This window comes from Vidua chalybeata, chromosome 9 (assembly GCF_026979565.1).
Source record: "Vidua chalybeata isolate OUT-0048 chromosome 9, bVidCha1 merged haplotype, whole genome shotgun sequence".
NCBI lineage: Eukaryota > Metazoa > Chordata > Aves > Passeriformes > Viduidae > Vidua > Vidua chalybeata.
Window position 1 is genome coordinate 27,156,096 of NC_071538.1, and position 211,005 is coordinate 27,367,100.

General features: G+C 40.2%; 5 protein-coding genes and 1 long non-coding RNA gene across 15 annotated transcripts; 4 read left to right on the forward strand and 2 right to left on the reverse strand.

Annotated features, from left to right (window-relative positions):
- Positions 1–8,669: 8,669 nt before the first annotated feature.
- Positions 8,670–103,637, reverse strand: CRB1 (crumbs cell polarity complex component 1). Its single transcript, XM_053951116.1, has 13 exons — positions 103,502–103,637; positions 102,234–102,476; positions 75,624–76,199; positions 69,847–70,042; positions 66,317–66,456; positions 64,787–64,969; positions 42,605–43,552; positions 38,636–39,186; positions 38,076–38,241; positions 35,861–36,767; positions 34,505–34,633; positions 31,440–31,566; positions 8,670–9,403 (listed from the first exon to the last, which is right to left on the reverse strand). Exons 1-13 carry the CDS (start codon positions 103,635–103,637, stop codon positions 9,188–9,190), a joined length of 4,518 nt encoding a protein of 1,505 aa, XP_053807091.1. The 3' UTR covers positions 8,670–9,187.
- LOC128792526 (uncharacterized) lies at positions 77,287–82,268 on the forward strand. Its single transcript, XR_008432439.1, has 3 exons — positions 77,287–77,413; positions 79,684–79,928; positions 81,999–82,268. It is a non-coding gene; the product is annotated as an uncharacterized LOC128792526 (long non-coding RNA).
- Positions 103,638–117,717: 14,080 nt separating the features above from the next.
- Positions 117,718–135,211, forward strand: ZBTB41 (zinc finger and BTB domain containing 41). Its single transcript, XM_053950392.1, has 11 exons — positions 117,718–117,786; positions 118,467–119,670; positions 120,826–121,033; positions 121,773–121,842; positions 124,206–124,353; positions 125,036–125,165; positions 125,753–125,848; positions 126,378–126,484; positions 127,921–128,026; positions 129,047–129,135; positions 129,886–135,211. Exons 2-11 carry the CDS (start codon positions 118,548–118,550, stop codon positions 130,524–130,526), a joined length of 2,718 nt encoding a protein of 905 aa, XP_053806367.1. The 5' UTR covers positions 117,718–117,786; positions 118,467–118,547; the 3' UTR covers positions 130,527–135,211.
- Positions 135,212–135,521: 310 nt separating this feature from the next.
- On the forward strand, positions 135,522–164,542 carry ASPM (assembly factor for spindle microtubules). Of its 2 annotated transcripts, XM_053949962.1 has the most exons (30): positions 135,522–135,847; positions 137,046–137,189; positions 137,544–138,897; positions 140,755–140,856; positions 141,587–141,733; positions 142,340–142,585; positions 142,740–142,807; positions 143,352–143,493; positions 143,571–143,701; positions 143,947–144,122; positions 144,223–144,368; positions 144,447–144,532; positions 145,904–146,119; positions 146,978–147,188; positions 147,272–147,417; positions 147,520–147,648; positions 148,547–148,741; positions 149,993–154,618; positions 155,551–155,700; positions 155,997–156,163; positions 156,973–157,132; positions 157,629–157,850; positions 158,365–158,514; positions 160,000–160,191; positions 160,640–160,832; positions 161,327–161,481; positions 162,022–162,198; positions 162,442–162,614; positions 162,693–162,801; positions 164,175–164,542. In XM_053949962.1, the coding sequence occupies exons 1-29, from the start codon at positions 135,545–135,547 to the stop codon at positions 162,796–162,798; spliced, it is 10,413 nt and encodes a 3,470-aa protein (XP_053805937.1). In that variant the 5' UTR covers positions 135,522–135,544; the 3' UTR covers positions 162,799–162,801; positions 164,175–164,542. The 2 variants fall into 2 exon arrangements, with proteins under 2 accessions (XP_053805937.1, XP_053805936.1); XM_053949961.1 differs by having other exon boundaries at positions 162,693–164,542.
- LOC128791975 (coagulation factor XIII B chain-like) lies at positions 163,949–180,596 on the forward strand. 9 transcript variants are annotated; one of them, XR_008432258.1, is made up of 13 exons: positions 164,196–164,272; positions 165,336–165,536; positions 166,033–166,218; positions 166,669–166,845; positions 166,941–167,117; positions 168,279–168,449; positions 168,779–168,874; positions 169,419–169,601; positions 171,065–171,268; positions 171,639–171,821; positions 172,495–172,684; positions 172,797–172,976; positions 180,509–180,591. XR_008432258.1 is itself a non-coding variant. In XM_053949968.1 (12 exons), exons 2-11 carry the CDS (start codon positions 165,449–165,451, stop codon positions 172,728–172,730), a joined length of 1,701 nt encoding a protein of 566 aa, XP_053805943.1. In that variant the 5' UTR covers positions 163,949–164,029; positions 165,426–165,448; the 3' UTR covers positions 172,731–172,735; positions 172,977–173,309. The 9 variants fall into 9 exon arrangements, 6 of the variants coding, with proteins under 6 accessions (XP_053805943.1, XP_053805941.1, XP_053805939.1 ...); XR_008432259.1 differs by lacking the exon at positions 180,509–180,591 and adding an exon at positions 173,183–173,309 and having other exon boundaries at positions 172,768–172,976; XR_008432257.1 differs by lacking the exon at positions 180,509–180,591 and adding an exon at positions 173,183–173,309.
- Positions 174,587–202,294, reverse strand: CFH (complement factor H). Its single transcript, XM_053949963.1, has 24 exons — positions 202,163–202,294; positions 198,307–198,492; positions 196,384–196,489; positions 195,602–195,678; positions 193,698–193,892; positions 191,337–191,507; positions 189,687–189,866; positions 188,047–188,247; positions 186,604–186,780; positions 186,071–186,247; positions 185,065–185,241; positions 184,735–184,908; positions 183,389–183,571; positions 182,549–182,731; positions 181,847–182,029; positions 180,468–180,647; positions 179,863–180,069; positions 179,023–179,199; positions 178,210–178,386; positions 177,136–177,312; positions 176,479–176,661; positions 175,583–175,783; positions 175,114–175,308; positions 174,587–174,971 (listed from the first exon to the last, which is right to left on the reverse strand). Exons 1-24 carry the CDS (start codon positions 202,221–202,223, stop codon positions 174,946–174,948), a joined length of 3,954 nt encoding a protein of 1,317 aa, XP_053805938.1. The 5' UTR covers positions 202,224–202,294; the 3' UTR covers positions 174,587–174,945.
- Between the last annotated feature and the right edge of the window lie 8,711 nt (positions 202,295–211,005).

The following is a 211,005-nucleotide window of genomic DNA, read 5'->3' on the forward strand; positions in this document are numbered from 1 at the left end:
GTAGAAATTAAAATGTCATTTTAAAATATTTGTATTTAACTTATCTGGTTCAGTCCTTTTCTACATTTCCCCTTGGCATATTTGTACTGGGGGTCATGGTAGCAGTCTGACACCACAGATACTTTGAACGATATACTGAACATTGTTGGCATTTCAGCCTAATTAGTTGCATCCTATTTTGTGATTTGTCTTTGGTCCTTTGCGTTGCTGGCCCAGGATTTATTTTGTAATTTTTTTTTATGCTCATCATTGTCTCATTTTAAATGTCAACAGACCAGTATTTGTGTAATTGATTTTTTTCCCCTTCTTTTCTCCCCAGTGCCAGAAAATTTGACAAGCAATTTCTACATCTCATGCAGGCTACACAAGAAAAATACATCCCAGGACTGAGTGACAAATACAAACTAATCCAGTCTGTGCAAGTCCTGAGTGCAGCCACATATTTTTCTGGCCAGTGGTCACTGTTACCCATAGTTCCGAACCAGAATGATCTTCTCTGGGACTGGTTTAGTCATTTGTGCTAGCATTGGGCCACCCCCAAAAGGCAGATCTGCATCTTCTCTGTTGGGCTCATTTCTCATGCAAAAATCCGCTGGAGCTTCCTTCTGCCTGGGGTCAGGTTTATCCTGGTTGTCTGTGATCCTGCTATGGATCCCACAGGAAGAAAATGCTTGACATTGGGCTTGTTCAACTGGGCATTGAGGTTTTATACATTCCAGAAGGAAATTCTCCAACTGCTGGTTTGCTTTAAATGACCCTCACTTGTGCCCACAGGAATATTTAAATCTCTGGAAGAGCTGCAGTCACTGACATGTGAGGATGCACTGCCAGAAACGGAATGACATGAGCGGTGCACCTATTGCTCTTCTGGTTTGCTTTTTTTCCTGCTTTGTCACTGGGCTCTAGGTCAAGGTTGCTCCTTTTGTGAGTGTTTCTAGGTCATTGTAGCCAAGGTGTGAAGCACTGTTCCCACGGTGGTGCTGCAGGCAGCCAGGAAGGAGAGGCTGATGCTTTTTCCTCCAAAACAAGCTGAGCTCCTGGCTGGTCCTAAAGCGGCTGTGGTAGAGGCAGGGTGCCCTGTCTCACTGGATGCCCACAGCTTGTTATATGGGCATCCTCTCCCTGCTTGCTGAGGAGGGATCAGAAGCAGTTAAGGCTGCATTTATTTGTTTAAACTGTTCTGTCCTTCGAGCAAAAATATGTGGAAACACTCCTCACATCTCCCCTGAAGACTTACACTTCCCTAATCTGCCTAGCAATTGTGCAGTTACCTGAGGGTAACACCAGAACTCCTGTTATCTGTGTGCCAGCTGCGTGGGAGATGCTCAGTTATTTATTTTGTGGGGCAGAAAGCAGCTCTGTAACCCGAGGCTCTCCCATGCCCTGACTGCCTGGGCACTGCAAACACGCAGGGGCTGCTGGCACAGGTGACAAGGGCCACAGCCAGCGTGGTCACGTTGCCTTAGGGTGGCTCTGCACAGCCCTTCCCTCCCACTCCTCCCCTGCTGCTGCTCCTGCCGAATCTCTGCTGCCAAGAAGGGTTAGTGCAGGTGCCAAGTGAAGCTGAGTGGGTTTAAATTGGAAACACACATTTGTGTCAGCACTGGTTATTACAGTGCGTGCCAGTGGAAATTGCGCTTTTGCTGGAGCTACAGGTGGAACCTGAAAGGTCACACACAATATTGAGCTGAGGAGAATGGCATGCTTCAAACGGTGCCATGAGGAGCATGGAACCAGATGAAGGCCTGTGTGGCTTTTCTCTGATCAAAATGGATGATTTAAAGCCATGATTTGGACATGCCCGTCTCCGTGGTGCTTGACAATGTTAGATGGATTGCTGGGGAAGGAATTGCTTTGTCAAATGTCTCTGGGGAGAGAAAAATCATGGCCTGATAAAATCAGAAATTAAAAGCAGTGTTTGTGAAACAAAATCAAAAAACAGCAAAGTCACTCAAACTGGTTGCAATATAAAATCTCCTAATATATTTTTATTCCAATAAATATAATTTGAAAGAATGTAAACTCAGAAAAATCATGACTGAATTGAGACCTCTGCCTGGCCTTCAGTACTTCACCTGTGCCTTGATTCATAATTTATGCTCTGGCTTTTCACTGTGCAAGAGGTCTTCACACCTCATGGCTCGCATTATAGATGGAGGAGTTTAGGTTAAAAACATGTTTTACTGTGAGGCTTGGGATACCGCCCGCTCTCCACATCAAATTCATGTGTGCAATTTAAACAAGACCTCACTCTGCTCCCAATAAATGCACACCAGATGTATCTTTTATAAATGTTGGGTTTTGCAGCATCTTGACACATGCCAGTAGTTTGAAGGCTGTGCATGCTTCAGTGGGGCATGAAAGCCCCATCCATTCATTCAACTGTGACATCTTGCAATAGGCAAAATTCTAGTGGTGTCAGCTATTCGCTGCTCAACTTTATTGAGTTACAATGCCTAATCTGATGCTCTTTTTTTGAATTGTTTTCAGAAGTGTCAGTTTTCTTTAGCTGAGAGGTGATTGAATAGCACAGGAAAAGGAACTTGGCCAAAATCCTCTGATCCGTGATTCCTGATGTTATGTGACATTACACATGTAAGGTTTGTCCTGCAGTGAGACTTGGGGCTTATGTTAAATAAAACATAGTACAGACATTTGGGGCTGCGAAAAAGACTTTGCTGTCTCTTATCTGGAGACAAGATTTCTTCTGCGGGACTGTATTTACTATGGACATTTTAAAAAGTGTGTCAACTATTTATTTAATACTGTAAATTAGATGAAGTTTATTATTAATTAGCATCTGTGGGAACAATAATCACTAGCCAGAGGTAGACAATGACAAAAAATTGTGGCTTAGCTAATCACTGGCCAAAAAACTGGATGGGCCAGATGCTTCCTCATGTCCTGCAGGACCAGAAGTTGTGTTTTGGAAGTGTTGGAAGGAAGAGGATTCCTCACCTGAGAATGGCCAGCTGCAGCTGGAAAGTAGCCTGATGTATAGCTCTAAGTTTGTGAAACGTACTCTGAAAGTTTCAGATCACTCAGTTGTACTCAACAGAAGGATAATTCCATTTTGTTGAAATGAGTAAGAATGTTTGTGCTTCCTCAAGGCATAGTGAAACTAATCTGTGGTGGTGATGATGGTGTTCCTCTTCCAGAGAACACAGAAAAGCAGTGCTTTCTATTTAAACACCACAAGGTCAGATCATTATCATCTTTGGAGAGCAAGGTCTTAGCAACATTCAGTTACTAAAATATTGGCAAATGTGCGTTTCATGGTTTTGAAGCTGTTCCTCATGTTGAGGCTTAAGAGATGCTATTGATCTAGGCAGTGAAATACTCTTACCCAGAAACCTCCTTGGCACACTTGGATTCTCCTGCTTTAACTTGTGCTTTTGAAGAATACACAAACTTTTATTTAGATGTCTGAAAAACAAAAGGACTGGACATTTATTTTTAAGAAAACACCTAATGATGCTTAACACAGCCCCTGGCACAGGACATGGAAATAGTGGCTGACACACACTTATCAAAGGAGGAGATAAGAGTAATACCTCAATGGATTTGGATTCACCAAAGTGCCCTGTGGTTATTTGGCAGTGCTCAAAGTGCCCTGCCCTGAGTGCCCAATGGCTGCTCTGGCTGCAGCACAGCATGCTGCTGCTTGAGTTTGGTTGGTTACATGCCCACGTACTGAGGAAAAAAACCAAAATCCTCACAAAAGTTCACATTCACTTTCTCTCCTGGGTGTATCATTTTTGCAAAAGGAGCTGTTGTTGCCAAGAGATTTTTTAGCAACCTATTTGCCTTCATGACAGGCCTTTAGAGGGTTGGGGTAAGCACAGATGCCTCTTCCAAGAGGGTCAGAGGATGGGGGTGTGGGAATGGCAGGCCTCAGCTGGGAAAGAGAGTGTGTAGAGTATGGAAGGGACCAGAAGTGAGAGGCAGAGATGGCCCATGGCCTCAAAGGCATCTTTTCACTGTTGGGAGTGGTTTCTTTAGGTGCTGCCTCCTCAGTTTCTGCTGTTTGGGAAGGCAGCTGCTCCCAGGCCATTGGGGCAGGGCTGGGCACTGCTCAGAGGGAAGGAATTGTGTCTTCCCTGGAGGTGTCCTGTTCTGCAGCCAGGCTGCAGAGGAGCTGAACTGCTCCCAGGACACCCTGTCAGGGTGCTGTTGCTTTAAAGGCAATAGGACTCTTGGCTTCTGAGATCATTGATGTTTATTGGAAAGTAGCAGAAAGGCTTTTGAAGAGAGCAGAAAATGGGTCTTATATTAAGTGAAGAAAATCCTTACAGCTCTGCCACTTTTCTGCCTGTGCTCATGCACAGTGTTGGGAAGACAGCAGTAATTTGAAAACCAGCATGTATAAACTAGCATCTGTGGGGCTGTATTGATTTGTGCCACCTTGGGACCTGGCACAAACACGTCCTTCTGATGGTCCAGGGCAGCGGGTTGGAGTGGCTGCAGCGGAGGATGGTACAGATTGCAGTGCTGAGGCTGGCAGCTCCCACTGTTCATCTCATTCCCAAGTATGGAAAATGTTTCTTCATTTGATTTCTAATGGCAAGCTTGACTTCTTAAACTGTAAATATCGTTCTGATCTGGGGATCATTTCCTTTGTAATTGCATGATGAAAGAATCCCATAAAGCAAAAATAACACAGGCTTTAAATAATCCTTATTTATTGGTCATTTTGATCCTGTACAGAGCAAAACAGGAATATGAATCCAGTATCTAAACTATGAACATATTATGTACATCCAGAGAAGGAACAGTAAATTTTACATAAAGCAGAGAAGGCACATAATGCAAGGTAATGATCACTGTTTCACAGGTTGGATGACACCTTTTTCCAAGGAAAAGCGAATGGACCATGAAAAGGGGGATAAGTTGCTTCATCCTTCCCCTGCCTCTGAGTATCTTTGGAGGGATTTGGTGCAGGGCAGACCGTGTGTTCTAATCTAGCACCCTCTCTTTCTTTGTAGAAGGCTATTAGACATGAAGAGAAGGTTGAATATGTAAGGTTTGGGAGTATATTGAGCATTTTTTTTTCTTTAATGGATAGGTGGTCATGAATAATATATTATACTTCAAGCTTTTGAATCAAATAGTGAGAGATTAAACAAATAGAACTTTGAAATATTTTAAGTCATTTATGTGGAGGTCCCACCATAGTAGTAGAGGCTACCAGTGCTTCTTTTGGGAACCAGAAGCCAATTTCAGTATTTTTTCCCTACAGCAGCCCACATGCTCTCCATAACTCCTAGATGTTAGTGCTCCTCCCTGAATGTCTGTGCTTCTATACATTCTATTAAACCCCTAGGCTGAGAAGTAGAAAATACCTTGGCATCTGCTATCTCTGTCTTAATCTGGGGGTTAAATTTCATCAGGGATGTTATTAGACACTCTTTAAAATGTATTCTCTTTTGTTTTAGCTGCTGTTCCCTGGTTGAGACATGGCCCAGAAGGGTCAGTTTTCCTAACCATGCATATTATAGTCGCTGTAGCATGTTCATGAAGCGACAGCTTTGGGACTTTTTGTGCTTCTCTAGGCTGCCATTGAGCATTTCCAGCTGCAGCATCTACCTTCCTGCTGCCTTTGGATGTTGCTTCGTTAATTCAGATTTTCAGGAAATTACATTTGTTGCCTTCTGGGCCTTTTTTTTGTTTGTTGCTTATAAGATCATAGAGTTTTGAATATTTCACATTTTAATCCCTATTTGAAGTAGAACATGCTCTCTGTGCGTTACCCTACTCAGACTTGTTTCAATAGGTGATTCTCATTCCTGACTCACTGTCACCCTCCCTCTCTTTCCTTTGGCCTCACTGCTGTGAAGGTCCAGCTTCACCCTTGCTGTGATCCAGCTTTTGCCTCCACCTCCCTCAAGTGCCATTTACTTTCATTTTCTTTTCTTCTCTCATTTTTCTGTGAATTTCCACCATCTTACTTTTATCACTTCCTCTCCACTGAGGCTGGCAGCAATCACAACTTACTCTAATCTTAGTTTAAAGGTTTTTCCCCTGCCTTCTGTCTCCTTGACTTACTTTCTACAAACTACATTTGTATTTCACTGTGAGATTTTTCTCTTTGTTGTGCTTTTATGGGTGTCTTTTTAATTCTCTAGGAGCATATTCCTCCTGAACTCTCTTTGGTCTGTATGAAAAGTCTTCAGGCTTTCATCTTCTCTGCCTCTTCCTTCCTCTGTACACGCTCCTGGGTATCTTGCTCAGCCCTAAAGATTCTCTCTGTGGCAACACTTTCTGGAATATTTTATTACATCTCTACAGATTGTTTTTCAACTGTCTCCCAAAATTCATCCAGAAAGTCAAACCGCAGAGAAGAGCAGATTTACTCTTCAGCTACTTCCTTATTCTTGTTCTGTCTTTCCTTATGCTTTCCTTCAAGTCAGTTCTCCTTGCAAACTGTCTCCATCTTCAGCTGCTTTCTCCCTTTTGTCCTTTTTCTTTGGATAAGGTGGTAATTAAGCCTGGAAGGGACCTGCTGATGTCATCTAGTTCAACCTCCTGCTCAAATAAGGGAGGAGTTCAAAGTTAGATCTTTATTATAACCATTCTACTGCTATTTCTGATATGACCTATTTTCTCTTTTTCTTTCTCCATCTCTGCTATTCCCTGAGATCTCTATCAATTATCTCAGATGAGCTCATTGACCAGAAAAACAAGAGCATAAAGCCTGTGTGTGGAAGCATCTTCTTTGCATCCACTTTGTTAGTCCAGTGCTGCTTCTGCTGCTTGGGCCTAATTCATTCTTCCAGATTTGCCCCGGTGTTCAGAGCTTGCTTTTCCCAGCCTTCTCTTCCTCACTCACTTACTGCTTGCCCCTTGTCATCACAGCCCCCCATGTCTTTGCCCACTTGGCCACTTTCTTGGCATGGTTTGTCTTTGGGTCTCTCGCAGCTTTTTTGTGAGTGAGGCAAAACCCACGGGTAAGAATCCACACAAATAACTTCTGCTTCACTTGTGGTCTCTCGTCTTCACGTGCTGTTGTTCTTTGCTGTCTCAGTTGCTTCCTTTTTTCCCCCCAGTGTTTATGTTTCTTTCTAGCAATGATCACACCTAACAAACTTTACAGTGTGCTTCATTATGCCTCAGCAGTGTCTCATGGGGCAAAAGCTGGGCTAAAGCAAGATTCAATTAAAGGCTACAGCATCTGCAATTACATAAAGCCATGATTTGAAAAGATCTAGAGAAAAGAATTTCTGCTCTCTCTTATCGTAATTTTAGTAACTTCTAAGTTGTCTTTTGAACTCTCTGAATTTAGACTGCAGCTGTACAACAGCAATTGCATTCAAAATAATAAGCTTCAGTAGTAAAGCTGTAAATTTGGCTGGATTAAAATCTGTCATGCATTTTTGCTGTGACTACATTCTGCTCTTCTAACTCAGCTTGAATCCAGCTATCCACTCACATTTTCTGTAGTGCCTTGTTTTGAAAGATATTGATGAGGACTGCAAAAAGTCCTCAATGTGCTTTCTATCACAGTTACTGCTAATCATCTCATACAAAAATAAATGTGAGTGGCATTGATCTTCAGCAATCCCTTAAGGGGTCATCCAAACTGAATTATGAATTGATCATTAATTGAAAAGATAAGTTAAATTCTAGGATACTGAGTGTATATACTCTGTTATGCAACTCCTGGAATAATCATCTGGGGGTTGATGTGTTTGTCTGGGATGTTTCACCACTGTGGGCACATGTGAGCTGAAGTGCAGAAAGAAATGCCTTCATGGACTTTCCACTCTGTTGCCTGCTTATTATGGATTCAGATTATGTGGGAGAAATGCTTGTGATTTAATTACTTGAATACATCTGAAAATTGACTGTGTGAGTTAAAGTTAATTTTTGCCTCTACATTCCAAAAAACCCTTTGACCTGGGAGCATTTTTGGCACATAGAATCATAGATTTGTTAGGGTTGGAAAATACCTTTAACATCACTCAGTCCAGCTGTTAACTTACATTTTCAAATGTCTATTTCATGATAAGATTTCTTTGTATCAAATGTTTGCTTCATTGCATTATGTGTTGATGTGATTTTTATTGCATCTATGTAATTGTTTCATTACAAGATTTCTTCCAAGCTTCTCTGTTACATTTCATGCATTTGTTTCTTTTTCCACAAAGCAACCCTTTTGCTGCTGAGGTTTATGAGGTAGTTAAATAGGATTATTCCTGTTTTAAAAGAGGAAAATTGAGGCATAAAAATTTATTTGCCCATGATCTTATGAGAACTCTTAGCTCCAGGAGAAGGACCAGTTTGTCCTAGTTATTTTCAAGTCAATGTTCTACCTGTAGGCCACTTCTGCCTCTTGCCTGGTATTCTCCATGAGCTTTAGGAAACATTTCTGAGCATGCTTTTTGGCAGCCAATGTATGTTTGCAATGGGAGAAGCAATAATTTTCTAAAAGGGACCATTGGGTAATATGGTAATAGGGAAAAGGCAGTAGTGTGGATGCACACAATTTGTTTAGGCTATTTAGATTTCATGTCTCCTAACAGGTCAGGTTGTGCCCACTGTGTATTTTAAGCCAGTCTTTTATACTAAGAGAAATATGTGCTTTTGTGGAAACTGAAATTCATTTCACCTTCATTTTAATGAAGCTGGAGGGGCAGCAAGTAAAATGAAAGAACCAGAAGGAAGAAAAACAAGTTTGAAGCATTTATTTTGGAGAGTTTTCACACAGCTTCCTTTTAATCCCTGATTAACAGATGAAAGAATATACACTGAGACACAGCTCTAGTACTAAACCCTTTGATAAGAGAATTACAATGTCTTTATTGTACAGGCTTAGTTGATTTGTCTGCATCATCTTCTGCAGCAGTGATTGCTAGTCAGCCAAAGGAGAGAGCAGAGGAGGAGCTGTTATCCCTGCGGTGTTCAGGACAGGCAGTTACATTTATCCCAGGAGCCATTACTGTCTGTAATGCCTACTGCTGATTATCAAGGCTGGAGTTTCCAGTGGAAAAAAAAAAAAAAAAATTGTCCTTGGATGGGCTGGTCCAAAGCAATGATAAATGTCATTGGTTCACTACTGAACTTAAAAGGAAAGCAGTGAAAAAAAAATCATTGTAATGTTTATCAGAACGGAAATGAATATATCTAACATATGTACAGTGTCCCCTTTCAGCCATGTCTGAGGATGGAGGAGTGGCTTTGCTTTCTTCTAGATCAGTCTTTCCATGGGTGGTGGCTGCAGCATGTTCCACATCTCCACCCGGGAGCCCTCCTTCTCCTGGCGGCTGGGGCTGTAGGTGCCCTGTGTGGCGCGTTTGTTGGCGGTGACGGCGGAGAGCGCCATGGCCAAGGACAGCAGCAGCAGCAGGGCCAGCGTCACCGCGCCGATGGCCGTGAACACGCTCGAGACCAGGTCAGCTGCCAGCTGCAAGGAGGGAAATCATTGCAATGTGATTGCCACCGAGAGAAGGCTGAGACACACCTGGGCTACCCCAGAAGGAAAACAGAAACCATTGTATGAACAGGGCTGAGTTACTGCTGAAGCACCATTTATTGCAGGGAACTACATTAACCCCTCCATTTCGTCCTTTGGACTCCTCAGAATGTGACTGGATGTTTAGTGCTCAAGGCAGATGAATTTCCTGTAAGGACCCGTTTCTTCAGACAGCTTCCTTACCTTGAAAATAACCTGCAAGTTAATTTGTCTGTGGGCTGCTGTATAATTCAGCAATTTTTTAACAACTTCAAAAAAAATTCATTATTCCTCGAAATTTCCTATATTATTATATTTCCTACATTCCTGCATTTCCTTCATATTTCCTAAAATTTCACTATTCCTATTATTCCTATGAGCTAATTTGAACACATATTGAGTTACATTTCTTGCTGGAGGAGTGAAACTTATATGAATATATATATATATACTTACACATCTAGAAATTTTGCTTACATTAAATATTGTGAAATGTAGTATTTCTACAGACATTCCTCCAGTAAACTTTTCTACCAGCATGTTTGCATGAAATAAGCATATAGAGGCTGCACAATAGTGCATAATCAGTGTATTTTCACAAGTAAGTTTTAAAATATTCATGCAGCTCTTCTGCATACAGACTTCATAGATTCATCTACAGCAACATAAGCAGTACAGTAGAGGATGAGTGTAAGGATGCTCTGATTTTTTTGTTTTTTTACAGTTTTCATGTGGCAGTGGGAAATGTAATAATGTCAGAAGGCAGAGTGCACATAAACGAATCTGTCAGCCGGAAAGCTTCAGACCAGAGAAATTTTATAGTTGGTAGATGAACGTTTTGTACACATCTATGTATGCACTTTCATGTGTAAAAAATGCTTATGGTGAGGAGAGCAATGAAGTGATGTGGTTAGTGTGGAAAAGTGGTCACTGTGGACAGAATGACCCTAGCAGGAATTGAACTTCTGGGCAGATTCTGCCATCCATCATCTTTTGATTTGTATTACAAGTGACAGCTGAACTGCCCGAGATGAATGCGCGCTTGAGGCTGAACTTTCAAATCCCCCAATATTTAGAAACAGAAAACAGCAGGTCAGAGCCTGTTTCCCAGTTAGATGCTCCATGTTGCAGGATGTTTTAGTGACCTGCTTCCTCATCATTTCCAAGGAAGGGCAATCCCAGTCCAGAGCACGAGGATGATTTTGCACTCAGCGATGGATGCACTGGAAATGGATGCTCTGGGTGTGCATCCCCTGCACTCGTGCCTCTGCCAGAGAGCAGCAATGCCAGAGGGAAAACGTTAAAACAATCCTGCCTCTTTCTTCCTCTCTCCAATTCCACACTGATGTAAAAGGTCCTGCTATTACTATTACAGTAAAAGCAAGTTTGGCTCAGGGGTTCTCTCTAGGGGATAAATGATCGACTAGGATCTTTTCCTGTGTCCTTGATGGCTAAATATATGGTCCCTGTGATTTTAAATACATTTTTCCCAATAGAGATAATATCATGCAGGTATCAGACCAAATGACTACTACTCTAAAACAAAGTGGCATGAAGCATGTTGGTCTATTAAATTGGATTGGATTGGGAAGGTTATTTCATCTTTGCATGGTGTTACAGTCATATTTGAGATCCTAGTTTTGCTCTGTACTCTGTTGGACTATATGACCCTTGTTCCTCTTGTCTCAGAGAGGCAGCAAATTTTTAATGGTATTTTTGTTCTCAGAAGCTCTCTTTTATTTTCATTGCCTGCTCTGGGAAAATAAGGACTAAGATAGTCCAGGTTAACTCTGATCCTGGGGTTAAACAGGCCATTTGCAAGAGAAATTCACTACCATAGGCAAATGGATGGTATGGCCTCACCTCTGAGATGTGAAATTTCTGAAGTCAGTCTCCAGTTTTCCAGTCCATATTCTTTCCATTCCTGTTGCAAGCATGTCTCTCTGTATCTTTTCATTTATGATAACCTTCAAATGAATTTGATTTCTTAAAGAAGAATTTTTGCAGAGAATTGGGGTGAAGAAAAAGCTTGTAACTTGCTAAAATGGAGTCACACATCTAAATGTCATTCTCAAATTAAAATCATCATAACAGGGATTTTTTAAAATTTTGCAATAGTTACTTATTAGAGAAACCTTACCCATCCTGAGCCAATATGTAAAAGGAGTTACCCCACTGATTAATATCTGGAGAGCTGGGGGTTTACCATGATCAGATACATAAGCTAACTTTATTTCTATGGCCATATTGCTTCTAATTTCTAAATGTGAAGAAAAGGCCTTTACTTCATCTTTTAAGGTGAATTCTATTGATCAAAACCCCCTGATTGTTCCAGTGCTGTCCCCTGGTTTAACACCCCACAGCTCCCTGCCAAAGTTTCCAATATGAGGTACCCCCTTGGCAGTTGCACTGAACTGGTAACAAGAGTTGCCAGAAGGCTCTGCAGTCTGGTCCCATCAAAATCAACTGCTTCCCTAGTAATTAATGGCTGAATTGTTAAATTAATTTGGAAAATCAGCTGGCTGATCTGGAAAAAAATATCTGAAAAGCTCTGTCCCCTGTCATCTCAGAGTCTGTTCACTGCATGTTCGGTGATGATGATGATAGACTGAAATAACTGTAACTAGTGATTCCAAAAATAAAAGGATTGAGCAGCATTTTTAGTAACATTAGTGCTGCTGAAAGAGTGGAAAAGAGGTTTTCTGTCACTGACCATACTGTGTTCTTTGCATAATAGAAGGGAGTGGTCACTAAAAATGCAGTTTGAAATTAAATGTCCCATGTCAGTGCTTCAGGCTTTTCTGGCAAGCCCCTGCTGGTGCTTCCACCATGGATGGGTCTGAGCTGGGAACCTCTGGGATGTTTCACAGTGCCCTGGGGCTGCTCACACGTGTAACTGCTCATCTCAGTGCTCCATCCGTGTCTCAGATCCCCTGGCTGAGGGGCTAGGGCATCCTAAAGGACTGGACCACCACCCTCCAATATCACTTTTCAGCTTCACATCACCATTCCCTTGCCCACGTTAACTGGTGAAGACCTGGCTGCTGGGCTGAGTGCTGGGAGATGGCAACACACAGTTTTTTGGTGTGTTTGTCACAAGGCTGTTACAGAGTACCCAGCAAGGGGTGTTCTTTGGCCTAGAGCTTCAAAAGCAGAAGAGGAAAGCTCTGGAAAGGAATGGACAGAGCAAGACAAACATCATTTTGTCTTGGCACAAAAAAAACCACCACAGGACACCTGGAAGCTTGTGAAGAGAAACAAGTTCTTGAATTTTTTTGCTGAAAACCTTTGTTATTAGGGAAGCCTATGTGGCACCCCTGCCCCCATACATTGTGATTGTCTGTCAGAAATAATTCTTGCCAATAAGTAACACATGGTGATCACAGCTATTTCTGAATGTAACTTCAGCACTGCTTATGAATAAATAAATATATGCAAGGTAAATGAAGGAGGGTTAATTAACTGGCTGGGCAATACCTTAGAGAGTCTCATTACAATTTGAGGCTGGACTGAAGGGCCTCCTGAGGGCTCTTCCAACCTGAATTATCTTATGAGCCTGTTTAGAAGGTAGCTGGTGACAGAACAGTTTTAAGAACCCCTAATATAGAGGAGCTGCCAGTAAAAGCTGCATCCTTGGATGGTAATAGATAGCAAGATGATACCAACAAAATGAGGTTTGCTACCATTGGAAAGCCTATCTGTTTCTCACTACTTTTTTTTAGGATGTTCTATTTATATACCTTTGGATGTCAGCTGGAGCAAAATAAGTTTATTTTGGCAAAAAATTTAAAAAAGGAAAGAAAAAACATGGTTGAATTTAGTTTTCATGTAGTGGATGGCTTCATCTGCAAAGACAGGAGAAAATGCAGTTAAAAAAATCTTTATCTTTTTCTAAAGTCTTTTTCTAAAGTCTTGGATTTTCACTACTAGTTTCACATCAAAATTGATTACTTTTTCTAGTGTTAGTTTAATTATTAAATTTAATTTTTTTTTAAATTTAGATTGCATAAAATAAATCATTGAATAGAGTGACATTTCATTATAGCTCTGGATTTTGCTTTTCATTTGGTTATGGAAATAGATTTATTGTCCTGCTTTGGTTCCTTGATCCACTTTTTGAGTAAGAAGTGCCCAGTTCAGAAGTTGGAGTTTAGAGGCATTTATCAACCCAGTGTATGTTTGCTTACCTTTAAGCAAGCTGTCTCCCAATGGTTGGTTTATGAGAGGGAAATTAGGGATTTGCTGTAATGAACCTTTCCACCTGTACCAAAGGCAAGTGGAACAGCACAGGGGAGCCCAGCCAAGTGCACAGGGCCTCCTCCTCCTGTGTGTGTCACATCAGCATGGCTGAGCTGAGCTACCCCTGCCTTGTGGCCACACAGGGATGAGTGGTGTGGCCCTGGACACCAGGGCTGAGCCAGAGCAGGAGAGAGAAGGATGCTGCTGTGGTGCTGGCAGAGAAATGGCAGCAGGTGTGAAAGAGGCAGCGAGTGCCTCCGTGGGGTGCTGCTGCCCGGGAGGTGTTCTCTGGAGGTGTCTGTGGGCTGTGGGAGGTGTGACCTGCTCTGGAGGCAGGAGCTGCCTGCCTCTGTGCCTGGGCACGAGGGATGAACCCACCTTCATTTCAGCATTGCTCAGAACGTGCCCGGTTCTGGATGCGTCTCCAGACAGAGACATCAAGGCAGGCTTTAAAACACAGGGATTGACAAACCCCAGAGGCTTCCCTTCCCTGCCACGTGTGGGGCTTTTTGGGATTTCTGCAGCTGCTCGTGTGCACTGGAGCTTTTCCTGGGGAAGTCTCAGATCCTGAGTCCTGACACGACTCACAAGGTTATCAGCTCATTCCCGGTAAGAACATCTGATCCGTGCTGCCCAGATTTACTGCCTCCAAATCACAGCCATTTGCTCTGGTAACAACTGGCTTGAGTAGTCCTAATCCATGGCAGAAAGGTTTGGGGGCATATAGGGATAATAGTGAGCAGCCAGAGAAAAGCCATTTACTTGATTAAAAGGCCCACAGATATGCTGAGTTCATTTCATAGAGGATTTACAGCCATCTTATTGGAAGTTTTTTCTCTTACAGGCTGAATTCAAATAAGGATTTGTGTAGTTCAAGGAGAAATCCAGTCAGGCACACACAAATCTGTTATCATGAGATGCAGTGATAACCCTAGCCTGTGAGGCTACAGTTTATTTTCAACAGCAATAAAGTGGCCATAAATCTATAGATTGACTTTGTTCTAATAAAAGTACATTAAACAAAGGCACAGGAAGTCCCTTTTTCTGTGATTTTCTTTTTTCACCTTAGCAAACTGGCCTATTGCTCTCTCTCACATCACCTGCAAAATGTAGCTGCTCTGTTTGTACTAAACACCAGCCACCATGTTCCAAGAGCTGTTGGGCTGTTAAGTTCAAGTAGTAGTAATCATCATCATCATCATCATCATCATCATCATCATCATCATCTGTTTGGGACTCATTTAAGGAGCACAGATTCATGTCAAGCCAAACACTGCACAGGCCACTGGAACAGGCAAACTATTTTTAATATGTTATAAACATCACCTATTTTCTTTAACTATTTTATCCTTTAATGGTTTGTCCTGGTTTCCATGCTGTTTCCATGTGGGCACTGATCTTTGAGTGTATCTATACACAGTTCTTTTTCAGGTCCTTGAATAGTTTACTCCTTGCTGCTTTGGTACCTGAGGCAACAAAGGAAGCAGCACTTAGTGCACTTCAGCTGATTTTCCACTGTTTGTCATCAGTGAGACCACCAACTCCTTTTCCTCCTGCACACCTCAGAACTCTTCAGTTCATCTTGTGGGCTTCAAAAGTGGCAGCTGCATTGTATAGACATTCCTCTTCTCCCCTGAAGTGATTCCTGAAGGGTGCAGTATTTGCTGTACTGTAGACCTGATGCCTAACAAAGTTTCAGGATTATCTGGTAAGGAAAGTGTTTGAATTCTCTCAAATTGAGAAGCAGAAGGCAAGAGTTTAAAACAGACCTAGGAAGACTGCTGCAGGGCTTTTCTCTAGTTTTGCTTCCTTTATGAGTAAGAAAAAGGACAGTTTGTAGGACCAGATTCAGCTGTGGAGCCATGAACACCTGAAGAAGTTCTCAGTGGCCTGAAGGTGTGGCTGCTTCCCCTTGCAGTCGGCCAGCCCAGAGCTCCAGTTCAGGGGGGGTGTAGGTGCCACAAACTGGCTCTGGTGCCTTCTTTATGCAGGGCAAGACCCCAAGGTAGCATCACTGCTTTTTTTCTCTGCATCTTAGGAACTTCTCCTGCTGCTGCTCCCATGTTCACTGGGAGGAGGCTATGCTGTTGTCCCTCACCTCCCTCCGAAAAGATCTCTGAATTACATCAAGGGCTGTAGATCATCTTGAATTTCCAGCATTGCTGTTGCTGTTTCTGCCATCAGCCCCTGAGTTATTTTCCTGATAGCTGTAGGGAAATACAATCCCACTGCCTGGAGGGCCTGAATGAGACTCTGAGTCCTGCACCTGCCCCTGTGGACACTGCTGGAGAAAAAACTTAGGTGACTAATTCTGATGTGTGCAGAATATCTACAGTATTTAGGCAGTTCATCTTGAAGAAGAAAGATTTTAAGTAATCTTTTAGATTTCTCTTTTTGTTTTCTTGTGAGTGTTGTTGTCTGAATATTTTCTTGAAATGTCTCTGAAGAAATTATGTTCACTACAACCTCCTTATAGTATGTTTTTTCTATAATGTAGTTTGAATAGTTTGTCTTAGTTGACACCTGACAGTTTTAATTGATTCCTTCCTGAAAAATGTCAACTTTCAGTTTTCTGACAGTTCTTGAAATCAAGGAAAAAGCATAGAGAGAATTCATGTTAGTTGCTATAATGATAAATTGGTCATCTGGCTTGACCAGTTATAGATCAGAAAAATGCAATCTTTACTATGAAGGAAGAATTATGTCTGTGGCAGTCTGTGAGAAAATGAAGATGGAGATGATTGAAGTCTAGGATTTAGCTGGGCTTGCAGAGAAAGCACCTCATTAAGAAATTCTGACAGCCTCCCTCCTGGCACGTGAAGTTGCACTGTTGTGACACTGCAGAAGTTAATGAGGAGGTTTGTTCTAATTATAGCGGAGCAAGAAATTGGAGGTTGGAGATGGAGCTCTCTGAAGCGTTGCAACTAAATTGTAAAGCAGACTTCAGTGAAACAAGGGTGTTGTTCACATTAGCCCTGATCTCCCAGTCAGACCAGCTTACCCAGATCTCTTCCTCCCCACACTGCAGGACCATTCCCAGATTGCTTTAAACAGCGCTGTGTATAAAGCAGAGCAATTTGCCCCCTCCTCAGAGCTGGCACATGCAGCAATACATGGTGTAGGTGGCCTTCTATGGGCAGTATTAGCCTTTTGGCCAAGAAGCTTTTCCTGCTAGGAAGGCTCACTTTTAGGAATTAACCTTTAAAGAACACACTACTTACAGTAACTATAATTTCTTTAACTACTTGTAGTATTGATTTCTGGTTTGTATTAACTGTTTAATGCAAGCAGTCCAGACATGAAAACAGAGGAGTTTAGTACCTCTGGGATGATCTGTCTTAGGCAGAAGCAACAATAGTCCTGGTTTTGGCCAGGACTGTGCATGAGCTCAGCCATGCACCCAAAAGAGCCAGAAGCACACAAGCAGCCCCTTAAAATCTGCATCAGATGCTTTGCTGGATCAGTATCTCACAGACTGCTGAATGCCTTTTAGGCAGCAGAGTGTTGGTTGCACAGAGAGAAGTGATTTGGGTGGCAGTTTGGGAGGGCAGCTCTCATTAAGCTGTGGGCTTTCAGAAGGCTCCTTGATAGCGCTTCTGCAGCAACTGCCAGTGCTAATTTTGTAAGTGTTCCAGCTCTTTTTAAGATCATCTGAGTGGTGCAGCACAGATTAAATGTGCAGCTCCAAAGTGTTGTTATGAGATGCCTTTTAAAATTCTATCGACAGCCTCTGGTGTAGGAACTTCACCATCTGCTGCAATCTGAAAGGATAAGAGGGAAAAATCTATAGCTGGTGCAAATCCAGGCAAGCCATGCTGAGAAGGAGTTTGTCCCATAGCTGCTATATAGCAGACTAGACAAATGTTTTAGTAAAGGTGTCAGTCTCTGGGGTGCAACATCCTTTTCCAGTTTGGGAAATGCTTTGGGGCATCATACAGAATTATTTTTGTGCGTGGCTGCCAGCACAGTGTATCAGGTGGTGTTTCTTCACAGGGGATAACTGCTTTGCAGCTTTGAGACAGCAGATTCTGTGTGAGTACATCTTGGTGGTGGATAAAAGGCTCATCAGGCAAGCATCTTGCGGGAAGAAACGGGAGATATTGAAACTCAAGGCTATCACTGAAAACGCTGGCTTTCTGTTTTTCCCTGCATGTGGCCAGGTTGTGTTTACTGCATCCCTGTAGCTGCCACAGTAGAAGTGGCACATGGAGAGGAATTTGGAAGAACACACAGGCCTTTTGAGGAAGTCTGCTGTCATGGGAGAGTGAAGTGGGTGTGAAGGGGTCAGGAGGTTAAACCCCCAAACAGGAGAAGAATAAGAAAAGATGCTACAGGGCTGAAGATGAGGGCAGGACAGTTTCCAAGGAAAAGAGATGGAGAGAGGTTCAGTAGACAGAGTGAAATAGTTAAAATTATAAGAAAGAAGAATAGATTTCAAAACTGTTTTCTTCATTGATTGCCCAGGTGTTGGTCAGACCAGCATGTGCAGGATGATGTTGTGACACTCAAGATGGGGCTGATGGTAATGACAGCATTTGGAGAAGAGAAAGGGGCAGGGAAGGGTAACGTAGGCTATCAACAGCTAAGTCAAGGAAGCAACTAAACCATTCCTACTGCAAACCTCTGCTTTTCTGATTTTTTCCATGTATGTTTTATCTGTCCTTCTAGATTCCAATCTCTTCTGTACGGGGGGGGGGGGGGGGGGGGGGGAAGCAAGAGAGATTTTGCTGAGGTATTTGCAATGTGGAAGTACCGTCTGAGTGAATATCTGCTTGTTGTTTCTCCTCACTAAGGTGTTTCCTTGCACATTGTTTTCACCAGACATGATTTGCCTGTATTAGGAATTATCAGTCTCAATTAACTGTGATGGATTTGCACAACCTGACTTGTGCACAATGTGGAATTGCTCAAAACTCCACTTTTCAGCACATGACTATGGAGATTAAAGATCTCTTTCTTAATCAGTGATATTAGTGGTAGGTGTTCTTTTATTTCTGTAATCAGGTCTTTGAGAACAGCTCCAAGGACCCATCAAAGCCCAGCATCACAAAGGGTGCAGCCTCCTCCTGTGGGCTCTGGTCCCTGCCTGTGACCATGGGTAGCAGGCTCTGGTCCTCTTCCCCTAGGTCCTGGTTCTCTTGCTGAAATTGAGAGCCATGCCTCTCCCCACCTTCTGTGGGAAGGAGAAACTGCTCTGTCCAGTGATGCACAACAAACAGGTGGGTCAGCTGTGTATGGCATAGCACAGGCTGCTGCAATTCCTGCCCAATTTTGTAACTGCCAGACACTTTCCATCCCTGCTTCTCTGCTAATAAGTGAAGGCAACGATCTCAAAACTGTTCCATGGAATTCTTCTCCATTCTTGGTGCTGAGCTCCTGCAAACCAGCCATGTGTTGCTACCTAGCATTAATAGGATGCTGTCAAGTGGTGATGAAGTAAGGAGTGCTGTGACTGTTTCACACTGTCAGACAGCAAGGTATCGAGTCAGCAGCGAGCCTTTGCTGGGAGCAGCACTTCGATTGCAGCCATCTCCTGCTTCCAACTGTAAATATTAATAGTATAAGATAGACCTTTATTGGCTACATAATATTTGCCTTAGCATGCTACGTGACACTGTCATGTTACTTTGCTAATTATATTCCTTGATAAAAACTTTCAGTGTGTTTTTATCCCACTGGCTGTTTTTTTTTTTCTAGTAGAAAACTGATTTGAGATAACAAAAATCATTATGGTTTAGCTTCAGGAGAGACTTTGGAAGAGGTGCAAGTAGGTAAAGTGTAAATGAAAAAAAAATCTAAAAACTGCTATATTAATAATTATCCAGACTTGACTTAGGTCTTTCATTTGTTAGCAGAGTTAGTTTTTATCTTTTTTTTTTTAAGTGTGCTTTCGTCTTGTTGATAGAATTGTGTGAGTGTGTGTCTACCTCTGAATCTCACCACTGTCCTCAGGGATTCTTGGATCCCATACCTAGTATGGGATCTCTCATTTCATCAATGGATTAATATCATTGTATGAGTATTGCTGGCATTCAACAGGTTTGCATCTGAATGTGAACTGGATGAAGCCAACTCTGATAATTGCTTTTTGGGTATCTGCTGAAGATGCAAATGTTTTAGAAAGTCTCTTTCTGTGTTATAGCCAGCACAGCACATGAGAGAAAGGTCTCTGAAAATGCAGTAGAAATTTGTTTTAACTTTCTACTCCATGCTTTTACCTTACTGCCACCTAAAGATAACTAACAGAAAATACATTGTACTACAGATTAGAGAGTTTTACCCTGATATGCTGGGAAGGAATGGCAACCCTATCAATGTCTTTCTTTTAAGAAAGAAAGACTTTCAGATTTTCTTGAAGATCCTACTTCTTGGAAATAGGACAGAAATCTGCTGACTCAGCTCACTGAATTTACCTCTGGTCCTCCAAGGCCAGGTGTACTGACTCTGAGGCCAACTCACCCTGTTTCTGTTTAACTCGGATGATTAACTCAGATCTCCTCAATACAGGCTGGAAGTAGCATTTTCTACAGTGCATGGTGTCAGGTCACCTCTGTCTGCAGGTGTAAGGCATTTCTGGTACAACCCCTCTTTGATTCCACCTGTCTCAGGTGTGAGAGTGTCTGCTGTCGAGCGGGCAGCCTCAGTGGTTCCTCCTCCTCAGCACCATCCTTGGTGCCTTGTTTCTTATTCAGTAGTTTTCAGTTTGGAGAATGCCTGCCTTTAAAACAGCCTTTGGTCAGAGAGGGGAACTGAGGCATGAAATAGAAACACAGCCCGTGACCAGTTAGACAACCCATGGTGGAAATGGTGATTGAATTTAATCTCTCCCCTCTGCCCAAACTCTGCCTGTCAGTCACACCAGGGCAGCACAGCCCTGGCCAGCTCGAGCACTGCCCCTGACAGTGGCACTGGTGAGGTCTGGCTCAGGGTGTGCCCTCCAGGCTCTGCCTTGCTGGGTGTTTACACAGTTGCTGGAAGCCCTGAGCAAGAGAATTTGGGCCTGACAGGTGATCTTTCATGGAGCTGTTGCCATCAGACATTTTCACTGTATGACATATTTTTTTGCAGTGAAGTATGGCATTCTCTGTTGTTTAAACTGCAATATTGCATTTACACTGGTAATAAATCCCTCATATGTGCCTACTATGGGTTTACAGTCTGCACTTGGACTAAACTCACATTTCCACATCACCTGGCCTGTTGTTATTTATTGGCTGAGCACCAGGACAGATGCTCTTTCCCAGGATGGCCAGGCAGGACTCCTCTCAGGCAAATATTGAGAGTGCAGTCCTCTGCTCCTGAGGATCAAATCCCTGCCCCATGGGACTATTACAGATTCAAGCCTGTTTTGATTTTATATATTTTCAGATATTGGAAGGATCTGGCTCCATCAGCCTCACTAGTGGTACCTGCCTCAAGCCAGTGATGACCCATTTTGTTAAAGTACCTGCCTGTGGTCATGTTGCAGTGTTCAAGATTGTTCATCCTCTGTCAAAGTTACACTCTGGAGTCTCACAGACTTGACACTTTGCTTGCTGGCTATCTATATTTTTCATACCATTAATTCAACTAAATTTGTGATCAGTTCACAAATTTAATTCAACTAAAAATGTGATCAGTGATTTCCAAAATGCTTTTTTTTGTATAGCTCTGAGTAACTCTTCTGATTGATACTTGCATCCTTCCTTAAAATATTCCCAAACTCATATGCATTAGCAAAGTAATCAGAAAATCAGGCAAGTTATATATATTGTGACACAAGTTCCATGCATTAGTGTTTTCTCCTGGAAGAATACTTCTGCTTCCTCCTTCATCAGTACTTTTTGGAGAGGATGGAAAGAAATTATCAGAAACTAGAATCTTTGACTCAAAATTTTCTGGAAGTGAAAGAAGTTGTTTCAGGTCTCTGGGTCCAGGCCAGCTGCAGTCTGAGCAGCCTGAGTGCTCCTCCAAGGCAGAGTGGGTAGCTGATACTGAATGGAAATTTAGCTTTCCTGCCTACTCCATCTAGAGAACTTCACTGGTTTGGAGATTATTGCTTAGCAGCAGGTTCTACCAATAATGCTTTAGTAGATTTAAAGTGTTTAAAGCATCCCGGGGTAGACTGTGCTCGCTCTCTCTCTCTTTCTGAACAGTTCCTAGTGAAGGACAAGATAATAACACTTGGGCACCTGACAGAGGTGTCCCAAGCATTCACTTGAAATAACGAGGTCATTTATCCTGTGTTCAGATGCAGCCCAGGTGTTCACTGCTGTCCCCATCTGTTTGACTTTTACAAATCCATTTTACTTATGATTTTCCTTATTTGTGGAATTGCATTTCCCTCAGTATCATTTTGTGCCTCCAGGACCTCCTTCAGAACCACCCTTTTTCATGGTTTCCAGAAATGGCAACACTGGCAGCACTGAGAGGTTTTTGGGACTCATCATTCCCCAGACAGATCCACAGCTACCACTGGGGTTCCACTGACAGTATCACCTACTGAAAGGACAGGTGAAAATTTGGGTGGGATAATGACTTCCAAACCTGTAGAAAGTGACAGAAGGCTCTACCTTTACTACTGGCATTAGGTCTACCTTGAGGGATGTGTTACATTTTCATGTGTACAGAAACCAAGCATTTTCTTTCTGCCAGAACGAGGTTTGTGTTTGATTAAATGAAACAATAAAATAAGAAAGGACCAAGTGCCATTTTCCAAGAGACACAGCAGTGTCCTTCACTGGTGAGTGAAGTGGTTAGCAATAGTGATTAGCAGCATTCTGGTTAGTTCACAAAATGGTAGCATTTGGGCTAAAAAAAGGCAACAGTGAAATCCCTGTATGAAATCGGTGCCTATTCTGACATTTCACTGAGGATTTAGAGTGAGCCTAGATAAAACCAGACACATGCATTAGCATTGGTGAATAAAAAGTGAAATTAGCCTTGCAGAAGAGGTGGTGTTGCCAAGGCCCTCCCAGACCTTAGTCTCTAGTTTGTCATTGATTTTAATTGGGAGCAGGTTTGGGCTTTTCTTTGGAGTTTATTTTGGCTTGGGTTGGGGGATTTTTTGGGTGTTCAGTTTTTTGTGTGTGCATACTTTTGTTTTATGTTGTTGGGGTTTTTTTTGGTTGGTTGTGGTTTTTTTGTTGTGTTTTTTTGTTGGTGGTGTTCCAAGATTATCATCTCCCAGGTGTCAGCCAGGCTGTGCTCACTCCATGCATCCTGTTCCTGTATCACTGATACAAAGTCAACAGGGGAGAAAAGGTCTTGTTACAGGCTGATCAGGGAAGCAACTGCACCTTTAATTCACCCACAAATGATCACTGCTTGGAGAAGAGGGAACAGAGGGTCCTGTCCCTTTGGAGATAAGAAGAGGACAGCTTGTGATGTTACCAGTGCTTCCCCAGACAGAAAGAGAAGTATTTCCATTTATTTCTGTAATGGATAAATTAGGCCCCAAAGTATTAATGTGTTTGAGAATCCCCAGAATCCCTACCCTACCATTTCACAGGGACCACCAACAATCAAAGCTGTCTCCACTGGTGCAAAATCTGTTCACTCTAAATAACTACAAAGATTTGTAAAGCTTCTGATTTCCTTGTCCTTTGAATTACAGCAGTATCACATTTTTTACTTCAGTGCTCTTATTTTTTTTTTTGAAAACCGCGTAATTTGTTCTACCAAATATGATTTGAATAAATTTTAGGACTGTTGTGTTTGCTGCACATTTAGATTGGTAGAATATTCAGATATTTGTGTAACAAATTCTGCCTCTCGTTTAAACGGTTCTCTGTATCAAAATAGATAAATGTTCTTGATCATTTGAAACCAGAATATTTTTCAGATTCTCAGAACAGGAATGATTTTTATTCCTTTTCAGTGGAGTAATATTCCATAAGCCTAGTAAAGTGTGTAATTTTTTTCAGATGTTATTAGAAATGGAGTTTCATATCGAGAACTGAAAAATAGAAAAGAACATTAGGTCTCATGAAACTTAGAAGAAAAAAAAAAAGACATAAAATTTAGTATCTGAACAATGCAGGCACAGACTGTATGAATGTGTTATAAAGTGAGCAATGACTGAAATAAATACCCATGTGATGTGGATGTGGGTCCACAGGGAAAACATCAGAAGGTGAGAATAGGGAAGACAATGCCATTGCAACAGAAAGGATGGTGTACAGACAAAATGTGTTAGTCTGAATACTGAAGTGTTATGTGAACACCGTGCTGGAGCTGATTCCTGTACTGCAGAGTGTTATGCTGTCATATGTCATCTGGGCTCCCTTTTCTGCTTGTATTTACCACGCACATTAAATATTCAACTGCTTCTCACTGATGCGTGCAGTAATCCTGGCCTCGTGAAGAGCTTTCTTGTCTTTCCCAGCTAGGACACTTTAGATAACCTTATTGTCTTTGCATCCTAATGTTTTTGTACCTTATGTTGTGACACACATTAAATATGTTTCATCCAATATCCTTTTAGAAGTTTTAGTCAAATCCTGTGTTCTGAATGCAGACTAATACAAAATAGCAAAGGGTATTAAGGCGTTGTTCTGCTCTGAAAAGCAACTGCAAAAATGGCATTGTGACATTTCCAAAGACTTCCAGAGCAGAGCTGCTCATTTTGTAAATCTAAAGATGTTTCTTCTTACCCCACATTTGACCTGGCACTGGAATAAAGCTGAGCCCTCTCTGGCTCCTACCATCAATGGTAACGATTCTGCCATGGTGGGTGATCTGCAGCCGCACAAATGATGTGAAAACAAATAAATTCCAGCTTTTTCCCAGCTCAGTTATGCTGATTCTGCCAGGCTAATAAAAGTAAAAATTTATTTCAGCCATTGAAATAATCTTATTTCAATAGACTACCATCAGACTGTAAAAGTTTATCTGTGCTGTACAAACAGTTGCCCTGATGAGGGTTTTCTCAAACCTAGTAAGGTACTACAGAGAGTAAATCAGAAGTACCAGGAAATGCCCTTTATGCTTCCAGCAGCAGCCTTGCAGGATGTAAGTTACAAAGCCTAAAGTTTCCCTCCCACGGGTCTTGGGAGCCTCAGGAAAGCTGACAGGTGAGAGTTGGCTTCTGCTCATTGATAGCTCTGCTGACCCAGGGCTTGCTCCCTGCTTGGGCAGGAGTGCCAGCAGGAATGTCATGGCACTGTGGGTGCTGCAAGCAGAGAGCATCAGCTTTGAACAGGGATTCAGTCCTCTCTCCACTAGTCCTCAAGCACTGCTGGGTTCAGTATGATGTTAGAACATGCTGGTGAGTGGTTTTAAACCCCTCTGATTTCCTGAGGTTGTATCCTGAGAGGCACCTCACCTGCACTGGAAGTAGGACAGGGCCCTTCAGAGAATGGTGTCATTTTGAAGATGTTACACTGTCCATACCAGTCTTTTCCAAGAGGCTGCAGGAGCTCTGGAGAAGACAAAGTCACAGCAGGTACAAACGTGCTCCTCATTAAGACAGCAGCCTGCTGCTCCCCAGGAGCTCAGCCCTGGGCTGCACCGTGAGCTGACCCCACGTGGGGAGAGCCTCTGCTCCCTCCCTGCAGGCTGTGACAGCTGCCCTGAGCTTTTCAGTGACCTGGGCACCCACAGCTCTTCAGCTCATGCTGTGGACAAGCAGCAGTGAGTGGCCTGGCTGAAACTCAGGCTGGAGACACTTTTCAGGTTCAGTTGACTTACCCAGATTTATTTGTTCATTTACCACACTCCTGAGGCTGGCAGCTGAAAATCACTGTCTTAGTGTTGTCAACACTGGCAATTCAATCTTAGGGTAAGACTAAAAATTATTGCCTTAAAATATATTTTAGTAAGAATTTAATTTAATTTCTTAAAATTTTGTTTCCTCTATTGCTCTCAAGGTCTTCTCTTGGGAGGTCTAGCAAAGTATCTACTTATATGGAGGCTGAAATATGTGTATAGGAGCAGAAAAACCAGATAGCTAGGGCAGAATTTTTCAGTTTGAAGGTGCTTCAAATATAGCTACCCTAATTTTCCAATTTTCCTATTTTTTTCCAATATTTCTACCCAATCTCACAAATTAAAAATTTCTAAAGTATGAGAGTGTCCTAACCATCTGCAGTAGGAAAGAGCATAAATTCAGACAAGAACAAATCAGTACTGATGGCAAAGAAAACAAAGTTCTTTCAGAGTTTTGCAATCTCAAGACAGAAACTGATGGGAGTACTGGCTTAGAACTGGTGCAGAGTGGCAACTTAACCTGCATGGGCTGTAACTGCCATTAGATCACTCACTCTATAGGCCCTGAAACCAAAATACTGTTGATATTTCTGTGTACAAGGTAGAGGTGTACAAGAGCAAGGCATGCAGGTAAAGCCACAGTGAGACTGGGGGAAAACAGTCTGGTTGTTACATTCCTGATGTCCATGTCTTTTAGTCAAATGATAATTATCCATTAATAGCCTCATAAGTATGAATATGTAAATATCTATGGAATGCATTATTCATGAATCACCAGGCATTAATTATTGTAATTAAGTATCATTTGCTGCGTTCATATTACTAACCCTTCCAGTTAATGAATACGTTAGCTAATCACTGTAGAGCAGATTCAATCAAAATTCCCTGTGTCTGTGCTATGGAAGCCTGAGAGAGTTTTATTGAATTTAGATTCAATATTGAACATATCCAACATGCTTATCAGTGTATTTTTAATGACATTAAGTGTGAATCATAACCTCCAGTGCATGATGCTTGTCCTTGTGCCCAGGAGGATGGAATGGTACCAGCTGGAAGAGAATGTGGAAGCAGCAGTGCTGCAGCACATGGCAGCAGCTCTGTGAACCAAGGACAGCTTCAATTCTGGGACATGAAATCCACCTCCACTTTCAAGTCTCATGTATATTCACACGTACAATAGGAGAGGGGGTGTGTTTTGTGGGGGAGTGCTGTCCCAAAGGTGCTGCTGGTGACAATGTTCAAAGAACAATTCCAAAGCTCAGCTGGAGCTGTTTGCCAGGCCGTGCCTTTTGCCAGCACCAGCAGGGCACAGCCCTGGCAGGATGTGCTCCCAGTCTAATGGGGCTCAGGGCACTCCTGAAACACGAAGTAAAATGAACAACCCAACCCTGGATTTTGTCTTTACTCCCTGGAGATCCATTTCAACTAATAGTAATCTCAGTACCAGAGAAAGAAGATTTGCTGCAGCTTTTATTTCATTGCCTTTTTAGGGTTATAGTTCTCAGAACCAGGCCTTGTGGGTTTTGAAGTAGAAATTTTCAGTAATTTATTGCAAACCAGAGTTTAATTATTTTTAGGGAGAATCACTAACTCAAGCTATAAATATGTACATTCAAGTGCTGAAAGTTAATATAAACAAGTAAAATGCCCCCTTGGCTGAACTTTTGGCTGTCAGGGCAGAAAAAATATTTGCAAAGAAAGAATGAAATCTTATTTTATCACTGTTAGTTTGAAGCAGATTTTTTCCTATTTTTAGGTTCGCCAATGTACTGTAGTCACGTGCAGTGAGTAAATGATTATTGGATCTAGTTTCCTCAGTAATCTGGGAGTAAGAAAATCTAAATAAGCATATATAAAGGATATTTTCAAATTCACAAACACATGGGCTCTTTGTAGTTAAAATTGTCATAAGATATGGCTGCAGAGAGGGCTCAGTCAGAGCCTGGGTTTTTAAGGGCCAGAAATAAGAACAGTAAAGACAATCTGCCATTCCCTCAGTGAAATACCCCTCGTGTATTTTCCAAGCACAGTGAAGAATATGCTTTCATTCATCCCACAGCTGATGCAAATCCCTCTGCTCTCCCTTCCAGTGTCTCCATCACTGCTGTCTTCCCCTTCTTTTCAGAAATCTTAATTCTGCCTCAAGCCCAAACACTGTTACTTCTCATTACCCAGCTTTATGAATGACAGTCACTGGCATCTGAAAACCAGTCTGAGTCTCCGTATCACAGAGGGATCCATTACAGATATTACCAACATGGAGCACCACAAGCCATACCTCCAAAAGTAATGAGCTTGCTTTTTGGCTTTCTTTCATTTGCATGTCTTGTATCCCTCCTCTGATTCTGAGTATATTGAGATGATGTTTTCCCAACTTCTCAATGCCCAAATTAGTAGGAGTGTGTTTTGATATTTCTTTTTTTTATAAATACTAATTTTCCATGAAAGCATGAACTCAGCAGGGAGTTTGTGTTCTTAATTTAAAAAAAAATCAACTATCAAAAGATTTGAAGTACAATTGCAACACTGGAGGTGTATGAAGATCTTGCTATTATAACTTAATATTAAATATCAATAATGGCCTTTTCAGACCCTTGAATTCTAAAAAAATCTTAGCAACTGGATGTTTTTACAAAAAGGTTAGTACCCAGGTTAGTACCCAGCAATTTTTTTCATGTTTGCTTTTATACCTGTTTTCCTTTATTTGTCTGACACCTGCGTCTCTTTAAAAAATATAGAAAATTATTTCACTTAATCTGGCACTTGTTTATTTATTTTTTGACTTTTAAAACTAGAAATACCAAGTCTGCAGGACTGCAGCTGGGGCAGTTGGGGTGGCTGAAGAGCTTCAGCGGGAAGCACCTGCCTGACCCTGCCCTTCCAGAATTCCTGGAAAACTCCGGGATGAAGCAGCCTTGGTTGGTGTGTGGTGTTCCTGTGGAGTGTTCAGAAAACATGGCACACTGAAAGCAAATGAACAGAGCCATCAGCAGGAAATGAGGAGCAGACATAAAGAGACAAAGGCAGAAGGTTTATTTGGTGTATAAAGGTAGGAAATTTATGTACACGTGCACAATGCAGTTGAGGATACAGAAGTACAAAGAGGAAGAGAGCAGCATTTCTGAGGCCAGGGGATGTTTCATGATGACAAGGCATTAGAGGAAGGAAAGAATTCAATTACAGGTGAGTGTTTTCAGTAAAAGAAAGAGAGAACTGATGCCCTGCTAATTAAGCTTAGAATAATAACTGGCATATTGCTGTAAATTAATATAAAACCTGTGTTTAATATTGCATAAACACTCATATCAAGTGTCTAGTGTTGAATAGAAAGAGTATTGGAATCTCTGTGCAAATGGATTCTTATTGTTTTCACATTTTGAATGTAGGTCTAATGTCAGACATACTGTTATTACATTTATTGCTTTCTACCTTTCTTCAGCATTAAGACCATGATGAAATTTTTGCTTAATGTAGTGTGTCCTGTAGTGCATATTCTATAAAGTACACAATGGTTCAATTTAGTTATTTGGAAACTGAACTAAACCCAGTGAGAAAATAAAACCAAACCAAACTTCATTATTTTCATAATTATAGTTATTTAAGAAAAAAGAAATTATTTGAACAGCTTTGATTAGTAGCAGCACTCTTTTCATTTGAATTTTTAAAATTTCTTATTCTTTGTCTCTAGTTAGCATTCTAAAATAGGACAGTTTTTATTTCAAGTTATTTCTGATTAATTTTTCATTTCAATAATACTGAACTTAGAAATGTTTTTAGCTATGATTAAATGAAAGCTACAGTTTGGAATGAAATTCCCAACATAAGATGCTATTATTTTAAATTTCCCTACATGAAAGCAATTTCCCAAAACTGTATTTTCATTGGTATGAAAAAATCCAAAAATGCAGTCTGGTTTTGTTTTTTTTCTCTTTGCCTGTGTCCTATAATTCCCAGTATTACATGTGATTGCCAGTAAGATAACTAAACCTATATCTGATAGTATATATAGTTTTCTTTCTGACACTGCTACATTAATTTCATCTCCAGTGCATTCCCATCTAGTCCCATTGATTGCTTACAAAGAGAAAATAATTTTTGATAAGTATATATATATATATAACATACAAAATTATTTATAATTATTTTTATAAGAGTTTAACAAAAACCATTTCTCTAATCTTTTTCAGGCATGATAAAGCCAGCAAAGAAATTATCCTTGTGTACAATTCTCATAGGTAAATACACTGTGCTTCATTTTCATACTAAGGCAGATGCTAGGAACAGGAATATGTGACAGGGATGAATCATAATTTTTTCTTCCACAAATGTGCAAAAGTTTATTTGTTTTTTTTCCTCCTCTCTAAAATAAGAGTAGTTTTTTTAACAGCACAAATGTTGCTGCATTTGTGCACTGAGTCGTACCCAGAAAAATAACAGATCCGGGGGCATTTATGAAAGGTGGAAAATAAAAAATAGTCTTGATCCACTGTCTGATCCATATCCTGCTGTGGCAAAACAGAAACCTTAAAATCTCACTTAGACACATTTCAGAGTGTCCTGATGTCACTGGAGATTTAAAGGGGGGATTTGCTTTTCCTGGATGTACCAGGTCCAACCTGCAGCGAGTTAGGGAGAACAAGGTCAGGTTTGAAGTGGAGAAAACTGATATCAATGATTTCAAGGACTTCTCCAAAAAGATCAGTTGTTCCCTCTGGAGTCAGAAAACCTCCCAGTATGGTGTTAGTCTTCAAAATTCTGCTACCTGCCATATAGCTGAGTAACAAAACACCACCCTATACACGCTTATTCTTTCAAATCCTCTTGTAAGGACACTATTCAAATGACTAAAAGGGATAGAGAATCTATGCAAATATAATAATGAATGTCCAAATAAATTATTTCAGCATTCATAAATGGTGTTTCTGTCTTAAAGAATGGTTAAGAACAAAAAAAACTCCTCACTTTTTACAAATGTTTAGTATTTAACAATGTATTTCAGTTGTGTCTGCACTCTCAAAGGCAACTACAAAGACATTTTGCTATAATATTTTTGTTAAATCTCCTAGCGCTCATAATTTTCAGGTCCATTTTTTTCATTCTTTTAAGAATTCATGGACAACCAACCCAATTACTTTGCTTGCTTCTTAAGAAGGAAAAATCCTTTTTTTTTTTTTTTTTTTTTTGTGTAGTGACACTGATCTACTAATAAGTAAAACAGATTTACTTAAAGTTATATAAATCATTAAACAAACAACAAATCTGTGATTTCAAGTCTGAGATACTTACTGGGCCTTTCTTGAAAGGGGAAATGTTGGTAAAGATTAAGATGGTTGTATTTTATCTCAGTAGAGTACATTGGAGGTGTAGAGGCTACTGGAGCAGAGGATCAGGATTAGTGATATCAGTGCAGGATTGACACTAATTCAAATGGATGTGGGAGCCTCCTCAGCATGTTGTCAATTGCTAATCCAAACCATTACCTAATTATCCAAAAATATCCCTCGTGATTTCACAGCTGTGAGGCCTAAATGCCAAAGGAACAGCAATAAACCTGGTGCTGTAAAGATAGTGACCACCTGGAAGATTTAATTTAAGATTAGAATTATTGAAGGCAGTGAGTCTGCCACTCATTGCAGTAGGGTTTGAATGCCACCCTCAGTAGATGTGACAGTTGTCCTGCCTGTCCCACTGTCACCCACTGGCAGTGTCCATGTGGTGAAATGCTCAGGTGAAGGTGGGGTGAATTCTTTAACAAATCTGCTAGCATTTGTTCTAAAACTAAATCAATTAACTAAACCAGATCTGAAGCAATTCATAGAAAACCATTCAAAGAAATATAAAACAAGTTTTAAAACTCTGTTATTTGTATTGCTCTGCTAAGCTGGTTAGTCAAGGCATCTTCTGCTGCAGTAAAACACAGAAGTTTAAAGACTGCTCAATAGTCTTCCTGATCACCCCACTCGACTGCTGGCTCATCATCCATTCGCAGAATGAGATAGGAGAGGAGCTGAAAGAGATTCTGCCACAAGAGCAAAGAGACAAAAAAGGAGAGGTCGCTTACATCGATCTCACAGCGGTCGCCGGCAAAGTTCACATCGCACAGGCAGTGGAACTTGTTGAGGAGGTTCTGGCAGAGGCCCCCATTCAGACATGGGTCAGAGCTGCACTCATCAATGTCCTTCTCACACCTGCAGGAAAGACTGCAAAGTCAGCCTCAGGAACCAGGCATCCCATGCATCCAGCAGGCACATGTTTCATTCAGCAGCTCTGGGGGGGAAGAAGATGCTCTGGGGCATACTTCCACACGTGTTTATGGTTTTATTAACTAGCTGATGAGCCCCACTCAAACCCTGAACTTCCTGTATGATTTCCAAACACAGACAGTTAAGCAGGTAATTTCATCCCTGTAAAGCACCTCATGGTTCATGGTGCTTAGCAAGGTGCAATGCAAGTTCTTGTGTGATCTCAGAGCCAGCTCTGGTGCAAGTCCTGCTGACAGCTTGCTTGTCCTTCTCATTGTTCCAGGAAGCTGAGGGCACAGTTCCCTTCTCAGTAATCTGGATATAAGTCAAACAAATGTGTGTTTTTCCCAGCTGAGTGCTCCTGGAAATATTCACCTGCTTTTGGGGTTGTTTTTTTTTAACTTTTTCATTTCTTCCCTCAATTTGGAATGCCAATAGATCCCAGCACAATTTCCTATCCAGGCCCTGAGATGGGCCCCAAAAAATGTAAGAATGGTGCAGGACAGGTTTCATAAGCCTTAATATGTATCATTAAATGTTTTTGAGCTAATTCTGGAGATACAGGAAATTTGAGTTATAATTTCTAAAGGCAGCCAATGGAAGCATAATGAGGGATGTGTAAGACTGTTTGAAAACTACTAATTTGATGATTTTCTGCTCTGAAAATGTTCCCTTTTAATTCTCTGCTCCCTTTTATCAAATAATGCTAACAGTTAATCCTATCTTTTCCAAGTAAAAATGCAGGTTTATACTTGGAGAAGAATGTGAGAAATTCTCTCTGAATTATAAGGAATTGCTTTGTTCAATCATATTCATAACCAGGCAACAAAATTTTAATCTTACATCAGAGAAGAGCATTTTTATATTAAACAATTTTACTCTATTAATCTAAACTTCTTTCAATAGCTTCCTTAAATGGTAAATTATATTCATATACTTCAAAGAGCTACGTTTTTTGTCCAATGTATAAAAATTGTACAGCTATGAAATTACCTATGCAAATTTAAAAAAAAGCCAACAACTTCTCAAATCTTCCAGGGAAACGGGTACCTGAATCCAACTGAGTTTCAGGAACTCTTAAAAACCTGACTCCCTTTATGTAATTTTGAAAGTTCCATCAGGAATTAAATGACAAATTTGTTTTTGAGAGAGAGCTCTATCTTCTTTTATGGAGATTAATCTTTAGACATTTCCCTTTCCACCTGCTATTAAGTCCATTGGGATTTTTTTTATGTGATCCCAAGTTAATTGATTGGCATAGAATTTCTCTATACCGTACACCAGTGGCTTTCTGAGGGCTGCAATATTGTCTTAAAGGAAAATGCCTGCTTTATCAGTCTAATACATAAATATATACAAAGGGGTTTGGTTTTAATATTCTTATTAACAGATATATTTGAATTTGTTCTGAAAAAAAAAAAAAAAAAAAAAAAAAAAAGGGATTAAAAGTTCTCATTTGATCTAGTGAGACCCCCAAGCACGGGAGCACTGCTGGTTCATGGTTTGGCAGCCTGGAGGAGCAGAGGCCAAGTGCTCCATTTGAGAGGCTGCAGAAGAGAGCCTGGCTGCCACAGGCAGTTCCCCGCAGCTCGCCGGGCACAGGCTCCATATGAGAACCTTGGGAACCGTAAAGAGAGATTACTGCCAGCCTCTGGCATGGATGGAAGGAAGGCTCATTCCCAAAGCTGCAGTTAGCAGGTAGGCTGGCAGGGGAGAGAGAAGGAAAAAGTGCTTTCCTGCTGCCTCAAAGTCCCAAGAAATACAAGCAGTGCAGAAGTGGCTATGAATATGCTTTTACTTCTTAAAATGTTATTTTATTGTATCCTTTTCCCCTTGTTGAATATTGTGAGGTGGTACACAGGCGACCTGGCTGTTAACAGTGCAATTCAAGTGTGTCTGCCAACTACACTGTGCGTTGAGTAGGTGGAAATCTTCATTTCATGTCTTTTATAGCCTACTGTACTCTTTCCACAAAATCAGTGGGCTCATAAGTTTTTGAGAGAATGAAAACCTTTTCTTGGAAACTTCACTGTGTTATAGCTTGGTCCTCTTGAACTTTTGGATATTGTACTCTGACATGACGCTAGTTCCATCAGGAGTAAATACATTTTTTCTTGTCTCTCTATCCAAAATGCCCTTACCTGTTCAGGCTATGACTGTGACAATGCCTTCCTAGGTTTCTGCAGCACCTGATGCCTGCCCTGAGGCTCTCTGTCCTCCCTGCTCCAGAGCTCTTTGAAGGCCAGTATTAAGTGTGATTTGTGCTACAAGATACAAATGTCACTGTGAGGAAGGTCCCTCTGTTCCAGGCTAAACAATAACAGGCACAAAGTATTCCTTAATCTCTTCTGAAAGTAATCATTCTGTTCTCACACTTCAGCATTCAGTAAGAAAGTGTGGTATACCATGCCACCAGGTATGCCACCTCTTACCATCCCTGTGATAGAATAGATTGTATATTCCCAGCACAGACATGTGAAAATGAAACTTTGCATATTCATGTGCCAGAGCATGTAGCTGGTTTATGTATATGAGCAGGATATGTGTGCTTGTGTCCCCACCTATGGAAAGGCAACATTCTAACTTGTCATATGAAAATTTGGCACAGAACCAAAAAAAAGGCACAGCGAAGCAAGCCTGCAGTGCTGTTTAATCAATAATATCTTGGGCTGCATTGGACTAAACCTTGCCACGTTCATTTGTGATTTTTGTCTAAAACCACAATACTTCAGATCCTCAGAGTCACTCTAGCAAGGAACTGCTGCACTTCAACAGCTGCTTTGTCTGTATTTCTGCCAGAGGGCTGGCTGTTACCCCCTGGACTCTTTTGGAACAGCATTTGGAAGAGGTGCTCCCCAAGGATGGGCAGGACAAAGCCTCTCACCGTTCTCCCACGAAGCCCGGCAGGCACATGCAGCTCAGCTCGCCGCCAAGGTCGGTGCAGTTGCCGTAGTTGAAACACGTGAGGTTCCTCTCTTCATTCCCACACACTGTGTAAGGCAATCTTCGATACCTGGGTAAACAAGAAGGCAGCAGCAGTTATTTGCACTGTCCTTGTTTCTGGATGCCTCGTGCCCTCTCAGCTGAAGCAGGGGAGCAGGGTATTGCCCAAAGAAATAACAGCTGGAACTCAGATTTAAGACTCCCAGAACATGTTTTGCCTAACTTTTTTAATTTGATGAATTTAATTTTTCTTTTCCAAATATTTACTGGCAAATTAATGATTCATTTATCATTTAAAAAAATGGAAATCACTCTACTTACATTACTAATGTGGTTTTGTGTGATACCTGGACAGCTTAGTATAAGAGTTCAAAAGATAAAAAATATTGGGCCACCACAAGGCATCTTCAAATCTGAGGATGTTCTCACTACTCAGAAAAAGTCAACAAAACCTGTGAATTTTAGTAATTATATCCTAAAAGACTGTATTTGGGTAGCATGAAGATGATTGTCTGTCTGCATCCTTTGGGATGCAGCAGACTGGATTTGTTGGAGTCCTCTGAAGGAAGGAGAAGGATTTTGCCTTCTTGGAGAGGAATTGGACATGCTTAGAGGGCAGAATTTTATGGGTGTGCAGAGAATGGCAATTAAAGGGAAAAGCCTGCAGCCTTTCTAGAGGAGAATCTGGGAGGAATAGGAAACAGCATATGAGCAGTGTCAGCAGCAATGGCAAAAGTGGGTTGTGTGGTATTTGCAGGCACCAGGACTGAGAGTAAGCTGGGAGGAAAAGACCAACCCAGAAAAGATGCTGTGGGTGGGGATAAAAACAACTTATTTTCTATTGTTATTTTCTCTTACCAACTCTGAATTCCTGTATTTATAGATCTAGAGCCCTATTACTAGAATAAAATATTGTTTTAGAGATTTAAAAGCCTTAAGATTTTTTTTTTTCTGAAAAGAAGATGTAGCCCATGTATTTTCAAGGTCTGGAAGACTTGTAATCTTGTCATCAGAGAGCTCACAGGACCAATGTTGACAGCAGGACAGGGCAGCAGAGCTGTGCCTGCTTCAGTCCTTGTTTCATCAGTCTCTGCCTGAGCTGGCAGCTCTCCACTGTCTCAGTCCACATCTAATTGATCTGTACAACTTTCTGTACTCTTCATACATCGACTCTGCAGCCATGATTAATACAGAGACAGATGCAAAACATATGTGCTTAAAACAAAGCCATCAGTGATATAAAAGCCCTTCAGAAGAGACTTGACAAAATCATACAGATCAGACTTGTTTACAGTACCTGCAAAACCTCCCTGTGAAGTTAGCAGCACACAGGCAGGAGTATCCATCAATCCCATCAACACAAGTGGCCCCATTCACGCACTGGTGGCCATGGCAGTCATCTATGTCCTCCTCACAGTTCTCCCCGCTGTAACCAGGCTCACAGCTGCACTCATAGGAGGCAATCCCATCTGTGCAGTTCCCATGGATGCAGGGGTTTGAAGAGCACTCATCAATGTTGACTTCACAGTAGGTGCCAGTCCATCCATCGGGACATACACAGCGGTACGAAGTGTAAAAGTCTTCACATATCCCCCCATGCATACAGGGGTCAGAGCTGCAGAAATCTACCTCCAAACAGCCAGTAAGAGCAGGGTTTGCAGATATTTTGAGAAATTGCTCCTCTTGAGGTTTTTTAGTAGGGATGCCAGCATTTTCAAAGTATGAGAGATAAATGCCACTGATTTCTATGGTGCTCATGCACCCTCGCAGGCCATCCAGGCTGTCAAAAGCCTTGTCAGCCACATAGATGTCTGTCTCTTCTCTTAAAAAGTTGAGGCTTCCTGCAGCAGCTGTGCTGGTTGCCGTGTCTCTCTTGTTGTCTATATCCATGTGCCACCTGGAGGACTGGGACAGGGGCTCCACCATGGAGACCATCACTCGGTGCCATTTGCCATCGCTCACAGACACTGAACTCGTGAGGGTCAGCCTGTAGAAGCTGTTGCCACTTTGTAATTGAAACAGGAGTTTGGAGTTGTGGATACTGATGATGACAAACTCAGGCTCCCTCTCTGCATACAGCAGGATCACGTCAGTGTCCCTGGTTCGAAAGCCAAAGATGATATTGGTGAGGTCTCTGCTGATTTTCCCGTTGCTTCTGTAAAATATCGCGCTGCTCCGGCCGCTGAACACTGCGTTAGCAAGACCTGTGCAAAGACACCAATTAAGAAACCAGGCCAGTTTTATGCCAATACACGTGGAAAGATGTCTCTCCAGTGCACATGCCATATAAACTGCTTTTGGGTTTGCTGGAAGACAGTCAAATTCCACCAGTGTTTCAGTTATCCTGGTCTGCCCCTCATGGCTGTGGAAATTACAGGGCAGTGCCAGCATCAGCTATAATCACATCCAAAGTGTACTGCTTTGCATCATCTCAGGTTATCACTCTAACATACAATTCTACATTACTGTTATCTCTCTGTTTCAAAAAAGGACATACATTTGTCACTTTATGATTGTTTCCTAAGTACAGGCAGCCTAGTCATTCCCCATGGATGGGGTGAACATTTCTTCCTAATTCCTTTTTTCTTGGGTGAGTCTTAAGATGTTTTATGAAGTATTTGATTTGATCCCAATTTCATCTCACCAATGCAAAAGGATGAATTTAACGGAAGTCAGTTGATGGAAAGCCCCATCAAAATCCCTGTGAGTAGTTGTGCCTGTCACATTCAAAGCCAGCTTCTCCTGGTGGGCAGGCACTGCCACAGCCCTGTGCAGGTGGGACTGGGAGGGCAGCAGAACTCAGCTCGCGCTGCTGTGAGTGAAAATTGATGGGCAACGTTGTGGCAGCTTTATGGACATCTTCACAAAGGTATTTGACACCTTTCATTAGCATGGTTTCTACTAAAATGCACTTACTCACTGGGCTGTAAATGTAAATGTTCTGAGTTACCTGAGGATTTTAGACAGGGAGGAGGGACAGGAAGGAATGTCTTCTGTCTGTATTTCAGAAAAAAATGGCTTTGAAAGATCTGAGATAAGATGGGTTTCTGAACTATCTCTGGGCTTAGTAAATCTTGAGGAAAAAGTACCCAGAGTCCTAGTATAAATTTACTGACTTCATATCCTGATGCCAAGGCAGCAGAGGTGTAACTGCATTTCCTGGTGCATCAAATGTGGTGCCTTTCTCATAGAAAAAGTTTGCTCAGAGGAAATCATGCTAAAAGGAAAGTCAGAGTTTTTCAAGATTATTCCTATTTTTTTCAAATATCTCACAAAAGCGCTGAAGTTTTTTGTTTTGTTGTTTTTTTTTTTTTTTTTTTTAGCAGAAGACACAAGGCAGAGAACTCACTGTCCAGGAAAGCTTTTATTTTGCTATCCTGTGTTGAACAAGAAGATGTTTATCCTGTAGCTAAGAATACAACTAGTTAATAATTTGTTTCAAGGAAATGCTGCTGAAAATGTCTATTGCTGCCGATCTCCAAAGATGATTGGAACAACTGAAATGTACCTACATTCAAATCCTTGGTGCACCAGCTGGCATTGTGCTTCATGAGGACAGGGCCCAAGCTCACACCACTTCACTTCCTCACATGCCTTCCCCACTGTGTTAGGGGGGCACGTGCAAGTGAAGTCATCCCAGATTGAATAGCACACACCACCGTTGTGGCAAGGGTTGGACTACGGGGAAAGAGAAGAGAGAACCTCAGTATGAATCAAAGCTGTTGGACAACCAACTCTAGGCATGGGGGACTGTGGGGCAAAAAGAAGTTTTCTTTCTATTTCAGATGGAAAATTATAAAGACCACTATTGTGACAGTACAGCATGTTCAATAATTAGTGAAAAACAGTATTCCAATCGCAAAATAGTTTCATTGTCCCCTACGCAAATGCATTTTGCTTCTGATTTTCATCATATGTAGCGTAGCTTAACAAAACCTGCTCTTTCTAGCATTTTTGCATGTTTTTCTAATCTGTCATTATAATCAAATAATGTGTGGGAACATATTAAAAACATTGAAAAAAATTCCCCATTATAAGCATGTGAAAATGCTCTGAAAAATGTCATTCTTACCTTGCAGAGGTTGTCACCAGTGCAGCCTTGGGTGACATTGATCAGTGTTCGGTTGATAAGAGAATTTGGTGGATTGGTGATGGGGAAGAATTCCAGCGGCTGGTTATTCACTCTTACATCTTGGATACAGCCTTTGAAATACCTGCCATTTCTGTCAGTTTCTTTGTTATCTGGTAGGCCTCCAATGTAAAGAATATCCTTACTTTGGATGGTTAGTGCTGGAGTAGAAATAAAGCCTAGGTAGTGAGAGGACTGGAATAACTCCATCTTATTTGGTTCTATTTTTAAGGTTATTAAGTAAAAGTTTCCATCGTTCACTGAGTGTTTCCCTAATAACTTCATGGAATTTAGAGCTAGCATGGTGAGTTTCCCACCTTCCAAATAGACTCTTATGTAGAGGGAAGTGCTATTTCTCAGAGCCAGTAACAAGCCGGAAGGTTTGCGTGTTCGGACAAACATTGATATGATGAAGTTCTCATTCTGAGTGGAACCAACAGGAAAAGCAGCATAGCCTGAGGAGTCCTCGGATCCAAACCGACCTGGAATGTACTCTTGAGGTTAGAGATATGGGAAAAGGTAAAAAAACAAAAAAAAAAAAAAAAGAAGAGAAGGGAGAAAAATAAAATAGTTAGGGCTAAATGACAAAGGAGTCAATGCAATGATTAAATAACTAGTTCTGGTGATATTTATGTATGGTAGTAAGATGTGCTTGTATTTATGGATGAACAAAGACTTGGTCCAGCTGTAAACAGCTTCTGTTTCAAAATTCCTGTTGGCTTCCATGGCTGTAGCATTAAGCCCCAGTGCAAGACCAGATGTTACATAATTGGGCACATTTTTCCTCTCTGTCATGCACTGTGTAATGCTGTGTTTTCAAGTAGTTAAACAAGGACAGATTTCTACAGTTTCCAGCATTGATCCTCAGAAAGATAATTTTGGAAAGAACCTACCTGCTTTGATCCTCTGATGACCATGGAAGTTAATGCAGTTCTGTGATTTAGTGATATTTTTTGCACAGATTCCAATCACAGAAAGGTGCTGGGCAAAGCCCTCTTGTGTGAATAGATCACCTGTGTGGTGCTCCATGGGCTCCCCAGTTCCCTGATAGACTTTTTTTTGCTGGGGCTTAACATATGCTCACCTACATCAATCTGTATGCAACCATGAGAATCCTGCTCAGTCCCTGAGTGCCCACAGAGCCATGGGAGAAACACGATCCAGGATCGAGTAAGTTTTCTTTTCTTTGTGCTTATCAATTAAAACGATTAAACCAAAACCATCTGTCTGTCCTTTACCCCTTATTTTCAGTAATGATTTTCAGTCTTTTAAGAATACAAAATATGTGGCCAAAACTGTGTTTTATTCTGATGAATCATCTCTTTAAAGAACAACTAAGTGTTTCTATTTTTACACTGTAAGTTTTGTGATCTTGTCCTCAGTATTACAGACTTCCTGTCTAAACAGTTTCAGGAGCTATTTTTCATATATCAAATTCCTAGAAAAAATAAACCGAGCTTTTTTTTTAAATGCTCACACATCTGAAGATTCAATAGTCTGTTGTGCAGTAAAACTCCTGGAGCAGGATGTCATGGGCCAACTTTCTGCCTGCAAAACTACTTTTTTTTATGACTGCATTAAAAAAATGATGAAAATAAGGGATTGACCATGAAGCCCCAACAGACCCTTAATAACCACTGCACTGATATGGGGTATGGTTATATTATTTAGCAACAGGAATAAATCCCATACTTATTCCTAAACAGACAATTTCTTAATTTAATTTAAAATAGTTTATTTCTATGAATAAGAATGCCTATATATCTACATCTGCATGTTAAACAGACTTAATGCCTCAAAACACCAATTTTAACAAATAATTATTTCTACATACAAGAGTTTTAAGTTATATCTTTTCTTAAGGTGGTACTGGAGACTGAGACACTTTTTTCATGAGGGTAAAAAGAAAAATTCTGCTGAACTGAGGGTCCCACAACTGCAATATTAGAAAGAAGCCTTGATCTCCAGAAAGGTATTTCATGTTTACAATTACCTTGTCACATTTCTCTCTATTTATAAATATACACATATATCATAAGCCTGATCTGTTTGATGAGATGACTAGCATCACCTTGGTCAGTATTAACCTCTTGGGTCACAACATCTGGATGTTGATCAAAATGAGTCAACATCTGTTTGTTATTTTGTATATGTAGAGAAAATATTGCGTCTTGTCAATTAAATACTTGGCAGCAACTTTTCTTCAGAAAGACACCAGCATTTCTTATGTCATCCTTTACCACAAGCCTCTCCCACTCTGCCTCTTTAGAAACCTGCCACAGTCTTTTACATGTGACATATATCTAGAACCTATGTACCAAATGGCACGGTGCCACGATTAGCAGGGAATATTGTGGTCAGCAGGAATGAAAAAAACCATGCTTTCTAATCATTCTCAACAGTTCTAATGCCAGTATAAGCTGCTCCTGGCCCTGAATGGTTTTAATTTTGCTTCATATAAGAAGGCAAACTTATTTCCCAGATGTTGTCCTATATTCAAAAGTTGCCTTCCAAATCTTTGGATAAATTACAGCTACACTTCAAAGAAGTCTGTTACAATTACCTCTCAGACTTTGTCATTTTGCAATAAAACCAAAAGGAAAAACTATTGAAAGGTATTGATAAGTATTAGGTAGAGCATGCAAAATGAAGTTGTATTCAAACATTTGAAATGTATTTGAAGGCCCAGCTTTCTGCAGCAACACATTCAATAACCCCTGAGGCCAATTGTTCAGCTGATGTGAATCAATGTAGCTTCACTGGCAGCACTGCAGCCATGCCAGTTTACACCAGTTTAGGATCTGTCCATTCCAATCTGACCATGGCTCTGCTTTTGTGTTTAATTTTTTCCAGTCCACATGGCAAATATATCTACATAAATATGTGTGTATACGTCTGTATTTCTTGCTCCCTAAACATTGCTCTGCTGGCCGTGTGTGGATGAGGGAGGCAGAGGCAAGGGCACGGCGTGAAGACTTAGTCCTGTGAAATTTTCTTAAACAAAACTGCTTGTTTGAAATCCGTAAAACTTTGCCTGGGGAAGGATTACACAGCTCTAGGAGATCACCCAGCAGATGCAGCAGGGAGCTGGACAGGGACCTCCTGCTGTCCTTCCACTTTGCCCCATCCTGCACTGCAAAGATCATTTGTAGCAGGGAAAGTGCTACAGGCATCTGCAGCTTTTGTATTCCTGCTCCCCACTGCCACGGGAGCTGCTTGCTGAGATGAGCTCTTCTGCTCACCCAGACAGGGCCATGTTTCCCTCTGGTCCCCACGCAGCTCTCTGGGAACAGCAGCCTGCACTGGGTGTTGTCCAGCTCCACTTTGGGACCAGCTGAGGGATGAATGGACTCTGCTTCCAGCTGCTGAAGCCCTGCCTGCTCCTTGGGCTAATCAGATTAAGCTAAGAGTATAATCTCATTCATTTCTTTTAAATTGGAATCAGTCTTTTTTTTAACTTGCAGTACTTTTGCTTGCCTTTCATTGCCTTAAATGAATCTCTTTATAAAAGCCTAGAGAGCTTGAGGATAAAATTTTCAAAGAATGCTTTGAAAATAAGTCTTAAATTCCAGGTGTCTTGTTTGCTTTCTAAATTTTACTCAGCATCCAGAGAACTACAGTTTTTTCAGAGTTTATGGAGTGCCAAGAGCACTGAGAAGAGTTTAAAACAAGAGGAGTTGAATCCACTAGTTTAGCCTTTTTTTTTTTTTTGTCAGGCTGAAAAGCAGCCTTCTTGGGAAAGTAACTAGAAAATAACAAAGGTGTGCCACTACTCACTTCTTGCACTGGCTTACCACTTGACATTAAGCCCCAGAGATCCTAAGGGCCACACCGTAACACCGCCAGGTGAACAGGCTGGCTCCTGGCCGCGTTTGCAGCAGGCACATCAAACAGACAGCAGTGCTCCCTTACCTGCTGCACAGCCTGGCCCCGTGTAGGGCCGGTAGCAGTCGCAGTGGTAGCTCAGCCACAGGTTGATGCAGCGTCCCCTGTTCTGGCACGGGTGGGGGTCACACCAGTCCTTTTTAGCACATCCTGTCCTGACATTTAAAGATGACCCAGATGACACATTCTCTGGAGTAATAACATTCAAGTCTATCTCAATATCCTGAAGACAGCCTACAAATGAAGGTGCAGAATGTGTATTAAAGGTGTTCTGTAGAGAGTTGCTGTTCCCCACTGGTAAGCCGCCCAAAAATGTGCTCTGAAACGCAAACATCACCGGCTCGTTATCTATTTTAGCAGACGTTTTATTGAGACAGGATTCTACACAAGAGCTGTCAAGCAAATTAAGAATAACAGCTCTTGCCAAGGTTACCTCCACTGAATGCCATTCTCCATCACTGACATTATGTGGGATATGCAAAAGAGCCTGTGGCTGATTATTGACTTGCACGGATAAGTGTAAGTAGCCATTCAGTAATTCCAACTTTGCAAATGTGTTTTTCTCCCCTCGGTGAAACAGAAAAGCTGTGGGTTGCACAGTTTGAAACCTCAGGTTTATATTATAGAAAAAATCCTTTTTATGGGTCTGGGGATTCTTCAACAAAAGGAAACTGTTTCCTTGAAAAGAAAATGTCGTTATGGTTTCACAGTGTGTTCCAGTATACCCAGGTGGACATATGCAGCTGAATCCATGTTGGCCATTTTTTAGATGTGGGATACATATTCCATTGTTTTGGCATTGATGATCAGTACAGCCATGCAGAACTTCTGTACAGTTCCAGCCACCATAAAAAATCCCTTCTTTGTCTGCAGGCGGACAATGGCAAGTGTAATTTCCAGGAAAATTCTCACAGATCCCACCGTTTTGGCAAGGGTTCGTGTAACATTCGTTGACGTCTTCATCACAGTGAGTACCTGAAGAATAAACAAAGAATTAGGCATTCTGCTTTGAATAACTGGAGCCCAAAATAACACTTTTAATAATGTGTTTTATTAAATTATCTTTTATTAGAGGGGAATACCTTGATAAATAGATGATGAACAAGTAAAAAGATATACTTTAAAAAGGCCATTCAATTGTCATGGTTTCCTTGTGCAAAGTATTATGTAAACACCTAACTGATAACCGCATTTTGGAGAAAAGAACCAAACAAATGCACAGTTTTGATACGGATAATGTAATGAAATTAAGATAAACATCATCAGATGGGATCAAGAAATTGTTTCCCACATATCATATGGTAGAAATTTAGAATGCTTTGTAAGGAACTGAATTATCACATACAAAAACCCCAAGAGCTGTTGCTTAATTCCTATTTATAATATAGTATGGGGATCAGTTGGGGATGATCTGCTGGTCATTCCTCCTTTTACATGTTCATTCAAACAGTGTCAGAACTACAGACAACTATTCCTGGTCCCATTTGAAACATCTTGGAGCAACACTCTTCAAGTGACAGTCACAGGACTTACAAGTGATATTGACATGGTGGGTCAGGCTCACAAGTGGGTGAACATGCCTGCAAAACGTATGTACTGCAAAAAGTATGTACTACAGGGGAACTTTTTTACCTCTCCTCTTACAAAATATAAAGCAAGATAAGATGAAAGGAATATTCTCTCAAACATATCAGAGGTTTATTGGTGATAAGAGTGCTTCTGCAGGAGATTGTCAACAGTTTTGCGTTTCCTCTTCATCCATATAATGCTTGGCTTCTGATATATCTGGTGAAAGGAGAACTCCTCATCTCAACTCCATTGTAATTGGATAGATGTGGCCTAAATGGGTCTGCTGGATCACACTTCACAAACAAAACCAAATCTGTTCCTCTTGTAAAACTAATCTATTTACCCCACTGCACTGTTGTTCATCTATAAAGCAGTAATTACAGTGACCTCTCCCTTGAGCAATCAAGTGACTGATAAGCATGCAGTGGATCAGGGAAAATCTGTTTCTCATCTCCCTTGGAAGCAGTCAAAATATCCAAATACTTTTTTTGATAACTCATGCTAAGTGCAGCTCTTAACATTTCCACTTCCCTTCATAGTTATCTTAGAGAAAAATGAGAAACACTTTGCAGATAGTTTTCAAACTAGTATCACCAGCACAAATTAAATAGATAACTTTTCATCCATCCCCACAGCAAAACTGCTGCCTGTAAATCAGGTAATGAGATGTGCTGAGGCTCACAGAGTGGCAGGTACCACACCTAGCTTTATACAAATTAATACAAATTCACACCAGGCTTTATTTCTATAACAAAACACAGCCATTCCTATGGAAAATTACAGAGCAACATTCAGTCAATGAAATGCTTCAAATAGCAGTAGATAAGTGTAGTTGCTCAAGCTAATTCCTTGCCTGTCCACTTTATTCAGTCACAGTTGTAACTGGACCCATCTGGGAGACTGGTAACTACAGGAGAGCCAGAAGGGAACTGAGAACTGAGAGAGATTTGTTTAAAAGATTAGCCAGAGTGAAGTGGTCATAGCAGGTACACAAAAGACTCTCTCTGCAGCAATCCAAGTCACTCATCAGTCTTCAATTAAAGCATACACTGACTTTCCCCTTGAAGCTTCAGGCTATCAAGCACAGCTAGTGCCATCTCCCTGGCCTGGCAGTGGGGTTTTGCTGCAGCAGTCTCTCTGTTTTCCAGCCAGGCTCATCTTTATTCCAGTCAGAGGTGTCTGTGTATACCTTAATGTGCAGTGGCATCTGGCAGAAATGCGACTCATTGGGGCTGACTTTCTCCAAGTGAAGTGCAGTTTCCAAACCATTCCTGACTGGGGGCCAGAGCCATGTCTGCTTTGTCCAGTTTGTGGCAATTTCAGTGTTAGCAACTTGTCCTGCTTTTGCTATTCCTCTATATGAAAAGTGAAGTTACTGTGAGCTGTTTCCTGTTTTGGTCAATGTTTTAGTACATCTTCTGCCTGATACTGCTCCCTTCCCTGCTCTGACATCGAGAACAACGTGTCCTCGGGTCGTTTATACAACTCTGGTTTAATATGATGGCTGTAGAAATGAAGGTCTCTTTGGGGTTTTTGTGTCAAAGATAAAAATTAGTCCAGCCCACAAGCAGCTGGATCAGGTTGTGCTTAGCCTTGTCATAGAGCTTCAGAGAGGACAGACTGTGCTTAAGGATTTAGAGACTGGGAGCCCCTGTGAAACCTTTCATAAAAAAATCAGCACTGTGAATGGCTAGATCCTTAGCTGTTGCATTTTTAGTAATGTGTGGTGATTCTCTGCGTGTTACTTTATTATCCCACAGCACCTGCCAGACATTCCCTTTGCCTTGTAACTTGTGGTCTGAGTCACACTTTGCAATAGTGACTTGCCTGTGGAAAGGTTGACACAGATGCATTTACCTTTATAATAATCTTTAGTGTCTATGTTGCTCTCTACTTCATCAGATAAGACATAAAATTAACAAAATTATTGAATGAGAATGCTGAATTTTTTAAAAATCATATATATTTCTATCTTTAAATTTAGATAAGGCATTTAATAAAAGAAATCATCAATGTCCAACAAAAAATAAAATTAGATTTATGAGGAGCTACACTTATTATTATATTGTGTTGTCTATAGAAAATGAATAGTATCAGTTATTACACAGAGTGACTAAATACATAGATTTTCATAGTGATTCAAGTGTCTCAACACAATGGTTATTTTTTAAGTAATGATATTAAAAATACATTGCAAAATAATTATTTTATCAGGTTGTGCCTATAGATACACACCTGTATGCACTTAAATATATACGCCTACTATTTCATAATAAGATTAGCACAAACACAAATATAGGTCACACCAAAAGACAAATAATAAGTCACTTTTTTCATATCAAGAATAAATAAATCAGCTGCTCTTGCAAGTGGTGTTGATACTGCTTGTTGTCTGCCGATTGCTATGCAAGCAAAGACCACTGTCAGTCAAGATAAAAGCACTCTAGATAAAAGGATTAGTCAATATTTATAGAACTGCATAAGCAGTTCAAATAGCTCAGGTTGGAGACATGAGCATGTAAAAAAAGTATTCTCAAAAGATGTAAGACATAGCAAAACAAGTGCAAAGGCAACCATTTTTTTTCCAGTGGTTACATGCATTAGCTCAGCTAAGCAAATTCATGTTTTTAAGGGAAAAAGTAAAGTAGAATCATACAGCATTTTCTCTTCTAAATATATTACACTCTGGCATAAAATTTCAGATAATGAGAATATTTTTAAAGACTATTACTATTCCCACCTGTGAAGTTTTTTTTTTTTTTTCAAAAGAGAGATGAAACAGTTCCTTTGATTCAGTTTGATAGCATCACTCATCTGTCTCCTTTTTTCACTTACACATTATTACTATATGGTGGCTATTTTCTAACTGTTAACCTCTTAATTAAACTCTCTCTTTCAAATTTAGCAGCAAAGATTTCCTGTAGAAGCAGGATGACAAAAGCAATTATTCAAGCACAATTCTGCTGAATGTCACTGATTTTCCTTTGGATTAAACAATTATAAAAGTATTATCCAAATGACACTTGATACACACCTTTGGTTAGAAATCTGCTTACAGCCTCTTGCCTTTCCAGTCCCCTGACACTAAATAAATATCAAGAAACTACAAGCAAGCAATCTGGATAGGTTCTACACATTCATTACAGTCTAAGTGCACATTCAAATTCACAAAAAGAAAATATTTACCTGTAAACATTGTCATTAAAATGATGTAAACTTGTATCCTAGTTGCAACCATCTTTTTCCACAGGAAAATTTCCGAAGGAAAAAGATCCTTTAGCACTTTAGCGGTTGCCAGAGTAAATTTCTGTAAAATTCACAACAGTTCTTACTATAAAGGCTTCCTTTCCAGGATTAGCTTGCTCCACTTCTGTACCTGCTGATGTAGTCTGATGGTGTATTTTGCCCAAGCCAGATCAACAAGGCTTAAAGTAAGACCCATTAAACTGCTTACACAATAGATATGTATCCTATTTAAATTCTTTTTTCTCCAAGTTCGTGCTCACACTGAACGTTGTTTGTGTTTCACAGAAATGCATATTATTAGGATCAATTCAAAACCGATTGGTCACTTTTTTTTTTTTTTGTTTTGGTATTGGTTTTTAAGACTTTTTTTTTCCTTTCAAGAGGTTTGTTAATCCAGATCATCTCTGTCATGGTCACTGTCATTCAGAGAAACTGTACATCTCAATAAGCAGATAGAAAGGATCCAAAATTTGATCCTGTTTCTTTATTTATAAAGTATTTTTGTTCCATTTGCTCTCTCTGTGTCTCTAGATTTTTGAGTGTGCTAAAGACATGTAAAAATTATTCACTAAAACATTTTTTTTTCTTCAGCTCTTGAGCAGCACATTTTGATTTAGACCAAATTTAATGAGGGGAAAATCAAGTTCAGGAGATTTAACTACTTATTTATGTGATAATTTTGGCAGCAGACATTATTTTTGTCACTAATGTTTATCAATTTCTTCTTCTAACTAATTTATTCACTAATTAGGAAATTCCTGACCTTGTGTCACATTTGGGTTTAGGTTCACCAAAAGACTCATACACAGAACACAAATTTGGATTATTTTAATCTACAGTTCACAATTGCTTTTATGGAGATGCTCAGAAAGCTGCTGCTTCTTGCAGCTTCTGACACAGGCATCAATTGAGTTTTCCTATAATACATTTTATACTAAAGGGTAAAAATTTCATCCAGGTCTTGGAAAGGTGAGTAAGGCACCTTAAAAACAAAAAGAAAGTTCATTTTGATAAGTTAGTGTGAATGTACCTGATCAGCAGTGCTTATCAGACATCTCAAGCTGCAGTTTGATATTTAATGTGCACTTTATTTTGAATATTGCAAGAAGAAATTGGAGGTTCTCAACAGCTATCATTCCTTTTGCAGTGTGACTGCGACAATGGGACTGTTATGAGCAGACACAGAGGTGACAACAGGTAGGGAAAGACATCTGCTCTTACAGCTCAGTGACACCACGGGGCTGGTGGCACACTGAGACAGGGGAACTTTGGAGCAGGGTATCCAGGAAATGGCCTGAAGCCATGCCAGAACCACTGGTGGGAGTTTGAACAAACTTGCCAGGAGCAGAGACTCTAATTACAGTCAGATATTGTGTTTAATAACATTTTCATATACAAACAAAAGAGAAAATTCCATGTGAAACCACCATAAAGCAGGTAAAAAACTTATGTAATCCTGCCCAGAAAGTAATTGTCAGAGGTTCCCTGTCAAACTGGGATTTGGTTATGGTTTGGGATTGTCCTGGCTTTGCTCTGGTTGGTGTTTTCATGAAAGATGTGGATGTTGGCTCAGAAAGCTTGCCTAGTAAGTTGTCTGATAAAACAGGGTTAAGTGAAACTTTTGATTTTTTACAGATAAAATGACCTTTATAGGTGAATATCAGAAATTGGAGAAATGGACTGAGAAAGATTGTATTCAGTTCTGGAAGAGCTCACACAGTTTCTGTAGTCTCAGGCCAGAATAATTAGCAATCAGGTGGAACAACAGTTTCAGTCTACAATGCTTCAGTTTCACTGAGTCCACTTTTAGCTCTGCACTGCACTGCAAGGAAGATTTGGATCAATTACGAAGAATTCAAGGAAAGCAATAAGAATGACCACAGGTCAAGAAAAAATGGCTTATAAGAAAAGGTTCAAAAAGTAGGGCTGTTCAGTCAAAAGACAAGCAGAGGAAATGGGACATGGTAAGAGTTTTTCAGTATAGAAAAGAGAGCACTCTGTGCTATGAGACCACAGTAAACAGGTGAAAAAGTCACAGGTTGGCCTGCACAAGAAACATCCAGGTCACACTCTAAGAAAATATTTCTAATGATAATAAGATGACAAAGCCTTTGCATATGATGTCCACTGGGAGCCATAAACTCTGTTGTGGACCCTTAAATATTGGTTAGAGACAAAAATGCAGCAAGACACAAGCCAGCAGATGCTACCTTAGACCCACAGACAGCTCAAATGATACCTGCATGCCTGTCCCTTGCCCATCTATTTTCCCAAGGCTTTGGGCCTCCCTAGAATGAAGTAATTCCCAGCAGTTGAGCTGTTGGTGTGTCAAACTATACCTGCACGTACCAGTATCTCTACACATACAGGCATGCAAGCAGGAGTAAACCTTGGAGAAACTCAGAATTTAGCATCCCCCTTAGAATATACTTTATGGAAGACAAAGAGTTTGCAATAGCACTTTCTCCACCTGTATTTTAGAGTTTTGGAAATGTCTGTTATAAAATCCTACCCCAGGTGCAAACAAGTCTCCCTTCAAGGGACTCATTAATCCTGAGTCCAACAGAAAGATCTGGCAGAGCACATATTCTTCAGGGCCCCAGGTTTTAGCAGACAATCATGAAAATTCTAACTTTGCCACATCTGTGCAGATAATTGCAAAGAGATAATTACTTTTTGCTGCAAGGAGGAAGTGCACGTTCATGAGCGAGTAAGCACAAGGAAATAAATTGACCATCTCTGTGTCATTGTAATTAAACCCCATGCTTGTGGGTATAAATCAGTCACCATGCAGGTCAGGAAGGAAGTTTTACTCTTATGTACATCAGTGTAGAGAAAGGGAAGGGTATTTAAATGGATTTTTTTTTTCACCTATTTTTCTTCAGTAAAGAACTGGCTTACATTTGATACTGAACTTAATGTGACCAGTACTCTGATCTTGCATGGCAATTTCTGTTGCTCTCCTGGCAAGAAAAGCTTGTGTAAAATGAAGGACAGAACACAGAGTAGAGCTGGAGCACATGGAAAATAGGATTCTTTAAAATAGTAGGATAATAAGCATTTGTTAACATTGGGCTAATTTGCACATGATACCTTTCACACAGAACTCTGATTTCTTAAAGTTGTAAGACCTTACTAGTTATTCCTTTATTGCAGACAAATTCACTATTCTGCTATTTTTCCTCTTGCCATTTGAAATGTATGTTTAAAGTTAATACTGGCTAGGAAAAAAAATTAAAATAGAAATAGAGTTGAGTGGCTTGGCTTAATCATTAAATATGTCACTCTAGCTGAGGGATATGGAATTCATAATGTGCTACATTCAGAATGGCATGCTGTAATTCAATCTTTTTAAATGTTGCTGGCCCGAAGCTTCATAGACTAGTTTGAATTTTCAGTAAAAATGGATTTTTTTAAAGTAGTAAAACCCCCCAATCCCTTAATCTCTTCAATCAGTAAAGGTTTCTGAGAGCAAAAGTACTTGGAAATGTTTTTCCACTTGTTTCACATGTTTTGTCACACCTAAAATAGTTTTCATTTGAAAAGGAAAAAAAAAAAAAAAGAGAAGAAGAAAATCATGTACATGCCATAGGTGATTAGTTGTTTAGCGAGATCTGGTGTGTTTATTTTATTTTAGAAGTATTGGAACCAGCCATCCTGGCTGGGCTTGGCTGCAGCTCCCGGGTGGACGGGGCAGCCGGAGGGCCCCGAGCGCGGCCACGCGCGCAGCACGGCCGGGGGTCAGGGGACTCTGCCTGGAGAGGGCCAGCACCGTGTCCTGCAAGGGCAGCACGGCCACGCTGCTGCCTGCAGCCTACACCTCCAGCCCCCACTTCAATTTGCACAGCCAGCCATGTGGATCCAATTGTGGGATTAGGCTCTGAATCTGGAGTAAAGAAAAACGCGTTGAAGAAATATGTCCCTGCGTGGCACTCATGTTGACAGATGGAGGCAAGGAAGAAAATCAAATTGTGGCAGCCCAGTTTTCCCAGGCAGCATCCTTCTGGAGTGGGTTTTCTGGCTGCACAAATGTGTTGTAGCTATGGTCATGCTGATGGTACGAGGTAGGAAGAGGTGAAGAGAGGAAGGAGAGCACAACTACAGAGTGTGATAAGTTAGAGTAGAGAAAGGTGATGGAAAAAAAGAGTAGGTAAGATTTTGGAGACTAAAGAGGTGAAAAAGTAGTGAAAAATGACTGGGGAAAAGGAAATTAAAATATGGGAATCAATGGTACCCCCGAAGATACTCGTGTTGGCATTTGAGACAGAATTGTTGTTAGACACGTGGGCATTTGAGGGTAGTAAGAGAACAGAGTATATGTGTATGGCCATCTATCTATATAGGATGTGTGAGGGATGCTAAGATAGGCTGCAGATCACAGATTAGGTCTACACAGAGATCTGGGCTAAAACTGAGAGTGGGAAAAGGAGATCATGAGAGCAAAACCAGAGACATAAAATTTAGAAAAAAAACAGCTGTAGATACTTTTTTTTTGTAATCAAAAGATCATGAGAGCAAAACCAGAGACATAAAATTTAGAAAAAAAACAGCTGTAGATACTTTTTTTTTGTAATCAAACAGCCATGTGCACTGGAGCAGAGAAGTCAATTCACAAAACACAGAGAAAATTAGGACAGACTCAGAAAAATTTACATTGAAAGGGATCTTCAAAGGTCATCATCTGGTCCAGTGCTCCACTCAAAGGGTCAGGACATCCAAAGAAGAAATTATAATAGAAGATTTCATAGAATTTGTTATTTTACACCTGATTCTGGACCAGATATTTAGAAGCCAAAGAAAGATGTTTGGTGTTCTGCTTTCCAGTATGGGGTTTTTCTGGTGTGCTCTTTAAGTTGGAAAAAGGAGTATGTGTAATCCAGGATTTTTTCATGTATTACCTTTTAGAAAACAGTGGCAAGACTGTCAAATTCAAAGCATTAATGATCTGATTTGCATTTTCTGTAGATTTATGAGCTTGTACATTGAGATGATGCGTGTGCATTTGAACTGAAGTATATCCAGAGGGATCTTAAAACAACCAATACTTTTGAGTTGTTTAATTAGATCATACAAGGTCATGTTTCATTGACTTGAAAATCTGTTTGGAGCATATGATTCACTTTGGAATTAGGAAACAAATTAATTTTCTGTCCTACAAATACTTTAGGGCTTTAAAAGAGTGCTGGCTGTTGATGAACTCACCCATTGAGAAATGTACAGAGTGTCTTGTCTCCCCTAAAAGGGAATTTCTCCCTTGTCTCTTGCTGGCTGTTTCCTATTTGTTTTAACAGAGTTAGGCAGGCACAGCCACTGTGCTGTCTAGTGTGAAATGACTTCTGCCCTGGAAATGGCACTCTGGAAAATTTCAGGCATTTGCAGGATTTTCTCATTTTGTTATAACTAATGCGAATCTCCAGAACATGCAAAAGTGACTGTGTTTGCATAACTTCATTGTCAGTCCTTATTGAAACAAACTGAAACAGCCAGAAGGCCAGAAAATCATAATTTTAATAGGGCCTATAGAGTTTAATAGATAATGGAGATGTGAGAATAGAAAAATGTAAAATATGCATGGGTGAGTGCACATAACATGTTTATGCTGTGTGTATTTTGAGCTGTACACAGCACAACTGTATAAAGAGCACGGCTATGCTGTGTATAATCACTTTTCTCTATTCCTAGAGTATATATATTTGCATTATATATTACCACTTTAAATACAGAAAAAAAATCCAAGCTTTTTGTGTTGAATTATCCACTTTTTATTATTTTTATGTGTGTTTTCTTTCCTGGGTAAGCTGTGACCTGCTCTAGAGCAGATGTAGATGCAGAAGACCTGAGACTTTGGGCTGTGATCTTTCAGTCCTGCTCCATGTCAGTGGGAAGGGCGGAGGATCATACCTCTTTTCACTTCAGCAGCAGTGTCCATTCCCCTCGTTCCCTGCAGTGTTAGTGTGAAAACTCATGTAAATGGTGGCTTTGTTCATCCAAGGTTTCATATGCTTAACTCCTCTCGAGGCTGGGAAGACTGAGACCCAAGCTAGCTTCATTTTTGCCTGGTCACATTTCAATCCCGATGGCAGCGGGACAGCACGGACCTCAGCTAGGACTGTGTGTGCTTGCCATGGAATCCTGGCTGCCTGCTGGGGGATTTCCTGGAGCATATTAGAGGTATGAGATTTAGCTACATTAAATTTACTTTTTTTATGTCTTTATATTTTACAGTTCACTTCTGTAGCTGTGCAGACTTTCTCATAATACAGCATTTAAATAGTTTTCTTTATTTGGTACTACAGGCAGTGATTTACCATGATGTTCTGGCCTCAAAAACAGGTTTAATAACAGATTCTGAATCCTCTTTGTTAAGAAAAAATAGTCCTATAGGACAGAGACTACAGCCATAATTGTATTGATCATTATAATTCTCTGTATTAGTGTCATGTTGTTAGCACAGCCAGACTCGAAGAATTACAGCAGTGGGAGAGCAATCTGAATCAGATCCACCAAATCTACTTCTAGCAGTTAATTATCAGCATAAATTAGCTGTCTATACCAGGGTTTTTTTTTCTTCTCTCCAAGACTGTTTATTGAAAGTGCAAAGTTCATTGTCAGCCAGGGAAGGAACGTGTTTTCCTTAATCTGGTTCTCCTTACACAATCAACAGTCCTTTTCTAAGTTAATTAAAATATTTTTAAAGGGATCAGCATCCAGGTCATCAATAAAAGGCTAGCTTAGCTTCTTTGAAATTTTCCTTGTACCTGAAAAAATCAGTCCAGGCACCTAAACAGAAGCAGGCTGTGCCTTAATAGAGTCACCTCTAAGTTTATTTCAAACAGTGCCAATGAACAGACATAAAAATACTGGGCTTTATCACCTGTTCCTCTTATTAGCAAACACTGTATAATTAAGAGCTAGATGCTACAGGGAACAATTAATGTAAGAGCTTTTATGTAGTATATCACATAAAATTAGTTTCAGTGCTCACTTTATCAGCTTATTTTTATTACTCAAAATCCCAACATATTCTTTATGTCCTTGAGAAGACCTTAGACCTGGGACTCATCAGTGTTAATTAATTGCCAGCAAACTGCAAAACTCCTGAGTCCAATCCAACGAAAGCATTAAAGCGATCTTTTTATTTATTAACAATTAAAATGGGAACTGAACTATATCTATATCTGTATCTATATCTATATATATATGTACATTTTGGTATACAAAATTAGAAAGAGTTCTTTTTGCTGCTGGGGAGATAGGTAATCTTCAGGAAGCACATGAAATTCTGCAAAGGGATTCTCCCTCCAAGTCCTGCACCTGGGGACAAAAAGCCCATCCAGCAGAAGAAGCTGGGGCCAGCTGGCTGGAAAGCAGCTCTGCCATGCTCTGAGCAAGCTGGGCATGAGGCAGACGTGGGCCTGGCAGCAGAGAGGACCAACACATTCCTGGTCTGTGCTGGGAATTGTGCTGCCACCAGGTCAAGGGAGGTGACTCTTCACCTCTGCTCAGCACCAGGGAGACCCTGCCAAGCCCAGCTCTGTACCCCAGGTACAAAAATGGAGCAGTGATACTGGAGCAGTCTGGCCAAGGGCCCTGAAGGAGTTGAGGAACTGGACAGTCTGTGAGGAGGAGAGACTGAGAGAGCTGGGGTTGTTCAGAAGTTGAAAGGAAAGCCAGATTTAAAGGCAGGAGATAGCCTTCAATTAAAATATAATATATAAACTTCACCCCAATTCACCTGTTCCTTCCCTTTGAAGAGCTGTGTATTGCCTGACCTTGTGAGTGTTGTTGCTCTCATGCATGGAATTCTTCTCAAGACATGGTCACATAAGTGTGACTCTCAACTGTATAGATGTCCTGCTTTCAATTTCAAAATGCTGCATCTTGTAAAATAATTCATTTTAACAGCCACAGGTGGGAATACTGGCACATAATTGTACTGTAGAAGTTAAGAATATTTGGGTTCCTTACTCCATTCCCCTGTACACAGGCTTGGCAGTGTTAATCCAGGAAGGTTTAGAAGATTATGTGTACATGACAGCCCTGAGGATTTCCATCATCGTGATTTTCCTTCCAAGTCTTTTTCTGAAGAGTGTAATGACCTATGACAACTAAGCTTTATTCTCTGAGGAGCCTGCCATTGCTTCTGTTTAATGGATCAGACAGTTTGTGATACATCAGCTCTAGACACTTTCTTCCCCATGTCAACCTGGGATACCTCTTCAATATTTCCCATCTGTGCTGACCTGTGTGATCCAGAGGTCACATGCTGAAGTCAAACCCAGAATCAAAACACTCACTCCTACCACGGGCCAGACTATTAATGCAACCCATTTAATTTACATCAACTTGGAACTTGACATTCAATTTCTCAGTCCAGAAGCAATTATTTTTAAAGGAACACGCCAACAATATTGCTTGGCTTAGAATGGTGAAAGTTCAAAAGGGTAAAAAACATTTCACACCATAAATAAAGAATTGATTATACTTGAAAACAAAGTTTGTAATTACTACTGACATTTCTGAGCCTAGATGAGGTGCCTTTTATGCTTTAAAAACTGATGTCATTCCTGCCACTGGCATTATGGGAACCTTATGTAAGGGTCTGAAATAGTCCTTTGCTGATATTTTAAGTACAAAGAAGAAAACATGAACATTTTGCCCAATTCCTGGGTCAAACACTTTTTTGTTGTCAAGAAGGGGTACAAAATTCTTTGTGGGTGCCTCCCTTCAGCCCAATAGTCTGTGAGCAGGACCACTGGCATAATTAGTAAAATTCTTAATTTCTTTTTCTTGTATGAAAGCCAAGCCTACAATGTGCTAAGAAAATTTAACTAGAATAGCCCTGTTTGCATCATCCAGTTACTCTTTTTCACTCAAAACCACGGTGCTTGTTTTCTCCATAGCTTTTTCACCCCTGGGTGGACTCTGCATGTCCAGCTGCAGACCAATATCCCTGAGCTTCACACAGAATATCCTGCTAACCAAACTGTGTGGTGCAAAAGCTGGAAACTGCCACTAAGAATTTGGACTAGCAAACAGGGCTCATCACAAAGTCTTTGGGAAGCAGCACCTCCCAGACCAGGCTGCAAGGACAGCGCTGGCACGGCAGCTCTAGCCAGAACTCAGGAACGTCTCACAGACGCTGGACATGGACAGCATTTCTCGCTCCCTCTGCTGGCTCTCAGGTACAGAAGGGGTACAGAGACCTGGCTCTCAGAGCTCTGCTGGTACCAAAATGCTGATTCCAATCCAAACAAATTGCATGTTTTCCCAGCAGCTGATACTTTTCTAGCAAGGTAATACACGCTTATGCTAAGCTGTGTAAAAACTTTCGTTTCTAAACAAAGTGATGAATGGCATGATACCATTTATGTTTATATTATAGCAGTTTAAAAGCAGCCTGCATACTTTAATTTTTTTATCTCAGTGTAGGTCAGTATTGTCAACATAACAAACATATGCAGGTTTGGCATGCAAGGATCATGCATTTCCCACTGCCAGAGGCCAGGCATATAAAATAATTATTTAGTAGTGAAGACCAACAGCAACTCTCCTTATTAGCCAGCATGCTGCAAATTTTGCAGAAAGGAATGAAGACAAATCCTTGATTCTCACCTCAAAACAATCCAGCCAGAAAACTGTGCCTTTCAAAATAGCAAAAAATGAAAGTTGGGGACCTTTTTAACTAGTAAGGTTTCTATAAGCAGAGCAATAAAGTACCCTGAATTAGCTGTTATGTATGTGTTTACATATGTGTGTATTTCTTTGTGTATCAGCACATGTGTGAGAACACACATTTATTCTACATGCACATGGTTCAGAACTACCAGCCCATGTACTTTTTCCTGACTGAACTCTACCAACTTCTCCCATGCCACTCATGAGCTCCTCTGTTATGTAGGGAAAGAGAAGTAATGCCTCTTAAATGTTTGGCTGTATAATTTAGTGTATTTCCAATAAACTGGATTTTAATGGGGTTCAAAATGGTGACATTATTAAGGCTTGTTTTGAAATCATCTGTTGAACAAAACACTGAACTATTAAATCAGGTCATTTTGTTTATCACTTGACATTTGACCTTAAATAAGCCATAAATTAAAAAGTATTGAGAAAGTAAAATATATTAGTCCCATAGCACAGGTCTTCTCTTTACTGTCTACTTGCCAAGCACTTTCTCCAGAGCAGTGAAAGCTGGATGTGTAGATTTAAAGAAAGCTCCTTTCTGTTTGGGCAGAAGTTGTACATCTGCTTAACTTTGCAATTTGCCAGTAACTGGACCAGAACAATGCAGTCTTACACGAAGCAGTGCTAGAAAGCACATGCTGTAAAGTAACTCCTGAGATGGACGATCCAATTCCGAAGGAGACGAGCAAAGTTCTGCTGTGAGTTTGGTGTGTGCAGGACCTTTGATTTCACACAGGTTTGTGCATGATTATCACTTAGACCACACTTCAAACTCAACTCTCATTAGTGGTAGCCTGTGCCATCAGATGTGTAACGCTGCTGGGCTGGGGAAAAAACAAGAAAGAAATGAAAGGACCAGAGAAATTCTTCAATAGAGAAAGACAGAACTGAGCAGGTTCATAAGCTCAGCCAAGAGGTGGCAAAATTGGATTGTAGAGAGGCTATAAATGCATGAGTTATGCCAATTAAAAAGGCTAGGAAAGGTTTATCCAGAGACTTAAGAAAGAAATCAAAAAGGTAAGTAGGCAGTGCTTGAAGAAGGCCCCAGGAGGAAAATTCTTACTGGATAGACTTGATTTAACAAGTAGTCAATCATATGATGGAATGACCCACCAAGAATGAGTGTTGGGGAAAAAACCAGATGCTTTAAAAGCATTATTCCTGATGCAAAACAATATCCAACTGCCTTTTTTTTTTTTTTTCTTTAAGCATTTTCTTCCAGGTACTGGACATCCAAATTCATTACATCTGAGGACCTTATCTGTCTTTGTGTTGCAAGATCTGGGAGCTTATGGATTAAAAGCCATTCATCCCCTCCTCCTTCCCTTCAAGGAAAAAGCTTTTCATGCTAAAAAGTGTTTATGTGCAACACTGTTTAACACAGAGAGATGTGCCAGATTCAAAATATCCACTGCTTCCAGGCTCTGTCAATCACACTGGACTACATTATACAACTTAACATATCAGTGCAACTAGAAAATAGATCGTAGTAACGATGGGTCAGCTGTCAAATTTTAAAGCATACAACTCTATACATGCTCTGAAAAGAATAATGGTAGATGCTTCCTAATGTTTGAATATCATATATTTCTAACAAAAAAAAAAAACCAAAAAACCCAAAGCATCTGACCTTTGTGCACTCCTTTGGCGATGAATAATGCAGAAGTGATGGCTGACATGTCTTTGCATTCCTAGTTGCAACTTGCAACAAAGAGAGAGATTGTAATACATACTTCTCATTAAAAAATATACATAGGTATATCAGGGCTCTAAATATCAGTCACAGTGCTACAAAACCAGGTTTGGGAACTAATTCTGTAAAGAGTTGTCATGAAAAGCTTGAGAGCTCATTTCCTCATGATCAAGGTTCAGCTTTTGCTAAATTTTAACACAGAGTGGCATTACCAGTAAAAACACTTTTCTGTCAAAAACTTCCCTTGTATAAGAGGAATAACAGGGAAAAGCTGAAATTTTCAATTAAGCCAAATTTTATTTCACTACAAGGAGTCCTCTGCATAGTCAGTGCCCACGCTAGGTGCATATTTTGTTTCTAGGATTTGAAATTGTTTCAGTCTCTACTTGGAGCGCATTAATTGTGGTAAGTGGATCTGATAATGAAGTACAAACACATCCTTCATGAGCTATGAGATTCCACTATTCATCCAAGTAGCATCATTCATTTTGATCCTATTGGACCTTATTCTATTTTTCTGAAGTGTGGATAATACACAAACATTCAGATTCTAGTGAGTGAAACCCAAGCTGCAGAATATTGTAATCACAGAAATGTTTTCAGGTGTTATTAACAACACTTAGGGATATATGCTACTCTTTTCTGAAGTCTTTCACTAAGTCAGGATTCTTTAACCAGTGGTAAACACTGGTTTACAAGTGTTTACAACCATTTGGTTTACAAATCAACTGGTTTACAACCATTACAAGTAGAGTCAATGCCTTCAAGCAATCGCTCTCACAGTCTGCTGCCATGCAGGGGACAAGTTAAGTCATAAGAAGATTAATTTTTGCCAAAAAAAAAAAAAGCTATTAGGCTTTCATAAACTGTCTCAAGATATGGGCTGTTAAGGAAAGAGCTGTCATGAAAAACACAAGTCAGTCTTAGTTGCTGTGGTGATTTATATGGTGAAAGAATGTAAAAATTACACTTTCTCTTACTAAATGGTATTTCTTAAAGCTGTTCAAGAGGAACACTACCTACAGTAGAAATGAAATTGAAATGTCCCACTAGTTCTGTAATGGTAACTGATAAAGGAATGGCAGATTCATAAATTCTTCCAGCTACAACCCAATTTCAGTGCTGCCCACAATGTTCTGAGGTATTGCTGCCCTTGCATGGCCATTACCTTACAAAGTGTGTGAATTGTGAGCTCAACTTTGGCTTTCCTTCTGGAGAACTATCCAGAAAGAGTAATCACACTATGATTACTAACAGTGTGCTTGGTCTGGGAGCTAAGCATGTGACAAATCATTAGTGCTTACTGCAAAGAAAGCAGTTTGATTGTGAATGAAGCGACAAGCAAGAAACCAAGGATCATGCCTCATTCTTGGGGCCTGAAAGAATTTGCTGCCCCCTGGAAAAGACCACGGACCAGTGGTAAAGGACACACTTTGTCTTTCTCAGAGAATACTCTGATCATTTCCAAAAATTAAGAAAAAAGGAGAGAAGGAAAAACTCTGTGGCAGAAATAGAGGAGGAGCCAACCATTGGTGACAATGTGAACATCTCCTTACCAGGATGCTACTAACTGAAGCAATGTTAAATAGCATTAGTGGGTAGAATCATTAAAAGCTTGTCCAAATGCTCTTTCAAGATCAGAGACTTTAGCAGAGTTGGAAAAGCACTTTAAAGTGCTAATTGTCTGTTTGGTGTAGGGTTTTTACAGGCAGTATGCGCCTGCCAGGCCCTGAGGGCATCCTGTGTTGGTCCAGCCCATGCCTACGCTGCCCATGGAGTGCTGGAGCCCCTGGAGACTGGCTGGGAGCATGGACAGGAGCTTCTCCTCCCCCTTCCTCCTGTGCTTTTGAACACAGGGACACGTGGAGATCACAGGGGCTGGGACAGAGATGGGGCAGCGCTGTAGGAATCTGTCCAGGAAAGCAGTAAATGCCACGCTCAGAGAACAGCCACTTTTTCATGTTGTGCTGCTCATCTGACTGACACCACCAAGCTGGTTTTGTAAGGAAACATTTCACAGGAGTCCAGCAGTGAAAAAGGGATCCTATACTGACTGTGAATACAGTTTGGGCAGTGAAGAAATATGTTTGCATGCCAATTACAGCCTCTGTGGTTCCAGAGTGGTAAGAAGTCGAGAGAGAGATCTCAAGCCCTAATTCTAATTTTTCAGCAATTCATCTGTGTAGTACACAAAAATGTACTTGGAATTTTTTCTTAAACCAGCTAATTTTGATGGATATTTCATGGTATCAACCATTTTCTTTCTTGAAACTTTGCTTGTATAGGAATAATAATTAGCCAACAGTACCTCTGGACCTGTTAATTTTGAGGGCCTCTCTTGCCTGTGGGAGAAGTTTTAGTCCCACTGAAAAGAGGAGAAAGGTTCTTAACTTGAAAATTGCTTTTTCTCTCTGTATTTTCTCTTTTTTTATCCTCATTCTTTCCTTGCTCAACTTTGTCTTATTCTAAAGTCTCAGAATCAAGAGAAAATAACCTTTTAAACTGTGATGACAGGCCAAGACATAAAGTGAATTAACCTGGCCTAATGGAGGAATGATTGACTACCATGGTGTGAACAGCTGAGAGGCAGATAAGGAAATAAATGAAAATATAAAATTTGGATTTTGGAGATGAGATCTTTATGTCTGTCCCACACTGTCAGAGGCCAGGGGAGAGGAGGATGGCTGGCTCAGTCTGCCCTGCTGTCTGGTGGGTGCTCTGCCCACAGCAGCACCTACAGACATGCAGGGAGATGGAAGCTCTGTGGTTCTGTCAGCCTGCCTTAAGAGCAGAATGAAAGCCCAAATAATTCAGTTTCTAAGTACTGGTCCCATGACATTCCCAGTTCAGTGTCTGGCTTGAGGTTTTCTTTACTTAGCTGAGTGTTCAGCACTCTCCCATACTGGCCATTTATCTGCCTCATCTTCTGGCTCTGGGAGACAGTTTCTTTCCCCCATGCATATGGCAGGAATTCAATATGCATACGACACCAGTCTGATCATATCATTTCTCTTGCAGTAGTCCAACAGGCTGGGAAAAGGGCCAAGGAAATTTAAAAGGGGAAAACAGAAAACAAGACAAACGAAAAGGCCAAAAACCATTTAGGAATTCCTGATGGCAAAGCAAGCAGCAGTGCTGGTGGCACAGCTGGCACACAGCAGATAGCAAGACAGCAGCAGTGGCCAGGCCCTCAGCAGCCAGCACTCGTGTGTGGCAGCAGGCACCCTGCCTGCAGCCAGGGGAGTGGGCTCTGCTGCTCTCATCCTCACCGTGCAGAAGGAGAATGCATGGACTTCACCCCTGCTCCCAGCACTGTCCCCCTGCCTGGGGACCGTGGGCAGCACAGATTTTTAAGCACAGGGAGCAGGACCTGCCTGCCTGGCATACTCCCTGCTCCTTGGGCTCCGCTCCACTCTGGAATGTGTCACTTGGTAGACCTTGCAAGTTCAGGAGCTCTCTAATTTTGACATGGTGTTAAGTTTATTACAACCTGGTGAAATGAGTCACTACCAAATACATAGCTCTGCCTTTCTCCTTTCTCACAGGTTTTCATGAGCGGAGTGAAAAGTTTAACCTTTCAAATAACAGCCTTTTTAACAAAGGTGCAGTGCTAGAGCAATACAATATATCCACAGTATGAAAGGACACAGTTCTGGGGTAACTATTGCCTTTACCTCGCAGCAACAAATCACAAGACCTTTAAATAAAAGCCCAATTTATTAAAAGTACTGTTGTGCTAGGGGGCCAGGATGCCAAGGCAATATAAAAAAAGCTAGGGCTTGCTACTGCAGAAGTACTGAGACCTCTTGAAATCTGAGTATCCACAAACACTGATTTAAAAGGGAACGGGAGAAGTTTAACCCTTTGTAGAACCTGTGCAGAAATTTTCTATCTTAGATCCGGATAAGGAATATCTAATGTCCTCAAAGAGTTTCTAGCTGGGATAAAGTCTCCAGACTGGGATTTATGGATTTATTTTTAAGAATCAAAATGTCAAAATAATTTTGATTACAGATTTGATCCTTTTAAGACTTTCAGTAGGACTACTGACTACTTTTCAAGTCACCTGAAAAATCACTGTTTGTAACAAGATATTTATTCCTTTCTCCCAGTTTATGAGGGAAATGTTTTAACACATAGACATGTGTTTAAGTTCCATTATCTCCTGCCCTTAGACTTAAAACTGTAGTCCAAAAAGTGGATATTCTCAGTTTTTTCAGTTCAGTTACACTAATTTGTTAGCAATTTTATCCAATAAGTTCAAAGATGCTTGTTACATATTGACAACAATCCTCAGTTTGATTAGATCTTTCCATTTCAATGGCTTTTTTGGATCAGGCCCTTGCAATGCAGGGTGTGTGGATTATTATTTCTGCATATAACCTACTTTGGTGAAGTATGATTATGACATTATTATGAGTGCTTTACTGAGGATAGAGGCATAATAAAATGAATGTGGTTTATTAAATAAAATCTCTGTCCTCTTGGAATATGAAGGCACATCAGCACATACAGCTATTCAGGTGTTAAGGCTGGAAAAGCTCCTGAGTTACAGCTGCAGAAATGCAGGATTTGGGGTGTCAGTGAAATATGCTGCAGATGAGAGGATCTGACCTTTTTTCCTGTTAGCTCATCTCCATTATATAAGCACCATATAGTAAATAGTCTTGATCAAGGACTCACCTGCTACCTTGAATCACACTACTGCTATCAACTCTAATCTTAAATCTTTAATTCTCATTTAAAACTAGGGGCTTATTTATATTTTGGCTATAACTGGAGAAATTGCTTGTCCAGATCGGAGGTAAACCTTCCTGCCAAAGTGTGGGCAAACTGTTTAGTAAGAATAACTATTTTGGGGTTTTTTTTTCTCATTAAAGTTATATATATAGCATCCAACAGGTATGTAACTAAACTTACTTATGGTTTTTAAAAATGTAATTTAATTTGCATGCAGGGTCAGTAGAAATTTCAGGGTCTCAAATACTTTTCTCTCCCTCATGCTTTGGAGAGTCCTGCATTGTGAATGGTGAGATTATAGATTGAAAAATTGATTCAAGATTGATATATTTACATACATTCTGACACATTTTTTTTCCAGACCAGTTAAGAGTTTCAGACCGGGGGAGTAAGTCCTCCATATGAACAAAAGCCATAGAATCATCATGACCCAAATCAGGCAAACAAGCCAGGTGAAGGCAACTAATAAGGAAATGAGAGGACAAAGGATGGTTAATCAACAAAACACACCTGTTTGTCTCACAGAGCTTAGAAGTTTCCACATTAGGACAAGTCAGAAAGGAAAGAAACTGGAGGTCTGGACATCCCCGACCGGAGTGAAGAGAAAGCAGTGGCATGTGAAGAGGTAAGGGTGCTTGGGACAGCCTGGGAGACGCTGGAAGCCTGGGTAGAAGCCTCAGACTGTGCTCTCTTAGGCAGAACAAAAGAACAACAGCAACACTCAGTGACAGGATAGGGAAGGACAGTTAAGGGGAAGGGCTGGAACAAAAACAAGTCTCGATGCCACTCTGAAGAAAAGTAAGTAGGGGATTCAAGGAGAAAGCAGTGGTGTCCATAAGCTTTTGTACTTGTTATGTTGGAGACAGCAGTCATACATTATACGTGACATGAAGTTCACAAGCTTCTCGGGAGATGAATGGAATGAGAAACTGAAGGCTGGATAAATTAATATAGCCATTATTATTTTTTTTTTCCGTCAGAGGGAACAAGCGGGTGGAGTTAGAACAGTACTGTAGCCCCAGAAGCACGCAGTCCGAACCTGACCGGTTTGCGGCTGTGCTAAATAGTGCTGGCTGTGGTGGAATAAAGGCAGGATGGACGCATCTCTTTCAGGATTACGGCTAGCTGTACATTGGACTCTTTTTGCACTGTAAGGGCAGGGCTGTGCACACAGTGTTGGTTGTTTTGCCGCGGGCGGTGGAGCAGTGCCGCCCCGCGGGGCCGGGCTCGGCCCTGCCCGGCGGGCCCCCCTCCCCGGCCCAGGCCCCGGCCCTTACCGGCGAAGCCCGGCGGGCAGCGGCAGATGTAGCCCTCGGCCCGGTCGTAGCGGAAGGCCGGCGGCAGCCCCGGGACGAGCCCGTAGAGGCCGGCCCAGGAGCGCTCCACGCAGTCGCCGCCGGCGAGGCAGGGGCTGCTGCGGCACTCGCCGATGTCCTCCTCGCAGCGGGGGCCCGCGTAGCCTGCGGAGACACGGCCGCAAGGTCAGGCCTGTGACACGGGGCTCCAGCCGCCCCTCCAGCCTGGCCTTCAGCGCTGCCGGGGATGGGGCAGCCGCAGCTTCTCTGGGCAGCCTGTGCCAGCGCCTCGCCACCCTCGCAGTAAAGAATTTTTCCCTAATATCTAATTTAAACCTATTCTCAGTTTGGAGCCATTTCCCCTTGTCGTGTCACCACATTCCCTCTCCATATTTCTTGGAGGTGCCTTTTAGGAACAGGAAGGCTAGATAGTCTTTAAGTTCCCTTGCAACACAAACTGTTCTACAATTCTGTCATTCCGTGTGCTGTTCTTCTCTTCCAGACCCCAAAATATACCCTGTGAATAGTAGCTGCACATGGTTTCAGTGTTCCTCAGCTCCTTGACGCTGCGAGTGTTCGCTTGCAGCTCCCTGCCAGGGCTTGGCAGCCGGACATTGCTGTGGTTACTCCACATCAGTGAGCTGAGCTGTGCCATAAAGGATTTGTTTGGGTCTTTTTTAGGCAGTAATGTGGAGATTTGTGTGGGTAACAAGGTGCTGCATTGTGGTGTAATACACTTTCAGGTTGTGGGAAAGCAGAGGAGGGCAGAGAGTATAAATAATTTGGTGGTTTTAAAGTATTTCATCTGGAGGCTTAAGTGCTACAATGATGCCTGAATTCTGGAAAATGTTAAGGGTTCTGCCTAATTTTTCATTATCTGTTGCACCAAGGCTTGTGTAGTGCAACAACAGTGAGGCATTTAGGGCTGACTGCTGTCTGTGCTGCTGCATCCTCAGTAAGCTCATAAACTCCTTCAGACATAAACTCCTTAGAGAGGCTTCTTGTAGTTTGTGTGCTGATAGAGTTGTGTGGTCTCTAAAGAGCATCAGCACCGTGATGTGGAGCCTGTTTGCAAACAGTTGGTAGAGAACACAACCCCTGGGTTCCACTGCCCATTGCCAGACACAAGTTTTTAGACTGGTTTAAAGGTTGTGTTAATGAGGACTAAAAACAGTGCCAGCTGCAGCAGTGATGCATGTGTCACACGGTTTGAAGGATTAAGTCACAGGGAGATGGCTCCCAGCTTTGACTTATCTCCTGTCTTGGCACCATAATGCTGGTGCCTTTGTTTTGCCCACTTCTGCTGTTCAGGACAATCAATTCTTAGCTGGAAAAGCAAGCAACTTACCCAAAGGGCTCTGCCTTATGATGAGTGAAGCCCATGTAAACACAAGGCCACAGAGGACTTCTGAGGGTATGGAGCCTCTTTTATTTTACTATTATCAGGGAGAAAAAAAAAAAAAAGTCTCTATTACTACTCAAGGAACATGTATAGGAGAACTTGGAGCTTACCTGGCCAACAGTGGCACGTGTAATTGTCAGCGTGGTCCTCACAAGTGGCGTTGTTGTAGCATGGTTGTGACCAACACAAGGGAACGAGGGTCTCGCAGTGCGAGCCCATAAATCCAGTCCCGGTGCAGTTGCAGCTGTACCTGCAACACAGAATGCAATATTCACTCGGGCTGGAAGTCAAGAGATCTGGGCTTTGTTCCCAAACCTGCGCAGGCTTCTTGTGTAGCCTTGGCTCGCAGCTTACAGGGGTGAGTCCAGCTTGAGACCACCATCTGGTGCTTTAGGAGAAACTGCAGAAACTGGGAACCAACAATGAGCTTTTCCCTGAAGTATGTGGTTTTGTCTGGGGAAAAAGAACTGCTTGTGGGTTGGTTTTGACACAACCCTAAGAATGATTGATCCTTCTTTTTTCTTCTTCTTTTTTAATTTTTGGGAGAAAAAAAAAGTTTGTGGTATTTTCAATGTTTTTTTTTTTTTAATTTTGTTTTGTTGGATTAACATTATTCACAAACTGAAAAGGGAGGAGGCAGTATCCCTTCCTCTTGGACTGGTAGAAATTGCATTGGCAGAAAAATAAGGAATTTTATTTTTCCTCAACTAAATGATTTTTTTTTTCCCTGCAAACCAGCTTTTTATTGTTAGGTTAGAACAAAAATGTCAATTGCTTGCTAAGTCCCAATAACAACAGCAATACAGTTCCCTTTTGATAGCAGTGCAACTACCACATAAGTAAACAAACTAGTGTACATATAGAAATTAGCAACGTGCAGATATCACTAATGTCTGGGAAGTTTTGTTTGCTTTTTTTTTTTCCTGGAGAGCTGAGTGCTATAAAAAGCAGCACACCTGTTATTTGGTCATCAAGTATAAAGTTAACATGTCATATGAAAATACAGGCTTTTGCAAGATACAAGTTAATTGTGCAGGCTTGTATGATCTTCACCTAAAAAAATTATAGGAAACAAAAATTTCTTCTTCTATTTTCTTTTACATTAACGTGATAACACCATTATTGCACAATTGTATTTGTAGGGCATCTTGCTGAGCAAGATATAAGTATACTTATTTAATAATTTCTGTGCTTTATATCCAACTCTTAGAGTAAATATATGAAGAGAAAGCGAAATTGTTGAACATAAAGCAACATCAGAGAACAACTGGCTCCTGCAGTCTAACAAACCAAAAAGTGTAAACTTTTTACTACACTGTTTAAGTGTGTGCATAAGCAGAAACTTCTGGCTGGCCAGTTTATTACTGGTGTATGGATTATTCCTAAATAAAAACCAGAGATGACTCAGACCAGGTGGTATTTGAATTTCAGATATAAAAAGTAATGAGGAAGATGTGAATCAGAAAAGTAATTTTCATTCTGAGGTATGTTCCCAAACCTGAAGTCTCCTTCTTCTGCTGAGTTTTTCACACCTTTCTCCCATGCATCTTCAGTTTGGTGCTGTTTAGCTTTGGTGAAAGCTTATTTTTCTGCCTGTGTCCCAGTTACTTTTCCCTTTGGTTCAGAATCATGGAGCAGGGAGGAATATCCAGAACTCATTGCTTAATATGCAGCCCCACCTGTGTGCCTTTTTCTTGGGTATCTTTTAGCATTTGACATTGCTGTTGACCTTCAGGGATTCTGGATGGTGCCCTGCTTGTGAGCAGGCTACAGCTGAGCAGGCAGATGGCTTTTTATAGTAAGAGTGATAATTTAGATACTCTATCTAGCATATTTGACTTCTTGTTTGATATTCTCACAATCTGCAGAGAGCAAGACATGTAGGCATTCTTTCCTATGGAATCTCCTATGGACATTAGAGCTCCTGGGAACATGGAGAAAAGACATGGATCATGCAGGATATCCTCTATGACTAGGTACACTAGGTGTTCTAGTCCAGCTAAGTCTGTAAACTGTTGAGTTTAAATAAGAATGTTTACTTATGTGAAAATGTTTTTTGAAGAGATCAGCTTGTACTTCATTGTATTCATGAAACATCACTGGAAGGTCAGTCTGAAATTTGCGAGAGAATTTGTTTTGATATTTGTATTTTCAGCTTTTTGTGCTAAATCCATTGCCTTGTACACATTTCTGTGTGAGCTGGTGGCAGACACCAAAGCCTCAGCTGTACTGTAGATTAGTAAGAAAAGGAAAACTCCTGCTTAGGTACCACAATTCTTCATTTATCCCCAAAAATACACAAAAGAAAGGAAATTGCTGGACACCTTCTGTTTTGAATTGCTTTGTTGTCCATTCCTTTCCATCATGTAACAAATACAGAAAGAGCTCCAATTGTTCTCCAGATACCCTGCAGTACTACAAGCCAATTAAAATTGGTCTTGTATGTACCTCAGATTTAAAAGCCAGGAGAAAAATGAGCAGGATTAAGTCTGGCCTGAATGAGCATCCCAGTTGCTCACCTCACACATGTATCCTCAAAAGGCTTCCAGGTTGCTGCACAGGTCTGAGTCAGGTCCAAGGTGACCCCCTCTCACTGCTGTCATGCTTTAGCTACACTGGGAAATAATAAATTGCTTTGTCCTGCTCAGAGCTATTTAGCACTGCTGAAAAGAAGCTCCACGAGGCTGGTGCCATGCCACCACACTGCACAAAAACTCATCCCCAGAATATGATCTCTTACCCCCTCACTCAAGGCAAGCACGCCTTTTGCTAACATCACTTCTGGACTGATTTTTTGGGCACTAATATCTTCAAAACTGCTTTATAAAAACTGGAAAATACACAATAAAGGACAAATCCTGTACTGGCAAGAGGAGCAACTGCATGAATACACCGGGGAACTTTCAGACTGAGTTTATATACATATGTGTGTTCAGTTTGGGAAGCTCGTGCTGAGCCAGAAAATGCAGTATTGGTGAGTGAATGCCAGAGCTCCACTTAGACCTCTGTGTTGGGCCAGTAACAGTAGGTGGAGAATCTCACTTTTCCATTGCCTTGTATTCTCTTTTTTTTTTAATTACTATTGTTATTTTTTTGCCCATGGGCTGCAGGTTGTTTTGAACAAGTAGCTGTTGTACTATATACCTGTAAAGTTTCTGACACATTTCCTAATGATAGCTATTACTATGGTTACAGTTATTACAGTTTTTCTCTGCCTCTCTTCTAGTCCTTCTGTCTGTCAGTGTGGGCAGCTGCTGTCAGCAAATTCAGTTTTATAGAGTCTCACATATTTCTTGGAAACTAAAGTTTGGTAAGCATTAGAAACAGAATTGATATCTAAATGACACTACTAACAGCCAAGAAAACAGCGTGTTGTAAATATTTAACGTACAAATATGAAAAATACACTTCTCGGTCAGTCTTTGCCATAAATGTTTTGTTGTCCTATTGGCTCTGACACCAGACTGGCATTCTTTAATGGTTTTCAAACCGAAACTGAAATTAGTGCAGGACCAAGGAGTGAAATCTGGAATGTGGAAGGAGGTGAGCTAGCAGGCCAGGCAGGCTCCCGTAGCGTTCCCATCTGCAGAGGCATCCCAGGAGCAGCTGGCTGAGCCCTGCCCAGGGCGGGCACACCTACCCGTTGGCCCCGTCCGCGCAGTGTCCCCCGTGCAGGCAGGGCTGGCTGGAGCACTCGTCGATGTCGGTGCCGCAGAGGTCCCCGAGGAAGCCCCGCGCGCACGAGCAGGAGAAGCTCCCCAGGGAATCGTGGCAGGTCCCCCCGTTCAGGCATGGCTGGGACAAGCACTCATCGATTTCCACCTCACAGTTCGTACCTTCAAAAGCAAAGACAATAAACCCCAGGCTTAGGAGACAGCTTTGGAAATCTCAGCAAGAACTGTCTGAAGTACAATAGTCACATAATATTTTTTTTCTTTATGCAGTTGCCTGGTTTTTAAAGGCATTTCCTCCTCAACGTGCTTTGCACAACTAGTTTTTTCAAGGCTTGGCAGATTTTGCAAAATAACAAGTCAGTTGTTTTTGCAAGAATAGGTAAAATAACTTTTTCTGTTGAACATGGAGACAGGACAAACTAAATTTTCAGTTTATTTAAACAATGCTGCTATCCTGTTTACATAATACAGAAGTGACCAGCAGTTCATTGATCTCAGAAGAGTCCATTTAAAGTTGGCCTTCAAATGGAGAATTCACAATTTTTTTAATTCATTGGGAAGTGTCTTGTTTAGCAGTGGATTATTGTTTAAATTTTTTTAAGGCTTACCAATGTGCAAGTAAATGGGTCTATAGTGCCATGTTTGCAGCAGGTCAGAATCTTGGAGCTGCTCTTCAGAGGTAATTGCTGGAAATGAATCAGTTCTAACGTGACTTCACAGCTATTTGTGATAGTTGGCAGGTTAAATATACACTCCTTTTTCTTATCTCTAGCACAGACCAGGAGACACTAACAAGATTTAATAACCAATGCCTTGCAGCTTTGATTATTTCAGGGTTTTGTATGCTTATGCACTTACTTAGTGTTTGGAGCAATAGAGTAATATTTTCAAATAATTTTCAACTGCCAAGTCAGGTTTTTTTTCGCAGCTACAGTATCAGCCACAAAACAGATGCAAAGTGGCAAATTCTAATGAAGAAGCTGCTTTGAAGTGAATTTCCTTATTTTTTATTTGGCTTGTTGAAGTAGCTGCAGTATTGAAAATTTTACAGGAGAATTTCCTACTTGAAAAAAAAAACCTGCAGCCCTAAGCATGGGTTCTTTTTTTTTTTTTTCTTCTTTTTTTTTGTAAAAGTGAAGTTTTCAGTACAAGATGATCGGGTAGACTTTCAACAGACGGAACAGGCATGTTTGATGATGGGTATCACTCTTGCAATTTATTTAGGAGCTCATCTCTAATTCTTTATTTATGCTTCTTTTGTCAGTTCTGTACTGCTGTGAAATTTGTACATTATAACTTTGAGCATCTTTCTTAAAACACAGAGGTTGATAATATTTAGCACTGTCACTTCATGAATAATTTATTTTGATGCTTGTGAGCATCTTTGTTTTAAAAGAATAAATCTGTACTGTGGATAAGTACCAGGAAAAATCTTAAAATGCCAAACCAAAAATTGCAGATGTTGCCTCATAGCTATTTTTCATTGTCTTTAAGCATTAAAGTGCAAGTTCCTATTTTCAGCAGTTGAGAAATAGTTCCTTGAGACCACATAGTGGATGGGGAAGCTGCCAGTGGCATGCCCCCAGTTCAAGGTTCACTGCTCAGCTAACCACTACTTTCAGTGGGAGCCTGCCACGAGAGCCCGGCACAGGACCGCTCTCTTACGGCTTTATGGTAATGTACATTACAGCCAGATACAGTCAGCAGTCCCTCTGTGGTCATTGCCCTGTGAATTCGCTGTAATTATAAACAATGTGTTTGCAGAAGTGTGTCTAGTGACCGTAAATCTGCCAGAGCTTGTTAACAGCTTACTGCGAACACTAAAAATCATGTGACAAAACAAGCCCTGTTCAACTGATCCTCAGCTCAGCCAAATTTAAAACTACAGGCCTGAGAACAGCCTGACAATTAACATGAGAACATAGCGTTGTTGTTTTGGTTCATGTCTTTAATCTATCAAGCCCAGTAACCTGCCTTCGGCAATGTTGCCTCAGAAGAAAACTTCTCCCTGTATAATGCATCCAGCCAATGTGATCTGCCATGCAGACAGGGGGAATCCCTTCCTAGCCTCCGCTGAGTCTGCTGTCAGGCTTTCTTAGATGTGTAGAAGAGAGATGAAAAGATTAGATCTGCATTTTCACCTCAGTCTAACATTCTGTCATAAATATGCTGTATGCCAAATATCATATGCCAGGCGGCAAGGAGAGCACCAAGGAGCCCCGCTGCAGTTATTGCACAGCACCACCACGAGCTGAGACACCCTGGGTGTCCTGGAGCAGGCTGAGCATCCCTGCATGTACCAAACCACACAAATGGTTTGAATTGAAATGCTGGGAAGGTGGGGAGAAGTCACATTCGTAACTTTTGCTGTTTCTCTGAAGAACCAGGGTTGTTTCTTATACTGCTTGCTTCTCCACTGAGTCCTACTCATTGAGTCCTTCTGTCCACAGCCCCAGTCAATAAAAAGTAAACACAAGTGAGGATGAAGGACACACAGCCAATGTTTTCAAACTTGCATGCCTACAGATAGCATCTAAAATCACTTTCTGCTCAAAGATACTAGGGGTTTGCAGGCTCAGTATACTTCTATGAGGACCTGCACACTCTTAGTATGGCTGGAAATTGGTAACCAGGTCACCTTTTCTGCTCTCCTGCACTGAAATGCTGTACTCAGGCCCAGCAGGTCTAGAGGGCTTTCCCCAAATTCCTAATTCTGTATAAAGTAATCTGTGTGCCATTATTTGGATGGAGAGTGTCACATGACTAATTTATAGGCACCAGGCTTGAAGCGACAGGAAGAGATCAAAAATTAGAGGGAGAAGTTGTGTTTTTTTGATCAAGGTTTGTCCCTTTTAAGCTTGGGCATCTCATCAGAGCTGAATATCTAGGCTGGCTAGGACACAAGGTGGGGAGTGCTGGTTTGAAACTGGAAAGCTGGGGAAGGAAACAGGCTGTGCACTGCTGGCAATTGCTGTTGGATATACTGTGTGGTTTGCTGTTACATCCAAAACGACAGGGACATGAGCTTGTTGGGAAGTGAGATCTCTGCTTGAGGTTTTCCATCCCATGGTAGAGTTGTGCTTGCCTTTAAATGCCTAAGACTTATTTATGATGCTTCTATTCTTAATATTTGCATAGCACATACATTATTGATGAAAATACTGAATGAAAGCTTGGAGAACTAACAGGAGTCATTTCCTCAAATTCTACAGACATCATCACAGCGATAGTTACCTCATCGTAAAAGGTATTGCACAAAGAGCAAATCCAGCTCCCTGCACCTATTTTGTCTGCCACTGAAACACTTCCTCTTGCTGTCTTAGACTGAGAATGGGTTTTGGAACTGCCATGCACTCCTGAGAGTTCACACTGGAACGTTCACTGGCAATAGAGGACTAGCTTCAGCAAGGTAATTAATGCACATAGCTGTGGGTAATAACAGGCTCTTACACCATGCTCTGTAGGGGTGAATTAAAAGCAAGTGCAATTAGTCCAATGGAGGAGAAAATGCAATTGATTAGGGTAGCCAGCAATACTTCAACAAACCAATTGAACTTCATTATTTAACAGCTGTGTGACACATGTCTTGTAAATAATTTCACACATGCAGAACATTATCATAGAAACTGCAGATTTCATGCTAAATTTTCCAGTCTTTGGCTCTTGGTGCATTCTAACTTCTTCCATTTGTGTAAGAATTATGTGTGACATTTCTCAGCTATTTTAAGAAGTGCTGCAGCATACTATTCACACAAAATAGCAGTCATAGTCCATGAAACAAGTAGCAACAGCAGCCAGTAACTCATGCATTTGGTTAACATTGCAGCTATAGATTTACTGTACATTCTTTACCTGCATATCAAGAGATATAACCTGTTTTTACATCTTAGGGAAATGAGATGAGGCTGGATGACTTCCCACAGTAATTCATGGTGTCAGGCCAGGATAGTAATGGTTGGCAAGATCCCCTGATGGGGTAAATTAGGGGTTTTATTACCACTGGGGACACCTCGAGGCTTTCATCCTGTAATCCCTCTGGCTTGTGCATTTAGCACAACTCACAGCAACGTGCAAAAAAAACAACAAAAAAGAATGCTTCTGATAAATCATTTTGTTAAGTAGCTTTTTAAAGCTGATGTTTTACTGCTGGAGGAATGGTCTGCTACTGCTCTATAGAATTCCTATGGTTCGTCTCTTTGTTGATGGAAGCAGTGTTGGAGCTGTATGTCAAAACACTGCAGTCCCTTCTGCTGTGTATTTTAGACTTCTCCTTCCTTGGTCCTCTCCTCATTTCTTAACTCTGCTTGTGCAAAGTGTGTAGCTTTGGTGACTTTTTTTGGTGAGAGAAGAGAGTATCAGCTAGGGAAACAGCAGAATTTCATGATGAAAGTGGAGCGACTCCAGCAGAGTGAGTTTCCATCAGCAGTTTGTTGACCTAAATTTTTATTTCTTTTTGTTTGGGCTTTACTATTTCATTATGTTTTCTCTCCCTTTGTCTCTAAGGTGTATATTTCAACTCTTTCAAACCAAGTTTCTGGGCTGTGGATCCAGGCCTGGACCCCACTAACAGCCAGTTAAACAAATACAGTTTCCTGAATACAACAGGAGGTCTGGGCTGAGTGTGATCATTGCAGAGTAACCATGCTGGTTGTTAATAGGTTTTTCCTTCCTTCTGCTCTTTGGCTTTCCCTCAGTTGTGTAGTTTTCTTCTCAGCTGGCCCGGGCTCCGACACCCCCTGGCAGCAGCGGGGTGGCAGGAAGGTAACAAGCTTCCTTCAAATAACATTCTGTGTGCTCATAAGGGATATTAACCAAGGGCTGCCTTCCAACGAGTGCTGTGTTAGACACAGGAAAGCTGCTTTTTACCTCTGACTTCCCCTCCTGCATGGGGATTTGGGGATGGAGCTGTAAACCACATCTCTTATTTCTTATTCATTTGAATCACTTGAAGCAATAGGTGTTTTTTCTCCCCTTTTTGCTGTGTGACTGTTTCTTTTCCTTTGCTTACCTGACTGGCAATCTATCACTAAAATGCCTCCCCTTTTCTCCTTTTAATGATTCAGTGTGCTACCTTTTCACAGTCCTACCCTGAATACAGCTTTGAAATTTGAAGGGAGCTGTCTTCCAACAAGAATTATATGCTTTCCAGTAGAGGAAGTAGGGAAGAAAAATCACACCTGTGCCTTAAAAATGGAGCTACATAAAATGGGATTATCAAAAAACGGGCAGTTTGGGAACATAACACTTGTCCACGTAACATACATAATGTTCTAGTTGCAAATGAGTCCTTTGTTTCTAGGAAGGTCAGATGAGAGAAATTTAATGTGAAATGTCTAAGTTTAGAGTAGAATTTGAGTCTACTTGGATCTAATTTTTAAATCTGTTAAACATAGGTTTTGATCCTCAGAAAAAAAGTAGATATAGCCCTCCAAAGAGAGCATTTTGAGAATGTTTCTCTTAAAAGCAAAGTCCACCTAACCCTGTGACATAGCTTGGTGTTCACAAAACTGCTGTGTAGATTTTGGTGAATGTGAGATTTCTTTAACCCTTCTCTTTCTGGTATCAGTAGTTAACAGTGATGTGGTTATCTGTAACGTACCAACAGCCATTGGTGTCGAAGCTAAAGGCAAGGTGGTGATGCAGATATGGCTAAATCCATGTGTGGGCGAGGCAGTTCAACCTGGAACGTGAGTTATGATGGTTCCACAGGACCCAAAGGAAAAGTTGCTTAACTAGGGCTTACCCGTGTAGCCAAGGGAACAGATGCAGTCGTAGTGCCCGATCTGGTTGAGGCACGTGGCCCCGTTCAGGCACGGGTCTGAGGCGCACTCGTTCACTTCCAGGTCGCAGTGCTTGCCCTGGTAGCCTGGGACGCAGTAGCAGGAGTACTCGCCCACGCCGTCGCGGCACAGGGCCCCGTTGCGGCACGGCTCGGAGATGCACTCATCCACGTCCCTCTCGCAGAGCGTGCCGGTGTAGCCGGCGCTGCAGAGGCAGGTGGGCCCCGCCAGGCCGCTTTGGCAGGTGCCTCCGTGCTCACACGGGTTGGTGTCACAGTCGCTGTCAGCTCTTTCACAGCTTGGGCCCTTGTACCCGGCGGGGCACTTGCAGGTAAAGCTGAGGTTTCCGGCAGAGCCCAGGCAGGTAGCGTTTTGGAGACAAGGGTTAGAGGAGCAGGGGTTGGAGGTTTTGTTGCAGAGCTCCTCCACTGATGCATCTGCACAAAGGCAAGGGTCATCTTTATGACCAGCAACACATGTAGAGTTCTTTTGGCAAGAGTTTGACAGGCACCTGGAATCATTCCTCGTGCAAAATGATTCTAGGAAAGAAATACAAAAAATCCTGAGGAATTCCACAACACTGGGCATAACCAACAGTGAAAGAAGTGTAGTTCTTAACACAACTGTGCTTCAAAACCCACAGCTTCAATTGCTGGCTATTGAGAAGAAAACAGACTGGCAACTGTGTGATGCATTAGTGGACTAATGAGTGTAAAATGAAAACAATTATGAAAACTTGAGTAGGTTGTAATTTCCTGTTCTCGCCTCTTTCAACAGCCATGGTCTGGAGTGTCAGGATTATTTAACACTATATTAAGAGCATAGTTGAGACAATATTGGTTGTTGTCAATGGATATCCAACAATATGGAACACATTTAGATATATTTAAGGTTTTTGTTTCTGTTTTTCTTACTAGAGAAAGGAGATGCACCACTTTTTGTAGTTCAATATCACTTTTGTGCTGGTACCATTCTTTTGTGCATTGGGTTTCACAAGCTAAATTACTCAGATGCAGTTATAGCTCAAATAAACAGTTCAAACCATCAGGCAGCTTGATTTCGATTTGCTGATTATATATAGCAATTTCACAGGTGTACAGCATCTGAACCACAAAGAATCTACCAAACACCTGAGATGCAAAACAGCCCTGTGAGAGCAATCCAGCCTCTGAGCCTGGAAGGACACGTGAACATGGTATAGAGATGTTCCTTACTTCCTCACCCTCTGGGAACTGAGCTTCTGCCAGTAATTAAAGGCCACTTGGAGTTGCCTTGCAGCTGTAAGGAGTAACAATAGCAAGAGCTACTTCTCACTTCCCAGTCAAGGAGGGTGAGCTGTTCAGAATTAACCTCTGGGATACACTGAAGCAGCTGTATCTGGGCTGAGACTGTGAAATTAAGCTGAATGTTCCTTTAGGAGAGAAGGCAATTCGTAAGAGAAAGGCTCATGAGCTGGAGCACAAAAATTGCATTAAATTATATACATGTAAGTACTGTAAACAGCTTTTTTTTTTAATTATTATTTGTTTTATACTTTTAATCTGGGGTATTGTTTGGATACGTGAAGAGTATGTGTCTTCTACAGCAGCAGACCAGTGTGTGTTTGTGGAAGCAGGGTGTTGTGGATGAGCTGAACTTCTCAGAGGAATCCAGACCCATCTACCAGCAGTCTCTAATTTCTTCTCAGTTCTTGAACTGAGATTTGAGAGAGCAGACGCAGTAGAGATGGAGATGGGGCACTGAAAGAGAAGAGGTAAGCAGTGATAGAGACGTCAATAACTGGAGTTAGACCAATGCTGATAAACAGCATTGGGACAGATCCCTGGAAAAGCCTCCTGGAGGCTAGGATACCAACCAACCAACCAGGGGGGAGTGTCAGAGAATACAAACTGGTCATGGTGTTTCCATAGTGTGCATTTTAATATATTATACAATCTAATCTGTTTTTCTCCTAGGAGGGGGAAGTGGGGGAAGAAAGTATTAGAAGGCTTACCTAGCTTAGGAAAGACTGCTTGTGTAGATTTGACACTAAGATAGTAAATGGAAAGGCTTAAAAATTATCTGTGCATGACTGTTGTGCTTTCTGACAAGAGGTGTACACAGGAGCAGCAGTGCCTCTGAGAATTAGAAGCGCCAGTCTGAATGAACTTGATGTTCATGAATAGGTACATTTACTGAGCCAGATAACTAATTAATACTTGTTTGAACAAGGGGAATAGAGATTTATGTAGTAACATTGATAGCAACAGCGACACCATGATTTAAAACCAACAGTGGTCTTAAGGATTACATAGAAAGAAAGCTAAGCATTGATTAGCAGGAGGAGAACTGGAGTGTTACTTCATGTTCTCTGAAGGAAAACAGGACAAAAATAGTATTTTTGGATTAGCCTGCCTTTAAAAAGACCCTCCCCAAACCTGTTAATAATCAGTTTTGGGAGCAGGTGTTTCATCCTGATGTGGTGTTGGTTGCATTTGCTCCAGGCTCAGAGCTCTCACTGAATGCAAAAATTCAAGACATTGGTCACATGTACTGACCTGCACCACTGTCAGCAGTAATTTGGACCCTTCTCTTTCTCAGCACACTCTCATGTATGTTCTGATGTCCTGGTTTACATAATTTCGTGCTTTGCCCATGCATTTACTTTTTTTTTAGCCTGGATAATACAGGGCTTACTGCAATCTATTAATTACAATTAAAATTAGCAAAACTGTGGAAGTTCCTTAGGAACTTCTGCATCCTGCATTTTCTTTGCACAACTTTAGAGAGCTTTTCTTTCAGTCTGTGTACCTATTTAAAATTCATTAAAATGCGTGTTTGGGGAAACATGGCAAATTTGAAGAAATTAATTATGATCAAGTTATAATGTTGTCTGACTGTTGTACTGTGTAAGCTACACGAGGTGAGGTCAGTCATTTGAGTGCTTTCTTACACAGGACCACGGTGACATGAGAAGCAAATTAGTTAATTATTACTGCTTTTCCAGAGATAATTTGCATGCAACAGGCTGAGTTTGTTATAATGACTGTGTGAGGACATGACGTGTTTGCCAGTCTGCAGTTTTGATAGCAAGAGTGAGCTCTGGTTAAAAAGCTTCATAGCTCTCTGAGGCAGTAAGAGTGGAGGGAAAATGGGGAAAGGGGAAAGACAGCCCTAAAAGCACTGTCTGTATGTAGTGAAGGCAACCAATTTGTCTGCAGGGTGACATCATTGTGGGAAAAACACGAAACAGAAAACCTTTCCCGGATTTTTTTAAGCAGTGTTTTAATTTAAACTTCTGTAGCTTTTAGAAAATGAATTTCTTATGCAGAAATTGCCCACAGACAATTCAATAAATCCAAGACTCTCTAGAGGATACTCTTGTCTGACTTGTATGACAAGTTATAGTGAAAGAGCAGCATTTTTGGTGTTCTGTCTTTATTCTAATGCACTGTGCCTTGGTTTCTGTTATTTGTGTAGTTTTTGAGGAACACAGGAGTTCTGAAGGTCTCAGCAGAGATATAACCATGCTGAGTTTTAGCTTGGTTGTGGTTTAAAGGCTGGGACCAAGAGTTTAAGGGTACTCTATAGCAGTTTGTCTCAGCAGCAAAACTGCGTCTCAAAAAGGTGATCATCAGAGTTATGCTCTTAGCACACTATGGTTATCAAATGGTATGCAGTTCACCTGGACATTTCCATGACTTTTTTTTTTTTTTTTTTTTAATCATGTTCCTGAATGATGTGAGTGCTTCAGCTAATCCTTGGATTCTGGACTGCTGGTTCAAACACTATTTCCCACTTGTTTCAGGTAAGTTATTTGCACTATCTCCCTTGCTGCCCTGTGGAAACTGAGTTTCCCTGCTGCTCTGGAGTGATGTGGAAGGATGATTTGAGAACCTCTGGAGCTGAGAGTTGCATGGAAGGAGGATGAAGAGTATGGCAGATGGAAGCTCTTGCATGCTCTGTGATGTAGTGTGATGGTTGATGCAAAGACTGTCTCAGTTTGAGCAGATACCTAAAGATTATTCTCTTCTGCACTCACAGAAAGAGCTGCAAGGGGACAGAAACATTTCAGTGAAGATTGGTTTGTGGCCAGGGTGCAGAAGGATAACCAGGAAGAGCCTCATGCTGTACCTCAGATGTGCAGAGGAGCTGTTTTTCATTCCTAAGCAATTAAGGTCACTTCAGCAGTGACTTGTTCTGACAGAGTCTTAAAACTCGTATGTAACGTTAGGAAAAATGGAAACAAAATGCTGATTGCTTTGGATTTACATTGACTGACACTTGAGGTAATTATCAGTCTCTTTATAAACAGTGGTACTTTAATCTAATTACAAGAGGATTTAGTGCCAAGCGTTTTGCCCCATGGTTAAATCCTTGAGATGCAGATGAGATGGTTGGCAGTGAAATTCTTTGCAGTAAAGCTTGCCATCTACTGGCACATTTTCCATACTACCAGAAACATGGCCATACCTGCAGCTATTACAGGAACTGGCACAACTAACTTTATATAAGAAATACCAAGAAAAAGACAGTTTTAGCTTTGTTTTTTTTTTTTTTGCTCTTGGATAAGATTATTTACATTCATTGAAGTGATATTGTTAGTGTATGAATAATTGAGCTTATACAGCTAAAAAGCACTAAAAATGCATGATTTTGGCTGGTTCTGAATGATCAGAAACTACTGCAGTGATACAAAACATTTTTATGATGTTAGAAATGCATGTCAATGACATTAGAAGGCCAAAATTGAATTAGGGAAAAGTTGTCATAAACCGGGCAGGGATTCTGAAATGACCAGGGCATTTTGGCACAGATAATCTGATTGTTAAACTATTGTTCCTCAGTGAAGCAGGGTATTTTGAAAAGCTCATCTTTATATCTCTCCTGACAATTTAGAGCGTTTTTTCCTTAGATCCTGTTTGAATCAGAGATTTACTGGGTTCATGTCCATTTTTCAAAATATTCTTCTAAGTTGATAAGATCAAAAGTAAAGTGAATTGATGATCCCAGATTCTGACAATTAGCAATCTCAGCCACTCAAAGCTGCCAGAGAAATCCTTTGCAATCTGGTCTGGGTTCTTTGTGTCAGAAATGTCTTTCAGCAAAGACTTGTTCTTTCAGGACATGACCCTTCCTACGAATTGGTGAAATATCATAATCAGTGGCAGCATTTAAAATCAAATTTCAATCACTGCTAATCATGCTGTTACCAACCAGAGTTCACTTGGCTGTGGCCATGCCTGCACTTTGTTAATCATCTCATTGTGCCTGAAGGCTGCTTGTAATTTGCAGTGCTGTTCTTCAGATGTGCCTTCAGCCCCTGAAGGAGGACTCTGAGCTTCACAGAAGCTCTCAACACTAACAACTTTGGAATCTTTTACATATGCTGCAAGATTTTCTGACCTTCTTAACAGAGCCAGTCTATTTTCTAGGGGAAAAACAATCTATGATAAGATAGAGAACTTCTTGATACCCATATATTCACCATCACTGATTATTTTACTGTGCTTTGAGCACGTTTTTCCTTTCCTTTTTTTTAAACAAAGAGTTATTCCTTTACACATTTGAATTAAAAGTAGGAAGCTACACCAGCCAGTGCAGATAAAACAGTTCACAACAAAACCTGACTATTTACTAAGCTATACATTTTGGGAAAAAAAATGGATAGCAAAAAAACCCTGGTCTATGAGTTGAGAGATTAAATTTTAAAAACACTGTTTAGGAAAGAAGGATTGAATTGCAATAGCAGGATGTTTGGCTTTATTAAAAAAACCCCAACTTCAACATCAGAAAATGTGTTTGTTACCTGTGAGTTTAGTTTGTTTTTGTTTTGGTTTTTTTTGGGGGGGGGGGTGTTTGTTTTTGTTTTTTAAAATTTGTTGGAATGGCATATATAATTGACATCTTGATGGTGGTCAGTCACTAGAAAGAAAATTAGATCACAAATGAAGCAACCACTGCTTCTCTTAGTGCTGTTATTTCAATCTGGTTTCTGTTGGATAAAAACCAGCATACAGCATTTGTTCACAGCTAAAGGCTTACATTGTGATCAAATCAACTCACCAAAAAAGTCACAGGATAACATGATGGTAGCAAGGATTTAGATAGCCCAGTGGCTGGAGCCAGAAACATGAACCTTCAATGCTTGTGCTCATTACTTGCTTGAAACCTGCCCTTGGGATTTTAAAACAAGAGTGTGAATCTGTGTCACTGAAATATCAAGCTCTCTTACTATACTGAGATCTTAAAATAATTATCATTTAACTGGAAATATTAAAATATTGCCCAAGGCATTTACTGCTGCATTGAGGAGCCGTGGCTTTGGTGTAACTAATCCTCTCTTCATTTATCTGCAGTGCACCATGACACAAAAATACAGTTCATCACTCTGACAGTAATTTCCCTGCAAAGACAGCCTTAGAAAGTTGAGGGTGTGCAGATAGATGTTCAATCTTGATGTATCATGAAGAACTGGGGAAGAAATAAGCACAGCTGCGTAATTGGCAGGGACAGAGATTGGCATCAGGTGCCTTTACAATGGACTGAAAGGCAGAGATGTCACTCCTGCATCAGCATTTGGCAGATGGGGAAGGAAAGGACAGGAAACCATGTTCTGGATAAAACAGAGCCAGGTAAGGCGCTATCTTAGCCCTCAAAATAATTTTTCCGTGTAAACAAATAATTTCGGTTTTTCCACAGTCTCAAATTTTCTAAGTATTGCACTAATACAATTTTACTCCTTCCCATCTCCCAGTACATTTGTATTACTATTTTAATTATTCACTGTAATGGGCAGCTTGTAGTTACTGTGGTGCCATTTGTCCTTTGCATGTTTCCTCTCTGAGGAAATCACCAGTCCCCAGACCCTACCTGCTCTATCCACAGCTGGAATCATTATTACTCAATCTGCTCCATGGAAAATCCTACTTTGGGAAGGGATGATCAAACTTTTGCCAAATAAACAAGCACTTGTGTCTTCAAATACTGTGGTCATAAAGAGTTAATCCTGAATCTTTAACTTCAATTGTGTGTCCAAAACATCCTAGCATGTTGTTATAGAAACCACTTTCAGGCTTTAAATCTTGAGTCACGTTTATTACCATAGTAACCAGCACCACACACAGGCAGGAAAGAAAAAGGGTGGTTACATGAATATTCCATTGCTATCAAAAAAGCCAAATTTTGTTTTAGGTACATTTGTAGCAGCAAAATCAAGGAAAGTAAATCAACTTATTTTCTGAAGAAAAGGTATGGTATATCAGTGTAAGACTAACAGTGGAATGGCATTAAAATTTAAAAATGTTGTTTAGGCAACATTATTTGTGATTGAAATTACAGAACTGGTTATTAAACCAATGTTTTCATTTCACTCTTCCCTAGACTTTTCTTTTCACACTGACTTGCTGCTGGTCCCTGAGAATAAAGGCAGGTACTGCTGGCTGTCATTGTCCTTCACTGCCTTTTACCATTTGTGCCACCCCAGACTCCCTTACCCCATGAGCACTGCAGCAGCAGCCCTTACAGCTGCCCCCACTGCCTGCACTGAGCACCACAGCAATGGCACCAGCTGTTCCAAATAAACAAACAAAAATGAGGTAAATGCCTTCTTTACTTCTCAATGTAAATAATTTTTGGCTTTCACTTTATTTGGCATCATACCCTAGTGTTTGTGCTGGGAACAGGAGGGGAATCAGGCCCAGGAGCTCAACAGGGCTCCTATGCACTGAATTTGGAGGATTTTTGGTTCAATTGGACATCAAGGCACAGTGCTACTAGCAATACAAGTAGACTGGTTTCTAATGAGAATAAAAGATTTTATGCTCTGCTTCTTTATGTTTAGCACTACAGCACTGCAGTTTAAGGTGGTAGTGTACAGTGATCATCCTGCTTTTACTGTGCACAGATATTTTTGTTTGTCTAAGATGTAGAACAGTGGCTGATCAGGCCAGGAGGCAGTTGATATCCATTGCAGTAAATGATGTGGACACAGATGTAGAAACTGAACTGATTTCTGCTGTGCAATCCTTGTACACACTCTCTCTGAATGTAGCTCTCCCCTGTAAGAGTTTCATTATATTTGTCCTCATTTTTATCTTCTAAGTCTGCAGAAGAGAAGCAACATGAGTATAATGAGGCATTCCTTGTCTCTCTAGAAGTGCTGGTTTGGTTTTTTTTTCAGTTGAGGTTGCACAGCAGAATGTATTCTTAATAGTACAGAGCAGGACTCGTCCACACAGGGACATAGGAGATAAATAGACAGGTGAGCAGCAACTGCAGTACATGGTAGTGGGAACCTGTGGGCCAGCTTCAAACTTGCCTTTCTTTCAGATCTTCAGAGATAAAGAACATACAAAACATATTTTGCTCAAAATCTGAAGCAATTTTATTTAGGTAATAAGCTTGATTCTTATAGGAAAGATTGGTGATTTTTTTGATATAATGTCTTTGTCCCAAGGATTCAATCAATGCCTTTCCTGCCTGAACTTCTCTTAAGGCTTCATTAAAGCTGGGGACATCCTCAGAATGTAACTCAGGGTACAGAGCCACAGGTGTAACAGTCTCTTCTGTGGGATGAAAGGTTTTGCCAGAAATAAAGAGAGAAAACCTTAGTGGTTTAGTTAGGCGTGTGAATTATGTCTTGTCTTACACTTTAAAATGTTATCCTGGATTGCCTTTGGTGAGGTTTCTTGGCATGCCTGGATGAACTTGTTTGCATGGGTGGATTTGTGGTGCCTTTGTGAGAGGTGTTGCTCCTGCCTTGGTCCCTAAAGCCACAAGCATCTACATTGAGTCTTGTGAAACTAATGGAAGTGCAATCTGCTGTTTGTAAACCCGATACCAGAACACACTGAGGGGTGCAAGTGCTGCTGGGGAAGAGGAAGATGAAAGCAGTGCTTGCAGTTGGGAAGACACCAGCTGTATTTGCAGCTGTGCTAGGAAGGAAGGCTGAAGTGTACATACACCTGGGAAGTGGATGCCTGGCAAAATAACAAGGGAAATGGTGCCAGAGCTAGAAAGGGTTGCAGAAAGACCAAAGCATGGTCTCCTTCTCTGCATCAGGGGGGGGATTTTCAGAAACACAGAGGGAGCAACACAGCATAAAACTCAGTTTGTGAGTTTGGGTGAAATCCAGTTGCTTCTGCTTCTGTATGCATTCCAAATAGTGGAAAATACAGAGCAAAGGAGCAGTTTGTCTCTTGAAAAGGCTAAATCTCACCTTGAGAGACACAAATCTCCAGCTTCTCTGGAGTCTGGAAAGAGTTTAAGGCATTTTTGTAAGACAGAAGCTTCCAGCTGCCACTGATCTCCTGGCTCCTCCTGAATTCAGCCTCAGGAAGGAGCTGAGGGCTTGGCTGAGCTGGGAATGCTGCCCCTCAAGCAGACCAGCTACTGCTGACTTGCAGGGCTGAGGTTTGGTTTAGGTGGGAACATGCAAGCAGCCGAGCTCCCTCTGTGCTCAACCACTAACACAGGAGAGAAAAGGCACTCAGAAATGCTGCTAAGAATCCCTCCAGTAGAGGGGCTAAAAACTGAGTACAAAATTGGTTTCATATCCAAATTCTGAGTCCATGTGTTATTTGCATTTGAAAGGCATTATAAGGCATCCTCTTCAGTCTCCTTTAGTAGTGGTTCTGCCATTCATTACTTCTTTCCTTTTTTTAATATGAAAAGATCATGGAGCTGTGATTCTGATAATACAGTGGCACATAAAGGTGCTGTGATTTCAAAATGTAGCCTCAAATGTCTGTAATGCTGACCCAGGTATGATTTCTTTCTGTGAGTCATAACTAGATAAGCTTAAAGCCCTGATTGTTAGAAATGTATCATAGACTGTAACACGGGGCAACTCTTAAGGTCTCTGGGTGTAAAGCCAACTTCTGACGTGTGCAGATGTTGAGATTGCCGGCAGTAGGTTCTCAGTAACACAAATGAGAACTAGATGTTCCTGATGACATCAAACTGCAGCATATCAAAATCATGATGCTGCTTCTCCTGTCTCCTCAGACTTTAAAAAAGTAATCAGCCCTGTGACATCAGCATTATGTGGCTGGAAAAGCAGTGCACTGTGCTTTAAATGCCACAGGACTCAGAAGAAAGCTTCAGTGTGACTACAGTGGTCAATAAGTACAGAGAAAGCAAGGCCATGCTTTTCCAGCATGAACTTTGTAGAAGAGTTCACATTCCAGCCCTTTCTGTTATGTGCTAAATTATTTTCAATAGAAATCACCTACAATTAGCTCTGCATGAACTAATTACCAACTGGGATTTCAAGACTGTTTGGGGAAAGCTGCAGCTCCTGTGTTTTGGGACAGGCTGGAGTGTCAGGGGGAACTGGTACAAGCCGAATTTCCTCAGCTGTCCTGCTGAGCCCCTGTGCTGAGGGCAGCTTCCCCTCAGAGCCAAGGCCATAACACATCATTGTGATGTGATTGTGAGCTGCACAAGTTGCCCTCACTGACTTCACACAGACAGAAATCAGTCCCAGTCCCAGAAGGATATTATCATGTGAACTTCTGCAGAAGGCTGGCCTTTTGAACACTAGTTCCAGTGACCCGTGAAAGTGAACACAGTCATGGCTCTGACACAAAATCTGTGGCTGCTTTCCTGGCCTGCCCACTGTATTGTAGCATCCTAAAAACTGTACTGACTTGCAACAGAACAAGAATGAATTTGTTTCATGGTTTTGCCACTTTTTATTTCCAGAGCAGGCTCAGAAGCACTGAGGAGGAGCAACTGACCCAAAAGAAAAGTAGGTATTGAAAATCCACTATATAATTAGGGATACCTTTCTCTTAAACATTTTTAAGATGCTTCACTGTAGAAGTAAAACAAAACCAGAATATTCACCAGCATGAGGGTATTCCCAGGAGCCTTCCTTGGGGAATATGCTAAGAAATAAGCCTTCCATATTAGAAGAATATCACTAAAAATCAAATTGTTAAAGCTTAATGTGATGGCGTGCTTTAGAATAAAAACACCTGCCACTAGGGCATTAAATATCTGCTGTAAGTGAAGAGGTATGCAGCAAGCCCTTATCAAAATTAGATCAGTACCATTTTTGCCAGTGAAATGATGAAAAACTTTAAACCATGAATAAATGAATGAATATTTATTCACCACTAGCAATCAATATTGTAATTTCTTGAAGGCTTTTTAAATTTCTATTTCCCCATCAATAGTCTCCTTTGTTTTCTCTGTCTATTTAATGTATGGAAGAGGTACATCTAGCTCCTCGTCTCTCATTCCTTTCCTAGTTCTCCCTTCCCTGCCTTAGATTTATTTTTTCCATGCATTCTCCTTTTCTTCCTCTGAGGCCTGATCCAAAGCAGACTTGTGTTTCCAGGGCAGGGACGGGAAATTACAGTAAGTTGGTGTGGCTGGTGAGTGAGCCTGCAGTAATTGTAGCCCCAGGACACGATGCCAGCAGTGGCACCAGCTCTGTGGGGTAGCAGTGATGCCTCTGTGCTCTGCTGAAGTGCTCACACTCCTCAGGATGATCCAGAGGACAGTGGTGCTGCACTGGCCTGCTATTCTCCTGGATATGAGATTCAGCCATCCTGTTGCAGTGACAGGAGGGTTTGTTTCACACAAACCTGCTGTAAAGACACAGGGAGAGCTCTGGCTGTTGGTGGTGCTGTGGCTGGGGAGTGGAAAATAAGATCAGCAAGCAGGAGCAGGGAACTAAATTCCCCACAGCTTGACATCCAGGTGCTTACTCTATCTCAGTAAACTTAATGAAAAAACAAAAGGAATACCCAATTTTGGGGGAGGGTCCTTCCTCACAATACCAGTCCAGACACCAGCACATGGTACATTACAGGACAGCATCCTGCCCTGCTTTATACTAAATTATGCTAAATAAATAAGGGAGATCTGTGTGACAGTAAGGGTCTGGCCAGGAAAAAAAATTAAGAAAGATTTCATAGCAGTAATGAATAAGTGATAAATATCTAGTGACTGTCTTGCTGGGAGCATTTTTTTTCAGAGAGATCTATGATGGGGCTTGTTTTATGATCCCAAAGGGCATCACACATCATGGTGTGCTGAGAGGCTGCAGAACAGATTGGGAAGTAGTTCTCAGTACTTAATACCTAGGGATTCTCAAAAGCCATTTCCTCTTAGGATCACATTTCCTTTGATCATTGAGGTTATTAATTATAGATACCTTGAACAGAACAAGGCACTGTTACTGTACTCCTCAAACTGTGTCTCATTTAAAAGGAACAAAATATTGTACTTAATTAGGGGTTCAGCTGTGGTGTCTTCTCAAGGCACTTTGGTATTGATTTGACTGTGATAGCCTACTGTAGCAAATATTATGCCATTAATAATAAAGGGAGCATGTAGACATAAAAGTGTAGGAAGGAAGCACCAAAATGTTTGTTATTCAGCTTGCCAGAGCAGTTGCAGTAAAACCATCCAATTTATAATTTAGAATAAATGCAATATTCTACTGTTCAGAAGCGTCTGCACTTATGTGGAGACTTTTGTGCCATTTTCTTAATTTTATCAAGACCTTGTTTCATCAAATGAGTTCAGGCAGAAGCATTTGAAGTTTAATTTTCTCTCTGGATAAACTGGAAGCATATTGTTTCTGCCTTTACTCTTTAGGCTAATTTTGCCTCTGTTCTGTTTTTTGTCTTACCTGTGCTTTGATCATCATGATTAAACATATGAAATTAGCCATAAAATTAACCAGGTGAGCATCAATCTGCATATGCACTTGTTCACTTTACTCTTAGCATGTGTTGATTTGTCCTTGTAATCAAAAAATTGTATTGATTGACGGAGAGAGGTTTATTTCTGTACATTTTGGTCTTATAAGAAGCCTTCACTAACATTTTCTTCATCCTGCAATCTTAGAGATGTGTGGCAGAGATATATTCAGGATTTCCTGAATAGCACTCAGAAAGCAGAGGGTTTCTCTCCCCAGCCATGAGGGTCACATTCCTGTTGGGGTGGATATGCAGAGGCAGGGGCAGGTCTGTCAGCAGGTTACAAATCAGCACCTCCAGGCTCCTGCTCCTCCTGCCTCAGGGACCTGGAGGGGACTGGGCTAAGGTCTCATGGAGCCCTGGAGCCTGTGCCACCTTGTTTGGCTGTTAGATGCCAGGATGGCCCTGCAGTTTGGGAGGTGCTGGAGAAGAGCCTGTCTCTGTGAGGAGAGGGGCAGTGCCTGGCCACCAGCCCTGCTGTCCCCTGGGGCTCTGAGGCAAGGGGAATGAGCTTCAGATGGCTTCCCTCCCTAATTTCTTTAGGGAGAAGACAGCAATCTGCAGTAATGGAGGAGGAGAGGGGAGAAGATGCTCCTCCTGGAGAAGCAGTGCTTGTGTGACCTGCAGGGAACACCACAGATGCCCTACAGAGCAGTGTTGAGCTTCTGCTTAGCGAGGGATGAGCTTTAACTGCATTTCTCAGGTAAGATGTGGATTGTATGCATGCCAAGATAGTATAAAGTAATTTTTTTAGTTTTTTTTTATTTCTTAGGTGTTCTTGTAACTACTAAGAATTTGGACTAGTATCAAAACTATATATGCTTTTCTAAAACAATCAAATGAACAAACCACAAAATAAAACCCATCAACCCTCCCCACATGGTTTCTGATGATTGGAATTCCTGCTCAAATTCACAGTAATTTTGTCAAATTTTTGAACCACAAAGCTTAACTTGTCAAGTACAGCACTTTAGTATGTCCATACTATACCCAGTTAAGGAGTTGCTCAGAAGTTTAATTCAAGCAGAGAAATAGATACTAAACTTACCCTGCTTGTGCTGGGTTTTTTACCTGTTATCACAACATTTGGCATTTGTCAGACTGATTGTGATGCTTTCTTTCTAGGCTCCTCTCTTCTAATTTGTGACCCAATAAAACACAATTCGATTTTATTATTAGCAAAGGGAACTAAAGCTCCAGCTAATTTGATTTCTTTTTTCTGTGGCCACCTTTCTTTTCTGGTTGCCCCCAAGAGTAATCCCAGTTTGAACGGCATACTTGGGAGAAAGTGTAGCTGGAGAGTTCCAAGGCAGCATTTCACTGTAATTCAGCATCCTGCTCCCCAGGAGATGGGCTGAAGTATCTCCCATAATGTACCTGAACTCATGGCAGTCCAAGGGATTGTTACCTAGGAACATCTGAATTTCAGGTACAGAATCTGTAACTGCCAATCGCCTTTGAGAAGACTTTTGCCAGCCTTGGCTGAAGACTTTGTTAAATCAGCTTTTTATTGAAAACTCACTAGGAATGTGGTTTAGAAAAAGCAAAATCTTGTTTTCACTAGCCTGTAAATCTTCACAGTTCCTCAACAATTTTCATAACACTTTTCCTTTTTCTTCTCCGCATTGTCATGACTGTTTGCTACAGTGATTGAGTTTTCTTAACTGTCAGAACAATGTCAAGACAATGTGAAGACAGTGTCAAGGCAAATACAGAAGGGTGACAATGTGAGGGAGGGAAAGAGAAAAGAGCTGTCAGTACTCAGAGTGCTCTCTAGAGAAAATATTTCCACAATAAAACCATTGTCACCATGCGCTGAGCAAGAGAGAATAAAGTGGAGGTAATTAAGTTATTGCTCTAGGAACGTGTCCGGATGACAACCTGGAGGTAAAGAAGAGCTTAGAAAAGCAGTTTGTGAGGATGTCTACTGTCCATTACTCTTGTCCCATGTCATCTCCTGGATGATGCTTCCTAATACCTTTTTCTGTTTCTAAGCTGTGTACCTCAGGGAGGAGAGATGTTGCATTGCCCACCGAGGGGAAGGTGAAGGGTTTTCCCACTTGATGTGATTACCAGACACTTTATTAGGTGCCTTGAGACAAGACCTGCTTGTGGATAGTCAGCACTGAAAGGTGCTGAGTGTCCTACTCCCAAATCAGTTCAGAGTTAAGGCACAGTTTACCTCCACAGTGTATTTTTTTTTTTCTGAAATATCCTTGGAAAGGTGACACACTGTCAAAAGGATGAGCAAAATACAGAAGTGCAGCTCATCTGGGGCTAAATTCTGGTACCAAAGCCCTGTACTACAGTACATCTCTACTGAAGGCTTGTGCAGAGTGAGGTGCTAACCTTTAGAACAGTTTTCAGGTTTTAAAATTACGTGCTGTCTTGCAGAAAATCTGTGAATTTGGTCTTTGTGCATGTGCTGTTCCTTTCTCCTCTGCCTTAGAGATGGGGTGAATGAAAGGGTTTTCTACTATTTCTGTCCTTTTTCTGGACATCAGAATAATTGAATGTAAGAGGTTTTAGATGGACATTTGTCAATATATTGCAGTTCTGGAAAAACGGGCACCCTGTTGTCAATGATTTCTAAATAACATTATAAATCCCACTGGAGAGGTTTAAGAAAAATCGAATCATAAACAGTTCCATAAACTCCACCAAATACTTCAGGGATTATATTTTCAGAATACAAGAATTAAGTGTTAACTATTCAAAATTGAAAGGGCCAAGTATTTTCCACATATTGCATTTACATATTTATGATAATTTATTTTAAGGAGGTAGTTTGAATAGTTAACAGATTTTCTTACTTTTTGCATATGAAATAACTGAAGCATAAAAATGCTTGCTTTTGTACAATTATCCTGTTGCTGGTTTATGCTTATTTGCAATTCATGACAGCATTAAGTATAAAAGCATCAAGCCTGGGTGACCCATTCAGATGAACTGCAAATTTTATCCCCAGCTGCAGCAGCAGTGCTCAAAGGAAGCTGCTTAAACTGATTGTAGCCTAAGTTATATATCACTGAAGGCTGACTTTTCCCCTTGCCCAGTTAATGTTCTTTTAACCTGAAAATAGTCTGCCATTTTGGATTGAGCATCAGCTGGAGAAGAGTGTGATTCTTGCCTGGGGCTCAGATGCCTCCTCCCATTAGTGTTCACACCTCAGCCATCAGGTGCCTCCAGTAATGGCTGGATCTCTCCAGTCCTCACACAGGAAGGGCTGTGGGATGGCGAGTGAGTGACCTGGTCCCTTCAAAAGAGGCAGCTAAGAGTGATCAATAAGAGGAGTGATGTGTAAATTCTTACATTCAGCAATGGAAATTGCACATAAAAAAAGTGCCTCCATTTGTTATAAGAGTGAGTAAACAATAATGCCATTTTTACAAAGGAAATCCCTGCCATATCACAGATCTCTCAGACACAAGAAGAATCTGGAAAACTCTGTGTCCTCCTGCTAATACATAATACATTAATGTGTGTGTATAACATATGAAGGGAGAAACACAAGATCTAAAAGTAGTGATTTGAACAGGGAGATCATTTGGATTGTGTTTACAGCTCTCTAACTGCAAGCAAGGATTTCACCTTGCCCTTCTCAGCTCAGCATTCTCACCTATACAACTGTCGTGTGCCTCCTTGCAGGCTCTGAGGCCCAATCTGCTTACGTGTTGTAAAACATGCAAAATAACTCACAAGGAAAAAGCTGAAATTATTTTCATGCGAGAAATTTTCTCTGCATATTTTCAAGGAAGAGAAAGAATCTAAAATAAGTCTGTTCCTTCACACTTGTATGACACTGCTGGGCATGACCACACCTTTAAGGATAACCTTAAAGTCAGCAAATGTCTTTGGGAGAGTCTAAACTGATGTCTAAACTCAAACTCAAAGTACAAGTACAAGTGCAGGGAGGACAAATGAGTTTCACAGGTGAAATGCTGGACTGACCTTGAACATGAAAGCAGAGCCCTTGGTATTAGCACAGGAAAATGTTAGATTCTAAGACTTCACTTGAGAAGCAGAACTAATTAGAGAAGATTAACAGAAATGAGGCATGTAATAGCTGGAATAGGGCATGACTGCAGTTTGAAAGGCTGAATCACTGGACCTCTCATTGAGGTCAAGATTTTAAGAACACTAGACCTCTTTTAAAGGCAAGTGACAAGTTTTACAGATGTCCCTGTGGTAGCTGAACATTTATTATAGAATTCAAGCTCTGTTCTGGAGTTTCCTCTGTGTTAAGAGTATTTTCATCCTTGATACCTGGATATGTTTCTGAGCATGGGGTCTTATCCAGGGCCACATTCACATTCCTATTGCTTTGCAGGGAGTCCTGAAGAGATAGTAGGTGAGTCTGTACTGCACTGGTAACACAGTGGAGACTTTTTCTTGGTTGGTTTGGTTTTTTTTTTTTTTTTAATGAATCTAGTAACTGATGTTTTGTTTGTGTTTTTTTTTTTTTCCCCAAAAATATACATTGCAGTCTCTTCCCTCATACTTTCCACTTGGCAATTTTTCCTGTGACTAACCAGCTTCCAACAAACTCTAAGGACCTTTTATTACTGAATGGTAAAAAATGTGTCAGCATTGGTGAGACAGCACTTCTGATACACTCCCTGAAGTGACTGCTTTGCCAGCACTGTAGTAATGGGCTCAGCTAACACCCAAGTGGTTCACATGGAACAGAAAGCACTGGAAGGGACTATTGGTGATTATCTAGTCCAAGCCATTGCATCAACTAGAGCAGAAAGCTCAGCACCCATTGCCTATGACTACTTCTCGGAACTTTCTGTAATGATTTAGTACAAATTTCTTATTTTTGGAAAGCCAGGTTTACTGTAAGCATGTGTAACCACATGCCTGTGGTTAATGAAAGTGTTGGTGCTCATCAGGGATTACAGAAAAGAAGCAGTCACCCATGAAGACCCAGAATTTTTCAGGCTGATTCAGAGCCCTTGCATAAAAGATGTGCAGGTTCAAAAGACAGGAAAATCCATCTCTCAGCTTTCTGGGTGTTTGCAGTTATGCTAATAAAAGTAAGGAAAGGGTTCCCCTGTCTGTAGAAGGAGGGACACTGTAGGGTATTTTCCTTGGTCCCTGGGCAGAAAGAACACTGACAGAGATCTGGGAACACAAAGTGCCTGCATGAATCTGTGGGCAATTCCCCAAACAAAATGAAGAATTGAGTGTTTATGGCTTTAAGGCTGTAGTAGAAGCACTGTAAAAACAGATCTGATTTTGTTCTGCTGTGTGCAGAACATTTCTCCTTTTTTTTATTCCTTTCTATCATTTGTGAGATCATTAGGTCAGTCTGTTTGCTGGAAAGATTTTTATATCCAGATCCTTCAAAGGTGTTCAGTGCCAATCCTTCCTTCTGCTGTTTAATTCCATTAAAGTTTTGCTCCAAACACCTCTCAGTCTTGTCACTTCGCTACTGTGGAAAATGGTGACAATCCCAAGTTGCCCACTTCTTTTCTGGGAAACACAATATTCTTTGGAAATAGCCTTTTAAATGTGAAAATGGCAATTGATTTTAGTAACTTTAACCTTCTTGCACTTTTCCATGCACTCCAAAATGGGAAGATGTTAGACTAAATTGAATCAGACATTTAAGACATACTCATGAGAAAACAGAATGGATAGTTCTTGTTATATCAAACTGAGGGCATTTCTACAAGGATTGAGGCTTGCAAAATGTTCATTGCCATTAGTATTACAACCTGAATTACAAATGTCAGCTGTATTTAATGAGACAGAAGGGATGGGTTTAGTTAGAAAAACTGAATTGGTGAGTCCTACAAAATGATGGCCAGATATTTGCTTTTTGCAGCTGCATTGCAGAGGCACCTACTTGCATTCTGCTCCAAATATATCTACAGACAGGGATCAAAAAGGCTTGGATTATCATTCCACAAACACATTTTTCATATTTTCCTACATTTTATGGTAAGAATCAGTGGAGGCTGGCTTCCAGAATTCTTTTAAGATTGAACAGAGAAAAAAAGTGCTTACAAGGGCCTTGCATATTTTTCATCCCATTTAATAGCTCTAATGCAATCTCTGATACATCAGGGCCATTCCCTGGCTTCTCCTCGCTGGCATTACACATTTCTTTTGTTATGCAGCCTCTGTTTGCTTATTTCACAAGATTGGTGCCTCCTCTCTCTGTATCTTATTTATGGGGTTATCAAAGGAAATTAAGGGGCTGTTGGAGAAGAGCAGGCACAGTTAGGATTTCTTTACACCGTATCAGACCTCTGTAGTGTTTTTGCCTTTCCTACAGTCAGCACAGCTGCACCCTTCCTGCAGCAGGAGGGAGCTGATTCCCAAGGAGCAGCAAGGTGATGTGTATTCCTTCAGACACTCTCTCAGGGGCTCTCTTTCCAGCTGTTGGGAGGGTGGTGAGTTACACTGCAGGCTGTTCACTGCAGATAACAGAGCCTGACCTCTCAGCTGTGTGGACCCTCACTGTGTTCAGACTCAGGGATGGTTTGCCATACCAGGAGAGGTACCGCCGCTGCTTTGGAAGCACCTACAAATTGCTACAAATCTTGGCTAAACACCTCTGTATACAGCTACTGCTGTATACAGATATCTTTTCAAGGCTACATTATTACAGTGAGAGTTTTGGGTTCCTTGCTGTGAGTAATCTGTCAGTGCAGGTTACCTAAATTGCAGTTGCTTGGATCCTTGCAGACTGATGACTGTCTATCATTCTGTGTGCTTGCTTTGGCTTCCTGTCAAATTATGTTGTTTTCAAACTCCTCCAGCTCACAATCAAAAAAGCAAAGAAATGTGTCACAGTCAAATTCAGAGCTAGGGCCCTTCTTGTGGAAGAAAGAGCTAATGAAGTGTTCTGTATCATCCTGTTGGAAACCCCAACAAGGGAGACTGGAACTGTCAAGGGCTGAGTGTGGCCAGTGTACGCTGCCTCTCATGCTGCCTATAGCCTCCCTGGCAGTCTGGATGTCAATTAGAGCATCTCTGGCCTTTATTTCAGAGGACATTCAGCCTTTGGTAGCACCACAGTACAGGAACATAGTTGTACCTCTCAGAAACCTCAGCAAAGGAACTGTCAGGCCATTGTGTCCATGGCTGAGCTCTAAGGGAGGGGTACAAAGTTTTGTTTGTTTACTCACAGCCTTGATCTCAATCCCTGTGATTGAGTGCACTTTGAAGGAATGTGTCCTGTCTCCAAAGCCCCTGACTAATGCAGATAAAGATGTTTTGTCTGTCTCATTATTCAAGGAAAAGTTTAAGGGGCTAGGCTGCCAGTGTGCTCAGCCTTGGGCAGGCAAGCAAGAGCAGTAAAAAGAAGCAAGGAGTTTCTCCCCTTGCCCGCCAGCATCCACCCAGGCCACAATTATTCAGGCACAGCATTTCCCAGCACAGAAGGATGCACCAGGCAAGTGCCCTGATCCTTAGCTGCTGGAGAGGGAGCACTGTAACGGGTTAGCAGCCCATGCCCCTTTTTATTTACCCACAGAAATATTTAGCCCTTGAAATATTCTGATTTCTGTCCCCACTGATAAGATTCCAGGCAGGCAGAAGCTGCCCTAACCCTGAAGTTGCAGCAGCCTTGCTTTGTTGATGCCTGGAGAGGGACGTTTTGCTGGGCCTGGAGGAGCCCTGCAGAGCTGCAGTGGCAGCGGAGTGGTGCCCGCCCAGAGGCCCTGTCAGCTGCAGTCTTTGTCAAAAGATGGAAGCAGCTTCCTCTTGACCCATTTTATGGGTGAGTAAGATATAATCAATATGAAGTAAAGATAAGAATCTCATTGGAAAAGGGTTTATCTGGGCTGTTAGGTTTTTTTGCTGTTTGCTGGTGTGAGAGGGCTTTCATACAATGCAGCACTGGTAATGGCTGGGGAAACAGAGAAGTACAGTGAGAACTGACAAAACGTGTCAGTCCCTAAAACCAACAAATTAATCTGTGGAATCAATCTGGGAAATAATATGTATCACTTATCTCCTTGCTCCAGATGAGTCAATTAGTTTTAAAGGCTTCTCTTAGAAAATGTAAATATCAGGACCTTTTTTTCATTTTTGGGCCACCACAAAGAGCAAAGGGAATACTCAAGTTTGCCTAGAGATTGAGGCATTGTCTAAAAGATTTTCTTAATGTTGGAATATGAATTATAAAAACAAATCCAAAAGTGGAAGTATCCCTGGGAGGTCTTTGGCTGCAAATCCCTGTAGGCAGAATCAAAGGCACTTAGGTTGCTATTTCTTTAACTTACTTACTAGAGAAAGTTAAGTGACATGGACTAAGACTTATTTATGTACTTATTTATTTACTGCTTTGTAGCTGGCTGGATATATATATATTTAAACCTTGATATTCCATAAAGTAATTTTTGCTGCCATCAAAACAAAATGTTAAACTTCTCTTAGATGAAGCAGAACTCCTACTCCAGTGTTAATTTGTTGCACTATATCCAGAATGGCCAGTTAGAATAGTTTCCTAAGAATCTGCTGCTATTTGGTTTTGTGCAGTAAGTTCCAGTCTTGCGTTGCTTTTTTATATGAAGTGAGAAGCTGGCAATCCATGTTTTCCATTCCTTTTCAGGTTTCTGACCATGAAAATTTTTATATTGATAATCCACTCATTAGTTATATTTTCTTGCATCACACTATCAACATATCAAGTATACTCAAAATGTAAGTAAAAATATAAGTGATTTCACTCCAAAAGCCAGAAATCAAACTACATGATCTCTATTCTGTTCTCATTGTAATCAGTGCTTTCAGTAGCCAAAGTGCTTATTGTTTTAAGTCTAAGGTACCAAAAAATAAGAGGTCTTGATGTCTCAAAGAATGAGAGTAAACTATTTTCTCACTGAAATTTAGGCAACAATTCTGGTTTTGCTGCAACACGGGGGGCTGAGTTCAGGGCTGCCTTTGTTTTGCACAGCACATAATCCCCAGTTGTGCAGAAGGGAAGGGAGCCATCTGCTCACCCTGCCCCAGAGCTGTTCCTGAGCTGCCCCGGAGCCTCAGTGCCACCACAGCCCTTGGGACAAGTCCCCACCTGTGCCTCTCTGGGGCTCTGTCCCCTGAGACCTTCACAGATCCCCCAGGGTGGTGCTGACTGCCCGGGGTCTGTGTAACACCAGCTGTGAGACAGCAGTCTAGACAATCTCTGGCAGATATTTATCTAACCCATTCATTAAAAAGTTCTGAAATAGTGGCTTAATTGTCCTTCAGTTGGGAAAGTTCACACAAATCTTCCCTGATGTACATGGAATCTATTATTTTCCAGAGCCTGCCCTTCTAGAGGTGACAGGGAGCAACTGATCTCATCACCATCCTTGATTGCCATTCTCGTTTGTGGAGGTAAGACTGTAATCATGTCTTCCCTCAGGCTTCTCTTCCTGTGACCCTTTCTCAGAGGGCACATCTTTCTAAATGTCTTCCTATTTTTGCTGTCCCTTTCCAGCATTTTCCTAATTGCCTCTCTCGTGCTCACAGCAGCACTCAAAACTGGATACAGCCAGTACTGAACAGTGGTTTGATTGCTCTCCTGTGTCTTACAAGTCATTTTACTGTCAGCACACAGCAGCAAAATATTTGCCTTTCCCTGTAACTTTTCAGTGGGGAAGTGCCCAATTTGGCCATCAAAATTTGAGCACTCTCTAAACAGCACTGGGGTTTTTTTTGGTTTGTTTTTTTTTTTCTGAGCTTCCTCTAACAGAGAGGAAAAGGTGTAGAGATTTGTGCAAGAAAAGACTCCCTAGTGCTTTAGGTTTGTCAAAGTAACAGGGAGAAGAAAAAACTGTGGAGAGAGAGAGAGATAGACAAATTTTGTGTGGGGACACCTTTGAAAGGTTTATGTATACATTAAAACATTAGGTTTATATCCTCTGCTTGTATTAAATTAACTTTCCAGCCTCAGTTTCTCCAGTCCATTATCATGGATACAGGATAACATACACCAGTGTTTCAAGATCTGTGTGAGGTCTCTGCTGCTGGTTAAGCATGAATGATAAAACACCTTTTTGCACAACCTCCTTTCTTGCCCCTCAGACTCTTTCCTAATAGGTCATTAGTCACAAACAACCTGCTTACAGAGATTGATCTGTCCTTGCTGCAGAATTCCCTTTTGGTCCCATGACTGTGAACAGATCGTTCAATGGCTTGTCCTGTATAGCCAAAATCACTGTCATTTGAGGGGTAAACTTTTGAAGAAGCTGATATCTTGCACTGTAATTTCTGAGTGACAAGATGGGATGTGAGGGAATGTTTAATCCCCACAGTTTCTCAGTGGTGATAGTTCCCAAGTTAGAGAGCACACAGCAGAGAGGGGTCTGTAACCTGTTATCCGTTGCTCTTGGAATTGTAGGTGTAGCACCCTAAAGATTCCTTGTAAGAATTTGAACTGAGTGGTTCAAGTACAGTTGTGGCTGGGATGTTCTTAATGTCACTTCTACACATTTATCTTGCAGAAGTTACTGCCTTTTTCTTAAGTTTCAGGGCTACTAGTTTTCATTCTTAAGATTTAGTTTCATTCCAGAGATGGAGATGTTATCCATAATAAAATATATATACGAAAAGGGAAAAAAACCCCAACCCAGCACAACTGTGTCTAGAAGCTGCTGCTTTTAACTTACTGGAGATGATGGCAGACATCTGAAGGATGTTTCATTTTTGCTGTGCTCCAGATGCCATGTGTGACATCCAGGAGGGAGGCAGGGCTGCAGGGCTGCTGGTGCTCAGTGCTGAGTGCAGCTCTGACAGGCTCAGCTCCACGGAGGGCTAATGAGGAGCTGCCGAATGGGCTGTGAACTCATCAAACCACACTAACAAGACTTTGCTGGAAAGCTCCTTACATCAGCCGGGTGTGCATGAGGGATAAGCAGTGTGAGCAAAACCACAAATCTCTTTATAACCAGAGCTTTATGCCTAACACAGTAATTAAGCAGTAATTAGAAGTTTTGTGAGTAATGGGAATAGTTGTGTGAAATTAAGAGCTCTTGTCCACAGGGAAAAATTGCATAGTGTCAGCATCTCAGAGGGGTAGAAAAAGGCTGCAAGTAAAGCTCAGATTTTTGCTCACATTAACAGCAATCCCAAATGAATTTCCATTCTTAATTTATGAACATTTGAACAATTAATGAAGCATTGATTTTGAAGTAAATAATACATTTTTTCAGCTCTGCTGAAAGGTCACTAAAATGGAGGAAAATAGAGTCACAGAATGGTTTGGGTTAGAAAGGACCTTAAAGATCATCTAGTTTGAACACCCCTACTGTGGGCAGGGACAACTGCCACTAGACCAGGCCTTGAACCCTTTCAGAGATGGGGCATCCACAGCTTATATGGGCAATAGTTTTTGACCATAAAATATTTGTCTGTATTTTTCCCAAAAGGAAGACAATTCTGCAGGAGTGATAGGTAATCCATTGTAAAACTTGTTAAAAAAATCAGTACTTGAATGATGAATGAAAATATTTTGAACTTGACTTCAGACAGAATCATTTCCAAATCTGATGTGCAAATATACCTGTATTTATCTGAATTTCTTTTCCTCTATTTCATAAGCAATTCCCTGCCCACAGTTTCATGCTTGTAATTCCTGTTAGACAATAGTATGCTAGCAATGAATCATCAGTGTTGTTCTGGACTTGGGACATGCTTCCTGTCACCTGTTGTACATAACGATTCTTGGTCCCTCCTCACGCAGAGCTGGGCATCTCTGGATGCCCCCAGATTAATTTTCTGTGAGTAGTCCATTTGTTATGATTTGTAGAAACAAATGATGTTCACAAAATGCCAGACAAACCCAACTCGTATTGAATGCTTGCATACAGAGTTCATGGTTTCTAAATACTATTTATTTTCTAAATTGTTTAGAATAAATAGTTATAAAGAATATTCTGCTTTTAAGCAGGACCTAAGATTAGAATTCTTTGGGAGAAGACAAATCCAGTAAACTGATTTTAAAAATATCATGGCTGATACGACTTCTATAGATATCATCAGTCACCTCTGTTCCATTTTATCCTCAGCTTTTCTGTCTTTCTCAGCTTTAATTTTTAAGTAGAGAAGTAATTGGAGTCAGTTCTGCTTCTACTTCTGTCTTATCTGTTCACAGTTATGTTTTTATTAACAGAAAATGTTAGCAGTTTCAAATGGAGTACAAGCTTTCTAAAGAGAAAACACCTCTCAAGATCATTAAATACACAGCACTGACAGATAGAGAGGTATGGTCCTGAGCCTGATTCTGGTTCCCAATGCAGCTGCTCCATCCTGGGATATCAATTTGTATCACACTGTGGCAACAGCCACAGTTCTACCTGAGAAAGTTCTCCAAGACTGAAAAGCCCTTTACTTGAGACTGGCCATATGGCCATACCCAGAGAACACCCATGCCACATCCCAGTTAAGTGGGCTAAGGACTTTTCCATTTCAGAAAATGACACACAATTACTTTCCTTGCCTTTGGCTTCCTCACTCGAGGTGAAAGCCAAAACTTGTATTTATCTTCTTTCTTTAAACTGAGTCCTGAGAGCTTTTTTCTTGTTTTCATTCTAGCAATGGTCTCTTTCTGCATTTATGTTCTTCATGTGACCTTCTTAATTTATAAGAACTTAATTTTTAATTCCTGTTCCCAAAGCTTTTGTATTTTGTTCTGATTTGCTTGCCTCATGGAAAAATGAAATTTTCTTCATTAACACTACTATTACTTTTCTTTACTTAGATAGAAGACTCTGTCTTAGAGACTTTCTGGTTGTTCCTCCTACAGGATGTAGACTTTGAAAATTGCTTTGTGGAAGTTAAAGGTCCATTCTCTCTCTTATTTTTTTTTAGGGTATGTCCTGTTGTGAGTTAATTTAGAAAAAGCACTTTGGTTTCCCTGATTCACATTAGTACATCCCCAAAAAGAAAATTACTAGCATAAAATGATGTTTCTATGACATTCTGTATTTTTCTTACATTTTCAAGTGTGGGATTTTTTCTTTCAGTGCTGGTTGATTCAACTGCATCTGTTTGCTTTTTAGTCTTTAATTTATGTTGGGCTGTAAACTGTCCAAGTAACAATTTGAGTGATGCAGCAACAGAAGGTGACCCAGATTACAAAACACTGAACGCTAATGCCAAGTCTTCTTGTTTAATGGCAGCTGCTCAAAGCTTTGTGTTATTGCTATTCACATGCAACAGACACAAATCAAACAGCCTCCTCAGGCACACATCCTGCAGATCTTCGTTTTAAACATGTTCAAGAGCTGCTGCTTTTCACACACACACAGCAGCCTCACCAGCTGAGGCCATTTAGCCTCCTTGGCTTGTATTTACTCTCAGCCATCTGACACAATTATCAAGGAAACCCATTGCGACTTCCTCTATTTTGCACACTTCTGTTTATGTGGAAGTTTGCAGAGAACATTTTTTCTCTATAAAAGTAGTTGGACTTTCATGCTCCCTCATAATGGACATATTTTACAACACCAAATACATCACAGTTGTTTAATAACTTCTTTCTCTAGAGGCTGTAGTTTAAAAAGTGTATATGATAAAGCAATACTACTGAAAAACGTAACATGAACAGTTTAAGCAGAGGGTAAATTAGTCTAGATTTAAATTAAAAATGTTTAGGTTTACTGAATGAATGGTATCAAAAAATAGTTTTAGCAAAATAATTTATTGCTGTACCTTGAATATGTGAAGCAACAAAATGTTTTTGTTCATTATTAAAAAAAAAAAAAAAAAACTCCAAGTCGAGTTCATACAACTTAGTTTCACGGACCAAATTTTTTTGGCATCTCCATCAAATTTTTAAAGCCTTCTGACAACACAAGCTTTTTGCTAGAAGTGCATGTCTAACCATCTCCCCAGAGGACATGTCAGAACAATAAGAAAAAGTGCAAATCTTACTTTTTAAATGGATGAGCAGCAAAAAACTGAGGTAGAAGATGAGTAGAGAGTAAATTCTTGAATGAGCCATATTCATCTTGATAGGACATCCTCTGCCGAGTTGCCTGTTGTCCAAAGGGCTGGTGCTGATCCTCACTGCTTTCTCCTCATGTCTGAAGCTAAGGGCACACCCGGGGCACCCGGCCCCCGACGAGCCATCTCTGCCCGTGCCCCTCCTCAGCCTGCTCCCCGCAAACCTGCAGCCTTCGATTCAAGAGGCTGTTGTGCTTCTTAAGGTTTTACTTCGGCAGGTCCGAGTGATTTTTCAAACCCGGTGCAGATTTGTGTGGGAGCTGGACTGGAGTCTCTCCCCGGCCGTGCTGGGGGATGAATGGTGCGCTCTGCCTGCTCTGCCTTGCCCTGCTCTGCCCTGCTCTGCTCTTCGCTTCCCTGCCCTGCTCTGCTCTGCCCTGCTCTGCTCTTCGCTTCCCTGCCCTGCTCTGCTCTGCCCTGCTCTGCTCTTCGCTTCCCTGCCCTGCTCTTCCCTGCCCTGCTCTGCTCTGCCCTGCTTTGCTCTGCCTGCCTGCCCCGCAGCGCAGCCACGGCACGGCCGCCCGGAGTGCCCAAACCTCAGCGCTCTTATCTCCACCAAACCCCGCCACGCCGCTCTCCTAATCCACAGTGCAAACACTTGACGTTTCCTTGCACAGCCGGCTCACAAACACTTTCTGTTTTCTGAATTGTTTCTGTTCTATTACACCGTTAGCACATGAAGTGAAAAGATGAAACATTCTCAGTCTTTTTAGTTAGTGAGATGTTAGCCCGCTTTCTTCCTCAGTATTATTTTTTTGTTTTGTTGGTGTTGTTTACACTGGAGTGACTAAAAAGCATGTTTCCAGCTGGCACAGGACCTCTGAGCTTCATCAGGTTGTTACAATCTTGAACTGCTCACGGAGGAACCAGTCACTTACAGGTCCAGGAGGTGTCACAGCAGGATGGATAAGAGGAGGGGATGGCAGCAGGGCATGGACTCCATTTGGTTTAGCCAGGGCTGGTATTAAACAGCTGATATGAAGTGCCATCAGCCTGCCTGTATTCGGGAGCCTTCCCCAGCTGCCCCTTTGGCTCCACACCCCTGCGCTCCCAGGCAATGTCTGTGCCCAGTGCCTCATCTGTGGATCGCAGCTTTGTTCACAGATGAAAGCCTGTTCCTGCCCTAGCAGAAGGGAAGGCGAGGGCACACAGCAGCAGCCCCAGGAGCTGTACTCATACCATGATCCAGTACTAACTCTGGCCCTCTGGCACCTCACGCACCCAGTCTGTGTGTCCACAGCAATGAGTGCCACGGCACCATTCTGGCTCTGAGGCCAAGACAGAGATGAGCTGCCTGTTTGGCAGTGAATCTCCTCCTTCCACCACCTTCATCTCTACCAGTCCTCCTGGTCCTTGGCTCTTGGCACTTACCCTCCTTGCCTCAGTGAAAATCCAGGCATTCCCCAGCCCGGGAACAGCCTGAAAAATCTGCTTGTTCATTGCTACGTTATGTTACTGTCAAACAGGTAACACTCAATACATTTGTTACTGTGTTTGTCCTCCCCACTTCAGCAGGATGTTAATCCCCAGTTCAGGAAGCCTTTGATACTGAGTTTTATTTTACATGTACACTTAACTGAACAAAGTACAAGCTGAAAGTCAAGTATATGCTGAAGGCCTCAGATGAGTAGGGAGCAGACTGTTGATGCCAACATTAATTCACTAAAGTTGTTTAATTATAAATTAAAGGTAGGTACTTTCACATCACTCATTAAGCTCAGTGAACTGATTAATTTAAAAATTTCTCCTGCAGCAAAGCTCCTCCTTTCCCATCTCATTTACGTGTAGCTGCACTCACTGCTGACCCTGTGGCACAACTTTCCAGACCCTCTCTCCCTTCTCCTGGCACCAGCAGTCCAAGCAGCTCTATCATCTGCTTCCCAGGAAGCCTCCACCCTCCCACTCCCCTGAGCCCCCCTGCTCTGCTCACCAGCTCTGACTTCTCTGATGGATTTCCCAGACTGGATTTCCTGGCCAAATGTCATGGGCTATGAGCATTATGATAAATAGGGGTCCTAGTGGAAAGTACTTAGATAACTATCAAATTAAATATAATTAAATGGCTAATTGTAGTTTTCAGCTCTTTCACTTTTTGTAATCCCCTTTCTTTTATATTTACATTTGTAGTTGTTTGGATGTTTTCTTCTCCTTGCCATCTGTCTACTTTGTTTCTGATTGAAATTATGCAGTAAGATATATAATCATTACAACGTGAGCATGAAAATACCACTGTCATCAGGGAATTCTTCGTCAGGCTAAATTATGCAGTTTAGCTTAGTGCTGATTGCCTGCTTTAAGTGTATTATTATTTAAATTTGTCAGCATATAACCTGCTTAGAACAACAATATTTTCTGGATTCATTTTCTAGTCAATTTGAAAAAAAATGCTGTGAGTATTCAGAAAGATAGACTCCAAATTTAAGCAAATACAAAGTTTTCAATTCTGAGGAATATATGATAAGTATTTCAAGAAAACAGCCACATCTATTAAATCTGGATATTTTTATGAAAAATACACAAGTACCTGTAAAATCTATACTCTAAGGAAACTTAGGAGTTCTCAGATATGAGGATATGCCACCAATCTGAGAACTTAAATGTATTGTGTTAACACATATGTTGACATTGGAATTAAATATTGTGTAACTCTGTGGTAATTACAAAACATACAGGAAGTATACAAACACCTCCTAGGTCTTTGGAAAGTTATTAAAATGTAATCACTTTTAGAATAACCAAAAGAGCTGCTTTTTTTAACCTGCTTGAAACTTAGCTCTGCATTTCCCAATGCCTTTTTTCAAATGTTTCTTCTTTCTTGTGAGCTATTCATATCCCAGAATTTAATGGGGAATAGACTAAAGTAACTTATCACTGCCCTAATTCCTTGAAGTTGCCTACAGGAGGAGGCTTGAATTTCTGCATGCATATCATTCGTACACAGTTAAACATGACATCTAAATGTAATTTCCATGCTTTCTCAGTACAGCTTAGCTTTGATGAGATCCTGCAGTCACAAAAGTCAAAGGCTATGCCATTTTCTCATGGAAAAGGGGTTTGTTTGTCATTTGTTTTCACTTCACTGCTGTCTTTTCTGTTCTGATTGCCTCCATGCAAAAATTGCAGAGTGGCGTGGTATCAGACTACACTAGTCAGTGTCATCTCTTCTAAGACATTTTATGCACCTCTGTTCAACTAATTTCATTATCTAACATCTTTTGCTTGCAGTGTTTTCAATTTTCAGATGACAGCAGTACTAATTAATTGTGTATCTTCTGCTTCGCACTGCTAGGCATGCTTTCTGATTGTTCAATGTTGCTCCAATTTAAAGTGCAATTTTTATTGATGCCATCCTGTGCCTTCTTGGTCAAATATATTTACGGGTGATTTTCCTAAGTAATTGGCACTTCTTTTCCAATGTTTTGGTAGTTTTAAAGTAAACTACAAAATGAACAGAAATTAGAATAGTTAAGCGATTCATGTAAAGTGTAAAATTATCTGGCAAGTGGAAGATGTGAGTTTACAAAATGCCTGATGCTGACTAACCTGAAGTTTGGGTTTTTTTTTTTAATCCCTTTGTTCACTGGCAAGTAAGGCACTGGTAATAGTCAGGAACAGGTGGGTAATTTCATGGAGGAGTGGAAGAGTGACTGAGCTGAAGATAACATTTGTCCTGGCGAGGTTTTGGATATGCAGAACTCAGCTGAACAGTGGCCCTTTGCGACCTGCTCAAACTAGATGTGCTTTGAGCAGGTGATCCCTTCCCACCATATATTGCTGCAATTCTCTGAATATAGAGATTTCCTATAGATTATATTTCCTGCACAAGCTCCAGCCTATATTAGCTCAGTCCTCAGTTCTGCAAACCTAATGCAGAAAGCCTCTATTTTTAAAATAGTCCCTGATTTTCCCTAGGGTCTTTCATTTTCTTACTCATATTCAGTGGTGCTTCTTGTGTGTATCTTTTCTTAAGTTCTTGCTGAATATCATCAGGGATGAAACTGAGATTCTAAATTTCACTGGTGTTCCCAGTTCACCAGTGGGAGAGCTTTATAAAAAACTATGGAGCATTCAAGCATGAAGTCACTCTGGTCTGACATTCTGGTTTGGGCATTAAAATACATTCTGAAGTATTTATTGAAAACTGAGGATGATGGAGTTTCCTAGAACATTTGACCTGACCAAGTCATCCAGATCATCTTCCTGTTTATGGTACTTTATGTACCTCTTCATTGAACAACTGATAGATAATTTTATTCTTCAGCTTGTTTCACTTTGGGTAATTACAGGAGGACAAACCAAGGCAATGGATAAACCAATGTGAATAAGGGATGGCTGAAAGGTCTCATAGATAGAGTTGTATTGTAAGAGGAAGTTGTTTACCTCATTAACAAAACCACTATAGATCTATTTGCATTTTAATTAGCCTCTTTGCAACAAGAACAACTCTGATTGCATTGATTTCCTGCAAGGCTTGCAAAGATAAGTTATTTTGCCCACAAAAGAACTGGGCAAGAGGAAACTGGAATCTCCTTTGGCCCATACTTTTCCAGAGACAAATATTTGATGACTATATTTAACTTCTCAGTCTATAAATGTTATTTCTTTTGAGCTTTCTTTTCCTTCTTATTAGGATGTACAAATATTTGGCGTTTTGAACTCTTGCTGTGCTCCTTTTATGTTTTTCTCAGCCGAAGTAAAGCACCAGAGCATGACCTGTTGGTTCTGCCTATTTTCAGATTACTAATGTTTTTATGAAACTGAAAGGCTTTATCTGAAAATGTAAAATTATTTTGCAAGACCTGCCAAGCATATTGCTTTCTTAAATGTAATACATTTTTGAAATTATGACTACATTTTTGATTCCCATGGTAGCCGCTTTCTTACTGAGTAATGAGGGATTTCTACAAGCCAACCTAAAATACAAATTTAACCAAAGATTACAGGAGTGTCGAGCTGATTTTTCTGAGACAGACCTAATTCTGGATGTGATAGAAATAGTGGGAGCAATAACAGCTGTTTTGGTTTTCCTATGAAGTCTCTCCTCAGTATTTTACCTATAGGCAGGCAAAACAAATGGCTGTGCAAGGCAGGACAGGATTCCCCTGGGGCCTGCAGAAGTCAATAAAGTGTGTGACTCACATTTTCTTATATCTGATGAATTTTTGTGGAATAACATGTTTTTATCATATTGTGTGTAGCTGGAAAGCTGGGATCAGGAAGCAGGGAAGCAAGAGGCATCACCAGGGAAGCAATTTCAATCAGATGAATTCTAGGTCAGGCCTTGTCAATGCAGATGAAAATTGGCAATTAGTATTCTGTACCTTGCTGCTAATGAACCGTCTAATCAGGAAGTTTCTGTCTGTACCAATAAGCTTCCTGTGAGTGCCAGGGTTATAGAGTGCTTGAGAAAATGAGGCAAATTGTGTTTTTACAAAAGCACTGATATATTAAGTTCTAAATGGGTTGTACATTTATTTTTCCCTCTGTGCTTTTCACTTCAGCAGACTAGACATCTTAACAGTTTTACAAATCCTCTTCTAATTCTCTTTTTTAAATTTCCTTCAGAGTGAGGTAACTCATACTACAAACCAGAAAGACCTAAATATGAAAGTATTGGAATTAAATTAAAAATCCCATCTGTTACAGGGGATATAGTTGTATAGTTCTGCCACAGTTTCAATGATATCTGGAAAAGATTGACATAGGTTTGTAGCATGATTTCATCTGATCAATAGAAAATAGTTTTAGAAGGAATTCAGACCCAGCAATTCCAGCAGGCAACAGTGTAGAGGATGAGAAAGGCAAGACTCAGGAAGGCAGGATTAGTAACTAAATATGCTTGATTTTAACACACACTTTGCATGTAAGTATTTTACTTGTGCTAAACACTGCAGTTGTCCTGGGGATAGGGCAGGATGATGACTACAGTCAAGTGGAGAGGCTGGGAAGGAGGAGATGCTTCTAAAACTCTAAATCGTTTAAATTTTGGTCTTTGCAAATAGAGAAAGGTGACAACATACTTGGTTTCACAGGCCAAGCACTGGGCTGAGGGACACAAAACTAATTCTTACTCTGGTTTTTCTTCTTTATCACTTGCAGTGATAAATTATTTTGAGGTAGTTAAATATGCAATGCAAAACACCATAACACTCAAAAAAGAAAACTTTTGTAACAGGCAAATACAGAAGTTTCTTAATTTTTCATGATCTCTTAATATCCCATATAATTTTTCCCCTCTTCTGTATTCAGTCATTGTGTATTGAGTGTGACAAGGTTTTGAAAAGCATCTGACGATCTGGATCTCCTGGATTTGCAGGTTTTCAGTTAAAGGATGTGACTTCCAGAAAGCACAAAGCAAAATTTCCTGAAGGCATCTCTGCTGTGTCTTGGTGTAGATTGTGGCAAGTACTAAATTCCTCTTGGAAATCTTGGCCTCTGTGTTAAAGTATTAGATAATATTATGGGAACAATAAGCAGTGGTAGGTGCCCCAAAGGGATTTCAAGTTTCTGCTAAGATTGGGGAAGACAGCATTCATCTTAATGCCAATGCCTTTCTCAAAAGCTGCAGTTTTGTACTGAACTAAATCCTGAAAGTTTGTCAGTTTGAATTACATTGTTCACCAGGTAAAATGAAATATTCTGGCTTCCAAACTTGTGTTGATTTTGATTATTTCACACCTTCTTCAACCATTGGTGGTGATGCTGACTTTGGTGATGATGATGTATGTGATGTCACCATGTTCCAATGCCAGTGAAATGAAAACACCCCTGGATGGGGGGGGCACAGTTTGACCTCCAAGCATCATGTTGGATGTGAAAGGGGGAAGGAGGAGACATTACTGCTGTAGTTGACTTATATTCTTCCAGTGTCCAGAGAGCCCCTCAAATCACCAGGTGGTTTGTTGCTGAGCTGCATCTTAATTTTTGTGTGTGGGCAAGCTGAGCTCTTTGCATAGGTTGAACTTCATGCAGTGCTTTCCATTTTCCTGAATATCCTCTATATTTTTCATGGTTTTTTTCTCCTTTTTTTTTTTTTTTTATGGCATTTTTATAGTAAGTTCTTCCAATACACTGAAAGCCTGGGTGAATATGCTTGTTGTCCATGGGCAGGTGCTGAGACCTCTGGTCTTAGCACCCAGATTTGACTTGAGCACCAACATTCACCAAATACAGTTTTGTGAGACTGAGACTTCTAAATCTGAGAGTTTCTGAGTTTCTGGGGTACAAGAATTTCTAAGCCAGCACTTTGAATGTAATTATCATTATCAGGGAAACAAGATTTTGCTGTCAAACTGCATCTTCAGTGCCTTGACTATAAGCAAATTGCTTAAAAAAAAGAAGTGTTTGCAGTAGCAAACAAGAAATCCCCACAGCAGTGTGGCCTGTATGTGTTGCAGGATCTCCTCATGCTGCCAGGGTAAGATTTCCTATTAGCATCAACTGCACTCAGAATTGAGGACCTTGCCACTGGTGTGACAGGGTGATGAGAAGCTCCACACCCCCACAGCACTTCAGAGAGATTTTAGTCCCCAACTAAACCTATGGGAACGACTCACGTGCCTGAAGAATGGCAAATGATGAGCTCTTTCAGAAATGAAGCCCTGCAAGTTGCTAAATGGTCTGTGGTCTAAAGACACAGCTCATACAGCTCACTCGTCCAAAGTAAGATTAATTGGAGTGAATGAAACAGTCTCTGGCAGCATCTGACCACTGAAGAATGGATAAACATGAGCCATGTTAACCTTGGCCCCTTGACTCCTGCAGCAGCAAAGTCAGACTTCAGTATTAATTTGGTGAAGTAGATTAATGTAAACGTCCTTCGATAACACTGTCTTTAAATAAGCTGGGAAAGCAATAACCCACACGAATGATACCAAATCCCATTCTGGCATGGCAATCACAAGTGTTCAAGAAACAGAATTAACTTTCTGAAGGCTGGGCATGCAAGATATACTGTATTTGCTCTTCCCTCCATTAGAAGCTATGGAAATAACAGACTGCTCGATGTGTGCTCACTCAGTGTCACTCTCTAGCAGCTTGGCATGTCTTTAGAACCATATTCCTCTTTGTGTCACAAGCCACAGTGATTCTGCAAATAGGTGTTATACTTGTAATTCAAGACAGGAAAGAAAAATTTTTTATCTGGCCAAATTGATGCAAGTTTGCCATGTTCTCTACCAATAACAGGTGAATTTATCCACTCACATTTATCATAAGCAAAATTAAGTACAATTGTTTTGTGCTGTATGACATTTAAATGTGAGAGCCCTTTTCCCAACACTGAGCATAAATTCAGAGTTAGATGGTGGTCTCTCTAAACCACCTGGTCTTTGAAGTGAAGCTGGCCAGAAATTTTTGAAGTCTTTCAGAAGGAAGAGGGTGAAGTTTTGTACTTTATTTTTCTCTGTGTTGTATGTGTGTGTGTATAGTTGTGAGGTTTTTTAAAGCATATTTTATTGAAAAATTGCTGAAAAAGAAGTTTTGGCAATTTTAAAATTATTGCCTTCTTGCTATTTTTTTTCCTTTGACCAAGTAAAATAAGGTGTTTTGAAAAGTTTGAAACATAAATTAAGATTCCTCCAATCAAACCTTTCAACTAATCCAAGGCACTTCTGATACCACATATTTTCAAGGTAATAAACAAATATTAAAGATTCCAATCTGTAGTTTAGTTCAGAAAAAGAAAAATATTTTCAAAGGAGAAGAAAGCAATCTCACTCCCAGATTTACTTTGAAGTCTCTTCTCCATTTCTTGATTCAAACAACATGCACTAGTGGAAACAGAATTTAAAAGCCACTCAGAAGAAGAAAAGCAATATCAGATCTTTAGCATGTAAAGGCACCCAAGTTCCTGTCAGCCCTTTTGCCACAGCAAACCCAACAGCACTAAAAACATCCATGGTTGTTGTGGCTGAGGTTGACAAACGGAGGGGTGACATAAAATCCAACCACAGAAAAGAATGAGCAACCATAACGGCTCCAGAAGGAAAGCAAGTAGCCTTTTGAAGGCTACAGTGCTCTGTCAGGTTTGCCTAATAAAGGGAAATTAATTTACAAACTGGTTCTCCCCCTCTGCTCTTTTTATTGGAAATGAATGCTTCTTTCCAAATAACATTACTCTTGGGATAGCAACTAACTACACCAAAAGAGACATGTACAATCAATCATAGTGTACCACATTCACTGAAAGGGGTTTAGCTCCAGTGCCACCCCAGGCAGCAAGTGGGATTGGTTCATTTTTTCATTTGGGAAGGTGATTGTTACAAGGGGATTGTTATGGGATTATTTCATAGGGTTATGCTTACTTTGGAATGACTACAAGAAGTTCTTCTCCTGCTACTGCATTTATTTATACAGACATTTTACTAACTCAGTTGTGATTTAATTGTTAGGTTTTTTACATTATTTAGTATCATTCCTTAAAATTAACTTTCCTATAGCCATTGTTGTACAAGCTGGCTGTTTATGTGCATTGGATTGCTAACAATGCAGAATTAATTCTGTATTATTTTTTTGCTTAAAACATTTTTCTCTGTGTTGTGTGCTTGGTTTTTTGACTGGAAGCACTTTTGTTTTGCTCCAGGTTTTTAATAGTGGCCTCAAAGCCTAATTAATGTACTTTTAGTCTGCCTCTTGATATCAGAATCTAATTATACCTTCTTAGGAAAATATTGTAATTACTATTCAAATATAATTAAGAGAACAGATAATGAATGTCACCTAAAATAAAACAGGGTCCTGAAATTCTCACACTATAGTGCTGCTCCAGAAACAGATATAATGCTTTCATTATGTAATGTTTGTTTCTAACAGTGGGCAGAGTTACACAGGACTCGTGAACTTCATAACTGCAGCCTTTTATCCTGACTGTGAGTAAATGGGCAATACATCATGGAATATGTAAATTCAGACAAATAAAGAATAGCAGTTAAAAAGCTCAGCTACCACTAAGACATCCTTGAGTTTCTGCAGTTGTATGTCTTTGGGGGGAAATACGTTGCAGGTTATACATACTTTTGACTTTATAATTCAAAACAAATAGCTTCTACAAATCACATGGCTAGTGATTCAGGAGGGTGCAGAATAGCATTTTAATCTCTCCTACACCTTGAAGTACCCTGCCTCTCTAGCAGAGAGATGGAGTTTGGTTCCCTGACAACTGTAACCATGTCAAGGTTCATCACAAAGGGAAGGAGAGGAGCTCTGGGAAGCCTTGATAAACACTGAGCTGATAGGCCTGAGTGCTTCTAGCTGTCCTTATAATTACACAGCAGATACTTTCTGAAGGCACAAAGCTTTAATAGCTGGTAATTTGTCAGCTTCATGTGCTAGCCTTCCAAGGAATTACCACCATCAGCTTTCCAATTTTTTATCCCATTCATAAGCTTCTATGCATTATACTCTATTTCTGAAAAGTCTTCAATAGCAAGTGTATTTTTTTTTCTCTTCAATAAAAATTACTGAGCGCATTGTACACCCAGGTTTCTACATGCACATATAGTTGTATCTTACCTTGTGTACCAAATTCTGCTTTCTACTGGATTTTAGATTTTAACCTTGGTAATTTAAATGAGCTAGCTAGTTCAGTACCACTTCCTTGTGTCACTGCAAGCAATGTGTTCCTGAAGACCTTGGAGGGCCACAGCTAGGTCCTAACCTGAACTAGAGGGGACTTTGACACCTTAGTGCCTCACTTCTGCTCCAAACAGTCCGTGCAGTGAGGCAGCCCCTCAGTAAATCAGCCTGATACTATGTTACACACTCTTTAAGTTGCAAAGAAGTATAAGCTAAAAACTTTCTATATCTTTGCAAGAATACTAGATAAAAACCTGAGATCTCAAGTATAAATCAGTACAAAGCTGCCACCTGAGGCCTTCCATGGCAGAACTCCTAACTTCATGTTCTCTATAAACTTGGATAGCTAGAAGATCTATTAGTATTACATATATGAAAAGATTAGCATTTTTAATGTAAAATGCAGACACTTTTCTTAGGGATTAAAAAATATAGTAATGCTTATGGAAAGGATGGAAAGAGAGAGAGACAGACCAGAGACCAGAATGGCTCTTAGGTGTATTCTGTGGCCCAACAAACAGCACCAGGTCTGAGTGTAACAAAGCCCCAATTACCTAATCTAGGGGAGGATAGCTGGCATCTCCTTGTACCCGATGATTTAATTTGGCCTGTCAGCCAGGGATAATTGGTTTCTGGTTGACTGAAAAAAGTGACAGTGACATCAGCTGCCTGCTACCCTCCATGACTGAAATTCTTGTTGTCTCGTACCAGGGCCTCAGCACTCAGAGTGCCCCAGCAGCTTTAGGGGTCTCTCACAGGGCAGTGCAATGGAAATGCAGCAATGTAAGACACAGAGAAACTTTTCCATGCTGTTTACTCTATACATTTTCACAATATACTTTTGAGAACCAAGAATATTTATGTACAGGAGTTTGGTTACGCTTGTTTAACTGGATAGTTTGATAATGTTGTTGCAGTTATGATTGTCTAAGGCAATAAATAAAGCAAGATTTATTGGGAGAGGCAATACCTTTTACTAACCAGCTGATATGGCTGGAAAAATAAAGATGATTTTGGGCACATGAAGTCTTCTCAAGGTCATGCTTCCAGATCTGGGGCACTGTTTTTAGTTCCAGTAGTGACACTCCAGCTGAACTAGCAAAAGATATTTCACTTCTCCCCAGTTCTTGCTGTGTTTAAAGGAAAATAACTCTGATGCTAGTGGCATGTTATTGCAAAAGGTTTATTGTGCTCTGTTGAAAATATCACCCAAAACAACAGAAAATTAACATGTAAAGTCCTTGTTTCTTCTTTACACAGCTTCAGGCAGGGGTACAGCTTCAATTTACAGAAATTTTGTAGCACTGCTTAAGACTTACATCAGTAGAGGGCAGACAGCTATTTCCTCCAGTGCTATTTTCTCTGGTTCAGCTTTCCTCTCACCCTCCTTTCCCCTGAGCTGCCAGGCACTAGTGGATTGGGTGGAGCAGGCAGGGATGGCAGGAGAACATGGGCAATCTCCCTCTAGCCAGGATTTCTTCAGTTGCCATATTTTTCAAAGTGGGAAGGCAATGCAGTGCACCTGTGAATCTACCTGTAGAGCTGGCCTAGTACTGAGTTCAGAATTAAAAGGCTTAGCATTTCTGCTTTACTGTGACAGCAGGGAGTGTCTTGTTCCTGGCCCCTGCTGATTTCACCTCAGGGCTGCTCTGGGTTAGCATTCCATGAGGAAATCTGTTCTGTGGAGTCTCTAGCCATATAGCTCTGTGCAATTTCCACACTGTATGAATCCCCTGGAAAAAGATGGCAGATCATTGTTATTCAACTCATGTCTGCCTACAGAACACTCCAGAGAACAAAATGCAAGCAGAGGTGGTGTCCACCCTTCCCTGCACTAGACTTCCCGGACAGAATGAGGCAGGCTGATACAGTCAGAGTGGATCTGACCTCCTTCTCTCCACGTTTCACTTGCTGCACTTTAGAGAGGAGACAAGGGGAGAAGGCTGATCAACATGATTCACATGTCAAGCATCCCTAATAGTACAACCAGCCTCCAGCTGATTAGTGCCCCAGAGAGTGCTGAATCGAGAGACCAGGGTGGTCTTTTCATGGCCTGTGTGAAAGAATTTCTTGGCAGTGGTTCCAGCAATGGACTTTATTCAGCACTGTTGGCTAGAAAACTTGTTGGAGTCTCTAGGCAATCTTATAACCCTTTCACTTCACAGCCTAATTTAAAACATTTGTGTGTATGTGGTGATTGGCAATAAAATACAGAAAAATCTCAGACTAGAGGAAGTATAGGATTTGTGGGTTCTTCCCTAGGTCCCACCCATCACTGACACATCTGGGATACAAAAAGGAAGAATGACAGCACGGGTCATGTTTCAGCAGTGTCATGCACCATGAACTCATGGCAAATTAGCAATAAAATTCCTAGAGAGAGAGACATTTACCTTAGCAAAAATGTTGTGGCCAAAGTAAAGGCAGCTGTTTGAAGGAGGATGTCAATGTATGTGCTACTAGATTTATAACTGGGTGCTTACAGTGATCAGTTCTTAAGTAATATATTGGCAATAAACTGAAATAACCAGGTATTAAAACTTGCATGCTATTTTTATGTAAGTTTGTTTCTGTTTAGTTGGCAGCTAACTGCTTAAGAGTTGATTCCCTATCTGCTTATTATTTAAACAGTATTTGATTCAAGTATCTGTCATTTCTAGTTCCACTGTATCTCAGAAGGGAAGATTTTGAGCTGGAGAACAAGTACTTTAAGATTAAACCACCTCCTTCAAAACAAACCTTCTTGCACAAAGCTACTTCTTAATTTCCAACAATTCAAAACTATTGATTTGATAAATATACTGTTTTCCTGGAAAAATCAAAGCAGCTGCATTTGCAAATTCTGTACAGTAGGTGAGCAAGTGCTTATTTGTTAATTGATGCTGTCTTTAATTAAAGTAAAAGTCAGCTTTTTAACCTATGTGGGATACTCTATTTACTGGTAAGAAAATGTAGCATGAATAAGCATTGGAACAAAAGGGATTAATATAGTTAAATTTTGTCTGTACCACTTGTACTTTGTACCAACTGCAGAAGACTTGATGCTGAAAGAATCATAATGACCTGAGATTTCCAGGACATTTTGTTTCCAGAGCATAATTATTGCAGCAGTGCCGGGCATGGTAATGGATCACTTAGCACTGTACTATTTTTCTTTGAAGTAAATCCTTCATGTATCATAAAATAGCAAGAGAAGTGTTACCTAGGCTCGTGCTAAGCCAAAATGCCCGCTGAACTTGTACAGTTTGGCAATAAGCTGTAGATGCTTTGTAGACTGCCAAGAAACCACATTGTACTCAAGACAGAGTAAATCACAGCAGCAGCAAATAAAGAAAAAAACAGGTAGTTATCTAGGGAATAAAACCCAAACCCTTCCCCAAGCCCCCCAACAACACAGCAGAAACTATCCCTGTCCCAGGGAGCACTTCCCTAGCTTGGTTATGCTTGCTGGCAAAACAGTTCTCATCAAGGCTGCATTTTCCTTATTTATTTCACTCATGAAAACTGATGAAGCACTTTGTTTTATACTTTCCAAATGAGGGATTTGCTATGGAAACAGTAAGACCCAAGAAGCCAATTACCCACTAATGATGTTTTTATGTGCTCGCTATTCAGATTAGAGTGAAATGTAAGGCTCAGCTTAAAATCTGAAGTGCCTTGCTGTAGAACTTTCTTTTTCCCAGCAAAATCAAAACAGAGAAACTTACCAAACAGAAACTAATTTTTACAGTTTAGGTACAGTTTAACTATTCCGCAGAAATAAAAGGTGGGCATGCACAAGGAACATCCTAAAAGAGCAGATGGCTGAGAGGTAAGTAGATTTTTGTCTTCAGTGCAAGAAAACCAATCTTGATTGCTCTCGTTTTATTGACACCATTGCTTCACTATAGAATAACTGAATAAAAGAACTGGTCCTACTTAGAATATTCTTGGAAACAGTTTGCTATTGAATTAATTTGATTGTAATGTACTATTAAAAATGAAAACAAACAAACAACAACAATAAACCCAAAATCGAAGTTAAATATGTGTAGACTTCAAGGAAACTGCAGGGCTGTGAGTACAGGCAGTACAGCAACACTCAGGAGGTAACGAATGCTTTAAGAACATTCAGTATTTTTATTGTATTTTTATTTTTAAATGCAAGACCTTCGAGTCACACTTTGTTCAGTATCCATTTACAGGTCACAAATACAGAATGCGTGTCGTGGAATACAGTTTAATCCTCCATTAATCCTTCTTTAAGGCTGTCAGGAAAACCAGCTCATTGTTCGGTGTCACATTGTCACTGGCAATTGTTTATCTTGGGAGAGAGGAGAGATGGAGCTGGAAGGAACAGGAGGCAGTGCCTTCCGTACGCTGAGCAGCGGCACCCCGAGCGCGTCCCCCGAGCCGCGGGGCACCTCCGCGCCTGCTCCTTCTGCCGCCCGGGAAGCACGGAAAGTGGGAATTTCACGTCAAGCGCTTCAAAATACTCAAGCAGGAAACAAATTAAAACTCGTATTATTGAACAGAACTACGGGAAGCAGGAAACTGGGGAATTTCACAAGCCCCTACGCGCACTGCTTCCCAGCAGGAGTCAGCCCCAGTGGGGTGTCATGGCGCAGAGCCGGTGGCAGCTCGGCCACCGCGAGTCGCCGGCGCTGTTCGAGCGAGCTCTCCTGGCTCTTGCTCGCTACTTTTACCCTCGGGGCCGCGTTCCGCTGCCGGGCCCTGTCGGGGCGCGGCCGCCTCCCGGCCCCGGTCCCGCCCGCGCAGCCGCCGCGCCCCGCCCCGCCCCGCTCGGAAGCGCCGCCGTGACCCCGCTGACGCGGGCGGCGGGCCCGGAAGCGGCGGGCGCGGGGCCGGACCGGGGGCAGCGGCGTTGGGCGGCCGAGCGGCCCCGGGAGCGCCCGGCGCCGCGCAGGTGCGACGGACGGGGCCGCGCCGGGCAGCGCGGGGGAACGGCACGGCACGGGGCGGGGCGGGACAGGGGGAGGGCGCGGCCATTTTAAGCGCCGCGGGACGGCGGCGTCCTCGGTGCCCCTGCGCTCGGTGCCGCTGATCCCGCTCGGGCCAGCCCTGCCCTCCGCGGGGGACAAGAGCAGCGGGCCGGGTCCCCGGGCCGGGGGCAGCGCGGCCGCTCGGCGGGGACAGGCGCGGCAGGGCCGAGCCAGGCGGCCCCGGCAGGCGCTGGGGGGTCCGGCCCGGCCTGGGGAGCAGCTGGGGTGGCTTTGCCCGGTTGGGGTAAAACGGGAAGAGAACAAGCTTCGGTGTAGTAATAATAACAACAGTGCACGCCCATCCCAGAGTGGGGCACAGGCTAAATGCGGCCGGGAGGCGAGCGAAGCCAGCCCGGCCGCCGCCTTAGAGCTAATAATAGGCAGTGTCTGTCTGCTCACTGGCTCGCAGCAGGTTATGCCGCGGTCTGCAACGCAAAGGGATTTTAGCGATTTAATAAAAGCCTCAGTTACGCAGATGCATAAAACTAACAGTGAAATATAGAAAGCGTTATTAAAAACTGAAGTAATGTTTAAGTGCTAAGAATAATTTTTATCTTAATTATTTTTGGCAGAGTATGAAATTACTGTTGCATATTTTCTTAAGGTCCAGAGCAGAGCCAAGTCTTCAGGGGAACTCTTTGGTAATCACCTATGAAGCTCCTGATCCTGAAGTTGCACTTTTGCAATGAAGAAAAGGAGACGGCTCGCTGCAAGTCTAAATGAAAAGGTTCATCTTGGCCATGAGAAAGATACTTCAGAACAGATTCTTGTAGTGGACTGTGCACAAGAAATTGTCTCCAAGTCTACAGAAATAGCTCCTGCAGATCAGCTGGAATCTTCCCAAGAACTTTCACCATCACCAGAACAAAGAAAGCTCCTAAGCTCATTGCAATATAACAAAAATCTACTTAAATACTTAAATGATGATAGACAGAAACATCCATCGTTTTGTGATTTACTCATAATTGTAGAAGGAAAAGAATTTAGTGCTCACAAAGTTGTTGTGGCTGTTGGGAGTAGTTATTTTCATGCCTGCTTGAGCAAAAATCCAAGCACCGATGTTGTCACATTAGATCACGTAACTCATTCTGTCTTTCAACATTTGCTTGAGTTTCTTTACACTTCCGAGTTTTTTGTGTATAAAAATGAAATTCCATTAGTGCTGGAAGCAGCAAAATTTCTAGATATCATAGATGCAGTGAAGTTACTAAATAACGAAAGTGTTTCCAGTGTACAGACTGATGTGGTAACTGATGCACCTACACCAGTAGAAACACTCAGTGAACTGACAGGTAAACTATTAAATAGTCATCAGTGCACCTTTTGTGGTCGAAGTTTCTGTTACAAGAAGTCCTTAGAAAATCATTTGGCTAAAGCCCACCGCCCCCTTTCCCTGGAACAAAAGCATGGGTTAAAAATGGTTGAGAAGGCCAGCTATTCCACTAGACGCTCCACGAGAAGCCGTAAATGTCCAGCGAAGTTCGGTATCAGTGACAATGAAAGTGGTGATGCCTCTGACAGCAACTTGGAAAAAGTCAGTTCTGACAAGGAGACATCTGAGAGAAGTGAATTTGAAGACAGTGAAAGTGAGTGCAATGTGGATGAAGATGGGCAGGAAGAGGAAATGTCAGGTGAAGATTCGGAATCTGAAGAACAAAGTGAAAAGGAACAGAATGATGCTGAAGAGGGTTCTGAGGCAGTTGACTCAATGGGGAATATTCCTGAAGGCTTAACTCCAGTCATCATTCAAAGCAGTAGCAAAAAACTACTGCAGTGTCCCAAGTGTGACAAAAAGTTTGATCGAATAGGTAAGAGTGGGTTAGGTTTATCTCCTTCATGGTGGTGCTGTTTGTATGGGAAATAAACCAAGTTTTTTCTTTGTCCTGGAGGGTGAATATGAGAATTTCTGGATCATCTCACTGATCCAGTGTGCTGCTTTTTTCTTGAAGTGTTTTAAGTTGTTATGTCTGTGGTGCTAAATAGTTTCAATAAATTACCTGAGCACGTTATTTTAAAAATCTGCAAATACTATATTTATTTCTCTTCCACTGCTCTGGATTCTGTGTGTAAAAGCACAGCTACTATGCAGAAATAATTGGCCTGTGAGTATTTAGGGTTGGAATAGTACATTTTGGTTCTGCACGTATTTGCAGCCCTTTTCTCTTTGCACTTTCATAACTTAGAATTCTAGTTCTGTGCTCAAATAAATCCATGACAAGCATGCATTAAAAGAAGTGATACATAAAGTATTTCTTTATAAGCTTGTATTCCAATGGACAATTGACTTACATGTTAAATTTATGAGCTCATAAATTTACAATACTATACAGCAGCATGCATGTATGTTCTACAGAGAAAAAAAGTAAAAGCTAGTACAAAGCAGAGAGACTGCTATTGACTCGAGGTAGATTTATCCACAGGACAGAATTTTGTCCTCAGAAAAAACATTGGCAAACAGAAGAGGGAATACAAGCCGTGTGAAAGAAATGAGAGAGTAGCATTTTTGTTTCTGGTAGTATGTTGAGTCCCAAATACAGATAATGTGCAAGGGTTCGTATCTTTTGTTCAGTGTTCTGCTACTTGAAAGTACCTTACGATTACCGGTTTGTTTTGAGGCTGTTCCCCATTCTGCAAAGGTACTCATGATCAGTGTAGTGAAATAATAGGGCTGTAATTTGCAGTATTTAAGGTCAGACTGTGCTGTAGGGTTGAACAGGAGTGACTTGTAACCCTTGCACAAACTTACAGGAAGATGGAAGTGTGTGGAAAGACCTGGGATTAAACACATAAGTGAGCACTGGGCAGTTTTCAGTGGTGTAAGCCAGTAGGAATCTTTGGATGGATGTGGAGGGTACTTAGAGCTCGACTATATCTGAGAGAGATTATAGAACAAACCCCAAACATGCCTATTGCAGGTGATCCCTGTTGCAGTTCATGCTAACAGATTTGACTTCGTTGTCCAGGCAAATACGAGAGCCACACTCGTGTCCACACGGGTGAGAAGCCTTTTGAATGTGATATTTGTCACCAGCGCTACTCAACCAAGTCCAACCTGACAGTGCACAGAAAGAAACACTCCAGTGACACTGACTTCCATAAGAAGGAGCACAAATGTCCCTACTGCAATAAGCTGCATGCAAGCAAGAAGACTTTAGCAAAGCATGTGAAGAGGCAAGTATGGCATAGTGTGAATGGCATTTCTGAAGAAGCATTTTTTCATTTTAAAAGTGAAGCTAAGCAGATAAGCATATATATAAACACAGCATATTCTAGCTATACTATATATATACTAGCATACTACATACTCTAGCATTATATTTATAATTATTTCTTCAAATAACTGCCTTTTCAAAGGGCATGGGGATTAGCAGTATCACCTAACCTGCTGTAAGAAATAGCAGTAGTGCTTCTATGGGGGTTCTGCCAAAAGTTTTTATTATAAGTTTTAGAATCTTTGAGATAAGCTAGCACAGTCAGAACACCTTCATGCTTTTAATTTGAAGGTAGAGTAAAATACCTTATTTAGTTTTAAATATGAGTTCTTTACTGTTGATGATAATAGATGTCTAAACCATTTATTTGCAGATTCTTTTAGATAAATAATTTATGGCAGGTCTAATTAGAAGGTTTTATTATTTACTTACTGCCTTTTTTCTTTTTTCTTTGTAAATATCTATAAGTTGAAACTTGGCCTTTTGTCTTATCAAATGTTGTATGAGGTTCTACAGGAATCCATAGTCATCACTGCTTTCCAGTTACTTGTGTCATTAGAATTGTTTCAGCATCAGTATTCTGTTCTGCCAGTGTGGTGATCAACTGCCTTGACATATAAAGCTTAGAAATAGAAGTTTAGTATTTGGATTATCTTCATCTTGGAAAGTTATGACTACTTTCAGCTTCTTTCTCCTAGGTTTCATCCAGAGAATGTACAAGAATTTCTTTCTATCAAGAAGACAAAGAGTGAAGGTTGGAAATGTGATGTAAGTAATATTTCACTACTTTTTGTTTTCCCATACAGAGTTTATCTTCTGTGAACCTTAGTGAAAATCTGGTATGTGTTTCTGTGAAATCTCAGAAAGCTTTCTAAGGGATAGTTTTCCTCTAAGCGATACATTTCTTCTATCTGCTGGATTAAGGACTTAACTTTGTCTATATGTACAGCCTCTGGTCAGATAAATAATCCCAATTTGAATTCTAAAATAGAGGCAGTAGTTTTTCAAAAACATCAGTTTACAGATTATTAGACTTGAGTGTTATGAAAGCTTTAAAACCAGTATTTGCTCTCCTGTTAATTGCACATAACAAACTCTGACCATAAAGTATACTGGTACAGGAAGGATCTCTCAATTGTGAGGAAAATATATATGAAACACTTTCTCATTTAGCTGCATGTGCATGTCAACAGAGTTGTAAATTTGTGCTAAATTTATCTCTAATTGTAAAATCACAGAATCCTTTACTTGATTTTCTTGTGAGAGGTATATGTGTGAGGTATATCTGCTCTAAAAAGGAATTTGTAGAATTTCCATTCTCTTTGTGTATGCTGCCAAATAATGTTTTAAGGTTTCAGATGTGGGGTTTTGTTGTTGCTATTTTTTAAGGGAATTAGTTTCCTTTATGTTTTTTGGGGCAGCTGTTTTGTTTATGCAAGCTGCTGTATGCTGCAGTATATCTGTAATATTAGGGGGCTGTAACATAATTACAAACCTTGTTTTATTTGGGAACCTTCACTTGTAAACATCCAGTAGGAAGTTGGGAGATATCAGCTGTAGGAATTTGTATTGTTCATTGTGCAGCTGGTGGGACTGTGGTTCAAGGCTATTACCTGGTTCATGAAAGGGTGTTATCTTCCAGGTGAGGCTGTACTGTGTGAAGGTGTTACAGATTCTGTTTGTTACTAGATAAGAAACATCGTAATGGTGAGACTCAATTGTGCAACATTGTTGACGTTGATTCATGGGAAAGTGTGTTACCAGATGAGTGATTTGATAAACTCCACTTCCTGGTTTGTGGGTTTATTTTTTAAATTGAAAATTGTAAGTAGAAATTTTTAAAGAAATGAGCTGCTGCTCCTGTACAGCTCATGTGCATTGAAGATGGACTTGTGTTAAAAGCAGGTAGAATTCCAACTTTTACAGCAGTTGGACGTTGAACAGGACCCTTGGGTGCTGTGCTGTGACTTCATTTGTTCATGTGGTGAGTTCTGAGGGCAAAGGTGCCACAGATGTGAGCTGCAGGATTCACTAAGGTTATTGGTTTATGCTGTAATCTGTCTGTGAACAACAGGATTTGCTGACCATATTTTAATCCTTGTGGAATATGAGCAAATTTACACAAACAATAGATATTAATAGTAAGGAAAAACAAGAGGGCTATTATACTTTATACAAATATGGATTTTCTTACACCTCTATTTAACATTAATGAGTTTTTAAACAAATACAGCTGCTGGTTTTGATTTCCTTATTCATGTGTGCTCTGTGAAGCTGATTGCAGGAGTTAATGTGTGGGAGTTGTAGTGCTCAGCTGAGCTGTCATAAACAACAGCAGGAGTCTCACAGGGAAATATGTGAGCACTCTGTGTGTTGAAGCGTAGGACCCTGATGATAAATTGTAATACCTGCTTTAAATGCCTGAATTTGAGCTGTGGATTCAATTCTGTAATTGTCCTGTGTGCTTACTTAAGTCACTACTAATAATTCTTGAACATTTTGGTTAATCTGAAAGCAGTACTAAAAAGCACACATAATGTTAGGCTTGTGATGGTCCTGTAGTTCTAAAATGTATTTTGAGTTACATTTCCTTGTCGGTATTGGCATTTTCTCTTTAATACCTGCTGTCAGGGAATTTCCCAGAGGAAATAAAGGAACAGGTATGACTTTGAGTCTACATTAGCTTATACTACAACAATTTCTACCACAGTCCAACTAAACTGTTTCGGCATCCAAAACCAAGCCAAACCTATTTGATTTTTTCCACTGGGTTATTTTTGGCTGAGTTACTGTGTTGAAACACCCTAGGAAGGGAGTCTGGGAAGTGCTGGAATCAGTAGAAAGAAGGACTGGGGAGGAACATATAACTGCATGCAGCAGTTGCCAGTAGTTGATTTAAGCTGGATCTGCATCCTGATCTATGCAGTTACAGTCCACTGTGGTTTATGTAGAGCACAGGTTGGTTTTGATGTTGACAAAAACCTACTGGCATAGAGTAGGTTTTTGAAGAATACATGTTTAATCTTATATTGGTGAAGAGAACAGATGAAATAAACTGTTATGAGTTTATGAATAGGAAAAGAATCTGGTTATAATGGGTGTATCTTTGACAAAGTGTGTTATCATTTCAGATTTGTAAGAAGTCTTTCACTCGAAGACCTCACTTAGAAGAGCATATGATCCTTCACTCTCAGGATAAACCCTTCAAATGTACCTACTGTGAAGAGCATTTTAAATCTCGCTTTGCAAGACTGAAACATCAAGAAAAGTTCCATCTCGGTATAGAAACCTCCTTCTGACATGTAAACACTAGATTTAAAGTAAAACATTCCCCCACCATTTTATGTCCTGGTCAGTCTGGTTTCCACCACACCTCCTTTTACAATTCTCTCTTCCACTTTTGGGGGAGAGTTGTTGGAAGATTTTTTGTTGGTTGGGTTTTTACTTTTGTGTTCAGCTGTCTTTTTGAGGCATTCTCTTGTACCCAAAAAAGTCAGAATTCTGGGGAGGAAGAAGAATTAAGGTTAGTTTGATTTTAAAGTTTTTTGCACAAAATTGATTCTCAGCTGGGGAGTCAGATTCTTCCAGAAGTTTTCAAAATACCTTTTCCTTTCCTTCTGAAGTATTCTGCACACTTTTTTCATACTACTGATTATTTCTGCTGGGTAGGAACTAGATGGGTGATAAGAATTTTTTGTTTCAAGTGATCTAAGTAGGCTTAATTGCTTTTGACTATGAATTCTGAATGTTTGCTTTACTGTCATGAAATTTGCCAAAATGCCAAATCTTAGAAAGCTCACAAAGTCTAACTGAAGTATGCTGCCTGTACTGAAGATGAATAATTTCTTAGACAAAACTTTTGCTTTGTAAATTGATGAGGGTTTTCAAAAGTACCCAGTCTGGGCTTGCTGTTTATTTTAGCTGACAGTCAATCCTACTCTGTGTGTCTGTCTCCCTGTAGGGCCTTTTCCTTGTGATATTTGTGGCCGCCAGTTTAATGACACAGGGAATCTGAAACGCCACATAGAATGTACTCATGGGGGAAAGAGGAAATGGACATGTTTCATCTGTGGGAAATCCGTCAGGGAACGGTAAGGACTTGGCTGGCTACTTGAACTTCAGCAGAACGCAGCAATATTTAGCATACTTTGATTGCTGTTGAGTATGCTTGGAGTTTTTAACATAAATGAGATCATTTCAGAGCATTAGTGTATTAAAAGGTTGTGTGGGAGCCACTGGTAGCATGGGATCACCTCTAAAATTAAGAGTGACAGCTGTAGGTAATTAATTATGAAGTGCAAATATATTAAGAAAGTCTTACCTCTCATTCACTTCATTTAAGTTTCTTACTGTTAAGAAACTTAAGTTTCTCTGTTGTGCAAAAACATCTTGCAATTTTTTTGGGAAAGATGTTTTCTTTAATGTATGTTTTCCAAATTTACGTTGGGACAGTGTTTTATTTCTTTCCTGATACTGTTTCTAGACCCAGTTGGTCCAGTAAATAGGTTGCCAGACTGTCTTTGAATGCATGTGTTGGTGTGTATATGTGAATTTATACAGGCATTCGGATCTACTGTGAGCCATCACAGTGAAAGAAATTGAGAAAATGATAGTATGCTTCACTTTAAAGTGGCAGGGACATTGCTTAAAATGAAATTTTACTGGCTTTGTAAAACAGAACAACTTTGAAAGAACATCTGAGAATTCACAGTGGAGAGAAGCCTCATCTTTGCAGTATTTGTGGGCAGAGTTTTCGTCATGGAAGCTCTTACAGGTATGGATTTTTATTAAACAAGCTGCTGAAGTGTTTTGCTTATTTGGTGATATATATGCATTCATGTTATTGACATCATTCTTTGTAATGTATGTGTTTGATGTACTCCACCTGTGAGAGCATTAGTAAATGTTCTAAACATCTTTCAATTTAAAAAATATATTACTAATCTGTCAGAATTAATTTAATTTGTAATACATTAGTGGCTTAAACACAAAAAAACCCCCTACAAATCTATTCTCAAAGTTGAGTTTTTTGCACATGTAAAATTTCTATCTCTTTGTTATTCAAAGAGAAAATAAGCACCTCTGCTAAAATATCCCACTAAATTAATTTCACATAAGAGTGCTCAGCTCAGTTCTCTCTTGCTTTCTAAGAACAATTCGGGTGCAGTTCAGCTGCAAGTTACTTCCTGATACTTATGTGAAGCATTAAAGACTGCATTTTATGCTATTTTGCATTGAATTAGCAGTACAGATTATTTAGACAAAATTGTATTTTATGGTCATGTTTATGACTCAATATGCAGACTTCATCTAAGAGTGCATCATGATGACAAGAGATATGAATGTGAAGAATGTGGGAAAACATTTATTCGGCATGACCATCTGACAAAACACAAAAAAATACATTCAGGTAGGTATTTTCTTTGGAAACTGGCTTCAAAATTACTATTTTGAAATAAAACCAAATAAAAAGTTAATGATGGATTTTTTTTTCAGTGCGTGCAATGCTTTAGGCCTGATAAAAGTTCCTGCCACTCTTTTTAAGGTCTGCTAAAGTAGAGTTAATCTTACATGTTTCAAAAGTTTAAAAGAAAAATGTTTCCTCCATGATACCATAGAAAGCTGAGGGACAGTCAAAAACATGTAACAATGAATTGCTTTAACAATCATAAACACAAAAAGCAAAAGTGAAAAAGGAGGATTTTTTTAATGATTCCAGATTTCTTTTTTTTAATAGCAATTGGGTGAAACATTATTGCCACAACACAGAAGAAGCTGTCAGAGTCTCTGTCAAAGTTTGTACACTGATCACTTCAATGTAAAGAACATCGAGAGGGGTTTCTGAAGTCTCTCTTGTGGGAAAGAGGGAAGGAAGGCTGAGGGAATCAGCCCTATGAACAGATGGGGATGATCAGGAGGAAGAAAAAAAATCAGTTGCTCTGAGAGCAGAAAGGTTATCAAATGTGTAGGAAGAGCAAAGATTCACCAGTGACTTCTTCACAACAGGATCCAGAGGAAATACGACCTTCTAGGAGGCAAAATACTTTGTAGGCAGCATGGAAGTATGAAAGTGATCAGAGTCTAAACTTCCTGAGTCTTTATGTGAAAGACAGCTTCTTTCCTGGTGTTTGAAATCATAATGTCTGCTATGAAATAAAGAAATCTTTGAAAAGTCCAAGTACAAAAAAAAAAAAAAAAAGAAAAAAAAAAAGAAAAAAAAATCCTCTTTTCTGCTCTATTTGCTTTTCCCCCTCTAGAAAGTTACATTCTTTGACTGTCCACACCCCTATTTACATGAGAAGAAATACTCTGCCACTTTGTGGAAGATCTCAAGATGACTAGAAAGCATCAAGATACTCTTAAACAGCAGCATAAAAGAAAAAGGTAACTATGTCCATCAGGATGATTAAAATGATAAATACTGAGGTGTCATTTTAAATTGTACAAATTAGTAGCTGAAAATAATTGGTATGTTTCAATAAGCTTCTCTTTAAAACAGCTGAATTATTGAAGGTACCACGTTTCAGATCATAATGAAGAGAGCCTATTCCCAGTCATTCACTTGTGCTCCCATGCAGTGAGCGTTTGGACAAGTGTCTCTTGACTGGGAGCACAAAGGTCTTCGTAGGAATCATATGGAATAGTCCTATATAAAAAGTGCTAAAGTCCCTACTCTGATAGAACTGCTGTGCTTCCTCAATTTTCTTCTTTAGTAAGAGAGAATCCTTCTCCAAGTGAGGTGTGGAGGAACTTGATTGGCTGAACTTTGGGAACATGATTATAGGTCATAGACTTTTAATAAGTTCCAAAAAGATTTAACCAAAATTTATTGACTTGCTCTTGTAGGTGAAAAAGCACATCAGTGTGAGGAATGTGGAAAATGTTTTGGCCGTCGAGATCACCTCACTGTTCATTATAAAAGTGTTCATCTAGGAGAAAAAGTTTGGCAGAAGTAAGTGTGAGGTTTTTACAACTGCATAAATGCTTCTGTACTGTAACTGGTTTTGTTAGGACTTGCATGTGTGAGCAGAATTCTGCTTTTCTGTGTGTTTGTCATGCCTGTACCTCAGGCTTCATAGAGATGTTATTACAGTTTGAAGGGCATGTCAGAAAATTGCCTCTACAATTTAAGTTAGGTATTTCGTTTGTAACACACTTAAGTAAATAAAAGCATTAAAAGGATCAGATTTTAATTTGTCAATTATCTGTCTCAGTGTTGTTCTTAATTGTTGGTTTGCTGTAATATTGTCATTGCAGACTAGTTAAAACTGAATTATTAGTCATCAACTAAGCACAGGGAGAATTATCTCACGTTTAAGGTGTTTTAGAAGCTGGCAGCAGATTAGTGGCTCTGAAAGGAGGTAAAAACTTTGAAACCCAAGTTGTGTCTCTTAACTTGAAAATGCAATAGGGCTTTAAAACCCTTGAGCTCTAAAAATAAACCTCTCAGACATTTGAAATAAACAGCTCTGGTTGTTTCTCAAATGATGCATTTCCGCTGCTAGTACTCATTAGTGTTGCGTAGAACCCATTAAAGATGTGTCTGACTTAAAAGTACAGTACATTGCTTATTCTGGTTTTTTTCCCTTGGTAGGCAGTAGCCTACCTAGAAATTCTGCCATTCCTAGAACCTTATTTATGGCCTGATTCTGTCAAAGTAAAAGCTTCCTGTGGCTGTTGGGAAAAAAAAAAGCTACTTAAGGAGATTTTTGGGGTTAAAAAAGAAGTTTTAATGGCTTTTGTTCTTTGAATATTTAAGTGCCATTCCGACAGAGAATAAAGTTGAACATTGAAAAGAATCTAATTTACCTTATTGGTATGTAGATGCCAGGAAATAAAAACATAAGTGAGGAAATATGGAAAGTTTGGTATTTAGCTATTTTGCACTTAAAGAGTTCAGAAAGAATTTAACATAACTTTACTGTTAGTTGATTACAAAAAAATAACATGAAATGTCTTTTTTTCTTTAAAGATATAAAGCAACATTTCACCAATGTGAAGTCTGTAAGAAAGTTTTTAAAGGGAAATCAAGTTTGGAAATGCATTTTAGGACACATTCAGGTAAAAAGAAAATAAACCCCAACTAAACCACAAAGCACGTAGAAATGTATTTTTGTGCATCAATATTGATTCAATGACTTTATTCCTTATGGTTGTTGAGCATTCAGGATGAGAGTAGGAGAAAGCAGCAAGATTTTATTCATTCTTATATGCTGGCCATTCCTAAATACTGTTTTTTGGTGGTTTAGCTGGAATACTGATAATCTCAGCTCAGGTTTGTGGGGCACTTTTTGCACCTCCTCCATTAGTTCACTGGTATGTGTGTTTTTGCCAAATTTACCCAGACCTTCTAAATGTTTCTGTGCTCCAGAGATTACTGCATTTCAAGTGGTAATCTAAACAAGGAGTGAACTCCCTTTGGAAAGGGCTATGTCCTTTCTCTTTGACTTTGTTTTCCCTGTCTTGTGTTTAGGAAAACCATTGTCTTTTGAAACATATAGACGTAAAAACTGAGCTCGTTTAATCCCAGTATCGTAACAGTTAAAAGACTATTATTTTTAATTTGGTTTGTATTCTAATGTAAGTGCAGAGTACTGAGAGAATTGTATGTAAGAAGAGTATGCCAGTATAACTTCTAAACAAATTCCTGATGACTCTCTTGATTGTGGAATAGATGCTGAACCTAGTTTGTTTTCAGTAAAATTGTTTCATAGTAAATCTTGATGCCTTAATCCCTGGAAGGTATTTGCATATTTATATGTGATTTGATGTTACTCAGAATAACTAATGGCTACTTCTCTGTCTTTAAAGGTGAGAAGCCCTACAAATGTCAGATCTGTAATCAGTCTTTCAGAATTAAGAAGACATTAACGAAACACATGGTTATTCATTCAGATGCTCGACCTTTTAACTGCCAACACTGCAATGCAACCTTTAAACGAAAAGACAAGCTGAAGTATCATATTGATCATGTTCATGGGTCTAAGGCTGCAGAGGAGGCATTGGCATCTTCAGAGGAAAAGCTAGTCTCCTTACCAGTGCAGTACACCTCTGATGACAAAATTTACCAAACTGAGGCTAAACAGTATGTGGAACAGTCCAAAGCATATCAATCAGAAGCCAAAACTTTGCTGCAGAATGTATCCCCAGAAGTGTGTGTGCCTGTGACTCTGGTCCCCGTTCCCATGCCAGACCCCCAAGCAGAGCTGGTGCAGCACAGTGCTCAGTCCCATGGCATCCTTCCCCCGCAGCCGGAGCAGCCAGATTATCAGCGAGCAACGGAGCTCTCCTTCCTCGAGAAATACACCCTGACTCCACAGCCTGCAAATATTGTTCATCCTGTAAGGCCTGAGCAGATGCTGGATCCTAGAGACCAGTCGTATCTTGGAACTTTACTGGGGCTAGATACAACTCCCACCGTACAGAATATTTCAAACAACGAACATTCATGATCAGACCATAACATTCCACCGAATTTATTAAGCCGGCGGCCACCAGAAGGCTGATGTGGCAACTAGGATTTATATTTTATATTTTATTTGGACTCATTAAGTCTCCTGCATAGTTTTGGGAAAACAATTTGTTTACATAATATTTGAACATTTAGGCACAATTTGATGCATACGACAGAGTATTTCTTGTGATTTTAAGAGTTTTTAAAAATCTTATACATGGTCTTTTAAAAATAATGCTCTGAAATATCTTTTAAGGATAGTGGCTGAAAATGTAATTACATATCTGGCTATTTATAAAAATTGTTTGCCTTTCTGCATCTCACTTCAAGCTAATGTTTTAAGTGGAATAGAAAGCATTCTAAAAGAATAAGGACTATTTAAAATTCATGAAAGTTTCTAAAGGCAGGCAGGGCTATGAAACACAAACTTTAAATTATGTTTCACACAGAAATTAATATATAATTTTCTTGAACCTGAGGCATTTTTGGAGGGTTTTCAAGGTGGCTGGACTGTGGAGCCCAGCCAGTGAGCACAGGCACTAGGTTCTTCTGAAAAGTTATTTATGATACTTTATGAAGGCACTAAACAAGGTGTTCAGGGATCCCCCTGAGTACAATTAGGCTGCATAAATTTGGCTTCTTAGTTCTTCTTTGATCTCTAATATTGAATAATGTGGGAAGAGCTAGACAATGGTATTGTCAATTTTCTACACTTAGTTCTATATAATTTTAAGATGCATTTTTTCTTGCTTTCTCAATCTTCTTTGTCTTCTAAAGTGTACCCTACACTCTAACTTCGAAAGAAATGGGAGTATTTACAAGGTCATTTTAATCCATGAACAGTCACAAAGGGTTGGCATGGTTGACCCTTGCTAAAGCATAAATGATATCAGGGTCCCACATTAATGTGCCCGTTTTCAGGTTATCTGTGATAGAGGAGAAATTTAAAGACTGTTCCAGAACAGTATTTAATTTCTATTTTAAAAAATAGAAAATCAGTAATGCTAAATCTCGTGTGAGTTGCTAATTAAATTGTTTTGTTTCTCACTTTCTTGTACTGTGTTTATAAACCAAAGTTAAACTCTTGAGAGTATTTTATGTCTAATTATTTTTAGCTCTTTCTTTACTAGACATAAGGGTTTTTTTTTTCAAAAAAACCCATTTGGATCTACAAGTCTGGTGTCACCATGAAATCTTGTATAGTTTAACCTCATCAAGCTTTCTCTTTTAAGTGTACTTTAAAAATAATTATTCTGTGTTTGTTTGGTGAATATGATGCCAAAGAAAGTATCTGAAGTAACTTTATAATCTTCATAATTCCTCACAAGAATTGCATAATAAGATTCCCATCTTACTAAGATGAGATTGAAATTTTCCTCCAGTTTTCCTCTGTTCTTAAATTGTTATCTCAAAGAATCTAAAATGGGAAACTGGATTTATGTGTATTGTTGTAACTGTTAAATTTATTCAGTGAGCTGAGCACAAGGGAGTTGTGGTGATAAGTTGATTCTCTTATCACAGTTCTGCAAACTCTCAAGTGGCACAGATCATTTGAGATTGTATTCAGATACTTTGGTGTTAGAGTCTATTAATCATCTACTTCAGTGTTGAGCAGTTTGCAGGAGAGGGGCCAGAACTGCCTGAATGTTCATATTTTGAAGCTTGTACCCTAATGGATTCTTAGCCTAAACACACCAAAGATTTCTGTTAGCTGTTAAATAGTGGCAGAGTTATAGAATTTAAGTGTTACCAATATTTAAATAGGACTTAGCCAAAGAAGCACAATAGAAGTCCTAAACTTTAAAGTTCAGTTTCTAAAACAGGACTACATGTGTTTAACTGTTCTATGTATGTATCTCTAAAGTAAAATTTAGAGCTGTGCTCTGGGAATGTTCAGACTGACATGCTGTAAATAGATCTGGGAAGAAGCTGAAGACTAGCAAATACACAGCAATAACAAGGCCATTGAATGCCACCTTCTGAAAGGACACTATCAAGTACTACCCTTTCTGCTTTCTAACTCCACCTTTCATCTCCTTTCAAAATAAAACTGTCTCTGTCACCTTTACACTCCATGGCTTGAAAGTGGCTGGTTTATGTGTACTTTTCATGTCTATATGTGTGTATCATATTTATACTATTAATGTGCACATGAAATATGATTTCTGCTGCATTTGTAATTGTACTGTTGAAAGTAACCCAACATCAGTAGTGTCAGTACAGTGCTCAGACTAAAAGCCTAACTCTTTGTCATTTCTTGTCTTTTCTGTCCTACAGTAGAAATAAGTATTGTGGGCTTTTGACGAAACAGTAGCTTCAAAGTGGTTGGTAAATAATTGTTTCTTCTAAAGTCCAGTCTGTTTGGAAGGCACTCTAGGAAAACACTGAAATGGAATTTGGAGCATATTTACTTGATAATGTCCTTTTAAAAATTCTTTCATAATTGTGCCTTTTATATCTATTCTAAAGAATGGGTTTTTTTCTCTAGTTGAGTTGTTTATTCAGAAAACATGAAGGTCAATAACTTTCGAAGGGCTCCATGTTTGTGCATGCCCAACAAGAAATGAACTATAAAAGGACTCGTTTTTGAGAAAAATGAGTGTGCTCTTTGCTGTTTGGGTCACCAGAATTACTAGTCATTCCTGGAAAAAAATATCTACTAGTTCTTTGGTGTTTTTTGTTTGCAGATAACCCTACTAGTTAGTGTTTGTACCTGCTGGTCAGGCTGGATCATTGCCAGTTGACAGTGAAAGACAATAGGAAAGCTTATGTGCTAGATACATAGTTTTTATTTTTATTTAATATCATGAGCTATAATTCATATGGCTTTACATCTACTTAAAATTCATATATGAGCAAAGTAAATTTTCATGGGCTGGGACTTCATTTGGTAGGTGAAAGTCTGGTTTCTGCTTGATAGAAGATAGTCCCTTGTAGGAGGAGTGGGGTCGAAGGGCAGAGGCCTCCACCTCACAGCTCATGGCTTGGAACTCCTCAGTATCTGCTCCCCCATTTCAGTATGTGCTCATCAGAGAGTGTGGGTGCTGTTGATGTAGAGGGGGCATTTACAATAAATGTTTTATCAGGCAGTCACTAGATCAGTTGAGTGTTTATTGCCAAAGAAAGAAGAAGCAGGTGTCTCTTAAAAAGATTTGTAAAGAGTGTTTAGTGGCACATTGCAAAAAGTTGATCTTTTCCACATGCTGACCTTTGGGAAGAAAAGTGGAGTCTGTGATGATACTCCAGACTGCTGCGTGATTCTGAGAACTTAGTGCACTCGTTCTGTTCAAACATTAAATTCTGTATTTTTTTGCTATACAAATTTCTGGTTGTAGACTGAGTTTCTTTAATTCCTTTAGGGGGTTTTATGTTCAGCTTATTTATTTGTATTGGAATTTCCTCTTTGAGCACTGACACTTTTCTTAGAGAGTTGTATCCCTCATGAGTTCTTTTCATGCTGAACGTCAGTCATTGTAATGGTGAAGATATTTTTCTGTAAGGCGGTGGTTTCCTTTAAAATATAGTGCTACTATAGTCTGGATTATAATTCCAGTAGTTGTTCCTAAAGATGGGTCATGCCAGACCACAGTGACAAAAGATGTAATTGGTGTCATCAAAGAGCTGAACTTATTTCCCTTTAACAAATGTGGAAGAACCTCCAGAACTGAAGAACACTTCCAAGGAGTCGCCTCGCAATGTGCTTGATCAAACAGGAAACATGTTATGGACTGCTAAGGAATAAATGACCCTCCAGTTTTTAAATTTAAAATAACTTCTGCGTAGGAGTTAATGAATGTAGAATTATGAATGAATTCTCTTGTAGATTAATAGGGTTGTTTTTTTTTTTCCCTGATAACAACAAAAAAGATGTGAAATTTCTGTGTGGAACACACAGGCATACCTGATACAGTCTCTGTGTGTTCCCCATATGGCCGAGGCTAAAGGGAAGCAGAGTGCATTTATCTGTAGGTCCTTGTGACTGTTGGCCTGTGGGATCTCGCTCTACAGCACTCTCACAACCATTTGGTTTTTTCATCGTGTGCATCCAAGAATGTCACTTGGCAGAATGTAATGCAAGGGCAGTCACCTTGCTTAAAGCCAAAAGGGTCTTTTTCACGCTTCATTAGAAATGTTTTTGTTTAAAAGGTTTTGATGGATTAAAGACAAAAATGACAAAATTTTTTGAATCCCCCATAACCATTTTGGTCATGTTAAATGCTGGTCTTTTTCTATGAAAGAATAGGGTGAAAAGAACTCAATATTTTGTCACTTATATATTGAGATAATGTGTTTTAAATGTGATCTGTACAGGTTGGTATTTTAGATGGAAGTCTTTAAAGTTGTCTTTTTAGGGGAAATCCTTTGCTGTAAGGAAAAGTTAGGAAGTGTACTGTAAATGTGGAAGTACTCAGTCCTATGTGTAATTTTGTTTGCTATGGAAAAGTAAAGTTCTTTTGTCTTAACATTGTGTGCTCCACAGGATTTCTTGCAGGGGTGCTTGTGCTAAGCTTTGATCTCTGCCCCATTTGTTTTCCAACAGCGCGAAAATACAGTATTCTGTGTGTCTTTCAAAGTTCTTGAAAGAGAAACAGACGAGGCCGATGTTTTCATCAGTATTGTGTGTGTCTCATTCTGCTTTTGACTTCAAAATATTTTGTAAATTAAATTTATTTACGAAGCCCCCCCCGTGGTTTTGCTTGGTTCTGGGCGTTTCCCGGCGCGGGAGGAGCGCTGTCCCTCACAGCGGTCGCTCTTCGCCGTTCGGTGCTTCCATTTCGAACTCTCACGGCCCCGCGAGCTGGGCCGTTTAAATGAAGCGCCGGGCGCTGATTGGCGAGCGGGAGAGGGGGGCGGGTTGGAACGGGCGCGAGCCGCGCTGGGATTGGCTGAAGAGCGAGGGGCGGGGCTAGCGTGCGCGGTCCGCGCGGGGATTGGCGGAGCCGTGGGTTTGAACGCGCGAGCGGCGGTTGGCGCAGCGCTGCCCCTGCGGAGCCGCAGCTCCGCGCCTGCCCGGCCATGGCCGCGGGCTCTGCCGCTGCAGCGGCGCGGGGGGACCGCAGCTCCGCCAGCAACCCCGGCCGGCGGCGCTGGGCCCCGCGGGGAGGTGAGGAGGACGCGGATGAAGACCCCGCCGTGCTGGTTCTGAGCTACTTTTCCCGGCCGCCCTTCCTCAGTTTCGGCCGCCTGCGTGTGGGCGCCTCCCGCACGCGTCTGCTGGCCATCGACAACCCCAACGAGGATGATGCCGAGGTGGTCATCGACCGCTTTCCGGCCGCTGCCAGGGGCTTCAGCATCGAGCACCGCCGCTTCTTTGTGGAGGTACGGGGAGACGCGCCAGGGGACGGGCGGGAGCTCTGGCGGCCGCAGGACCCGGGGCTCGGGAGGAGACGCCCGGGGGCAGCCCCCCAGCGATGTGAGGCGGCCGCGGCCCCGGGAGCTGCGGCCCCGCGGAGGGCGGTGCGTGTGGGGCCGTGTCGCCCCCGGTTCGCCCCGAAGGGCGGCGGCAGCCGGGGTGGCGCGGTGGCGCCCCTCAGGCTCGGGGCTGTCCGCGGTGCCAGGGCGCTGCAGCCTGCTTCAACTGAGAGGCGTTTGCAGTGAGGATAAAACAATAAAACGAAATGAATTGCTCTTTGGGAGCGTTGCTGTAAAGACAGAGACCTGTCAAAAAGTTTCAGGGCCGTATGTTCAGGAAAAAGGCTGAGCGAAGAGGATGCCGGTTCACTGTTCTGCACGTTCATTAGCTGACAACAGAGTGCAAGGCATGCTTAAAATAGGATTAAACATTTACGATACCTAAGGAAATGCAAACTGTCGCTAGTCCAACCAATGCTAGTATTTAAAAGAACCGTTTAGACGAACATGTATCTACAATTACCTAGACTGTCCAGAGTGTGTGTGAGAGAGGAAGAAACACTCTGGCTGGACATGTCTTCCAACAATGGGCTCATAAAGCCAGGGTGAAGTCTCGCTGCAAAGTGCTTGAATTGTATGCTCCTCTAGGAATTAATGAATAGAAAGCTTCATGGCTTCCTTGATAATTTGCAGTGTCTTACTTTTTGTTGAAGGACTTGTATGTCAAATTTGACTAAAAACATTTACACTTATATTTAGGGTTCACTAAGGTCCTAAGTTAATCAACCTCTGATTATTTGTCCCACCATAATTCTCTCAGAATTATTCTGGAGGATTTATTTGGCTAATACATGCAAAAAATTATGTAATTTCTTCTTCTTACCTTTACTCAAACCTTCTCCTTCTACTATGTGTTATATGTATTCCTTCTTGTTTTCCACTGTAGTTTGATTCAGAGATGTATGACAATATTTTTGATAGGGGTTGTTTAAATTTACATGCCAAAGAGGGAAAACTGACACTTAAACATTTAACAATTTTTTATCATTTCATATTGTCATGATATATATTCTATATACTGCTCATTGTTTATTTGATTACTTGATTTTCAATGTTACCAAAGTGTACCTAAATGCTAAATATGAAATATATTTTTTTTCAATAGTCAGGACAAAAAATATTTGTTTCTGTCACGTGGACACCATTGGAAGAAGGAAAAATCAGAGAACTGGTGTCTTTTGTTGTTAATGATGTTGTAAAACATCAAGCTGTGCTCCTTGGTGCTGCTGAGCAGCCCCCAAAGAAAAGGGTGAGTGTGTATTTATTGTATATTAATTCTGTTACTTTGGCATCTCTGATGCAAATATTGTTTTTATTACTAGAAAATTCAGTGAAAGAGGACTATAAAGTGATACATGGTGCTGTGGAAATGCCCATTGTCCTCAACTCTTTTTAGCTGGGTTGGAAAGTAGGTACTGATAAACTACAGCTTAAAGAATAACACTGAAACATGACCAAATAAATGGTTTTCAAACCTGCAAATAAGGTATTGTAGATTTTTGATCAGGAGTTCTTTTTATAGTCTTTTTAAACTGAATGTTTACTTTTACATGTAGAATTTAGAAAGTGAGCACACTAACTTTTAAGTATGGTTCTTTTTCAGAAGAGTCTTTGGGATACATTAAAAAAGAAGAACTCTTCAGCAACATCTGTAGTAAAAGTTAAGAAGAGTACTTCAGAAATTAAAATTGTTAATAAAACATTTCAAGTTTCTCAGAAGGTAGATAGACTTAGAAGTCCCCTTCAGTCATGTGAGAATCAGAACACGGTGCAGAATAGTACATCCCAAGGAAATGACCCTCTTGCTGGCTCAGAGAATCAGCTGCCTCCCTCTCCTATTGCATCAGTGCCAGAGGAACATGGCAGTACTGTTCACACGCCACTCTCCCTGAGAAGGTCTACTGCATTTGGGGATATTGCTGCCTCTGGAAATAAGGAGTTGTTGCCCGAGACAGACATCTGTGCCATCAATACATGTGTTACTGAGCACAATCAATTGCAACCTGAAAGTGCCTCCGGTTCTGCTGGATTAGCACAACTGCCAATTTCAAATGATGGAGCGGTTCTTAATTTTACACTCTCACCAGTTTCCACTCCAGAACACTCAGCCTCTGCACCTGTTTTAAGTACAAGGAGAATTTTAAGTCCAGATGCTTTTGTAAATGACAATTATCAAGTGGATATAGATGTAACAGAACAGCCTTTTCCAATTCTGTCCCCTGATCAATTTGTGAAGGACAGTTTGTCAGATAAACCATCAAAGACTCCTAAACCTGAGGCATCATTAATATCGTCCACCACACAGACTTATGTTGTTAAGAGATTTCTACCCTCAAAATGGAAAAAAGATGGAGGTGTAGAGACAGAAACACATGTTCACATAGAACATAATTTAAATGAAGTCTCTGAGCTGCATAAAGTAAAATCACAGGCACTTGATTGTGATAAACCCAAGGAAGATCACTGCAGTTTTCCTTCTGTGGAGGTACTTCAGACTGGCAATCCCCCTCAGAGAGAACAAACAAAAAAGCGTCCAATTCTTTCTGCCACTGTCATAAAAAGCAAGCGTGGTGCTGCTGAAGAAGCAAGAACAGAAACCCGCCAGCCAAAATCTAAAAAATGCCTTAATAAAGCAATTACAGGATGTGCTAATGTGGTGCCTGGACATATGGGAGCAGAAACATCTAAACAGCTGCCAGTTACAGCTCCCCTTTCATCTGAAAATAAGTGTCACAATGACAAGGTAAATTCATCTCCAACTGGATCAACTTCTTCCTGTCGTAAGAGGAAAAGTGAAACATACGTAGGAAACAGAGTTACAGCTCCAGTGCATGTGGAAGAAGTGGAAAGGAAAAGAGCTCTTACCTCTAGCACAGACAATCAAACACGCACGACCAGAGGACCATCGGCCTTCAAACCCACGAGTAGAGAGAGAGTAGGGCAGAGAAAGAAAGCTGGTGAGCAGTGTTTCCTTCTTTTACCATTTTCTGAAAGATCCTTTGATTAGGAAATGTATATAGCAAACTGAAATGTCTAGCAACAATCAGCAATATTTCATATCTCTGATATGTGGGCTTTTGCAATTTGTTAGGTATCTGTGTTTTTAAAAACTGAAAACTAGGTTAGAGTTTTGGTTATATAATTGACTTCAAATTTACTTTATTCCTGTGTAAATTTGTTAATGACAGTAATAGGTAAAGTATCTAAAAGCTCTTGAGCAGAGACCTTGTTACATAAATCAAATTTTCTGGAAACTTACTGCACAAGATTTTGTCACATGTACATTTACCGTTGTGAATGTTTGCCTCCATTGCTGTTGCCACATATTTTCAAAAGTAGTATCATGAAGGTTGGAAAAGACTGCTTGGCACATTGAGTCCAACCATTGACTTGGCACCACCATGTTCACCACTAAACTATAGCTCTAGGTGCCACATCCATGCGCCTTTTCAACACTTTTTAGGGATGGTGGTTCCACCACTTTCCTGGGCAGCCTGTGATAACTCCTAACCACCCTTTCAGTGAAGAAGTTCCTCTTTTTCATTCTGCTTGCTTTTTACTGTCTGTGATTAGTCAGCCTTCTGTAGTTCTCTCTGCCTTATTGTTTGCCAATACTTCATTGCTTGAAGATCAGAAAATGCTGATGCTTGCATTTCAGTTTATTTGGGGTTTTTCTAACTGTTCCAACCCAAAATATGCTCTGGAATGTGAAGGGAATGAGGGTCTGGAACTTAGATATACATTTGCAAAATTTAACTACCAGGAAAAATTCATCATGACTTTCAGATCAAAATAGCACATGCTGCTTTCTTCAGTTAAAGGATCTGTTCTGTGATCTGGATGTGATTTGAGGCTTTCAGCAATGCACTTCAATGTCAGGCTTTTTAAGATGGTTTGCATAAAAACAGGGTGCTGAAAGTATTGATATGCAGCAGGAAAAGGTGTGTAACTACCAGTTTTTTTCTAATAATCCATTAGGATAAAGCTAGATGGGCTGGACAAGGGCAGAGTAGAGGGGAACAATCTCCTCCCTTGACCTCTGGCCACCCTGCTTTTGACACAGCCCAGGATTCAGTTCACCTTCTGGGCTGTGAGTGCACACTCTTGGCTCACGTACATCTTTTCATCCACCAGAACCCCTAATTCCTCCTCTGTAGGGCTGCTCTCTCTGGGTTCTTCTCCCAGTCTGTGTGTCACCTGCACAGCTCAGCTTCAAGTCACCTGCAGACATGCCAAGGGTGTGCTTGATGTCTGTGCCATTGATAAAGTATTAAAGAGCACCAGCCCCAGGACAGATCCCTGAGGGACGCTGCTCATCACCAGCCTTCACGTGGGCATACAGCCATGGACCACAACCCTCAGGCTGCAATTCCTTATCCACACAATGGTGCACCCTCCAAATCCACATCTCTCCAGTGTGGAGATGAGGATGCCATGTGGGTCTATGTGGAAGGCTTTACAGAACTCTAGGTAGATGACATCAGTTGACTGTGTCAGCCACTCCACTACAGAGGGCCACCAGACCGGTCAGGGACAACCTGCCCTTAGTAAAGCCATGATCACTGTCTTGAATCACCTGCTTGTCTTATATGTGCTCTAACATCACTTCCATGAGGATCTGTTCCATGATATTCCCAGGCACAGAAGTGGGGCTCACCACACATCTTCCTTCCTCCCCTTTTTAAATCATCAATATCTTTTGAATGATTCATGGAGAATTACTCTAGTTCTGTACTTTAGAAGTGATGGGAACTTTAATACGTTTACTTTCACTGACGTATTTGCAGTTGATAATTGTGTGTGAATGCTTGTAGGTTCTTCACTTCAGAAGGCATCTAAAGCTACCAAGAGAATTAGTAAACCTGTCCCTGGATTGGCCCAGTCACACCTGACATTTGTGAAACCACTGAAAACAGGTAGGCAGATTCCTGGTGTTTGGTAGAACACTGAACAGAATATCACAATTGTACTGCTGGTGTCAGGTAAGATCTAACTGGTTAGAGCTGAGAGGAAATAGAAGATAGTACCTGAAATGAATCAATACCTAGTAGAACAATATATGCAACCTTTTGTGATCTGTTTTGATTACTTATAAGAAAATTGGTTGCAACACATGGTCAGCTAAAAGTAAATGTTACTTTTATCCAGATTGGCCTGTAAGTGTAGAATCTATATCACAGTTCTGCTCCCAGCTTAGTGATGGCTATCAGTTAAATGCCTCTTCCAGATCTGATAACATTTTAAAGCAACAACAGAATATCTCAGAAGAGAAAATTTCTTCCCAACAAGATAAAAATTTTGCAGAATTAAAAATAGTAAGTTGATCTAATCAGAAAAATGCATTTATAAAAGGGTTCTTCATGAATGTAATCCAGTTCAGTTTGAGTTTACTCCATTGCTTCTAGGATTCTAGATATCTTGTCTTGGTTCTAGGGCTGTAACAACAAGCCATGTTTTGTGGCTGAAATTTAATTAATAGTCCCTGATCCACAAGTCACTGAAGATTTTAACAACCTACTTTTTTGGCTATAGTGCTAAATGGAGTGTCAAACATTAATGTTTTCCAGAATGAAATGCATATTGGTTATCAACATTTCAAGAACTGCAAAGACTTAAGTTTTTTGTTGATTTGCTTTTTTTTTAAAGTCATCCCTAGGCACCCGCTGCCTTTTGCTGCTAAAAACATGTTTTATGATGAACGTTGGAAGGAGAAGCAGCAACGAGGTTTCACCTGGTGGTTAAATTTTGTACTTACCCCCGATGACTTCAATGTAAAAACAAATACCTCACAAGGTAATCATTTTGTCTTCTCATTTTCTTAAGCTTTATGTAATATACCTTATTAACACTATCAAGTAGTAGTACTCATTTAACACTAAACCTTTTCAGAGTCATGTTGTCATATTTTCCCCCTTCTGGTAAGTGTGGATGGCTCACTAGCTCATGGCAAGCACAGCACACCACACCCCCTGCGTGGGGAGGGTGCTCTGCACCAAGAATGCACTGGAATGTGTGGCTGTGGTACTCCTCAGTGGGTGGTGAGTGGGGGAATCCCCACCTGCTGGAAAATATTATAGCTGGCTCTTTACTAAAAGGATAACCTACTTTTTGCACTATCTTTAGCTTCACTTGAAAAAACTGAAGATGGAACCATTAATCTTAAAACTGAATTCCTAGTACTGCTCACTTATAAGTGTTCTTATATTTAATAGTTGACTAGTATTCTTGTACTTGACAACATATGTGTAGTGCAACAGCTGACAAGCTTCCTGAAGGATAAATCATCAGTCAGAATAAAAATAAAAAAAGTCAGCTTAAAGAGGGGAAAAAATAAATGAGGTGTGCAAAGCTGCCTTTATTTGAGATGTAAATGCTTGCTCTTTGTGCATGTTTAAACAGTAAATGCAGCTGCTCTTATCCTGGGGGAAGAGAACCATCACAAAAGGAGCCTTCCTAAGGCACCCACGAAGGATGAGGCGTCTCTAAAAGCGTACACAGCTCGCCGTAAGCTGAACCGGCTGCGGCGCGAGGCCTGCCGCCTGTTCACCTCCGAAAGCATGGTCAAAGCCATCCAGAAACTCGAGGTGGAGATCGAAACCAGGCGCCTGCTGGTCCGCAGGGACAGGCACCTCTGGAAAGACATAGGTAAGAGGGCCAAAACCTGGAATTCTCTCCTCTTGGAAGTAGGAAAAGGGTTATTCACACACTGAGTTTGTTTAATCTGAAATTGGTTAATAGAAATTTTTGCATTAATCTGAAATGTTTGCTGGATCTAATATTAAAAAATGCTTTCTTGCAGGAGAAAGGCAGAAGGTCCTTAATTGGCTTTTATCTTACAACCCTTTATGGCTGCGTATAGGTCTGGAGGTAAGTTCACTTAGTCTATAATCTAAGTTTAAAGCACATTGAGCAATTTTTTTAGTAGAGGTTGTTTTGTGTTTCTTTATATTTTCCGTCATACTAATTCAGGTAGGTTCAATTCAGTTATAGCATGATGCATATGTTTTAAATTGTTACCACATACTTGCTTTAAAAAAGTTATTATCTTATTAAGAAGTAAAATATTTAATCAAGGATAGTGGAAGTTAATTCCATGGCCAATAACACAAAAGTGTTTCCCTATCAGTTTCACTTTACTAAACTGGAGAAGAATGTGGTCGTCTTAAAGAAGCTCCTGAGCTCAGATGTAGATGATCATATGTGTTTTGAAGTGAGATTAGATCTTCCGAAATTTTCTTTGGCTTTACCTCTCAGGGACTCACTCAAAAACTGTTTGATATTTAGGGACAAATTTCCATTCATTATTTTAGAGATAATGTATAACAATAATGTATATTATTCACAAAATCACATAGTATTTAAGGTAACTTTTAACACTTGTTTCTGCTTTTTTCCCCTCCTTTCATATTAGACTATTTATGGAGAACTGATAGCTTTGGAGAGTAATAGTGATGTTATGGGTTTAGCAATATTTATCCTTAATCGCTTGCTGTGGAACCCTGACATTGCAGCTGAATACAGACATCCCGTCGTGCCCCACCTTTACCGGGAAGGTAACAACTAGTTCCAAAATAATTTATTTGTAGCAACTAATTTTTAAATTACCACTTATTGAGTTCTATCATTTCAGGTCATGAAGAAGCTTTGTCAAAGTTCACACTGAAAAAATTGCTGCTGCTGGTTTGCTTTCTGGATTGTGCCAAACGGTCCAGAATGATTGACCATGACCCCTGCCTCTTTTGTAAGGATGCAGAGTTCAAGGTGAGAGCTGGGATTTGATGTCTTCCTCCATTGTTGTCCTAAGACTCAGTGTATAATTTTTTATTGTTTTTAATCTGACAAAAGTTAAAGCTATGTGACTTGCTAAAAATAATTTTTAAAAAATACATAATTTTAAGAATTATACAAGAAAATATGAAATGTGATTTGGGAGGTACAAGGGATGAAAATTGTATTCTGATTGACAAACATTGTAGTGTTAAATTTTCTTTTTTTTTTAATTTTAGGCTAGCAAAGACCTTTTGCTTGCATTTTCCCGGGACTTCCTGAGTGGTGAAGGTGACCTTTCCCGCCATCTGGGGTTCTTAGGACTACCTGTCAGTCATGTTCAAACTCCACTGGATGAATTTGATTTTGCTGTAACAAACCTGGCTGTGGACTTACAATGTGGCATTCGTCTTGTGTGCGTTGATACAGAATTCTATTGAAATATTTATTTTCTTTTATGTAATATTTCATGTGGGCTCATCAGAGGCATTAAACCATGCATTTACCTTTGTTAGGAGAACAGTGGAGCTTCTGACCAAAAACTGGAGTCTTTCAAAACAGCTGAGAGTTCCTGCAATAAGTCGGCTACAGAAGATGCATAATGTGGAAATTGTTCTCAATGTCCTTAAAGAGCGAGGAGTGCACTTGAAAGATGAAACTGGTAAGGCCTAGAAATCAGGGTTATTCTAATTGCAGCAGACAACTACTGCACACTTTAATCCCATGTTTTATTTGGTAGGTGCTTCAATTGACTCCAGGGATATTGTGGATAGACACAGGGAGCGAACGTTAGCACTGCTGTGGAAAATTGTCTTTGCTTTCCAGGTACTGTTCAATTGGTTATTTTGTTTGGGTTTTGCTAGTAACAAAGGAATAATAAGGAAAACACCACTCTTTGAGGAATACTTGATGCCTGTGAAAGCTTCTACTAATCAAATTTTAGACAGATTATTTTCTTTGTATATTCAAAGCTCCATGTAAACTTTACTAAACTGCTAATTGTTCCCTAACACTACAGCTTGGATAATGTTTTAACTGTGCTTTTTCTTACACATTCATTCAAGTTTTTGGAAAAAAACTGAGTTTACGCCACATAGTAGCAGAATTGATACTTAAAAGTTGAAATAATGTTGATCTCAAACTGCAGGTAGACTCTTAGTAACTTAATGTCTTAAGAAAAGGACATTTTGAGGTTACACTGATAGACAGTTATAGAGTAATCTCTGAAGCTATAGCTCTTCTACTTTTTATTTTTATCCGAATCAGTCGATGAAATATCCTTGGAATAAAAATGAAGATTTCTTAGGCATTACTGCAATGACATTTCAAAAGTTAATAGAGGAAGTAAAAATATTTTTTTTAATAAAATAGTAAAAGACTGTTTTAAGAGTTAGCTTGAGTCAGAGGGTATTTTAAAAATAAGTGTCCAACTGACAAATCCAGTTGGAAGGAGCATAATGTATGAAAGGCAAAATAAGATAAAAGTTGAGGTGGAATTTCACCACCAAGCAGTCTGGAATGTAAGTGCAATTAGGTATATATAAAGCAAGAATATTAAAGACTTCAGCCACAGAAATATCACTAAGATAGGATAATATAATAAACATCAAATGTAATTATTTTCTTTCTTAAATACCATTACACTATTAAGTAGTTAACTTCCTTCAGTTAGTTATTCTAATGCATGTGTCACAGTTGCATTGTTTTTGATTAGAGAAATAACTTGAGTGAGTAGTGGCTTTATCCAAACCCTGTGGATATGCTGCTTGTTTTCCAAGCAGCTCAAGTCCTTTTGGATTCCCTTAAAGGAGGAGGATTGGTACATGGGCTAAGAGGAACTGCAGGCAGGACTCTGAAATTGTTTCCTCGGAGAGCACATTGAAATTACACAGGGAATTTCCCCGTTTCTCCCAACACTGGTTAATAAACTATGGTTTATAAACTAACCATTAGTTAATAAACTAATGCAGTAACTCTTTTACACAGAGTAGTGGGAAGAGTAGATTTAGGGTTTTTTATCCACCACCTATGCTGGCAAGTCCAGATTTATCCACTACTGATTGTGCAGCAGGTGCTGCTAAGAAGTTGATTGTAGGTTCCCTTTGAAAATGCCGTGTCTAAAGCTCTGTATCCAGCAGCGGTAATGCAGGATATGTCAGACTGTTGACATGTCCATTTTTTTTTTCTTCCTAACAGGTGGATGTTTTTCTGAATGTGGAACACTTAAAAGAAGAAATTGAGTTTTTGAAGAACACACACAAGACAAAAGCACTATTGGGTGCTAGCAAGACTTCTTCAAATTATTTTAGAGTACTGGAAGACAGTAGTAACGTCTCATCTCAAACCTACAGTGAAAATGTGAAGCTGCTGATGGCATGGGTTAATGCTGTTTGTAGATTTTACAATATTAAGGTAAATAGTTTTGTGTACACTTCCACAAGTACACCCTGTGCTGTTGTAATTCTTTACAGAGCAGAGTTCTTCAAACCAGCAAATATGCAGTAGAAGTCAATGGTAATTATTTGTAATCTTCAGGACTTTGTTTAATCTTATTTAAAATAACCATTGTTCTGTGAGTTTAGCTGCACCTCTCTTTTTAAACAAATCTGAGCAAAAAATTTCTCCTTCCAATTAGTCTTGTGCATAAAAATGCTTTTTAAAAGTTGAACATTTTTTGAACAATTTTGGAATAGGAATTGTTTGTGGACTTTTACTGAGCCTTTATTTGAAAAATATTTGTGTATAGAATTTCCAATGTTTAAAAAATTATGAACACTAAACTAATTTTTGGGATAAGGTCAGTTCATCTCCTCAGATGTTTGCTTAGAAGGGATATGTTTGCTCATTCCAAGAAGGGAAGCCCTGGTCAGAGACCTGACTCTGGTCAGAATACAGTAGCAGCTGCTAGTCTTTCTGAAGAGTAAAACAGAGCTCTTAGGACTGATGCAAATTCAGAACTTATTTCTGCATTGAAAACCTAGTGTAAAGCTATATATAGGAGTTTATTTGGGATCCTGCTGTAGAAAGATTGGTTTCATAAATGTTTCCCTTGTAGATTCACTGTATAATGAGTCACACCTCTTTTGTTTCTGGGCTCTCACGGCTGTATGTCACTGTACAGTAAATGTTCAAAGGAAGCACTAGCTACTTAAATTTTTTTTGTTAAAAAATAATTTGCACTTGGTCACATTTAAAGGTACAAGAGAAGAATTCTATATCCAGTATATTGACTAGTACAAAAATTCAAGGAATTTGTATTTTATTTAACAGGTGGAAAACTTCACAGTGTGTTTCTCAGATGGCAGAGTATTATGTCATTTGATTCATCACTATCACCCCTGTTACATGCCTTTGGAAGCTGTGTGCCAACGAACAACTCAAACAGTAGAATGTTCAAGAACTGTTACAGTGGGACTAAACTCTTCCTCCTCATCTGAGTCTGACACTTCTCTAAATGTTGTGGAAGAAACATTTGATCAAAGTGAGTTATTTGATGTACAGAAGTTAATGTTAAATCTATTTCTTTGCACAATTTGATTTGACTAATGTTTTATCTTTGCAAAGCTGTAACTCCCTCAGTTCTATACAAGGAACTCCTGGACAATGAAAAGCAAAACTTCCAGCTGATCAATGCTGCAGTTTCTGACCTAGGTGGGATACCAGCAATGATTCACCATGCAGACATGTCAAATACAATTCCTGATGAGAAGGTAAAATGCCTTTAGAGCTGATATAGATGTATTCTGCCCTCGTGTGAACATGTCCTGCCCTTTTGCAGAGCCCTTACCCTGCTGTGTTGTGTGTTTCTGTAGGTTGTTATCACCTACCTCTCATTTCTGTGTTCGCGGCTTCTTGACCTTCGCCAAGAAACTCGAGCTGCACGATTAATTCAGGCTGCTTGGAGGAAGTACAGGCTGAAAAGGGAACTGAAACTCTCTCAGGTACTCTTTGCTTGTGCAATATTCATAGCTTCTCCATTAAGGAAAAAAAAAAGAGAATATAAATTCAATGGAAAATACAGATTTGTTGGACTAATATTGGCATTTAAACTAATGAGTGCCATTTCTGTCATCAAAATATGTGGCCTTCTTGGTGGTGTAATCTACTAAACTCCTCTTTTAGACTTCTGAAGTAATTACAGGTGTTTAGAAGCTACTATTCTTTTTTTGTGTGTCACCCCTTAAACTCTTCTCCCAATATTTCAAATATAAAATAGTTGCACTGCTTCCTTAAAACTAAAGGAGTAGTTAATTCCTATTAATGTCTATAAGGCGAGAGGAGTAATTAAACTTTTGCATGGATTTACTATTTTTGTTAAGGAGCTAAGGTTCACCAGTCTTTTGAATTGAATTTCATAGTTCTGATGTTCGGTATCTTGATTTTCTGGTAGTTATACCAGATTTAGTGAAGGTTTTAAAACTATGACACCTTAAGGTTGATTAATGCCACCACTGTGTCTTGCTGGGTTACATATTGATGTTGGAACAGTGTTCAAGTGAAATATTCTGAGAATCTGTGGTGTAGAAAGGGACAGAGGTTCTTTCAAGGCTTTTTCATGTCCAGTTTCTTTACTGCATAAAATCTCTTTGATGACAAATGATGATGACAAAACACTCCCTTTACAACTCTTTTGAAATAACTAATAATAGTACAGATGCTGGTGGAGAAGGAATCAAAACCAAAACCCTTTAAACATTGCAGACATTATTTTTATTAATTACCCTTATAATGTGTGCATATGTAGTATAATTTTATGAAACTGATGTAGATAATTATTCAAATCAAAAATTTGAGTGAAAATTCCATAGCTAACGTTCAGTGAAAATTTATTCTTTGTAGGAAAGAGACAGAGCTGCTCGGATAATTCAGAAATCTGCAATGAACTTCTTGGCTCGCCGGCGTATCCTGAGGAAAGAGAAAGCAGCCATTTTCATCCAGAAGCACTGGAGAGGATACTTGGCCAGGATGACTCTCTTCAATCTAAAAAAGGCAAAACTGGAGGAAGCCAGAAATAAATCTGCCACAGTCATTCAGGTAATACAATCTAAAGCAAGATTACACAACAGGGGAACCCCTTGAAACCTCTAAGAAAGAGTCTTGCTAAGGTCCAGTTGTGCTGCTTGCAGCAATTAATGCTTTCATTAAATGTAATTTTTTAAAATTATTTTTCCTCCCTTTGCTTTTGAGAGGTTTAGTATGTTTTTCCCTCCAGGGAGGGATGGTAATGTGCTATTAAATTAACAATTATTCCTTCTTGGTGAATATTTTGGAGTACCATAAGCATTAAAACATAGGGTGCTAAGCATTTATGTAAGGACTGATGAGATTGTGTTAGTTTTTTTCTTTGCAGCTGCTGAACATTGCTTAAAGAAGCTTTAAATTTTTTTTTTTAATTATTCTCCTAGTGTTATGTCACCTGCAGTGGCCACATTCAGAGTGGCAGACATGGCAATGGTAGTTTGGGCAGTTAATTCAGTTTCTTGAGATACTTTCACCACCATTACCCGAAGATAAATATTTCACTCCTAAGACTTTTCAGAATGGATTTTAAAGAATGACTGATTTATCAGATAGTGCAAAAGGGAATCTGCTGTTGCCAGGGTAAATTGAAGCTTTTCCCAGAATTGAAAATGCTTAAAAAACATTTAGCTTTTGCTTTTTATTATTTTTTCAAAATAGATTTCTGGATTTGACTTCCTAGGGGTTAAGAGCCAGAGATGAGCTTAGTTGGTTAGAGCATGGCACCAATATGTCAGGGTTTGATCCTGGTATGGGCCATTCAGTCAAGTCTAGGACTCAATCCTCGTGGGTCCCTTCCTGTCGCAGTTGAGATGGATGTGACTCGACACACCAAAGTTCCTACGGCAATAGTGAATTTTATTGAGTACGGTTCCCTTTTATATGGCTTTCAAAAACCCGTGTGGTTGGATGTAATTGGCTGAATTTGCTTACACCCAGCTTACTGGCCAGTGGCTGCCTGTGTCTGTGCTCATCGGGGATTGGCTGGCGTCTCTTGTTTGAATTTGAATCTCCTGGTTCCCAGTGCCTTTTCCTAGGGATGCTTACTTCTTTTCCCTAACAGCACGACTGGTCCAGTTCTAGTTAAGGTTATCTATGACTGTGAGGCCTCCAGGGCAGCTGTTAGCCATCACACCTTCCAACTCAGAATATTCTGTGGTTCTGATAAGTATAGGAATAAGAAATCGTATAAAGTCTGAAGATGACAGTCCTCATTCATGCTTAACTCAACATACTATGAAGAAAATACTTTTTTTTTACCTGCAGGCTTATTGGAGGAGATACTTTGCAAGGAGAAGATACTTACAGCTAAGACACTGTGTTATTTTTGTACAAGCGAGGATAAGGATGGTGAAGTCCGTTGCTGCATATAAACAAATTGTTTGGGCTACAGTTACAATTCAGAGACATCTGCGTGCAACTAAGTTGGCAAAAATAGATCGACAAAGATACCAAATCCTAAAGTCTTCAGCACTTACTATTCAGTCTGCATTCAGAAGATGGAGAAAATACAAAATTCAGCAGAAAATTAAAGCAGCTTTGGTGATTCAGAGTTATTTCCGAAAATGGCAATCTTCAAAACTGGCTAAGAGAAGGAGGGCTGCCCTTGTCATACAGTCTTGGTACAGGATGCACAGAGACCTGAAGCAGTATCTATGTGTTAAGCAAAATGTTATCAAGATTCAGGCTTGGTACAGGTGTCAGCTGGCCAGACGTGTTTACCAGGAGCACAGGGCAAAAATAGTGACAATTCAGCAGTATTACAGAGCTTATAAACTGGGCAAAGGTGAGAGAGAGCATTATTTGCAAAAGCGTGCAGCAGTGATAGTTCTCCAAGCTGCTTTTAGGGGCATGAAGGCACGAGAGCTGTACAGACAAGCAAAAGCAGCTTGTGTTATTCAATCACTGTGGAGAATGAAACGAGAGAAACAAAGATTCCTGCAGTTAAAAAAATCTGTTACTACATTGCAGTCACACGTGAGAAAATACCAACAAGTAAAAAGATACAAAGAGATTAAAAATGCTGCTTCTGTAATTCAAACCCGGTATAGGGCACACGTGGCCGCTAAAAGAGCAGCTGCTGCTTTCCAGAGGGTGCGCCTGGCTGCCATTGTTCTCCAGTCTGCCTACAGAGGGATGCAAGCCAGGAGACAGGCTTGTATCCTGAGATCTGTGATCAAAATTCAGTCCAGTTTCCGTGCTTATGTGGCCCGGAAGAGATTTAAAAACTTGAGAGATGCCGCAGTGAAGATTCAAGCTCTGGCAAAGATGAGGCAAGTCCGTAAGCGTTACTGTGCACTGAGGGAAGCAGCGCTTTATGTCCAGAGAAGGTATCGTTCTCAGAGACACGCTCTTCAGTTTAAAGAGGATTATAGGAAATTGAAGAGAAGTTGCATAAGAATTCAGGCTCTAGTTCGAGGCTATCTTGTGAGGAAACAAATACAAAGATGGAGGGAGGCTGAAATATTACTTCAGACCTGCTACAGAATGAAAAGGGACCGGCAACAGTACTTAAGCATCTATAGTGCTGCCATTGTCATTCAACAACGTTATCGTGCCTGCAAAAAGACCCGGTGTCACAGGCAGGAGTTCTTGCAAGTTAGAAAAGCAGCTGTGTGCTTACAGGCAGCCTACAGGGGCTATAAAACACGCAAAAAGCTCAAACTTGAATGCAGAGCTGCTATTAAAATTCAGACTGCTTTTAGAGCTCATGCTGCACGAGTGAAACACAAGGCAATGGTTCAGGCCTCCATTGTGATTCAGAGGTGGTACAGAAATTGTAAGGGTGGCAAGAGACAAAGACTGAACTTCTTAATGACAAGAGCAGCAGTGCTTTCTTTGCAAGCAGCTTTTCGTGGCTGGAGGGTGCGAAAGCAGATTCAAAGACAGCACATTGCTGCTACTAAGATACAGTCTACCTTCAGAAAATTCATGGCTGTGAAGAAATTCAGGCTTGTGAAGCATGCTGTGCTAACCATCCAAAGGCATTACAGAGCCATGGTTCTAGGCCAGAGACAACAGCAAGAATACGTTCAGCTGCGAAATGCTGCAGTGCATCTTCAGGCACTATGGAGGGGGAAAGCTGTGAGAAAAGCCATTCAGAAGAAACATCGTCTTGCAACAATTATTCAATCCTATTACAGAATGCACATAAGTCAACTGAAATACAAGAAACGAAGACAAGCCACTTTGGTGATTCAGAAATACTACAGAGCCTACTGTATGAAAAAAACCCAACGTTTAGTTTATCTAAAAACCAAGGCAGCTGCGTTAGTCTTGCAGTCTGCTTACCGTGGGATGACTGTGAGGAGACAACTGAACAAACTAAACAAAGCTGCTACAACTATACAAGCTGCCTTCAAATCTTACTTGGTCAAGAAGGAATATGGAAGACTTAGATCTGCAGCTATAGCCATTCAAAGGCGTTACCGTGCAGTTACTCATGCTAAATGTCAAAGGCAGAGGTATTTGTCTTTAAAAAGAGTCACAGTCCAAGTGCAGGCAATTTACAGAGGTGTAAGAGTGAGACGGCAGGTTCAGTGTATGCACCAAGCAGCTGTTTGCATCCAAGCCACATTTAAGATGTATCGCATGAGCATCAAGTACCGGTCAATGAGAATGGCAGCAATAAGAATTCAAAGGCAATACAGAGCATTTTGTTTAGGTCAAGTACAACGCAAAAAGTATTTGGAACTAAAGAAGTCTGTCATTATCCTCCAGGCTGCTTGCAGAGGCATGAAAGTCCGACAAGACTTAAAAACTATGCACCAGTCAGCAACAATAATCCAGTCCTATTATCGGATGCACAAACAACAGAGGAATTTCAGAAAATTGTTGCTTGCAACGAGGCAGATTCAGCAGTGGTTCCGTGCTTGTAAGGAGAGAGATGCACAAGTTCACAAATACATGATTATGAAAAATGCTGTACTGCACATCCAGGCTGCATTCCGTGGTATGAAAACAAGAAGACTTCTCAGAACCATGAATGTATCAGCTGTGATTATTCAAAGAAGGTTTAGAACTTTCCTTGAAAGAAAACGTTTTCTTTCCATTAAGTCAGCTGCTGTTGTAATTCAGAGAAAATACAGAGCAACAAAAATAGCAAATATTCAGCGTCAAAAATATCTCTCTCTCCTTAATGCTGCTGTTATCATACAGTCTGCTTATAGAGGATTTGTGGTAAGGAAAAAAATGCAGCAAATGCATCAAGCTGCTACAGTTATTCAAGCAATGTTAAGGATGCATAAAATTTACACTTCTTATCGTGCACTCAGGCTTGCTTCAGTAATCATACAGCAACGTTATCGAGCTTACAGGGAAGGGAAGCGTGAGAGAGAAAAGTACTTAAAACTGTACAATTCTGTTTTAGTTCTTCAAGCTGCCTACAGAGGAATGAAAATGAGATGCTTCCTGAAGAGACAACATGAGGCAGCACTTACAATACAGAGAAACTACCGAATGTATAGGCAGTACTGTCATTACAGAAGAGTTCAGTGGGCAGCCCAGCTAATACAGAGGAGGTACAGAGCCCACAGACTCAAGAAAATTGCTGTAGAGCATTACACTTCATTGAAGAAAGCAGCAACTTGTATCCAGAGGGCTTTTCGAGACATGCGAGTGAGAAAACAACTGCAAGAAATGCACCGTGCTGCAACTGTGGTTCAGAAAAAGTTTAAAGCCTTCAGAGAACGTCAGAGATATCTCTCTCTTAAAGCAGCTACTCTTGTCTTTCAGAGAAGGTACCGAGCTTTGGCTCTGGCAAGGCGGCATGCTTTGGAATATCACTCTCTCCGCAGAGCAGCTATTCACATCCAGGCTGTGTATAGAGGTGTCAGGGTGAGGAGGAGTCTCAAGCACATGCATTCAGCTGCCAGGACAATACAGGCAGCCTACAGAATGCACAGGGATAGAAGGGCCTATCAGAATATGAGAATTGCAGCTATGCTTATACAGAACTACTACCGATCATATTTGAAAGGAAAGAACCAACGCAAGAAGTATCTGATAATGAAGAATTCCGTTCTTGTTATTCAAGCAGCATACAGGGGCATGAGGGCACGGCAGGAACTGAAACTCCTGCATGTTTCAGCAGTTGTAATACAGTCCAGCTATCGCATGTATGTACAACGTAGGTGTTACAAACAGCTGTGCTGGGCTGCCACGGTCACACAGCAGAGGTTCAGAGCCAAAATGGCAAGAGAAGCTGCCATGAGAAATTATGCAGAAATAAGAAAGGCTGTCGTTTGCCTTCAAGCTGCTTTTCGTGGTAGAAGAGCCAGGCAGTTGTATAAAGCCAATGTTTCTGCACGGCGCATTCAGTCGTTCCTACGAATGTGCGTGGAGAGGAGACGCTTTCTTGCGCAGAAATCAGCAGCAGTAATGATCCAGTCCGTGTTCCGATGCCGAAGAGCCCGGACTCGCTATGCGCTGCTCCGGAGCTCAGCAGTTGCTGTTCAGAGGTGGTACAGATGGTGTCTCAGGGCTCGTGCACAGAGGGCACAGTACTTGGCTCAAAGACAAGCCATAGTAGTTATTCAGTCTGCCTTCCGAGCTATGAAAGCAAGAAAAACAGCAAGGCAGCTACGAGCCGCAAGAAAGATTCAGTCTTTTCTTCAGATGGCTCTGCAGCGTAGAAGATACATCCAACTCAGAGCAGCAGCTGTTACATTGCAATCCTATTACTTAATGCATAAATGTAAGTCACAGTATAGGAGCTATAAAAGAGCAGCAGTTGTCCTGCAGCGGCGCTACCGATCCCACCTGACTGTGAAGCAGCAGAGAATGGCTTACTTAGAAACCCGGAGGAACATTGTCCTTGTGCAGGCCACAGTCAGAGGATACATCGAAAGGAAGAGGTTTCTCAAAATGAAAGAAAGCACAATTAAAATTCAGGTACTTCTAAATGAATAGTACTGGGATTTGGGTGTTTTGTTTTTCATTTGTTTTAAAGATTTACTATTTTTGCAAACCACGGTTTAAATAGAATCAGTTTCTGAAGTGTACTACAGGGCAGATATATAAAGCTTACTACCACAGTACACACAAATGAGGTTCTTTAAGACAACTGAATTTCACCTCTAAATATTAGTGGCTTAATGAATGTTTTCTTTGATGGCAATATGAATGAAAGCTCTCTTCATGAGAAGGGCACTGGTAACGGGTATAAAATGACATAAATGGCAAAAACCATGATTGCTACATTCCAAAGGACTCATATTTAGGAAGGTGTGAGTAAATCAATCATGTTAGTCTTCCTAGGTTTACTAATTGACCCTAGACTAATCAAAGTGCCTAACTGACATTTTGAAGAGGAATGTAAGGAGAGAAAGTCCCCCAAATCAAGGAAGAAAGGGAAATAAATCATCTCTCATAATGATTTGTGGCCCTGAGAAGCCTGATCTAATGGGTATCCCTGCCCATGTTGGGTGGGTTGGAACTAGACCATCTTTAAAGATGCCTTCCAACCCAAACCATTCTAGGATTCTATGAGAATGTCTTAGGATGGTTTTACTCTCTTGTTGGAGACCACATGCTCTACTTAACTGATAGAAATCAGATGTGGTTTCCTCACCTCCATGTTTTGGGGGGATTGGTACCTGCTTAGTTATTTTCTGAATGTTTAACTTATACATCCTGAACAATATAAGGATGGTTACTTTCCTTAAAAGGTAGAAAAAAAGAATTAATTTTGACATTGGAAATATGTTTATTTAATTGTTTTTATAGGAAGCCAGTGAGTACAGCTGTACATAGAAATATGCAAACATTCCCAGCTGATATGATGCAAGTGGTGAAATACTCAAAGTTTGTCTTTTTCTTTGAAGGCCTCTTTCCGTGGATTTATTCAGAGACAGAAATATCTTCTGTGCAAATTTTCTGCTGTGTTAATACAGCAGCACTACAGAGCCCATCGGATGCGAAATATTGATCAACACAGATTCCATCAAATGAAAAAAGCTGCTATCACAATTCAGGTAATCATAAAAGTGGGATTTTTTTGAGTGTTTGTTTGGGTTTTTTAATCTTTTGTATTTGTTTCTTCACAATATAGTTATTTTGGCAGACTAATATTAAAGAGCGGCATTTGTGGTATTTCCCTGAATATGTTTCACTTGCTTTTGAAAACATCTTCTAGTTGTGAGAACTTAACTATTTGTAGTTAGAGATAGTAATCCCAAAAATTGTTCCTTTTGATGTGATATTTTTCTTTTTAATTTTGTTCATTCCATTAATAGTTCTGATTTTTTTTTTTTTATTATTTCTCTAATAGGCAGCATACAGAGGTTATAAAGCCAGGCAGTGGGTTAGCAAAATGAGAGCAGCACGAGTCATCCAAGCCTGGTTCCGAGGTCACAAGGCACGGAAGGAATACATGTCTGTGCTCAGAGCTACCCTTGTTATCCAGAGTCACTTCAGAGCCAAACAGCTGCGGACTCGGTAATACCCAATCTGAGATGCATCATTCCACTTTTCAAAGCTTTTGTTATGTAGTTCTTTAGTGCTGCACTGCACTCTTTAGAACTCTTCAGGTTCTCAGCCTCTGTCCCCTGCAGCATCCTGGTAATGTGTGTGAGTATAACCCTACTGGTGCAGGTGGGGTTGCTCTTTTGCACAAGATTTTCATTACATTTAATTGCTTTCCCGGAATGGAAGCTCCTTCACAAGTTTAAATTATGTATATTGGGGCTCTAGAAAGAGTAAGCCTTGATCCTTTTTTCACTTCTCTCTTTTGCAAGAAAAATGTTCTGGATATTGTTAAAATTCCAGCATACAACTTGTAGGTTGAAAAACTATTTCATTTTAATCCACAATGGAATAGTTAAACTGGTTTATGTTTATTTTGCTATGAGATTAGCCTGGTAGCTCATCTCCTTCTGAACTGTCCCATGCCAGTAGCAGTAGGGGATGCTGTTCAGTGATACAAGGTCCTCCCTTAGCATCCCTGCTTTTTAAACATCCCTGCCTATTCCTGTTATTATCCTTTTATGGACCTGTTGTATGTCAGTCTGTCCAATGCCTTTCAAACTGCTGTGTGCCTCCTTCGGCAGTAAGTTAGGGAAATATCTCCTATGGGAAACCAGAAAGTGTCTTCTGTATAAACCAGTCTTTCTGCCAGTTTTGCTGGCTATTCCCATTTTCTGATGTTCCAAGATCTGGTTGAGAACAGCTGTGCTTTCCCAATATCTATCTTAATGATTTCATAAACCATCACTGTTTTCTTACTTAAAAATGCATTTCCATGTTAGGTTTTTGAAAATGAAGTCCTGTACCCTTACCATTCAAAGAGTCTGGAGAGCGACCCGCGCTGCGCAAAGGCTTCGGCAGCAGTTTCTGGCAACCAGGAGTGCTGCAGTCAAGATTCAGTTGGCATACAGGCAGTACAGGGCCAGGAGACTTCTAAGAGAGGTACGTTTGCACTTGCACTCTGATGTGTCATGGTTGCATGAAAAGTTTTCAATGTATTTGAGTGATTTTTGTCATCAATGTGCAGAAGAATAGAAAAGGTGGAACCTGAGCGAAGATTATTCAAATAAAAGCTGTTCAATCTCCAAAATATGAAATATCCTTTTTTGCTTTAAGCAACAGGATTGATTCTTGATTTTGAACAGTTCCAATTGTTGAATTATCCCTCTATATACAGATACCAAAATAAAATGCCAAATTTTCTGCTGGCTTTATTGCTTGCAAAAGATTAAGCCCATATTTTCACCCCATTTAGGTAAATGAAAAGACCTTCCAAACTGTGAAAGTGCATTTTATATAAACTGCTACTGTACGAGTTTACTTGTACTTCTCATTCTATTTTTGTTCTTATGATGGAAAAAAAACCCTAGAACTAAAAATAAATGTATATTGATCCTGATAGGAATGAACAAATTTTAATTATCAATGCATTCTTTAGTATCTTTTTCAGAAGCACCAGGCTGCATGTCTGATCCAGAACGCATATAGAGGTTTCAAGGCTAGAAGGAAATTTGTTCAACAAAAAGCTGCTGCTGTAATTATCCAAAAACATCTGCGGGCTTGGCAGGAAGGCAGGCTTCAATTTGTGAAATACAATAAGACTAGAAGAGCTGTCATTAAACTGCAAGCATTTATCCGGGGTTATTTAGTCAGGAAAAAGGTTGGTATAATTCAAATTAAAACTTTGCTTTGGATGTAAAGTATCTCTAGAGCTGTTTTACCATCAATTCCGACTGGCAAGGAGAGGAAAACTTGATTTATTGGTGTTGAAATTAAGTTCTTGTTGGTTTCTTTGAGTATTGGTTGGTGTCAGAATAGATGAAACACAGTTTGAGCCTTTTCATACAATTTTTTAGAACTAAAGTAGATTTTCATTGTTGGGTGTTGTTTTAGCTTCTGAGATCTTTGTGGCTTACCTATAATTGAAAATTCTGCACGCATAGGCTTGCAGTGAAATTGTTCTCTGCCATGTATTGATGATGGTTCTTACAACCACTTCTGGGTTACCATTTAAATTAGAGACCTAGTACTGCAGAGTGGTAGCTTACTTTAGTTCTGAGGTGATTTTCATTATCTAATATTATATTGCTGTGGACTATCTTATTTGTGTGGACATCCAGCTACCTCAGAGTATGAAAATTAATTATGTTCTCCATTTTGTTTTCCTTCTACAGATTTCAGAACAGAAACAAAAGAAGAGACTTCTTTATTTTGCAGCAGCTGCATATCATCATATCTCTGCAATTAAAATTCAAAGGGCCTACAGAATTCACCTCATCTTAAAACTTGCACAAACCCAGATCTCATCTGTTCTTACAATACAGGTTGGTCTGATTAAGGCTGAATGAGTTGTGTAATAGTCTAACTTGTTTTCTATGAGCTAAGCTGTAGCACTAAGACAATATAGTTCCTTCACATGTGAAAATAAAACTAATTTATGGAGACTATGATTTATTAAATAATGCTGCTTATACAAAGCTAAGCAAGCTCTGGAGGCTTAAGCATTTTAAAGCTGAGAATGGATAGGAAAGTTTATTTTCTTCAGACTGTCAAGCTTGCTAAAGAAATCTGAGTGCTATCTTAGCCTATTTCTTTATATCCTACTGGAGGTAGAAAAGATCAGACGCAACAACCTGTAGGGTTTGTGAAATGTAGAGCATCTCCTTACATGAACAATGTCTTGGGATACTGTGATTTATTTGATTGGATGCTTCTGATCTGTCAGTGGTATCAGAGCCGGTGTAGGTTGCAGCATTTTAATAAAACCAGGTTTTACTTATTTAAGAATAAGATCAAAATGAGGTCTGTATTGCAGCACTACCAAATTTTTAAAATTATTTGCAGGTCTCCAAACTGACTTTTAGCTTAGTTCCAGTATGGGAAATCAGCACTGGATAAATGGAGAGGCTGAAATGGGAGCTCTGAAATAGCTGTTCTCTGGTCAAGGATGTCATGGCAAACTTTGCCCTACTATTCTCCATATATACAAATCTGTTCTTTCTCCCCATAAGATAGATTTTCCCTTTAGGGCAAGAGAGAATGGATGGAAAAGGGTTTTTTTTGCTCTGATTTGGCACACAGTACCCTGTCTCCCTTCTTTGTTTGTAGAAGGGAAGAAACAAAGCTGGGAAATGAGGAAAGTGGAATGGTGGCTCTCCTTAAAAGCCAGCCAAGAGAGAACTCCTAGGGCGTAGTAATGCTGGACACAAGTATAAATTGGGAGAGTTACGTATTTTATCTTTTAGTCAGCCCTGAAATGGTCAGTCGGTCTGGATGATCACTGTAGGTCCCTTCTAACTGGAAACCATTCTATCTATCCCCTCCTCTACCCTTCTCTCCTCAGGATGCTTCTCTAGGGCGACAAAGGACATAGAGGCTGGATATTAGGAAGAAGTTTTTTAGAGAAAGGGTGATAAAGTTCTGGAATCGTCTGCCTGAGGAGGTGGTGGAGTCACCATCCCTGGATGTGTTTAAAAAAAGCCTGGATGTGGCACTCAGTGCCATGGTTTAGTTGAGGTGCTGGGGCATGGGTTGGGCTCGATGTTCTTTAAGGTCTCTTCCAACCCAGTCATTCTGTGAATTCTGTGAGAATTCCTAGTTAAGATTTCATTCTGCAGTCTTGCATTTCAGCTGCCCAAGGCCAATCAGAGTCACGGAGGTTATTAATGACTGGTGATGTTTATAGTGCCAATATCTATCAAAGCTCGCGTTAAAACGTTCACTTTTTATCAGTGCTCATTTAGGGTGGGAAAAGGGAACATAGGGGGAAGAGTTTTAAATAAACAGAAGGGTGCTTTCATTTTAAACAGAGCTGGTTCCGAGCAAAAATGCAACGAAGGCGATTTCTACGAGATTACCGAAGAGTCGTTGGGTTACAGCGCGCGCTCCGAGGCTGGCTGAAACGCAGGAACGAGGCGGCAACCGTGATCCAGAGAAACGTGCGCGCGTTCCTCGCCCGCAGGCGCAGGAGGAGACTGGCAGCGGGAATAATTAAATTTCAGGTAAACGCCTCTTGTAAGAAAATAACAGGTTTGGGTTTCTTTATTAGCTGGGTTTTTTTTTCTCAAGGGTTTTTGGGGAGAGGAAAGATCTTTGCATTGGTTGATGACTTTATCAGTGAAATTGCAAGCCAAGTCAGCTTTGGTTTGGCCGTGAAAGCTGAAGGCAAACAGATCATGAAGGAATACTAAGCAGATAACGGTTGAGATGACTTAGTGGGAGTGCGTGTGGACTGAATATGCATGGATTTTTTTGCCTTTTGTCTTTGAAAGTGCAGTATTTGAAGATAAAGATAAAAACCACGGAGTGTTAATGACTTCAAATTGAATAGCCAAGGTCATGCAATACTTTGTCAGACTTGTGTAAAACTGATTAGGAGTGGTGATGGAAGTTCAGTTGTCTTGTCTCTCCTTTACAACTTTTTCTCTTTTTGGAATTCCTTTTCTGTAGGCTTTGTGGAGGGGATATTCTTGGAGAAAGATGACTGACACAGCAAAAACTAGAGCTTTAAGACGCAGTTTAGAAAAGGCCAATGAAAAGAGCAGAGAAGAAAACAAGCTGGGTAACAGAACTGCAATTGCAATTGACCACCTTCTAAAATACAAACATCTCTCCTACATTCTTGCAGCACTAAAGCATCTTGGTAAGTATTTTGTTTTATTATAACTGATGGATTTTCAGAATGATAAAAACTGGATTTTTTTCAGCTGATGAGAGTTCATAATGATATTTTGGCTTTCTGCATGTCTATAAAATGTGTGCGTTAGAGGGTATAATGGAAGGTTTTCCAGACTAAAATTAGATTATTGATTTAAGAACAATATTTCAATGGTTACATAGAGAAAGGAAATCCTGTACGATTGCTCTAATTTTTCTGTCAGTCCTGGTAGTGCTGTACCTAACGTAAGTTTATTATCATTTTTACTATCAGTATATGTTATCTGTGTATTATTTTGTCTCCTTAATTTTTAGTCCAGCATATTAAAACTATTGCTTTAAAAACACTTACTTAAATCAATAATTGCAGTTTTTACTTTGCACTTTTACTTAAAAATAGAGAAAATCCTAGTTTGTAATTATTTTGCTTGAACATTCAGAGTTTTCTTTTCTCTGTTTGTTTTTCTTTAATTATTTTAGAGGTGGCTACCAGGCTGTCCCCACTGTGTTGTGAAAATATGGCCCAGAGCAGAGCAATCTTCAGTATTTTCCTTCTGATTCGAAGCTGCAACCGGAGTGTTCCATGCATGGATGTGATCAGATACTCAGTTCAGGTTCTGCTCAACGTTTCAAAGGTAAATTGAATATTTTCTTTTGCAGGTTTATAAGCTGTAGGCTACTTTATTGTAGTACTTGTTTATCCACAACATTTCTGAATAAATCCAGAGCAACAAAAGTAGTAGTTTTGAATAAAAATAGGTTCTGATTTTTCACTGTTGTTTTGAAACCAATTATTTATTTACTTTGTAATAGTTACATGAAGGTTTTTGGTGAAAAAATAATTTCATGGCCTTAAGGCATTGGAAGGTATCACAAATATTTGTAAAATTTCTCTGAAATTATTCTAATTTATTTCTTTATTATAAATACAGAATCAGATTCTATGGGTTTCTAAACAAGGGAAGAAGCACAAAAGGCATCTTTTTATAATCTGTTACAATTGTGTAAATACAGAAGTGATTTGTAGTGCTTGGATACCAGTTCAGCTACAAATTTATTCTAAGGGAGAACATGGGCTTTGCTTTTTCCTCTAACTTCTAAATAGCAACCTGTAAACTAAGGATACTTTAAAGATCTGTCTACAGAAGCTCTCTTGTCTCTTTCTTGTTTAACAGTATGAAAGAACTACTCGAGCAGTTTATGAAGCTGAAAATTCTATAGATACTTTACTAGACCTACTGCAAATGTACAGAGGCAAAGCTGGGGACAAAGTTTCAGAGAAAGGAGGAAGCATTTTCACAAAGACCTGTTGTTTGCTGGCCATCCTTTCAAAGGACTCTAAAAGAGCTTTGGTAAGACCTAAATGTTTGGGGTTTAATGGTTTAATTTAACATACTTTTCTTGCATGTTTTGGTGGTGTTTGCAATTTTTTTTTTCCTCTCCCATGCCTGTTATGGCTGTAATATTAATTTCAACAAAACTGTAGTTTAAAAAAAACCTGCATTTCCAAGATGGTGAACACATTCATATTTTCTTGATTTAAGCTGCTTTTGAACTTGCAGTATTGACTGTGTGCTGTTTTCACCTTTCCTCAGGAAATCCGAGGCATGCCAAGAACTGTTTCTTGCATCCAGAGCCTCTATAAGCTCACAGCTCGGAAACACAGGATAGATGCAGAGAGAACACTTGTGAAACAGAAAACAAACACTGCCTTAGGTGGGAGCTCCTCTGTTCCAGTAACTCCTCTAAGAATAAAAACAGTTTCAAGGTAAGTGCTTAAAAATTAGTCTCCTATTTCTGCTCTGACATTGAAATATTTTCATGCAAGCCACTAATCTTTTCACAGGATTAAACCAGTCTGGGTCTTGAGGAAAGATAACATGCAAGAAGTCGTGGATCCTCTGCAAGCAATTTTGATGGTGATGGACACACTTGGTATTGCCTGCTACTGAAATGTAAATAATGTATAGGAAGATGTATTTGTACAGTGTGTATGGATAAATGATTTATAAATGGATAAATGATCTATAAAAAAAGTCAAAAAGTGTTAAACTACTGTTCAAAATGTTTTTTTCAGATTGACATTAACATTTTGGTAATTTTTTATATTGCATACAGTTTTGAAACCCTATTTTGTACTACTACCAAAAGCAACTGTACAATAAAATCAATTAACTGGATTTCACTGGAAATTTTGCTGGTGCAGTAATATATTGTTGTCCCACAGCTGTGAATATTACACATAGCATAGGATTCTTCACTCTGATTAGATACTGTAGAATTCTATTAAAAGCAGTTGTTTGTGGGGGACAGTAATGTCTGATCTAGAGGTGTACAAAGGAAGGCTTGGGCTGTGGATTTCAAAACTGGCTGGTTTTGGGGAGCTTGAGTCTAGTAATGTCATGAGGGATCATGTATGGCAGCAAGAAAAGAAAATACAATTTTTCTGTTTTGTAAACATTGCAAGATAGTGATGGAACCACATGATGTTGTAAGGGTGAATTTAGAAATTCTGCCCTGACATTTTAAGGGAGGTGATCTGTGAGTTTTGTCTTCCTATCAAGTGAGCAAAACATACAAGCATGCATCTTCTCTGGCTGAAGAGATTGTGTTCATCACAGCATCCCTGTTCATTCTGTTCTCTTCTGCATTCTCAGAATTGCATTTTCTCAGAGAAAGGCCAAGATAATGCAAATTGTAAGATTATATCCTCCTATTCCCAAATTTAAGCATCATATCTCTAATGATGCTAAATCAATTGATAGCTATTAGTCAGTGATGTGACTGTAAATTAGGTTCTTTTTTTGTTTTTGTTTTGTTTAAAAAAATACTTGGAAGAGGCTTGCTGTATTCAACACAACTCAGACAGATAATAATAGTGGCTATGTTGTTTGTGTAAGAAACTCCAAAATTATGAATATCTATAGCATGCAACTGCCTGGTTTGCTCAGGGGCTAGGCTGGAGGATGGGGGAATTGTCTATTTCCTCTGATTTCAGCCAAGGTAAATAATCTGCTAACAGAATGCCCTTTAAACTTGGGACTCTGGAGGTTGTGAGGGGAACAGTAATCAGCAAGCTGAAATTGTTCCATAAGCTCATTGCCTGATTTCACTGTAAAATGATAAATTACAGGTGGCAAAGTGTGTCAAATGGAAGTAGAATCCTGCCAGTCTGGTGCTAAGGTATTTGGAGAACTAATATAAATGAAAATAGTTTTTCCAGTGAATTAGCTTGTTATAAAATACCATAGACATTAAGGCATTTATTGAATACCTTTGAAAATTCAGTTAATTATTTACAAAAGTAATACTTAGGGGGTTTTCACAGATGGTGGAAACTGTAGAGGGAGACAGTAAAGAAGATGAAATTTAAAAGCTATTTTATCTTCCTAGTTGTGGTGTGTTCAAGGAAACTCTTTGCAGAAGGTAAATACACTGAATTCTCTTGTACATTGAATCTAGAATATGCAGAATTGGTAACTTGAGTGCAATGTCTTTCATCTCTTTCCTGAGCAAACACTGCTTTTTAAATTTAAATACAATTCTGTTGTGACATGGCTGATTCCTGTCTAAGCCCCAAAGCTGTAATATTGAAATGTTCAGCCTTTAGTTCAGAAGAAATTTCTTTAGGAATGGTGTACTGTTAGAATATGTACTATTTGAAATTTTGTACTATTAAAAATTTTATGTCTTGAAGTCTTGGGGATTGAAGTATTTTTCAATTTGTTACAAAGCAAAATAGTTAAATGGAACCTGCAGAAGTTAATGTGGGGTGATCCTGCATTTTTCTATCCCTATTTTCAGCACTGATTTCTTTTTTTAGTTGTTGTTTTTTTGGGTTTTTTGTTTGTTTTGGTTTTGTTATTTTGGGGTTTCTTTAAGTCACCTAATGTCATATTCAGCACTACTCTTTAAAAATGTTTTCTCATATTACTGGGGATTGTTTTTTTGTTTTTTTCAATTGCCATTCTGCTTATTATTTCCTTAATCTCCATTTCTTATTTCTTTTCTGTTGAGTGTTCTTAAATTCCTTTTCTTAATCAAGCCTGACCTACTGTATTGCCTCCTAGCAGCTTGTCCTACTTTTCTGGTAACATTTTCTGAATTAAGGAGCTGAGGCATTGCTAATCCTGACACTTGTCACTGATTTTTACAGTAGGCGTTGGTATGTTTGTGCAGCAAAGGGTTCTCATGCTTCTGGGCAAAATAGAGTAAAATAAAGGAGTCCTGCATCAGTTTTGCCCAGTTCAGATTAGGAAGTTTTATTCTACTGATGATATTCTTGTGAACCCTAAGAGCAACAGCTGATAAAATTGTAGTATGTCTTCATTTCAGCAGGTCATAAAAGGCCCTTCATGCTTGGAAGTATTCAGAATTTTGTTCTTATTTGAAAGCCTGAATCAGTCAAGCTGATATCAGATAAATTAATGCAAAAACATTCATATCTGAGCTGAAATTTTTAGTGGGAAATATATTGATCTTTTTACAGATAGACCTTGTGATTTGCCACAGATAGAAAATGGAAACCTTGCCCAGTACTATTACAGTTTCAAAAGTTACTATTTCCCTATGCATAAAGGAAAAAAGCTCTCCTATTCTTGTATGGTTGGTTACACAACTGAAAGTGGGACTCAAGATGGAAGAATAACTTGTACAGCAAAAGGATGGTCTCCAGTGCCACGATGCTACAGTGAGTTGGCTTTATGCATCTCCTCATTGCTTCCAGCAGGAGCATTTCCTGGCTGCTTTTCCTGGGACTTATAGGAAAAGAAGCTGCATACAGAAGGGATAAAATGTACAGAGTGCAATCAATTATTTATGTCAAGACTACAGAGGTTTATATGTGGAATATTTTTACAATAATACATATTGTAAGGGCATTTACCCATTTATATATTTTTTATAAGAACATAAAGTTTTCCAGTTTTCTTAGTGTGCGAAAACTATTAGTTTTCCCTTAGATGTATAACTTCTTGAGTCTCCCTAGCTCTAGATCCCTTGGCTGTATTCCATGTGGTTACCATGTAACCATGGTTGATGTATTGTTTGATGATTGGAGCAGAGTTTCTTCAATAAATCAAGAAAATCAGATTAGATCAGTATAGCTACAAACCCCTTCTTTTGCTTGCAGGAGAACCAAAAAATTCCATTCTTTCTTTCTAACCAAGCTGTCGTCTTTCCTTCAGGAAGATGTACCAAGCCTCTTTTGGAAAATGGCTTTTTTTACAGTACAGAAATGGACTTCAAAATCCATGAGAAATTGCAATACAAATGTAATCCAGGCTACCACACCCCAAGTGGTGCTACTGAAGATACAGTGCAGTGTCAGCCACAAGGATGGTCCTTCCAGCCAAGCTGTACTAAAACACTTGGTAGTATTCCGTATTCTCCTTTCTAATCTCTTGCAGAAGTATCTAATTCCACTGTCCTTGCTGTACCTGTAGGGCCAAACTGCCTCTGACAGGCTGTCATTTGAGTACTCCTCAAGCAGGTTCTCAGCTGTACCTCTGGGGAAAAACTTGTCAGGTTTCACGTGCTGCTGGTTTTGTGCATTTGTAAAGATATGTAAAATGATACATGTAAAATGATATCTCTAAAATGAATCAGAGATTAAATCACACTGTTTCAAATAAAACCATTCCCATACAAACTTTCTGTTCCAAATGACGAGCGGAAAACTTGTGCCAACAACTGCATTTGTAGTTACTCATTATTTTGCCTGGGGTATTTTGCCTTATTTTTAAGAGGTATCTAAGAGAAACTTTGGAATACTCGCAACAAAAAGAGCAGTTAACTTCCTGCCTGTGCTTTATTTCTTTGAGAGTCGTGCCAGGTGCCGCGGTTAGAGCACGGCAGCTACTCCGGGGCGGCGCAGGAGGTGCGGCCGAACGGGACGCTGCGCTACCGCTGCCAGCAGGGATACCGCACGGCGGCCGGCAGCGCCTCGGAGACAGCGCTGTGCCTCGCACACGGCTGGGCGCTCCCCCCCCGCTGCACCAGTACGTCATCCTCGCTGCAAACTCATCCACTGGCACGTTAAAATCGCCTGCTGGAGGGAGCCTGCCGGCTTCTCACTGCTGTGTTGTCTTCCCAGGGATAACTTGCTCCGCTTTGAGTGAAGTAGCTCATGGAGGTTTCTATCCTGTGAAGAAAACCTATGAAGAAGGAGATGTAGTTCACTTTTTCTGTGACAAACATTATTCTGTCACTGGATTTGACTTAATTCAATGCTATAATTTTGGGTGGTATCCAGACCCTCCAGTGTGTGAAGGTACTCTGTTTTTATAGTTTTACTGGGTCAAATTCTTAGAGAAAAGCTCTCACCTTCTTTCAAGAAATGCTTGAGGGTTTGTACCAGTTTGTAGCCTAAATGTAAATCAAGTGTTAGTCAAAGGGCAGGGAGCCAAGGCAGCAGGAAGGGAAGTAATGGTAATTGGAGCTACATTTCAGTGAACTCTAACAGGGCAGATACTGTCTCTTACTGTTGCCTTTCCAAGTTGTATCCCAGAGAAGCAAGATCAACAGTTACAGGGAAATTTTAGACACTGAAGCTCAATAAACTGTTCAGAATACATGAAGGGTTAACCAGGCCTACTTAATCATGCCTTGTGGGATGGGGATGCACCTCTTGAGAGGCATTAAAAATAAAATTTGTAGCAAGGTCCTCCTTAGCTTGTGCTACTTTTCAGAGTTGTACAGATTCCCCAAACTTTACTTGTTTTGAACAGAATTAATTAAAAGATTGTCCTGAGGACAGAAACACACCTTTAGCAATTGCTATCTCTTCCCCAGTCACTGGGGGATAATGTATAGTCTCAGTAAAGAAAATTCCAAAAGAATGAAAGGTGAACCAATTGAGATACAGAACAGAGCAGGAAGCAGCACAAAACAACCTTTGCTACAGCTTAGACTCCAGCCCTGTGTTTATTCTCATGACACAGCAGGAACTTTTCTTGAGTGAGTGCAGAGAAGGTGGAGATGCTCAGGAGGATGAAAACAAGGCCTAAATCTACTTTTGAGGATATGGTAATCACAAACTTAATTTGGAGATAGGAAATGGGCTATGATTATTGCTTCTTCTGTAGCATTAGAATTAATACATAATCTGCTTTAAATATTATATGAATGAAGGGTATGGGAAATCTCTATTTCCTGGAGTCCTACAAAGAACATTTTATTAAGTCTCTGTGGAGAAATTACAAATTTGTTTATAGCAGTACAATGACATAGTACTTCTATTTTATATTTGTGGAATGCAAAATCACTTGTTTATTCAGTCTCCCATTGTATTAAGAAAATTAAGAAAATTTTATTAAGAAATTACTCTGGCTTAGCCAGAAAAAGCCTTTTGAGTGATAGGCTTACGTTGTGTATGGTGAGCTTAATTGTGTATGTGGCTTTGGTAAGAGAGAAAACAATTTTTTATTTTCAGACATAAAAAATAAATGTCCTCCACCACCACTCCCTCATGGCCATATCAGCACAGCCAGAAGAACATATCATAATGGAGACAAAGTTCGTGTACAGTGTACCTTGGGAAGGAGAGGATCTGAGGAAATCCAGTGTGAAGGAGGAAAATGGACATCACCCTCTACCTGTATTGGTGAGTTACTTCTGTGAAGGCTGGCAACTGAACAGAAGTGATTCTTCAACCCATGCCTTAATTTTCTGGAAAGTCTCAGTTTCTATACCTGCACACTGTTATCCTTCCTCTCTTGAAAGGCTTGAGAGGCCAAGTGCTGTGTATTTTGCAGGCAATCCATGGTTCCCAGATTAAAAAGGATGAGCTAGGTGAATTCAGCTGCCACCTGTAATTCTTCCCTGGAAAACTGGGATTATTACATTTTACAGTGCATCATGTCTGTCTGTTTTAGTACTTTAGAATGAGCTGTTTCTGTGAAAACTGGTCCTGAGTCTCTGCTATTGTTACAGGAACTGTGGATAAACAGGAATCTGGGGCAGCACCACCACCACTCGAGGCAGATGCAGAAATAAGGGCAAGCCAAACACATCATAATGAAGATATGAGTAGGTGAACATTGCTCTTCTTTTAAAAAGGGACTCTCCAATCCAATTATAGGCATTTTATGACTACTTTTATTCTTTTGCTATAGGACAGTTCCTTATTCTTGAACATGCTTGCATGGGCTACAGATGTCAACGTAGCCAATAAATAAAAGGCCATTGTTGCTTATTTCTGAACTACACCACTAAGCCTGCTCTGTAGTTCTAATTTTATTTCATACAAAACATTTACTTTCAGTCATTTTGTACCCCTTAATGTTATTTGGCCATGCAAATTCATGAGTATTTTGTTGTTCCTTTGAGTAATTCTTCCAGTGAGGGTTTTTTGAACCACACATAGATGAGACATTTAAAGTAACAAATAAGATGGTCTGTGTCACATAAAAAGAATTAATCTGTATTGAGTGTAAACAAGCAAGAGTCAAAAGTAGGCATAGATGTAAAGTGTAGAGGGAAATAAAATGCATGTCTGCAATTCAGAAAGGCAAGTGTTAATATGTTGTAATCTAATCAAGATCTAATTGCCTCTCTCTCTATCCCATATCAGAAATGGAGCAAGACTGTGCGTCTCCACCTGTGATTAAAAATGGTGCTGTCCTGGGCCCACTATTGGCAAGTTACAAAAATGGTTCCTGGGTAGAATATGGTTGCCAGCATTACCACTTTTTGGATGGGCCCAGTACTGTTTATTGTGACCACGGAAACTGGACAGAACAACCAACCTGCTTAGGTGAGTCCTGGAAGAAAAAGGAAGGCTTGTCATATGTAATATAAAAAGGGAAAATTGGAAGGAACCTCTAAATAATCTTTTCATTACCATCTTTTCTCGTTTATTGGAGTTAATAAAGATTCCAGAAATATGAGGATGAACCAAAATTAAATTTTTAGCAGGCCTCTCCTGCTGGGTATCTTCTGGCCTGTTCTTAAAGCCACCCAATTAAATAGATTCCTCTGTTTCCTGAGTGAGCTATTTTAGTATCTAGCTATCCCTGTTTCCTGGGAGGATTCTCCAATTTCTTTTCTCCATATTGTCCATTCAGTTAATTTCTTCCTGTCTTTCAACAGATGATTAGAAGGAATGGTGTGGCCATTCCCAAAATGGCTTTTAGATACAATTAACAAAGAATTAGCAATGACTTCTTGGACTTTTGTTTTTAAACTTTCAGGCTTTTTAATTTTTTTTAATTATGTGCCTTTATATCTGTTTCATCCTGTTGTGGATTTTCAGATTTTCCTGTGCTGCTTTTATGTATGCTGCTCAAAACAATGTATACAACTCCCACTAGAAAATTACCAGCAGGAATACAAACAAGAGTTGTTTGTTTATCTTTCCTTCCTTCTTCTAATGAAATAATTAAATTTTACTAACATCCTTTGTTAAATTGGTTCACCTTTCAGTTTGTAATCTGCCACGAAAATGAAAATACACAATCAGTTCAGTTTTAATTGCATATTTCTAAATGAACCAAAGTTACCTCATCTAGACTGAAAGGTCCAGGTCAGCATTTTTGAATCTGAGTACTCAAATTTTAAAAATCCTGTGAAATAATGAAATCTCAATTCCTGTGAGCATTATTTGTCTCTTTAGCATCCCAATAAGCCCATCATCCTTTGTATATTTTCTGAGATTTCTTTTCAACGCTTACCTAAAGAGACCAGAAAGAGCACATGCTGATGTTAGCTTCAGGGAAATTCCATGTGAATTTGGTGTTACACTGAGCTTCAGAAATTCCATGTGAATTTGGCATTACCCTGCTGTCACCAGACTGCCAATAACTGAGTTCTCCTTGCCTTTCCCTCAGCAGAGCATCATAAGGGCCTTTATCAGCCAGTGATTCTCATGGAACTAGTAGAAATTTATTTTTGTAGGCTTTATTGACGTTGAACAGTGGTTTCAGAAGTTAATGAGGTTAATCATCTAATGGAAAGCTACACTCCCCTATGTGATCCTGGCACTGGGTTTTAAGAACCTGTCAGAAAGTATTCATTCTTCTTGCATGTGTTTGATTTTTGTTGACACTTCAGACCATTTCTTTCCATTTGCATTTTTTATGCCTCTGTAGTTTTTTGTCTTGCAAAATTCAGAAGTATTTTAGAACTATTGACTTGGGGTTCTCTTTCTTCACTCCTACAAAAGAGAGCTAAGAAACCAGTTAAGGTGGCTTTTTATTAAAATACATTTTTATTTCATAGAGCCATGTACTCTTAATGTAACTGATATGGACAGCAACAACTTAACATTGAAATGGAGACGGGAAGAATTAGTTTTCCTCCATGGAGATCTCATAGAGTTTGAATGTAAACAGGGATATAGTTTTCTCCAGACTGCCATTCCATCTCCTGGGAGGACACAGTGTGACCATGGCAGACTGAATTATCCAAAATGTGTTATACAAGGTAAAGCAATAATTTTTTAATTGTGTTTTTAATTAATCAATCTTAGACCTATTTAGATAGAAATTATTTGCTTTGCATTTAGTGTGGGACTGGAGCCTGTTGTAAATAATCAGTGCTTAGGCTTCAACAATACAGATGCACAAGATTCAACTATTGTTGAATACAGCCAAGCTTGGAAAAGTGATACACCTCCCTTTGCTGTGCAAGGCTGTAGAAAGGAGGGGGAAGCTCTGCTCTGAGCCCAGCAAACTGAAAGCTCTGTAGAAAGAGAGCTGTAAAAAGAAAACCTTCATTTTCATATCATTTAATTTATGATAAAGCAGTCAATTTGTTCGTTTCTTATTCTTAGATGTTTTTATTGTTATTGTAGCCGCTACAGAAAAATGTGGCTCTCCACCCTCTATTGCAAATGGAGTTCTTACTCTCCCAGCACTGCCCCAGTATGACAGTGGTTCTTCAGTTCAGTATATTTGCTCTGACTATCATTTTTTGCAAGGCTCTGATAGAATCTACTGCTCTGAAGGACAATGGACCTCGCCACCAGTTTGTATAGGTAGGTGTGATAAACAAGATAAAGAAGCACTTATTTATCTGTATAATTCATAGCCTCAAGGAACAGCCTGGAAGGGCCATCTAGGCCAATCCCCTGCAATGTGCAGGGCTGCTCAGAGCCCTGTCCAGCCTGACCTTGGCCTTTCCCAGGAAAGGGGCAACCACTGCCTTTCTGGGAAAAGGGAAAATAGGAAAAACTGTTCCAGTGTTTTACCACTCTCACTGTTTGGTGGTAATGTCTTCCTTATGTCTAGGCTGAATCTACCCTCTTGTAGTTTAAAACCATAACCCCTTGTCCTATTGCTCCAGGCACTACTGAAAGGTCTGTCTTCTTATAAGCCCCTTTTAGGTCCTGGAGGTCTCCCTGGATCCTTCTTTTTGCCAGGCTGAACAACCCCAATTCTCTTTAAAACCAGATCCTTACAATTTATAAATTGAGTATTGTCAGCTAGAACTTTTAAAGCTCAATTTCAGTGTCTTCAGTGACATATGAAAGTTTTAATAGAAGCAAGTTAAGCTCATCTGGTGTTTTATTTTTTAATTCCTTAACTATGATATGCCTGCAGTATAATAAGACAATAGGAAATAATTTACAGTTTTAGTGTAGCCTGGTCAAAATCTTCTGTTCCAAAACCAACCAATTTATTAGCACTGATCAAGTCTCTCTTTTTTAGAGCCGTGTACTTTGTCAAAAACTGAAATGGAGAAAAATAATGTGCTGCTGCAAGCATTCTATGCAGACCAAGTTTACTTTTACCACGGGGATTATGTTGGATTTTACTGTAAACAGAACCATTTTGGAGCAGAATCTGGCACAACTTTATTTCAAGTACAGTGTAAGAGAGGACAGCTGGCATATCCAAGGTGTGTTGAAAGAGGAAGCAAGTATGGACTTGAGGAAAGCTTTTAGGAAAGGTATGTATGTGTTCTTCATTTCTTATTAACAGGTGAATTAGGGTGGCCTTGTGCTCTCCAGGTCACTCCACTCAGCTTTGGGAAATGAATGTTGAGTCTGAGCTGGAGGGGGATGGAAGGGAAATGCCTCTGTGGGATGAGGATGAGCAGTACAGCAGAGGGATGCAATATTGGCATACACTTGGAAAAAGGTGGAGGAAGGAATTGTACATCTTAACAGCACTCATGTCTCCCTTCACAGGTAAGGAGCCTCTAAAGGATTGAATTTGAGGAACAATATAAAACAGAAAGTATAAAAAAAGTTTTTAAAAGAACTGTAAAACTACTTAAAACTTTAAAATATACAAATTTACTGAGAAGTTAATGTTTTAAAAACTATTTTAATAATATTAAAATCCAAGTACTTGGTATGATTTCCTATGACACTTAAATATTGATACTCTTAAGGTTCTGCCTGAGAACAAGTGTGACTACAGCTATGAAGAAAATCCAGCAATATGGACAATGTTTGCCTTGCATCCATTTTAGTCTGTTTTAATAAAAAAGCCACTCTAAGGCTGTCTTCTATCTTTCATGTCTAAACTCACCTGTCTGTGAAATCATAGTATGTATGGTGCTCTGTATGGGTTTCCAAGGCTTTTACAAGAGTTACATGAATGAGTAAGACAAAAAAAGAAATTAAAGCATTCAGGAATAGACAAATTCTGCTTATTTAGTCAAAACCCAGACAACCAATAGGTCGAAAAATGGTTGATAAAAATACTTTACACAGTGCATATAAAAGCAATACCCTTCCTCTTAGAGAGCAAACTGGAGCAAAAGGGATTAAAGGGCCCTTGCTGGAACAGCTGTTGGAAGTAGAATTCATTTACTCCCCTCACTTCCTCTGGATGTACACACAACCCTGGCTGTGTGGCTGTAAGCACAGGACAGGATGAGGGGGATTGCAGACATGAAGGCAGCATCTTGTTGATGAACTTTGAGGCAAAGAAGGCATCGAATACTCAAGCTTCATGTGGGGCTGCTGCCACTAAATCGCGTACCTAGTGACATGCCACATTTTCATATTGATTGTTTTAATTCTAGTGTAGCAATAGACTACCTTCTTGTGACCCTTGATGTCCCTTGTAACTGCCACCGAGCTTGAGTTTTTCTAACATTATCCATAGATGCCACATCAATGCCATGGACAGCTCACCTTGGTGCCTGTTTTTGCCTCAATTCCCTGTACATTGATTTCTTTTCTGCTTCAGAGAGACTGCGAATCTCTGATGAGATAAGTCAGTCCAGGTAGATGTGTTTTTCCTCCTGAAGATGAGAACTGAATAATCTTGTGCTTGCAGGATTCTGTGCTTCAAGACCTATAAGCTTTTCTGGACTACTATGACTCCCAAGCAATGCCATCTCCTCTTTCCTAAATAAGTCGAAGTCTGCTCCCCTAAAGTGCATGATTTGTACTCAGTACTTGCTTTTTTCTCTCCCTTCTGAATCAAGGAGTGCATTAGCACATGACTACCATAGCCAGGCTGCCACTGATTTCCACAAGCACTTTCTCCTTGTTTGTGAAGAGCAGATGCAGCTGGGGGTGGCACAGACTGGCCTCTCCAGGACCTGGACCAGGAACTAGTCCCCCTGATCACCTAGAAATCCCAATTCCTTGCACTCCAACATTTTGCCTTTGCAGGCAAGTCCCCCAGAAGAACTGGTTCTGGCTAGAGACTGCCTTGAGTCGTTCAAAGGAGAGTCCTTTACTTGCTCTTTCTGCTCAGGCAGTCAGGACACACACCCCATACTCATTTCCAAGCAAGTGTATAGAGAAGAAGATAGGAACAGACAAGGCCAAACACGCTGTTTGTGCTGATAATCAAATTAACTGTCAGCTTTAATTCTTGTCTCAGTATGCCACCAAAGTCAGCCTGTTTTCAGGCCACAATTGTTAATAAAATAACAGTGAGATCAGTACAGAATGGATAAAATGTAAGCACAACCCTTTGTCCGCATAAAATGTAAATACATTTACAAAACTAGATCTAATGTGGATAATATGCAAAGACAACCATCCAGTAATAAAAACAAGAACAAATTCCAAGGCAGAACATTGGCTAAGCTGCAAACAAAGCACAGCAAAATGGGAAACACCAGGAAAAGTTGAGCTCAAGTCAGCAGGTTGGTTGAGGGCTCTGTCATTGCCACAGCTGGGCTCCCTCATGTCATTTCCTTTTACCCAACCACCATTCTGTGTAGAGAAAAAAAAAGGGGGAAAGGCATCAATACCAATCCTGACAGACCCCAGGGGCTCCTCAGAGCAGTGAATAGGAAATTTCAGCAGAACTGCCTCCTACAACTCCTGCCCCATGTCTTTGGCAGCAAGTACTTACCCTGACACACAGGATATTGAATCACTCCATCCAGGCACTGTGCTCTGAATTTCTCCTTCTGGGAAACCTCCCGGTACGAGCGCTTGCACATAAACACAACGGAGTCCCCTGAGTGATAGTGAGGGCTTGACTGGCTGAATGACTGCAACCGAATCTTGTTCTTTTCCATAATGTTCCTATCCAGGGAGCAGTTCCCTGCAAAAAAAGAATTCTGCTATTTGCCTGTAGATCTCACACTGATGCTCTGTTGGCACCCCCTGTGAGTGCCCCAAGTGCCCTTTCCCCAGCAATCTCCCCAGCTCAGGTGTGCTGGGCAATGACTTCCTGGGAGCACTGCCCCTCTATTCCTGCAGCTTCCAGGAGGCTCCCACACCCTGGCTCACAGCCAGGAAAACCAAAGGCTTTCTGCTTCTCTTCAGCACTGAAAATGCAACAACAGAGCAGCGAAGATGAAGAGGGGATGACTTACTTCCTGGTGTGCACCGTGGGTATTTCAATGTCCCCTCCACACACTGGACTCTGAAGTTGGGAGTACTTGGATCTTCCAAATATCCTTGTTTACAACGGAATTCAATATAGTCACCCGATGTGGAGTACATCTTGGCTTGTTCAACCCATTTCAGCTCAATATTGTTTCCATCCATATCATCTTCTGATGCCGTACAGGCCACTTAAAAAAAAGTCAGGAGAAGAGCGTCAGTATTTCATATAGACACACCACATGTAACTGTTTTGCCCCTAGAGCCTACAGAAATTCTTCACATCAAAAAATGCTTCCAAGTGTGCTCTGACCCTCTGTTACTTGCAACAGAAAAGACATTCACATCCAAGCTAAAGGGAAGAAAAAAAGCCCTGAGAGAAGCCATGTCACACTGACAGTCACACAGGGCAAGAATAAGCACAGGTGGGGAAGACACCAAACACCAGTGGACTTCCCCATATATATTTTTGAGAGATCCCTCCTTCCCTTCTGCTCAGTACTTCTCTAAATTTGTTTTCTCATCTCAGAGGCACCCCTGGCTTTCCCCAGCACTGCCACTAATTCAGACCCATCCTCCTGGCTCACAGCCTGCTGGGTGGAGCCATGGCCCCAGCCCTAGAGCACTCAGGAGCTCTGCACAAGTGATGGAGATCCCCTCACAGTGAGGGTTCAGCCAACTGCCCTCCTCGTGGACCTGTTGGCAGCAAAGGGGATTACACAAGCCGAATTTAAGCAGAAACTCCTTTGAGACAAAAGGAGGACTCACTGCCATTCTTCCCTGCCAGCATTCTGGCCCCAGCACCAGTGCTGCCCTCAGGGTCTCAGAAGAAGACAAGAGGAGCAGTCACACAGCCTTTGGCCACCCAGCACATGCTTCAACCTACCCAGGCAAACTGGGGGGCTTGTCCACTGCCCATTAAGACAGGTGATTGTTGGAGATCCTTTCAAGATATAGAAATCCGGGCATTTATATTCCACAGTATCACCTTGTTGATATTCTTGCAAGGGGAAGACAAGAAGCTCTCCACTTTGAATAGCTGGAGGTGTGCCACATCTCCCAGCTTGGCCTGAAAGAAATTTCCCAATCAGAGAGGAAGTTCAACTGCTGAGAAGGTTGGGTCAGAAATACCACCCACACTATGTTGGCAATACTCAGAGGAGCCGAGTAAAGCGGAGAGAAAACCAAACAGCTGGCAGGAGCAAGAGTTTCTCATTTCTCCAATGTTCAGGCTCACAGCTGCCAGCTCACCCCCTCTGAGCACAGCTTAAGTGCTTGCAGCTGTCTGCAGGATTTCATCTTGTCCTGCATAAGGTGTGGCACTTGGCCCTCTTGAGTGAAGCCACCTGGGTCACTCAGCTTGGTAAATTCATCCCATCTGAACAGAGACCTGGGAAATGGCCTGCCTTGTCCTGAGTGTGCCAGAGCCATGGCAGCTGTGCACCGTGAGGGCACTGAGATGCTAAATGACAATGAGGCAGCTTTATGATGCTATCACTGACAGGAGACTGGATGGAGAGAGAGAGAGACAGAGAGAAGTTACCTTTGCATGTTGGCAGCTCTGTCCAGGTCCCATTTTTGCACACTACAGTGGAAGCCCCAATCATTTTAAAATTTTTCCAGCACTGATACTTTGCAGTCTCCCCAGGCATATACCTGGACTTTCTAATACCATCAATCCCACCACCTGCAATTTCTGGAGGAGGATTACATGTCACATCTGAAAAGAGACACAGCTGCAGTCACCTTTGCAGTTGTTAAGACGATCATCTATACAACCAGAAGTGAAAGGAATTAGCCTCGTTACAATTTCTGTGACCTCAGGTTAGTCACAGGAGTTCACCATGGGGAAAGCAATGAGGTGTGGCAGTGGCAGCAGAACACTGTTTGGGACTCTCAGGAAATGTCAGGGTCAATAGGAGTTTCTAGAAAAAGCCAGTTTCTGCACAAGAACCACAAGATCCTTGTCTCTCCCTGGGGAGCCCTGGCCTTCCTGGAAACCACAGGGGTAGCAGCTAAATTGATTCCCTGCCAGAGTGCAGAGCTCTGGAAGGCTGGCCAGTGCTGGAGGAGCCTGTCAGCCTGTGCTGCTCAGGGCTGGGCAAGCACAGCCAGCTCACCCTGTGGCCACAGATTGGGATGGGGGACTCTGGAGCACAGCTCCTGAATGTTCCTTGTCACAGGAGCAGTCTTTCCACTTCCATGGCCCCTAGCAGATCTTACATGGTTTAGATCTGGGACTCTGCTAGGGTCTTGCATTGGTCAGAGTGGAGCACTGCAGAAGAAGAGCTGCTTCCATTCAGCTTTGAACACAAGAGAAGCCCTTACATATTTGTCCACTGAAAGTCACTGAAGTGGTGGGCATACAGGAGAATGACAGAGCAGCATATTTTAGGCCCTGCTGCTTCAGGAACGTTTTTGCTATTGATGGAAATATTCCCAGTATCTCTAGAAGCATCAAGTTTAATTAAACTTGCTTCTGTGTAAGGAAGCAATAGCAAGTTCAAAGTTGGGGTAGCCAAAGAAAACAAGTAAAAAAGGCAAAATCTTCAGAGTATTTCGATAGAGAACTGGCTGCCTCTATGCTAACAGGCAAGGTGAAAGCACAGATTCCTACCTCTGCAAACTGGTAGTTGTGACCATTGACCATTTGAACAAAAGATGTCATTTCTACCCATCATCTGAAAATTCCTTTCACACTGATAGTGCACCCTGGCACCAGGCAGGTACCTGTCCTGAGGAGCGCTTGCAATGCGCGCATTGGGGATTTCAGGCGCAGCTCCACAGCTGACATCTGGAAAGAGAGGAGTGTGTAGTGAGCAACAGAAAACTCACACAGCATGGCGTTCCAGAGCTCCTGGTGAGCAAAAAGCACTTGGAGTAATGAACACCATTTTCTACGGATAGAAAAAGAATGTTTATTCTGATATATGATATGGTTTATTCTGCAATGCTTCAGCACCCAGTATTGTCTGCCTAAAGAAACTAAAAAGAGAGGTCACAGAGATCAGCCAGCTGTGCTGCACAGCATCATGTGCCACCAGTTTGGAGAGCGACATGATTTATTTATTATTTGAAAGTGCCTGTCAGCAACTGACATGCATATTGATGTGAAAATAAGATCCATTGCCCTACAGTTATCTGCTCCTTTGCAGCCAGAATGCTGTAGGATTCCTCCATAATGTCTGCCTGCTTGATTTCAAGAGAGCTGGGATTCAGCTACCAGCTCCAGCCTGCAGGGACATGATTGCTTTGCTGATCTACCCTGCTTGTTGTTTCCCAGAAGCCAGAAAAATAGGTGTGTTAGCAGCCCATTCAAAGCAAGTCCCTCGCTGGCTTTATTGGCCTGCATGCCCAAGTAAAAATTATTTTAATTCACAACATGAAAGGCTAAGAAGCATCATTGACTACTTGGAAGTAGAACCTATACCTTCACAAAAGGGTGGTGCTGTCCAGTTTCCCTTCCTGCAGATAATTTCAAGGGAACCAACAGTCAGGAACCCCGAATCACACTGGTATTGAACTGTTTCACCAGGCTGATAAGATTTCTTCTGTCTGCCTTCAAATTGAGCATTGGCAACTTTTGGAACACTTCCACATGACATTTCTGAAAAGATAACAGAAATCTGATGCTTGTGCTACTGTGATACACATTGAAGAAGTGTACTTTTTCTATCAAACAGGTGCTTTAGAGAGCTATTTCTAACATCAGCATAGTCATCTGCTAACAGTGGATTACATAATTATATCATTATAGTTAGGTAATAAATGTATAAAAGGTATATATGTGTAAATAAAGGTATAAAATGTATACAGAAAATTAAATAAGACATTCCCCCAAATATACAGATTTCAGCTGCTCAAATTCTGTTTCTAAACATGCCAGAAAGTTTTACTCGAGGCTTTTTGTCCCTTGCTACATTGATGTGATTTCCATCCCTGAGGCACCATAGCAACTTTAAGTCACCAGTGAACTCTGTAGAAAAGAGATCCTTGGATCATAAGGATATGCCTAGGACTCATCTGGCAGAGGTACGAACTGAACAAAGACTACAAGAATATGAAGGAATATTTAAAAACTAAGCTGCATTAAGAAAGTCAGTTTTGCATCCAATCAGGATTGTTCTGAAGACATCCATGATGGAAGATAAGATTCCACAGCAAAATATAGAGTAGAAAAATACACTTTTACTGATCAACCTCTAGTTTAAAATTCCTTCCATTTCATTGCTAAATGCACTTAAAAAAAAAAAGTAATTTTTGATATTACCCAAGCATGATGGAGCTGCAGTCCAATTTCCCATAGTGCAATTTATCTCTGTTGATCCATTTAATGTGTATCCAGAATGAGAAACATACTTAAATCTAGCACCAGGCAGATAAATTATTTTCCCTTCTCTTTCAATTCTTAAGTTTGGATTTTCCAGCCTGGGAGCATCAGCACATTCTACAGATTTTGGTGGGAAACATGGTCTTTCTAAAAAACATACACAGCACAGATAAACAGTAATGCAAGACAATCAGTATTGCAACTGTAACTAAGTAATAAATAATTTACAGAATACAGGACATTGTTTAAGGCCCCCAGTCAAAACTGAGACTCTGTTATGCAATATACTAAACAAAAGAAATAAGCACACAGCTCTTGAGGAACTACCTGAAAATTGTATAGACCATCTCAGATAAGTCTGTGTAAACGAAAAGACTGCAGTTATTTGCACCCTATTTAGCAACTTATGTTCTACTGCTTTCCTACAGTTCCCTGTCCATGGTAATCTTAGGTAAGTAACAGCAGCCTACTGCTCGTGATGACTGCAAATGAGCAACACAGATATTCATAACAAAAAGATGGAAAAAAAAAATGCCAGTACTGACCCACACAGTAAGGTGGTGATTGCCATTTCCCTTCTATACAGGTTATTTCCTTTGTACCGATGAGCTCGAAACCGTCAGGACATGAAAAAGATGCTTTACTCCCATTCCTGAAGTTTCTTCCTACTGTTGTCTGCTGAGCACCAGGCACCTGAGGTGGAGGTGGGCACACACTCTCCTCAACTAAGGACACATAGTCATGTTACAATAGAACAAAAAGAAAGTGTAGCAGTTCAGCAGAAATTACAACATAAACAACTGAGAACTGAGTGCTAGAGAACTCCAATAGCTATCTCGAGCTTTAATTAATACTATGATCATTTTGTTCTGCTTCAAAAACAGCAGAGCTGCCTTCAGCTGCTCATATGCTTTCAGAGTCATGGAAAAGACAGTCACAGCTGTCTACACCAAGCTAAGATGGAGTTTCTTGTAGTCCCTCCTTTCTCACACAGCTGCACACTCTTGTGTGCTTTTCCTGTTCCTCTCTCTATAATGAACTATTTTAGGAAAACTGAACCAATGTCTGGAGTTTTGTTTTTCCTTCAGACTAAGCTGACAGAGCTAAATGAAAAGAAAAAAATAGGCTAAAATATTTCCACTCCAAGAATGAAGGACTCTTTTTGCCAAAGGAAAGAAAAAGGGAGAGAATGAGGTAGATCTAGAATGAGGACAGAGATATGAGGAGTCATCCAGAGCTTGGTTTCTTGCTTCTAGTGGTTCTAGAAAACTAAGGTAGGGACAGTGATTGCCATATTTTTCCCACTTTCAGGCATCATTTCCCATAAATCTGGTATAACCAAAGCAAGGACTGAGGCAATGGTTGTTTTACAATCACGCTTTCTACAGACAATATCCTGTTCTGCAGCCCTGAAGACTGGTGTGTGACCAGACTTCTGGTGTGTGTTACATATGGAGAGCCTCCTCTGGGTCTGTGCTTTTTCACTGGCCAACTCAGTTTTTTTCTCATAGTTTCACTAGGAAGCAATTGGAAAAACAGAGGAAAAAAAATAGACTAGAAAAACTTTGAAGGCTTAGAGGAAATAAAGGAACTTTGACTGGAGCTCGAGCTATGTGCTCTCTGTTTTGCATCAGGGTAAAGCCCTTTTGAAGAATTGAGCTTGAATTTATCATTGCATCTTTTTTCACATCGGAAGCACCAGTGACAGCCATTCCAATTGTCAGAGTAGAGAGCATTAAGTCTGCCTTACTGAAGTATCTCTAAACCTAGTTAACTGCTCCAATGATGGCCACAACTACCCTTTAGCATATGATCAAGTAAACACTTCTACTTCAGCCTAGTCACACAGCAATGCTAAGAATCCTTAATAATGAGTATTTATCATGCCTGCATCAAAAGAAATGGTGCAAATGTAAGAACATACCTGTACATGCAATCTCTGGTGTCCATCTCCCAGACACACAAGTTGCCTGTTTAACATTTTCATCATTTGATGTACATTTATAATGTATAACTTTATGGAACCCAGTCCTCCTTCTTGACATGGGAGACCGGCCAGAGCGCACCAGCACAACATACTCTGGAATCACACATTGAGGGGATGCATCTGAAAAAAAAAATTAAAAAGCTTAAAAAATAGATTTAGATCTGACAATATATACTGATGAAGATGTCATCAGTTGTACAGAAGTTCCATGTGAATCTGAGGAAGAACTTTACTGGGTGGGTGCTTGAGCAGGGAGGTTGGACCAGATGACCCACTGTGGTCCCTTCCAACCTTATTCATTCTGTGACTCTGTGACAAGGACTAATCCACATAAAAGTGGTTAGGGTGGGACAAACGTAACACATTGTGACTATTAACATTACTTTTAATTCCTTTTAATAATTGACTTTAACCACTGGGCAAGTGCCTATTTTCTTCCCTTTACAAAGCTCTAGGTGCAGAGTCTTTCCAGGATGAAGGATACTTCCATTTAAAAGGAGTAAATTAAAACCACTCAGTTTTGATGCAGTAAACTATAGCATATCTTGCTACATACTGATGGCTGAAGTCCATTTTGTAGTCAAATTTTGTATACAACTATGTTGCACTCACATCTGAAGTATTATGGAAACAGATTACCAGCACAAACAGGTAAAGGCTTCCATTCTCCATTAAGACATTTTATTTTCATTTCCTCAGTATTGTCAGAGCCTGGTTTACATCCACAAGTTACTTCATCTCCATGTGAATACTGGTCCTGGTCTGCCTGATGCAGAACAACATTTGGGATAGAGGAAGGTGATTGACAGGGCACTTTGTCTTCTGTTGAAAAGAGCAGAGGCATTCCACAATAATACAGGAATCACAGATCAATAGCTGAAAAAACTTAAATAAAAATAACTATATTTGCATTTGGTGAACCAAACCTACACCCATTAATTGTAGCAACTAAATTTCAACACGGCTGGGGTACGTATATCTTTTAGCCAGTTTTCTAAATTGCTTTTCTGTCTTTTCCCTTCTTTTTCCAACACTGGCATGATCCACAGGTAGTTTCACTTGACAGTACGTTCCCAGACTGTTGGTACATAAGCCATAAAAATTGAGGAAAACTTCAATTAATTCAAGTCACCTGAATCACTGATTCTGATCAGCCAAAATTAAAATTGATCTTACACCTGCACATTTGTAATGTGCCCTTTCAGTCAGGATTATTACAAGAACTGAAAACCATTGTAAGGTCTCTTACAGGACTGCAGAGCTGTCACCTCTCTGTGAGAACTGCACTTCCTGCTTTGCGCTGGCATTACTGCAGCAGTAGTGACAGCACAAGGTAATGGCTTGTCATGCAAATTTATTTTATTACTTTGAACAGAACATTACATCTGCAAATACATATTTTTAATTGTGAAAATATCTATGAGGTAATAGCCTTCAGAGAATTACAGACTTCTCAGAAGTAAGTGCTGTGTAGATTACCAATGCAAGAGGGAAGAGATGACCACTGTCCATCAATACATTCTATTTCCTTTGATCCAACCAACTTAAAATCGCCGTTACATTCATATTGCTTTCTGTCCCCGTGCTGGTACTGTTCCACAGAGCCATCAACAATACTTCCATTGGGAATTTCAGGGGGAGGTCCACAGCCTTTGACACTCACTGAAATCAAGAGATCAAGTCTATGCTCTGAACTCAGTATTTCCACCACAGTTATATGTTAAGTACAACATAAAACAAATTGAATGTATCAATTAAAGTGAAGGAAAATCAGTGGAACAGGTTAAACAGGTCATTGATTTATGCCTTTGAATATATGGATTTGTGCTGGGCTGGAGATCACAAGCACATACATGTGACCAGGATCACTCTTGTTCTCTTGTTTCTCACTTCTATGCACTGTCAATGCCTGCTCTGAGAAAAATGGTTATAAAACTAACACAGTTTTAAGAGAAAAACAAAAAACAAAAAACAAAAAAAAAACCAAAAAAACAAAAAAAAAAACCCACCAAAAATAAAATTACAAGAATAGTAACTTCAGTATTCTTACAAGAAAATAAGAAAATTGACAATTCTGCAAGGAATAACCTATATCCTAAAAATGACCCAGCAAAAAAAAAAAACCCAAAACCAAAGCAAAAGCCCCCCCCCCCCCACACACTGTATATTAAAGGAATTTACTTTTGATGCAGTGAGTGGAACTCCTATTAAGGGAGCTTAGAATGTTCCTGAGCTAGAGTCAAATATATGAAATAGACTTGTTTTTAAATGCAAAAGAGTGTGAGCAAAAAGAAGGATGACAGAGTAAAAGTCAACAAAATAGTGACTGAGTGGGAAGAAAGGGAGGTTCCTTTTTTCTCTCAAGCTTTGTGAAAGCCAATGCACTTCATAAGAGGGCTCAGCACCAGCACAAGAAGTTCTCAGATGCCAGGAAGTTGTGTACTAAGTTAAGAATGCTAAGTACAGGGATACATATTTTTCCTTCAGTATGAATGTATTCATCCTACTATATGAAACTAAGAATTTCAGAGGAAAATCCTTCACTGGGTTTCTTTTTTTTTTGGGTCCAGCTCTGTGTAACCGCCAAAACAGTTTTTTTCCCTTCAATTTCATGTGATCAGAAAAAAAAGAGCACAGGATGCAATATCTGATGGGTATCTAGGACCTTTGGAATATAGTAAGAGAGGACACTACTCAAATTAATCATTGCCATACTGCACATGATTTATGAAGCTGTGAACAAATTTTCAAACATTAAAGTCAATAACCTGATTAATATTTTGTTCAAGCCATTTACCAGCTCAGTTTCAGTATTGCAGAATTACCTTGACACACTGGTGGTGATGGAAACCATCCAAAGTGGTAGCACTGAGTAGAGGCAGGTCCCACCCTTATGTAGTTTCTTGCACAGGTAAATTTCACAACAGCTCCACTGTGGTATTTACCCTCTTTGGGAGAGAAATCTCCATTGCTCAATGACAGCAGTGCACATTCAATTTCTATGGAGAAAAAATATTTTAATGTATAGTGGACAGCCTACAGAAAGTACATGAAATGCTACTGGTTAGAACAAAACCAAAGGAAGGCTTAAAGAAAAAAAGTTCACAGAGTGTATACAGAGAGTGACACTGATTAGCAATCACAAAACTATTCACCATGACACTGGGGTTCTGGACTCCATTCTCCATTTTTGCCACACATTGTGATATCAGTTGGCATGTCATTTGTAGTTTTATATCCCTCCAAACATGAATACTCAATTGTATCTTCAGGCATGAACACAGTTTTTTTTGTGTGGTGAATCAAAATGTCCCCTGGTGCTTTACATGATTCTGTAGAATAAAACAAAGTTAGTGTATTTAGTTATTCAGGAACACTACCCTTTGGAAGCATCATCCCTGTATTTGAAACATCAATAATATCAGAATATTATTGTAGAATATGCAGCATATTCACATATTATCCATTGTATTAATCTTCCAAAATTTGTCTAAAAGTAATATTTAAGGTAAATATTTCTTCCTTAGATTAAATTATTTCCTTTTGCTACATATTATTATCATTATCAGTATTATCATTATTATTAATTTAGGTGTCACAGCAAATGGTTTGTACTGCTGTTCCCATGATCAGTTGTGAGTCAGAAAAAAGCCAAAAAATCATACGTAAAGGCAGTCTGAAATAAAAGGACAAGATAAAATAGCAGCTGAAGTTGGTCAATATTATGACCAACATATAACAATACAAGATTAAGTCTCTTACTGTATGACACCTGTGTTCAGGAGAGGAAGGAACTTTGAAATAATGAATCTTGTCTCGTTTTTGGTCACATTTAAATAAAGTTCTTGGTGGAATGCCTTGGTTCACAGACATTGCTTTATAAATTGGGAGTAAATTTGGCCAAATGTACCATGTATCAGGTAAGAACCACTGAAGAGGTCAGTGATTACCATTAACTCAGTTCTAAAAAGATCCAAAAAGATCCTTTACATTTTCTCTCTATTTCTTGGAGCCTGAGAGAGGTTAATCTCTGGAGGATCAGCCTGCCCAGTAAGAAACCTCTACAAATCAAGGTGACAAATCTCTGAGGCCAGAGAACACCATGTCCACAGGACACACTGGTGACAATGACAGGGAGCTCTGAAACATTTAGCTACTCACTGATGCACTTTGGAGGTGGAGTCCAGCCACTCTCTTGGCACTGTATGTGTCCTGTTTCTTGTCCTTCTGGAGTCACAAATCCAGCATAACATTTATACAGGATCTTCTCTTTTAAATTGAATGTTCTCCTATCCGAGTTCAAATAGCCATTCTCAAAAGTGATATCCTGGCACTTTTCTGAAAGAGAGACAAGATTTCTTCCAAGTAAAGCACTGCTAAACTACATGCATAAAAATCAGAGCAGAAGGATAACAATAGAAGTAGCAGTAGGATTCAGAAAATTGTTTAATACATGGTCAATTGAATACATTTTTAATTCCATACATTGTTAATACATAATGCTTAATATGTTGTTTAAATGAATGGAAGTCTTGGTTGGAGGTTTCAGTCCTATATTCTGAGAGAAATCTTTTGTAGTCTGTTAAACTCTTTACTGCTAAATCATTCTGTGAAGGAGAGTCTTCATTTTCAGAAATTACTGCTACAGCAAATCATTTAAGATAGAAACCTCAGCAAAATACAAGCACACTCACTTTTACGGGTACATCTTGGAGGAGGTGCCCAGCCATTGCTTGTGCATGTGACCTCTTCATGCTGAGCCTGGTAGTTGTTATGGCAGACATATGTGACTCTCTCACCTTCCTTGAAAAAATCGTTCCAGCCGCGGTATGGAAAATAACCATTTTCCAGCTCGCTGATGAAACATTTTTCTAAAGAAGGGAGGAAAGTACATTTAACCACAGAAATTTCTACAGCAAGAACTGAGGGAAATTAATCCTTAAGAAGCTTTACTAACAAACAGGCCTCCAAGCACCTTTCTGTAGCCTTGTATCACAAAAAGACACTGGTGTGCAAATTTGAATGAAAGAATGATTTGTCTGAGTGCCTTGTGATTAATGGACCACAAGATCAGAAGTGGAAGTCACTACATAAAACAATATGAGGTGGCCTAGTAACCAAAAATCTCTTACCTATTGTTCACAAGCAAGCTTGGCTCACTTCAGTGCTTCTCACATCAGTTTGGTCTGGTATGTCTCTAAAATGTTGGTGTATGCCCAGAGTGAACTCCAGCATTTGTCTCCAGGAGATTTTATCACCTCTGTGGAAGTGTAGCAGCCTTTCAAACCAGCTCTAGAGATTTTAGCAACAGCTTAGCATGCTGGCTCTAAGGCCTCCTGTCCCCAAGAGCCCAGATGTAAGGCAGATGGCTGAAAAAATGTTATACTGTGTTATCTGAGTGCCTTTCCTCCAGGCAGGGCTCCTCTCATTTCCTGCACTGAGCACCACTCCACTGAGAGCAACAAGGAAAGAGCAACCTTTTGTAATCCACTTTTGTGCCCTACCAGTAGGCAGGAACTTTGCTGTGACTGAAGATGTGTGAGAGGAGGCCTCATCTCGCTGCTGTAGATTAATTTTAATTCCAATTACTTTTAAGTCTGAGTCAGTGTATCTGGTTCTCTTGCTGTTACCATGATCCATTTCAGCTTACTGCAAAAGCGTGACACCTTTTCAGCTCTAAAATTTAGTCTTCCAAAGGGACCAGGCAATGACTCTCAGAGAAGATGAAGACTAAGTGCCAAAGTGCCCAAGCCACAGAAAGGAGAATATATTTACATAGAGTAGGAACTCAGAAAGGAGAATATATTTACATAGAGTAGGAACTCTGTTGTGCAGCTGTGGTGCAGGTGAAAGTACATGCTTTCATGTAACCCAGAAGAGGAAGGTTTACTATATATTTCTTACTCTTACGAATATTTTCAGGAGTAAACAATCTTCAAAATCCAAAAGCTTAATTTCAGTGTCCCCAGGTGACACTTTGTGCTCTGCAAATAGGAAGACAGTCTGGGTGCAGTTCCAGGGGTCACCTAAAGCAGCTTGACTTTCAGCAACTGTTTTGTGTTCCATCAGAACAAGTTCTGCTGCACAGATCTTTGATAATTAAACCAGAATTGAGTATATAGTGGAAATATACTTACTCAGGCATTTTGGCTCTGGAAACCAGCCCCTTTCAGAACAGGTAATTCGAACCCAGAAATATCCAGTGGGGGTTGAATAGCCATCGAGGCAGTAGTAATCTACAGTCTGTCCAAATCTTTTTGGAAAGTAAAAGTTCCTCTGGTTCTCATATGCAGAACTTAATCTGCCATTTTCTATAAGTGGGTAGTCACACGGTTTCCCTTGAAACAGAATGGAACAGCAACAGTATCAACACGTGCACGATAAAAAGCTCAGGACACAATTCAGATTCAGCTTCATCATCTGAGTATTTTCAGAAATGGATAGAACCAGATCTGCACACCCTGGCAGATGGTAAGGAGTGCAGGAACAACCAAGCTCTGTTCCTGGGTCTTTGCCTATAGCTGTGTTACTTCCCTCAATTCCATTGCAACCAACAGAAATCCAGCCAGCACTCTCAGCAGACTCCTGAGGGTGATTTGTGAGACCAAATGTTAGAACTCATTTGTTCAGTGAGATGACACTGTAGAGGGTCTTGATTAAATTTACTATTCTGACCACAAAGGGAACCCAGTCATCTGGCTCAGATATAGAAACTGAACTGTGAACTGTTAAAATTGAGATGACTCCTGCCAACTCCATTTATAAATGTTGGGCTCCTGCACCAAAAGCTCTTCCTGGCTATTTTTGTTTTTATTTTAAAGCTGGAGCATTTTAATTTTCCTCTCTTAGTTCCACAAAAGAACTAACCCTTTCCAGGGAAAAGTCCAGGATAGAAGGAGTAGATTCTCAGAAGCTTCCATTCAAGTTTACCCAGGTTCCTTCCGAAATGTTCTGACCCAGAGCCTACATGCCAGGGCAGAGCAGACCATTCAATAATGACTGAAGTGGGCTCAGAATGACACCTGAATTTTAGAACCCAACTGATACAGAGAAAACATTAACTCAGATACTGAAAGAGCATGTTCCAGAAATAGCTCTAATCATCCAAAGCTTCCTTTACAAGACTGATTTAATCAGGGTTTCTCTCACATTCAAAGTTTTATTTTCAGTGACCAAGGATGAAAGAGTGTTAAATTATGAAACTACCTGCTAATTTATATATTTAATTTTTTTATACTCTGCCTACTGGGCAAAGCTACCATTGCACTTATGGGAAGTTTAAGAAAGATCTCATTAACCATCAAGAATACCGTGCTTTGTTATGTGATAGGCTATAAAATAGATAAAATCCTGTGACTGTCCGTAACATCAAATTACAAGTAAAAATCTAGAGCTGTGATACTACAAGGTAAGGTATCTTCCAATCATTACCTGTGGTTTGGCTACTTTAAACTCCCCCTGTCCTCTAATCCTGACTGGGATGCTATTCCTCAGGTGGAGCCCAAACCTTCCTGACAGTGAGCTGACTATAGCACATTTTAACAGATTTACAAATACAGTAAGATGTAATACGTGTGTTAATAAACACAATGGAAATGTGGATTACACCATTGTTTTTATAGGTGATTTTTCTAAACCATCAAATTAATCTTTACAGTACAAAGAAAAAATAAGCAACTGACATATCTAATGCTCCTCAAATTTTGCTCTTAACTTCTTTTCTCTGAGATACTTCCAACAATTCCACATTGTAACTTTATTCATGAGAGCTACTTACGGACACAAGCTGGATCAGGCACCCAGCCATTCTTGGTGCATTCAGCTGTGGTTCTGCCAGTCATCACTTTGAAATGATACCCATCATCACACTCTACTGTGATTGTATTACCCACTCTGTACTTGTCTTTTTGAGGTCTAAAGTTCCCAGAGGAAATTACTGGAGGAGAGCATACAATTTCTAAATAAAAAACAGGAAAAAAAAAGAATAATATGTTTAAATTTATTGCATAAGTTCTTGTTTTCATAGTATATTGGCCATAAGTGCATAAAATTGTTAAAAAGAGGTTTCTTAGGAATGTATGGTTCTGTAAGAGAAGAGTGACAGCTGTTACTGATTTTATGTTAATTAGAAGATTAAAACTTAATTGCAAAGAGAATGGTTAGAGAGAGAAGTGGAAGCCATCAAACCGAACCTAATTTTTTCCTGTAGATCTGCAGCTGGGTTTTCCTGGGCTCGTTTAGGGACACTGTCCCAAAGGAGGGCAGTTTCACTGGCAGGTCCTAAATGCAGAAATAATTATACTTGACTAGGAACTGATCATTCAAAGGTTGTGTGATTAAGATTAGTATCCTTCTCTGACACTGGAAGTATTTCAACAACTGAAAAAGGTCAAGAGTCTTATTACAAAAAACTCAAGATATCTTCATGCCCAGAGAAGTCAGGCTAACAGATTTATAAATCAGAGTCTGTCTTTTGGGGCTTTTTTGTGTCTTCTTCCAGTTCAGAAAACATCACCAACACCCTCAGGGCTGGGAGGGGATGACTTTAAGGTAACTGCAGGTTGGTGCTGCTGTGGAGTGAGGGTGGGTGAATCAGTTTTCATGCATGCCCTGCTGAATCCTCTAGGTCCAGTGATAAGCCCAGTAGGATCCAGAACGACTATCTGAGTACACCCCAAGTACCAGGGCCCAGCATACGAGTGTCTAGAAGAATATTTTGTTTGGCACTCCTCAAAAGCAGTATGTTGTTAAACTGTAGGCAATGCATATTAATTAATAACATTACTAATCTTGAATCAGAAAGGTCAAAAACTGAGTGGGCCCCAGACTGACAACAAGTCTTTATTTCTAAAGGAGTCTTTCTGGAAGAGGTCCCAGGAAGGTGGGTGGTGCATAAAATCCTATCATGTTGCCCTGTTGCCAACATTTTTTTTCCAGTTTCAAGATTTTGGCAATTTCTTGAAGAAAATTCAAGGCACTGATAAATTCCCCAAAATGTCATCAAACTGTTCCAGTTGGGATATGACATGCATATTCGGAGATTTAAATACAGCCTTTAAGTGCTGTAATTGAATGAAACTAAAGTAAAATCCATGACCCAGAGGACTGATGTCAAACAGGACTAGCCTCAGGAATTATGGATTTGTCACATGAACTGCTCAGAAGGCATTTGAGAGTTAAAAACAAATAGAGAGTTTTAGCATTGTATATATATTAATTTGTAGAGATTCACAATAAGATTCTGGTTTTGCTACTGCTCTTCATGGAAAACTCTTATCCAGTTCTTTGGTCTCCTCAGTACTTAATCCTTACAGTCTTCATAGATATTGGATGTGGATGGATTTATTTTGTCATGAATGAATTTATTAATCCCTAAAATTACTTCCAAACCCAACTAAAGTGGAAAACCACTTTAGGCAAGACTGACCAGCGCAATAGGGAGGTGGATTCCATCCCGATTCAGTGCACAGTGCATCTGCTCTGTTCCCATATTTGTATCCTTCTTTACAGAAAAACTGCATTAGTTCATTTTCCTTGTAAGCCTCCCTTGGAGAACGGACATATCCATTAGGGATTTCTGGCACAGCACAGATAATTTCTGAAATTGAAACAGACAAAAATCCAGGTATTTTAATTTTTATTTGTTAAGAATAAATTTCTGTGACAATAAAATTTAGGGTTTTTTTTGTTTGGTTTGTTTTTTTTTTTGGTTTTTTTTTTTTTTTGAGGGGGTGTAGGGGGGTTAATTTGAATTCACAAAAACTTTGCCATTTGGAAGCTGTTTGGAACTTATTTGAGCACGTACTTGATTCTAGGTTCCAGGTGGTGTAATGTCGTGTAGCACAGCTTCAATGGCAAATTGGTTCATGAGACAGATTTCAGAACTTTGGACTTTATTGGACTTAGAATCAAGAGATAAGGCAGAAGACATTCCAAAATAAGACACTAGGCTAGCTGAAATTTAGGATTTTCTATTTTTCAGATAATTTCTTTGTAATTTCCAACAAACCTAATGTGCTCTCAGAGCCAGTAGGTTATTAGTTAAATCATGACATCAAAAAGAGAAAATGTATCTGGAAAATTGACACTAGAATGCTTAATATCTATAAAAGAACATCAATGTTCCCAGTTCCTTGCCAAACCAAATAAAATCACCAAAATCTTGCAGTTTCCTAAAAATGCATTAATAAAGTCAGAAGATATTAAAAGTTTTGTTTCCTAGGTCACAGAACAGGACACCACAGAGTTGTCTTGGATTCTTTTACTAAATTTACTTTGTGTTTAAAATTAAATATAGCTCACAGGAACTGTCATTGTTTAATGAAATTCACGATATTCTGGAAATGTTACAACCATAAATGTTTAATTCCACTTCATGCTGTACAAAATACAATAAATAGGGGTTTCAAAGCAGCAAAACGCAGCACTGGAATTGTTAACAAACCATAAATGTATTTGCCATCCTGACATGTGTATTCTGCCCTTCTAAACACATACTTCATGATCAAATAACATAGAATTAATCTAAGAAACTTGATGTTCTGAATATTTAAATGTTTGTACCCTGACAATCCAATCCCATCCATTCTTTGTTCAGGAACTGGGAGGAATAACCCCATCCACCAGTATCAGCTGCAGGCAGGGCAGCATGGGATTGACTGGTTGAAAAGCAGTTTTGCAGAAAAAAAAGTAGGTGGTCCTGATGGACAAGTTGGACAGGGGCCAGCAATGGGCCTTTGCAGCAAAAAAAACCACCCTGGGCTCCCCTGGGAAAAGTGCTGCCAGCAGGCCAAAGGAGGTGATGCTGCCCCTCTACATCTCTCCAGTTTGGAACTCCCAGTAGAGGAAAGATCGGGACATACTGGAGCAGCTCCGGTAAGGGACAGGAAGATAATTAAGGACTTGGAAAAACTGACAGATAGAGAGAGGTTTAAGTGAGTTTGGAGTAAAGAAGGCTTGGGGGAGGAGGGACAGTCTTTTTCACATGAGTCAATTCCTGGCTCCAGTGGGGCAGGCATAAGCAAATATGATGGAACTGGACCTTTCTTATTCTCACTGGCCACCAGCCATACAGTGAGAAGCAACAGGCACCAATTGAAATACAGGAAATGTCACTTCTAAATTTTTACTAAAGAGAGTTCAACCACTGCAGTGGGTTACCCAGAGAAACCGTGGATCTCCATCCTTGGAGATATCAAAAGCTGACTGAACATGTTTTTGAGCAACTTGCCCCAGCTAATTGCTTTGAGAGACCTTCAGAAGTCCCACACCACCTCACTGATTCTGGGGTTCTGTAAAAACTAAACATGAACCTTCAAACTTTTCCAAACACATCAGTGTGAGGAAAGAAAAATCTAACTTGTTTTTGTTTTTGTTTTGTATTCTATATACCCTAAGAATTAAAATCTTACTTGTTAATTAAACTTGGTTCACACAGATTCAAAGTTGTTCCTGATTACTTTGGTTAAATCAACACTGAAGTGGTTGACTCTTATGCAGACATAGCAAAGAATTTGACTGCAGCCTGGCAAAACATACTTGTAGCTTGTAGGAAAAACATGGAACAAACAGATGGTCTATTATCCTTATATTAGTGTCCATTACGATTATATTTCTCTTTCTTATCCTACTTTTTCATATATGCACTGGAGATTGTTTACAGACAAACCAAGCTTAATTGCTGCGAGATAAAGTGAAAACTTTGTGGTTTCCCATATGGTAACCATAATTTAGGAGTCTGTGAGAACAAAGCTTCTTAATGACACACAGTAAAGAGTGTCCTTTTTACCTTTGCACTGAGGCACATTGTTACTCCATTCTCCATTAGCAGAGCAAACAATTTCTTTGGCTCCAACAAGCTTGTGTTTTGCATTACATTCAAAATTTACAACCTGGCCAAAGGAATATTCTTGGCCTAGCTCAAATGCACCAGTCATAATTATCCTTCCATTTTCAGGTTCTTGTACAGGTAAACACTTTATCACTAGAAAAACAAAACAAGGAAAGGAAAATAAAGGTAATTTTGAGGTCTAGTCTGTAAAATAAGCTGACACACAAAAAAAAGTTAAAATACAGAAAAGTCACTGTAATTTCCTTACACATTTAAAAAATATACACTCGAGCTATGTATTGAGATACCATTTGCAGCAAGTGTAATACAAAGCCCTAAGCAAAAAGACAGAGCATCCACTGAATTAGATGACCTCACCCAATGTAAATTATCCTAGGATCCTGCATTCTATGGATGGTTAGCTAAGCCTTGACTGACACCATTAAAATTTGCCAAAATCAGTTGACTTTGTTTAAAGTTGTGCCAAACTGAGTTTGCTATGGACAGTTTGCTATCTGGAACAGTGCTGCATTGCACACTGCCTACAACAGTGTGTAGTTATTAACTAAAATTCTATTTCAATTCTATTAACTAAAATTCTAATTCTAATTCTAGTTCAGTTATTAACAAAAATTCTAATTAAGGATGTAAGAGCAATTATATTACTAAAGTAAACAAACACAGTGGCAGACATGAATTAGAGCTCTTGTACCTCCCAATTATGTACCTGCGGAAAAAAAAAAAGAATTAACTTATGTCATCAGATATGTCTTACTAAGGGGGAAAATGACTATCAAAGCTCATTCTTAGATGCTTACATGGATATTACTGAGCAGGTACAAAAGTGGACTCTGTTTTGTTTACCAAAGCTACTTCTCTCTGACATTTGCCATTTTAAAAGTCATCTGCCTTTTCCATGAGCTCATATTCTGTCTCATGGGTTCTTCACATTTAGGACACTCTACAAATTCTTTATTTCAGTGAAAACTCAAGCATGACAGAAAAAACTTAGGAGCACTTTGAAACTGAAGTATCTTGGTGAGACATGACAAAGAATGTTGGAAACCCTTGTTCCATATAGTGCAGACAGACCTCAACATCTGAGTGCCCTCAAAATCCAGTAAACTAAATGCAAAGTACCTAAATCCACAGAAATACTAAACCACAGGCAACAAACTCTAGTCAAGATATCAGCTTAAATTTGTTCTTAGAGACCCTTTCCTGACATCAGATGCTTAACCCAAACAAAAATGTCACTGCTACACACATATGTTAAAATAATGCAGTTAAAAATGATCCCTGTGAAGAGCAGGAACCTTATTTTCATGATCATACAGGCTTGGAACTGGTGAAAAGGTTTCTAAAACCATAATCTAAGCCATCCAGTCTATTAAGTCTTGATGTCTGTGTCCTCCTTGCTCTCACTCTTGCTTACTGAATGTCTTCCACATTAGTATGCTAATAGGGAGACCCTAACGAAATCTTAATACTTAGGATGTTCACAAGGATGGAGGAGGAAAGTAGTTAAAAAAACACACATGCCTTCACACTGGTTAGAAACTCATCATCCCAAACGCCATTTGCAACCATGTTTTGCAGGCAGCTACTCTGTCAGGGCTTTTGGGTGAGGCAGAGCTTTAAGCCAGTCTGGAAGTGACAGGACTCCGCTTTATGAAGGGCTCTTAACAAAAGCTCATTGGACTGAAGGAGCTAAGACATCACTGTAAGAGCTTCTCTGCTCCCTAACTTGAATTTAAACATAGGTGAATTAATACTAGTAAAGCAATCACAGACTATTTTAGATAGTATCAGACAGATAAAAAGACAATTTAATAGAAAATTTAATGTCAAACTCCATTTACCTTCACAGTGAGGGATGTCATTGCTCCATCCATCTGCCTGACACTCACGGTAATTCCTTTGGCTGAGCATCTGGTATCTTACCAAATAAAAAGCAAAAAGTGCTAAAATACAGTTTTGTTATGTGACAGAAACAACAGTGCTGCTGTTTTTGAAGCAAAGGAAGATGGCTTCAGGCGTTCCAGCATAGTAAAACCAAAATGTAACAGCACTGAGTAGTTTTTTACCTGCATTTTCCCTGCATGCTTTCTTTTAATTGCATATGGAAAAATATCAAATCAAATCAGAGAGTAGGAAGGAATAAGGAAGAAGGCTTCTCCACTACAGAGACAGCAAGCTTTGGCTACATAACAAATGCACTCAGAGGAAGGACAGCTACTCTGAAATGACAGTGAGGAACTGAAGGGATTAAGGAGAATATTGATTTTTGAACTCTTTGTGGAGCTCAGGCTAGATTCCAGAAACATATGAACTGCAAAAGCATGGCTAAAGCACTGTACCAAAAATGATTTGCCTTTCAGGAGGAAAATATCCAGACACTGGCACAATACCATGTATTTGACTTGCTGCAGTTTTCACTGGAGAAGATGGATAGAGAATTTCTTTCAAGCATTCAGTGAAGACGCGTTAGTGAGTCTGCCAGAAATGTCTTTCTTCAAACATTTTTTACAACACATAAGCAAGCATTAAATATTAGTAAGCTGTATTGCAGAGAACAAATGTATAACTGACAGTATAATTAACACCTTATGTTAATTCCCATATTGAATTAAATGAGTATTACCCATCATTACATCTGTACTCAACTCTGGCACCAAAAACAAATTCACTTCCACTGGTAAGTTCAAAGAAACCAAACTCAGTGTCTCCAGGATGTCCACAGGGCTTATCTGGTTGAAAATAAAAGGAAAAAAGCCTTACTTATACCATGCATAGGAAAGTGAAAATGAGAAAGACAGCATTTTTCCAGTGATTAGTAGTGAGTATGGATCTTTAGGGGCTTTCAAAAATTCAGAAATGTTCAGCATAAGTTTGATTAACATTTCCTTTTTATCACTATTTTCATAATTTTCAATGATAACATACTCCAGTATGCTTATTTAAAAACAAACAAACAAACAAACAAAACCAACCTACCTAAAAAACAAACCCCAAACCAACAAAGCCCCCCAAAAAACCACCAACCCCCAAAAAACAAATTAGCATGTTTTAGTCTTTTAAAAAGGCTGAACTCATATTCAGTTTTATGACAAATTTATGGCAATTTTCATACAATTTGTGACATAATTGGCACCAAAGCCTCCAGAAGAGAACCCATTCATGATCAGAAATGACATTTCCTCAGTCTGCTGGGGATTGTGCTGAGTGAAGTGAGGCGACCTAAAGCCACAGGAGTAATTTTGGTCCTTAGTGCCTGCTGCTCAAAGCTCCCCACAGGATTTTCCTTTTGGCCTGGCCCTAGCTCTTTGCCTTGGATTCCCAAAAGAATGGCAAAGATGAACACTCTCAACTCATCTTCTGATCTCATAACATGGACTGCAAAATAAACTGCAGAGCTGAAACCTATTACCCCTCCTTGGCAGAAACCTTTCCTGATTCTTGTCAAGCGAGGCAGTTTAATTCTTGGGGCCTAACAACATCCTCTGCTTTTACCAACGAAGATGTGTTTGAGCAGGCCCTAAACCTGCTGCAGTGGAATTTAGAGAAAATGGAAACTCCTGATCAATGTTTCTGTCTTCTGTCCTGCCAAGGGACCGTGTTCCCCCAGGCTGAGCAGAGCATCCCCTCCTCTGTCCCCACGGGCTCCTTGCCGGTGGCAGCAGCTGCTCACTGGGTGGCAGCATTTGCTAAAACATGCTGCAAAACAAATTCTGGATAGGCCCGTGTTCCCTCACTAGTTACACAACGAAATCTAAACACTGAGACAGAGACTAAGTCAAAATTGTAAAAAAAGCTATTAGTGACTTAATAATTCTTACTCACAGTGTGCATCAATCTCTGTTTGAACAACACCCAAGACTTATATTTATATTTCAAATAAAATATTTATATTGTACTAGTAAAAATTTTGTATGTTAGATACACAATCATAACCCCTTGTTTCAAAAATTCCTTTGTGTTTAAAGCTCATTTATTACAGAAAAGAAGTATCTACTGACTAATGATAACAAACTTCAATTTCTTCAGTAATGAATTCTGTATGAGGGTGTGAGATGCTAGAAAACTCTCAGCACAGTATGCTAGAGATAATAAATAGCAGCTCTCAGCCTAATTGTGAAATACAGCTTAAAAGAAAAGGCAGGGAAAAATAATTTCCCACTTGCAAGAAATGATATCTTTCATAGAAACAGTTGAATAAGCTGTCTCTTGACTCACATTCAGAAACTAGTTTTGTGCTTTATCCTGCTTAGACTAAAAATTTTTGAAAGCAAGCTTCTAAGAGCTTAATAATTGATTTTAATAATGTAAATTGGGTTAATAAGGCTGGTCTAGAATAAGATCTTCTGTAAATAAAAAAATAAATCCTTTGATCTGGAGAAAAGAAACTTAAAGTTCCCTTTATGTATGCGTCCTTTTTAAGGTGATATTTTAAAGAGTGCAGAAACAAGTAATTTACGAGCAAAGGTACAATTTCACATTGATATCACTGGCAAGGAATATGGTCTGCCAGATCAAATGTCTGCAGATAGTTTGCATAAATACTCACTTCTGCATTCTGTCACTGGGGCCAGCTGCTTCCATGCTCCATCAATGCACTGAAATGCAATTCTTCCAATTTTTATATATCCAGGCCGACAATTGTATGTCGCTTGAGTCCCATGTGGATAGGGAGGGTTGTCCCATCTTTTAGTAGGCACTTCTTTTATCCTTCTAGGAGGAGGTTCTTCACAAGCTAAAATTTTTAAATAAAAACATCGGTGACTGAAGTACCTACTACAAACACCAAAACAATCTTGCAATAGGAAATGCAGCAAGAAATCCTGGGGCCACTTGTGATCAGCGTGTTTTCTACTGAATCAGCACAAAACAGGAAAGTGACAAGGATCCACATTTTGTAGGAATGTGACTAGAGATTTAGAAGGACACAGGAACAGCCAGGTGCCAAGGAACCACCCAGGACAGTGACGGTTCATGAAACAGATTTTACTTACGCAGCCTGAGAGGAGATCAGTGCATGGTTCTGACCGCAGGCACCTCCTGCCCTTCCATCTGCAGGAGCTGCTCCAGGCCTGTCCTTCCACTGCCACAGAGAACAACTCTGTGCACTCTGGAGGTTCCTTTCAAACTGCTTTCTTCTCCACCCACCACTACCTTTACTGACATTAGTTCACATGTCATTTGATTAAGTTCTGCCAAGCCTTCTCTCATCACCTTTACACTGCCTAAACTTCCTCTCCAGGCTCAGATCACCTGATATTCCAAAACTTATTTCCTCTTGCTACTTACAAGTTCCTTATTATACAGTTCTTGCCCAAAAGCACCTTTCTGGGCCTTCTTTAGTGCACATGAAATGTACAGCCACGTCCATATGAACTACAACAAATGAACCTGAATTAATTTTATTAAGAAGTTCCTCAACAGCTTGAGAATAAGTCAGACAAAAGAGGAAAGAAGCAAATGCTGGAAAACTGCTAATGAAAGACTAAATGATTTTGTCAAGAAATAACTTCCCTAACGTCAGTGACTAATTTTCAGTGCTTGGGTGACTAAAATGTACACATTTTGGAAGCTGAACAGAGTAACAGAGTCTGAACAGCCTAGCTAATTAAATGCAAGGAACTCTGTTTTCCATCTGAACATTAAAGGTGAGCATTCATCAGGAATAAATAAAACAAGCCCTGAGGAATAAAGCCTTGGAAAAGGAATGCAATCTCTGTATAGAAAGTAAATGGGATAAGAAATGTCCACCAGGGAAAGAAATCCTTTGGTCAGTAGATGCTTTATTCAGCAGAGACCTGGCACAAATGTCCTCTCCCCACTTTAGCTGTAAGGCCATAGGTTTGAGAAAAGAGCAGTATTCTCACTGAAATCTTCCTATGGGTTGTCCAGGTGCTGCCTGGGAATAGGACAATGGGAAAAATCTTCGGGATCTTTCCTCATGTGAGGGATGTGGAGTTCAAGCTCACTGAATTGCACTGCAGAGAAGACACCACATTATTAAGTAGCTGCTGTGGAAAAAGGTGTATTTTATCTGCACACTTTGTGTTAGAAATCCCCAAGTGTGGAAAGTGAGTTTTACTTGAGTTTACACACCCTTGAGAAGTCATTTGTTGCATTTCAGTCAGGGGAGTACTGACCAAATTAGAGGCATAATTTTATAAAATGGTTTTAAAAATGGAAAAAAAAAAAAAGATTTGTTGCAAAGAAAAAAGCATGTAATTTGAAACTGTATAATTTGAAAATAATGTTAATTCTGAGCTTCAATAACTTTAGTTTGGCTGTTTCAAGTAGCCAGAAGGATTAGACAAGCTTTGACAATACTGCTGAAGTGCTAAAGAAGAGTGTGCCCACACTCATTTTTTCCAATTACTTTGATAATATTCTCCCTCCTATGAATGATTACATCTGAATAAAAATTATTGTTTCTGTGCACTAGAGGGTACTAGGCTGCTCTAAAAAATGTAAGAGAGGCTTTTTTTAGCAAGAAAAAGATTCAAATTCTAACAACATTTTTTGCAAAATGTAGGAATAAGCAAAATTAACAGGAATCCTCTAGCTGGTTCTTTCAAATGTGTTAAAAATTGTTAGTTTACCCAAAAAGTTCTTTTCAATGGCAAGAAAAAGAATGTTTCTAACTCCACATATTTCTAATTATACCTTGTTTGAATTGGCACTTTCAGTTTGCAAGCTGAGAGCACACACTGAAATCTAGACTTTAAAAAACAGGTTATTGAGTATAGTGACAGCTTCTCTATTCCTCCCTCTGAATTGTATCGTATTTTTATTGTCTGTTGTGCAGCATGCAGCCTCTTAACTCTTTCTTGCTTACATTAAACCCCCCCTCCCTGTGATGAAAGATCATCTCCTTAGTCTCTTCACCATTACTAAGATTTGCTGGGTCTCATGTTTTATGTCAACTCTTCCCCACTCCTGCCCTGATGTTAAACTGTGTGTTACCATCAAGTGTCAGAGTATGTGTATGTATATATATATGTATGTATGTATGTATGTATGTATGTATGTAGTTTCTTAGTGGCTTGAGGTGAAGAGATCTGCTGGCAGGTTGTATTTCAAAACAATATTAATTCCATCAGGCACTCACCAATACTGGAGGGTTTTATTTCTATATTAAAAAGCATGCACAGAATGGATACCTTCAAATTCCTTACTGACAGACCAGGAGAGCTGGAATTACTCATTCAATATTTACATGTGACTTGACCTCAGTTAGAAATAGCTCAAGCTGCTTTTTTGCCAACAATACGCTGGTAGCAGGTTCTAAAAAGTACAAGCACAATTACAAATCCAGGTGCAAGTGGCGTTCAGTCCTTGTGCAAAACCCAGCTCTCAGAAGACTTTTCACAACTCTCACAGACTTTCAGCATGAAGTTTAAACAAGAATCCTGCATGACCCATGGTAATAGTTGTCCTGGATAAATCAAATTATGCTGAATTCACATTTCTTTCCCTGACCTAAAGAAAGCATTGTGAAAACAAAGTGCAAATTCAGGCAAACTTTAGTTTCAAATTCCAGCACTTTTCTGCACTTCTTTGCAAACAAATTAGACTATTAATTGCTTTGAGGCAACATTTATTTATATTTAATTAGGATAGGACATTCCTTTAATTTCCTAATTTTTCAGTTTTTTGAAGTAAAATGCATTGGATCTTTTTGATTAATAAGGTCTTCATAACTTTCAACTAGAATTAAAACCATCCTGAGCCAGGCAAAGACATACTAGCTCAAAACCACACAGTACCCTCTGCACAACACTCTATGCCAAGAAACTAAGACATAAAGCAAACAAATTAAAAAATTAAGGATATACTAATTAATATAATCACAAACCAAGAAAAATACACTGAACAGAGAAACAGAAAACATCAGCGGTTTCTGAAAAGATACATAGCTCCCTCTTTAAACATGAAAAAAGCATACCTGTATATATTTATCTCCTTTCCTAGACTAAACCAGTCAGTCAATAGATATATTAGAAGATTTTCAGTCAATGTAGTAATCACTCATGTTCCTCAGATCACCTTACAGGTTATTCCAGACAGAAACAAAATATTTCATAAATGCACATTTCTATTTTAATCTACCAGCTGCTTCCTGGTTTTAGATATTAGAATAACTAGCAAACATAATTAATAGAAAATTAGCTGTCTGGCTCCAGTTTATAGTGATATAAACCATTTGAAAAGTTGGGCAACAGATTAATAACAGCAAAATAAATAGGTGGAAGTAATCCTATGACAGGACACTAAATACTAAAGGTGCTAAATGCTGCCAGAAGAAATGTCAATTATCGTGAGAAGTTCATGAAAAAACCTACAATGCCTTTGCATATTGCTTTAGTTACCACCTTCACATAGACTCTAAGAGAGGAGTTAAAGCTTACCTCTTTCTGCAGTACAATGCATCCAACACAAGAGCAGAGCTGCATAGCCCAGGAACGACATTATAGAGATTCACAACCTCAGCAAACACATCCAGTATTGTAGCCTACTTTTTTTTCATTCCTTTGTGTTATTTCCACTGCTTTTTTACTTAACTGGTCCATGGACTGACCTTGCAAAACATTTATACTCTGATTTCAGCAGTCACTTCCCCTAAACCTCTTGCAACACACAAGTGTTTTTTTTTTTTAAACCCCTCTCTGAACCTTGCTAAATGAATAAATAAACAAATGCCTGGCAAATTAGGTCGACACATTCCTTTCCCTGTGGTCTGCTCGTTTCTACATCACACTTTTTTCCCCCCATATTCTATGATCATAGAAGGTTATGTCTTTTGATAGCTAAAAGTTGTACAAATAAATTATTTTGCAATTCCTTGTGTGCTGTGTGCTTAGTTAGAAAACAAATTCATGTTAATTGTGTGTAAAAATGAACTTCTCTACACATATAATTCAAAATATATGTTGCAAACAGTCAAAATAAAAAGCAGGCACTGCTTCTTCACTGGTTCTTACAGAAGATCACCAACTACCCACAGCAAAGGAAATGTATTTGGTCATATTCCTCATTAAATAAACCCAGGTGATGTTGAAGCACTTCAGTATCACATGAGAAATTATAAGATGGAAGATTTGAATGGATTGTAACACAGATAATGAACCTTCCAAAGAAAAATATAAAACTATGCAAAAAGGAGTATATATATATATATATATATATATATATATGCCTGACAAAGGAACTTCCCATGGGTCTATGTAAGTAACAGTCTTATCAAGAGTTTCATGAAATGTTTTGGCTTTACAAGTGCTCTCCAGTGGAAATGTAGATCATATGAAGAGGATTGTTTGAGACTGAGAATTAGGGAGAAAAAAAAATGTAATATACAAAGTGCTGGAGATGGACATAAAACAGCTACAGGCCAGATGCCCCACAGTGGTGATGTCTGACTGGGTGGAGTACACACAGATCCATCTTGTATATATTTCCAACAATCCACATAACATATCCTTAAAAATCACTAGCATAGTTAGTGTGCTGCTATAGGGTAAAAACAAGTGTCTACAGAGCAGATCTCAAATCAAACCTGAATTCCACAGCATTTACAGCCGTTAAAACTTTTTCTCTTCTTAAAAGTGGATTTTTTTTTTTAACTTTGGGCTGTGTTTTCAGTCAACAGTTCTAAAAAACAGTCTTAGTAAAACTGGCATTCAGCTGTTTGTCCTACAAAAATGACTTCAGAGAGCAAAATGTCTCTTCCTTTGCCTTCCCCTTGACAAATGACTCTTGTGGAGAATGAACTCTCACTGTGCTCCATGACCCTGTGATGATCAATCTGCATCCAGTTTGCAGTTACTGATGCACACCTTATCAGTAAATGGATATTTCATGCACCTGTCAAAGTTGCAATTTCTCCAGTTTTAAGTATTAAATAGTCTGATGTGATGAAGCTCAAACTGCTTTTGGGTTATTAAACCACTTGGCAAATAATTATGGGCTTGAAATACAGTCAAAGATACTTTCAGGTACAGCTGAACCACAACTGGAAGTGGTATCACAAATTTCCTGACTGCTCTCTATAAATACAGGCATTGCTAAAACTATTTAAGCTAAAAAATAAGCATGCAAAAACAGATATAAAATGTCTATGAACAAATTTTAACTGAAAATTGGAAGACTCAGCTGGTAAAGCTTTGAAGCAATATTTGTACACACATAACATAGGCCTATACAAAAAAACCATCTTAAATCATAAAGTAAGAGACCAGACTCAGTCCTTTCCAGTCCTGGGTTTGTGATCTTCTTAGGTCATTTATTAAACTTACCCTAGGCAAAAGGAAATAGAATCGGGAGCTTAAACTTTTCTTCCCCACCTGTTCCATGGGCTATCAGTTCAAAATCTGGTGTCTTTAATTGGATCTCAATTGGTTTAGCCACCTCCAGTCTCTACCAAAACAGAGCACACAGACAAACCATGCCTCAGGACCTCTAAGGCAAGGAGAAAAAAACCTCATCTTTAGAGTTTACCTCCTACTCATGAGAAAGGCAGGAACATCAAAGTAGTTATGCAACCAAGAGCAGCTGAATTTCATCTAAGGAAGCAAAGCTACTGCTTTGAGTACTAGTGTGACTGCACTCAATATACTGCTGTGGACACAGCCAGACAGCCACAATATCACCACATATTCCCTGTACGAGCAAAACTGCATTTCAAGGTGTGAGATCATAGGAAAGTACAGGCTGGAAGTTATCTTGCCCCAAACTCCTCCACAAAGCAGAGTCAGTGTGAGGTCAGAATAAGGTACTCAGGTTTTTATTAGTTCCTTACTCAACATGGAGGCTTAACATCAAAGTTCAGAGTGTTTGTCCAAACCAGAATAATTTTGAGACCTGTGTTTGGAAGCCATTTTGTGTGAGGAATACACATCTCAGTAAGTCAATGTATTCTGTAGGGGACTAATGATAACTGGTAATAATGAGCTTAATTAGCCACAGCTGAAATAGCATCTCTGGCCAGTATAATTTCAGCATGTCCTAACAGCATGCTTGCTGTCACACTTGAGTTTAATGACCTCATTAGAGCATACAGAAGCATCAGCCACTGCTTTGCCCAGCAATTGTCATGAAAATGTCCTATCCCACTGTATTAATAGTGAGATTGTCTTTGCAACCTCAACATTTGTCTCTCCTCCCACTGGCACGCAACTTCTGTGACTCATAATTACATTAACGCATCACTTAACTGTTACAATCACAACCTAAGGGTGCGACAGGGAAAAAATGCTCACTTTATTTCATTTAAACCAAATCATAATCAAACTGGTTTATTGATTTATCAATAGAACACAATTAACTGGCAATCAGTGGAATATACTTTCAGGTTCAGTATGGGCAATAGACTGTTAAACAAAATGTTAATCAACACCTAACAAATAAAGAACCTTTCTTCACTAATCCCCCAAAGTACTAATCATGCCCACAAAGCTGTGCACCCACCCACCCACCCGCAGCTATACACACAGTTTCCCTCTCACAGGTACCCCTGTAGGAGATGTGGGTACTTATTGTGTACTTTTCTGCTCCTTACCACCTGCTAATGGACACAGCAGGGAGGAAACACCACGCCCCCAGCTGCGAGTCCCTGCCTGTCCCACCTGCCCAGTCACTGCCCAGCTGGATGACGGCTGCTGGAATGTCCACACAGAGTTTTTGATGCCAGACGCGGAAAGTACAACAAACAGTGTCAAACCCACCTCTTCTGGTTTTGACCACTTGCTCCATTCCCACTGTTTTCCTTCCTGTTACAATTTCATTTGTCCCATACATTTCTTTGCAAATTGGCCCTTCCCTTATTTCAGAACTCACTTGGTAACTCCCTAGGGGTTCACCATCCCCTTTAACAGGATCAGCTGTGGCACAGGCACTCTCAGACAGGTTTGGATGCTTGAACTTGCATACCCATCTTAACAGCTGTTGCTCTTCAGGCCATTTTATCAAGAATGGGTCATCCTTGCAAAGAGAAACACAATATTAGGAATTGTTTAGGAATATTCCTTCAGCTTCTTCTAAGGTAAATTAGATAACAGCATGCGCTTAGACAGGAGATATATCAGGTCCAATTCTAAAAGTAATATAAACCCACTTCTGATTACTTGTGTTTAAGTACCACCTCATTCTCCTGCCTTGGTGCTCTATACTCAAAAGTGAAGTGAAAATTACTTGAAAAGGTGTTCTTTGCAAAAAAAAGATGTTCTCCTCCTATATAAAAGCAGCTGTCAGTAACCCTACTTTTAAATGAAGTAAGTCCTCCTACTCGCAGCGAGTGAAGGTTTACTGGAAGGCAATTCCCAGGTTATCACCATTTCCCAGCATCTTGCTCTCCCATGACGCAGTGCTGCTGCTCTCTTGTTCCCACAGCTCCTTTCAGGTCACCGCAGACACCAGAGGGCCGGGGTGCACCAGGCCCTGGGTGGCCCTGAAGTGTGCACTGTTCCTTTCAGATCTGTTCTCTGATGGTTTAGCACAGAAGAATAAAAGGATCAGGTCAGATTGGATGCGCTGGGTCTCTAACAACTCTCTAAAGATCATGCTTGCAGTGCAGAGTCCTGCTCACTGAGCTATGGAAAACATGCCTTCTACTTACCAACACTGCAGTTTATTAAGATACGTGAAACCACCTTTTTTTTTTTTTTTTTTTTTTTTTTTTTTTTAATGTGTTCAGAGGAATTATCAAATTTGAAATCCCTCATTTTGCTTTCTGCCCTAGCTTTGGAGTTTTACAGTGACCTTAAAACTCTGTTCTCACTTTGGGCTATTTCAGTCTGTTACTGTTTCTGAATCACTATCAAACCTTTCATGCCAGCAGAACAGTTTGCTACTGCACAGCCATTTAAAAAAACAGGCATCAAGTAGAAAGATAGAAGGACTCCAAGAACATTTTTTTCCCCTGAAGTTTAAACCCTTCCAAACATTGTAGCATTGCACTCTGGAAGATATATCAGACAATAAAATAAAGAGATGTGCAAAATAGACAATAAAAAAATAAATGGGATAAAGATTTAAAGGTATATAAGAATAGCAAGACTTGCTTAGAAATAAATAGTCCTAAAAAAAACACCAAACAAAACAACAACATGGAGCAGTCTGGAGACTGCAAAAATTTATGATTTTTTTCAAAGTTTTATTACATATCAGTAGTAGTCCCCCAATGGCTGCACTTTCCTAAAGGACAATTAAAGTTACCATCAACTCTCCATGTTACTAGTCCAGCATATGACCCAGCGACCTAGCAAGGAGGTGACACAAGCATTTCTTTCTGCAGAAACTTACTGGGCTACACTGTCATTTTTATGCTAAAGTAAAACTCAGACCCCACCCCCGGACTGTACTGTAAAATTGAGAATAAACCAAAAATGGGCCTTATCCCAAAAAGCCAAGAATCCTGTAAGGTGTAACAAAAGTACACTTAAACTAGGAAACAAAAAAAGAACAAACCAAATAAGCTCACGTTGCCCTAACTCTCTAGCAAGTCCTTTTTAAGAAAGGGATGTGAAAGAGAAGAGTGGGATTGCAGTGACAATTCCTTTGCAGCAAGGGAGAAGTAAGAAAATGATGATGCTTTCACATTATAATGTGTGTGAACAGAGGCTGTTAGGGTAAGATGCAAGTAATCATCTGAACAGGAAATGACACAAAAGAATAAGGCAGAGCCCATGCAGTTGTTGGAGTTGAAATAGAAATAAACAGCTACTCCTTGATCTAGCAGATTTGGTGTTATGGTCACAAAAATGGAGAAGATAAAACAGGCTGCCCTTACCCAGCACTAAATGACAAACAAAATTGGCCTAAGAAACTGTGTTTTAGATTACATGAAGAAAATGTGCAAGAACAAGATATTGTGGAGGTAAGGATCTAAAAGGACCATCTCAAAATGCTGTGGGCTCCACAAATGTAGCACTGCTCAGCAACATCCCTTTGCTTTCCATCAGCCTCAACAAGCACGAACACTGGGTAAAGGTAAACCAGAGGCGATACAACTTCCAGGTCGTTTTGCCCTCCTCCAAATCAATGTCCCCTTTGGCATCCTGGCCAAGGTCCATTACTGATAAGGATTATCAGTGTGCAGTAGTTTTAAAAATTCAAAAATGCAGTCAATGAGTTTAAACCCATTCAGACATTCACTGATGTAGTCTTTAGTCCTACACTCCATATCATTAAATGACAATCCTGTTCCAAGGTAGGTAAACAGGGAGTGTCCTCAAAACACACTTCTCACTAGTTTTTTGCTCCTGATTTGCTTTAACCTCTCAGATGCATTCAGATTCCAGGATGCTGAGACTCAGTCTAGAATAGCCAATTTTAGTCCGATAAGGCACCTGTACTTCAGATTTGAGATTGCTTTTGCAGTTGATGTTCTGAAAGCCCCAGGGAAAAAAAAAAGATGGTAACAAATTTCTTTAAAAAGTAAACAATGTTGGTTTCTAACTGAGAAGTATACCTTTCTTAATGCTGAAATTCAGTTTTCTGATGTAAGAAATATTTATCAGCAAGGACTCTTCAGACTTCCATCTGGGTACTTTTTAACAGATATAATAATGGTGCTTTTTCTACAGACTATTTTGGAAATGAAACTGCAGCCTAAGTAAATAAAAGATTAATGAAGTAGTTTACTACTCTACTAGTTTACTACTAATCTAAACCCCAAATAATTTTTGAACTCTGAATGCTGAGTTCCTAAATATTCTATTCAGCTCCCAAAGGTGCAGAACTGTTCCATGGACTACCAGCACTTACAGTACTCTAGTTCTCTGTTCTAGCCTTAAACCCAAAGCCACACAGACATACTTGAGTGAGAACTGATCACCTGGCAGAAATGTGAGAGTTTCAAAGTTCCCAATAGTAACACAAACATCCAGATGCTTCTTAATTATGGGGAAGAAAAATAAAAAATAAGAAAAAAAGAGACTTGGGGAAAAAAACCTCAAAATGAGCTTGATTTATTTTTTTTTAGCCAACTAGTTCTTCAGCCTGCCTAACCCTTTAGTAACACCAACAGACAAATAAAAAAATAACCACACAGAATCTGCAGAGAGGGAATTTCCATTGACCATTTTCCACTGCAGCCCAGACTACACTTTACAGTAAGAGCCTTGTGCATGTCTGCTGAGTTACCCAAATGCCATCCAGACAATACCGGACTATCTTCATTGAAAGGACAATAAATACAAGTTACTCCTGTTACAGAACTCTTTAAAAGGATTTCTGTGCATTTGCCTCAAACTCCTCATCCTTCTTCACCCTTTTGTTTTAAAAAATTAGTATTTACCGGTGTTCTTTCTTCCCCCAACCTCAGACTATTATTTAGGAGAATAAAAACAATGGTTGGGATGATAAGCTTATCAGCTGGGCATGACAGGTCTCTGAGCCATGGTGGACATTCAAAAAGCAATGGAGGCAACAGGGCAGAACTGTGTCTGGCAGGACTATTTCAGCACCTCAATGCTGAGGACGAGCAACACATTCAGAAGTTGAAATGGAGCAGTTTATCATGGCCAAGATGCTTCTCTAACTCCCTTCAATAAAGTTTGGCTTTGTTTTACCCGAATAATTTTATGTATCAATACCATCACTAAAGAATGTTCCCATGAGTGTCAATAATCAAACTGATTAAAGAGACCCTTGCAAGCATTTTGAGCAAAATATCAAAACCTAACCTGATAATCTGATTTACTTTATTACAGAAGATTGCATAATTCAGATTTAGATAGAAGGGCAGAACATCTTGAATTAAGAACACTATTAATAACCTGTGTTTCCCTCCATATTCACTGCAGTTGTTCAAAAAGTCCAGAAGCCATTTGCATTGCTTCAGTCTGTTTTACCTATATGCCATCAAAAATATGGTAACTTGAAAAGAAAAACCAAATACTTTTTTTTTTCTCTTTCTGTACCTGAGTGTGATCCAGGATTTAAATCCACTCACTAGCAGTAGACTCAGATAAATGCCCTCTCTTTCTCAGACTTCAGAGTCAACTACTGAGAGCTACCCACCTGTACCCACTTTGACAAACAGAAAAAAATGGATTGATTAAAGTCTATTTTCACTCCCTAAGTCAGGATCACAGATGCTTCTGACAGTTCTCAGGGCCAGAACCATCCCAAAACACAAACCTACATTTGTTCCTGAGTGTGGCTCACAGCTTTTCTTTAACACAAACACCTAACAAGGAACACCTGGCCTGAGCACAGTGACCCACTATAATGGTTCATAACCAGCACCTGTCTCCAAGCAGATGACTCAGTGTCTCCTCTGCTTGAAGACAAAAGTTGCCCAAGTGTTTTGAGTTACTAATCAAAATATTGGATTTAGCTGACAAAACCCTCTTTCTGCCCAATTTTATACACTTAGAGCTTTTCAGAGGGATCAGGCATCATACTGTCAGACTTGTAAAAACACGTTTTATATTGCAAAGAGTTTCTATTACTTGAGAGCACAGAATTAAGCATCTGTATAAATTGCATGACTATAGCCTCAGTAATGAGTTTGTTTTCTATTAGCTCTGCTCAACTGCTCACCAGGTTGCTCATTTCCCAGTCAGCTATTACCTGTCTGAAGTGCATTTCCATGGTAGAAAAAGAGCAAAGCTTCTCCTGCTACTTAGCTCCTCAAGTATGAAAACACATGTTAAATTAATCAATTCAGGTGGAAAAATTAATGAGGCTGCTAGAAGATAGAGTAGAAACACCATTAATTTCCCAGCCAGTCTAGGATTCATTGACTTCAGAAAGGGACTGCAGTCTGCCTAACTGCTTTGCTTTTATAACAAAACATTGTAACACACAGGCTCCACCCTATCTCATGTTTTGGTAAGATGAAAGATACTCAGGCAGAGAAAGGAAACAATGTTTTCTTACAAGATAGAGCTCCTTTAACTTGAGCCGCAGCTGCGAAAGAATAAAGTGGGCAACGCATATCAAATACTCCAAAGAAAAATTTTTTTAAAAAATTAGACTTTTAGAGAACTCTGACCTCAGAACACAGCACGGTAAAACTGGCAAGAACCTGGATGCAGAATAATTCACTATTTTATTTCCTATATCAGCCAAAGCAAAGAGCAAGTTACCTTTGAACTCTTGCCACATACGTGCATCTGTTTTGCTTCAACTAACAAGGCTTCCTGAGAAGCACATGGTAAATGCTGAATGCAGCAAGCTGTGAAAAAGGGTGAGCATCATACTCCAGTGATCCCAGTTTTATAGGGCCTGGGACTGAACACTGCAGCTC

Bases quoted from the DNA above. Each gene is read 5' to 3' on its own strand.
- LOC128791975 (XM_053949966.1), top strand. From the start codon at position 164,209: ATGAAATTTAAAAGCTATTTTATCTTCCTAGTTGTGGTGTGTTCAAGG. The intron at 168,875-169,418 runs GTAGGTGAACAT...ATCCCATATCAG, and splicing joins ACATCATAATGAAGATATGA to AAATGGAGCAAGACTGTGCG. The intron at 171,269-171,638 runs GTAAAGCAATAA...TTGTTATTGTAG, and splicing joins TCCAAAATGTGTTATACAAG to CCGCTACAGAAAAATGTGGC.
- ASPM (XM_053949961.1), top strand. From the start codon at position 135,545: ATGGCCGCGGGCTCTGCCGCTGCAGCGGCGCGGGGGGACCGCAGCTCC. The intron at 144,123-144,222 runs GTGCGTTGATAC...TACCTTTGTTAG, and splicing joins CAATGTGGCATTCGTCTTGT to GAGAACAGTGGAGCTTCTGA. The intron at 154,619-155,550 runs GTACTTCTAAAT...TTTTCTTTGAAG, and splicing joins AAAGCACAATTAAAATTCAG to GCCTCTTTCCGTGGATTTAT.
- ZBTB41 (XM_053950392.1), top strand. From the start codon at position 118,548: ATGAAGAAAAGGAGACGGCTCGCTGCAAGTCTAAATGAAAAGGTTCAT. The intron at 125,849-126,377 runs GTATGGATTTTT...CTCAATATGCAG, and splicing joins CGTCATGGAAGCTCTTACAG to ACTTCATCTAAGAGTGCATC. The intron at 129,136-129,885 runs GTAAAAAGAAAA...CTGTCTTTAAAG, and splicing joins GCATTTTAGGACACATTCAG to GTGAGAAGCCCTACAAATGT.
- CFH (XM_053949963.1), bottom strand. From the start codon at position 202,223: ATGTCGTTCCTGGGCTATGCAGCTCTGCTCTTGTGTTGGATGCATTGT. The intron at 196,490-198,306 runs GTGAGTATTTAT...ATTTTCAACCAG, and splicing joins CCCAGTGACAGAATGCAGAA to ATAAGCCCTGTGGACATCCT. The intron at 178,387-179,022 runs GTATAGGTTCTA...CTCTCTTTCCAG, and splicing joins AGCACCACCCTTTTGTGAAG to ATGTCAGCTGTGGAGCTGCG.
- CRB1 (XM_053951116.1), bottom strand. From the start codon at position 103,637: ATGAAGGTGGTGGAAGGAGGAGATTCACTGCCAAACAGGCAGCTCATC. The intron at 70,043-75,623 runs GTAAGCCCTAGT...TTGCTTTTGAAG, and splicing joins CTGTTCCCTTGGCTACACGG to GTACGAACTGTGAGGTGGAA. The intron at 64,970-66,316 runs GTAAGCTCCAAG...GTGTCTCCGCAG, and splicing joins CACGTGCCACTGTTGGCCAG to GCTACGCGGGCCCCCGCTGC.